The sequence below is a fragment of the Ovis aries genome, chromosome 3 (genome assembly GCF_016772045.2).
Source record: "Ovis aries strain OAR_USU_Benz2616 breed Rambouillet chromosome 3, ARS-UI_Ramb_v3.0, whole genome shotgun sequence".
NCBI lineage: Eukaryota > Metazoa > Chordata > Mammalia > Artiodactyla > Bovidae > Ovis > Ovis aries.
The window spans coordinates 33,710,820-33,947,734 of record NC_056056.1 but is presented as its reverse complement, the minus strand read 5'-3'; the positions used below and the strand labels follow the sequence as shown (position 1 = coordinate 33,947,734).

Here is a 236,915-nt window from a genome sequence, read left to right as displayed (position 1 = left end):
TGTGCTTCATTACACCAGAAGGCCTTCCCACCGACCACCACACCCCGACCCTGTCTCAGCAAAATCTGAGGGTGCCTGGCCTCCAGAGGGCCCACGGAAGTGAGGTCTCATTGGGTCACTTGCTCTGTGCTCCTTTGCTGTAGGCTCAGAGCCTGCAGCCCACTAGGCTGGCAGTTGGACCTCACTTCTGGATTACCACCACAGAGCCTCCACTTTTCCTGGGAGGAAGGTTTACTTTTCCACTCCCTCTCACATCCTGAGCTTATGCAGGGAGACCAACTTCCATCCCCCCGCCCCCAACCCACCCCGGCCCCCATTGAGCATTGTTAGTTGTTAGCTGTCCAGTCTCCAAGTCATGTCCAACCATTTGAGACTCTATGGACTGCAGCACACCAGGCTTCCTGGGCTATCACTATCTCCTGGAGTTTCCAAAATCTCATGTTCATTGAATAGGTGATACCATCCAACCTTCTCATCTTCTGTCACCTCCCTTCTCCTCTTGCCCTTAATCTTTCCCAGCATCAGGGTATTTTCCAATGAGTAGGCTCTTCGCATCAGGTGGACAAAATATTGGAGCTTTAACTGACGACCTCAAAGCATTTCCAACCCAGAAGAGGATGGAATGTGCTTGTGAAAACATGGGGCAAATGGCTCCTCCTTCCGCCACTGCTCCAGCTTGGGGAAGTACCAAGGGATTTCCCTAGGCTGGCCAACTTCTGCTGCTGTCCCAGGGATTTGGGCAAAATGAGTTGAACTTGAGGGAGGTGGAGTGGATCTGGCGCAGGGCAGCGGGGTGCACTTGCACGGTCCAGGCTGCACTTTTTGCCTAAGGAGGAGGGAGCCCTCTAGTGGCAGTAAACTTTCTCTGCAGCATTTAATGGACCTCACGTTTGGACTTCTGCTTCTTTGCTGTCTTGGGTGGGCCTGCCTCCCCAGGTCAGAAAACAGCTGCCTAGAGGTTCTTTGTTGGCCTCAGGCATTGCTGAAAGTCACATTCAAACATGAGGTTGTAAATGGTCCCCATAGTTGATTTTAGTTCTATGTATTTTTAACTTAGGCTCTGTCTCTTGGAAAGTAGAAGGAAAACAGGGCTTGGGGTTCACACATTTCTAGGTTGGAATCTTTGCTCTACTTTCCGGATACTTGACTTTGAGAAAGTTACTTGGTCCATTTGAGCCTTAGCTCCCCAGAGTGTGGGGACCATGTGTGTGTGCTAAATCGCTTCAGTCACGTCTGACTCTGTGCGACCCATAGACTGCAGCCCGCCAGGTTCCTCTGTCCATGGGATTCTCCAGGCAAGAAAACTGGAGTGGGTTGCCATGCCCTTTTCCAGGGGATCTTCCCGACGCAGGGGTAGAACCTGCATCTTTTAACATCTCTGCTTTGTCAGGGGGTTTCTTAACTGATCGGTGCCACCTGGGAAGCCGAGTGTGGGGACCATAATACATTCTTTTAACCTTGCTGTGATAATTACATGAAGAAATGCATATAAAAGGCATAGTACACTACCTAACATATAGCATACACTCAACAAATGTAGCTATTATTGTTCATTTATTCAACAATAAGTGGTTATTGAACACTGTGCTACCATTATAACAAGCACAAAAGGAAATATGTTGTGACTTTTATTGTAAAGCTCCCACGACCAGCTTAGGTGAAGTGGAATGGCAATTTGGGCAAGAGAAAAATCAGTTCTGAACAGATCATCAGCTGGATTTGAATTTCACCTGGATATTGACTTGCTGAATTCTTCTAAGCAGAGGTCTGAGATTCCAGGATGAAGGAGTTAAAGTTTGTGGGTAGTGAAGCTGAGGGGAAGACAGCTGAGGATTTCATCATGGCTTAAAAGTCAAGTTCGTGGATGGAGGTAGGAAGAGAGAGGAATGGCAAGGTAGGCTGGAGTCAGGGCCTTCACAAAACTCAGGACTACTGGCTTTTATGAGAAAGTGTGTTAGGGGTTCAAAACTGTCTTAACCAGCAAGCTTTTATCTTTTTCTAAGAGTTTTTTGTTTATTTTTCTAAGTTGTTTTTTTTTTTTTTAATGTCTACCTTTTCTAAAGTCTTTATTGAATTTGTTGCAATGTTGTTTCTGTTTTATGTCCTGGTTTTTTGCCTTGAGGCATGTGGGATCTTAGCTCCCCAACCAGGGATCAAACCAACTCACCACCCCCACCCCTCCCCCACCACGTGGCACTAGAAGGCAAAGTCTTAGCCACTGAACCACTTGGGAAGTCTCCAATAGCAATCTTCCGAAGAATTGGCATGCAAAGGACTAGAAAGGGAGGGAGGAAAGACTAGTAGGTGTTGTTTGGTTTTTAAATATTTATTTATTTGGCTGCCCTGGGTCTTGGCTGCCACACTTGGGATCTTTAGTTGCAGCAGGTGAACTCTCAGTTGCAGCATATGGGGTCTATTTAGCACCTCCCTGGTGGCTCAGACGGTAGAACTTCTGTCTACAATGTGGGAGACCTGGGTTCGATCCCTGGGTTGGGAAGATCTGCTGGAGAAGGAAATGGCAATCCACTCCAGTACTATTGCCTGGAAAATCCCATGGACAGAGGAGCCTGATAGGTTACAGTCCATAGGGCCGCAAAGAGTCAGACACGACTGAGCGACTTGTGTGTGTGTGTGTGTCCCTGACCAGGGATTAAACCCGGGCCCCCTGCATTGGGAGCTAAGTCTAAGCCACTGGATCACCAGGGAAGTCTCTAGGTAGGTGTTTTTAGAACACATTTGAGCCTTTCCACCACCCCACATATGGCAGTAGCACTGCTCATTTCTTGCAGACGAGGAGATCCACATTCTGAGACACAGAGCAGCAGAACCATGTAATTCCGGGCCCCATCTGCCCAATGCAAAGCTGAGCTCTTCCTGCTCCAGCCTGCCCTCCCCTACAGAAGGTGACAGACGGTAGTGACTATGAATGAGTGACTCTCAAGGGAAGCCGAGACAAGTTACTGGCACTCAGAGGTTCCTCCTACAGTTTCACCTGTTCCTCCTCAAGGTACCCTCTGAGTAGGGTGTTCTCCAACATCCCTGAGGAGCTTCGTGCTAAATTTCTTCCTCTGCTTTCTCTTTCCACCTCTTCCCTTGGCTCATACTCCACGATAACCCTACTCTGGAGAACTCATTAGCCATTAAAAAAAGAATTGTGAGCCAGCAGTTAAATTTCTATATTCAGGTCAGCGCCACCGGGCGGGGGCCAAAAAGGCATCAGAAAGATGGACAAATGGACATTGCGAGAAAACAGAGGGAGCATGAAAAAGATCAGATAAACAAACAGGAACAGAGGAGAGTGAGACTGAAGTTTCGGACCCCAGAGCTGTGGCCACCCAGCCTGACACCGAGTCACGGGGGAGGGGACCTGGGAAGGCTGGGGGTGGCGGTGCTTGAGCTGAAAACAGCAAAGTAAATTCCTGGGGCTAATCACGACCCTTGAAATGCTGATGAGCTCTTCAAAAATTTAAATCTTTCCTTCTGACCTTGGAAACATTTTTTTTCTTTTTTTTTAAATAATTAATTATTTTTTAATTGGAGGATGATTGCTTTACAATATCGTGTTGATTTCTGCCATATATCAACATGAATCGCCATGGGTATACGTATGTCCCTTCCGTCTTGAACCTCCTCCCCACCTCCCACCCTCCCCCACTTCTCTTCCTTTATTTTTAAATTTCAAAGTTTAGTTTTGAAATAAAAGCTTGTCTTCTCTTGGAAACTCAATGATCCACCCTAAAGAAGGGATCATTGGATGCTTCCAAATGCCCTGACCCCATTGTGGAAATCTACAGTTTTAAATTTGTACTTGTTTCACACTCATATGAAGATTCTTCAAGCCAGAAGGAACCTAGAAATTTCATAGTCTCACAATACCAACATTATACAGATAAGGATAAGGAGGCTTTGTTTTAAGCCTTTTTCTCCCTTAAATAAAATTCAGTCTAACTATTAGCAAGATTAATAGGACAAGAAACACAACTTAAATATATACAAACACCTTCAGAGAACAAAAGCGTTAGTTACTCTGAGAGTCAGATCTTTAATCATCTTTTTGTTTCCCACCTGTCACCCTCCACAACACAATGCATTATTAACCCTTGACCAGAGCTGAGAAGCTGAGAATATTGGAAAGAATCCCCTCAGTCTAGCCATCAAGTTGGAGTTGGATTTTCATTTGTCAAATGAGTCCAAAGACATATCAATACAACAGTTAAAAAAAAACAAACCAACCACCCATTACTGCCTTCATCTGATTTTTTTCTGGTACTCTTTTATGAAACCAGCCCTTCTGTTGAGCTATTTTTCCCTCTATAGTTGCACTAATCAAAACCTTCCTCAATAGGAATTAAAGCAAATATTTATTTAGCCTTTCCTGTATATTTTATGTAAATATTTTAATCCCTTTAAGAGAAAAATATCCTGACACCCACTTTATGGGAGAGGGAAGAAAGTGAAAGTCGCTCAGCCAACTCTTTGGGATCCCATGGACTATACAGTCCATGGAATTGTCCAGGCCAGAATATTGGAGTGGGTATCCTTTCCCTTCTCCAGGGGATCTTCCCAACCCAGGGATCAAGCCAGGTCTCCTGCATTGCAGGCGGATTCTTTACCGTCTGAGCCACAAGGGAAGCCCACTTGTGGAAGTGGGAAGGGAAGTGGAAGTGGGAAGCCCATTTGTGGCAGGAAAGAGGGAAACAGGATCTCAAAGGCGAGGAACTCACCCAGAGTCCAATAGCTCAAAGGGGCGGAGCTGAGATCAAGATCCAGGTCTGACTACAGGATCCCACACTGCTTTGTTATTGAACGTTATTCTGTTCACACTTGCCCTTTTCTCAAACCTACAGTGGTGATTTGGATTCACATTGTAATATTCAGGGTGGCAGTCTTCCCACCCAGCTTGGAGATTTTGTTGAATTTGACTAGTTTGCTTCTCCACTTTCAGGAGAAGAGCCCCAATGGGGGCTCTGTAAGGTACCAGGGAGCCAGGTGTCCCGCTGTTCAATCTTACAGTGTCCTGGAGCATGTAGAAGGACTTGGTCTGTGTGGCCAGTAGGTCAAATGCCTGGGTGACCAAGAATGAGCCTCTTCCCTCAGCTGAAACGCTGCTTTCCAAATGTTCAGTTCAGTTCAGTCGCTTAGTCGTGTCCAACTCTTTGCGACCCCATGGACTACAGCATGCCAAGCCTTCCTGTCCATCACCAACTCCTGGATTTTACTCAGACTCATGTCCCTGGAGTTGGTGATGCCATCCAACCATCTCATCCTCTGTAGTCCCCTTCTCCTCCCGCTTTCAATTTCATCAACTGTAGGGCAGTGATTATCCACTCTGTTATTGTGAGGGTCAAAAGAGGCAGAATGAAGGCCCAGACTTTGGAAGTGATCCTGCATCTCTAAGTCTCAGTATCCTTCACTGCACAAGGAGGACAGTTCAGGGCCTAGCCATAGCATGCTTGTGGGGAGCGAGTGCAATAATGCACAAGGTGTCATGGATTATGTATGGAGTTCAGTGCTCATTCGATGGCTTGTAATTAACAGGTGAAAAATTAACTGTGTAAAGCACTATACAATTGAAATGTACTGTTATAGCAGATTACCTACTTTTGTAGGGGTTATGAGGAGTAATAGATCTGCTCTATTAATTGCTCACAAATTATTAGCAATTATTCTATTATCCAAGCACAGACCACCACCTGCCTCGCTCTCCTATCCTTTTCTGGCAAGGACACCGTGTACCAAGACTTCTGGGCTTAACATTTAGTGCCCTACTCCCTGCAGAGAGCCAGGGGACCACAGCCAGGGACTCCCCAAAGAGGAGGATTAGAACAGTGGCCATCAGCCCACCAGTGCGTGCTTTACATCTTGAGTACCAGAACCAGAAGGTGGACAAACACATGATTTTCCCTTTGACTCACTCCAGGTGTTTTCTCTTAGGGAGCAATTTAGGTATTCTTTGAGACATGTCAGCAGAGCTTTGTTTGTTCTGGGAATGGGGCTCTTTCGAATCCAGGCCAAGTGCCCAGGGACCAGACAATACCTTAGCGCACTAATCAAGTGAGAACATTTATGAAATTACTGAACTTTCTGTTGAATTGAATATAAAGCACTATATCAACACCAGTTATTATTGTCATTATGATTTGACCTGAGGTCCAAAGAATCCTCTGGTTTTGCTCTCTTGTGGCCGTGTGTGTGGGGGAGTTGGTCAGCAGCCCTCTCATATCACCTGAATTGATAGAAATTATGACAGGTATAATTTGTAAAATCTGTCATTCCACTAGACTCCAAGAACAGATGAATTAAGGAATTCAGAAGATTATCAAAGAAAATTCTTCCAGATAAATCACCACTTTTTCTGAAAATGGAAATTTAAATTTCAAACTGACTTAAGATGGAGAAGGAAGTTCATTTACTTGTTTGAGGATCCTTCATATTGAATATGTAAGGGAGAAAATCAAATCAGAATTTGCCATGCTATGAAAAGGAAAAAACCCTAAAGACTAGGCCTAATCTTATATGTGGAATGCTTTATCCACCCAACAAGTTTTGTGTGCTTATTCAAATCTAGGTCCCTGAAGAGGAGTAGGGTCCCTGCCCAGCAGCCAACACGGACAGGTGGTATTAACACTGTAAGTTCCATCAGGTGCTTGATCTCATGAAGAAATACATTCACAATGGGCTCTGCAGATGCAACCTGGAAGAGCAACATGCTCTGTACAAGCCTCCCAGCCTGGTTCCTGGACCAGCATGGTCAGAGGTTTAGCCCTCTGAGCAATGTGAGCACCAAAGGCTACCTTCAAAACTCTTCAAAGGTAAATTGTGTACTTTTTTTTCCTTGGTTCTGTTGTGTTAGTGTCTCCAGACCATCTCTATCTATCTAAATGTGTCTAAAATAAGAGTTTCTCATTATATATATATATATATATATTTTTTTTTTTTTTCTTAATCATTCTGTAAATTTTTTCCCCAGAAAGTATAGATTTGATGCGGGTAAGATTCTTTTCTATTAAATTGTGGATCACAATAAACTGTGGAAAATTCTGAAAGAGATGGGAATACCAGACCACCTGACCTGCCTCTTGAGAAACCTGTATGCAGGTCAGGAAGCAACAGTTAGAACTGGACATGGAACAACAGGCTGGTTCCAAATAGAAAAAGGAGTCCGTCAAGGCTGTATATTGTCACCCTGCTTATTTAACTTATATGCAGAGTACGTCATGAGAAATGCTGGACTGGATGAAGCACAAGCTGGAATCAAGATTGCGGAAGAAATATCAATAACCTCAGATATGCAGATGACACCACCCTTATGGCAGAAAGTGAAGAGGAGCTAAAAAGCCTCTTGATGAAAGTGAAAGAGGAGAGTGAAAAAGTTGGCTTAAAGCTCAACATTCAGAAAACGAAGATCATGGCATCCGGTCCCATCACTTCATGGGAAATAGATGGGGAAACAGTGGACACAGTGGCTGACTTTATTTTGGGGGGCTCCAAAATCACTGCAGATGGTGATTGCAGCCATGAAATTAAAAGACACTTACTCCTTGGAAGGAAAGTTATGACCAACATAGACAGCATATTAAAAAGCAGAGACATTACTTTGCCAACAAAGGTCTGTCTAGTCAAGGCTATGGTTTTTCCAGTAGTCATGTATGGATGTGAAAGTTGGACCATAAAGAAGGCTGAGCATTGAAGAACTGATGCTTTTGAACTGTGGTGTTGGAGAAGACTCTTGAGAGTCCCTTGGACTGCAAGGAGATCCAACCAGTCCACCCTGAAGGAGATCAGTCCTGGGTGTTCATTGGAAGGACTGATGTTGAAGCTGAAACTCCAATCCTTTGGCCACCTGATGCAAAGAGCTGACTCATTGGAAAAGACCCTGATGCCGGGAAAGATTGAGGGCAGGAGAAGAAGGGGATGACAGAGGATGAGATGGTTGGATGGTATCACCAACTCAATGGACATGGGTTTGGGTGGACTCCGGGAGTTGGTGATGGACAGGGAGGCCTGGCATGCTGCAGTTCATGGAGTCACAAAGAGTCGGACACAACTGAGTGACTGAGCCAAACTGAATAAAAATTTATTGAAGTCCTACCATGTTCCAGATTTTATGGCAGAACCATGTGAAATATGAAAATTGAGTTGTGGTTCTTGCCCTAGGAGAACTTAAGACCTTGTAGAAGACACAGACAGTTTAACAGAAGACAGACGAAGGTACAGGGTATAATATAAAGAAATTTCTATTAGAAAAGATTACACAAAGAAGTCTGGTAGCACTTTATCAAATTGTCAATATCAGTTGTCTTTGGATGATAAAGTATTCAGAATTTTAATTTTCTATTTTTCCAATTCTTCCAAGTTAAAAAAATCAATGCGTATTACCTTTTAAAAATTAGTAAACTTTGTTTTTAGAGCAGTTTTAGAGGTACAGAAAAATTAAGCAGATAGTACAGTTTCCATATATCTTCCAAGACATGTAACACATAAACACACACCACAGAATTTTCCTTATTATTAACATTTTACATTAGTGTAGTGTATTTATTACAATTATTTGTCATGTCTTGTTACATTAAAAAACAAACTTGACCCCTTTATCAGTATGTAATGAACCTCTTTATCTCTGATAATTTTCCTGTTCAGAAGTCTCTTTGTCTAAGATTAACATGGTCACTTCAATTTTACTTTGATTAGTGTTACCATGGTGTATCTTTTTCTGTCTTTTTACTTTTAATCTGTCTATGTCTTTATACTTAAAGTGACTTTCTTGTAGACAGCACGTGGTCGGGTCTTTTTTTTTTTGACTCACTTTGACAATTTTTGTCTTTTAATTGGTATCCTTAGAACATTCACACTAAAAGTGACTCTTGATATAGTTGGATTAATATCTACCATATTTGTTGAAAGCCAGACATGATGCATTGACAAGAGAAACTGAGGTAGGGCTTCCCTGGTGGCTCAGTGGTAAAGAAACTGTCTGCCAACGCAGGAGATACGAGTTCAACCCTTGGCTTGGGAAGATCCCATTTGCCGTGGGACAACTAAACCTGTACCCCGTGACTACGGAGCCAGTGCTCTAGAGCCTGGGATCCACAGCTACCGAGCCCACGCGCTGAGAATACTGCAGTCCACGTGCCCAGAACCCGTGTTCCACAAGAGAAACCCCTACAGTGAGAAGCCTGTGCGCTGCTATGAGTAGCACCCACTTGCCACAACTGGAGAAAGCCCACATGCAGCAGTGAAGACCCTGCACAGTCATAAATAAATAAATCTTTTAAAAAGAGAAAAAGAGAACCTGAAGTGGTTAAGCTTTCAGTACAAGGCTTTGTGTTAATCTGTGTAGAAGCTGGGTTGTGTTGAATAATCATTACGGGTGCCAAAGATTGTTTCCTCTAATTTCTTTGTTTATTGTCTTCCCCTGTTATCTTTGGATTTCCCTAGGAACCCTTTCTTAAATAGATTCTGTGACTTGCAGCTTTTTCAGTTGTGATCTGCTATTATTGTCCTGGGGCCTGTTGATGTGGTGGAAATGTGTTGATAAGTGTTCTGTCATCCTATGATTAAACCTCATTCACTTTTTTTTTTTTTTTTAGCAGGACTGAGTTCCTGGGTTATGACTTGCAGAAACAATTCTCAAGCTTTTTTTCCCTCTTTCCTTACGTGAGACAGGAAGTCTACAGGGGACCAGAGCTGGATAATTGCCCTTCTCTCAAGTAAGATAAGGCTCTGGTGGAGTTTCCCCTGGAAGGCCCTTATTGTGAATAACCCTCTAGGCTTATTTCAACATAGTTACTTTTCCCATCCCATGCCAGGAACACAAGGGGAATTTTCTCCTTTCACCATGAGAACTTTAGTGGGGTTCCTGAAAGTAAAACCTATAGAAGTGTGGAGGCTGCTCTGAATGTCTACTCTGCTATAGGCTGAATGTTTGCCTTACCAAGTCAGTAGACTGGGCTAACATTATCCATCTCTCAAGGTCATTTAAGGATGGATGACACAGCACCTGCAGCAGTAGGTCCCTCGGTATTTGGTGGCTATTACGACTCAGGAGACTGAGAATGGTGCCTGTGAGCAGCTGCAATGCAAAGAGTGAAGTGAACGTTTGCCTGTGGGCTCAAGAGCATGGGGTGAAAAGATAGAAGCAACCACTCTCCACAGTCCAGGGGAAACTTGTCAGGGAGAGGAAGGGCCAGCAGGGCTAAAAGGAGGGGCAGCAGGGTTTGGGGAAAGGTTTTTCCAGCTTCAAAGACACGGCCATGTGAAGAGCAAGAAGCTGAATGCAAAAGTGAGACAGAAGTGCAGAGGATTGAAGAAGGTGAGTCCTGGGACAAAGAGAGAGGAGAAGGCTTTGAGAATACAGGAAGAATTTAGGGGAGTCCCTGGAAGGAGAAATTAGCAAACATGACAGTGTATGGAGGTACCAATGTGCAGCAGTGCACGATGGGAAAGTCCTCACCTAGGAAAGGCAGTTTAGGCTCCCTGGGCTCCCACTTACCCATCTGTAAAATGGGGTCAGCCTCCCCTGCTTACTGCTCAGAATGCCACTGAGGAGATGAGCAAGTCTTTTGTTAGAGCATATAGAATTATGAAGGCTCAGAGATGGATGTCAAACAGGACTCATAGATGAAATATGTTTTCCCCCCACTGGCTTCCTTCTCTGAAAAGTTTAGATCTACAGCCCGTCATCCTGTGGATGCCGCTGTAACAGTGAGACACAGATGGTAGGTGAGGGCTGTATTCGTTTGCTGACACACAAGGTACTACAGGCAGCGGTAGAGGGGTGGAGGGGGGTGATTAAATGACAACATACACTTATTTCCTCACATTTCTAGAGGCTGGAGGTCCAAGTTCAAGGTGCCGGTGGGGTTGTTTCTTCTGAGGTCTCTCTGCACGTTTTGCGGATGGCCATCTTCTCCCTGTTTCTCCACATGGTCTTCCTTCTATATACATCTGGGGCCAAACTTTCTCTTCTTATAAGAAGTCCAGCCACACTGGATTCAGGCCTACCCCTGCTGACCTCGTTCTACCCTAATTACCTCCCCAAAGTACAGGCACATTATATTTGGGGTTAGAACTCCAGCAAAGGAACTTGGGGGGGATACAGTTCAGCCCATAGAGGGCCAAGGGGATATTTTAGAGGGGTCTCCAAAGTCAGAATCCTGTACCAGTGAGGGCGGGGGTAGCAGGGAGGAAGGGGGACAGGAAGGGCCCCTGACATCCTGCCATGTCTGTCGTGCCTCACTCTGGTGGTCCCTGGAGCTTCAGCTCTTTCTCTCCTCATAGAAAGGTGGGCCTGGAACACTCCCAGGGCCCCAGAGGAGCTGGACTCCGCTTTTGGTAAGAATGGGTTTAGGGAGAGCAAAGATCCTGGGGCCCCCGGGGTTCTAGGACTGATTCAGCTGCTGCTGTCACAATCTAATGCTGTGTTTCTCTTCTGTGTCCCTTCTGTCCCCACGTGGTCTCCCTGGCTGGTCATCTGTCTCCATCTCTGCGGCAGGATTAAGAACCATCCCCTGCTTCACACTTGCAAAGTCTCCTCGACTTGATCAGGGGAGTTTCTCTGCTTGCCGTCTCTGGCCTTCTGTTTCCTTGGCTGTGGATCAGGGAGGCTGGGAGGGACTCCAGGGAGAGAGCCCTGTGGGACCCCAGGCCCATGCAAGCCCCTCAAAACCTCATGGGGGGGTTACCACAGGACTGCCCGTCCTATCCTAATCTGTCAGACTCCAGGAGGGAACAAGAGGTGCCTGGTTACCACTAACCCCTTGGGTTAATGGGTGCAAACCCATCATCAGTCCCTGTAGCTGCTCCACTTTCCCCCAGCATTGGATTTTGATGTGCCATGATCTTGGTCCCAGGGACAATCAGTTAGCATGTATGGCCTGCTGATCACCACACCTGTTTACCAGACCAGTCCTCACTGTCATTCATATATTAATGTGCCTGGTAAGTTTTAGTTGAATTCTTTCTATACTCAGTCTACCAGGTTTGTAGTTTACAGAGTATCTTGATCTACTCAACTTTTAAAATTTTGTAAAAAAATTACTGGTTCAGTTGCAGCGCAGAAAGGAGCCAGGGGTAGAGCGATGGTGGGCGGAGCCTGGTGGTGCTCACATGGGAGGGCAAGCAATGAAGGCACCGCCCCTCACCTAGGCCACGCCTCTTCCTCCAGATTATAAGCAGCCTAGCTTTAGATGTAGTTTGTGAACAGATGGGTGCCAAGGCTCCTTAGAGAATTCGAAAGTCCAGGGTGGTCCTGGGAAGCTAGCCCTCTCTCCCTCATGATACCTCCATCCCTCAGGAGCCCTAAGAGTGACTGACAGTGGCCTGGGGTCAAGAGGCTCCCCTGGGAGAGGAAGAGGTGCTCTGAGAGGGGCCTTGTCTGGAAATTCTCTTTCCTCCTTGATTTACTAGCAAGACCAAATTTAAATAGCCTCCAAGCCAAGGAGCTGGAGTCTGATCTGTCACGACGGTCAGTCCAATGGTGGCTTTGAACTGTCACAGGACTGCCCTCTTGTAGGAAAACCTGTCACACTAGGGAAGAGTGAGGTACGACCTATATGGGCCCCAGGAGGGGGACTGGGAAATAGTAGGAGGAAATTACTGACTTTTCTGGAGTCAGAGGTATCAAGGTATGGAATAAGCTGCCTAGGGAATTGATGAGCTCCCCATCAGTAGAGGAGTCCAAAGAGAGAACAAGGAGGTGAGGGGAAGTGGCTGTTGGAGACGAGATTCAGGTATGGATATATGCGTGTAAGTTCAGTTCAGTTCAGTCACTCATTCGTGTCCGACTCTGAGACCCTATGGACTGTAGCATGCCAGGCCTCCCTGTCCATCACCAACTCCTGGAGTCCACCCAAACCCATGTCCATCGAGTCGGTGATGCCATCCAACCAACTCATCCTCTGTCGTCCCCTTCTCCTGCCTTCAATCTTTCCCAGCAGCAGGGTCTTTTCCAGTGAGTCAGTTCTTCGCATCAGGTGGCCAAAGTATTGGAGTTTCAGCTTCAGCATCAGTCCTTCCAATGAATATTCAGGACTAATTTCCTTTAGAATGGACTGGTTGGATCTCCTTGTAGTCCAGGGGACTCTCAAGAGTCTTCTCCATCACCACAGTTCAAAAGCATCAATTCTTCTGTGCTCAGCTTTCTTTATAGTCCAACTTTCACATCCATACATGACTACTAGAAAAACCATAGCTTTGACTAGATGGACCTTTGTTGACAAAGTAATGTCTCTGCTTTTTAATATGGTGTCTAGGTTGGTCATAATTTTTCTTCCAAGGAGCAAGTGCCTTTTAATTTCATGGCTGCAGTCACTTTTGATTTTGGAGACCCAAAAAATAAAGTCTGTGATTTTGGAGCCCAAAAAAACAAAGTCTGCCACTGTTTGCCCATCTATTTGCCATGAAGTGATGGGACCAGATGCCATGATCTTAGTTTTCTGAACGTTGAGTTTTAAGGCAACTTTTTCACTCTCCTCTTTCACTTTCAAAACTGGCTGGTTATCACCATTACTCCCAAACCTGTAAGTCTGATTCCATGAAAGGGCTTGAAAAAAACTCATTTTATCTCAAATGTGCAAACTAACTATGCTGTCTCTTGTGGCCAGTCTGATGGCTGCCTCCTGTTCTTTGCTGCTGTTTCTATCGAAAAGTTGCAGGTAAGTCATGCTGTTATTAATAGCAGAGTTGGGGTTTCAATTCTTTGGGTGTATGAGTGAGATCTGATGAAAGGGAGAAGAGTGAGTTCTAACTCTGTGTGCAAACTGTAAACCGGGGAAACGCAAAGTAACAAGGCTTGGAGAGACAGGTGTTAGGCAAAGGGGTTTAGTATTATTTGGACTGAATGTCAATCCTTTCTCTCTACAGTCTTCATTGACATCTAGTATCTGACCCTCTGCCTTCTACCCTGAGGACCCTGCTTCCATTGATGGACCAGAGAGGGTGTCCAGAATGACTCACGTGGCTGGGATGGAGGGGGCACCGATCAGAACTTAGCAAATGCCCAGGGAGAAGCACTCTGCCAGTCCTCTACAGCTCACTCAGAGACTCTGAAATTCACATCTCTTGTTTCTGTCCTGGATCAAGCTGCATTTAATTTTCTCTGGGAGCCATTTCCTGGAATCTTCTAGAGGTTGGGGATTTGGAACTGACTCTATATTCTCACCAAACAGTTTAGCCAGTAATGAAAAGAGCTATTATCAGCTGGGGTATAAACATTGAGGATGGAGTCCAATTATTTCCCCCATTGGGAAAACATATTACAGAATTTGAGAAAATATTTTATTGAATATTTAGAATTACAAAACTAACATTCTTGTTGGAACATATTCCTCTATTCAAGTCCTTTTCTCATTTGTGAATCAAGTTTTTGTTGTTGTTTTTAGTTCTCTATATGTTCTGATATTAATCTCTTATCAAATATGATCTGCAAATATTTTCCTCAATCTGTGTTGTCTCATTATATCATTTTATATATACCAGAGAAGGCAGTGGCACCTCACTCCAGTACTCTTGCCTGGGAAATCCCATGGACGGAGGAGCCTGGTAGGCTACAGTCCATGGGGTCGTTAAGAGTCGGACATGACTGAGCAACTTCCCTTTCACTTTTCACTTTCATGCATTGGAGAAGGAAATGGCAACCCACTCCAGTGTTCTTGCCTGGAGAATCCCAGGGACAGAGGAGCCTGGTGGGCTGCTGTCTGTGGTTGCACAGAATCGGACACGACTGAAGCGACTTAGCAGCAGCAGCAACATACATACATACATACATATATATATATATATATATGTATATATATATATATATATATATATAAACCCAGTCCAGTATTCTTTCCTGGAGAATCTCAGACAGGAGCCTGGTAAGCTATAGTCCATAGAGTCAAGGAGAGTTGGACACAACTGAAGAGACTTAGCATATATGTAACAAATAATTGCTAATTCTGCCTTTTCACTATTGATTGCACAAATATCCTTAATTTTCATAGTCAAATATGTTCATTTTTTTCTATTGCCTGTACCTTTGGTGTCATATCCAAGAAATTATTGCCAAATCCAATGTTGTAAAGTATTTGCCCTATTTTTTTTTTCTTTCTTAATGATTTTTTGTCTTAAAAAAACCCTCTTTTTCTCTGTTTTCTTCTGAGAGTTTTGTAATTGTCTTTCTTATATCTGAGCTTTTGGTCCATTTTGAGTCAACTTTTCTATATGGTGGTGGGTAAGGTTTCAACTTCATTCTTTGCATGGGGATATCCAGTTTTTCCAGAAACATTTGTTGGAAAACCTTTTCCCCCATTTAATGGCCTTGGCACCCTTGTCAAAAATCATATGACCATATATTCAAGGGTTTATTTATAGGCCCCTCATCCTATTCCATTGGTCTATCTGGTCTTTATGCCAGTAGTCATTTGGACCACTCTCCTACTGAAGACAAAGTTGGACAAATATATTTTTGCTCTTAAAAGCATTAAACTGCTAACAAGGTAGTGACTATTAGGAACTATTGATCCAAGATCAAAGAGAGGATGGAAATCTAGAGATGAGCTTAATAGCAGATGAGGCCTAACATTTTCCTGTGGGGATATAGCTGAGGAATAATGAGCTATGCTTTTGGTAACCTTGTGGAGTTAGGGAGACAAGGCTGAAGTACAGGCCTGCTAAGGTAAGAGTGATAAATTGACCTTGGAGGGCTGCCTGTACCTTGGGAATAAAATGAATGAGAAGCAATTTCTTTTTTTTAATTAACTTGGCAGATAAATACTTTATACAGTATTGTGATGTTTTTTCATACATCAACATGAATCAGTCACAGGAATACATGTGTCCCCCCATCCTGAATCCCGCCTGCCACCTCCCGAGAAGCGATTTCTACACAGCTCCTTGGCTTTGAATCATCTGGGTGGTTCAGAAAATCTTGGGCTTGAAAACTGAACTGAACGTGGTTCTGAATGTTTAGTGCCTCTAAGCATCTGCAGAAAAAAAATACCTAATCCTCTCTAGAGGAAGGTATCATTCTAGGCCTCAAATTATTTCCCCATATAGATGTGTCAGGCATACAATCGTGTGTAATCAACACCAAAGAGAAAAAAAAATGAGCAAGAATCAACAGAAGCCATAAATAGAAACAGATTCATAGGGAGTCTATGAGAGTTACATAGTCTGCAAAGCAACTTACTTTCTATGTTAAAGGATATAAAAGCCAAGCTTGACATTTTCGACAAGGAGCTAGAAATTATAAAAAGGGACATGACAATTCGGAGAAGAATCAGAAATTCTAGAACTAGGATTTCCCTGGTGGTACAGTGGATAAGAATTCACCTGCCAGTGCTGGAGACATGGGTTCAATCTCTGCTCCTGGGAGATCCCACATGCCACAGAGCAACTAAGCCTGTGCGTCACAACTACTGAAGCCCGTGGGCCTAAAGCCTGTGGTCTGGAACAAGAAGCCACCAAAGAGAAGCCTGCGCACTGCAATGAAGAGAGTTCTTAGATATCAAAAAATGTGAAAGCATAAATTAAAAACTCAGTGGAAAGGTTAGAAAATGATGGTGAAATCACCCAGAAAGTAGGGAAAACAAAAACAAAACTCCAACAACATCAGCTATATAAGTGCTCAAAGTTGATAGTAAATTGTATCATCAGATTCTCAGGTTATTGTATGGTTACTATCCATGTTACTCTGTGGTGCTGAGCACACATCCTGCCTGGCATTTGAATGTGACATGTGACCATGTGTTGCAGTGGGGTCCTGGTTAGCACAATTTTAGGAGAGCAGAGAAGCGTCAATTTTAAGAAAATTAGAGGAAGAGTATAATCCTGACGGAGAAGGAAATGGAAACCCACTCCAGTATTCTTGCCTAGAGAATCCTGTGGACAGCGGAGCCTGGTGGGCTGCCGTCTATGGGGTCGCACAGAGTCGGACACGACTGAAGCGACTTCGAATGCATGCATGCATCATAATCTTCTGATTAATAACACTCTGACAAGAACTTTAAATGTATTCGTAGATAAGCTTTATTCCAATGTTTACATAAAAATGAGTTGATGTTGAACAGGAAAAGGTTTTTACAAAGGGTTAAAATTTATCAAACAACAGAACTTGGTCCTTCCCTTTAGTTTGAATTCAGTTGGCTGACACATCGTTATTAGTATCCGTCCTCACTAATCATTATCACACACAGTATGGTACTTCCTATTTCCCTGGAAGTCTCTTAAACTGCTTTCAGTTAAAAGAGAAGGGCAAGGATTTTATCGGCTCATACCCTACTCCACTGGAGGCAAAGATACATCCTTCAATTCTCTTGTTTAAATTGTGGTTGTTGGCAAAGTGTCCAAATGAAGAATTTAATGCTAACACACAGAGAACACAGTATAATCTATGTATAACAGTAACTTTGCTTCAAGTTTTTTTCATTAAGAATTATTTTTATTATCTCTCCACAAGGAAGTTATAAAAATACCTATAAAAACATTGAAAAGGCTCTTTAAAATCCTGGAATGAAAAATTCTGAAGTATAAATTATGATACATCTTCTATGACTTGCAAATAAAAAATATAAATTCTACAAGTTGGAATTTCTGAATGATTTTGGCAGGAATTTACCAGAAGGACCCAGAACATCAAACCTTAACAATTTTCTGTTTTCATCCCAAATGAGTTTTTGAAAAGCTGTATAATCTTTTGACAGGTACAGTCCACATACAAACTTGCTTCTGCCGTTAACGATGAAGTCAATCTGAAGGACAGAGATTTGTATGCTGGATGCGCCAGGCTCTTTCATGCAACTGACTGGTCTTCTCTTATTTCTTTCCATCATGTTTTAAATAAAAGTAAATATATATATATGGTAAAAAATTTAAATGGTACAAGAAGATTTAAAATAATTAGTAAATATCCTTTTCCCCCTTAACCTAGAAAATCTGATCTCTTCCAAATCATCAGTCACATGAATAATTTGCAAAGTGAAGTCAACCTTAGAGTCTCTTCATCTGAAAATTATTCTCAGGATTTCTGGAATGTGTTGATTCTCTCATATATTACCTCTGTTACAGAGGAAAGCCATGCAGTCTTCTTCTAAAAAAAAAAACTAACTACGAAAGCAACTCGCACACTCTGCTTCGAGAGAGCAAGTCCAGGCAACACCTTGTACTCCGTGGATCTGGAGCTGGCTACAGGCAGAAGCTCTGGTACCAACCCTGAAATTTAGGAATCATATTAACTAACAAGGCATTTTCAAAAATAAGAACTTTCTTTCAATCAAAACGAGGTCATCACATATACACTATTGTGTGTGAATGATAACTAGCTACGGAGAAGCTGCTGTATAACATACAGAGTCCAGCCTGGCGCTCTGTGATGACCTAGAGGAGAGGGAGGCTCAAGAGGGAGGGGATATATATATATATATATATATATATAATTATGGCTGATTCATGTTGTCATACCACAGAAACCAATACAACATTGTAAAATCATTATTTTCCAATTAAAAATTCAAACCCAAAGAATCCCACAAGGTCATCTGGTCCTTGAAAAACAGAGAGGATGAACTCTGTCATTATTTAATTGAAAAATAAGTGTGTGTTAGTTGCTCAGTCATGTCTGACTCTTTGTGACCCCACAAACTGTAGACCTCTAGGCTTCTCTGTCTATGGAGTTCTCCAAGCAAGAATACTGGAGTGGATTGCCATTACTTTCTCCAGAGGATCTTCCTGATCCAGGAATTAAACCCAGGTCTCCTGCATGGCTGGCAGAGTCTTTGCCATTTGAGCTACAGGGAAGTCAAAATTAAAACTGAAAAATAACTTTGTACAAAAGGATATGAGCCACAGAATCCCAAACATTCAAGTTAAAACTAGGTCAAAGCTTTCCTAGAGAACAAAGGGGAGGCGAGGCAGCAAAGGAGTCAGGATGGAGAAGGAAGCTTTTTTCAGAGAAATTCCCACCCTGGTGGTGGGAAGTTGAACACTCTCCGGGCAAGGTCTGCTCACTCTCTGGTGAGCAGGAAATGCTTACAGAGACTGCTCAGCCAAGCCCTTCCTGAATGCCTCGGATCCTCCGGGCCAGCTGCACATCCTTGGGGAAGAGCGTGACGCGGCCGGCGTGTAAGGAGAGGAGATAGGCATCCTCGAAGAGATGAACTAGAAATGCTTCTGCCGCCTGCGGACACAAAGAGAAGCAGAAAGACTGACAATGATGAGGGGACGTGGACTGCTTTTTGCTGAGAGACCTGCTGAAAGCTCAGCCTCTAAGGGCTCAAAGGACTACAGGAAAGATTGTTCACAGCACGAGACTGAACTTTGCCAGGAAATTCCACTACTACCAGACCAGAGTCCAGCCTCCAGACTCGGGGTGTTCCCTGTTGCTCTTTTCAAGGAGGTGATATTCAGCCTCATCCTTCTCCCATTCTCAGCCCTCACCCAAGTGGCGCCTGACCCCCTTCTTACCTCTTGTAGGGCCAACAGGGCCTGGGCTTGCCAATTGAAGTCCACACCACGAGTGAATTGAACACATATTTCTCTTGCCTGTGAAAGAGCAGGGATGGGGAGCAAGGGGAAGAATAGAGAGGAAAAGGAGACTCAAGAGAAGCTGGACTCTCTCCGTGAGTCTCCATGAATCTTCACTTCTGGTATTCCTTCCTGGTGCTTAACCTTGGGACCTAACTAGTAGCTAACACCTAACTAGGTGTCAACTCCAGGGAGGTTAGAGATGGGCACATCTCTCCTGGTCATGGTTGGGGGAGAGGAGGACACAACGTCTTAGGGCAGGAGAAGGGATGAGAGGCTGATTGGATGAGAGTTCCTTTTACAAAAGCAAAAAAGCACAGTTTCAAAGGTGGTGGGGGTTAGAAATGAACTCTAGAAAGAATGAGAAGTTGCTCTCAGCAGGGCTCATGTTTTCAGGAGCTGAAGTGTCCCTGATCAGATTATAGAAGAGGTCCCTTGCCATTTGGGCAAGAGATGACAGGGCCCCAACACCTGGGAAATTTAAAGAAAGGAGGCTGCACAAGGGTTGGCGGGGAGCTCCCTGGAACTCACCAGGCGGCAGAAGGGGGTCTTTCTTAACAGCAGGTGTGTGGTCTTCTGAAGAGTTCGGATCTCCTTCAGGATTCCACGTCCCCGGCGAGCAAGTGGACGGGAGGACGTGCCTGAGCAAAGGAGTCAAGTCATAGAGTAAAAGGCAGTGGAAAACAGGTGGTGTGCTGCAACCTGGCCATCAAACTGCCAAACATGCATGCTCGGTCGTGTCCGACTGTGCAGCCCCCTGGACTGTAGCCCACCAGGCTCCTCTGTCCATGGGATTCTCCAGGCAAGAATACAGCAGTGGGTTGCCACGCCCTCCTCCAGGGGGATCTTCCCAACCCAAGGATCAAACCCCTGTCTCTTACGTCTCCTGCATTGGCAGGCAGATTCCTTACCACTAGTGCTACCTGGGAAGCCAAATAGTAGACTGTAGAAAACAGGCTCCCCAAAACAGGGGTTTTTGTCTATTGCGGTCATTGTGGTCATCTTCAGCAACTGGAGAACAGTGGATCAGTGCTACATAAATATTGGTTAAATCAATGAATAAATGATCCTTTCAGGGTCCTACTGACCCTCAGTGATGATCCTTTGAGGATCTTAATTTAAATGCCAACTCTTTCACACATTACCTTAATCCTAATGTAATGGGAAGCCACGGAAGAGCTTTAAGCAGGACGGAGAGTTGATACACTTTTATTTAAAGATCACTCCTGCTCCTATGTAAGGAAAGTACTGAAAAGGGACAAGAGTAGAAGTGATGTCATAGCTGGCTTAGGGTTGGGGCTTAGATGAGGCTAGTGGGAGTAGAAAAGGAAACAAGTGGCATGATTAGGATGCGATGTAGCAGTAGAAGTACCTGAACTTACATTTGGATTGGATGGACATGGGGCATAGAATGAAAAATCTCTTCCAGGTTTTTGGCTGTGGGAGGTTGTGCCATTTACTGAAATGGGGGAAACTGAGGATGAAGAGGCAGGAGAAGAGTAACCAAAAGTTTGCTTTTAGATGTGTTTGGAGAAGAACTGACTCACTGGAAAAAACCCTGATGCTGGGAAAGATTGAAGGCCAGAGGAGAAGGGGATGACAGAGGATGAGATGGTTGGATGGCATCACCAACTCTATAGACATGAGTTTAAGCAAACTCCAGGAGTTGGTGATGGACAGGGAAGCCTGGTGTGCTGCAGTCCACGGGGTCGCAAAGCGTCGGACACGACTGAGCTACTGAACTGAACTAGTGTGACATACCCCAAAGTCACACTAGTAGGACATAGGTATGTGGAGTCAGAGGCGAGACCCGGGCTGGAGCTAAACGTGTATGTGAGAGCTGTCAGAGTGTTAAGTCCTACTGGAGTCAAAAGGAGAGATGAGCCCCCCTGGGGAAGGGAAAGAAAGAAAAAGGAGACCACGGAAGTCCAACATCAACTTGCTCAAGAGAGATGGCACAGGCACTAACCACTGAGTAGAAATTACAGAGTGTATGTATCATGGAGTCAGGGGGATGGAGGGTTTTGAGGAAGAAATGGCCCACTGTGTCGAATGCTTCTGAAAGACAGGGTAAGAGAAGAACACAGGCATGTCTAATAAAGTTGGCAACACAAAAGTAGTTGGTGACCTTGACAGGAGTAGTTCAAAGGCACTAGACACAGGGGTAGTGGTTATGAGAAGTCGGATTGGAACGAGTTGAAGGGTCACTGGGAAGAGAGGAAAACACACACATGGCAACACTAGTCTCAGGGCCTCAGTAACAATAAAATAAGAAAGAAAATGTATAAAAATGAAAAAACGATTCAAAAGTCATTACTTGCCCATAATATAATAGCTCACTTGAAAATTTCAACTAAAGCAACTAAAAGACTATTAGGATTCACAAGAGAATTCAGCAAGTTCGCTAGCTGCAAAGGTTATTTATGTTTAGGAAAGAAAAAAATCCTATGCACTATAGCAACATCTACAAAAAACCGATAACACTTTCTTCTCCCTGCTCTTAGCTATGGAGCAGGAGACAAGTAAAGCGGTTGCTGATGGTTAGGTCTCCCATCCCCCAGACCACAGCACAGAAACTGAGGACCACAGACCACCCTTCTTTCCAGGCATATACCTCTGCAAGAGGACAAGGTGAGAGAACAGGTTGAGTTAGGGCACTTTGGTTAAGGCCCAACACAGCCTCTCACTGAAGGGAAAAAACCCCACCCCCCCACCCACCCAAATACCTAAACAGGCACCTTCTAAAAGTAGAACTGTTGTTGTCACAAAACTTTTGTGAAGTTGTCACCAAAAGTAGCCAATAATTTTGCGACTGAAAAAAGCACAAACACTGATTTTAAAAAATCCTGTCTGCGGGAACAGATTGGGTGACCTTGCTCAAGTTAGCAGGTCTGTCTGAGCCATTTGTAAAATGGGCACAATATAAATTTAAGTAACTTCGTATAAAGAGTTTAACATAATGCCTAGTTAGTGGTAAGCAGTCAACCCATGCTGTTAGTATCAAGAATGTCTAAGCCAGTCCTTTCTCCTCCTCGAAACTGCTTTCCTCAGTCCCCTCCGGGTTTTGGACCTTGTTTCCGTACTGAGCTTCCCTGGTGGCTCAGACCGTAAAGCGTCTGTCTACAATGCGGGAGACCCGGGTTCGATCCCAGGGTTGGGAAGATCCCCTGACGAAGGAAATGGCAACCCATTCCAGGACTATTGCCTGGAAAATCCCTTGGACGAAGGAACCTTGTAGGCTACAGTCCATGGGGTCGCAAAGAGTCGGACACGACTGAGCGACTTCACTTTCACTTTCCGTATGGACAGAACTGCTTTGCCCCCTGTAGAGGAAGGCGAATGGACCGGGATTGGGAGAATGGGCTCGATCCCAGATCAGCAAGGAGCCTCAGCTTTTCGTCTGTGAAATGAGCACGTGGACTGGGTCCGTACCCACCTCACAGACAGGCTGTAGGCAGACCGGCTCAGAGGAAAATGGATCGTGGCAGGTTACCTAAGGACCGGGCCGGCCGGCGGGCGGCGGGAGCCGGGCTCACGGGGCGCCTCCTTGGTGTTTCGGGCTTGCGTCTCGGGCGGTGCGGGCCCATGGCGGGCGAGCAGGGCTGCAGCCCCGCGGCTCCTTCTAGATCTTCTGGGTCCGGGGACAGAGGCTGGGAGGGCCGGGGCGTCCCGGCCGCGTGCCCCGGCTGGGTGCTATTCGAATTGCCCTCGCCGCCGCCAATTCAGTGGCGGCGTTTTTTAAAAACCGAATCCAGCGACTCCCACTGGCTGCCTCGGAACGCTCCTGGGCTAACGGCGGCGGTGATAGGAGGAGACTACGGGGATGAGGCGGATCGACGGTAGGAACCAGCCAATAGAGACTTGAAGAAGTGAAAGGAGGCGGGAACTACTCCGCCCTCCGCTCGCTCGGAGAAGCCCGCATGTTTGATGGATTAGACCCAGGTAGTCCCGTGGCTTCTGGTCGTAAAAAGAAAGCTCCATTCTGACTATGTAGACGGTACGTGTGTGGAACGCGATTCTCTAGATGAATCACTTTGCGCAAATATTTTACGTTTTGCTCTATTAATCCTAAATTGGCTTTTAAAGACTCGGAGACAGGCCCAAGGAGAATGTGACTATTCTGTGCCTCTCCTGAGACTAGGGTCACCCGGAACACCCCACGAACGCGACTCAGAAATGAGCATTAACTCAGTTCATTTCAGTCGCTCAGTCATGTCCGACTCTCTAAGAGCCCATGGACTTCATCATGCCAGTCTTCCCTGTCCATCACCAACTCCCGAACCTTGCTCAAACTCATGTCCATTAAGTCGGTAATGCCATCCAACTATCTCATCCTGAACGCTATTAATGATTAGGGTCGTGGGACAGCCAGGATGGGAACTCTGACAATAAGATCAAGCAGGGCAGTCTTCAGCTCTTTTCTTGGATCATACGCTCCAGCATTTCAATAGAATCATCCCAAGGGAAAAGATCCCTTCCCTTCCTGTTGGGGGATAATATGCTTGAGGGCAAATATAGAACTAGACAGTTAGAATAAAGGGGGTTTTACATTATGCTTTTTTTGTTTGTTTGTTTTACATTTCCTAGATGTTCTATAGTAACCTGTGACTGTAATCAGGAAGAATGTTACAAAATCAGTGATCTTAGAGAACCCTTATTCACTGCTGGTTGGTGGGGATGCACATTGGTGCAGTCACAGTTGAAAACAGTATGGCAGTGGATCAAAAAATTAAACATAGAATGACCATATGATCTAGCAATTCCACTTCTGCATATACATTCCAAAAAAAAAGCAGAGGCTTGAACAGGTATCTGTACAATAAGGCTCATAGCAGTGTTATTCACAATAGCCACAAATGTCTAAGTGAATGAATAAATAAAATGTGGTATACACATACAATGGAATATTATTCAGCCTTACAAAGCAAGGAAATTTGGATACATATTACAACATGGATGAATCTTGAAGGGATTATGTTAAGCGAAATAAACCAGACACAAAAGGACCAATATTGTATGATGCCACTTATATGAGAAGCCTAGAATAGTCAAATTCATAGAGACAGAAAGGTAGGATGGTGGTTGCTAGGAGCTGGGGGAAGGGAGGAAAGGAGAATTATTGTTTAATGGGTACAGAGTTGGCGTTTGGTAAAATGAAAAAGTTCTGCAGATGAATGATGGCTGATGGCTGCACAGCAAATGTAAGTGTACTTAATGCCACTGAACTCTACTCTTACTAATGGTCAATGTGGTAAGTTTTATGTTGTGTATATTTTACCACAATAAGAAAGAAAGGGAGGAGAGAAAGAAAGGAAGGATATGGGAGGCGGGGAAGGAAAGGAATGTTTGGTTGAACCCATTGAGATATAGTCAAATGACAGAAGGATGGTTGTTATTCAGTGACACAGAGGCAAGAAGTCCTACTATACTAGTCTTCAAGACCTGTTAGTCAGACAAAGCAAATCTTCACTCACTTTGCTTTAGGCCTTGAGTGGCTTCTTTGTCTTATTACAAGTAAGTAGAAAATAAGGTGGGTTTCCAGGTGGCTCAGTGGTAAAGAAACTGCCTGCCCACGCAGAAGATGCAGGAGACACGGATTCGATCTCTGGGTCTGGAAGATCTCCTGGAGTAGGAAATGGCAACCGCTCCAGTATTCTTACCTGGAAAATTCCATGGACTGAGGAGCTGAGCGGGCCGCTGTCCATAGGGTTGCAAAGAGTTGAATACAGTTGAGTGACTGAGCAAAAATGTCAGCACAACATTGCATCCCTAGTAGTTACTTACTGAGCGACTGAGTAACAACAGAAAATAAGGTAGAAAATAGGTAAGTAAATGGTTAATCACACTAGGGGGTTTTAAGTAGAATATGGGAGACCCCTGTAAGTTAATGATTACTCGAGAGAGCAGGTGTACTTAACCACGAGGCCAAGCAGTGCTTTCTTAGCAACAAAACCCCCAAACAATTAAGCAGGGGTGGCAGGAGACCCACATACTGCTCAGTGAGCTCAGCAAGTTAATGATCCCTAGGATATGCTCTCTGCACACATGAAAGTAATTTGTGAACTGCACTTGACCATGGAGAGCCAGGAAAAGTATGAAAGACAAACAAGTTACTTAATTGTGAAGGGACCCATCTAGCATCAAAGTCAGGATCAGAATGGACACCAGGACCATCATCCTCAGAGCAGGATTTGGCACTTCTGGGAGAATGGGAGGCTGGCCCAAGGACAAGAATTTTGATTTCTGGAGAGGTCAGGGCCGGTCCTTGTACATATGTGGGTCTGGGGCTGGCATCTGGCCAGGTATCACCCTTTTTGAATGGCAGTGTGTGACTGAATTATGAGTGAACTCCGTGCCCAAATGGGCTCCTTTTCTTTGGGTATTAAGGTAGACCATGAGCTCCAGGTGGTGTTAGTGGTAAAGAAGCCACCTGCCACTGTGGGTTAGACACAAGAGAGGTGGGTTTGATCCCAGGGTCAGCAAGATCCCCTGGAGGAGGGCATGGCAACCCACTCCAGTATTCTTGCCTGGCAAAACCCATAGACAGAGGAGCTTGGTGGGCTACAGTCCATGGGGTCACAGAGTCAGACATGACTGAAGCAACTTAGCATGCATGAGCCCCAACCACAGTCCCTGGTGCCTCTTGCTGGTCAGCACAGAAGAATCTCTGGATCATCAGTAGGAAAAAAGACCATAGATTCCTGGAGATGCCTGTGAATATACCTGGTTCACTTCTTTTATCTGTGGGACAAGGAGACTGATGCTTGGAGATGCCTGTGAATATATCTGGCTCACTTCCTTTATCCATGGGACAAGGAGACTGATGCCTGGGAGAGGAAGGGGCTTCTTAGGCCACTAGTTAGAGCCAGATCTGGAACTCTGGATTCACAATCAAGAACTCTACTCACTGCATCAAGAGGCAATGGAACCCAAGTCTTTATCTTAGAATGAGGAACAGAACCTGAGAATAATATTCTGCATCAAATTTTGGTGGCCCTTTCCTCCTCTGACATTTATTTTATAAATAAAAGCAAACAAACACTATTTTGTACTCATGACTTCTGATTTTGTGATGCCTATGGTGATTTCCCCCTTGGCTGTTCCAGAATCTGGGTGAGAGTTCCTGCCTACCTTGAAAAGGTAACAACTCTCAGCAACAGGCAGATTGGGTTGATGTGGGTCTACAGACCTTTAAGGCAGTATCTCCTTGAGTTGGCTGGCTGGAGCTGTGCTTGGAGATGCTTGGTGGGTCCACTGGTGATTGAGGGTGGGCTGAAGTCTGGTCCAGGAGACCCAGTCTTTGGTGACAGCTTACACAATAGACCGTCCAACAGCCAAGGGCTCGAAAATGTAAGTCTACTCTTTGAATGTCTCCGATCTTCATCCTCTCCACCATTTCTCTAGTTTGAAAGTGTTGCCACTCACTTGTGTCCTACTCTTTGAGACCCCATGGACTGTAGCCCGCCAGGCTCCTGTCTGTGGGATTCTCCAGGCAAGAATACTGGAGTGGGTTGCCATGCCCTCCTCCAGAGGAGCTTCCTGATCCAGGTTATCAAACTCAGGTCTCCTGCATTGCAGGCAGATTTTTCACCATCTGAGTTACCACGGAAGCCCTTCTCTAGTTTAGACCCTAATTAACCAGTGTTTTTTATTGTTAATTTTTTGGCTGCACCACACAGCATGTGGAACACTTGTTCCCTGGTTAGGGATTGGATTCGCATCTCCTGCATTGGAAGCATGGAGTCTGGACCACCAGGTAAGTCCCCAGTGGGTGTTGTTTTACCAGTCTCTGCCTTTAGTACCTCCTGACGCTAGTCAAACTTGTCTCCATATAACCACCAGGTGATCTTTCTAAACAATTTGGGTTTCACCACTCCTTTGGCACCCTGCTATCTAAGGATGGAGTTCTAGTGGCTCAGCAAAGCCTGAAAGGTACAGCACTACCCAGGGGCCTGTGCCACTCTCTGGCCTTGTCTCTTGCAGCTCTCTGTGTTGTACCCGTGGCCAGCACACCAACCTACTCACCTGCAGCTCTTGAATTCATCATCTGGTTACACACTTAACACCTTTCTGTGCTTTCACCAGCTGTTCCTTGCTCCTAGAATATGACTTTCCTCTCTCCTCCCAGCCTGGAAGACACCTATTCATTCTGAGACAAGGGTTCCAAAGGAGCTGACAGCTCTGAGCGCTGAGCCGCTCTCCTTGGCCCAACTGCCCCCGCCCGCCAAGGCCTTTCACTAGGAAACATTGTGCTGGGCTCCAACTCCTTCCTTACACACCTGTCTCTCTGGTTTTCTCTGACGGATCCAGTTCCTGGAGCATGTCAGTTCTCAATGAAAGTTTGAATTATGGGATAGAAATCATATATATATATATATATATATATATATATATATAGACAAGACAGATGTAGAAAACAAACTTATGGTTACTAGGGGGCAAAAGGAAGGGAGGGATAAACTGGGAGGTTGGGATTGACATATACACACTACCATATAAAATAGATAACTAATAAGGACCTACTATATAGCACAGTGAACTCTACTCAATACTCTGTAGTGACCTATAAGAAAAGGCCATTACAAAGGCCTTTTATCTGTCTATCTAAACAGGAGTGGATATATGTATAGCTGATTCACTTTGCTATACAGCAAAAACAAAACACTTTTTAAGGTTTTGGTTGCACTGTGCCATGCAGGATCCTAGTGCCCTGACCAGGGATTGAACCCATGCCTCCTGCAGTGGAAACATGGAGTCTTAACCACGGGACCACCAGAGAAGTCCCTAATACAACATTTTACATCAACTATACTCCAATAAAAATTCTTTAAAACATAGAAAAAAAAATTTTTTTTGACAGCTCTTACTGAAGAAGGGCGATCTATAAACTTTTATGGCTATTGGAGGAACCCCCTGATGACCTCAGATTTTCAAAGTATGTAGTCAACGTAAGGCCGGGTGGGCTCTTAACCAAGGGAAACATGAAAGAACAAAATCAATCGGCAAGCACATCAGGGAGGTGAACACACTTGTAGGCAGCCAAAGTCTGGAGAGGCAACATCACTTGTCTAAAGCCACAGTCAAAGAGGGGTGGGCTGCGGACACAGGTCTCTGACTCCCTTTCTGCTTCTTCCCCCCAGCACCACGTGGCCATTCGGTCCAATCCTCCTACTGTCCTCATCAGGGGACTCTGACCGCCTTGAGTGCCGTTTGATTGTTAAGAGACCTTTGGATGAGTGAAGGTAAACGCAACCGCCTGGCACGGTCCTAAGTCTCTCTTGTGGGCAGCAAGCCCGAGGGCTCCTCCAGGGCCTGGATGGCAGTCCTGGAAGATGCTCCAGCCCCACGGTTTTCCAGGACCACTATGAATGGGGCAGGACTGGTAAGTTCACAATGCAGATGGCCTGAGTAACACTGTATCTAAACTGATAAGTTTGTTATCAGTCAATCCTAATTTTGGGACCCAGGGCCCCCTTACCTTGCTCAGAGCAGTAGGCCACAGCTGCAGACGTCCCTCACAACCCTCGAGACTCAGTGGGAGAGTAGGGATCCTACCCTCTCCACCCCCATGACCAGAACGACACAGCACAGCCTCCCACACTCATCCTTTGAAGCCCCCCAGACACCAGGACAGAGAGGACACGCCTCCATTGTCCAGAGGGGTACTTAGGTTCAACATAAAAATTTCAGGAGGCATCCTGTTTTATCTTATAATCGACATGAGGTTTGCACTCTACTCCGCAATAGTGTTACAAAAGATCCCCCCCTCCCCACCCCCAAGCAAAGCCGATGAGCCAGGGCTCTGCTGGGACCTCAGCCACCCTGGTGGGCAGAGCAGCCTAACAGGACACTCCACTGTAAGCATTTACAGGTACCTTCCATTTATTATCTTAGGTTAATGCCCACAGCCATCCTGTGAGACATAGGCCTCCCCATTTTAGAGATGTGAAGACCTAAAGCAAGGTGCCTGCATGGATGGCAGGCCTGACTATGATTTCCCTCCCCATGCTCTGCTGCCCCTCACTCCACAACCCTTCAATGCTAAAATCCACTTGGTCCATGATTTGTTTTCTTTAGCCAGTCCTGGACTCTTAGCTCAGGCTCCCAGCCCTCCTCCGATGGGAGAATGGGATGGGAAAGGCCTGAGAACCAGCACATGTGTCTTTGCCAGTCCCTGGCTCTGTGCATTCTTGAGAAATCTTCCTCTCTGGGCTTCAACTTCTTCATGTGAACAATGGGGGTTGGGGCTGGATGATTTCTCTGGTGCATTAGAGTTTTTCCACTCTGGCATTCTAGACATCACCTCCAGAAATGTCCTAACCCTTGTGTTTCTTCCTTCTCACTAAAGAAATAAGTCCGTATTGCCTATTTCCCTTTGTTTTTTAAAAATAAAACCCCTGAAACAACACTGTAAGCCCCCCAAGCAGCTATAGTCCCCACCTCCTCCCTCCTGTGATATACACCATGGCCCAGAGGAGCTCAGGGACCCCTGAGACTCAGAGCTGGGGGTACAGGGTTGGTGAGAACCTGCTGGATCCCCACAGCCCGAGGGCTTTGCTGGTCAGAGATTCCTTCCCCATGATCTATTTTAAGGAAGGCATTTGGTGTTTCATTTTCATGATAGAGCTGCTCAGGGGAGTGAACTGAGGCTCCAGAAACTACCACAGAGTGAGGACCACTGGAAAGGAGGGGTGCTCAGCTCCCTGGGGTCCCTGCTACCAGTTCCCTCTCTTCAGGGGTGGGTTACCTGGAGGACAAGAGCACAGGATGTACCCCCACCCAAAGATCCCAGAGACACTCATATTGTAGGTGGGGCCACAGGTTTGGAATCAGGCAATCCGCACTTGGAATACTGGCTCCATGAGGACATCACCTGACCTTCTCTGGGCCATAGTTTTCTCATCCGCACCTGCCTGTGCAGACTGTTATGCACTAACACGCACCTGGGATAGCAGCATCACTCTGAACGGTAGACTCCTGGGAGACCCATCACCCTGGAGGGCTCTCCATGGAGTGGGGGTGCTGGGGGTGGAGCTGAGGCCCAAATGCCCTCGACACCCCAGCCTGCCGCCCGGTCATGTAGCTGCATGGCCAGAGCCCTGGGCAGGAGAGCCCTTTGGCCAAACAAAACTCTGGTACTCAGCTTCCTCAGCTTTAAAATGGAAGCTGAATGAATCAGAGTTTATAAAAACTTATCAAGGGCTGCCTGGAAACCCCCCGTAATCTCTCCAAGGTGGGGAGGCCCGGGGGTGTGACCGAGGAGGAGGAGCACCGTGGGCAGGAGGCATTTCCAATAAACGGGCTGTTCCTCCTTCCCCAGGTTGGTCCTACACCATGGACACCTTGTACAGAGCAGGATGCCAAGGCCCAGAAGAACCTGGTACAGGGCTGCGGAGCACACAGCATTTGCAGCAAGACCCCAGCTGAAACTTCAGTCTCCAGAGTTAGGGAATATCTTACAAGTTTTAGAAAACAGAGTGCTTAGTTCTGGTAGAATTTGCTCACTGACCTCTCTTCCTGGGAGAACCACATTTAGCTTATGACTTAAGAGGAAGCCCTAGGGCTGCTTCAATTCTACCCCATGATTTAGTTCTAGTATTCCAGGGGGTTTGGGGGTCTGGGGAGGCCTGGCAGGGGTTGGGCATGGCACTCAGGCCTCCGAGGGGGCTGGGTAACACCTCTCTGCACAGGCTGGTGACAAAGGAAGACCTGGATGTTGTGGCAGTGGCTGCCCTGGGTGGGGGTCAGTGGGGAGGGGGCGGGGTGAGGCCTTAGGGACAAAGCACTTGAGGTTCACCAGCCCACGTGGCCTCAGCCTCAGAGGGAACAAGGAGCATCCGGGTGGCGGCAGAGGCCCTGCAGAAGGCTCAGCTGGCATTGTTGATGGCAGTCCGAGAGCCCCCCAGCAGCCTCTCATGCTCGCCCTCCTCGGCCGGGGCCCGGCCCCTGGACAGGCGGGCCAGCAGTGGGCGGTGCAGCCCATTGTAGAGGGCAGTGCCTGCCAGGAGGATGAGGAAGCCGAGGATCTGCAGCGGGTGGAAAGCCTCCCAGCCCAGCGCCAGGCTCAGCGCCCAGATGACAACAGTGCGCAGGCTGTCCAGCACCATACGGGTGGTGGCACTCAGCTCCTTGGTGACACTGATGCCCGCGAAGTTGAAGAAGGCGATGCTGCTGATGTTGCCCAGCAGCGCCAGCGCGATGAGTGGCTGTCGGCCCACCTGGCAGAAGGCATCCAGCGCATCCTCCAGGGTACCGCGAGGGTTTCCGCTGAAGGAGCCGGCGGGGATGTAGTACATGGGTACCAGCAGCAAGGAGAGGATCACGAAGCCAAAGAGGCCTGCGGGAGTGGAGGGAGCACATCAGGTTCTCTGCTGGGGCCCCGGTCCTGCCCTGCCGGCGCTCCGCTGACCTCTGGCCACCCCTGCCAAGCCGCCCTCAAACCAGCTCCTTCCTTTCAGGTCCTGGAGGCATCCTGCTCGTTAGAAACTCAAGACTCTGCCTACTGAACGGGCTCTGGCTGCCCCTTCTCCACTTTTAACCTGTGTTTCCTGACTGGACCAAGAACAGGAAATACACTTTATATTGTGACCAGTGCACAGTCGTGCACACTGCCACAAAACAGCTATCCTTAAAACATACAATGCTGACGTTTTTAAAATTCGGTTCTATTCACTGACAGAAGGATTGGCTGGCTCCAAGCACTACATTGCTCTCCCAAGTGTGGAGAAACACAGCTAATTCAGTGCCATTGGTCTGTGACAAGGAGCTAGACTGGAATGTAAATTAAGGCACTGCTTCACTCAGAAGTAGTTTCCCTGGTGTCTCAGATGGTAAAGAATCCACCTGCAATGCAGGAGACCTGGGTTCAACGCCTGGGTGGGGAAGATCCCTTGGAGGAGGAAATGGCTACCCACTCCAGTATTCTTGCCTGGAGAATCCTCATGGACAGAGGAGCCTGGCAGGCTACAGTCTGTGAGGTCGCAAAGAGTCTGACACAACTGAGCGACTAACGCTTTCACTTTCACTCTGAAAGTCGTGCTTTTTTGAAAAAAAATAAGTGGAAGCGATCAGTGTGCTTGATGACATAGTCGATTTAGGTGGTTCACATCTGTCATAAGCCCTCGGCTCACAGTGCACCAGGCACAATCCCTGAGGAGACCAAGGTCACACCTTGATCGCATTGCTCTAATCCACCCTGTTAGTTTTATATTTTTAAAGCACTGATTTTGATTTACTTTCCTGCTCAAAAACCTTTGGTAGTTTTTCCCTGCCTGTCATTTAAGATCGAAATCTGCTTGCCTGATGTTCAAGGTTCTCTACAATGTGGCCCTGACATATTCAATCCCTGGTTATTTCCCCAACATCAAATGTGTACCCCTACCCAAACTATTCCTCACTGGTTTCCAAACTCATGTCCAGCTCCCCACATCTCCTCTGTGTCTGCAGTTCCCTCCTTCCCACTCTTGCCTGCTGAAACCTGCAGCTCGGATGCCACCTTCCCTGGGCCATGTCACTCAGATATGCTTGGCAAGTGAACTATCCCTTGAGTAACAGTGGACTGAATGCTCCTTTCTTGGTCAGTTCCAGGAAGTGGTCGGCTTCCCTAAAGTGTGGCTTGCATCTTATTCATCTTCATCTCTGTCCTCCTTTAGCTCCAGGCTGAGTGCACGGCACGTGTCAGAGTAGCTGAGCGCCGAAGAATTGATGCTTTTGAACTGTGGTGTTGGAGAAGACTCTTGAGAGTCCCTTGGACTGCAAGGAGATCCAACCAGTCCATTCTGAAGATCAGCCCTAGGACTTCTTTGGAAGGACTGCTGCTGAAGCTGAAACTCCAGTACTCTGGCCACCTCATGCGAAGAGTTGACTCATTGGAAAAGACTCTGATGCTGGGAAGGATTGGGGGCAGGAGGAGAAGGGGACAACAGAGGATGGGATGGCTGGATGGCATCACGGACTCGATGGACGTGAGTCTGAGTGAACTCCGGGAGTTGGTGATGGACAGGGAGGCCTGGCGTGCTGCGATTCATGGGGTCGCGAAGAGTCAGACATAACTGAGCGACTGAACTGAACTGAAGGTGGTGAAGGGAAGGACGGGAGGTGGCAGGCTCACCCCTCCCAGAGGTCCCCAGCACCCACCAGGCCCTCACCAGGTCCTCCCCACGTGCCACCCTGCAGGGCTCGCCCCTGCCAGCGCCCTCCCGCCGGCCCGTGCTCACACGCACCCTCGGTGCCGACCGCCCGCAGCGGGTGCACGTTGTGCTTGTACACGAACTTCTCTTCCAGCACCATCTGGATGGAGACGATGATCTGGGCCATGATGATCAACAGGTCCCCTGCGGGGAAGAGAGGGGCCCAGGGTGAGGCCAGGGCTCGGGGAGACAGCTCCCTCAGGGACGGAACAGCCCCCCACAGCCCCTGACTCTGCAGGGCATCCCTGAGCCTGATCTCCTGGCCCCCGAGGGGTAGGGCAGGCCAACAGGGCAGGCACTGTCACCGCCCCTCTCGGGTGAGGCTCCAGAAGGCCCGGGGGTCTGAGGGCTGCACAACTCGGGTAAGTGGGTCTTTTGAGAAGCAATGGGGTTTGAAATGGACATTTCTGGCTTAATTCTGCCTCTGAGGGACCAGGGTGGCACTTCACAGTAAAACTGCTGCAGGCCTTCCTTTCCGGGACCGTAAGACTGACAGTGATGCCGAGCACAGTGCAGAGTGCCGACTGATCACTGGGTAAGTGCTCAGTAAACGTTCATGTGTTTCCTCTCCTGGATTCTGTAGGTTGTGTGGCTGCGAGTAAATGTAGCCCTCTCCCTCTCCCTCTCCGATCTCCCCAATCCTTACCCACCCCTCTCATGCTGCTTGGCCCTGCTTGCTCCCGTCACCTCGAGAGCAGGTGCAGGTCAACAGCGGGTACCCCACACACCCTCCCCCGAGGCCTGGCAGGCAGCAGAGCCTATCAAATGCTTTTTCCCCTGACTCTGTGCGGGACAACCCCTGGACGCCTGTCCCCGGCCATACCTGTGATCACTTCGCTGAGCTTGTGCTGGCTGTCGTGCTTGCTCAGGAGGTCGGCCAGGCCCACCACCACCAGCCCGGCAATGGTCGCAAGGATGCCCAGCCACTGGCTCAGCGCCAGCCTCCGTCCCAGGAAGGCCACCGAGAACAGGCCTGTGAAGATGATCACGGCTCCCCGCAGCATCTGGAAGCTGGAGGCACTGGTCATGTTCAGGGCTGGGAGAGGAGAGATGTGTGATGTGAGCTCCTGAGGGCCCAATTGCTCTGTTCACTGAGGTGTCCTCAAGGCTGAAGGCAGGCCTGACACGTGCTAAGTACTCAGTGAATGCTGGTGGTATGTGTGTGTGTAAAGGGGTGTGAGTGTGTGTAAAGGGGGAGCTGAAGGTGAGCTGTGTGTGTGTGTGAAGTGGGTGCTGAAGATGAGTTGATGAGGATGAGACAGACGATGAGATGGTTGGATGGCATCACTGACTCAATGGACACGAGTTTGAGAAAACTCCAGGACTTGGTGATGGACAGGGAGGTCTGGCATGCTGCAGTCCATGCAAAGAATCAGACACGACTGAGCTACTGAACTGAACTGAAGATGACCTGGGGGTGGGAGGAGGCTCTTTCACTAGCATCCCCCTGGGGCCACAGTTTGAGCCCTTGGCAGCCTGGCTTGGCGACTCACCCACATACATGATGCTGGTCCCTGTCATGTCGCAGAGGGCTGGGGGCAGGAAAAGGAGAGGGTTGAAGGGCTGTTGGAGATCTGCGCTGGTGTCTGAGTGCCGCGCAGCTCTGCACCGGAGTAGGTAGAAGGCGGCCAGGCAGGAGAACTCTCCCAGGAACATGCCCACTGCCTGCAGGGACAGAACCAGGCCAGTTCAGAGCTGGAAAGAGGTTCACCTGCAACTAATTTTTTCTTTTTCTTTTGGCCATGCCACACGGTTTTGGGTTTCCCTGGTGGCTCAGATGGTAAAGAATCTGACTGCAATGCAGGAGACCCAGGTTTGATCCCTGGGTTGGGAAGATCCCTTGGAGAATGGAATGGCTACCCACTCCAGTATTCTTGCCTGGAGAATTCCATGGACAGAGGAGCCTGGTGGGCTACAGTCCATGGGGTGGCAAAAAGTCAGACATGACTAAGCAACTAACAGTTTACACGGTTTTGGGATCTTAGTTCCCTGACCAGAGATCAAACCCATGCCTTCGGCAGTGAAAACACAGAGTCCTAACAATTGGACCACCGGGGAAGTCCCATAACAAAATTAAAAAAAAATCATCTTTCTTCAAGTAAGAGTTTACCTATAAACCCAACATGTAAAACAGATAAACGCAGAGCTCCTGTGTGGGAGCTGCCTCCTATGTCTACTCCTTAGCTCCTCAGACACCTCGATGGAAACCCTAAGGCTATAGAGCCTGGCCGAAAACCCACCAGTCTAGGCCACTTCCCGGTCAAGTTCCAGATGGAGAAACTGAGACCCTGAGAGGCTCAAGGATTTATTTAAGGTCACAGAGCAAGTTGCTGGCAGAACTGAGGCTGAAATTTGTCTCACCCCCTTCCCAGTCCAGCAATAAGGTACCTTCCATTGATGGTGCCTGCCCTGTCCTAGTGGGTCTGGGCTCCCCATGGCTGGAGAGCAGGTTTTACTAGGTGTTGATTTTTCCAAATGGGTCCTGACTTTGTTGTGGTTCAGGCTGGCCTCATGGTGTCCAGGACATGACCACGCACCAGGACTTGTACAGGCCTCCTACGGGGAACAGGGCCTTTGGCCCCTTCCAGGGACACCCCACATCTTGGCCTGTGTTCTGGGGAGGGAGACAGAGGAGTAGGGAGCAAGGGAGGACTCCACTCCTAGGACAGGAAACAGCAAGGCCTCACGGGGGGACCTGCTCTGAGCCCTGGGAGACAGAGCTGGGAGAGGAGAGGCACAGATACCTGGAGGAAGGGATGCTGAAAGCTGTGTTCCTGGCTTCCTCCACAGCCTGGGGCCACGAAGTTGTCCGCCCACCTGCAGCAGACAGAGAGAAGGTCAAACCCTGCAGTGCACGGGTTCTCCCACCTGGTCCCAGGCCTGCAGAGAGCTCATGCCTCCTGATGCCAAGAGGCCAGACTTAGGGGACTTGGCCCAGAGTGGGGTTCCCCTTGAAGGGGCTAGTCTTCACAGTAAGCAGACTTCACTTGGGAGTTGGGACCGAAAGTGGGGGCCTGGGTACCTTTAGCTGAAATCTCATGAACCACTAGCAGAAATTTAGCATTTCTTCAAATTATAAATATACTATTGCAGGACCTACAACTGTCACACATGGAAATCACAGCTATTCTCATTTTCACATTCAAGTCATTGTAGATACTGTGAGGTATCACTTACACTCATCACTAGTCAAAAATTACAGTAATTAGACCCACTGCTTGGAGAAGGCAATGGCACCCCACTCCAGTGTTCTTGCCTGGAGAATCCCAGGAATGGACGAGCCTGCTAGGCTGCCATCTATGGGGTCGCACAGAGTAGAACATGACTGAAGCGACTTAGCAGCAGTAGACCCACTGCTTATAACTTCATGTGTTAAGAAGTGCATGCACATACCTGTTACTATATCACAAACTGGCTTTTTCAATGTCTGGATAATCTTATTTCAATGCAATTAGCTTTTTCTGTAATCCTTGGGGTTTTATTTGCACACTTCAAAACACTACTCTAGCCTTCACCAGACTATCAAAGGACCTGTGCTCAAAAAATGTCGAGTCCCTGGTCTGCAGGTCACATGGGCCCTGGGAAACGGCCACCTGACACAGACCGCCCGGTCACCTTCACATAACCTGAAGGGTCTGGCCGGGTTTTCTAGTAGTGGCTTAGAAGCAGGTGGCAAGGACACGGCGCTGTGGAGTGGCCTGCCAGCCAGTGCCCAGCAGATGGGCTGACTCTGGCATGTGGCCCCACCGAGTCCAGAACATGTCATGGCACAGTGCTCTGGGCAGATGCTACCAACCATTCCGCACTGACCAATGTCTGTCACCGAAGCTTTTGCCCCTGAATTTCACTTTCACTGGGCTGTGTTATATCCCTGGGATCGAATCTCTCCTTCATCTGAAAGCCCTTCATATATTTGGAGATGTTTCCACCTTCTGATCTTCCTGGTGGCTCAGACGGTAAAGTGTCTGAATGCAATGTGGGAGACCCGGGTTCGATTCCTGGGTTGGGAAGCTCCCCTGGAGAAGGAAATGGCAATCCATTCCAGCACTCTTGCCTGGAAAATCCCATGGACGGAGGAGCCTGATAGGCTTGGGGTCACAAAGAGTTGGACATGACTAAGCAACTTCACTTTCACTTTCCACCTTTTGAATCTTCTGGTTAAGCAGCCCCAGCCCTTGGTAACCTTTCCTTCCCTGGCTGCTGACTTCTGGAAGTGCTCCAGTGGGCCCAAGTCCAGACCCAAGGCATATGATCTGGCCTGGATGGAGCTGGGCAACAGGGAGGCCCCTCCCACTTGTTGGACATCCTGGTTAGTTGACCTGGCTTGGACTGTATCTGCCATATCACACTGCTGACTGAGGTCAACACAGACCTAGGGCTACTTTCTGTAGGCCATTGACCTGCCCCAACCATAGCACCCCATGCATAGGCAGTGGCTATCTTTAAAGTATAAGGCTTAAGTGTGTGTGTGTGTGTTAAGTCACTTCAATTGTGTCTGACTCTGCAACCCTATGGGCCATAGGGTCACCAGGCTCCTCTGTCCATGGGATTCTCCAGGCAAGAATACTGGAGTGGACTGCCACTTCCTACATGAGGGGATCTTCCTGACCTAGGGATCTAACCCACGTCTCTTGCATCTCCTGTGCTGGCAGGCAGGTTCTTTACCACTAGCACCACCTGGGACTTCTGAAATGTCTTTCCCCACAACATCTGTCAAGAGCAGCTACACTGTGATCCCGACCTGTCTTGCAGCTCCTCTCTGCACAAGCCTCAGCTCCCAGACGGCAGGGAAGCCTTCTGCCTCCTGTGCCCGGAGCAGGGGCCACTCCACTTGCAGGTCTGGGTTTGACAAAGATCCTGAACCAGGGAGACCCGGGTTCGGTTCCTGGGTTGCAGAGATCCCCTAGAGAAGGAAATGGCAACCCACTCCTGTATTCTTGTCTGGAGAATCCCCATGGACAAGAGGAACCTGGCGGGCTATAGTCCATGGGGTCGTAAAGAGTCTGACACGGCTGAGCGAGGAACACACACAAGGCAGGGCTTCTCTGGGAGCTCTTTCCCACAGCCTGGGGCAAGGGCATGATGCCCAGATGCAGGCAGCAGGCAGGGCGGGCTGAGCGGTGATGGTAGCACGAAGCGGGAGGGAGAGACCACATCTACAAAGAAATCTGAACACATCCTAGGGCGAGTGAACAACACCGGGCTATGGCAGACTTATCTCAAGGTGAGAGACCCCATCCACTCCCAAAGATGTAAGGAGGGACGTCAGGAACAGTGCTTGCTTGGGAACAGTGGAGGTCAAAGGGGAGCTGATGGGCCCTTAAGGAGAAGTGCTGATGTGCCTGGTTGGGAATGCAGAGGAAATCTGGGTTGGGGGATCAGGATGTACCAGACCCAGTACCAAAGGGGCAAAGAAAGCCCCCACTTAGGACAGAAACTGCCTGTTCTCCAAGGGGTCTCATTTCTGCCTGATCTGCAGTAGATTCTGACTCGGGGATCCCTCCCCGAGCAGGACAGGACCCGGAACGTGGGCCAGCCACCACCTGCATGGCCTACCCAGGTAGCCCACTCTCCAGCCAGACTCACTGTCACAGACAGAGCCCTGGCGGAGGGCCTGGGTGAGGCAGCTGAGTGAAACAGAGAGAAGCAGGGAGAGTGAAGAGGTCAAGCTTTACCAAGGGCACAGAGACAATGGCCCTGGAGTGAGTGAGCAGGTCAGAGAGAGAGTTCCCAGGGCTCCTCCAGGAGGAACAGGGGAGGTCTTGCCAAGTTCATGGTCAACCAGAAGCCTAGGACAAGGGCTGGTATGAAAGCCCCTTCTCCCTCCTGGGGCCACACCCAGAGCACAGACTGGCAGGCTCTAGAAGACCCCGATCTGGCGGTGGGGCCACCTCCTGGAACTCCCGCTGGGCTACTGCCTGTGCACCTGACAGTCACAACTCACATCTGTGTGACTTTCTGGTCCCACAGTCACTGTCACTAGAGAGGATGTGAGCTCAGCATCCAGTAACTTCCACAGCTTTCTTTGCTCCTAGAATCTTATTATACACAAGTTTAAACTGTTTGGGTTGCATGAATGGACTTCTAGACACCACTAGACAAATAGCCAGGTGGTGACTACAGTCCAAATGCACAGTGCTAATTTGCCACCTGGTCTGAGTCGCCCCCTGCTGGTGGGACCAGCCAGGCCTGCCCTTCCCTAGGGATGGGCACCTCGAGGAGCGCTGGAAGGCTGGTGCTAAGCCTCCTTCCCTCCCCTGGTGCTGTCTCCTTTCTCCAAGGGTTGGGTCTGAAGATCATGGCATCTGGTCCCATCACTTCATGGGAATAGATGGGTAAACAGTAGAAACAGTGTCAGACTTTTATTTTGGGGGCTCCAAAATCAGTGCAGATGGTGATTGCAGCCATGAAATTAAAAGACGCTTACTCCTTGGAAGAAAAGTTATGACCAACCTAGATAGTATATTCAAAAGCAGAGACATTACTTTGCCGACTAAGGTCCGTCTAGTCAAGGCTATGGTTTTTCCTGTGGTCATGTATGGATGTGAGAGTTGGACTATGAAGAAGGCTGAGCGCCGAAGAATTGATGCTTTTGAACTGTGGTGTTGGAGAAGACTCTTGAGAGTCCCTTGGACTGCAAGGAGATCCAACCAGTCCATTCTGAAGGAGATCAACCCTGGGATTTCTTTGGAAGGAATGATGCTAAAGCTGAAGCTCCAGTACTTTGGCCACCTCGTGCGAAGAGCTGACTCATTGGAAAAGACTCTGATGCTGGGAGGGATTGGGGGCAGGAGGAGAAGGGGACGACCGAGGATGACATGGCTGGATGGCATCACGGACTCGATGGACGTGAGTCTGAGTGAACTCCGGGAGACGGTGATGGACAGGGAGGTCTGGCGTGCTGAGATTCATGGGGTCGCAAAGAGTCGGACATGACTGAGCGACTGAACTGAACTGAACAGGCTGGACTGGGCAGGTTCCCAGCAGGGGAAATGGAATCTTTTTGTATCTGAGGGACTGGGGCAGGCTTACAGCCCCAGGGATTAGGTGTTAGGACACGCTGCCCCACCCAGCCTCTTGGGGCCAGGGAGGAGTTCAGGCCTGCAGTCACTTTGGGAAGGAGTCAGGCTTCCCAGCTTGGCCCTGGGAAAGGTTTGGCTCACTGCGCAGTCACAGAAGCCCTCAGGTAGCACAGAACAATGGCCAAAACCAGCCCTAGCTCATCTGGGGGTGACATCAGTGACTCTCCAATGGGATAGCCCTTGTCTCCTTGAAAAACACTTCCCTAACGTGTATTTATAAATGCACAGTTCACTGTGTACTGACTCTTACCAGACCTGTGCTTCTCCTTGAACTGGCTGAGCACTTCACGTGGGCTATGTGGTTTAAGTCTCACAACAAGGACCCTCATTTTAGAGACGGGGACTTTAGGCCTTGGGCGGGAGAGAGCCGTTTCAGCCTCATACAGTTAATGGGTGGATCTAGGCCCAAACCCACCTGCTTGAACTTATTTTCAGAAAGGGTAGCAGGATATATGGAAAGGTCAGACTTCAGATTTTTGAATGTTACAGGTTGGATGAATTATAGATTTCTCACCTATAAAATGCGGATAATGATGCCAACACTGATGAACTCGCAAAAGTAATAAATAAGACATAAAAGACCTGGCAGATGGCAGGGAGTCAATAAAAGTTCTTTTCTGTCTCTTCTCCCTCTTTCTCCTCTGCTGTTGTAATGCCAAAGAAGATGAAGCTTAACAGTTCTATGAAGACCTACAGGACCCTTTTGAACTAACACCAAAAAAAAAAAAAAAAGATGTCTTTGTCATCACAGGGGACTGGAATACAGAAGGATGAAGTCAGGAGATATCTGGAGTAACAGGAAAGTTTGGCCTTGGAATACAAAATGAAGCAGGACAAAGGCTAAGAGTTTTGCCAAGAGAATGCACTGGTCATAGCAAACACCCTCTTCCAACAATACAAGAGACAGCTCTACACATAGACATCACTATATGATTAATACTGAAATCAGATTGATTATATTCTTTGTAGCCGAAGATGGAGAAGCTCTATATTGTCAGCAAAAACAAGACAGGGAGCTGACGGTGGCTCAGATCACGAACTCCTTCTTGCAAAATTTTCCTCTGGGCCGGGTGGGTGTGGCCCCAGCTCCGCTCCACCTGAAGGCTTCCAGGGAGCGTCCCTCCTCTGCGACCCATCCTGCAGGACAACTGGAGGGCCACAGAGAGCCAAAAGAGGACAAACTCGGCCATCATCCCGAGAAGCTCCTAGTTTCACAGATGAGAAACCCAGGGGCCAGAGAGGGCTTGGGCACACAGGGAAGTTATAGTGCCCATGAGCCTCCACCCTCTGCTCTGTGCTCCTTCCTCAACACCGAGCACCTTCTTCCTCCTAATCTTTCCCACTTCCCTGGCTGAGGTGGGGCAAAGGTCAGCCCTGCAGGTGGGCCCTCCACTCTCTGGACACTCTTTTCTGGGGATAGCCATGGTCCCTAGGGCAGGAGGCCTGTGGGGACCCAGGAGGCTCAGGCTGAGGCCACATGAGGAAGTGCCTCCCACTGGCAGAAGCGGGTTTCCTTGAGTTCCCTGGGCCTCAGAGGGCTGTGAGGTGGGCTCGCCTTCCTGGGGGATGAGTCATGCTGGCGTGGCTTGGCCCAGTCGAAACTCCAAGCTCAGCATTCCCAGAGGTGTGTGTGTGTGTATGTGTGTGTGTGTCTGCGTGGGGCTGGGGGTTGCGGTCAGAGGCTGAGGAAGTGGCTGGTGTGGCTTCCTCGGATCCATCAGTTGTGTGTCCCCTTCCCGCAGAATCCACGCCATTTCTGCTCACATCCTGGTGAGTCAGCCTCTTTCTCCTGCTCCGGACCTTAAGAGCCCCAGGGCTTCTCCACCCTCTGGGATGTCATAGCAGGTGGCTCACGTGGTAAGAAATGATGACAGCCCTTCCTTCTCTTAAGGATAAGAAGACTCTCCTCAGGAGCTCTTACAGCATGTGTAAGAGGTGGGGCAGGGATTCTGTACCCATTTTATAGATGAAACCGAAGTTTGGAGAGGCCCAGTGACTCATCTAATCCCACAGCTGCCAAACCACATGCTCTCTCCTCTCCTACACTGCCCTCCCCACTGCAGGCTTTCTCCAGATTTCAGGCTTTCTACAGCCGGCATTAACCCCTTGGAAGCAATTATCCCGTGCTGCTCACAGGGCTGGGGGGTGGGGCAGCTGCCAAGGCGAGAAAGTCAGAGCGCAAACAGAAAGGAGATTGATAGCCCTTCCCCAACTGAGGCCCATGATCCCAGGCCCCCTGCTCCCTTCCTACAGGGTCCCAGGACCCAGCGGGTCTGGCGGCTGGAGAACACGGCCCCATGGGCCCTTCACTGGGGGGTGGGCTTCACAGCCTGCAGAAGTTTAGGAAGGGAGCTGAGCCTTCCTGAGTGAGCATCTACTTGACCCTGGCTCTTTACGTGCAGAACCCCAGGTGGATTCAGGAGGATGCGGTTCCAAAAGGCGCACTGGTTCAGGCAGACAGCTCCACACAGTGCCAGGGGAGGCCGAAATGTCTGTTCTCTAGGAGGCGCACCAGCAGAAGGGCTGGTAGTGGGGGGAAGTAGCCACAGAAAGGAGAAGGGAGGGGACCTCTGCCCACACCCAAGGGCCTGCCTGATCCATGACTTTCCCTTCTGCACGCAGGTGACCCCCAGCCCAGCCCAGGCAGGCTGACTCCTTGCAGGGCACCCAACCCTCCCGAGTGGGCAGTGACCTCCTCCAGCCGACAGCTGACCTATCATCGCAGTAGAGTCGCAGCCTACTTCCTCGTCCGCTGTCTTCAGTCCTCCCAAGAAGCCGAGGAGGGAAACACCATGCTCACTCGACAGCGCAGACACTGCAAAAGGCTACTAGAGACTCTAAACCTGAGCCCTGAGTGAGCGCTGGGACAGAGGCTTCAGATGCTTGCCACCCGGCCCCAGAGCGAAGGCACTCCAGCGGCAGGGAGGGGAGATGCCCCTGATAGGGTTACAGCGTCCATAGGCACATGCTTGTCTGTTTTTGTCCAGGGAGGTGTAAGAGGAAGCCCCAAGGAAGAGGAAGTTTGAGGGACTGGACCAAAATGCTGAGACCTAGGTTCTAGCCACCAAGCAGCTGAATCACAGACACAAAAACTTTTCTTGGGAACTTGACTGTAAATTGTGGGGATTAGAATGGATAACTTCTATGTTTCTAACAACTCTAAATGTCCCTGAGAATGACTAGAGAAGTCCCCAGCTTCATTCATATTGGAGATTAAGAGTATGGATTCTAGAACCAGACTACCTAGGCTCAAATACAAACTCTGCCACTTCATAGCTCAGTTGAACTTGGGCCAGCAAGTTCCTCTTTCCAGAATCTCACTTTCCTTATCCAGGGCCAAGATATGTATCTACCTCATAGGATGATTACGAGAATTCATTAACTCATGAAAGGTGGCTGGGGCAGGACCTGGTACATGCTATTCTCTGTCTGGGTATTAGCTAGTTAGCACTTACTTGCTGTGGTCACATTTCCGTTTGTCTGTCCCTGCTGGAAACTGGAGGTCAGAGTGTGATTTCAAATCGATAACCCCATCAGGATGTACACCACTGCTTTCCCATGTTCTTTCTCTGAGAGCATTCTTCTCATAGTCTGGCCTCAGAACGCTGCTGAGTGTCCAATACCAGGGCCTGTCACAGGTAGGGAGGCTCCTGAAAAGCCCCTCATCAGGTCACAGGCAAAGGCTGGGTCCCTACCTGGAAGCCTCTTTCTGGCCTCTCAGGTAGCCACCAGGGGCAAAGCCTCCTGGGGCTGAGGATCCTCTGGTTTCTCACCAGACTGGTTTGGACCTCTTTAAGGAAGGAGCTGAGTCAGCACAGGTAACCTCAGTAATAACTCAGTTCTCCTTGGGGACAGTGGCCACGGCCGATCACAGCCACCCTGTAAGCACCAGACTGAGGGCTTGGCTTGTGGGACTGATGGACAGTGACTTGTTCTGCGGCCTTCAGATCCTAACAGAGATGGAAGACCTCAGGTGGAGTTTCCTCTACAGCTAAGTGCTCAGCAAGAGGAGCACCCTTCAGGAGGCCGCAGGGCCCAGGAGCCCAGCACAAGACACAGACATGGCTGGCCAGAGCCCAGTGGGAGAGACAGGTGGGGCCCACCCAGAGGTCCACTTTCCTGTGGAGAAGGGAGGACACTGTGCTTGTCAAGCATGTGCACATCTCATCCACTGCAGATCCTAAGCATCTCAAAGGCCAGGACCTTCTCTTGGTCACTCTGTCTTCTTCCCTGAGTCTAGGCAGTGGCTCCCATACTGTAAGTACCTTATACATGTCTGAAGAATTGAACAGAAGACCTCTCTCCCAGACCTCTCTTCTGGGGCATTTCTCACATCACTGACAGAGTGTGCTGGGGAAAAAACACTCTAGAAAATGAGTAAGGTACAACCATCCCCACCACCCCACGGGCCTGACTGGGGTGACTGGGGTGACTCCCCTTTGCTTCAAGCCTGGCAAGACCCAGGTGGAAGTGAGGTCTGACTGGGAGAGGGTCGCTGTCTACTGTCCTCCACATGCACCTTGGAATTGGCTCAGAGAAAGGCTGGGCTCTGGGAATTAGGGCTCTTGGTGGGCAGAGAGGCAGGAAGGCCTGATGCCGAGCTAGGGACAGAGAAAGAGCCAAAGGGCCATCAAGAGAAGGGGCTGCCTCTCAGGGCCTCCTGCTTGTTACAAATAGGAGACTGTGCTCGGTCCCTCAGCCTCATGACAGCCCCAGGTCATCAACCCACAACCTTCTGAGGACTGTCCTTATGGGCCCATGAGCACCACACCCTCTGACATCAGAGCAGAACCACCGCCCGCCACCCCCCCATCCCGACTCCACCGCCCGCCACCCTGTCTGGGTTAACAACACTCCTGTTCTCCCAGGCAGAAGCCCAGGAGTGACTATTTGATCCTGTGGGTCAGGCCTTGTGGTTTCACTTTGCTCCTGGTCTCTCCCACCTGGCCCTTCCCTTCCCACCTCACCTCCACCTCCAAGGTCCCCTCATCTGCTCTGCAGCAGCCCTGCAGTGTTTTTCCCTCCAGCAAATTACTTTTCACCTTGACCACCAGGTTCACTGAATCACTTTCTCAAAAGCCTCTCTTTGATTGTGGGATAAAATCTAGCCTGGGCATTTGAAGCGAGTTACAATCCCCTTAGATTTTGCCCCTCCTGCCTCGAGGTTCCACCACAGCAGAAATTCCAGCCAAGCTTCAAGGTCCAGTTGAAACCAGTTCTCCAGGAGGGGCCCATGGAACACCCCCTACTCTGTCATCACAGCCCTCCATGCTCACGGGTCACTCGGCTAACGTGGCATCTATCGTAGCCCTCCCCGGCCGACAGCTCCTGGAGGGCCGCGCCCCTGATGCCACCTTGGAAGGGGCAGTAGAGAAGAATGCCCTCCTATTAAAGATGTTGAGTTGGAAAGTGACTGGTTGGGATTAAAGCGGGGGCTCGGATCTCCAGCCAGGACACTGCTTGCTCCTCCTCGCATTCCCTGGTGCCTTGCACCTCTTGGGTGGTCCATGAACTGCGTGAACCGACCAGAGAAACTGAGCTGGCTGGTGAGGCCAGGAAATGACAGCCGCGAAGGGGGAGGGTGCAGGAGGAGGGCGGGGGTCGCCAGCGCCCCTGCGGGCGGCTGCAGACCCTACCGAGCCCCAACCCCTCCCGGCCAGGCCCGGACTCACTTTGCCGAGAGCGTGTTGATGGAGCCGGTGACGAGCATGAGCCCGGCCAGGAACAGCTGGTACTTGGTCCAGGCCATGGCGGCGGATGCGGGGAGCGCGATACTAGAGGGACCCCCCGCAATCTCCGCGCTCGCTGGAGATGGTAGCTCGCTACCCGGTCACCCGGGGATCTCGGGCGCGAGCGCTTCCGGGCCGGGAGTCACGTGACTCGAAAAGGCCCCGCCCCGCGCCGGCTCGCTCCGCCCCCAGGGAGGGCTCGGGGCCCAGGCGTCTACGCCCGTGATCTCGGTGCGGGTGCTCTGCCGGACGGGATTTGCTAGCGCTGGTCCCGGCAGAGTGACTGGGAAGTCACGGCCCCAGGTGCAAAAGAGGCCCCTCTGCAAAAGAGGCTGATGGGACAATGCAACGACATTGCATCCGTGGATGTTAGAGCGCTCTGTAAACCCTTGAGAAAAATGGAGCTGAACAATGTCAGAGGCAAACCACAAAGTAGAAACGCCCCGCGTGGGAATCTCGTCTCTGCAGGGTACCCAGGGAACTCCCAGGAGGCCTGAGACTAGTGCCTAGAGATCCCAACCCGTGGTGTGGCTCACATCTTCCAGAAAAGTGGTGTAAGAGTAGTTCCTGCTCCCTGGGAGACCATTTTGTAACAAAGGAAGCTAAATTGAAAGAAGCCAAGTGGTTCGCTTTTGATCACACTACCGAGAAATAGAGGGGGGGTTTGCACGCAGATTCTTCAGTGTCCCCCAGATCTGTGCCTGCTGCTAAGCTCTTCCACCAGTCTCAATCCACTGCTCCTCCCTGGATTCCTGGGATCCTGCTCAGGGGTTTATGTGCAAAGGCGTCCCAGCTTTTGAAGTCCTACTCCTGGTTCTCAGCTCCCAGCCCCGCTCTGTCCTCACCTCTTGGTCTCTGTCTGTAGCCCATGCTCGTGTCATACCACAGGCTGGAGCTCAAGGCCTTGGAGGACCTGCTTCAGACCCAGTGAGCACATTGCCTCATCACTGCAGATCTTGTTGCTAGAGCTGCGGAGATGGGGCCTGCCTGCCCACTCCTCCTGCCTGCCCTAAGACTGCCTTGACCTTGTGAAGATGACCAGTGTTGAATCAGGAAAAACTCTCAAGGGGCTGGACCAGGAAGACCCAATAGAGAAGGTGTATAAGTGGGATTTGGGGCAGTAGTGGGAGGTCACAGGATAGAGGGGAAGGGCTGTCCCACAGGGGAGAATGGCAGTGCCTTTGCCCAAAAGGCATGGGCATGGAGTATGGGTGTATGTGGGCATGGAGTGTGTCTGGGACCCACAGATGATCTGGGAACTTTCATACAATGTGGCCTGTTCTTTTCAGTCATTGGGGAAGTTGAGAGATGCAGAAAGAGGTTTCTTCTGCGCTTATCTTCAACACCACCACCAGTTTCAGGTAAAGGGATTACTTCAGTTTTCCAGAAATACTGAGTGAGATGCTGGGGCGTGTAGAGATGAATGAATTTCTGTCCCAAGGAGTAGACCAGCTCGGTCCACACCAGCTGCATAGCCCATCCCTGTGGGCTATGACACTCATTGTTCAGCTCAGTTGTTCAGCTGTGACACACTTGGGGGCTCTGGACTGTTCTCCCCATGTGTATCAAGCCAAGGACACTGTCTTGAAACAAACATTACTAATGATTAGTGGTGTCATCAGCCCGACATGATGTCACTAGTAGCACAGTCTTTGTCTCCACAGTCACATCATAAAATGAATTTTAATTTATTATGATGTTCTGCTGCTGCTGCTGCTAAGTCGCATCAATCGTGTCCGACTCTGTGCAACCCCATAGACGGCAGCCCAGCAGGGTCCCCCCTCCCTAGGATTCTCCAGGCAAGATGTTCTGATCATTCATCAAATTGCTGCCTCTGGAGTCAGGAGACAAAAGGATTTATGGGCAAATACACTTGGAATCCTCTAAGTGCCAAGCCCAGAGGTGGGGAAGGGACCCCAAAGACAAGCAGGAGACCTCAAGGAGTTGGGATTTCACAGAGGAGAGCAGTGAGTTCACCAGTCACCATGCAGCAACGTGAAGATGTGTAAGAGACAGTGTCCGTCACTCAGTCGGGGCCAGCTCTTTGCGACCCTGTGGACTGTGGCCCCCAGGTTCCTCTGTCCATGGGATTCTCCAGGCAAGAATACTGGAGTGGGTAGCCATTCTCTTCTCTACAGGATCTCCCCGACCCAGGGATCGAATCTGGGTCTTCCACATTGCAGGCAGATTCTTTACCATCTGAGCCACCAGGGAAGCCTGTAAAAGGCAGACAGGATTGTGGAAGGGAGGGATCCCCAGAGAGGGGTGGGAGTAAGGGCATGACAGTGACAATCAGAGCTGTCCTGGAACAGCCACCCAGTCTGTGCCAAGAGTTTGACCTCTGTGACCTCAGTTTTCACAGTAACCCCATGTGCTAGAATTCAGGGGAGCTTTGAGCAGGGGCTTGAAGAATGAGCAGATTTGCTCCAGGTGTAGAAAAGGGTCGTTCCAGATAGAGGCAACCACGTGGACACCCGAGGAGTTGGAAGCCAGTGACCTACAATGAGGTTCCAAGTGTCTGCAGGTCTGGCTAGACTACACTTTCCATGGTAGAAAGTAAGGTTGACATTAGTGACCCCAGGTAGCAGCAAGGCTTGGGACCTCAGAAGATGGGAATTCTAAGAAAAGTAAAGAGGAATCAGGGTGGATATTGTGGACAAAGACTGTAACTTGCCATTTCAGGAAATGGTGGCCATAAAGCCACCCACCCTCCCCCCACCCACCCCTCCACCATCTGCACCCTGAGGGGATTCAGTTTGGAGAAAAACAGGATGCTGGCCCTCTGTGGTTAAGGTGCGTATCAAAGGAATAATTTCAATAAGCCCAGACGCCTGCATGGCCCCATACAAAGTAAAGCACTAAAATCATTAACTTGAGGTGTCTGTTTTTTTGTGTATGTGTGATTAGGAGGATTAATGTTAACATTAGGATTAATGTTCAACCAGAGGTTTTTTGTTTTTTGTTTTCCCCAGCAAAAACTATATATTCTGGCTCCTCCTTACCTTTAAGGAACAGTTCCTCAGAGCTATCCAAGAATCTGATTCCCAGGCTACAGTCATCAGTAAGTTCATCAAATAAAGTTCTCAGTTTTTAGGTTGGGTGTGTGTGTGCGCGCGCGCGTGTGTGCGTGCGCCCTTTTTTCAATTGACAATATGTTCATACACTGGCTTTGCAAAATCCTTCAGATTGTTATTTGATGAAATATAGGGGTAGAGCTTCAGGTGTATTTTTGTTGCAGTGAAAAGGTAAAAGAGGTAAATTGGTAAAATGAATTTTTCTTTCTTTCCCTTTCCTGAGAACAAAGAAGATAAAGAGAATAGTGAGCAGGCCTGATCATTCCTAGTTTTTACTTTAACTGTTCATAATCTGTAGTCTAGAACTAAGCTTGCTTTTCTCAAAACTAACTTGACACTGTGTAACTTACATCCTCCACCTAACTCCCCCAGACTGCAGGAGCTACATTCTGCACCTGTTATCTTTTAACTCTATGCTAATTACATCCTGTACCTGGTGCTTACCTTTACCCCAGACCACTCTGTGTGGTCAGAAAGAAGGCTGAAGTACAATAAACTAGAGACAAAGGGACCCAGTTACCGGGGTTACCTAACGTAAGCTCTGACTGTTTTGAGACAAAGCAAGAAGAATGCAAGACCTTCATAACTTCAAGCATCATCATTTACCCTAAAACCACAAGACCCAGGCTGTACAAAGTCTCTCCATTCCCCTCGGAGGTGGAACGCAGTTCCTGAGACACTGGTCTGCTGTGTTCTCCCCTCAGCTGGCTGAGGATTAAAGCCATCTTTCTGTTTCTTCCAAACTCTGCCTCCATACTTTTTGTTCCACTTCAGTGGGCAGAGAAAGAAAGCCAAGATTATGGCAGTAACCTTTTGGATGCAAATTTGCCTCATGATTTTGTAAGTCCTGATTTCCTGGGTTCAGTAACGTGTTCCCAAACGAGCCACAGATGTTGTTAATACTGGGTACTTGGCCTGGATCTCTGCCCTCCTAAATTTCTGGGGAGATCTGGTGTCCTTGAGGATGCTGCTTAGGGAAGCCAGTGAGGACTTTGGTGGCTGGGGACAGTGGCGATGGATAGGTAAGGTGAGGTGGGGCAGGGAGATTAGGGGCCCTCTGGGGCTTCCTCTCTTCCATTCTGAACCTTTACAAAGTCAAAGGTGGGTAAACCTTTTTTGAGTGGTGGTCTCGACCATCAGAGGAGCAGTTGTCTTCTAATTGTTCAGTTTTTATTGTCTTGATTAAAGACTTCAGGTTACCCAAAGATCACCTAGAGTTACATGAAAGGGAGCAAATGTAGCAAATTTCAGCAAAGGGAGGAAATTTACTGAGCATTAGGGCTTCCAACGGAGAAGGCAATGGCAACCCACTCCAGTACTCTTGCCTGGAAAATCCCATGGGTGGAGGAGCCTGGTAGGGTGCAGTCCATGGAGTCGCTAAGAGTCGGGCACGACTGAGTGACTTCACTTTCACTTTTCACTTTCATGCATTGGAGAAGGAAATGGCAACCCATTCCAATATTCTTGCCTGGTACTACTGCAGGCAGGAATCCCTCAGAAGAAATGGAGTAGCCATCATGGTCAACAAAAGAGTCCGAAATGCAGTACTTGGATGCAATCTCAAAAACGACAGAATGATCTCTGTTCATCTCCAAGGCAAACCATTCAATAACACAGTTATCCAAGTCTATGCCCCAACCAGTAATGCTGAAGAAACTGAAGTTGAACAGTTTTATGAAGACCTACAAGACCTTTTAGAACTAACACCCAAAAAAGATGTCCTTTTCATTATAGGGAACTGGAATGCAAAAGTAGGAAGTCAAGAAACACCTGGAATAACAAGCAAATTTGGCCTTGGAATGCGGAATGAAGCAGGGCAAAGACTAATAGAGTTTTGCCAAGAAAATGCACTGGTCATAGCAAACACCCTCTTCCAACAACACAAGAGAAGACTCTACACATGGACATCACCAGATGGTCAACACCGAAATCAGATTGATTCTATTCTTTGCAGCCAAAGATGGAGAAGCTCTATACAGTCAACAAAAACAAGACCAAAAGCTGACTGTGGCTCAGATCATGAACTCCTTATTGCCAAATTCAGACTCAAATTGAAGAAAGTAGGGAAAACCGCTAGACCATTCAGGTATGACCTAAATAAAATCCCTTATGATTATACAGTGGAAGTGAGAAATAGATTTAAGGGCCTAGATCTGATAGATAGAGTGCCTGATGAACTATGGAATGAGGTTCGTGACATTGTACAGGAGACAGGGATCAAGACCATCCCCATGGAAAAGAAATGCAAAAAAGCAAAATGGCTGTCTGGGGAGCCCTTACAAATAGCTGTGAAAAGAAGAGAGGCAGAAAGCAAAGGAGAAAAGGAAAGATATAAGCATCTGAATGCAGAGTTCCAAAGAATAGCAAAAAGAGATAAGAAAACCGTCTTCAGCGATCAATGCAAAGAAATAGAGGAAAAGAACAGAATGGGAAAGACTAGAGATCTCTTCAAGAAAATTAGAGACACCAAGGGAACATTTCATGCAAAGATGGACTCGATACAGGACAGAAATTGTCTGGACCTAACAGAAGCAGAAGATATTAAGAAGAGGTGGCAAGAATACACGGAAGAACTGTACAAAAAAGATCTTCACGACCCAGATAATCATGATGATGTGATCACTAATCTAGAGACAGACATCTTGAAATGTGAAGTCAAGTGGGCCTTAGAAAGCATCACTACGAACAAAGCTAGTGGAGGTGATGGAATTCCAGTTGAGCTGTTTCAAATCCTGAAAGATGATGCTGTGAAAGTGCTGCACTCAATATGCCAGCAAATTTGGACAACTCAGCAGTGGCCACAGGACTGGAAAAGGTCAGTTTTCATTCCAATTCCAAAGAAAGGCAATGCCAAAGAACGCTCAAACTACCGCACAATTGCATTCATCACACGCTAGTAAAGTAATGCTCAAAATTCTCCAAGCCAGGCTTCAGCAATACGTGAACCGTGAACTCCCTGATGTTCAAGCTGGTTTTAGAAAAGGCAGAGGAACCAGAGATCAAATTGCCAACATCCGCTGGTTCACTGAAAAAGCAAGAGAGTTCCAGAAAAACATCTATTTCTGCTTTATTGACTATGCCAAAGCCTTTGACTGTGTGGATCACAATCAACTGTGGAAAATTCTGAAAGAGATGGGAATACCAGACCACCTAACCTGCCTCTTGAGAAATCTGTATGCAGGTCAGGAAGCAACAGTTGGAACTGGGCATGGAACAACAGACTGGTTCCAAATAGGAAAAGGAGTACATCAAGGGTGTATATTGTCACCCTGCTTATTTAACTTATATGCAGAGTACATCATGAGAAATGCTGGACTGGAAGAAACACAAGCTGGAATCAAGATTGCCAGGAGAAATATCAATAACCTCAGATATGCAGATGACACCACCCTTATGGCAGAAAGTGAAGAGGAACTAGAAAGCGTCTTGATGAAAGTAAAGAGGAGAGTGAAAAAGTTGACTTAAAGCTCAACATTCAGAAAACGAAGATCATGGCATTAGGTCCCATCACTTCATGGGAAATAGATGGGGAAACAGCGGAAGCAGTGTCAGGCTTTATTTTTTGGGGCTCCAAAATCACTGCAGATGGTGACTGCAGCCATGAAATTAAAAGACGCTTACTCCTTGGAAGACAAGTTATGACCAACCTAGATAGTATATTCAAAAGCAGAGACATTACTTTGCCGACTAAGGTCCGTCTAGTCAAGGCTACGCTTTTTCCTGTGGTCATGTATGGATGTGAGAGTTGGACAGTGAAGAAGGCTGAGCGCCGAAGAATTGATGCTTTTGAACTGTAGTGTTGGAGAAGACTCTTGAGAGTCCCTTGGACTGCAAGGAGATCCAACCAGTCCATTCTGAAGGAGATCAACCCTGGGATTTCTTTGGAAGGAATGATGCTAAAGCTGAAACTCCAGTACTTTGGCCACCTCATGCAAAGAGTTGACTCATTGGAAAAGACTCTGATGCTGGGAGGGATTGGGGGCAGGAGGAGAAGGGGACGACTGAGGATGAGATGGCTGGATGGCATCACGGACTCGACGGACGTGAGTCTGAGTGAACTCCGGGAGATAGTGATGGACAGGGAGGTCTGGCGTGCTGCGATTCATGGGGTCGCAAAGAGTCGGACATGACTAAGTGACTGAACTGAACTGAACTGGAGAATCCCAGGGACAGAGGAGCCTAGTGGGCTGCCGTCTATGGGGTCGCACAGAGTTGGACACTACTGAAGCGACTTAGCAACAGCAAAGGGCTTCCAAGGTGGTGCTAGTGGTAAAGAACCCGCCTGTCAATGCAGGAGACCTAAAAGACTTGGGTTCATTCCCTGGGTTTGGAAAATCCCCTGGAGGAGGACATGGCAACCCACTCCAGCGTTCTTGCCTGTAAAATCCTATGGACAGAAGAGCCTGGTGGGCTGCAGTCCATGGGGTGGCAAAGAGTCGGACACGACTGGAGTGACTTAGCATGCATAGCATTCACACACAGGGATGCCAGAGCCCCAGAATTCTCCTGTATGGATGCGGTGGTGGGTGGAGATAGGAATTTTTTCATGCATGCCTAAGAAGGCAGAATCTTTAGGAGTGCAATGACATCTGTACAAGTTGTCTCAGGTTGGGGAAGAGAGAGAGGCTGGGTCAGCCACTTAGAGCAAAGTGACTGGGTTCAGTCACTTAATCATACAGAGCCCTTCTTTGCTATCTGTAAAATGGGAACACAGCATCCTCAGCTTGTTGTACCGAGAGAAGGTGGGTAGATGCGGAAATGCAGGGGGAAATGTGGGGAGAGTTACTGTACCTCCTGTGAGGTCAGGGCTGGTCTAGCCCATCGGTGCCAAGGCAGATCTCAGGCTGTACATTAAGAAGCAGTTCTCCTGATTTGCGTAAGAGTGTGATCCAGGCTTTGGGCCTTTTCTCTCAAAGTCTAGGACATTTTGAACAAATTTGCATGCTACCTTCAAAGAGCCTCTAATTTCCAGAGTAAAGTAAAACACATCACTGCAAACTCCTGCATTTGTATTCAAAGCTTGTGAACGCCTGCCTGTGGCTTGTTTGAGAGATTGACCATTTTCCCAATCAATTTATTCACATTTTGGATTAAGGAAGTATAGCGACACATGGGCAGACAGGCCAGGTCAGACCTGTTTTAATTTGAGCGAGTTTTTGCTGCACGTCCTTGGAGCATTTTCCTGCTGCGCAGACTGTTCCCCGACTAGAAGGTGCCCTCCTGATGGGCAGGCGACCAGACCTGAGTCAGGCTCCTTAACCTTCTTCTAGGACCATCTGTGCACTTTCTTATAAAATCCAGTTTTATCTAGAGCCCTGATAAGTCAGTTTAATCGGCACCTCCCCCACCCTCCATATCCAAGGGGAGCATCTTTGTTATCTGATCAATCCATCCCCCAGGGGATGTTTGATTACCCTGGCCTGTCTTCAGCAAGAATCCGGTTAAGTTAGTTCAGCCAAAATTCCCCTCACTCCTGATACTTCCTCTTGGCAATTTTCCATCCATTGACCTCTTCCCCAGCCCCGACTCTATAGATCCTGACTAAGCTATAAATTCCCCATGCTGTGTTTGGAATTGAGCCTTGTTCTATACTGAGGTCTCCTTCCCTCTATTGGAATCGTCCTGAATAAAATTCTGTTTGTGTTACTCTAACTAGTGTCCAGCTCTGTTTTGTCTTGGATGCTGGACTGTGTATCCAGTTGCTCATCTCTTCCAGCTAGGTGGGCATTGCAGGGCAGCCATCTGAGACTGTGGCTGGAAGGAGGAGAGAGAGGTCTGGGAAGAGGGGAGCCAGGATCAAGTCTTAGCTCTCTCCTAGGGGAGAGCCAGGAGACAGTGGAACTGGGTCTGCCAGGACCTCGAACGGAGAAGGGAATGTAGATGCTCTGAACTGGTGCAGACGGGGTAGCTGTTGTTCACAAGCTCTTCCGGACTGACTTTGGTTTCTATGGCGACCAGAGATGATTAGATTAGGTGGCACCTGCTGCCTCCAGCTTCAGGATCTCATGAGGCCATTTTCAAATCTTTCCTTTTGCCTTTCTTCTGTAACATCTTCTTTGGCCTTAAGTATTTAAGCTCTCATTATATTGAGTTTGCTGGTATATGAGACCAAAGTGAATCACAACTGATAATTCCAGCAATTCCACTTCCAGAGATTTATTCTAAAGGGTTTTCCATTTGTGTTTGTTAAAGCAGCAGAGGATTGGAAACCACATAAATGTCCATCAACAGTAAAGTAGTTAAGTGGCACCTCCATGTCCCCCTGACAGGATACATGGATCCTGTATCCATGTATGGCTTTGGAAAGGGTGGTTTTACAAAGTAGGGCTTTACAAAGGGACAAGCAGTGTGACTTTACAAATGAACAAGAAGACTCTATTTGCTGCTGTTCAGTGACTTCAAAGATACCTTACTAAGTGTCCTGTGTAGGAAATGCTACCATTTGTTTAAGAAAAAAAATTGTAAATTACAAAGTTTGCTCTGGACAGACATGTAGAAATTGATAACCCAAGACTTGGATGGTGGAGGGCTAAAAGACTCGCTTTTCACCACATACCCTTTTGCTACCTTTTGGATTTTACATCATATGTATCTTTATATATTAAAATATAGGTCATAAACAGAATAAAGGATTCAGTACCAGGACAATGGTGCACTGTGAACAGGACGGTTTGGTTTTACAGCTACTAGAATTGAGATCTGCTTCCAGACACATAGCTTCCCTGAAACTGTGTGCGAAGTCCACAGTCTTGCTGACCAAGAACTGGGCTATGGTCCTGGAGACTGAATACTAACTTGCTGTGTGCCTGTAGGACGGTCACTTCCCCTTTCTGAACTTCACCTGGATCACCTGGCAACCTAAGGGCCTCCCAGATCCTGCCGGTTGGCCAATACAAGGTTCACCACACAGCCACTAGATGGCGTGCTGCTGCTGCTGCTAAAGGAGAGACGCTATGGCTGGGGCCCATCCAGCTTTTAAAAAGGTCTGTGAGTCACCTGAGAAAGCTTAACATCAAAAAGCAACCCCCAGGAGTATCTTGGGCATCATAAGGTGAGTGATTCAGAGAGATGCGGAATAACAAAAAGCTGAGGGCTCAGCTTCTCTTGGTGCCAAGGGTAGAGGATGCAGTTAAGTGGGGGTGGCAGGGTGACCTACTTTAGAGGTTGTCAGGACCCCAGGTTTGGCACTCAAGGTTTCAAACTCCCTGTCAGTTTAGTGATTCCTTGGCCTGGGCACAGATCCTTGAAGGATATGACCTATGGAATCTATGGTGGGCATGTCTGTTGACTTCTCTGAGCCTCTGTTTCCCATTTGCAAAACAGACGTAATAGTCATATTATACCCTATAGGCTTGATCTGGCAAATAAACGAAAAAAAAAAAATTTTTTTTGGAGTATAGTCGATTTACAATGGTGTGATGGTTTCGGGTGTACAGAAAAAGTAAATCAGTTATACATATGTGCTCGTGTGTGCTCAGTCACTTCAGTCGTGTCTGACTCTTTGTGACCCCCATGGACTGTAGCCCACCAGGCTCCTCTGTCTGTGAGATTCTCCAGGCAGGAATACTGGAGTGGGTTGCCATGCCCTCCTCCAGGGGATCTTCCTGACTCAGGGATCGAACCCATGTCTCCTGTGTCTGCTGCACCTCCTGCATTGCAGGCGGATTCTTTACTGCTGAGCTACCGGGGAAGCTCCACATAAACATATACTCACTCTTTTTTAGATTATTTTCCCATGTAAGCCCTTCCAGAGCACTGATGACAAATAAGCTGTTCTATGTAGTTGCCTTAGTAGTGTCTACCCCTGACAGAGAAGAGCTCAGTAAATGTAGCTGGTATGTATGTGAAGAGTGGAGACTCAGCTGCCTCCACAGAGAACGCCTTCTCCCAGGAACTGATATCCAGGACCGAGCCCAGATGGGATGCAGAAGGTCTTCTCCAAGAAGGAGATCCCCCAGTTGAGACAGCAGTTTTCTGAACTATTGTGCAGATGGAGCTAATCATCACAGGGCTCAGAAGGCATTCCCTAACCATCCACTGTAGACGTTTCTCAGATTTTACTTTTTATGGGGACATTTGAGGAAAGTACTGCCTATCTTTGCTTGAAAGTGCTTCTGTTTAAATGTTATAAAATGTAAACGCTATGGAATCAGAAGGGAGCCTGGCCTTTTAAAGAAGTTTTTGGCCAAAGCTAGCATTTGAAACTGCTGGAAATCAGTAGGGCTGTTAACATGTAATTTTTAGCGACTCCAGGCAAATGGCCTTTTCTCCACAGTGGAGATGGGTTTTAGCCAGGAGGGTGCAGGCAGGGCAAGCGTGTCAGGGGAGGACGTCTGTCTCCTCCTGAGGGAGACGTGACCATGTGGGCAGGGCGTTGGCACCTTGGAGCTCTCTTTCCTGCTGAGTGGCTCCCCCAGCTGTGGAGGTGCCTGGAGGAAGGGGTGTCCTTCCTGACCACCCTCCTCAGCCCAGGCACAATGGGGACATTTTTCACCACATGAGGTTGTGCCTCCCAGAAGGGGCTCCTTTTCCATTCCAAGGGAAATCAAAACCAGCTTGCTTCAGGCCTGAGAGTCAAGTGGAAATAAGTTTTCCTTTCTCTAGCATAGACAGACCTGTGGGAGACCTTTACTGAAAGCATAGATCCCATTCTTCCTCACTTTCCAGCAGGTTCCTGTAAAAAGGAAAAAATGCAGATTCCCAAGTCAATTACCTGGAGATTATCCAAGGTCTGGTGAGCTGGTCTCGGCTGGCAGGGCTGACTCTGCACTATCTGATGGGGGGACTCCTGCATGAGGGGTCTTGGGTTAGCACTGAATGATCCCAGAAGCAGGGGCTGGAGAAGGGCAGCAGAAGGACCACAGAGACCCCATCTCAGGGCTGCTGGCTGAGCCGATAAACTGGGGCAATTCCCCATGGGGAGGAAAGAGCAGCAGTGGGGCCCAGACTGAGGCAGTGAGCTGCTGGTGGGAAGGACGTTGCATTTTCAGGCCAGGTTCTGCTCCTTCCCGCTTGTGTGACCTGGGCAGGTCATTCAACCTCCCTGAGTCTTGCAGTAAATAGGGGAGAGTAATTCCTGGCTCGTATGGCTCCGGCATCTGGTAGGTATTCAGCATTGGTGGCTGCTCTCTTCCCTGTGGTAGAGAAATCTAACTTGGCCCCGGGGCCCTGGGGGACAGGCTTCAGGGTGTCTGCCTGTGCTGTGGGAAGAGGGGAGAGGGTGAGCCTGTGCCCCACATAACTCTGTCCATGCATACCCTGCCCCCGCCAGGGACCCCGTGGCCAGCCTATCCAGGCATCTCCCTGATTCTTACTCTCCCAGTTCAGAGTGTGACTGCCTCCTTGGTCCTTCTCAGGCTTCAGGTTTTTGTTGGGTGTAATGAGGCAGATTGAGATGACTTTGGGGGGTTCCTTCTAACTCTTTAAATGCTGCACAACGATGAGTTCTGTCCTGTGCAGACTGAGGCAGGGAAAGGTGAGCCCCACTCGAGCCTTCACGGCCCTGCTTAAGAAGGGATCTGGGCCCACACTGACTCCCTGGCAGCTCCTGGTGCGTCCTTGGTGACATGGGACATTGTCCATATGTGAGGGTCAGATTTTTCCCTGTGAATCAACAGGAAGGAAGAGAGACATGCTCTCCACAACTGTTAAATCCAGAGAGGCCTTTCAGCCCAATCCTGGCTCTGCCACTTTCCTTGTATGACTATGGACACACTATTTTAGCACTGAGTCTCATTTACAAAAGAGGGACAGGATAAAGTGGTCCCTTTGGGGCCTTTCAGTAATGGCAGACCTACGAGGCTGGGACAGCTCGGTCCTACCCTGAGCTATCCCTAAATTTCCTTGTGAAGATCCATCCTGTCCTCATGCTTTCTGGGCCTTTCTTGAGGTTGGCTTGGAAGCTAAAGCTCCCTCATCTTAAGCGTTTCAGCTGTGGGACTTTAGAAGAGTCCGCAGGCTGAGCTGAAGCATGCAATCCTTATTTGTAGGGTTTGACTGCTTCGCAGGTTCAGAGAGGAGACAAAGGGATCAACTGTAAAGTGCTGCGCCGGGTATGGTAGATTACAAGGTTCATCTTAACACCCCAGGCAGCTGCTGCTCAGTTTTGATGCTTGAATTGAAAACAGGGTGACAGCAGTCTGGTCTCGGGCAGACAGCTGGCTCAACATCCTGGGAGCCCATTCAATTTGCACAGAGCTGGGGAAGGTGGTGTCCTGGGGGACCCACTTGGGCCTTCTGAGTTTCCTTAGCTATTGGCTGGTAGAGGAGCCCAGTGGACATGTGGTACCTGCCCCTCCTGGCCTCAGCACACCCCTGCAGACCTGTGTTCCTTCTTCCTGCCCTGGAGGCTGGGCTTCTGGGGCTGCTGCCGCTGCTAGAAGAGCTGAGCTGTGGGTTAGCAGCCCATGTGACACGTCAGGCCAAGGAGAGCCAGGGAGATCCCAGCACAGGGTTTTGAAAATCTTTTCCCTTTCCAGCTATGCCACAGGCCCTCCTTGGCTTCCCTGGCAGGCAAGGGGTGGAGCTTGTTCTCAGCTCTGGAAGAGCAGCTGGGGATCTGGGGCCCTTCCAGCTCTTGGAGAAGGGCCTGCTGTGTGCCCCAACCACCCCCATCAGGCTGGTACAGAGATGGAGCAGTCCTTCTGAGAGCAGGTGTATTCGTCAGGGTGGAGTGGGGGGAGGTCCCTGCACTTTGCTTCCAGGTATATTTTTGGAAACTCTAAATTATGTGCATTGTTCCTTTGCTCTGAAACTCCCCCTGGCTCCCTGCTGCCTGTGGGATAATACAGCCACACACTGCAGCTTGGTGGATGTGTCCAGGATCTCTCTTTCACTCCCCTCCTCTTTTCCCTCTTTTCTCTTCCCAGTCACAAGTCCACGACTGTCTTTTGATGCCTGCTAACTGTAGGTACTTGTTAGGCTCCAGAGATCTAACCATGAAGGAGGCAGACCCAGAGTTCCCCTCCTCAACCCCATACCCTCCCCTACCTAAGGCAGCTCTGAGCTCTTTTCGGTGTTCTGGAAGTTTCTGAGAGCGTTGCCTTGTCTGAGCCTTCATTCAAGCTCCCGCCGTTTCTTTTGCCATTGGCTACATCTCAGCCTTCCTTCCAGGCTCAGTCAGGGCCAGCTCTGCTCTGTGTCCATCCCCTCCCTGGCCAGCTCGCCCCACGTCTGCCCTTTCCTCCCCCTGGAAGGTGCGTGTACCTGCAAAGCCATCGGCACGAAATCAAGATAGTGAATATCCATCACCCCGGATCTTTCCTGGGCTCCTTTTTAGTGCCCCTCCTGGCACTGTAAACCATCAATCTGCTGAATGTCGATCCCCGCGGTCAGCTTACACTTGCCAGAGCTTTATATGGATGGAATTCTACAGTGTGTCCTCTCTGCCTGACTTTTGTCACTCAGCTGATCGTGGTGCATTCATGTTGCAGGTAACACGGGCTCATCCCTTCATGTTGCTGAGTGGTCACTAGTTCTCGGCAGGGAAATACCCGGTTGGTTTATCCATCTACCTGCTGGTGAACCTTTGGCTTGTTCCTGTGTTTTGCTATTAGAAATGAAGCTCAGCAGCTTGTGTTGATATGGAGGCAGCACTACTCAGGGAGCTGGCAGCCCCCCGGCTCTGTCACCCACTCCCTGCGTGCAGGTCCCCCCTCCCCGCTGAGCCTCAGTGTTCCCTTCTGGAACATAATGAGGACTCATGGGTCTTAGGGTGCCTCTGGCTCCCACAGCTGCTGTGTTTCTGTGTCTGCACTGTCCCGGTCCCCCAGGGCCTGCCCTACCCTGCTGTGCTCACGGTGATGGGAACTCTGGGCACCTTGCCACCCTCGCCCTGTTCTAGAGCTCTGAGGAGGAAACTCCCATTCCTCATCAGCTCCTGTGGTCTCAGGCTAAGGAGGTTGCAAAGGCCCGCCTGACTTGTGCACGAATCCCCTGCAGTGCTCATCCCTGTTCTTCAACTGGGACTGAAGTCTATGCCTCGTGTGGAGTGCCCCTCACCACTGGCAGCAGAGAGCTGGGCCTCAGAGAGCTGGGTCTTCCTGCTTTGGAAGGTGGGGGGCTCAGGCTAGGGAGGTGCAGCTGGGTCTGCCCCTCCTCTCCCTCCCGGCCTCCCAGCAGCCTCTGCAGTGCCCTACTTAGACCCAGGGAGGGGTCTGTCCATCTGTTCACCCCAGTGGGCTGGAGGGGGTGGGGCGGCCACAGACTCAGGACGCATCTGCGGCGCCAGATCTGGAGATTAATCCCCAATCATTTGGGTCTTGGGAACACTGAGCTCGCTCACGTCCCTGCAGCCTGATGTCACCCCTCCCCCTCCTCTCTCCTCCTCTCGCCCTCAACCTGCGGCTCCCTCCTGCGGGCTCCAGAAGGCTGGTGCTCAGGCCCTGTCTTCCAGAGATTGCTGAAGCAGCCACCGGTGCCTAACTTCCTGGGAGTGGAGCTGGGAAGGTGAGAAAACAGAGTGGGCACAGCTACCCAGAGGGTGTGGTAGCTGGCGTGGAAGGTGAAGCCCTAACCCAGGGTCAGAACCCGGTTCTGCCACTTGCTGGTTGGCTAGGTGACGTTAGGCAAATGATATGACCTCCCTCACCTCCTCTCCTCACCTAGGAGATGGAGATAATTGATGTGATGAGGGATGTGATAAGGATCCGGTAACACATCTAGGCCAGCTCCTGGCATTTACTTAATAAATATTCTGTGTTCCACCTGCCCCAGCCCCAGCTGACCTAAGGGACCTGGATATCAGTGGCTTCCTGTAGCAGATTCCAGCTCCTAGGTCATCTAAGTACTCCAGTGATTGTCCCCTGCCTCTCCCCTCAAGGGTAGACCAGTTTGCCTGACAGAGGAGCTGAGTTTGAGGCAAGAAGTGAGAAGTGGAGGAGATGAGTGGTACTCAGGCCCGGAGCTGGGGCTGAGATGTGGCTGGGCAAAGCGGAGCTAAACGAACATGCCCAAATGAAGTAGTGGGGGAAGGGGGTGAAGGCTGAGCTAGCAAAGAGGCACCTGCTATTTTCAGCAAGTCCAAATCCTCAGCTCAGGTCACTGACATCCCAGGAGACTAGAGAGCTATGGACTAGAGAGCCCAATCACCTGTGAGCAATGATCAAACAGACAATTTTAGAGCACAGATAAAAGGAAGCGGTAAGTAGCTGGAGTCAGTAACAGTTCATGAGGAACATGCTGGAATAAATGTCACCCCCAATGAAAGGTCTTCGATTTGGTTTTGTTCTCTTCTGATATTTTCATCAAAGCCTTGAATAATAGCATAGGAAGCTGGATTATTGAATCTGTGGGCGATATGGAGCTGGGAGAGAGCGGGAATAGATTTAATAGTGGAACCAGGCTTCAACATCCAGAACATCATCAAAAGCCTGACACCAACCAGATGAGATTCTAGTAGTGCTAAGTCAGCGAGATCTTACACCAACATTAAGCAAAGCAACTGCTTCGCTACAGTACAGGAGAGACCTGGCTTGAAAGGGACATAGCAGGCATTAACTGTTTCTCTTACCGTGGCATTTGCTATCTGGCATATGCACGGTCAAGGACAAAGAGATGTTCTCAGTCCTCCCCGGCCTGGATAAATAAGCAGGAAATCAGGGTCAGGAGGGAGGCTCACTTTAGTTATGAGTTGTCAGCCTGGGGGAGAATGCTGTGGTTCCCTCTTCCCCAGCCTGGCCAGGTTGGAGCCGCAGAGACTACCGGAAGGAGAGATGGCATCTTCTTCCCAGGTTAAATATCTACTTAGCCAGGAACTTGCTCTTCCATCTTCTGCTTATTTGAACAAGTCTGATAAACACTGGGGACAAGTGGCAGGAGTTCCTGGGGGCCATTCGCACTCCCTCTGTCTGGCATGGTGGGTGTCCGGTGGGCCAAGGGGACACTGGAAGATGGCTGGGCCACCTTTGGATTTTTACAGATTCCCCCAAGAGGGCAGGCTGCAGGGCCAGAGGAGGCTGGCCTTTCTGTTCAGGGGGACCCCCGCAGGCTGGAGCCTGAGGACACATTGGGTTGGCCTTCTGTGGGAGGGGGCACTGAAGAGGCTCCTGTGTGGGTTCTGAAAGGCCCCAAAGGGGCCCTTGAAAGCCAGCACTGGGAGCCAGGCCCCGCTGGGCTTCCATTGTCTTTCTAAGTCTTCACTCCAGTCTGAGGCTGTGGAAGGGCCAGAAATAGAAGGAGGGGGTGGGGAAAACATGCCTCCTTCCCTTTCTAAATCCTTTCAGTTGAAGGATGGTCTATTCTGGGAACAGGGAGAATACAAGCATTAGAATGGATTTGAGATTAAAATTTTGAACTAGACTAGACTGGGACTTCCTTAAACCCAAGAGTGACCACAAAGCTCTAGGATTGGCCCCAGCTGTTATTTAAGAGGCAGGAATGGAAGAAGCAGGCTACTGTTGCTAAAGGCTATGAAGGCAGGAAAAACAACATCCACCAGGTTCAGACAGTGCAATAACCCTGCAGGCTATGGGGCTCTCAGCTGCCAGGGATGGAAATCCATCTGGGACTTACACTTTCGGCCTCCTGTGACAAGATGGCCTGAGGTCAGGGGTTCCAGGGGCTGCTCACTGTCACAGTGATGGATGAGCTCTGCGTCTGCTCCTTCTGCCAGCCTCTCTGTGCCCGCAAGGTCTTCTCTCGTGGCTGCCAGGACTGTAGGCATCACACGCAGACCTGGCAGAATCCGATCAAAGTAGAGCAGCAGTTCCTCTTCCAGGATTTCTTTTAGGAAAGCCTCTCCCAGTAGCCCCCAGCAGACTCCTCTGAAGAACCCACTAATCAGAATGAAACACACACATACTAACCCAATCTTTGGAAAGACGCTTGAGGTCTCTGAGACTGGCTTGTTTCCTGGAACTGGGGCTGGGGAAGGGTGAGCACCCGAGGAATGTCTCCCTCTGCCTTCAAGGCGGAAGGGCGCAGGGATGGCTCTTGGTTAGGTAATCAGAACTGTCTGCCGCAGGACTTCCCCAGCGGCTCAGCAGTAAAGAATCCGCCAGCAATGCAGAAGAAGTGGATTTGATCCCTGAGTCGGGAGGATTCCCCTGGAGAAGGAAACGGTAACGCACTCCAGTATTCTTGCCTGGAGAATCCCATGGACAGAGGAGCTTGGCAGGGGGGTAAACCCCATGGACAGAGGAGCCTGGGGGGCTTACCGTCCATGGGGTTGCAAAGAGTCGGACATGACTGGGGGACTAAACAGCAACAATAATGTCTGCCACAGTGGTTCACACGACAGGCTCCAGGAGAGTTTGGTGGGCTGCAAGCTCACCGTGAGGTAGCTGCCCACATGTGAGATGTGCTGTTAAGTTGCATTAATAGGGGCATCCAGAGCAAGGGAGGGGAGGGTCATCACCTCTGTGTGGCTGGACCACCCAAGGCAGATCAAGCTCCTGGGGAAGAAGTAACCCAAAGCTCTTCCAGAGAAGGGCTGATGAGAGGTCTAGATGCACTGTTTATGGAGGTGTGGATGAAAGAATAGGATGTTTAACCTGGAGAAGATTGGGAGGTACCTGTCCGTGTGGGGAGCTGTTCTTGAACAGGAAGAATTCAATAGAAAGAATATGGCCAATGTCTCCATATGGTCATTAGAGATGCTTTTCAGTGAATAAAGGGGCTGCCTCAGAGGGCAAAGGTCCTGTAAACGAGGCCGGATGGCCTGGTAGGTAAGATGCTGAGGGGATTATTGTTTTGTGGGGAGGCTGGACTAGAGGCCTTCCAGGCAGGGATGTGCACTGAGTATTGTCAGAGATGCCTGGGTGGGGCTTTGCCACTTACTGAAAAGCAGAGATATTACTTTGTCAACAAGGGTCCGTCTAGTCAAGGCTATGGTTTTTCTAGTGGTCATGTATGGATGTGAGAGTTGGACTGTGAAGAAGGCTGATGCTGAAGAATTGATGCTTTTGAACTGTCTTGCTTGAGAAGACTCTTGAGAGTCCCTTGGACTGCAAGGAGATCCAACCAGTCCATCCTAAAGGAGATCAGTCCTGGGTGTTCATTGAAAGGACTGATGCCAAAGCTGAAGCTCCAATACTTTGGCCACCTCATGTGAAGAGTTGACTCACTGGAAAAGACCCTGATGCTGGGAGGGAGTGGGGGCAGGAGGAGAAGGGGTCGACAGAGGATGAGATGGCTGGATGGCATCACCGACTCGATGGACATGAGTTTGAGTGAACTCAGAGAGTTGGTGATGGACAGGAAGGCCTGGCATGCTGCGATTCATGGGGTTGCAAAGAGTCGGACATGACTGAGCGACTAAACTGAGCCTTGTGACCTTAGGCAAGTCACTTAACATCTCTGAGTCTTACCTTTCCTATCTACCAGAAGGAGGGTAACAGCATTTGTCTGCCAGGGTGGTTGTGAGATCTGTCAATTCAGGGGTACACAGTAGACACTCATTAATGAATAAACCCTTGATTCTTGAGCATGTCCTTTACCTTTGGAGAAGAGTTGGCACAGTACCTCCTGGAAGCCAAAATTCTCCTTGGAACTTCTTATGGCCTGGAATGAGGGCAGAATGAGAGGTTTTACGACAAAGGTGAGGACAGAGCACAGCACAGCCGGCCAGGCTCCCTGCCCCAGCGGCAGCCTCAGTCTCTCTCCCTAGTTAAACCTGTGTAGTTGGAAGGACAGGACCACTCAGACCCCGACACTGGGTCTGGAACAAGCCCAGGGACCTAGGCCTTCTTCCTACCACTCCAATCTGGTAGTCAGACCAGCATATTCTGTGGTCAGGGATGACCTGTTCACATGCTCCCTCTTCAGTAAATGAGAACTGTGGAAGTGTGTTGACTTGGGGACATGGCTTGGGTCAAAGGCATGACCATTTCCCAGGGAGCCCCTGGCCCTTCCAGGTGAAGGGCAGGGGCTGTTTTTAAGGGTGTTCTGCTGCCCTTAATCCAAAATCCAGGGCTCTGAGTACAGTTTGCTCAAGTGAAGTGGGTAAAATGTTTAGGACTCCTTGTCTCCTTCTGTTAACGAGTTCTGTGAGCCACCTCCACCTGGGGCTCTCCCGCCCAGGGGAACCAGCCTGGCATGCTTTGGGGGACAATTGGGGCCCAGAAGTACTGGGGCCAAGCAGGAGCCCTCACCCAGCACATCCACCTTCAATATGGAAGTGAATATGGAACAGTCTGGGCTCTCAGGACCTTGTATCTTTCTTTAGTTTTATCATCTGTAAAATGGAAGTGTTAATCCTCACCTAAATCATAGAGTTGTCCAATGAGCCAATAAGACAATGAAGTGAGAGGGCTTTGTACATGGAAAATGCCCCTTGTGTGGACTTCGGGGAGTTCATGGCCAGAGAAAATTATGGAGAAGATCATGTCAGTTCCATGATAGCCCCCATCCTATGGGGGAGTGGGGGTGCACCACCTACAAGGCCCTTCCCTGCAGCTGGGCAACGAGGGGCAGGGGTGTGAGTCTCCTGGTGTTTGTCCAGATGTAGATGTGGGAAACTGCCAGCACTGGAGTGACTCAACCTCGGAGATTAGCAGCTTTCATCTGAAATCAGAGTTAGGGAAGGCTGGGTGCTTACTCTGTGTGGGTGTCTGGGAGGGGGTGTGGAAAGTGAGACTATATCCGGATTCCAGTCCTGGCTATCTTGCCTCATGACCTTGAGTGTCTCACTTCCTCTCTCTGAACCAAAATCACTTCCTCCCTTCCTCTGAAAAGAGGAGCTGGACTGAAAATCTAGAGGAGTGTGCATGTGTGTATGTGATTCTTTGCAATCTTTGATCAAGGTGATGGCAGTGCCTGAGGCTGTTGTTCTAGTATCACTGGGCGAGAGCCGGGGACCGTGTCCACTACACACTGGGCAATTCAAGGGCCCCTCAGGAAACAGAGTCTCAGTCTTCTAGCTTGAACTCAACTTCGGTCCTGAGAGGGGGCTTCAGTTTCCTGCTACTCAGTGCAGATGGCGAGGTGTGCCCTGGGGTGGGGCTGTTGCCTTTTGCTCTGACAATATATCTGTTCTGAAGTCCTTCCTTGGCCCTAGACACCCCTTCCCTGCCCTTGGCTTCCTGAGATAAGTTGTGGTAAACCTGTCGGCCTTGTGGGGGCAGTGCTGAGCCAGAAAACAGAGCTAAATGGTTCTGTTTGTGGGCATGTGAGAACCTGAGGTGGAACCGAACTTCTTGGCTCTATCAGGATCCGTCATCTTTGAAGGGAGACATTTTTAAGTTATGGCCTCCTGTCACCAAGGTTCCGAATAAGAAACCACATGTCCTAAACAGCTCAATGGGCTTCCCAGGTGGCACTAGTGGTAAAGAACGTGCCTGCCAATGCAGGCGATGAAAGAGATGTGGGTTCGATCCCTGTGTGGTGAAGATGCCCTGAAGGCAGGCATGGCAACCCACTCCAGTATTCTTGCCTGGAAAATTCCATGGACAGAGCAGCCTGCGAGCTACAGTCCATGAGGTCGCAAAGAGTCCAACATGACTGAAGCGCTTTGGACACATGTAAACAGCTCTAACTTCTGCCAAACCTTTGCTGAAGACGTGGCCTGCCCTGGGGACAGGATGCAATGAGCTAGCTGAGACCATGCCCTTCCTAGCCAAGAGGCCAGGGCTCAAATCCCGACTCTGCCACCAACCCACTGCCTGATCTTGGCAAATGAGTTGCTCCAAGCCTTGGTTCGAGCTGATGCATAATCGGGAATAAAATATGTATTTCATAATGCCATGGCCTTCAGTTAGAGAAGGAGTTATAAGCTAAGCTCCTTTTGGAATTTATTGAGGGGGAAAGGTCAACCTTCTCCCTTCATCAGACAGAGATTTCACTAGGTCAGCTTTCCCAAAGTGCGCTCTGTGGGACTCAGGGTATGAGGAGATGCCATGCAAACAGAAGAGCTGCTGCTGTGAGTACATTTGGGCAGCACTGGGTGGAGCCCAGGTGAACAGCTGTGTCTGGGGCCAGGCTTCTCAGAACCTTCACTGAGCTAAGATGTCTTGGGATGCTCCAAGCTTGAGCAGTGTTTTTCCTCGCCCCACCCCTCGGGGTCATCTGACCAAGAAACCTTTTTCCCACAAGGCACACCACGGGACTCATTTTGGGAAGTTTCCGTTGCAGCCCCTTTTCTCTCTTAGCTCCCAGGAAGCTTCGGTCTCCATCTGAGGCCAGTGCTGAGGCACCACATCAGGCGAAATCGTGGTATTTTTATACCCCTCCCTGCTCTGTGGTGCTGGTTTGCTATTTTTGTTTTGCTGTACATATACTTTTTAGTGCAGGATGCCTCAGAGGCTGGGTGGAAGTGAGGAGGGTGAGGGAGGCATCATCTGGAGATAAAAGAGCCCGCGCGAGGGCCACAGGCTGTTCCAAGCCATTTGGAGCTATGGGCAGGGGCTGGGATGCTGTTTCAGAACTGCCACCTTTCAGATCACCCCTCGGAAGACTAGGACGAATGCAGCCCCTGGGGCATTGCTTCTACTTCTGATGATCTTGCTCTAGGCAATGAAGAAAGGAAGGCAAGGGTTAGCAAGTTTATGTTCTGTAGGAACTGCTTAGGAAAGTCGAAGCAATCTTGGATCGGTCACTGCTGACCTCAAGAATGACACTGTTTCTTAACTTAGCTGTTCTAAGAAAGATAGAGGCAGACAGGCTGTGGGCAGGAAGCCTTGGCTTTTGATGAGATGTCTTAGGTGCAGGTGAGCCAACAGGAGCTCGAGTTCTGCAGTGGCCAACCCAAGGGCTGAGGCCAAGCAGTGTGGTCCAGGGGCCTTCCCCCAGCTACAGGGAGCAGCCAGGAGCGCCTCAAAGGCTGGCTGTGTCCGGCTTCCTGTAGGTGCCACCACTTCTTTCTCTGATTCCTGAATCCCCAGTAAATAGGTCTTTCTCTGTATCTTTCAAGTGACCTATATGGGTAGGTGGGAGGACTGGGCTAAGGTGCCCCTGCCCCTACCCCTTTTATTTCTCCAGTGTATTTCGATCTGCAGGGAGCAAACCATTAGTAGGGAGAGAAATCAATTTAGTGGGCTGTGACCAGCATTTTATAACATGGACTAGAATAGAAAGCATTAGAGTGTACTGGCTGTAGTACAGGTTTCATGAAAGATAGACAGACAGGTACATAGATAGGCATGGGTTGTGGTGTCAAAAGCCACTGTGGCTCACACTCAGTGACATCTGGAAGCCAGTGGCTAGCTGATTCCACGCACTGGCACCAGTTGGGCAGGGCCCGTCTGCTCCGGGGTCTGTCCTGGGTTCTGGGGCCCACTGCCAGGCTGAGCTGTCCCTCCACACCCAGAGAAAAATGAACCTCGAAGAGAAGTGCCCTCTATGTATCTCCCCCTGAGCTGCGTTTGCTGTGTGTGTCCGCAAACCCTGGCGGGGGAGTGGCTGCTCCCCAGTAGCGCCAAGGGTACATGATAACAGAGGCAGCTGAGCCTGAGCCTGGTCTCCATGGACAGTATTTATTAGGCGCCATTCTCGGTGTGAAGACAGATACACAGGAGGGGCTGAGGGCAGGCCGTGGCAGCTGCGGCCTTTGGGGTCCAGGGGCTGCCCGGGGTGAGGGTGTGGGTGCAGGGGCATGTCACCCACACGTATTGCATATTCTGTGGCAGTGTGCCCAGGCATAAGGCATTGGGGAAGCAGAGAGGCTGCCTGCAGTGGGAGGGGTGAGGGAAGCAATGTTGGCCTTCCAGTTCACTAGGAAAGACCGGCTAGAGACAGAGCAGCCCACTCTGTGAGCGCCATTCGGCCTCCTTCCCCACCATCTCCCTGCAACTTTGGTTGTGGCTCCCTCGGGATTGACGGGACGGGACCCCTCGAGGGCAGGGTCACACACAGGACAGAAGCAGCCAGCACCGCCGCACCCCTCAACGAAGATACAGAGGGCAAACGCAGGTCCTGGGCCCCGCTCTCTATGGCACCTGGGCAGCCAGGTCCTCCCCACTGGCACAGGACTCACACACAGACTTCCTCCCTCCTGGAGGCGCCCAGAGGCTGAGCATGTGGTCGGGGTAGGGCTGGGGCTGATCACCTTGGGGGCCCCCACTCCAGCTTCCCTGAATGCCAGGGTCGGCCCTGTTCAGCAGTGTTAAGGAGCTGACACAGGAGCAGTAAGAGGGAGTAGTCTGGAGGGGGAGAGGCCCCTCACCCACCCCTCGATGGTGTCCTGAGTCGCAGTCCCAGTTCCTGCTCTGGGTGCCAACGGTGAAGAGCCTAGGATCTCACCTCCATCTGCTGCCCTCCACCTGGGCTTCCAGGTCGCAGGTGGGGCAGGCAGTGGGTGCAACAGGAAGGGCCATTCCTTGCTGCAGCCATGGTTTCTCTCTAGCTCCTTGGGACACAGGTACCATCGCTGTCTGTGGGGCCAGAGACCATGTCCCAGGAGGACAGGCCTGTGGCTCTCTAGGCCACTCTGCCGGATTCCCAGACTCCTAGAGCCCAGCTCCTGGCCTTTCGTTTGTGAGTCTCAGCTTTGCTTACCTGGCCCTAAGGATTCCCCTGTTTGTGAGGGGGAAGTTCAGAGACTGCGCAGGGGGTGGGGGTGGGGGTGAGCGTCCTGCCCTGTGTCAGCAGCCCACTCAGAGCCCTGCCTCGTGGCCAAGTGGAGGATCGGCTGAGCCCAGCACAGGCTCAGTCCTGAGCTCTGGTCCTGGTCTAAGGGCCAGCTGCCCACCCAGTGCCAGGGTGTGCAGGCCAGGAACTTTGCTTGCAAAGAGCAGGCAGAGGAGTCAGAAGGCAAGAGCACTCGGGACAAACAGCCTGTGTTCTTGCTCCCCTTTGCCTTTTGTTACCCGTGTCATCTTGGGCAAGTCGCGTCACACGTCTGGGTTTCAGTGCCATCTGTAAAATCGGGGTGAGAACTCCTGCCCTGGTGGCCTAACTGGGGGCGGGGCGGGGGTGTAGGGTGAGAATCAAACCAATCAGTAGAGAGGACAGGGTTTTCCAACTTGCTCCTCAGATCTAAGAGTCAGTGATTAGTAGCAGCAGCCAGTGACCACAAGGAGGAAGTTTTCTGTTTGATTCCAAGGGTGGTGTCTGACCTGGAAGGCTGGGTCTGCCTGCAGGCCAGTTAGCTCTCATCTACCGGGGGACCATCCAGCAGACTGTTGGGCCCCTACCTGCCCCTTCCCTTCTCCACCCCTCCTGCAGCCTGCCTGCCCCTGCTTCCATCTGCCTGCCCTCTGGGGACTAGCTTTAGGGACTGCTGGGTTTCCATTTCCTCCAAAACTGCAAAGCCATGCAAAACGACACCAAAGGGCGTGGGAGACTGGGAGACACAGCTGGGGATGAGCAAGGGGAGTGGGACTGGGTGGGGGTGACCTCGACAAAGACACCTGACTTCTGGAGCCAAGGGAAGGCAGGAGACCTGGAAGGACAGAGGTATAAATAGAGATGCACACTTACACGGAACACTAATTTCCCTCCGGAAGGAGGGGGGGGGGAGGGGCTGGGGGGTTCTGGATACCAGCAGGGGCCTCTGCGAACTGGCGAGCTCCTAATTTTTCCAAAGGGATGGGAGGCTCCCAGCTTCTGCCTTCCCTCCTCGACTCCCCTCCCCCCAAGTTTCACATTTCTCGGAATTTGCAGGGCGCAGATGGGGACTCCGGGGTTCCTCAGAGCCCCAGCTCCTGCCGGCTGGTGCGAGCAGGCACAGTCGGAGAAGGGGGGCAGGGGGAGGGTGGTGAGGGGTGTAGGGGCGCCCCCACGGGGCCGAAGGCGGCTGGGGCGGTCCCTTCGCAGACCCCCGCGGCTCTTGGGGCACGAAGCCCCCTTCCCCCCCACCCCGCCCCACCCCGCCCGTGCTCCTAGGTGCTCCAGGCCCCGGAATGGGGGCGTTCACACGGAGCTCCTGCGCTTCATGAGGCTGCGGAAAGTGGACAGGCTGTGTAGGCCCGTGGACACGGAGCTGATGGCGGAGCGCTGCGCCCCGCTGCACAGACAGCGGTGCGAGGGCGTGTCGCTGTAGCGGCCGCCCCCTCCCGGCGATGAGTGGCTCTGCTCGACGCACGTGTCGGACGTGGAGAGGTCCCGCGGGATGATCATGGGGATGGAGTACTGCAGCTTCTCGCGGCTCTTGTACCAGAGGCACGAGCACATGGACTGGAAGTGCAGCACTTCGGCGTAGACATTCCGGAAGCCGCCGCCGCCGCCGCCCGCCGCAGTGGATGAGGCGGTGTCAGTGGTGTGCGCGCTGCCGCCCCCGCCGCCCGCGCCGCCCGCGCCGCTCCCGCCGCCCGCCTGCCCGTTGCGGGTGAGCAGCGCGCGGTGCTCGGCGTCGCGCTTCTCGTCCTCGGCGTTCATGGTCATGAAGCGCAGCACCACGAGGTTGAGGAAGGCGCCGATGACCGTGAGGCCCGTGAGGATGTAGACGAAGCTGAAGGCCACGTACTGAGGCTGCGTCTGCAGCGCCTGGTCCTTCTGCAACGCCACGTAGTCGCCGAAGCCGATGGTGGTGAGCGTGATGAAGCAGTAGTAGTAGGCCTGGAAGAAGGTCCAGTGCTCGTAGTAGGAGAAGGCGGCGGCGCCGATGCACAGCGTGCTGATGCACGAGAAGAAGCCAATGAGCACCATGTTGGCCATGGACACGTCGGCGCGCCGCATGCCCAGCCCCCTCTTGGCTCGGTGCAGCAGGTACTTCACGAAGGTGTTGATGCGCTCGCCCAGGCTCTGGAACATGACCAGCGTGAGCGGGATGCCCAGCAGCGCGTAGAACATGCAGAACACCTTGCCGCCATCGGTGCTGGGTGCCGCGTGGCCGTAGCCTAGAGGAGAACGGGGCGAGAGGAGAGAAAGCACATGCTGATGGGGCTGCCCTTCCAGACACCTGCCTCCCTTTCCCCTGCTCTCTCCTCATCTTCTGCCACGGTGGTGCGGAGTCTGGCCTCTTTTTCCTGACAGGGAAGTCTGGCCTACTGCAGCCCACGAGGTCGCAAAGAGTCGGACACGACTGAGCGACTGAACTGAAGAAAAGATAACACAGTTATGGGCGCATCCTTGTCCCCAGGCACTGTGCTGGTTCCTCACTGATGATTTTTTCCGTTTATTTTTCTGACCACTCCCTGGGGGTCGGTAGAGAGAAAGAAGAAGCAGGGAGGGTTAAGTGCCTTTCCAAGGTCACACTGTTTGGAAGCAGAGCAACCTGCCTTCAAATTAGAGTCTGTTTGATCAAAGACCCTACCTTTTTCTATACCCAGAAGAGGAGCTGACTGATGCTGCTGTTGGGAACTTAGTCACGGGTTGCATGAAGAGCACTGGCAAGCCAGTTGGGAGACCTGGCTTCCAGTTCACTGCCTGTGAGCATTGGACCTGTTCCTAGTCGTCTCCAGGCCACGGTTTCCTTGACTATAAGGGAGGAGGTTGGACTTACTGAGTTCTGACATCCTGGGATTCGATGTGAAGGGAGGGAAACTGGGTTCCTTGATGAGTTCCTTGCTGCCAGCTAAAGCTTGGGGGATAGTTCCCCACTGGAGCTCCCAGAGGCAGCCAGCCCACTTGTGTCAGAGAGGGGGAAAGGAGACAGTCCCCTCCCCCCATGAATTAGTGCTCCACAGTCCTCATCAGATTCTGTCTGGGGCCCTGTGGTCATCCTCTGTGCCTGCCCCCGAAGTAGGGTCTGTCCTTATGGCGAGGTGGTGTTGCCTTTGTCAGAGCAAGAACCTTCCAGGTGTTACTATCACCAGGCAGGCAATCTCAACCCATACCATGCCCACCCTGCCCTTCAGTCCTTAGCCAGGAGCCAGGCAGAGGCAAAGCCTCCTTCTGAGCCAGTTATCACATGGCCTTCGTCAAGAGTTCTGCCTGGAGGACTTCTCTGATGGTCCAGTGGACAAGAATCTGCCCGTCAACGCAGGGGGCTCAGTTTCGATCCTTGGTCCGGGAGGGTTCTACATGTGTTGGAGCAGCTAAGCCTGTGTGCCACAACTACCGAGGTGGTGTTCTAGAGCCTGCAGGCTGTGACTACTGAGCCTGTGTGTTGCAACTGCTGAAGCCCGTGCACCAGAGCCCGTGCTCTGCAACAAGAAGAAGCCACTGCAGTGAGGAACTCGATCAACACAGCAAAGCCTGGCCCCTGCTCACCACGACGAGAGAAGCCCCGCGCACAGCAGCAAAGAACTAGTGCAGCCAAAAAAAGAAAAGGTCTACCTGGAGACATGGAGGGGAAAGGACCTTGGATGGAAACTCAGAAGCCATTGGCACAAGTTCTGGCCCTGTCATTAGTGGCTGTGTGACCTTGGGCAAATTACTCCCCCTCTCTGAGCTTGTTTCCTCATTTGTAAAATGATGTCTACTGGTCCTGGCCCTGCTTCCTTCACTGGGTTATTAAGATACTTATTACTTTTATCAATAGATTGTTATAATAAAGTAATGCTTTCTATTTTCCCCTCCCTTCTCAGCCTTACCAAACTTAACCAAATGCTTCTTCCCTGCAGCCATCCTGGATTGCTCACAGCTGGAAGTGATCTCTGCCTTGAGTGGCACTGAGAATGTTCAGCTTTGAAGTCCAGGCCCCGCTCTGTCATTCAGGCTCCCAGCTACATATGAACAGCTAATACTGGCTTGGGATCTGTGGGAGTGGACATTGCTGGACCTTGTCATGTTCCTGCCTACCTACCCCCGTCCCACACACATTGCCAGCCAGGCCTGTGGGGTATGCCCCAAATTCATTTGATGAGTTGATGGCAAAGCAGGATATCATCTTCCCTGGTGTCTGATCTGCATTCAAATCCTTACTCTGCTATGGACTATGTATGTGTTTTGTTGTTTGTTTTAAAAAAACTGTCTGAGGAGGACCTCCCTGGTGGTCCAGTGGTTAGGACTCCTTCCACTGCAAGGGGCATGGGTTCGATCCCTGATTGGAGAACTAGGATCCTGCATGCCACTCAAGGTGGCCCAAAAATAAAAATAAAAAAACCTCCTTAGCCTTAGTTTCTAACATCTGTTAAATGGGGCTATAACTAGCACCTGCATCACAGGGCTTTAGGGGAAAAATAAGAGAGAGAATGTGTATAAGGCACTTAGCATAGAGTCTGGTACATATCAAGTGCTTGAATGATGAAGCGCCAGGTTTCCTCCACATTTCCAAGAGGTCACCTGGGCTGGTGGACAGCTCAGATCCAGTAAAGTCGGCATCGCTGTGAATCTTAAAGCTTAGGGAGGTCTGGGGTGTGTGAGGTTGCGGGCTGCTCTTAGATTGGGTTCCCCTGCTCCCCAACTATGGCATCTAGCTGGTGACAGTGTCATCCCTTGCCAGGGGCCTGGATAGCTGAGCTCTGGAGTCGCTGGGCCTGGCCCGTCTGGGCCCCAGCAGGGTGAGAACAGATTGTGCCCGCCAGCTTGGCCACGGCAGCCAGACCACAACTCACCTAGACAGCTGGGCGGGCCCTGAGCCAGAGTAGCTCCTCATCCTGTCCTTCCCTGTCCCCCAGCGGAGGGTGTGGGGGAGAGCCTGGCACTGTGGCTGGGGCTGAACACAGATTGGGAGGCATGGACCAGCCTCGGCTTGACCACATGCTGGCTGTGTGACCCTGGGCAGATCTGTTCCCCTCTCTGGACCCCTCTGGTCTGCTCTGTGAGCTTCAGTTGGTAATTCCTACCCTGGCCGTCACTGCTACAGCTGCCGTCAGGAGTAAAGGAGAGAGAATTCCCTAGTGCTCCAGGGATTAAGACTCCATGTTTCCATGGCCAGGGGCCTGGGTTCGATCCCTGGCCAAGAAACTAAGACCCCAAAAGCTGTGTGGAGCTGCCAGAAAAAAAAGTATAGGAGAGACTGGACATGAAAGTACTTTGGAATTTGTGGAGTTCTGGAAGGAAGAAGCAGTGAGCGGATCTCACGGGGGAAAGCCGGCCTGAGAGTGTAGTCCTGAGGATGAGGAAGTTCCCTCGGGGTCAGGCACCTGTATCCCACCGTTTGAAACATACGCCACTGTCACCACCACTGCCCCGTCATCTTGTGTTTGTTCATAAGCTGGGACTGCTCGTGACCCTCCATCCTTTAGGAAAACCCAGTGCCTGCCTGCCTGGCAGCCTCAATGCCCACTGTGGCTGCCCACAGAGCCCCCCACCCCTGCCGCAGAGCCTCGTGCCCTGCTACAGCCACTGTCCTGTCCAGGGTGGCCACTGCCTAGACATGCCTCACACTCTCAGTCAGATGCCCTCCAGGGCCCACTCTCCCTTCCTACCACACGCTGAGGCTTCAGATCTTATCCTTCAGATACATTTTAAACTTTAATGCTCAAAAACTTCCTACAAGGTCGTTATTATGACTATCTCCATTTTTTATGGTTGGAATAATGAAGGCTGGAGAAGCCTCGTGAGTTGGCCAAGGCCTCTAGACACTCTGACTCATTGCTCATTCCGATGCCTCAGAGCCAATTTATCACCCAGAAAGGCAACCAGGATGGGAAACTGAGGCCACAGAGAAGAGCATCCCACTAGGAGCCCCGTCCCTGGACACTGCCCGGAACTGGACGTGGCAGAAATGGCAACAGGGGTGTGATGCCAAGGCATTCGGACGCTTCTCTGAGCATCAGGCCTAGGGTCAGTGTGCCCCCGCCCCTTCGCCTGTTCTATTGTCACTGGGTGAAAGAGCGAGGGAGCCGGGAGGACCTACTGACGTGGGCACCCAGCTTGTAGGGGTGCCAGCTGGGGTGGAGCCTCTCCCTGGGGGCCCTGGAACTTCTGGGAAGTAACTGGGAGTTTGGCAAGGCCTGTCTGCCTGCCAGCAGGCTAGCCGCCTGCCGCAGTGCTCGCCCCCATCAGGCTTGGGTTTATGAGGGAGAGAGGGATGAAGGGAGTCCCCATTTTTACCTTCTTGTCCAGCCCCGTGCATCTCAGGGTAAGGGGCTCCCTCTGTTCTTGTGTGACCCTGACACACACAGAGGCTGTGCTCTGGGGCTGATTCTCTGAGGGTCCTCCCTCACAGTACCTGATGACCCACCAGCCAAAACTCTCATCCTGACCAGGAAGTTCAAGCCCCTGCCTCTCAAAGCTCTGACTGGGGCTGCGCCAGTCCCCTCTTCTCCTAGCCACCTTTTCTGAATCCACCATAGACTTAACGATCCTCAGAGCCAGAAAGGTCCTTACTGACCATATGGCCTAGTCTTTACATTGTACAGATGAGGTACTGGAGGCCCAGAGAGGGAGAGTGACCTGTTCAAGGCCACACAGCAAGTGAATGGCAGAGCCAGGACTATAACCTGGGTTATTCCATCCCTAACTCAGTGCTCTGTCCTCTGCCCTCTGTCTCAGTATAACCTGTTCATTCAACCAGAACCCAGCAGCCCCTGCTTGGGAGCAACCCAGCTAAGAGATGCCTAGAAACCTGGCTGGAACATAGAATTTACCTGAGGAAGTCAGGTGGCTGGATGTAAATAGTCATTATGAATAGTTTGAGACAACAGGAAAAATTAGGTGGGATGGGAACCTCAGGGCCTCAGTTCTTCTCTTTCCTTCCCAACATCACCAAGGGGCTCAGAAATTGGCTGAAGCTCTGTCTTCCAGGGAGATGCAGAGGGTTGGGGTCCAGCCGTCCCTCTTACTGAACTTTTTCTCCCTGTGGCCTGTTTCCTTCTAGTCAAAGCACAAATAACCAGCCTGAGCCCTTGGTAATGGCCTTGGCTGGGTTGGACTCAGCTGTGTGGTCCTGTTGACCTCACATGCCCACATGCTTGAGTGCCTGATCTCTCACTCTTGGCCTAGCTGGCAACAGGGTTAGAACGCTGGCCACAGCCTTGGGTGGAAGAACATCATGGAACTAGGGGACTGGAGATCTGGGGCTCTGACCCTGCCCTGACCATAACCAGCTTGTGCCTTGGGCAAGTCCTTTTTCTTCTCAGGGGTTCAGTTTTCCTCATTTGTGACATGGAAAAATAGGAGAAGATAAAAGGTCCTCACCTTTCCACCCTGGCTATGGATGCCTTTCTCTTTTGGTTTACCCACTCATTCATATAGTCTAAATTTTGAAGGACTTTACATACGAAATATAATATGTTGATCAGTACAGTGTAGCTACTACCTAGAATAGGCACTGAATAGATAATTGTGAAAAAGTGAATTATTTTCCCATCAAAATTAATTAGAAACACATTTGCCAATCAGAACTTCTGATTAACATGGGATAACTGATTTTAAGAGACTGAATTAAGTTATTGTTATGCTTTTTAAATAGTGAAAATGGATATGTCTGTTTTCCACAGGAATCTCTGCAGTTTAGTGGTATAGGTAAGAGTAGCCTCTGGAGTCAAAGAGATTTCAACTGTGACCAGGTCATTTAATCTCCTAGGTGCCTTAGTTTCCTCATCTGTAAAATGGGAATAATGATGCACTGAACTCATAGAGTGGCTGTGGGGATTTGATAAGTTAGTCGACTTAAAATGCTCAGGATTTTGTGTGTTTAGTCGCTCAGTCATGTCGAACTGTTTGTGACCCAATGGACTATAGCCTGCCAGGCTTCTCTGTTCATGGGAATTCTCCAGGCAAGAGTACTGGAGTGAGTTGCCATGCTCTCCTACAGGGGATCTTCCCAACCCAGGGATCAAATCCAGGTCTCCTGCATTGCAGGCCAATTCTCTATTGTCTGAGCCATCAAAGAAGCCCAAGGATATTGGAATCAATAAATATTAATCATTATTATGAATATTTGGGGAAACATCAAGATTAGATGATCATTAAAGTTCCTTTCAGCATCCACATTCTTAGATCAGTGTTGCCCAAAGGTAGATTTCCTAGAATACTAATTTCATGGACTGTTAATAACTGTTGGGTGAGAAAAGTCTTGCTTAGTTAAATTAAATTGCAGGGAATGCTGAATTCAACTGGATTCTTTGTCATTTAAGCGGAGGCTATATCAGAGCCCTACACGTGTTCGTGAGCAAGGTCAGACAAAGTTGGGAGAATGTGCTTACATTTTCCTGCTTATGTAACCTTGGAGTGCTTCTGTTACGGTGCTTATTGCTGGACAAACGTTCCTTGGAGCAACAGTTTGGGAAACATTCTTCTGTAGCATCAAGAACTCTATGGTCCCTTATTCCAGGTCCTTGACTTTGAGATTCTCTGGTGTCCCACCTCTGGTTGGCCCAGCCCCTCTGTAGATTAGAAACACGCAGCCCTTGGTAATGCCTAGCTGCAACCTGTTTCTGGGTTCCCCGCAGACTTAGTTATCTAATGTAAATACGGCCCTGGCCAGGCTGATGTTTGCCCTAAGAGAAGGTGGATGAGATGACCTGTGGCCAGAGATGCCCACAGGCTGTGCGCTCTGGGCCAAGCTGGGCTGATGCAAAGCTGCACATGGGGAGGAGGTGTGACCTCAGGGTGCTGTCTGGGCCTGGTAGGACAGCCAGAGAGGACTGGGGGCTTGAGAGAGACAGGGCAGTTCCCGGGGACTGGCTGTGAGACCCTAGGTGCCCCCAGAGGGGGTGGGGCTCTCCTGCTGGGCCTGCGGAGGGCACCTCAGAAAGGCCCATGGAGGACTCACAGGCACAGACAGGGAGCCACCCCCTTAGTACAGAGGTGGCAACAATGTGAAGCCAGGAAGTAAGAATGGAGGCGCTGCTGGTGCCTTTGGTGTGTTAAAGGAGAGGCGGCGGAAGAAAGCTGGCAAGATTGCCCAGGCCTTCGGGAGGGAGGCAGGAGAGAGGCTGCCCAGCTTGGTGGAGGTGGGGCAAGGAGGCAGGCCTCCTCCATCCATCCTCCAGAATCCGGCTCAGACCTCGCCTTTTCTAAGAACCTTCAGAGCACCTTCCCAGGGCTGGAGGCACCTCTCCCTCTGTCTGGCTCCCAGGCCTGGATTTGTGCAGAGGAGCTCTGTAAGACTCTGAGCTTCTGGAGGGCCTGCAAGGCCCGTTGGTGTCTGGCACAAGGCCTGGTGGGTGCAGCTGCTCAGATAACGCTGTTCAGCCCAGACAGCTGAGAAGTATGAGATGTGGATGACAGAAACCTCCTTTAGACACCCAGGGTTGGGGGAGGATGGGGAGGAGAGGCCACTGTGACTCACAGCTCCTGCCCTCCCAGTGGCCCTCAGGACCCTGCGAAATGAAATCAGCTTCAGGGCCCAGAAGGGATCCCCTCTGTCCCAGGCCTGGCTAAGGCCTGAGGTAGGCCTGGGAAACACTCATGCCTCAAGGATCTGGCCTGGGAGGAGGGACCAGTGTGCAGAACTGGGTCTGGAGTTTGTCCCCCTCCAGGCCAAAGCGCCAGGGAAGGACAGTTCTCAGGCACAGCCCCCCTCCCTCGGCCCTGCCCCTCTCCAGGGCCTCTCTTCCCATCTTCCTGGCTCCTCTTCCAGCTTTTGTTTCTACTGCCCACCATGGTCCTCCCCCTTCTCCACCTTCCTCCCCAACTTTCCCCTGTGGGGGCCTTCTGCCCTCTCCTCTTTCTCTCTTTAAGCTCGCTCCTATCCACAGGTGCCCCATGACTCTGGCTCAGGGTCCTCTGATGTAGGACAGTCCCCCTCTTTCCCCCTCCCCAGGCTCACATGGGATTAGGGGGAGTTGAGGAGGGGGGGCGGTGCTGGTGTCATGGAAAATCGCCGCGGCAGCCAAGGTCAGTGTTTGCAGACACAGCCTGGCCTGAAGCCAGGCCTGCCTCCCTGGCCAACTCCCTCTGGCCTATCCCAGAGGCCAGCTTTGCACAGGGGCCCTCAGAGGCACCCCAGGGCTGTTCTGTGTCCCAGGGGCCAGGGAGCCATCCGTCCTGGAGTATGGGAGACTATGTATTTCAACTCGTTCATTGTACAGATGGGTAAACTGAGGCCCAGAGAAGGGCAAGGACAGAGCCAGGACTGAAATCCAGGGCATTCTAATCTTGCTCCGTCCTCACTGCAGAGGGGAGCCCTCAAAAATCTGTTCTGGTAGGACAACAAAGTGAAGGTTGTTTTAAGTGTCCATTAAGTCAAAGGCTAGCTTGAGGTGGGTGATGGGGACAAGAGAAGCAGACCCAGATGATGAAACCACGGTTTTTGATCTCAAAATACCTGTTTGAAAGCAAATCAGATGCAACATCTCAGGAGAAGCACTTTGAAACCTTCAATGCCCCATCCAAAGAGAAGGTTGTTATTACACAAATTATTAAGATGCAACGCAAAAGTGGGAAATGGTTCAGGAAGAGTTTAAGATGGTGGGACCTCAGGGAGAGCTAATGGTGGAGAACTCCAGTTCAGGTATCAAGAAGGGCTTCACGGAGGAGATAGTATTTGCTCTGAGCCCTGAAGGATGGGTGGGAAATACAGGGCTCTGATGGAAGGGAGCTGCTAAAACAGACACAATGCTGGGAAGACACGTGGCATGTTAGGGGCAGAGAAAATTAACCCAAGGCTGAGTGGCATTCTCACTAATGGAGGGTGAGGGGGACATGACCAGACTCTCTCAAGAAGGCAGCTACATTATACATCTCAAGAACCTTGGAAATGTATCTGCCTGTGACCCTGCAATGCCACTTCTAGGAATCTCTCCTGGCAAAAGAACCAGAGATCGGAACTAAGATTTATGAACAAGGATGTTTATAGCAGCATTTTCATTGTGAAAAATTGCAAACAGTCTGAATGTTCACCAATAGAGTCTGGGTACTCTTGCCTGGAAAACCCCATGGATAGAGGAGCCTGGTAGGCTGCAGTCCATGGGGTCACTAAGAGTCGGACGAGACTGAGCGACTTCACTTTCACTTTTCAGTTTCATGCATTGGAGAAGGAAATGGCAACCCACTCCAGTGTTCTTGCCTGGAGAATCCCAGGGACAGGGGAGCCTGGTGGGCTGCCGTCTATGGGGTCGCACAGAGTCGGACACGACTGAAGCGATTTAGTAGCAGCAGCAGCAGCAGCAGATATTATGTGGTGGAATATTGTGCTGCCATTAAAGTGCTGTTCTTAGGAGTCTCTTAATTACATAAAAAGACTACTATTGAATATGGCATACAGATGGTAGGATACAACTCTTTATGTAATGGGGTCCCACAGTAAACATACAAATATGAAAAGTGTAACTACACACACACACACACACACACACACACACACACACACACACACACAGAAATGGAAGCTAAAAAGCTCCTGAGAGTTTATCTTTGTATCATGAGGTGAAGTGACAATCCCTCAGTTGTGTCTGACTCTTTGCGATCTCATGGACTGTAACCCTCCAGGCTCCTCTGTTCATGGAATTTTCCAGGCAAGAATACTGGAGTGGGTTGCCAGTCCCTTCTCCAGGGGGATCTTCCTGACCCAGGGATTGAACCTGGGTCTCCCTCACTACAGTCAGACTCTTTATATCTGAGCCACAGGGGAAGAAGCCCATTTGCATCATGGGCTCATGATTAATTTTAATTTTCTTATATATATATTTTCTACAGAAATCTATTACTAAGTAGAAAGCAATGAATATTATAACAACAGCAAAAATTGGGGGTTATTTGGAGCAGAAAGTTCACTTGAATAGTGAAAGTTGGTATGGGAAGCAAAGCTAAAATGTGAAGCGCTTTGAAGGGGAGGGGCAGGAATTTAATCTTAACTTGAAGGCATTGAGGAGCAATTGACAGCTCCTGAGTATGGGAGGCACGTGCCAAAGAGGTAAGGAGATGGATTTTCCTGGCACCCCTGTGTGTATTGGTGGGGATGGCAGTGAGAAATGGCAGGAAGAATGCAACAGGAGACTTCTGCACGGTTCCATTGTCAAGGGCTCAGGCTTAAACTAGACTCAGGAGGGGAGAAGGCAGGGGAGGAAGGAAGGAGAGAGGAGGAAAGGAACGGAGAGGGGAGAAGGGAAAAAAGTAGATGCACCACGTGTGAGATGCTCTCATATTTATTTGTGGATTTAAACTATAGGGCCCACGTGTTAGTCGCTCAGTCATGTCTTTGTGACACCATGGACTATAGCCTGCCAGGCTCCTCTGTCCATGGGATTCTCCAGGCAAGAATACCAGAATAGGTTGCCATTCTTTTCTCTGGGGATCTTCCCTACCCAGAGATAGAACCTGGGCCTCCTGAATTGCAGGCAATTTCTTTACCATCTGAACCACCAGGGAAGCCATTTAAGGCCCAGGAGGGCAGAGATTTTTGTCTCTTTTGTTACTACCAGTTTCCCCATACTTAGAAGAGTGCTCAGCACATAACTGGCACTTAATAAATCTCTGTAGAATGAGTGAATCAGGGAAAGGAGGAACCAGGGAGGATGAACAGAGCATGAGGCCCAGGGCAGGCCGTGTTTTGGGCAGCAACCCTGGGTCTCCCAGGAAGGGTGCCGACCTGGGGCCTGCCAGGTCTGTTCTACGCCAGCCACTGCATCAGGCGGCCATGGCCCCGGCCTGTGGCCTCCCTGTATCCTGTGACCAGCTGGACAGAACATGTGCGAACTTATAACTTCTAGCAGATGGGATCTGGTGGGGTTTTAATTAAATGAATCCACCAGGGACAGTCTGGCATTGAGAAAGGAATTCTACAGCACAATTTAAAGTGGACTTGGCCACCTCAGCAGATGGCTGGAGATGCCAGTCCCCCCGCACGCCCCGCCCTTGTGCTTCTTGAAAGGCTGTGTCTGTAAGTCTGGCATCTGGCTGGCCTGAGTCCTACACTTACACACTCTCCGGCTCTTCCTGCTTTGCCCATGGAAGAGAAGCAGGCTCGTGTTGGCATCTCTTTGTCAGACTCCCCCAAAAGGGACTGAACTGCTCCCAGCAGGAAGTCTTGCTGGGTCATGGGGGCAACAGCGGCCAGCCTGGGTGTTCCCAGTTGACTGCACCACGTGTCCTGGAGCTGAGCCTGCCGGGAGCCTGGCCACCTGAGATTGCATCCTGCAGGCAGTGTTGTGTGGGGTGGAGGCTGGGCACAGGGTGAGAACCCTTGGACTGTCCTGGCCCAGAGGGTAGGGGAAGCAGGCATGGAGTTAAAGAACACCCAACCAGAATTCGGAAGTCTGGCTCTCATCCTCGTTCTGTCACTCCTTGTAGGAGAGGAGATGGTGAACTTTTTCCTATAAATGGCCAGATAGTAATATCTTAGGCTTCATAGGCCTTTTGGTCTCTTGCAACTGCTCACCTCTGCCATCATATCAAGAAAGCAGCTGCAGACAATATGTAAATGAATTGGCATGGCTGTGTTCCAATAAAACTTTATTTACAGAAACAGGAAGTGGACCATATTCAGTCCATAGGCCCTAGATGGCTGAGCCTGCTATAGGGTCTTTGTTAAGGCATGTCAGCTCCTGAGCCTCAGTTTTCTTACCTATTACATGGGATGTTCAATTAGAAGATTATTTCTTCTCTGATAAGCTATATTTTAAGATTTAATAAATTTCTAGCTCCCTCTGTTCCACATACCACACAGGCCCTGAGGAGAGGAATGGGTTTTGAGCAGGGTCTGGAGCCCAAGCCTGCATGCGGAACTGGTATTCACAGCTCTTTGGAGGTCATGGCTGCATTTCCTGATTTCTGAACATTGTTCGTGCTCTTTTTTCCTCCCTGATAGGCTTCTACTCCTCCATCAAAGCCCATCCCGCAAGTCACTCCCTTTGTGAAGCCTTCCTTGATCCCACCCACCTAAACAAATCAGCGCTCCTGGAGCCTTTTGTTCATCATTCAGCATTCCACAAACATTCATCCATTCATCCAGCAGACGTGTTTTGAGCCCTTAATATAGGCAGTGCTCTAAGTTCTAGAATAATAGCTATGTCTGTGTTGTACTTAAGCAGCCCTCTGTCATTTACAAAGTAATTTCTCTACATTCTGTTGTTTAAGCTGGCACACTATTATTTTCTATTTTGCAGATGTGGAAATTGAGGCTCAGAGAGATGAAATGTTGTATCTCAGGCCATGTATGCCAGAATCAAGCTTGAAATTCAAAGGCCATTCTCTCACCATTCTACTTGGCCACCTGGGGACCCTCCAGGGTGGGATGAAGTCAGAAGACCTGGGTCTGCTTCTAGCTGTACCACTGTGATCACAAGCAAGACCCCGCCCTTCTCTGGGCATGGGGATCCTCCTCTGGGAAACCAAGAGCTGGAGGAGATGCTCTTGAGATCCGTGACATTCTAGGATCCTGGGCTTACGGAGGTGCCATGTTCCCTCCCCTATGAACAGTGGAGAAAGCGGTGTTCTCGGGGGGACTATTGAGTCTCCAAAGCCATGGTCCTGAGCCTCCAGATGTGTGTTAGACCCATAGTTGCTGGGGCACTTTGCAGAGCTCTCCCCGCCAGCGCTGAGCAGAGGCTGGGCACAGGGTGAGAACACTTGGACTGTCCTGGGGAATGGAAGGCTGGAGCCGGGCTGGTCCCGCTGAAGCAGAGGGGCAGCCAGAACTGACTCCAGAGACAAAATTGAGTCCTCACACAGCCTCCCAGAGCAGGAGGCTGCAGAGAATAAGGGAGGAGACTGAAGCACGTCGCTGCCCGAGTCTCCCTCGGGAAGTCCTGCTGGTCCCCAGATTCTCCCTTCTGAATGCTGAGCCCTGAGGGGCTTCTAGCCCCACCCACAACTAGCTGGAGGGACCAGTCTAGGGCCTTGAGCTTCTCATTTTCGCTTGTTTTTAAAAATATTTATTTGGTCCCTTGTGGCTCAGACTGTAAAGAATCTGCAATGCAAAGGACCCAGGTTTGACCCCTGGGTCAGAAAGATCCCCTGGAGACTGAATGACTGACTCCAGTATTCTTGCCTGGAGAATTCCATGGACAGAGGAGCCTAATGGGGTTGAAAAGAGTTGGAAATGACTGAGCCACTAGCACTTTCCCTTTCATTTATTTATTTGGCTGCGCTAGGTCTTAGTTGGGGCATGCAAGCTTAGTTGCCCCGTGGCATATGGGATCTTAGTTCTCTGACCAGGGATTGAACCCATGTCCCCTGCATTGAAAGGCAGATTCTTAACTACTGGGCCACCAGGGAAATCCTCTTTTTACTTCTTTAGTTGCTTCCTTCTTCTTCTTTCCTTCTTCCTTCCTCCTCTTCCTGTTCCTTTTCCTCCTCCTCCTTTTTGTCTCATTTTCTCCTCTCAGTCTCTTTCTGGATGTGGAGGATGGGGATGGGGTCTTGAACTTCTAAGGAACTCTGTGCCTGGCGCCCAGTAGAGCCAGTGGTAAAGGCTATGGAAGCAGTGATGTCGAAGCAGCCATAGTAATGGTAGTTAATAATAGCAGCAGCAATAGTAATAGTAGTAAGTCGTAGAGCTTACATTTATGGAGCATCTGTGTGCCCAGCACCGTACTAAGTGCTTGACATACATTATTTTATTTAATCTTCACAAAAACTTTATGGGATAGATATTATCTCCGCTTTCCCTATAAGAAAACAGAGGCACCAAAAGTTTCTGCAACTCATTCAAGACCACACAGCCCGTGAGTGACTGAGTCAGGATTTACCAATTCAGGCCTATCGTCTCATGCAGCCTAACCAGTGTTAGTGCATTACATGTTCCACCTGGAAAGCAGATTCCCTGGTTTTGAGCTGAGGAGACTAAGCTGAGCGGCTGGGTGACCAGGTTTGTGGTGTGTGGCAGAGCCAGGCTGAGTCCCGTTGTCTTTCTCGCATATCCCAGTGGCCTCTGGGGTCTCTGGACTGGGTTCAGGGATCTGGGTCCATGGCCCATCTGAATGCTGGGATAGTCGTGGCAGCTCGTTCCCTGTCTATCAAAGCAGGTGCCTTCCCCAGTTCTTTCCAGGCCCTTCTCCCAAGAAGCCAGGTCCAAGCGTTTGCTGGGTCTCCACAGAAGACACGCTCACTGGCCCAGGCCAGGCCAGTGGTGGAGGAGCTCAGAGCCAGCCCTGGAAACGGGACCGAGTGGGCAGCAATGGGGACCCCAGGGAGGCCACAGCACTTTGCTGGTCTCAAAAAAATCAGCTGGAAAATCAACAAGGCAAAAGGGCTTTATTCCCTCTTTGCTGGTCTTAATTAATTGAACAAACATTTTTTAAGCACCTACTACTTTGTGCCAGTACCAGGCTGAGTGCAGGGAAGGGTCACGGGGCCAAGGATGGCTCGGTCTTGCCCTCCAGGAACAGAGACAATCAGTGGGCAGGTGGGAGAAGACTGTCCTTTAAGTGAAGAGTTATGCTGGATATGGTAAGTCTATGCAAAGGGGCCCTTCTGTGACAGTGGAACTGTGGACACCCAGGAACTAGAAGGGAGTCAGAAGGCATGCAACATTGCCAGTGATCCTGTGGCTGGGAACACGGTCTCTGAAGATGTCCCTGGACACCTGGAAGCATTGTTCAGGGTGGATGTGAACACCTGGCTGGTGCACCGAGCTGCTTGGTCCTGCTTGTCACTAGAAATTGGATCAAGGTTTGTCTGAGGCCATATTCTCCCTCTCTCCCTCCTTCTCCTCCTCTTTCATCTTCTCCTTCTTCTTCCTCCTCCTCCTTCTTCATCCTCTACCATTTACCCTTTTTTAAAGTACACTTTTAATTTCAGACCAATGTTAGGTTTGCAGCATAAGAAGGGGACGACAGAGGATGAGATGGCTGGATGCCATCACTGACTCGATGGACGTGAGTCTGAGTGAACTCCGGGAGTTGGTGATGGACAGGGAGGCCTGGCATGCTGCGATTCATGGGGTCGCAAAGAGTCGGACACGACTGAGCAAGTGAACTGAATTGCCTTCCTTTTTTAAACACTCAGAGCCTCCAGTGAGGCGTCGCTGCCTGCTATGTTTCCATCCCATCCCATTGCCTTCTCCCAAAAAGGCTTCTTCCTGTTCTGGGCTGCAAGTGTCCCCTTCTTTCAGCTCTGCACACAGTATCCATCTCTACCACTCCTTGGCCTCTTGGCAGACGCTGCCTAGCGTATTTACCCATCTCCTTAATGCACAGCGATGCCTCTGGAAGCAAAGCTCCTTTCAGATAAGTCTGCCTGTGCAGACTGGAAGTTTGGTGGGGCAGCTGGCCCGGAGTGGTGCTGGACACTGGACAAGGCTCTTGAGAGGCAGTCAGGGCCTAGGTCTGGTCCCCCAGATGGGGACTTGTCTCCTGACCTCCCCACCCTTGTGGCTGGGTCTGGAGTGGCAGGAGGGAACCAGGAGTGGGTGGAGTGTAAGAAGGAAGGGGAGAGAGTTGGGGACAGCCACAGGCCGGAACAGAGCCTGTGCTCTCTCTGCTCTTAGTGCCTCTACTAACAATGGCAACAGTATCAGGAACCCAGACACCCTTGCAGCAACCTTCTCTAAGTTTCACCAGGACCTTCAAGGTGGGCATTATTAACTCCATTTTGGTGAGGAAACCAAGGCTGAAGTTAAATACTACTATTCCCAAGGTCATGCAGGTAAAAGTTGGAAAAGCTAGGATTCAACCAATATTTTTAAAAGTCCAGGTGCTTTCAGGTGTCCCTGGGACCATACACTTTGTGAATAGAACATGCAAAATATGTCCCACAGGTCATCATTCTAAGACCATGGGAAGCCCCTCAGGGTAGGTTCTGGGTCTTAGAGTCTTGGCTCTCTGCATTGATCCTGGTGGCATCCTGCCAAAGACCATCTGTTCTCCCCTTGCCTGCCTTCTGCCAAGCTGATGAATCCAGAAGTTGAATGGCCAGTCCTTTCTGTCCCAGGGAACAGCCCCCTAGAGGTTCTCTTTGGAGTGTCCTGGGATGCTCCAGTAAAGGCCTGGGGTCAGACAGAGCAGGAGGTGAGGAGAGGGGAGCTGGAGGGCAGGGGTCTGGCGCCTCCAGGGAAGCTCTGGGGCAGAAATGTCTGGGATGGCCTCCCTCTGCCCATGTCTTTGGAGTTGTCCTTCCTGCCACACCCTAGTTAAGGATGGACCCAGGTAGCACCTTTGCACCAAGTGGCCCTGGCCCAGGCCACAGCAGATTGGGCCAGGGCTGCACACCTGGTCTAAGAGGACCCACATTATTGGCTGGGTGGACCAATCGGATTGTCTCTCCCAGGGAATGGGCTGAGGGCTGAGAGGTTGCACAGCTTTGGGGAGCTAAGCTGCCAGGCTACCAAGAGCTGGGTCCTAACTGAGACCAGAGGGAGCCAAAGCCACACGCAAGTCAGGGTTATAGGGGAAGAGAAGCCAGAGTGAGCAGAAACAGCAGAGACAGGGATGGTGTGGCCTGATAGAGATGGAGAAAGAGGTCTGGGCTTCTGACTGGTGACCTTTGACACTGGCTAGGTGGTGCTGTTTCCTTTCAGAGGTCCTCTTTAACTCACCCTGGTCCAAGGAGACACTGTGCCCTGGCTAAGCTCCAGTCGCTACAGATGGAGAAGCCATGCTCCCGAGCACCGGGTCCCAGGTGTGTCTGGAAAAAACGAGCAGCACAGCAGAAGGGCCCTGGCTGGGTTTAGGGAGATCCACATGGGCACAGTGCTCTAGAGTGTTTAGTAAAGTGAAAAGTAAAGTGAAAGTTTTAGTTACTCAGTAGTGTCTGACTCTTTGCAAGCCCATGGACTGTCCATGGAATTCTCCAGGCAAGAATACTGGAGTGGGATCTTTCCAAGCCAGGATCGATCCCAGGTGTCCTGCATTACACACAGATTCTTTACCATCTGAGTCACCTGGGAAGCCCATAGCGTTTAGTAACATTCCTGTGAAATCCATACAGCAGCCCTGTGTCATCCAATGGGCAGGAGTGGTCTCCCTTAGAGGTCTGGGGACATGGAAACCTGATAAATTGGCGTCTCGCCTAGAGCTGAACCTGGGACTCAGGCCTTCTGATTCAGGCCTGCTGTTCTTCCATAACCCACACTGCCTTTCTGACCCCTTCTTATTAGGTAGCTGGATGACTTTGCGATTAATGTGTGTGTGTGTGCTAAGTCACTTTGGTCGCGTCCAATTCTTTGTGACCCCATGGACTATAACCATCCAGGCTCCTCTGTCCATGGGATTCTCCAGCCAAGAATGCTGGAGTGGGTTGCCATGCCCTCCTCCAGGGGATCTTTCCAACCCAGGGATCGAACCTGTGTCTCTCACATCTCCTGCACTGGCAGGCGGGTTCTTTACCATTAGTGCCACCTGTAGTACAAAGCCCGGCACGCGGAGGGTCTCGGAAAGTAGGAACTGTTGTCAGTATTATTTTTTAAAGTTGGAAGCTTTCCTTAGTTCCCCAGATGCACACAGCACAGTCTAGGGATTTCTGGGCCCAGCATGTAGGCTGTGCACAGCCTGATGCATTCCCTACCTGGTCTACTCAGTCCTGAGTCCCCCAACACTTCCGGGCCCCTCTGCACTTCCTCATGTTGTCGGGCTGCCCTGAGTTGCCTCCCTCATCTCTTCTGTCCTCCAAGGAAGGACAGCTCCAGGGATTCCCCATCTGGTACACCTTCCCCATCCCCCTGTTGGAAGAACGGCCCCTTTTTCTGCCCCTGCCACTCTCTACCAGGTGTTGGGTTTTGCCTGGAGGTGGGTGCTTCTCCCACCTTGCTCAGTGTCCATGGTAGATCCCCAGCAGATGCATGAAGTCAACCTGGATGGATGGGTTGGGTTTGGCAGGGAGGCCTTGGAGCAAGCGTGGCCCCCGTGGTCTCTGCCTCTGTCACCTGCTTCCCACTCTCCTTTCTGGTCGTGGATAGTGGCCCAGACAGCTCTGGGCTGTCAGGGAATTGGGGAGCAGATGCCAGGAGATGTGAAGGAGGTTTTTCTTAGGCTCAGCACCCTCCCCAGGGCTCAGGAGCTCAGATGGTGTAGGTTGGCACAGGGCCTGGAGGAGAGGGACTCCAGGCAACAGGGACTTCAGTCTGGAGGCAGCTGCCAGGACCTTTTCTCCCTCTGAGCCAGCCTGCAGACGTGGTGTCCCTACCTCCACCACTTACACACGCATGTGTGTGCACACACACGCTCACTCACTCAAACACTCCACACGTCCCCCAACGTGGGATCTTGGCTCAATTTTGTCCACCATCCAGGGCAGAGAGCACAGGAACCAGGGGGACAATGGGGGCGGACACGCCCCAGCAGCAGGTACATCTGCACGTCAATAAAAGGAGAGGTGCCCCCATGGGATCTGGCCTCTGAACCCCTGCTGTCCCTTCACATCCTCAGGGATCGAAAGAAGCCACCAATCACAGCTCCTCCCCCACACAGGCCCAGACCTGACCCGAGTCTAAGATTCCACTACTCTCCATGGAAACACAGCCCACTCCACTCTGGTCCTATTGGAAATGCTCCTGAGGGGGAATGAAGTGAGACTCAGGCCATGGCTTCTCAGCCGTCTTCAGAGGCGACAGCGAACAGCTGTCCCCATCCTTGGGGACACTGCCATTTACACAGAAACGAGGAAGCAGACACTCAGCCCCAGCCTGCCTCCTGCCGCCTGACTCACTGGGCTTGTCACCTCTTCTCTGACCTCTGAGTTCCCAACCTTTCCAATCATCTCTGCCACTCCACCTGCCTTGCAATCTTTCCATCTACACGGCTGCCCAGAAGCAGATGAGAGCCCAGCCCAGCCGGGGTATAATTGGAGAAGGACTTCCTGGCTCCTATGGCCTAAGGCCTATAGACGATGCCTGTTCACGCAGAGAGGTCCTGAGCTTGCTTTCTGCGGTGCCTAGTGCTGCAGGTGGGCAGACCCAGGCACTCTCCCCAGTGCCTAGCCCTCCCCAGCTACTGCTTAGAGTGCTGCGGTACCTTCTCCTCTGTCCCCCCACCGCCCCCACATGGAATCTGGGTGAGCTGGCTTTCTCTGCCCTTGACTTTATTTAAATGATTAAACGCCTCTGTCACTGCTCCCTCCTCCCCAATTCAAAATAGTCTTAGCTGAGCTTTATATAGTGCTTACTATGTGCCACTGCTCTAACGAGCTAATATATGTTACCTCTTTTAATCCTCTAACATCCCTGTTCTGTAGGTACTCTTATTATTCCTATTTAAAGATGCAGGAACTGAGCCACAGAGAAAGAAATTAAGGGGCTTGCTCAAGGTCACACAGCAAGTTCTTGGCAGAGCAAGGCTCTCCCCACACTGCTTTTCCTTTTGCTTGGCTCTTTTCTTCCAACTCCCATTCCAGAGGTGGTGAGGCCTCCCCTCTCAAGGTGGAACCCCTAACAGCACGCTGCCTCTGGCCTTGGACTTTTCTTACTGACTCTGACTTATCCTCCATTTGAGGGCATTTTTAAATTGTCTCTGCTATCTTCTCACTATTAGCCTTGGGTCTTCAAGAAAGGGAAGGGACAGAGATAGAAAGGAAAGAAGGGAGGCCTACCATGCCCCTCTTGCTTTCCCCTCTCACCTATCAGGATGCCCTTGTTTCACCCACTAAGACTACTATCCCCAAGAACATCAGGAATTTTCTCAGTACCAGACCTAGTACTCTGTGGGCCGGGCTGTCCTAACTACATGGCGCTTTGGGACAAATTAGAAAAGAAATGGGCCCCTTGGTGTGGATGCAGTCCCTGGGAGAGTGCATGGCTTGGTAAGCAGGCTAGACTTCAGCAACCCACACCCTTCAACTGGATTATTATTATTATTTTTTGCACAGTGCACAACCTGGACAATCATACATGGCAGTCTTGACTGTTGGCCTCCTCATTTTCCTTCATATTCTGGCCATGCTTAACCCTGATGGCCAGTCCTCTTCCTGTCTAGAAACCCCACTCTCCTGCTTCCCACTGGTGCTTTGCAGTTTCCCCTGCTGCAAAGGGAAGTCTTTGCAAAGACTTTGAAGTCTTCCTCTGCTTCCTTCTCATGCACCCTGATTTTAAGAGGGGACCAAGATTCTGCCTGGGCTGTTCTGACTCTGGTTCCAGAGAGGCCACCAAGCTCTGCTCTATGCTGTGTCTCCACTGGCCACCTGGCTGAAGTACAAGCACCCAAGCCTGGCTTGGCCACTGGCACCCATCATTCCCCCGTGTTGGCCTCCCTGTACGGTCCACATTCCTTAGTCAATCAGGCTGAACACCTTGCCTTCCCCTCCTGTTTTCCCCCACACCTACTCCTGGTCGTTCCTCTTTCCCTAGTCCCACCCTTTCTTTCTGTTCCAACAGCCACTCCAAGGGCCCTCACCCCTTCCAGTCTGGACCTGGGCAGCCGTTCCTCGCTGTCATCCCCCAGAAGCTTTCTAATCTTCCTCACACCTCCTTCCAGATTACACTCCACTCTGCACTTGTCACTCCTCTGCTCAGAACCTTCCACGACTCCCCGTTGCCTACAGGGAAAGAAGCCCACACTTTCAACCTGCCTTCAGCGTCCTCCACCATATGTCCCTGACATTCTTCTCCAGCCTCGCTGCTGCACCGAACCCAAGGAGAGGGTTTCAGAGCTAACTTTTGGCAGTGCTTTTCTGTAGCTGAGCTCTTGGGAAAGCTTCTAGGGAGGAGGTGCAGGGGGTGGGTGCTGGGGTGGTGGGAGTTCTGGCCTTGTCACAGTCCCCACTGCCAATGCCCCAGCCCAAGCCTTTGAATGGCCACCAGCAGTCTGACAGCTGCCCTTCAGCCTGGGCAGCCTGGATTAGAGTTCAGCCAGACTGAAATGTGGACAGCAGGTCTTGGGGGGTGGTGGTGGTTGAAGGATGAAGAGAACAGAGGAGACTTTCACAGCCTGGGAGTCACTCAGGGGAGGAGGCAGGCTTGGCTTTTAGGGAATTTAGCAGGACTGTGGGGGGCAGCCTGTTTGCAGGCAGACTTAATTACAGTACTCCCTTAGGTCTGTGCAACATTTTAGTGGATCACTCACTTTCTGAGGGAGATGCGAGACTCACTATCATTCACCCCACTGGAAAAGTAGGAAGCTGAGGCTTGTGCAGGTGAGACGACTTGGTCAAGGTCATGAATACAAAATATGTACATCAAAGGCAGGACAGGAGTTTTGGGTGTCGGGCGGTGGCCCTTCCACGCCAGCCCACCTGCTGGCCCCATGTTGGACCCAGGCTTTCTGCACAGCAGAAATCTCCCTTGGCATCCAGTGAGGGGTTGGTTAACCAGGGCCCTCAGCAGGGAGCCCTGGGGCGGGGGTGCAACTTGCCCTGCTTCACTCCTGGCCCAAACTGGCACACCACCTGGGAAGGGCAGCCAGCCAGCCATGTGCCAGCATTACTTTAAAAATAAACCAGAGAAGAACGTGACTTAAAAATAACCTGGGGGATGTGTGAGGAGCTAATTACTATTGCAGCCCCCTGGCAGAGCTTTGGGGAGCACGCTTGAGCCCCATGGTTCCATGTGTTGGGTTCCCCCTGCTCATCTCTTCCAGGTGGGGGCCGGGGGGCAGACAGGGCCTCAGAATCCCGAAGGTAGGAGCTGGAGGTGGCCCTGGGCTTCCTAGGCAGCCTCCCTCATCTCGACCTGGATGGGGATGTGGTAGAGGGAGGGGAGCAACCAGGCTGAGCAGAAAGCTCCAACAAGAGTCCTGGGCCCCACCCGTGTCTTCCCACTGGAACCAGACTGGCTCCAAAAGGGACTCTGAGGTTCCTGACACCCCCGCTTCATCTCTGCAAGTGATGGTGGCAGCCAGGGGCCTGTTTTAGCCAATTACATCTCCCGACTGAGGACTCCTGAACCCCACTAACCACTGAACCAGTCCCCCAAGAAGAATTTAGAGACTCATCTCTGCCCACTGGGGTAAGACTGCATGGCCCTCCTGGCTGGCCCCTCCTGGCTACTCCCATAGGCATCTGGCCTGTGAACTCGCATCTCTGGATCTTCAGTGCCAAGAGGGGCTTGGTCTGCAGCCCAGTCAGGCCCAAACAGCCCCCAGGCTCTTTCCCCAGTGGCGGTCAGAAAAGCAGGAGCCACGCTCCCATCCCACAGACCCCATTCCCGCAAGGCTACCGGTAACTCTTGCAGATCCCCTCCACTGTCGGCACATCCTGAAGCGACAGGGAGGAGGGGACACCGGGCTCAGCAGAGACCGAAGCCGAGGACAGTCATGTGGGATCAAAGAGAAAAAGCAGAGCTTTCCTGGCGGCGGGAGGCAGAAGCCAAGATTGCTGGAAGCTGACAGAAATGATCAAAGGACATGGATGGATGGGAGGGGAGGAGGGAAGGAGTAACAGGGGAGAGGCAGGCAGAGAGGGAGTTGGGGGTGGGGGCTACTGCACGATGGGCTGGGGCTTTGAGGTCAGACAGGCCTGGACTCAGGTCCCTGGCTGGGTGCCCTGAGCCAATAATCTGGCTAGACCTTGGGCCTCATTTGCATAATGGACATAATGATGACTACCTCATGGGCCTCTGCAGGAGCTTTGTAAAGCATTTATGAAAAGGTCTAAAAATGGGGAGCTGGGATATTGTTTGTTCTCTCCCTGCTTCTCCTGGAATCAGGCCCCTCTGTTCCAATTCAGGCTGGTCAGATACAATGGATGCGCCTACCGCTCTTTCCTTCCCACGTTCCAGGAACAAGCTGTCGAATGTTACACCATGTTTTCATGGTCCGTGTCCCCAGTGGTCGCCGCATGGTCAAACACACTGGTTGTCTCTGTGGTCTTTTGACTTGATCACCCAGCAGTAGTGGGCTCAGCCGACAATCCTCTCTCCTGAAACAAGGCCTCCTGGCCCTGAGACCCTACACTCCCCAGGATCCCTCCAGTGTCCTGTCAGGTCCCTTTCCTTGCTTTACCCCCTCAGTGCTGGAGGAAGGGTCTGTGCTGGACTCTTCTCTCTCAGTCTTCCTTCTCCCCAGTTGATCTCATTAAGCTGCCTGACTCTAAATATTATTTCCATCTGATAAGACCTAAATTTATATCTCAGCTTTGACCTCTCCCTTGAGCTGGTAGACTTGTCTGTCTAACTGCTGTCATGGATTTGTAATAAGCATCTCAAAATTAACCTCTGTGTCTAAAACAAGAAGTCTGGAATTTCATCTCTTTAACAAACATTTGCTCTCTGGATTTTATTTCCCATCTCAGTAAATGCTCAGTAAAAGGTAACTTCACTCAGTTGCTCAGGTCAAAGACTACCACTGATTATTCCCTTCCCCCCACTCCCATAGCCCTCTGGCTCCCTCCTTCCCGCAGTGCGTACATCCTATCCATCAACAGGTCAGGCCAACTCTGTCTTGAAAACACACCCTCCATCCACCTCTCTCTGCAGTCTCCTCAATCTCCACCTGAGTCCTACCCACCACCATTCTGTCTTTTTTAAGCTACTCAGCTGCAGCCTGGCTGGTCTCCCAGCTTCCCTCTTATACTACAGCCAGCTGACCTCCAGCAGCCAGAGGGAACTGGTAAAAAATTTAAGTCGTATCCCACCACAACCCCGCTTACAACTTTCCAGTGACACTTAAAAGTAAAATCCAATTCTTGACCATGGCTTCCAGGGCCCTGCGGGATCCAGCCCTTCCCACGCCTGCATCTCTTTGTTCAATGTGCTGCAGCCCCATGGCCATTAATACTCCTGTTCCTCAAACATACCAAGCTCTGCAAGGCGTCCCCAGATGGTCCTTTCCATTGCTCTCTACCCCATTCTCCTCTTTTCCTGACCCCTGGCACTTGTCACCATTGAGATGACGTTTTTTGTAATCACATAATTTAGTTTTTCTACCATCTGCCTCCTCTGAAATGTAGGCACCATGAGGACCAGGGCTGAGTCCCTGGGTCCTGGAGTGGTGCCTAACACGTGGAGGATGCTCAGAAAAAGAAAGAGAATGGAGGAATGACTGTGGGGGGGCCAAGGGAGTGGAAAGAGTCAGGAGGGCTGGGTTTGAGGACTGGCTCTGATATTGAACTGCTGGTGGCTGGGGCAGGACTCTCCCCCTGCACCCTGCTCTGGTCTCAGTCTTCTCATCTGGTGGAGAGAAGGGCTGTGCTGAACTGATGATTTTCAAAGAATCCAAAGGACCCAGGAATTGCGGTAATGCCATCCATTGCCAAGCTGAGCCCTTATGGGGCATGAGCTTGCTGGCGTCACCCTGACCTGACACCATTCCAGTCAAAGGCTGGGGAAGGTGCTTGTTGGCCTGTATGCTCTATAGTCATCATTTAATGTTCCATGGATATTTTGAGAGCGCACACCATTATGAGGACCCATGGGGCTCACCCCAGCCGCTCAGAGGTCTAACAGGTCTAGGTGGGGTGTGGAAGGTTGGTCTGTGAGCAGGACCTTAGCTTCGAAGGCCCTGGAAGCCTCTGAGCTAGCTGAGGGTCTGGACTGTAGGACCAGCTCAGGCCCAGGGGCAACCTGACAGGAAAGACTGTCTCAGCCTCTCTCCTGGCTAGCCTCCTGCCCGAGAGTTCTGGCTGAGGTCAGCCTGCTCTCAGCATCATTTTTCCCTCCTGAATCCCATCCCTGACTACTATGGGAGCTGCCAGCTGTTAGCAGGCCCCCCCTACTTTCTGGGTGGGAGGCTCCCGCATTCCATCTGTCCCAGGGGCTGGGGCAGTGGACTTGCTCTGCTGATAAGCAAGGCTGCAGCCACAGTCAGAAATGCTGTTTCCAGAAAGGGGTGACTTGGAGGTCCTGTACAAGGCTCTATTCTTGGGAATGGACCCAGAGGAAGTCCCTCCAGGGCTCAGCCATCACGGGGTGAAGTGGGGACAAGAGCATAATCCTGGGTAGCGAGCATCTCACGAGGGGTTGGAAGTGCAGGCTGGAGTAGGTCCTGGCTGTGCTGGAGCAGAGACAGTCCAAGCATAAGGGCTTAGACACCACCAGCCCAGTCCCTTGCAAACAAGGCCAGGGTGGGATGTGACTTGCTGTGTATCTCACAGCCAGGTAGGAACAGAGCAACACTGGAGGGGTCTGTGTCCCCCACTTTCCTTAGCTCAGCTCTGCAATGTCATCAGTCACAGCTCCAAGAAACGACATGTAGCCCAGCTCCATGAATTCAGTGGATGATCCTAAGGGGCAGAGAGGGGACATCAAGTCCTCTTTGGTGCCTGGGGAAGATGAGTGCTTAGGACTCTGGGGCACAGAGCTGGGCATAGCACCCAAAGAAGGGGAGCTGCCACTAAGTTTGGGTCCAGGTTTCTCTTTCTCTGGCCCCGCCAGGAGGTGGACCCCGGAGGGTTTTTTCCTCTGTCTGACCCTCCTGTTAGAAAATTGATGATGTAGGGTCATGCTGAAGATGGGCTCACCCTGGCTCAGCCGAGCCAAATGGTATCTATTCCTGGGTGAAAGATGCTCACAGAGCTGAGGGGGCTCTTCTGGGCTGACCCCCTTCCCTAGGGTCATTTGAGAGCTAAGCCACGGAGGAGCCACCTCCTGTCCCAGGACTCCCACTGAGACCTTCTCAGTCCCCTTCTCCTCTGGGGGGAGTGGGATACATCCTTCTCCTGGAGCCATGCACTGACGCATAGTGTCACTGCCACCTGGCTCACCCCAGGAACTCCAAAGATTGTGAACTTCAAAGATTCTTCCTCAGCTGCCCCTTGACTGTTTCTCAAGTACCAAGGAAATCCAGAAAGAAAATGCTAGCTGTGGCTGGCAAGTGGCCCAGTCTTCCGAGTACAGAATGCTGATTCAAATAAACTCTCTTCTCTCCCATGCTTTCCAAACCATGCTTCCCAAACCTTCAGATTCCCCTCACCAGGGGAGTTTTTAAAACTACCAGCCTCCTGGGCTTAGCTTAGGCCTAATGATTTCTCTCCTGAGGGGCAGGGCCTGGACGCCCATTGCTCTGACTCTAAACAACTACTTTCCTGGGAACAGGCTTTCTACTCAGCTCACAGGGTCCATCTTCCCTGCCCTCCCTCTGCAAACGGGGGAGGGGGGAGTAGGTGGATTGCCCGAGGCACCCCCACCAGGCCTCTGGCTCACTCACTGGCTATTCTTAAGAACCACCACTCTATGTTCATCTCTAATCTCAGGTTTCCATCCTGTTCAATGCACAGAACTAAGAGCACTCCGTGAGGCCTGGGGTCGCTCTCTCCAGGCTATTTCACCAGGGCCTGACAGTTTGGGTCTCCGGAGAGAGCCCCTAGCCAGTCCTGTGGCCAGCGGGCTGGAATGCGCTTCTCCGGATGTTTCTCGGATGGTTATTTCTGCACTGGAGCTGTGGTCAGGAGAGGCCCTGCACATTCCTAAAGAGGGACACTGAGTCCGTGCCAAGCCATGGAGCCTCAAGCAGAGATGAAGGGGTCCGGGAACAGGGCCGTGGGGTGGTCTCTGCAGAAAATGTCCACATAGCAGTGGGTGACAATATTATCTCCTTCAGCTCAGTGCTGTCCCCTGAACACCATCCATAAGCCTGGGTTTGTCCTAGGCTTCAGAGCGGACTTTTGCCCCAGAAAAGGAAGCGTGGAGAGGGGAGGAAGTAAAAGCACTTCATGGGGGCTGGCTGAGGTCTGCTGGGTGACCAGGGTGGGGCTGAAGTCAGACCATCAGGATTCAGGTTGCCATTACCCTCTGGTTCAACTAGTTCAATTGAGGTGACCCACTGATTCAACTGGCATGATGGAGGTACCTGGTGGTTCAATTAGGATCAAAGAGGTATCCCATCCTGAGCCCTGGTCAGGATCCAGGGGGGAACACAGGTTGGGGTCTGTCACTTCTCTCCTCCAGTGCCCATCAAATCAAGTCCACCTGCAAGAGTCCAGAATTCAGCCCCCTCTAAGACTGCTTCCCTACACCTTCCCCAGGGCACAGTTATGATCCCAGCCTGTCGCCTGCTTCTTCCTTACCCTGGAACTCTCTCACTGACAATCTTCACCTACCAGAGTTCTCATTCTTCATTCAAGCCTTCTTCAAGTACTACCTGCTCCAGGAAGCCTTCTCAGCTTCTTATTCTGAGTCTCTCCACTAGCATTTGAGCTTCTGTGGTGGCTTGGTGATAAAAAACAAGTCTGCCTGCCAATGTGGGAGATACGGGCTTGATCCCTGGACCAAGAAGATCCCCATATATAACCATTCATCTTGTGGTTTCAGCATTCCACTGGACCAAGGGCTCCTTGGGGAAGGACCTGGATCTAGTTTCTATTCTCTTGTGCTGTATACTTAGTAGCTCAGCCATGTCTGACTCTTTGTGATCCCATGGACTGTAGCCTGCCAGGCTCCTCAGTCCATGGAATTCTCCAGACAAGAATATTGGAGTGAGTAGCCATTCCCTTCTCCAGGGGATCTTTCCCGATCCAGGGGTCAAACCCAGGTCTCCTGCATTGCAGGTGGATTATTTACTGTCTGAACCACCAGGGAAGCCCTTCTATTCTCTTAGTGCCTGGTATAGGGTCTGATAGAAGATCTCAGGGGGTCTCAACAATTTTTAGTAAACTAAATGAAGTTTGGTAAACCTAAAATGAAGGCTAAAGTCCGTGCCATTTGGAAGGTGATCCAGAGGGTCTGGGAGTCCCTAGGACATGATGAGTCCCACTTTGGGTTCTCTAAGTCTCCAGGCTGCCCCTTTGAAGATCAAGAATCAAAGCATCTCAGAGTTGGCAAGAACCTTAAAAGTTACTAATTGCAGCTCCCAGAGTGATAAATGGGAGGTATATGATGATCTTTCTGATGAGTCAACTTGGCTAAGGTTTTGAGCTTTTCAATCAAGTACTGATCCAGAGGTTGCTCTGAAGGCATTTTGTAGATGTGATTAAAGTCCATAATCAGTTGACTTAAGGGAGATTATCCTAGATTACTGGGTGGACCTGAATCAATCAGTTGAAATTCCATAAAAGATGAGTGAAGACTCTCCTGAAGAAGAAGAAACTCTGCCTGTGAACAGTAGCTTCAGCCCAAGCTGGATGGAGTTCCAGCCTGTCCTTCCAATGTCCTGCTCTATGGATTTCACTTGCCTAGCCCGCCACTACCACTGCATAATCCAATTCCTTGCAATCCATCTCTTAATATATAACCCCTGTTGCTTGTGTTTCTCTCACTGAGCTCTGCTACAGGTGACCCTGCAGCTGCTTCTGGGGTGAATCATAGCCCTGCCCCAGCCTCAGAGGAGAGACTACCAGCTCTGAGACCATTGACTCGGACATTCCAGGATCAGATTCCTAAGGATTTTTCCAGTCCTACACAACCTTGTTCTTAAAACCACAGTCCCTAACTCATGCCGATCCTCAGAAGTCAGGTCTCCAGGTTATTGAGATCCTTGCTACTCAAAGCATAGACTGTGAGTCAAGAGCATCAGCAGTCCTTTGGGGGCCTTGTGAGAACTGTTGACTCTCAGCCCCACTCCAGACCTATTGGTTCAGAATCTGCATTTAAACAAGGCCAACCCAGTTATCAAAGAAGACCATTGGGGAACTATTAACCTAGATAATTCTGAATTGCTGAGCGAGCCTTCTCCAGTTCCCCCTGGGGAACAGTTGCTCTGTACAGATGGGGAGACCAAGGCCCACCAGGGTCATGCCTGTGTCTCCCATGAGTAGGAGGGTAGCAGGGAGAGAGAGAGAGGGAGAGAAGAATTTGTCTAAAGAGAGAGAAAGAACTTAGTTTCTAGCTCCCAGGCCAGGCTCCTGCCTTGTATTCCCTGCCTCCACGATTCCCTCACGAACGCATCCTTTTGTGTCACTGAAGGAAGTGGGAGTGGGAAGCCGGGTGGTAAGGAGCCACTCTGGTGAAGGGGAAGCTTGGGATGTTGGCCCCGCTTGGTAGGAGTCCCAGGGGCCACAGGTCAGCTCTGGAAATGGGACAGTGAAGGTGTGTCTGTAGCAGTAGCAGCGTGGAGTTGCTCCAGGTGAGGGGCAGGTCTCCTGAGCCACCTGGGAGCCACCTGAGTATGGGCAGTTTCTGGACAACAGGGAAGTGTGGACAGACTGGGAGCCGGCCACATCAGCTGGGCCAGTGACTACTCTTTCCACAGCCACCAAAAAGCATTTGTCATGCACTCTCTGAGGACCAGAGAGTAACAGGGGAGTCAGCAGGGGACTCCAGGCAAGCAGGACAGGCCGGTTGGCAGCCTGCTTTGTTCTCTGTGAGCCTGGGAAGTGAAGAGGGGGTGAACAACATGGAAAGAGGTGTCAGGAAGTAGGGCTCCCTTCTCCTCCACTCAGAAGTTCAGTTTCCACACTGTTAAATGAGAGAGCTAACATTCTGATTTCTCTCTGGGCTAAATGATCAGTCCATCCTGGGTCGTGATATCCTGAAGCTGAGGTCACAGCTGAATGCCCTGCATGACCCTGGTACCCACCCTCCACCATTTGTGAGGTTTATACAGAGAAGAGGGCAGAGGCTCCGTGGGGAGCAGGCAGCTGCCCAATTCCGTGAAAAGACAGAGCCTTGGGTGTGTAAGCCCTGTTACTGTCATAGAGTGCCTGACATGTTACAGACACAGGTCAGTTCCCTGCATCCAAGCGGGGATGGAGTGGGAGGGACGGAGTGCCCATCCTGGGTCTCTGTTGAGGTTTGCCTAAACCCATCACCATCTCAATCAGAGCTGGGTCTCTTCCCTGGCTGCTGGCTGTCGGCAGGGAAATCATTTTTACTTTTTTTTTAAATTACAAAATCAACTCACAGATTTACCGTTTGTGCTGCCAGCTGAAAGCTGTTTATGGTGGTGATTTGCACTGCATTCATCTGTGCTTGTTTATGTTTTCTTTGAAAATACTTATTGTGTGTGTCCTGTCCACACTATGGCCAGGCATGTGTCTTCTATTTCTGTCCCATTCTTGCCCACAAGCCTTCCATGTCTCCAGCCTCCAACCAGAATGTGTGGGAATTGGACTGCAGGCAGGAGGCATGATGGCCAGAAGGGCCTCTGATCAAATATGCCCACTTTGTGAATGAAGAAACTGATGGCCAGAGGAGACCAGCAACTGAGCTTAGTGGAACTGGAACTTTTGTCTCCTGTTCCAGTCTAGGATGGGGTCTCCTCACTCTCCCTGACTGGTTTGCTACAGAGTCTGTCTGCTCATAGAAAGGAGCATGGCCCCTGAGCCTGGATATCAGGCAGACTCCAAGCATGAGCAAGGACCTGGGAAGCTGGGATGGGGGATTGGGATTAGGAGGATGAAGGGAAGGATGTGGCAGGTTCTGGTCCCCAGTCCCACTGTCCCCACTTGTTAGGAAGGAGAAGGGGTAGCTGCGGTCATAGTAATCCTTGGGAAACAGAGCAGTTCCCTTCTGTAGGAAAAAGGATAATACACAAGCAATAATATTAATAACACTTACAACTGTAGATACTGTTTGTTAAGTATATACTCGGTACCAGGCACTTCCTTTACATTAGCCCATTTAATCCTAGGAGGCTGATATTATTCTCCTGTTTTGTAAATGACAAAATGAGTTCAGAGAGACCAAGTAACTTGTCCAAAGTCACGTAGCTAGTAGCAGGGGGTGGAGGTGGTAAGTGGAGATGGGGGTTGACAGATGAACCCAGGCACCCAGGCTTCTAAGACAGCACCCATGTTCCTACACCATCCCCAGGAAAGGCTGTGCAGTCGAAGTAGTGGGGTGGTCCATGGGCAGGGAGGACGGAAGTACTGACTGAGAGTGGACAGCAGAACCATTTCCGGCTGAGCTAGCCCTCCATCCCCATGGTAAGTCAAGAGAGGTTGGGAATAGCCGAGTGAGAAGCAGACAGGATGATGCAGGGGCTTATGAGGAAAACAGGCTGGGGTGACACAGAGATCTTTACTCTGGGCATCCAAGGGTTGTATCTGCAACTTGCTATGTGAACTTGGGCAAGTCACTCACCTCTATGGGTGTTTGGATGACTGCTAATGTCTCCTTTCACACTTTTATTGAGGACTCTGGGATTTTGGGGGGTGGTAGGTCACTTCTGTATTTTCTGCCTTCTTGGAAAGGTGTAAGAAGTTCAGGTTCCCTCATGAGACCCCTGCTTGAATTCACAGTCTAAGGATTCCCAGGCCATGTGGTGAGCCTTAGGAGCCTGTGTCCTGCTGAGAACAGGCTGGAAGCTGGGGAGAAAGGAGAACAGGTTTTCCATCCCACCTTCACTAGCTAATCAATCACCTTGTCTCTTGTTGTCTTAGAGCTACAAGGATTCCAGGGGCCTGCAGTGGGAGAACGGGCTCCTGCGAGCCCATGACAGCCTCCAGGAGGGCCTGTCTGGGTTGGTCACACAACTGTGCCACGTAGTCTGGGTTGGTCAGGGATCCAGGCATCAGGGAGTAGAGGCTGGCTGTAGCATACTGGAGCAAGAGGCCCTCTCATTCTGGGGAGATTTTGCCAGGGGGAAGAGACAAATCTTGGCTACTTAGCATCCCCAAGATACAAGGTCTGGGCTGGGTTCTTGAAACAGAGAAAAAATTGGCAAAAAATCCAAGGGCATGGGAATCAGAGAGGCTCCACTAGATTCATACATTCAAGTCACAAGGCTATGGTGAGTCACTGACACTCAGAGCCTTAGGCTCCTTTGCTGAGAAATGGGGATAATAATGCTCATCCTGAAGGGCTGGTGAAAGAATTGAATGAGGGACTGCAAATGAAATATATGTGTGTTAGTCGCTCAGTCGTGTCTGACTCTTTGCAACCCCATGGACTGCAGCCCACCAGGCTCCTCTGTCCATGGGATTTTCCAGGCAAGAATACTGGAGTGGGTTGACATTTCCTTCTCCAATGAAATGTATACAGCTTGCCAAAGAGGAGTTATTAAGAGATGGCTGCCATTGTTAATGTTGCTGTTGCTGCTGTTAATAATGATAAATAGATAAATAAATAAAGAGGCAGCGTGAGGCTTCCCAGATGGTGCTAGTGGTAAAAGAACCCATCTGCCAATCCAGGAGACACAAGAGACATGGTTTGATCCACTAGTGGGGAAGATCCCCTGGAGGAGGGCATGGCAACCCACTCTGGTATTCTTGTTTGGAGAATCCCCTGGACAGGGGAGCCTGGTGGGCTACAGTCCATAGGGTCACAAAGAGTTGGACATGACTGAAGCTTGCCAAAGAGTAGTTAATAAGAGGTGGCTGCCATTATTATTGTTGCGGTTGCTGCTGTAAATAATAATAATATTAATAAAGAAGCAGTTTGCGCAAGCTGGAAGAGTGGGGGCCTGGGAGTCAGTTTTGGTTACCCCACTCCCATCACCTCTTTGGTTTCTTCTCACTAAGAAAAGGGGGTGGCACCAGCTGATCTCAAGGTCCCTTCCTGCTCTGACAGCCTCTGGGCTATGAATAGATGAGGCTGGGGCCCCGAAGGAGTCTAATGACTCAACAGCTAGAGAGGTTAAGCTTTCCCAGAAAAGTGTTTCCGTTTGCATTTGATGAACTTAGGGCCCAACAAAGGAAGGGTTTCCTGTCTGGGAGACTAGGGATGAAGGAGCTGGAGGAAATCCTTGAAGTCAGTGGAGACTGTGACTAACCAGGTGAATGACTAACTCAGACCCTGCTGACCTTCAACCAATCAGGGCTGCTCATGACCACCCTACGAGCTGGCATCACTAAGCATGTCTTGGCCATGCCAGTCCCAGCTGGCTCTGGGTTTCACGGCATATGGAGGCAGAGGAAGCAGCCAAGAAACTGGCAGGGGAAGGAACACTGGGCTTTGAATCAGAAGTCCCAGGTTCTTGCTCTAACTCCGCTGCTCACCAGCTGCGTGACTTTGGGGGAGTCCTTTCCCCTTCCTGAGCCTCTATGCCTTCATCTGCACAAGGGATCTAACAGTACCTGCCCTGGCAACTTCCCTGAGCTATGAAGGCTGAGACTTAAGAGATGAGATGAGAGCACATTGTGAACACTAACACAATGAATGAATGGGAAATTTTGTCATCATTCTATTCCAGTAGGATTCCTGGTCCCCCAGGAGACCTATTTGGGTCCCCAAAGTGGTCAAGTGGACACAGACTGCTGCCTTTGGGTTTTGAGTCAAGATCAGTCTAATGTAGGGCCCTTTCCAACCATCCGATCACAGCCCACAGAGAATTTTCTTAGACCTGAGCCCATATGGACAGCTTCCAGCCAGGTGGCATAGCCAGAGTGAGAGGTGACAAAAAGCCAGGAATGACTGGGTGGGGCAGAGTAAGCAGTGCCAGTCTGGGGCCCCCACAGAATTAGGGTGGTGCTTTGATGCTCTCTCCTCTTGCCAAGCACCTTATAAATAAATAATCACCACAACCACACTGTCTGCCTCTGCCCCCAGCTTTTAGCATCTTTCTTGGTGAGGACTACAAGCACTTTGGGGAATGGCAGGAACGGGAGAGGAGGAAGGATGATGCCCTCTCATGTCTGCACACCTTAAACCCATCAATAGCGTTATGTGAGTGCTCCTGTGTATTACCGGGTACTGTGCTGGCACTAGGAGCAAAAAGATGGGACCCACAGGGCCCTACCAACATGGAGGTTAATTACACCTCCTGTGGTTAAAGAGACGAAATACTCCTCCTGAAATGTAAATAGCCATGCAAAGCAGCCTACACTGTGCCACTCAGGTCTTCCTGACACCAAGTCCTGCAGTCATCCAGAGCAGTGGCCTGGGATCGTCTGGAAGACTTCAAGGAGGAGGTGGGGTTTGAACTGGACCTGGAAGGTTAGCTTAGGCAAGATAAATAGAAGACAGAGGAAAAGGCAAACCATACAGGCACACTTTAGGTATTCTCAGGGGACAGTTGGGCTGCAGTGAAGAGATCATGTAAGTAAGAAGTGAGAAATTAAGTTGGACATAGAAATTGGAGCCAGGCACGAGGTCCTTAAAATTTGGGATAAGGAGCACAGGATTATGGATTGCAGGGGAAGCAGGGGACCATTGAGGGCTTCTGAGAAAGGAATCAGTATAGTCAGAGCTGTGCTTTGGGGAAATTCTTTCTGGTAGCATTGTCTTTGTGAGCTTGCCCTGAGGGAGGATGAGGCTGGAGGTAAGGAGGTAAGTTACTGTGGGGCTGGGGACCAAGGTACTGAGAAAGATGGAGGCAAACACCAAGGGTGAGATATGTGGAGAGAGAAGGGGGTGATTTAAGGATGTTCAATGCTCCTGAAACCCTGGCAGGTGACTGGGAGGTGGGAGAGGGGAAGAAACCCCAAACCAAACCCAGTCTGGTCCTTCCCAGGAAAGCAGGCTCCTCTTTGGGCAGACCGGAGTCTGACCAACCTGCCCCAAATTCCCAGGATCAGCAGGAAGCAGAAGTGCCCCCACTTGGGCCACGTTCACTCCTGGGGTCCTTTCCTTCATCTTCCAGAAACCATGTAGCATAGCTCCCTGTGGTCTCCAGACAGCAGCGGAATCTCAGGGCGATCCTGCAGTGGACGAACTGCAGGCACAGTGTCCAGTACTGCTTTTTACCCCTCTCCACTCCTGTTGACTCCCAGGAAAACACTGCCATCTTGTTATGGGCTATGCCAAATGGCAATGAGCCCCTGGGAGCTCAGCCAAGGTTAGGAGGGGGACCAGGGAGAGAAGCAGGGATGGGAAAGATGGAGGAAACAGCTCCTGGAAGCATCCCAATGAGCTCTGGAGGGAGGTGGACTGGGAGGAGCCCTTGAGATCATTTCAGCCAACCCCTAGTTGTCTGGAGGTGAACTTGAGACTCAGGCAGGGGAAGGGACCTGCCCAAGGTCATACAGTGGGAAAAGTGATAGAGCTGAGCTGGAATTGTAGTCTTGGGGTCTTGTGTTCATTCCTATTTGAACACTTGAACAGTACATCGAGGGCCTCACTGGAGATTCTTTCCTGGATATCCGTTTGTGTGCTTGTGTGTGTACCTGTGTGTGCACCTGTGCCTATATTGTGAGAGAGCCAGAGTGTGTGTGGCCTCTTACACCATGGTCTGCCCTGGCTGGAAGAAGGGAACTGGGGCCATTCCTATGAGGTGACTGTCTTCCCGGGACAGCAGTAAAGAAGGCAGACAGGGCTGGATCTGGCTTCGAGCACCAGGTCTGCTGCCCTAAGAAAATTAAAGGCACTGGTTGGCACAGCCTAAACTCCTGGAGCTGGGCACACACATGCGTGGACACACACACACACACACACCCCAAGCAGTACTCATAGCCACAGTTATGGAGTATTTCAGACACCCGAGTGGCCCGCTGTGCCTCGGAGTGCCAAGTACCTGCGCCCACACGTCTCCCTAGAGCCCCAGCCGGTGTGGACACACTGGGATCCGAGAGTCCATGTGCAGAAACACGGTGGAGCCCAGCGATCTCCACCACTCACACTCGGCGCCCTGCTCCAGGGCCCGACCCGGCCACACCCCTCCTCCTCAGCCTCCGCTGGCCGTTCCTGCCCCTCTCACACACTTCAGAGTCCCCTGGGGCCCTCTCGCAGCCTGGCAGGGACAAGTTAGGGCTGGCCCTGCCGGAGAGTCAAGTCCGGAGCCAGGATTCGACGCCTCCCCCGAGCCCTGTCCCCGCGGAGCGGACACGCCAGGCTGAACTCGGGTTTCTGAGAGCGCGGGATTCTGCGCCTAGACCCTCTCCGGGGGGAATTCCCCAGCCCCAGTCGGCTCCGGATTCCCCCAAAACCTGGCGCCCAGCCCCCTGGTCCCCGCCCCCCGCCCGGCGAGTAGTTACCGATGGTGGTGATGACGGTGATGGCGAAGTAGAAGGAGCCGGCGAAGCGCCACTGCACGCCGGCCTTGTGCGGCTTGAGGCGCAGCACGACGCGCTCGAGCTCCTCGTAGCCGCCCTGGCTGAGGTTGTAGCGCGCTCGCAGCTCCTGCTGCCGCAGCTCCAGCCGCTGCCGCTCGATCATCTCCGGCTCCGACTCGAGCGCGTCGAAGACCGCGGCGCCCACCAGCAGGTAGGTGAAGGTGCACACGATGAGCGCCAGCGTGCGCACGTTCTGCCGCTTCATCGTCCCGCCCGGGCCGCCGCCGGCCCCCCGGCGCCCCTGGCCCGCGCCCCGGCCCCGGCCGCCGCTGCTGCTGCCCCGGAGGCGGCCTGGGGCATGGCTGCGCTCGCCGCTCCGCGCGCCGGGCACCCACTCCGCGCGCCCCGGGGCCGCCGCCGCCAACGCCGCCGCTGCCGCCGCGGAGCTGTCCCTTCAGCACCACCCACCGCCCTCCTCCGCCCGGCCCCGCTCCCGCCCCCCGCCCCCCGCCCGCAGGCCGCCTCCTCCCGCCAGCCCTCCCGCCCAGCCAAATAAGGACTGGGGAGACGCGCCGAGGGAGGGAGGAGGGGGGCTGGCGGAGGGGGAGGGGAGGGGGAGCAAGCGGGAGAGCCACGGAGAGACCGGGCAGGACAGAGAGAGAGAGCGCGCGGGCGAGAGGGAAGAGACCCAGAAAAAGATAAGTAGACAGACAAACGCATGTAACTACAGAGGAAGAGAGAGAGGAAACAGAGGCAGAGGAGGGTGTGACGGACAAGGAGATGAAACCAGAGGGAGGCTCATAGACACAGAGAAAGAGGAGGCAGGCAGAAAAATACAGAGTGAGAGAGGTACAGAGGGACAGAAGAGAGGTACAGAGGGAAAGATGGAAACGGAAAGAGCCGCAAATGGGAGACAGAGAGACCTGGACAGCTGGAGATGAACTGATGCCTCAGAAAAGGAAAAGCAAGGGAAGGGGAAAGGAACCGGGTAGATCAAGCCCCTACCCCACCCCAGTCCCATCCCTCCACCAAAGGGAATAGCTGGACTGGACCCTGGGCCTTGCGGTGCTGCCCTCCACTATGTGGATGAGGAAACGGAGACCAGAGAGGTCCAGTGACGTGTGAGGGCACACGGTGAGTTGGCGTCAGCACTTGGACTCAGCCAAGCTTTCCCGCCTCCCAGGCCAGAGGCCCTCCCCTGTGCCAAGCTGCTGGCTGTCTTAGCAACAGAAGGGCACAGCTGTGGACCAGGGCTTGCATGGGCCAACACCCAAGGGAAAGCCCCGCTCTCGTGAAATGTGTCCCTTCCCGGGTTAGCACAGCGCCTGGAACTGGATGAGGAAGCACAGGCTGGTAGCATGGGATAGTGGCACCCAGGCCCAAGTGCCCTGTTCCACTCCCCAGGGGCCATCAGGGACAGGCTTGACATCTAAGGCCTCTGTCCTGCACCAGCTGACCAGGCTGGGTTCAGACTGGGCTGCCAGGGATGGCACTGGACACCACCATGGGGCATCCCCACAGAACTGGGATCTAGCTGGAATAGGACAGGTAAGGGGCCCAGAGCAGAAGGTTCCCTAATCACCTGGAGGAGGAGCCAGGAGACCTCCTCCTATGCCTTAGATTTTTCATTTGTCAACATGGTGCAGTGGCAGTGAGGAGCACAGGATGTGGGACCCAGGCGAGGCGTCACTGCCCCTCTCAGAGTCTCGCTTCCTTATCTCCTCGATGAGGTGTCACAGCAGATGATCCCAAGCCTGCTTAGCTCCAGACAACTCCAGACTTGGATGGGCTGAGTGAGCAGAATGATTGGAATGCGAATTCTGCTGCCAAGGAGGGTCAAAAAGTCTTTCACAGGACCCTGGCATGGGCCACGAGGAGAGACATGGGAGAGGCCCCAGGGCCCCTGACTGAGGGTGGGCTCAGGAGGCAGCCAGCCAGAAGCAGGAGTACCATCAACCCACATCCTGGGCTGACTGTCACTGTGGGTCACTCACTACACTGCTTCTCCCAGGAGGGCCACCAACCTATCCCTTCCTTCCTCCATTCATTCAACAAGTATGTATCGAGCATCTGCTGTGTATCAGATGAAGCTTGTTACATTCACTATCTCTAGTCTTTACCACAATCCTGAAAGGAAGGAATAGTTCTGTCCATTTTATAGATGAGGAAACTGAGGCCAAAGGCAGTACAGAGAATCCCTCAAGGGCATGCAACTGGGAAGAGCCTTCCTTCTACGTCCCAGGCCCATGTTCTTCTCCATAACTCTTCGAGCCTCATTTTTTCCCCACACTGTAAATGGGATAGCTACTTATACTAGCTCTTGAACAGATTGTTGCAAGGGATCAAATCAGTAATACATATACGTATAACCACCTTTTTTAGATTCTTTTCTGTTATAAGTTCTTACAGAGTATTGAGTAGAGTTCCCTGTGCTTATTTTCCAGATTTATATTCTACCCCATTCCTAAGCTCTAGGCACATCCAAGGATGTCTTTCTTTTTTTTTTAAAAGGGGGCGTTACCTTATTACTTTTTAAAGTGTAGCATTTATTTATATTTTGGCTGTGTTGTGTCTAAGTTGAAGCACACGGGCTCTTCATTGTGGTGTGCAGGTTTCTCTCTGGTGGAGGTGTTCAGGCTCAATAGTTGCAGTGTGTGGGTTTAGTTGCCCCATGGCAACTAAAATTTGATCAAATCAAATGTATGCAAATCAGACAGTATGAGGCTGTATAACTTCTCCCCTAAGACTCGGATCTCTGACCAGAGCCTGGTAGGAGGGCCCTATTGATTAGACTTTGTCCCCTCCTCCTCCCCTCAAAGTCCTTTGGGTTGCATCAGGTTCTTTGATCTGCCACAAACTTTCTGGTCCTGCCCCTTTGGCCCTGAACTCAGCCTATTGCAGAGTTTCCCTCTTGGCATCTTCTGGCTCTTTGGAAGAAAAGCATTGCCTTTCCTGGCTTCCCAGGGGTGGAGGCACAAGTTAGGTTCCACCTAAATAACCACCCCAGAAGCCAGTTTCCCCTAAGCCAGCCTAGAGGAGCAAGTGGTTTACCAGGTCTGGTTTTTAGTGTGGAAGGCTAGGTGTCCAGGGTCTGTTCACCTCTGGCTGCCAGGCCAGACTTCTGTGCAGATGAAAGGTGATATTATAGGGAAAGAGCTTTGGAAAAGGGAAAAAGCTCTCTTTAGGGGCAAGGCATTTATTATTAATTATGATGAAGCTTGTTCTCACAGTACTTCAGAACCGGAAAGACCTTTAGAGATCATTTAGCCCAACCTTCTCATGTTACCGATGAGGAAACTGAGGTCACGTAGTGAGTATGGGGTCCAGGATACCTGTGCATGTCTAGAGTTTTTCCTACTATCTCCCATTATGCTTGAGGCAGGACTCCTGCCAACAGAGGAGCCCAGTGCCCCTGGAGCCCAGGAGGGCAGCCTAGGTCTTCTCCTCCTGCCCTTCCTCCCTTCCCTCTTTTAAGGAGGAGGGACCAGTTGAAGTTTCTGAGTAACCCCCCAGGACCTACAGGCAGGAGTCCCATCGGCCAGCCCTCGACCTGGGTGCGATTGGGCCTAAGGCCTCGATTCCTGTCCCATTCCCTTCTGTCCAGGACTCCCAGGACTGATCTGCCTGTATCTCCAACCCCCTGACAAATTTGTGCCACCCTCTGCCGAAGGCCAAGTGTCAGAAAGCACCTCTGTCAATCCAGTCTGTTGTAAAGGATAAAAACCGCTCAGCTATGGCTTCTCCACTTTCTTGCATTTTTTTTTTTCAATCTGTTGGTGACTCTGGTGGAGGAATCTTTGGGCCAGCAAGAGAGTTTTTTATATCCTTTAAATTTATACTGGTCAGTCTTCTGTACAAGGATTTTCTGAAATCCTGTCCAGTACAGAGAACACAGGGTGGAGAGCTGAGAGACCTGGGCTGGGGTCCTGGCTCTGCCACCTGCTTGCTTTTGCGCCCGTCACTCATCCCAGGGCGTCTGTTTGCACAGCCATAAATGGAGGGGGTTTGGATCAGGGCATGTCTGTTCCCTTCATTTATAACGTCCCATGACCTTCCTGGCCTGCTTCTGCTTCCCTAGTTCTTCCCAGGATCAGATGAAAAGAGGGTATAGCCACTGCTTTTAAGACTTTACTTTGTGAGGGAAAGGACAGTCAAAGTTAGGATGAATGGTACAAAATTTAGTTATCATCAGTTGCTGCATATTATTATATACTAAATAGCACACACATACTATGTTCCTTTTTTTAAAAATTGGGGTATAGTTGATTTATAATGTGACAGTTTGCAGGCTTTCACAGCAAAGTGAATCAGTAATACATATACATATAACCCCCTTTTTTAGATTCTTTTCTGTTATAAGCTCTTACAGAGTATTGAGTAGAGTTCCCTGTGCTTATTTTCCACATTTATATTCTACCCCATTCCTAAGCTCTAGGCACATCCAAGGATGTTTTTCTTTTTTTAAAAGGGGGCGTTACCTTATTACTTTTAAAAGTGTAGCATTTATTTATATTTTGGCTGTGTTGTGTCTCAGTTGCAGCACACGGGCTCTTCATTGTGGTGTGCAGGTTTCTCTCTGGTGGAGGTGTTCAGGCTCAATAGTTGCAGTGTGTGGGTTTAGTTGCCCCATGGCATGTGGGACTTTAGGTCCGGGACCAGGGATCAAACCTGCATCCCCTGCATTGGAAGGCAGATTTTTAACCACTGGACCACCAGGGAGGTCCTCCATTTCCAAGTACTTAGATGCTTCACTCTTGGTTCACGTGGCTCCGATCAGCTGGGATGCTGGTACCTCCTTGTCCCCTCTATTTTCTATCTGTTGAACTCCTATTCAGGCTTTAAGACCCAACTCAAAGGCCATACCCTCAACGAAGTATTCCCCAGTTGCCTCCAATCAGAACCACTGGCTCCTTTGTGCTTTTGCAGGACCCTAGTGTACTCACACTACAACTCCCAGAATGGGAGCACTCTGCTTTACACATCAGAGTCTCCCCACATGTGGACTCAGTATGAAGTGAAGGGCTTAAAGCATCCTTGCCTGCTGGGATAGAGACTGGCAGTGAGGCCAAGGACATAGACTGCAGAGTCTATGGGCAGAAAAGCCCAGGCAATCTGCTTCTGTGACTCTTTCCACACTGATATTTCGAAGGCTGGAGCGAGCCTTGCCTGGCTTCGAGGAAGAGGATAAAGATAAATTTGAGAGTCTGAAAGCCCCAGGAAGCATGTGGGGAGGGAGCTGAACTGGGAACCAAGGTCTAGGAGCTTGGTCCCAGTATGCCACCTACTACCAACTAGCTGGCAGACTCAAGAGAGTCACTTTGTCTTTCTGTGCCTCAGTTTCCTTTTCTATGGGATTTAAAGTGTTGACTATCTTGAGAAGGCTCTTCCTTCTATGACCTTCCCACTCTGACCTTCTATGATGCTAATGACAGGTTTGCTGCTGCTAAGTCTCTTCAGTCGTGTCCGACTCTGTGCGACCCCATAGACGGCAGCCCACCAGCCTCCGCCGTCCCTGGGATTCTCCAGGCAAGAACACTGGGGTGGGCTGCCATTTCCTTCTCCAGTGCATGAAAAAGAAAAGTGAAAGTGAAGTTGCTCAGTCGTGTCCGACTCTTAGCGACCCCATGGACTGCAGCCTACCAGGCTCCTCCGTCCATAGATTTGCCAGGCAAGAGTACTGGAGTGGGGTGCCATTGCCTTCTCTGAATGACGGGTCTAGCCCTGTGATTAGCAATGCTCATTCTAAAAGGCAGAGAAGGAAATGACAACCCCCTCTAGTATTCTTGCCTGGAGAGTTCCATGGACAGAGGAGCCTGGTAGGCTACAGTCCATGGGGTCGTAAACGTCTGGACATGGCTTAGCGTCTAACACTTTCACTTTCAAAGGGTTGGGAATGTGGTCTGAAGGATGAGGGGCCCAGAGCCCTCTCCGTCTTTCACTTTCTAGACCCTCCTCATTGACCAGTTTGGCTGGAGGACTGCGCAGTGGGTGGTGAGGAAGAGGGAGAAGGGGCAGACCCCTAGTCAGACAAACTGGGGTTCAAATCCTGGTGCTATCAGTTACTACCTGGACCAGAGCTTGCCATGAAATTCTGGCTGGACAGGGCCTAAGCTCTGCAGGGCAGGGATTGATTGGCCTTAGTCATCGCCATGCTCCACAGTGCTTGGTACAGCCCCTGGCACAGACAGCGCTCTGGAAACACTCCTCCTTCCCAGTGGCCCTGGCGGGGCTAGGTGGGTTGGCAGGGTCTGGAGTCCATGGTCCATTGTAGGAAGGGGTGTCCAGAGCCATCTCAACATCAAGCTGGGGCGGGAGGGTGGGGGAGTGGTGCTGAGAACGGGGAGGAGGGGACCTGGGGACCCAGGAGCAGCGGGAGGTGGCTGACACGGAGAGTTGCCCCAGGGATCCTGGCCCCTGAGGGCGGGTTGATGGGATTCAGGGCACCCGGAGCAGGACGGAGGTGTTTCTTGGTGTGCCTCTGTAGGGAGAGACATGAAGGATTAGTCTGGATTTACAGAGCATTACCAGTCCCAGTGCAGCCGGCTTGCGTTTGTCAAGAAACACTATTTGTTTAACATCTCAAGCCCAAACCAAACACAAAAGGCAGCTGCTCACAGAGGAGAGGCTCTGTGAGCTGTTAGGGAGAGAGTGCTACCCCTGGAAGTGGACACCTGGCTCTGTTCTCAGTCCCATCCCAGTAGGATTGGTGGCCAGCTCAGACATAGAGCTGGGTGTCCTGCTTGTAGAGTGAGAACCAGCCAGTTTTCATGCAGTTGCTGTGGGGACGGGCTTGCTCCCTCAGTTAGCAGAAAGTCTCAGTCCAAAGTCGACACCCACGCAGTGGACACATCCCAGTCTCTGGAGACAACATTCTCGGTGGTCTCCCTCTTTTACTCCAAATATCACGCAGATGAATATCCTCCTGTGTGTCCTTAGGGAATTTCCACTGGGACGCATACTTGGAAGTGTCACAGTGCCCACTGCATGGCCCGAAACACCACCAAGCTGTCCTCTATGTGGCTGTCTTGGTTTTCATCCTCCCCAGCAGTGCATGAGTTGGCCTGCTTAGTCCTCCCCAATGCCAGTATGATTCACTTTTCTGTTTCTGCGGCTTGTATGTTTCACTGTTTTTTTTTTTTTTTTAACTAATTTCCCCCTTTCTCTCTTTTTCCCTTCTCCTTTTAGCATCTCACCTCCCCTACATTACTAGGGTCTTAGGCAGACCAGCAGGTGATGAGAGAGTGTAATCTGGGAGAAAACCAGCTTCTGTTCTCCAGCCTGGTGTGTGTGTGTGTGTGTCTAAAGGAGGCTGTGAGCCTGAGACTTTCAATTTCAGGCCTGGTCTCCTTTTCCCTCCTTCTTCTGTTTGCCAGCCCTTGTCATTTCCCCCTCCACTCTCATTCTCTTCTGTGTTTGGCCAAGTCTTATAGAATAATTAAAACTAGAGGAAACCTTAGCCTGGACAGTGCTGATAAGGAAACTGAGGCCTGGCAAGGTGAGTCTGTACCTCCAGACCTCACAGCTTGCTGGGCCAGGGCCGGGACTTGAGCCCAACTATCCTGACCCACAAGCCTTTAGTGGCAAGGTAAGTGCCCTAGGTTCTCTCCCTTCCTATCGTTAGAATTAAGTCCCCTAAGCCTGTCCTCAGTAGAGATTCTGGAGTGGCCTTGACCTGTATCCTCTGACAAACCTGAATTCTCTGTTGCTGCTAAGGAAAAAAGTGAGCCTGGAGATCTAGTCAACAGCCTCACAAATCTTAAAATCCTCTTTTGCAGGTTTATGGCTTCTGAGAAGCAAACAGAGGCAGCCTGTTCTCAACAGCAAACACAATAATTATAACAGCACTTGCAATGATTAATCAGCCAGTGACTATTGAGTGGAGTCCATGAGCATGCATGGCAGTGTGTGTGTGTGTGTGTGTGTGTGTGTTCATCCAGGTGGGGGAGAGGGCAATGGAGGTAACTGTCTCCAGTGAGCAGGTTTTAGATGTCTTGCCCTCAGTGGAGGGGCTGGGTCGCCAACTTGGAGCTCCTTGGGTAGAGTGTCATGATCTGCCTGGGGCTGCAGCTGTTTCTCCTGGGAGAGGAGTCCCATTTCCTGTGGTCCTGACTCAGCTGGGCTGAGCTGGGCCCCTCACCGTACTGGGAGAAAGGAATTGATGACCAGAAGCAGGTTCCAGGCCGGTCAGCCAGATTAACGAGAGGCTTTACCCGCATGATGTATACAGCAAAACCAAGGAACTTGGGATATTCAGCCTGGAAAAAAGATGCAGGGGACACATGAGCTGTCACATGGAGGAGGAATTAGCTTTGTTCTGGGTGGCCTAGGAGGGGCCAGTGATCTGTGTGGAAATGCTCCAGTGAAAGAGCTTTCCGCTCAAAATAGATGGAACAGTCTCTATATCTCTGCAGAAGCAATGGGCTGCCCAGATGTAATGAGCTCCTGGTCAATGAAGGTATGCAGGGATGATCTGATTTATCCTCTGGGTTCAGGTTTTTTTTTAATCTTTTTTTCCTACCAGTTTTTTGAGATATAATTGACATATACCACTATGGAAGTGTGAGTTGTACTCATAGTGATTTGACTTACATATATCATGAAATGATTATCACATGAAGTGTAGTGAACGTTCATCATCTCATATAGATACACAACAAAAGAAAAAAAATTTTTTCCTTGTGATGAGGACTCTTTGGATTTACTCGCTTAACAACTTTCGTATATAACATATAGCAGTGTCCATTGTTTATCATGTCGCATACTGTATCCTGGTAGTTATTTATCTTGTAACTGAGAGTTTGTACCATTTGAGTGCCTTCATCTGATACCTCCTCTCTCCACCCCCTGCCTCTGGTAGCCACAAATCTGATCTCTTTTTCTATGACTTTGTTGGTGAAGTATAACTGACCTGCCACACTATGTTAGTTACTGGTGTACAACACAGTGATTTTTCTATATATTACAAAATGATCACCACAATAAGTCTAGTTACCATCTGTCACCAGACAAAGATATTACATTATTATGACTATGTTCCACACACTGTACATTTCATACCCATGACTCACTTATTTTGTAACTAGAAGGACGTACCTCTTAATCTTCCTCACCTATTTGGGTTTGAGACTATTTCAGAAGACTCCAAGGAGCTAGTACAGTGCCTGGCTCATGGTAGGCCTGCAAGAGATGCTTTGTGACCTGATTGCTGACAGTACTGAGTTTGAGGGCTGGACTAGATGCACTTCGTAGTTCATTCACGGAACATTTTCTCTGTGTCAGGCCCTTTGACACTGCTGGAAATGCTACAATTCCCTGGCCCCAGGAAGGGTCAGACCTGGGGTTCTTGCTGAGTCTTCACAGCACTGCTTTCTCTCAGCTCCCCTGCACATCCCCCTGCCCAAGGCCCCTACACATATACCTGCATCATGCAGAGGCCCGACATTTACAGGTAGGAGTAAGGGCCTAGAGGCCCTAGGGCTCCAGGAAGGGAAATGAGCCTCTGGCAGGCTAATTACTGGGAGCTGATTCTATTAAGCAGATAGCTCGCTCTAGGCAAAGCAATTACATCTAATCAGCCCCTTGCAGCAGTCCAAAGGGACAGCCGTTTGAGCCAGACACACGCGTGAGTAGGAACATCAAAGCAGCCTGAGGCTCAGGCCTGGGCAGGTTTGTCTCAGGCCAAAGGCTGCTCAGAAAGTGGTCCCCTGGCCCCTTCAGGGGGCTGCCCAGATCTCAGGCTGCTATGTTGCTACAGCTCCATGAAGCAGCCCTGAATGGAGACTCAATGACCCATACTGATACTCGGCTCTGCCACCAAGGAGCTGAATTTCATTGGGGAGTTTGCTTCTCTGCCCCAAGACTCCGTTTCCTTATCTGTCAAATGAGAAGGACGGACCAGGAAGGATCTAGTCCAAGTCTGAAACTGGAGTCCATCTCGATATTGTTCTGTATATTTAGAAATGTCCTAAGAGGGAAGATCTAACACTGTGTTCTTATTAAAAAAAATAATAACAATAATAAATGAATAAAGAGGCAGGAGGAAACTTTTGGAGGTGATGGACATGTTTATAACATAGATTATCTTGATGGTTTCATAGATGTATGTATACTTATCTCCAAATGCAACAAGTTGTATACATTAAATATGTACAGCTTTTGTGTATGTCAATCATATCTCAATGAAATGGTTTTAATTAAAAAAAAAAAACCCGAAGATGTTAGTCTATCTAGTCTACCTGGTTTGGATTCTAGTCCAGGCTAAAATGAGTTGACCACTAGAAGAGAATTTTTAAAATCCTCAAACATGGAAATATATGCTGCTGCTGCTGCTGCTGCTAAGCCGCTTCAGTCATGTCCGACTCTGTGTGACCCCATAGATGGCAGCCCACCAGGCTCCCCTGTCCCTGGGATTCTCCAGGCAAGAACACTGGAGTGGGCTGCCATTTCCTTCTCCAATGCGTGAAAGTGAAGTCTCTCAGTCTAATTATTCAGGCTATTTTTTTAAAAAGCTGAAATAATGTATTTTTAAAATACATTACAAATGCCCTCCTGGAACTTTCTGCCTCTAGAAATTCAATGAAATATGTGTACCCTAAAAACCAGATAAGATTTTTTTGTCCATGAATCTGGCTTCCAGATTCTTTGAGGAAGCTGGCTCATGTTAGTGGGGTAAGGAAAGGGAGAAGGGGTCCCTGGAAGTGAGGGGGTGATAAACAAGATGGAGACAGGAGGGTCCCTGGGCTATGACAGTGTCTATTTTACCTGTGCTGGTTCCTTTCCCAGAGGAAGAACTCCCTACAAGATACCTGGATGCTGTCAGGATGCTGAGGGGGAATTTATTTTTTTTATGTATTAAAATTTTTTTTTAATTTTATATTGGCCTGTAGTTGATTATGCCAGGCTTCCCTGGTGGATCAGATGGTAAAGAATCCACCTGCAATGTGGGAAACTTGGGTTCAATCCCTGGGTTGGGAAGATGCCCTGGAGGAGCGCATGGAAACCCACTCCAGTATTCTTGCTTGGAGAATCCCCAAGGACAGAGGAGCCTGGTGGGCTACCGTCCATGGGGTCGCACGGAGTTGGACACGACTGAGCTGCTAAGTACAGCACAGCACATAGTTGATTAACGATGTGTTAGCTTCAGGTGTGCAGCAAAGTGATTCGGTTATGCATACACACGGATCTATTCTTTTTCAAATAGTTTTCCCATTTAGGTGATTACAGAATATTGAGCTGAATTCCCTGTGCTATACAGTAGGTCCTTGTTGGTTATTGCATATGCCAGTTCCAAACTCCCAATTTATCCCTCCCCTCGATCCTTCCCCTTTGGTAACCATAAGTCTGTATCTGTTTCTGTTTTGTAAATAAGCTCATTTGCATAACTTTTTTTTTTAGATTCCACACATAAGTGCTATCATATGATATTTGTATTTCTCTGTCTGACTTATTTCACTTAGTATGATAATCTCCAGGTCCGTCCATATCACTGCAAATGGCATTATTTCATTCTTTTGAATGGCTGAGTAATATTCCATTGTGTATATAAATCACATCTTCTTGTCCATTCATCTGTCAATAGACATTTAAGTTGTTTCCATGACTTGGCTATTGTGAATAGTGCTGCTATGAACAGAGGGGTGCTTATATCTTTTTGAACCATGTTTTTCTCTGGATATAGGCCCACGAGTTGAATTGCTGTATCATATGGTTCCTATATTTTTAGTTTTTAAAGGAATCACCATACTGTTCTCCATACTGATGGTACCAATTTACATTCCCACCAACAGTGTGGAAGGGTTCCCTTTTCTCCACACTCTCTCCAAGAATGTTGAGGAAGAATTTAAACATCAGTCCCTCCCAGCACGAACATTCTAGGATCCTCGGTTGGTACTAAGCAACTGATGTGACCCAAACTCAACATGCGGGCAGCCTAGTGGGGAGGACCAAGATACAGGAGAGCTTTGCAGTGCCCAGCTGTGGGACTTGGGCAAGCCATGGCCCTTCTTTGAGCCTCAGCTTCCTCCTCTACAGCACAGGAAAATGAGGGCCATCTCCATGTAGGCTGTTTCACATAGAGGTTGGGGGACTCCAAGTGAGATGATGAATGTGAAACTGAGAGTGATTAATTAATTCTGTTAAAAGGTGAGAATGTAAGCCAAGAAGCTTCTGTATACCAAAGGAAACTATCAGTAAAATGAAAAGGCAACCTATGAAATAAGAGAAGATATTTGCAAATATTTGCCGAGATATTTGCATATGTCTGATAAGGGGTTAATGTCCAAAATATATAAAGAACCACACAACTCAATAGAAAAAGACTAAAGCATTCAGTTAAAATATGGGCAGAGGATCTGAATAGACATTTTTCCAAAGAAGGCATACAAAGAACCAGCAAGTACATGAGAAGATGTTTAACATCACTAATCACCAGGGAAACTCAAATCAAACCCTTAATGAGCTACCACCTCACACCTGCTAGAACAACTATCATCGAAAAGACAAGAGATGGCAAGTGATGATAAGAATGTAGAGAAAAGGGGACTCTCTTGCACCGCTGGTGGGAATGTAAACGGATGTAGCCTTTATGGAAAAAACAGTATGGAGGTGCCTCAAAAACATTAAAACAGAACTTCCATGTGATGCAGCAATTCCACTTCTGCATAGTCATCTGGAGGAGATAGAATCATTATCTCAAACAGTATCTGCACCCCCACTTTCACTGTAGCATTATTTACAACAGCCGAGCTTTGGAAACAACCTAAGTAAGCATCCATCAGTGGATAAACGGATAAAGAAAATGCGGTATATATACAATATAAAAAAAGATATAAAATAGAAGAAAATCCTGCCATTTACAGTAATGTAGATAGGCCATGCGGAGAAGGTGATGGCACCCCACTCCAGTACTGTTGCCTGGCAAATCCCATGGATGAAGGAGCCTGGTAGGCTGCAGTCCATGGGGTCGCTAAGAGTCGGACACGACTGAGCGACTTCCCTTCCGCTTTTCACTTTCATGCATTGGAGAAGGAAATGGCAACCCACTCCAGTGTTCTTGCCTGGAGAATCCCAGGGACGGGGGAGCCTGGTGGGCTTCTGTCTGTGGGGTCACATAGAGTCAGACACGACTGAAGTGACTTAGCAGCAGCAGCAGCAGCAGATAGACCATGAGGGCATTATGCTAAGTGCAATAAGCCAGACAGTGAAATGCAAATACCATATGACCTCACTTTTATGTAGAATCTTACAAAAACTGAACTCATAAGTACAGAGAGCAAATTGGTGTTTGTCCAAGGCAGAGGGTGGCATGTAGGCGCAATGGGTGAAGTGGTCAGAGGGTAGAAACTTCCAGTTGTAACATGAATCCTGGGGGTATAACGTACATCATGGTGACTATAGTTAACAACCCTGTAATGTAGATTTGGAAGTTGTTAAGCGAGGAGATCTTGAAAGTTCTCATAACAAGGAAAAAAATTATAAGTATGTGTGGTGGATGGATGTCAACTAAACTTACTGTGGTAATCATTTAATAATATATACATACATCAAATCATTAGATGTAATACATATATGTCAATTATATCTCAACTTAAAAAAAGAAAAAAGATAAGAATGTTATTATTAACAACAGCTAGAACCCAGGTCTCCCTCTCTAATCCAGCCCTTCTCTCTGTTTTGATTTTCATGACTGTAGCTTGAGAGCAGGATGGCCTTGCTGGAGCAGACCGTGGGGACCACCTGACTTCCAGCTTTCCCTAGCCTTGGTGATCTCGGATGGCCGGTGCCCATGTAATCAGACCAAAGCCTTGGTCTGTCATTGAAAAGAAGTCCTGGCACTGATTGGCAACTTAGTGGCCTTGCTGGGCCATACATAGCCTTTGGGTGTTTGTTGGGGGGAGGAGAAGCAGCCTTGATTCAGACGTGGCTTGAGGACAGCTGGTTTCCCTGGATCAGACTGGCAGGAAAGAGGAGGGAGGTGGGATATAGGGGGTGGGGGCACCAAGCTGTCCTGGACTGACCTGCTCATCAGCAACCCCCATGAGTCATTTGCCAGCAGGGAGGCTACAAGGAAGAACCATGTTATTCCCCATATTATTCTGAGAATGGTGGGAAGCAGGGCTGGACTGGAAAGCTGTCGGAAAGCCTGGAGTGGCAGCCTAAGAAATCTGCATGGCTGGATGGAGGCAGAGGAGGAATGTGACACGTGCTGGGGCAGGGCTATTCACTGAAGAGATCACAGCCCTCAGAGCCAAGCCTGTATCCCTTGGTGTGGGCTCCTGTCTTGTGTGATCTTCCCCGTCTGCCTCTCTGGTCTCATCCCCCTTGCTCTGCTTAGGGCTCTTTGCACCAGCCATTCTGTAATCTTCACAGTCCCTCCAAATGTTCCAGGCTCTTTCTTCCCTTTCCGCCAGAAATGCACGTTGTGCCAGCTATAGATATGATTACACTTAGTTGCCCTTGGAATGGCAGCATTCCCATTTTACAGGTGAGAAAACCGAGGCTCACAGCAAAGCAAATGGGCTAAGCTCTTACAGGTAAATAGACAACAGATTCAGTATTCAACCCAGATCAGTTTGACTCCAAATTCTGTGCTTTCCCTCTTCTGCCACACTCCCTCGCCAGAAAACGATTGAGGGAAGAGCTGGGCAGCAACAGGGCAATAGAACAGAAGGTGCTATCTACACAGAGACTGACCCATGGCTGGAGCTTACAAATACTGGTTGAGTGAATGAATGAGCAGCTCAGAGAGGAAGGCTGCAGGTGGGGCCAGGACTAAGCACCTGGGCTTGTCCCTGGTGGGACAGATGCTTGACTTTGAGTAGGAAACAGGGCAGAACTGTGGATGAGGCCAAGTGACACCAGCTTGCCAAGGAGCTGGGAGAAAAAAACGGTCATGAACGAGCTGGACTTGGTGACCGATCCCAGGCGGAAAGGCAAGAGGAGGCCAAGTTGTCCATGGCCCAGCCTTAGCATGGTGCCCCAGCACCCAGCCCAGGCAGGAGCTCAGAAGGGTCTCCACAGCTATGCACAGATTGAAGGATGCCTTTGAGGCTTTGAGCTAGGTGTCTGGGAGAACAGCCACATCTCCAGTGCATGGAACAATCCAAAGGGGAAGGGACCATCCCACCATCTGGGTGGGGGCTGGTCCTGGTATAGGGTCACCGTGGGCAGGCACAGGTCGGTTCCTGGGCTCTGCGTGGTGTGGATGTCAGGTGACACAAGATGGCATCGTCGGTGATCCATGGAAACCACAGCATGTCAGGGAGCTGCAGATCACCGAGGAGGCAGCGCTTAGGCGGAAGGGCACCAAGCCGTCAGGGAGATGGAAAAAGTGATGTCGTTAAGGAACAATGTGGCCAAAGGAATGAGCTGTAACTTGCTGGATCCAAAAGGACAAACGAGAAAACGGCTGCCAGAGGCCCAGGAGTGTCTGATGATGGCCTGACACGGTCCTGGGGGAGGGACTGAGCCCCAGCCCAAGGCCAGAAGGGAGTCACCCCATAGCCTGTGGACCTTTTCTGTCCCCCTAATACCTTGCCAAGCAAACCCGCCGGTCTATTAATAAAGGCTTGATGAATTGAGTCAGGACAAACCTCCTGGCCAGAGAACTTGACCCTCTTTGAATGGAGTGGATCTAAGGAGGCAGCTATGAGGAAGAGGAGAGAGCATAGGTTCTTTCTGTTGTTGTTGTTGTTGTTAAATAATTTTTATTTATTTTTGGCTGTGCTGGGTCTTTGCTGTTGCATGCAGGCTTTCTCTATTTGCGGCCAGTGGGGCTATTCTCTAGTTGGGAGGGCTTCTTGTTGCAGTGGCTTCTCTTACTGTGGAGCCGGGGCTCGAGAGCACAGGTTCAGTTGCTATGAAGCATGTGGGATCCTACCAGACCAAACAGGATCAAACAAGCGTCTCCTGCAGTACCAGGCAGATTCTTAACCACCAGGCCACCAGGGAAGTCCAAGAGCATAGGTTCTGAGGTCAGCATGCCTGAGTGGGTTTCTACTTTTTTACTCTAGTCAAGTTGAGAACCTAATTCACCTTGGGTGGGGCTCCAGCTCACCTGCTACCCTCTGGGGCCCAGTCTTCCACAGAAGGGTGTTCTCTTTTGCAAGTCTGGAGCCAGGGAACTTCAGGGTCTGATGGACTGGGATTCCAAGAGGTGACTGACCTCCAGGGACTTCACTGGGCTGTACGAATGGCCACACCAAGGCCTCTGTCCACCCATCAATGGTGAACTCAGAAATATGCTCTCTTGTTTGCCCCAAAACTCAGTTTGAAGAGCATATCCAGTGTATGTGTGGTCCCATTGTCATCTCCGTTTTTTCAAGGAGGCAGGATAGATCCAAGATCCACCTAGATGGTAAGTGGGGGAAGTGGGACTCCTGGGTGGCCCCCCACAACACAGTACTATCTGTACATCTTCCTTCTCTGCACACACCTGTAAAGTCTCCCCCAGGGCCTGTGATTGTCCTCAGCTGCCAGGTCAGTTGCCCTGAACTCCTTCAACGCTAAGTCCCACTTCTTATCTCCTGTGTCTGAGCTCTTTCACTCCCAGACTGGACCAATCTCCAAAAGATTGGGAGAGGGCTGCAGAAATGGAAACCCGCCACCCCTGTACGGAGAGGGAAACACGGCACAGGGCTGGCCTGAGCCAAGGTCAGGCTCCAAGCTTTCTTGTCCTCAGGTCTGGCGAGAGCTGCAGAGAAAGGCAACAGGCAGAGAAACACTGTTCTGTTTTCTTAAGCTCCCAGCTGGGTCTGAGAACACCAAATCCTCTTTGAGAAAACAGAAAGGGGATTAAAAAAAATCAAGATATTAACCTTTTGAAATTGGACACCCCCCTCCATATAGAGATTAATTTCTCTCCTAAGCGGTTTTTTTCATTTCTGTAAACATGTTGATTCATGCCGGCATCATGGCCAGCCTGGATTATGGATGGATGGAGAGACAGATGACCTCATCTCAGCCCCATGTGCACCCAGGTGTCTCTGTGTGCACATGCACACACGCACACACACACCTGGAATAGCAGAGAGCCCTGGACAAGGAGTCGCAGATATTGGGCTTTATTTCCAGCTCTGCTGCTGAACCTCAGATTCTCATCTGTAAAAGGGATGCTTGGACCAGCCAGGTTTCTCAGATTCCTTACCAGCTCACTCCCTGTCTCTGCCTGGCAGTGCCATGCCCCCTCCACCGCTCTGCCCCCACCCCACCCTCGGCTTCTCAAGGGCCCTGCATGTTTCTCCCAGGATTTCTCTGATAGCTTTCAGGCTTGAACAGCAAGCACAGGCAGGGCGGGGGAGGGGAAGCATGCATTGGTTCTGTGTGGGGCCAGAGCAGCTTTTATGGTTACTTCAGCTCTGCTATAAATGTAAAGTCACCTGTAAAACACCCAGCACGTGATCCAAGCACATGGTTGGTGCTTCTCCAAGTTGATTCTTTCCCCTTCCACTTCCTCTTTTTAGTTTACCTGGGTGCTCACACCCATCTGAGGCCTGGTTCCTTTCATCAGCCTCATCTGCTGGAGAAGCCGCATTTTTTTCTAATTTCAGGTTCCCCTCGGTATGTGTCACATGGCTCCAGGATGAACTAGTGAATGGTTTCCATTGCTTTTATGATGAAGACCTGGCTCCTTGGCATGGCGTGCAGGGGGCTCTTGTGGATGCGCACTCCCAACTTCTCCAGGCTTGCCTGGCAGTCCTGCCGCTCTGGGCTTTGGGAGCCTCTTTGAGATCCCATCCTGTCATGCTCCTTCCTTCTCGGCTCCAAGTGAACTCTGTCTCCGCCCAGGTTGACCCCTGTGTCCACCTGGTGCACACACCTGCTCCTCTGATGGTCCTGTCTCCAGGAAGTCCTCCTTGACCCCAGGAAGTTTCCGCTATGGTCCTCTGTTCCCCTTTCCTTCCAATGACAAAACATCATCATAGTGAAAAGACCAGTTGTACCTAAACCATCAGATGTCTACCTTCCTCACTGGACCATAAATGCCAGGAGGGTAGGGGCAGGCCAATGTGTCTGTTTGATTCAACACCATCTCCCCAGCACCTGCTCGGTGTCTGGGCTCCACAGTAAATGAATGAGTCTAACTGAGTCTAAAATCACTCTCTTTAAACTCGGCTCAGAACCTTCCATGAAGTCCAGGCAGAACATTTCCTAAAATAGCTTCACTCTTCTCTTCTCTAACTCTGACCTCTACTAAAGGTTTTCTCTTTCCCCTACTGATGCCACAGATTCTCAAAACCTCAATTTCTTTTTAAATATACTTCCGACCTGCCTACACCAACAGCCCGACCAAGCAACGGTTTTTGTATCCACATTTCAGTTCCTTCCACCTTCCGGCAATCCCAATCATTTCCAAACCTTGGTTATGTTCTGATTCTTGAGGCTGCAGCCAGCTGTGGTTATTCTCAACTCTTGCTGTCATGGGGGAGGAGGGTAGATGTGGGCTAGCCCTGACTCAGCGAGGACCAGGAGAGAGGTGCTGAGTGTCCTCAAGGGCCTTGGGTAGGGCTGGGCCACTGAAGTGGTCTGGTTCTGGCTGGAGCAAAGGTTATGTGAAGCCCTATTAGACAGTCCTTTTGGCCAGTGTTCCTCAAAGGATGCTCATAGAACAATGGTGTCTTGAGATGTTTTGCAAAAGAAAAATCCTGTGCTCCAACACATTTGGGAAATTCCGAGCATCATTCAGAGTTAGTTCTTGTTTGCAAGCTTCAGATGCTAACTCTGCTAATTTAAGCTTAAATGGGATTTATTCTAAGAATCTTGGGTAGCTCACAGAATCTCCTGTAGGGTCAGAAAACTGAGGTCAGAGGCAGAGCAGCCAGGAACAATGCCCAAAGTCGTATTGTAGCACTGGCCCCAGGAAGACCCCATGGTTGCTGATGCCAAACTTGCGCTTTATACTTCAGCTTGTGCCACCGGTTCCACCAACACCGGAAGCTGCTTCTAGAACTGCCACCCCTGCAGCCTCTGGGAACAGATTGTAACTGCTGCCACACTGCTGCCATCACCCCCATCAGAGTGGCATCTGCACGGTCCCTGCTTCCTGACATCACGGTCTAGGGGTGGAGTGAGGTCACGTGCCTGTGCCGTAGCTCAAGAGGCTGGGATGCTGTGAGTTCCATATTTCACTTTCTGCTTCTGTACTGGGAGGCAGACTCTGCTTGAGCACACGGGGGAATCCTCGAGCATAGGAAGGGAGGGCAGATGCTGATTGGTCCAAAATGACCACTGTTCTCTACACTGTGGGCCCTGGCCACCTACCTCAGGAGTGTGCTGTGCTCTGCAGGGTCTGCCAGTCTTAATACCATTGACATTTGGACTGGGCACTTCCTTGTGGTGGGCTTTCCTGGGCGTTGCAGGATGTTCAGCAGCAGCCAGGCCTCTACCCACTAGATGCCAGTAGCATCCCTCCAGTGGTGACAGCTAAAAGCATCTAAACACGTTGTCACTGGTCCCCTGGGGGATGAATTTGCCCCCGGCTGAGAACAACTGCTCTAGGAGATGTGCAGGAAACTTGTAATATGTTTGAAGAAGCAGGATTGATTTAACCTGATTTCCCAAACTTATTTGACTATGGAAACTCTTTTTTCTCTAACTCCCTTTGATTCTGTCTCATAGAACTTACTTCTTTGGGAAATGCTGAGTTGATAACTGGGGGCCTCATTCTACGTGTTTCATGGAGGTTGGAGGACTGCTTGTGGCCACGCCTGGTCTCCCTGTCTGTCAACCTCCCTGAACAAGGCTGGGGTGCCCTGAGGTCCAGCTTCATGAGGACCCACTCTCTGGGGAGTTAGTTGTGACTCTCGGACACATCCCAGGGTCCAGTGAGGAGCCTGTAGAATGCCGTTCACCATAGAGTCAGTCTTTTCCTCTTGGCTGTGAACCTGCCCTGCAGACACAACATTGCTCTGACCCCCAGACACACTGCCCTAGGGACACACCTCTGCCTGAGGTGGCTCTCTGGAGCCCCTGCACTGTTCGACAAAGGTCTCTCCAGATTCAGGCTCAAACATGCTGGCCCAGCCTCCTTGCACATCTGCTGTATCCCCACATGTCCGCTAGGTCAAGGCCCAAGGAATGCCCTGGACACACGGCCAAGCCTGCCCCAACCCAGGAAATATCCCACCACCATGCTGCAGGATGGGCATCACAGGCCCTCGTAGAGAGAGACCACTACTCACTGCCCTTACCTTTGGGGAATAGATTTTGGAGCTGCTGCTGCCAGGCTGGAAAAGGAGTGAAGGGAAGCATGTGTCCTTGGCAACTCAGGTGTCCATTCTGGAGACCTCTGTGATCTGCAGTTTCTGCATGTGGATGGCTCCGCTCCTGTGTGCAGCTTCACATTTGGAGCTCATTCACATGGCTTAGAGTGTCTCTCACTGACCTTGGCTCTTAACCTTGCAAACCTGGGGCTTTGGAAGTATAAGAGTGTCAGTGTTAGACAAATCTGTGTTCGATCTTGGTTACTGCTTAATGGTAGAATGATCTTGGCCAGGTCACCCTTCTTTCGGAGCTTTTATTTCATTATCCATGTAGATTTTTAAAAAGCACTTTATCTGCTCCTACATTTGATCATTCTGGATTCTAGGCCCTAGCAGGTGGCTCCTGCGTGAGTCTCACTGAAGCCTTCCTGAGGGTTTAGGGGCTCAGGTTCTGGACCCTGGGGTGCATCTTCGTAGGGCAGGGGAGACAACGGGAATGAAAAACAAAGGCTTGAAAATGCCTTGGATCACAACCAGCCAGAGGATGCGCGAATGGAAAATTCCTGCTGTGTGTCAGAGGCCCACCTGGCCCGGGTGACAGCCAGCAAGCCAGACACACAGGCCCCACGGCGGCGTGTTTAGACAGTAGCTTTCCTGCCCTGGTCAGAGTTCACCCTGCCCCCCTCCAACGCTCATCCTGGGGAGTGGGGAGGGGCAGGGGTCCTCACCCAGGCCCAGGAAAGCTTCTTGTGTCTTCATATCTGAGCAGGGGCTGGGGAGCGGTCTCGGGAGCTATAATAGGAAGAACGAGCAGCGGGAGGCCTGGGTTTGGCCACAGTCTGCCGTGAGCCCATCTCTGCGACTCAGTCTAAGCCTCAGAGCCCTTGTCTGCATGTGTGGGGCTGGACAAGGTGGTCTGCAGGGTCTCCAACAGCCCTGGCAGAGGCCTACCTTCTCTCGGAGATCCCACATCTGCCTTGGGAGAGGCCAAATCCCCTTTCAAGGGCAGGACCCGGGGGCAGCTCTCAGAAGCTGCCTCCACCCTTAAGATCACCATCCAAGGAAGTTGGCCAAGCCATAGTCTGGGGCTATGGGGCCTCTCACTTTGCCAGCACTCTGAGTGCCCACCAAGGCTTAAGGGTGATCCCTGGGAGGCAGGCTCAGGTAAGTGTCATGAAATGAACCCACCCTACTCACAAACTGGGGGCAGAGGTGTGGGAGTGGTAGACTCAGGAGAGGCTAAGAGGAGCCCCGAGCCATGGGGACAATATTGGTCCAACACCATTTGAGGGGAGAGTCCCTGAATCTGGAGACACTCCAGGGACCAGGCCTCATGCTCTAGTGTGGCCTGGGAAGGTCTCTGGGCAGCATCATGGCCCTCTGACCTCACACACACCCCACATCCCCAGCCTCACGTGTCTAGGGATCCAGGCCATGCTGAACACATTGGCCAAGGCTGACCTGCAGGTCCTGACTCTTGGGAGTTTGATTGGCAAGTTGGGCCCATGGTTTGGATCCGTTCTAAGAGCCTGACAAGTCCTGGTCTGGCATAATGGTCAATTCAGTAGGGTCATGCCACTGGGAGGTCCCTTGATCAGTGCTGCTTGGCCTACAGGACCCCCATCCCATCCCCTTGAATTACCTCTTCTTAATTCAGATTCTCACAGAGAGAATCCCTCTCAGTGCCTTTTACCTCTCCCCTGGGTGCCAAGAAAATGTGATAAATTTCCACCCAAAGACACCGCTGCTTCTGAACTCTGCCCACGCCCAACCTGTCTCGGCCCAGACCATCCCTTAGGCACTTACTTAAAGGAAAGTGCTGGAATGACACTGCAGACAAGCCAGGGCAAGGACAACCCTGGCCCAGACGACAGCTGATTGTACCAGCTCACTGGAGAGGGTTTCCGGTCCTCGTCCTGGCCCACCCCTCCCTTCCTTTCCTCCATCCTTCTGTCTAAGGCCAGAGTCCTTTCTCTGAGCCCTCTGGTCACTCAGAAGGAGTGGTCTCTTTCTCAGATCCCAAGTCAGCCCCTCAGCCCCGGGTCACACTGCTTTCCCTGAGGTCCCAGCTGCGGGTGCTGCTAGAGACTCACTCCAGGGAAGCTGTCTGCACACAAATCCCCCAATCCCAGGTCAGTTTCAAAACCCCTTCCACTCAGGAAATCCCTTCTCTTCTGTTTTGTTTCCTTATAGTTTCCAGCTTATGTTTTTTCTTTCTGATTCTTTATAGGGGCTCCCAGGGATTTGGAAGAAAATCCTTGCTTGCTCCTTGGAAGAAAAGCTATGACCAACCTAGACAGCATATTAAAAAGCAGAGACATTACTTTGCCAGCAAAGGTCCATCTAGTCAAAGCTATGATTTTCCCAGTAGTCATATACAGATTAAGAGTTGGACTATAAAGAAAGCTTAGCACTGAAGAATTGATGCTTTTAAACTGTGGTGTTGGAGAAGACTCTTGAGAGTCTCTTGGACTGCAAGGAGATCCAACTAGTCCATCCTAAAGGAAATCAGTCCTGAATATTCATTGGAAGGACTGATGCTGAAGCTGAAGTTCCAATACTTTGCCCACCTGATGCAAAGAACTGACTCATTGGAAAAGACCTTGATACTGGGAAAGACTGAAGGCAGGAGGAGAAGGGGACGACAGAGGATGAGATGGTTGGATGTCATCACCAACTCAATGGACATGAGTTTGAGTAAACTCTGGGAGTTGGTGATGGAAAGGGAAGCCTGGCATGCTGCAGTCCATGGGGTCACACAGAGTTGGACATGACTGAGCGACTGAACTGAGGGATTTGGGACGGGCTTCCCAGGTGTCTCAGTGGGTAAAGAATCCGCCTGCAGTGCAGAAGATGCAGGTGACCTGGGTTTGATTTCTGGGTTGGGAAGATCTAGAGAAGGGCATGGCAACCCACTCCAGTATTCTTGCCTGGAGAATCCCATGGACAGAGGAGCCTGGTGAGCTATAGTGTATAGGGTTGCAGAGTTGGACATGACTGAAGTGACTTAGCAGGTATGCACCCAGGGATTTGGGTCACCTGGAAATCTCTTTCTTGCCTCTTGGGAGACCAGAGTCAATGCCACAATGTGCATCTCTGAAGTCCAAGGATGCTCCACAATGGGGATAGTTGGGAGTGTGTGCACATATATGTGTGTGTATGTGTGTGTGTACACGCGCATGATTTGGGCACAGACTGGGTCTGCACAGAGAGACAATGTCTGCCTCTTACAAAGGTGATCGCAGACATTCTGCTCCCTCTTTCCAGGTCAGCCAGGCCAGATGAGGGCAGGTTCTGAGAGCTCAGCTGACTTCCCTTCTGAGTCACGCCACAGAGCAAGGCATGGTTTCCAGGAGTCTGAACCCTGCCTTGGGGCTCTTTCCATCCTGCGCTGCTTGGATATAAAGAGAGGGAGGTGTGAGCCCAAATACCTGTAGTGGGGGTGGTTCGGAAGGCAGCTTAACCCTGGGGACGGGTCAGTCCTCAGTGGGGTGTGGGATAATGTTTGGAAATGATCACCGGAAGATTCACTCACTTTTCCAGAGCACTCCTTTTGTCCCACAGCTCAGGGTGCATCCTGATTTACGAGGCGTGGGATTCCAGCAGCTCTGAACAGGGTTCTGGTTTCTGCCCAGCTTGAGCTTCCAGGAGGGGCAGAAGGGAGGGGCTGGCGCTGGAATGTTAGGAGTTAGGAGGTTGAGGGAACGGAGCCTGTTAGAAGTTCAGTGGGCATCCGCCTAGGGTGGAGGGTGATTCCACCTGCCTTTGGCTGTAGACCCTCAGGCTACAAAAGGAAGATGAGTGCCCCAAAGTCTTCGGGAAGCAGTGTCCTTAGAACAGGTAGGCCCTTTGGACCAGCAGCAACTCCCCATTGGCCCCCTTGTTGGGGGGGGCTGGTCACTTTTGCTTTGAGACTGAGTTATTTGTCACAAAGCATAACAGTGTTGATTTGAGCCACCAAAAAACCTTGTGCACTGTGGGTTTTCTTCCATTTAACAGATGAGAAACTGAGGCCTTAGGTTAAAAGAAGCTGAGGGCTGCCAGGCCTCACAGCTAGAAAGTGGTCGAGCCAGTTTCCAAATTGACAACTTCTAGGTCCAGTTTCTCCATGAGCCCTCTAGCCCACAGAGCGCTGGTGTTACGCGGGGGAAGGGACCTGAGTGTTTAAGGATCAGGTCTAGGTTCCAATTCCGCCCCCGCTAGTACTGACTGTGTGAACTGGGCCATGTTGCCAAAGCTCAGTTTTCTCATAAATAAAGCAGAAGTAATCAGAGATGCACTGGAGCTGGCTCATTCTCCCTCTCAAAAGCCAACTGTGTGTATTTTTCAATTTCTCATTCAGTTGTATGAAGCTGGTTAGCTTGAAATGGGCCACAGCAGACTATGTACACCAAAAAGTCAGTTGCTCAGTCATGTCTAACTCCTTGCAATCCCATGGACTGTAGCCCACCAGGCTCCTCTGTCTAGGGAATCCTCCAGGCAAGAATACTGGAGTGGGTAGCCATTCCCTTCTCCAGGGTATCTTCCTGAGCCAGGGATCAAACCCACGTCTCCTGTATTACCAGCAGCTTCTTTACCATCTGAGCCATCAGGGAAGCCCAATTTACACCAAAGCAATGAGAAAACCTGCAAGTCAGGGCTTTGCTCCCCAGAGGGCTGGTGGTTAGCATGTCCCAGATTATCCCTGGGGACAATTCTTACCCTATAGGACTGAAGAGTGAATCAGATAAAGTCTGTCAAGTTCTTACCACCACGTCTGGACTGGAGCCAATACAAATGATCAGCAACAGTAAATGTCTTATCTTTTCTTCATCCTTATCATGTTTGATCCCTTTATTCACTCAGGAGAGTAACTTGGGCAAGAGGAATTTTCTTCCATCATATTGCTGAAGACACTCAGGCCCTTAGGGACTGAGCACAGAGATGGTAAGACACTTAAACACTCAGCCTGGTTCTGAACCCAGATATCTACACTCCTCATCCTGGGCCCCGGCCACTACCCTTGGCTGCCTTACTGCACTGGGCAATTTAGAGTCTTAGAAATACGGGGATTCTAGAGCCAGAAGGAAAGTTAGAGACCATCTGTGGGAGAGGGGAAGGACCTTCCCAGGGTCACTTTGCCAATTTGGCCCAGATGGAATTGGGCTCCCAGATCTCTGGATTCCCCATCTACGTCTCTCTCTACTGGACCCATCTGCCTGTAGACCCCTGAGCTGGGGTGGAATTGTCCTAGCCAGACAGCATGGCTGATGCCCAGTATGAAGGGGATGGGATGGCTATTAGGGAGATGACCATGTGTCCATTCTGGGGAGAGGGCATGTACAAATATTGTGATTTGTTCTGCCTTTAACATCAAGTTATATGAAACCGTCCTGTGCACGCTGAAGGACTGTCAGTGACATTTTGTCAATCAGCAAACATTTAAGAAGCAGAGACTCCCAGAGGCAGACCTTGACGGTGCTGGCGTTAATGGACCAGAGCTGGACCTGACTCTGTAATCCCCATTGCCCTGGTCATATCCTTCCTTCCTCTTTCCATCTTTTCCTTCTTCCTTCACTCTTCCTTCCTCCTTCCCTCCCTCCCATACCTTCTTTTCATTTAACAAATATTCACAGATTGCTAGCCTTCTGCCAGGACCCCACTTGGTGCTAGGGAAGCAGAGATGAATGTGGCAAGGTCTTACCCTAAAGAACTTCACAGAAGAAAAAGCAGAAACAAACATGAGAGAGCCACCTGATGGAAGCTGTCCAGTGGCCAAAGGGGCTCAAGGGGCACTGTGTAGATCAGTTGTGTTTGTGGAAGAGGGGTGTGGGGGTGGTGAGAAAGGACATTTCTTTGCCAAAAAAGCAGCTTCAGTAGCACTTAGGAGGTGGGAGATAGCCTGGAATGTCCTGGAGATTGTAAACACGCGCTTGGATTTACAGTGTAAGCTTTGGTCTGGAGTCGTGCAGGCAGAGTTCGGAACCCTTGGCCATGCTGTGAACTGTGTTGCTTAGGCAAGTCTCCTCGTTTGTAAAATAGGATGATAATTTTTACCTCACAGGGTGATTGTGAGAATTCACTGAGATCATTTATTCAGCAAGGGATATTCTGGGCACCTACTATGTGTCAGGCACCCTTCCAGGCATGAGAAACCACAGGGAATCAGATGGGTCAGGCCCTATCTGATGTGGAAGGGGATGGACTGTGAACAAATACATAGCATGGTGTCAGGCTCTTATAAGTGATTGAAAATAACAAAGCAGGTGTTTGGGGTGGCTCCCTAGGCGCAATCCCCGAGAAGAGGATTTGTCAAAAGTGTGGTCTCAGAGTGCGTGGGGACGGGGAAGGGAGGACACAGACAAAGTCCCACAGGGGTAGCCTCAGCCTGGTCCCATGGGGGTTCAGAGTGTGAACTCTGCTGGGAGGGGTCGCAGCCTAGACAAGGGGACGATGCCGTGGGTTAGTATGTGCTTAGCTGGGGTAGTGTCTGGTGCACACGTCAGCCATGGAATGAATGCCCTGTCTCTAGACCACTCCACTGCCCCTTGCTGCCGTGTGATTCTGGGATCCACAGCCTGCACTTTCCCTGCGCCTCCCTCGTCCTCTCATGTCGGGCGTCTCTGCCCCTGCTGTTCCTTCCTAAAACACGACCTCTCCACTGTTCTCCCTGGAAAATTCTTAGTCATTCTTCAAGTCTCAGCTCAAACGCTGCCTCTGTGTCTGTGAAGACTCTCCCAGGACTTCCTGGGGGCTTGCTTCTGTGTAGCCTCTGTAGTGGTCATGACCACCAGTGAGGCAATTGCTGTTCAGTTGCTAAGTAGTGCCAGACTCTTTGCAACCCCATGGACTACAGCACGCCAGGCCTTCCTGTCCTTCACTATCTCCTGGAGTTTGCTCAAACTCATAGCCATTGAGTCAGTGATGCCACCCAACCATCTCATCCTCTGTTGCCCTCTTCTACTCTTACCCTCAATCTTTCCCAGCATCAGGGAAATTTGCCCGTCCACAAGCCTGTCTGCTCACTAGGCTGGGACCTCCCTGACAACTCGGAAAGGGTTTTTTCAGCTCTGGGTCTCCAGAATGTTGGACACAGAGTAGGGCCTCAGAAAATATTTGCTGAATAAGCAAATGGCTCTGTCACTTAGTAGCTTTGTGCCCTTTGGTGAGTCAAATAATCTCTCTAAGGCTGAGTTTGCCAATCAGTAGTTATAACTACATCTAAATTATAGCGTCTTTAGGAGGCCAAATGAGATAACGAATACAAACTCTGAAGGATTATCCAGATGTGATCTTTTTTTTTTTTTTTTTTTGTAATAAAAAGGTAGAAGAGGAAAGGTCCATTTTGGAGCTCAGCAGCAGCTGCAGGGACCCAAATTGCTCCAGAAGCCTGTGGCTCAGTCTGGAAGACTTCTGGAGAACATTCCAGTAGAAGAGCTCTGAGCAGGTGTCAGATTAGCACTTTGCCTTCTCTGACACTTCCTCTCCCATCAGCCAGGGCTTGAAGCTCTGGTTCTGAGAAGGAGATATAACACCCATGAATCCTCTTTCTCTGCTTTCAGTAACTCAGCAATAATAATACACATGCAAGCCACTGAAATCAAGAAGAACGGAAGTTTCTAATCTTGCCAACTGGACACAGGACTCATCTGTGGTCACCAGTGCAGATGAATCTTGCACAGGGATGTCTCAACTCTGTAAACCTTGATTCAGCCCATATCCAGTCTCTTCCAAGGCTGTTCTTCTTTTCCTGACTCTCCGAGAAGACTGTCTTCCTTTACCAGGCCCACCTTGTACTTCTGTGTTATCCGCCTGATACGGAAGAACCATCCATTATCCTGGTCTCCAAGAAACCAGAAACAGGATATTTCCTCCATTGCCCCCTGGCTTCAAGTTCTCCGGAATCCTCAGTGTCGTTTCCCCTTTGGTTCCATCTTGATGCCATCCAGGATTTGGGGGCCTTTTTAGTTATATCAGCACATGGAAGAATTTAATGTCTCCAGAGTCCCTCCCTCAGCCAAGTATATGGCCTAAAGTACTTCCCTTTACATATGTGATGGTTATTTATCCTTCAATATATCATCGTTAAACCACTCCTTAACTCCAGGTGGCCTGTCTTGCTTTCCCACCATTCTGAAAAACTTTTCTTGGTCTTTCTAAGATATCTATGAGCTGCTGCTGCTGCTGCTGTTGCTAAGTCGCTTCAGTCATGTCCGACTCTGTGCGACCCCATAGACGGCAAACCACCAGGCTCCCGTGTCCCTGGGATTCTCCAGGCAAGAACACTAGAGTGGGTTGCCATTTCCTTCTCCAATGCATGAAAGTGAAAAGTGAAAGTGAAGTTGCTCAGTCGTGTCCGACTCTTAGCGACCCCATGGACTGCAGCCCACCAGGCTCCTTCGCCCATGGGATTTTCCAGGCAGGAGTGCTGGAGTGGGGTGCCACTCAGTTAATTATCTGGTACAGCCTGAGCATTCAAGTTTTAGGCCCACTCCCAAGCCATTTAGCTAGTCCCCAATACAAATGAATCCTGGTGAAGATCCAATATTGTAGAGACATAAATTCTTTCCAAATTAATCTATAAATTCAGGGAAATCCCAATAAAAACTTAATAAGGTTTTAAAAATGGAATTTTACAAGTAAGTTCTAAAAGTCATCTAGAAGGAAAAATGAGTAAGAATAGCCCGGTGAATTTTGAGACAGTAAGAACAAGAAGGAAAAAGCTCTTCTACATATAAACATTTATTATAAAGTGAGACCTGGAGTTGATCCCTGGGTCAGGAAAATCCCCTGGAGAATGAAATGGCAACCAACTCCAGTATTCTTGCCTGGGAAATTCCATGGACAGAGGACCATGGTGGGCTACAGTCCATGGGGTTACAAAGTCAGACACGACTGAGTGATTGACATTGATAAAGTGGTCAATTCAGAGTGATACTGATATATGAACAGATAAACCAAACAATGGAAGAGAGTAAAGAAATAGATGCATGGAAATCTAGTGTGTGAGAAAAGAGCATTTTAAATCATTAGGAAAAGGCTGAGTATTCAAGAATGGTTTTGAGACAATAGATCACCCACTTTGGAAGAAATTAAATTAGATAGTATATTGGGTTTGGGTTTTACTTTCTGAAAAGAGAATTCATTTTACTATTTTAAATCAGAAAGATATTTATGGAAGCTATGTATAGCTGCCAGAACTGTAAGGAGTGTTGGAGGAAAAGACTTTAGGATGAGTTTACCAGAATAACTTCCAAAGTCACAGTGCAGAAGTGAGCCACTGAAGGATGTCATTGCTGCAGTCTGGAAGCTGTCAGATAGTAGTAAGTTTTTGCCATGGATGCTATTCTAAAACTACACCATCTCTGCCAGGATCTGTGCTAGTGAAATGGAGGCTGTGCTGCCTTTTTCTCTAGGTGTCTCAAAGTTTCATGTGTTGTATCTGCTTAGATCTTTTAGGAAGTGGACATCAAGATGGAGTTAGAAGGTCAGGGAATTTGTTGGGGCAATGCATGTAAAAGATAAAGGGGAAAAGGAACGGGAATGTAGGGAAACCTTCAGAGTATAATTTAGATGTGACATCTGTGAAAGGAAAGGAAGAAGGAAAGAAGGTTGGGTAGAAAAAGCTTCAGACTTTTTCTAAAACTAAAATCCAAAACACTGACAACATCAAATGCTAGCAAGAACGTGGAGACATGGGAATTCTCATTCATCGCTGGTGGGAATGCAAGGTGGTGCAGTCATTTTGGAAGACAGTTTGGCGGTCTCTTGCAAAGCTAAACATAGGCTATTGTACAATTCATCCATCCCAATCCTAGGTATTTACCCAAATGAGTTCAAAACCACAAAAACCTGCACATAAATCTTTAGAGCAGCTTTGTTCATTACTCAGTAACTGGAAACAAACCCTGATATTAATATCTTTCAATAAGTGAGTGGATAAACAAACTATGATACATCCTTACAGTAGAATATTATCCAGTAATAAAAAGAAAGAAGCTATCAAGTCATGAAAGGACATGGAAGAATCTTAAATGCGTATCGTTAACTGAAAGAAGCTAGATACTATGTGATTCCAACTGTATGATATTCTGAAAAGGGCAAAATTATAGAGACAGTAAAAAAAAATCAGTGATTGTCAGAAGTTCTGAGGGAGGAAGGGAAGGATTAATAGATGGAGTGCAGAGTGTTTTTAGGGCAGTGAAACTCTTCTGTACCATGCTGTAATGTTTGATACATGACTTACGTATTTGTCAAAACCCACAGAACTATGCAACACAGAGAGCCAACCCTAATGTAAACTATTCATTTTAGTTATTAAATGTATTGATATTGGTTCATAGTGTCACAAATTACCATACTAATGCAAGATGTTAATAAATAGGGAGACTTTCTGCAAACCTAAAACTGCTCTAAAAATAAAGTCTATTAAAAATTTAAAAGTAATGAATATACTTGGAGAAAAAATTGGCAGTAAATACAACAGATCATAGTATGGTGGTCAAACACTCTAGTTTTCTCAGGATGACTTTTACAATGAAAAGCTTTGGCTCTGTTTATACCTGCTGTCATGGTGTCCCATCTGCTCGAGCATTTGTCATTCTCAAGGTGTCTTCTTGGCTTGAGTGATACATTATGTGGTCACCCTAAACAAAAGGCTGTTTTATATATACGTGTGTATGTATATATTTATGTATATAATAAAATAAATATATAATGAGCTCTTATAAAGCAATAAGAAGAAACATTGCTCAAGAGGATAATGGGCAAGATATATGAATATGCGTATATTCACATGTATTCATATTCACACGAATGTGTGTATATTGCTAGCTCTGCCATGAGAAACTATCACATGTTGGGTGGCTTAAACAGCAGAAATTTATTTTCTTGCAATTCAAGAGGCTAGAAGTCCAAGATCAAGATGTTGGCAAGTTTGATTTCTTCTGAAACCTCTTCCTTTTGCTTGCAGATGGCTGCCTTCTCTACGTGTCCTCACATGATCCTTCTGAGCACACAAAGTCTGTGTCCTAATCTCTTCCTATAAGGAAACACCACATGACCTCATCTTACCTTATTGCTTTGAAGGCCCTGTCTCCAAATATAGTCACATCTGAGATGCTAGCGGTTTGGATTTCAACATATGAATTTGCAGGAGCAGGGGGTGGGGGGCGAGGGAACACAACTCTGCCGATAACAATACACAATTCACAGAAGTACACGTGTCCAATAAATATATGTCAATATGTTCAATATTATAAAAAAAACAGAGACATGGAAATTTAAAATAATAATAACTGACAACCTCCCCCAATAGAATGACTAAAAATAATAAAATAAAATTCTATCTAGGGGTGCCAAGGAGGTAAGAAATTACTGTTTGTTGGTGGAACAAATTGATACAGATATTTTTGGAGGGCAAATTGGCAGACTCCATCAAAATGAAAAAATACACATCCTTTGACCTATAAATTATACTTCTGAATTTGATTATTCAGAGATGCTCAAAGCACAAAGAGATATACATAAAAATGTTAATTAACAGAACTTTTTGTAATATTTAAAAATTGAAAAAATATTTAAATTTCTATTAATAGTTAAATATGCTATGATATATCCACATTATGGAATATTACACCAGAGTTAAAAAGAAGGAGGTAGACCTATGGGAAAATGAAGAGCACATAATATCCTATAAATAAAGTAGATCTATGATAAAATGGAATCATAAAACACAGTAAGTAGCTCCAAAAAGTGGAAATCGAGAACAAAGAACAGAGGACACATAGAACTCAAATAGCAAAATAGTAGATTTAAACTCAACAATATTAACAACATTTACATTAAGTGTAAATGGGTCTAAATGTCCCAATTAAAAAATATAGATTATGAGATTTTTTTTAAAGTATGACCCAAAGGATATTGTTTAAGAAACTCACTTTAATTATATCCATAATAGGTTCAAAGGGCAAAGTTAGGGATTCCCTGGGGGTAGTGGTAAAGAATATGTCTGCCAATGCAGGAGACACCAGTTCAATCCCTGGTCTGGGAAGATCCCACGTGTGGCAGAGCAGCTAAGCCCATGCGCCACAACTACTGAGCCTGTGCTCTAGAGCCTGGGAGCCTCAGCTGCTGAGCTTCTGTGCCGTAACTACTGAAGCTTGCCTGCCCTAGAGCCCGTGTGCTCTGCAATAAGAGAAGCTACCACAGTGAGAAATCTGTGCACCGCAACTGGAGAGTAGCCCGCTCGCCACAACTAGAGGGAAAGGCTGTGCAGCAACAAAGTCCCAGAACAACTCCCCAAAATAAATAGACGAATAAAAAGATTGTCTTGAAAGTGAAAGGTTAGATAAAGATATACCTAAATCTGTTAATACTAGTCAAAAGAAAGCTAGAGTGGCTATATTAATTTCATACAAAGCAGATTTCAGAGCAAAGACTATATCCAAGGATAAAAGCAGTTATTTCATAGTGATAAAGGGATTAATTCACCTGGAGAACATAGTAATTCTAAGTGATTCTAAGTAATTCTATGCACTTCATAAAACTTCAAAATGCATGAAATGAAATGCAACTACAAAGAGAAACGTACACCTCACAATTATAACCAAAATCCTCTTGTCATTATTTCATAATTTTCTACTCTTATTATATAGGCCTTTCTTTATCACTCTAAACTCTTAAACAAGTCACCTTTCAGATCACTTTTTTTTAGTCTGTAGTTCCTCTGGTGTTAATTAACCCATTTGTTGGGTCAGTGGAATATCCATCTTGGCACTGGATTTCCTCACATATAATTTTGTATTTTTTGTCTGTGAGCTCATCTTTAACAGCGGTTATTTTCCACAAGAGTCCTGTAAATGCTGTCTGCATTATAAAGGCTTCTTTTGGGATGATTTCACTGTTGCTTCCATCTACTCATTTTTGGGTTTGTCCTTTCTGACGCTCTATAGCTTTAGGTTTGTGTTTCATTTCTGGTGTCTAGAAATTTTCTTTTTTTGCTTTTGAGTTTAGCCGTGTTTTAAAATAAAATTTAAAATAACTATGCAATGTTTCACTGTTTGGAGCAGGTCTGGGAAATTCCCACATCTGTTCATTTGTATGTTTTTATTGGATGTCTTGATATGGCTCCCTTGACAAAACTTTGAAATCAGTCTTCACCCAATCTCTTTCCTTGTTGTCCTTTGTCCTGGAATTATAAAACTACATTTTATAATTTATAATGAGTTTATAGTAAGTTGGATTTGCTTTTGAACTGGAAACAAAATGACATTTTAGGATTGCAAACTACCTGTCTTTTAGGATGGAGATTAAAATTTGATTTATGGAAGATGTTCCTTTTGTTTTTGAATGCCCCACTTGAGTAGGCCCTTTTAGCTATGCTAATACAAAGCAAAAACCTATCATTCTTGGTGAGAATGGGAACACACTTATGAGGCCCTAAAGGAGATTTCTTAATCTAAAATGTTATTACCCTTTAGTAATATACATTGAATGATTTGTAGAAGTCTGCCTCTGAGCATTGTTTTATTTAGAGCACCACCATCTCCTAATTTGGAATCAGACTACACTATGCTTGAAGCTGGTGTGTTCTTGCAAAGTGGTGTGTGTTTCTCTGGGATCAGTTGTTTGTACAAGATAAGGAGCTGAGATGGAGAAGAATGTGGGAGAGAAGTGCTCACTTCTTCAACTTGGACTGGAGAAAGCAACTGTGCAAAGAAATGCGACCGGGCCTGGTGCAGCCCAACCTAGACCCAGGACTTGGCGTCCCTCTCAAAGCGCTGCATTAACCTGACCATTCTGACTTTTGGAAAGTGTTCTGGCAGATATTTTGTTTTGATATTCCTATTGCCAGTAATGTATAGAAGAGGCAAATTCTAGGGCAGGACAAGAGGTCTTGAGAGGCAGATCTTAGCTGGGAGTGAGACGGGGAAAACTACTTTCAGGAGCTGGGATGAGGGTGGGATCATTGCTTAGCCCTGAACTCCATGGAAGAGGGATACTTAGAAGGTGCCTGAAGGTGGGAGGAGAGTCAATTCTGAGGGCAGGGATAGGATGCTTTCTGGTATGTACTTCTCTTCCTCCCTAAGATTTCAGGCAATGCTGTTGACTTGTGCTTTGCTGTGATGTAGAGAATTAGGAAAGAGCTTAGCCCATGCATTAGGCAGAGGGACCAATATCTGCCTGGCTCTGGGTGTAATGGTAACTTGGGGAGAGATCTGGGCAGAGTGGTAGGAGGTGCAGCTGAGCAGAGAACCAGGGGCAGAGCATGAAGGGCTTTGTAAGTCATTTGAAGAAACTGGACTTTATCTTGTAGATGCTGGTGAGCCACTGAAGGATACTGAGCAAGATGGTGATGTGATCAAAGTTGAATTATATAGAAAAAAAACCCAGATGCATATCTCATAAATTTGTAGTCAGCTGGAGTGGACTTGTGCTATTTTGTCTGGCCAGTACCTCTCCTATCCTCCTGTGGTAACAGACCCCTTCTTTCCTGTGGGGGAACCTATTCTGTTTGAATAGGACAGAGCTGATTGCCATCTTCTAGAAGACAGAGAGGGTTCCACTCCTGAAGCCAGCACAATCCTCCCTTACACATGAACCAATAATTTTTTTTCCTTATTTAACCAAATAAGTCATATTTCTCTTGCTCATAATGGAGAATTCTCACTGACAGTTGTGTGTTCTCCCTGACTTTCTCTTCCTTAGACTCAATAGGTTCATTTGACATTTGAGATGGTTTCTAGACCCCTCCCTGCAGGGTCTTCCTCCTCTAGAAGGAGGAAATGTCCTCCCCACCAATGTCCTTGGGGACCCCCTCCTCTCAAGGTTGTATTAGAGTTCAGGACATGATGGAGTCTCCTCTGTAGAAATCAAGATAAAAGGTTGATATCCATGGATCAGGTGCTGGGGAGAAATTTTAGCAGACCCTGATCATAGCAATTCATGACTTGAGGCATCTACTTCTATAAAGAATGAAGCATCTTCCTGTCAATCCCCTGAATTCCCTGTCAATCACAGGGAATTCTCAGAGGCCAGCACCTTGAATGACTTCAGTTTCTAAGTGGAAGGGAAAATAGAAAGGAGGGTGTCCTCCTGATTGGCCAAAAGGATCCCAAGGTTTGCCTGAAATACTGATGGAACCACTCAGTCATCTTAACTGGCCACTCAGTCATCTTAATGAGCCGATTTATAATTTAAGAGATTTCAAGAAACATCAAGGGGAAGAGTGCAGGGAGACACTCAGGCTAAACGTGTCCATTTCATTATCTGAAGGGGTGTGCATGTGCGTGTGTAGAAAGGAATAGTGAGCCCACTTCCTTCCAGATCTCACAAGGGTTTCCATAACACTCTCCGTTACAGTGAGCCAAGGGCCTTCCTTCCAAAGAACAGGCTTGGATTCTAAACTCCTAGTTGATGGATCCTCTCAAGTGCCCTTTAGAGACTGTCTGAGCCCTCACCAGGCCCTGCTCAGTTTCTTCTTCCCCATCACTTAGTAAGTTACACAATAGATTAAAACTCTCTGTCTACCATGGTGGGTGTGCCCAAGTACTATGGCCATATGGGGTCACCTGGCCTTCTTTCAAAAAAGTATTTACTCATTTATTTGGCAGCACTGGGTCTTAGTTGCAGGACCTTCAATATGTGCTGTATCCTGCAGGAGCTTTTCGGAGAAGGCAATGGCACCCCACTCCAGTACTCTTGCCTGGAAAATCCCATGGACAGAGACGCCTGGTGGGCTGCAGTCCATGGGGTCCCGTAGAGTCAGACACGACTGAGCAACTTCACTTTCACTTTTCACATTCATGCATTGGAGAAGGAAATGGCAACCCACTCCAGTGTTCTTGCCTGGAGAATCCCAGGGATGGGGGAGCTTTGTGGGCTGCCGTCTCTGGGGTCTCACAGAGTCGGACACAACTGAAGCGACTTAGCAGCAGCAGCAGGAGATTTTAGTTGCAGTCTGAGAACACTGTTGCAGCATGTGCTATCTAGCTCCCTGACCAGGGATCCAATATAGGCCCTCCGCATTGAGAGTGTGGAGTCCCAGCCACTGGACTATCAGGGAAGTCCTCACCTTGCCCTTCACTCTCCAAGGGAAAACGGATCAAACCCTCAACCCACAGTAGAGGGAAATTCAGGCTTTTCTGCAAGACTTTCAGGGGATTTGTTCCCAATCCCCTCTTATCAGTTTCTATTGAATTATTAATAATTCCCTTCCTTCCTTGCTTCCTTCCCTCCTTTCCTTTCTCTCCCCCTCTTTCTCTCCTCTTTTTCCTATTTTTGCCCCATGAAGCTGTTTTCTTCTCTCTGCCCTGTGTCAAGACAAATATGAAGCATAGGTACTTTCCCTTGATTTTCCTAAAGTAGCCCTAGCATAGGGTCTTTGTGACACATTTTCTTACAAGTGGTAAAGAATCCACCTGGCAAAGCAGGAGACTCGGGAGATGTGGGTTCGATCCCTGGGTTGGAAGATCTCCTGGAGGAGGAAATGGCAACCCACTCCAGTATTCTTGCCTGAAAACCCCACGGACTGAGGAGCCTGCGGAGCTACCATCCAAAGGTTGTAAAGAGTTGGATATGACTGAGCAACTGAGCATGCGTGCATACAGACACAACTGGGGGAGCTGTGTTGCATCTTCTCACAGAAAACCCCCTCAAGGTCAATATCAGATATTCCTTTGCTCTTCCCCACCCCTACAGCATGCACTGTGTTTCCAGCCTCACTCCCCCTCTGCCCGTCTGCCCTCTCACCCCGAGCCAGTCTCCCACAGCATCATTTCTCCTGGGAGCAGCTCACCCCCATCCTCTGCCCAGACCACCTCAGGGCCAATCTCTGCCTGCCCAGAAGACATTAAGGGCCAGTTTGGAAATTGCTTTTTCCCTCAACACAGTCAAATTATTAGTCTTAACTCCTTCCTCCACTAGTCTCTGCAGGCAGGTGAAGATTCACCATCCCTTTGATATGAATTATGCCACCTCCTTGGAAAGCAGAAGTGCTGGAATAATTTCGTTGGTTGTTTAAATCACAGCTTTTGCCTTCCTGCTGCTCAAGTTTAAGTATAGCCCAGAGATGTTTTCATTGGCCCCACCTGCCTAGTTTGAAATATCTTTCCCCCCTCTGGCTCCACCCCTCCCTCGTCAGCACCTCCCGAGCCCTATCCTATGACCCCGATACACGTGCTTTCTCAAAACAGCTCAGGCCTGTTTCCTTATTTCCCAGTGCTTGCTGTTCCCAAGTTGGAGAATCAGCCAAGGGGACCATAGGAAGGCCCTATTCTCGCTCCTCCTTAAAAGTCCTAGGATCCTTGCTGTCTGCTTGGGTCACTCTGTCTCTATGAGGCTGAGGGTCTCACAGTGTGTGATTCCATCCCAGGGCTCCTGCAGCCTTACATGACCAAAGAATCGTGAGCCCCAGCAAGTCTCACCACTAGGGCATCCAGCTGATGCGAAGTCTCAAGAAATGTTCACATGTCTACATCAGAGCTCCAGAGCCTTCTGGGCCCTGGAGGGAAGCAGTCTGAATGAATTTGATCCCCCAGATGTTACAGCCCCATCCTGAGTGATTCTCCCTCCATCACGGTGGCCCAGCTGCACCAGCCTTCCTCCAGCCCCTCAGAACCCCAGCATCCTTGATCACCAAGGCCAGGAGCCGGGACAGCCTCTGCCTCCGCAGGTAGAGAAACGTGCATGGATTCAGGGTATGTTTGGAGGCAGAAATGGTTAGTTGTTGCAACAAATATGGCATTGGTGAGGGTGCTAAACCAGCGGGAACCCTCTAGTCTAGTCTAGGGCCATCCTCACCAGCACTCAGGCACTTCTTTCTGGCCATATACATGTCAGTGGGGCTCAGCCAGCCTCTGGGGGAAGGATGGTCAGGGAGAATGAAGACTCACCAACTTTGCTATGTTTAAAAGACTCCCTCACAGTGATGTCAGAAAGGGTAAGAACTGGTGAGAGCAGAGGGTGGGGGAGGCCATGGCAAGGGAGTGGCAGGACACGCCAAATGGCAGTGGTCTCCAGGCCCCGAGCCGTCTTCATCAGCTGCCCCTTCTCTGCAGCAGTGAGGAACAGCTCCCAGCTGGGCCGGCTGATCTAATTTCAGACACCCTCTCTTCTAAGAGACCGTTCATACTCAGCTTGTTCTCCAATTCCCAGAGGCCTTCTGGCTGTTTTTCTGCTTCAGATCTCCGCTGACCAGACCCGGCAGGTGGGTGATTCAATTGATTGGGTCTGCCTGGCAGGAGACTGGGGGCACACTCTGGCAATGGAGAAGGAGGCAGGGTCAGGTGGGACAGCGGAAGAGATAGAACAGAGTGGGGGCTTGGTGTTAGTGGGATGGACTATTTGCTAAATAAAATTTAAACCCTTGCCAGCTTTTCTGCCAAGAAGAGAGAAGTGGCTGATGAAAACCATATGTCTCTAAGTAAGTGGAAGTGAGGAGCCTTGCTTTGTTGTGCGAGTATGTTGATATGGCTGCTGGTCTCCCGTGCAATGGAAAATCTCTATTTTAAAGAATACAATGTTTAAGAGGCACTCTGAGACAAGCCACATTTCGCAATTAAGTAGTTTACAAGGTCAGCAAAGGAAGGACAAAATAAACCAGCCGAAAAAGGTCTTGCTCAATACCAAAATTTGTTTAAAAGTTCAATGCTACAGTCCGAAACTATAATATAGGCTTGTTATGGAGTGTTACAAAAATAGCCCAAAAGATGAGGCTCTTTGTGGATGGAGAAACAATTAAAAATGTTTTAAGTATTGGTTCAGATACTGATTTCTTAATGTTTAAAAAAAGTAACTTAAAAATGCAAACTATATCATTTTTTCTTTCTTTCTTTCTTTTTTTTTAAAAACTTTTTCTAAACTGACCCCAGAGGCAAAATAAACCCAGAGATACAGACAAACAGAACTACTGTTCACTCTTTGCGGAACAAAATTTAAATTTCTTCATCCAGCATTCAAATTCCAGCATCCTGTTGTTCCAACTGGCCTTCTCTGAATTTCCTGCACAGAATGCTGCCGCTGGCCCTGCCAGCCCCACACCCCGCCCTCCATCCTGTTTGCAGGCTGCCAACTGTGAGCTTTCATAGGGCACTTACCTGCCCCTGAGGTGCCCTTCCTCCTAGCTGAATGAAAAAACGTTAGCCGTTCTTCAAGGATATTAATTGCTGAATTCTATCCATGCCACTTTAATTTCCGTTTGATTCTGGTGCATAGATCGCAGTTCTCTGGTGAAATTCTCCCTCTTGTCATCGATTTTCTTGACCATTTAAATCACAGTTACTTAACAGTCTATCAGATAACTCCACTCTCTGGATCACCTGTGGGTCTGTTTCTATTATAGAGACACTCTTTTTTTGGACTGTGCTGGGTCTCTGTTGCTGCATGCAAGCTTTCCCTAGTTGTGGCAAGTAGGGGCTACCCTCTAGCTGTGGTGCACAGGCTTCTCACCGCAGCGGCTTCTCTTGTTGCCGAGCACAGGCTCTAGGAGCACAGGCGTCAGCAGCTGTGTTGCACTGGTTTAGTTGCCCCACAGCGTGTGGCATCTTCCCGGACCAGGGATCAAACCCCTGTTTCCTTCATTGGCAGGCAGATTCTTAACCACTGGACCACCAGGGAAGTCCAGAGATATGTTTTTGGCTCTGACCAATGTTGTTTCATCAGAAAGGATTTATTTCGGCTTTCTGGAAGGCACGTTGAACATTGGAAGGCCATCTTTATCCAGCCTGGGGATGAGGTGGCTTGAAGCTGGTGATCAGACTTTGAAGGCTCTCTGTTTCTGACGCACGTAGGCTCCTAGCGCCTCATTTTTCTGGGGTTCTCCAGGAGAATCTGGTTGTGTTTTAGGGTCCCTCCTCTTGGGTGGGCCTTTGATTTCCAGTTTACTTCCCCAGCCCCATCTTACTGCCCCAACGCCATTCAGCTTTCTGGTCTCTCAGTCATGCCTTCCACTCAGCCCTCACTGCTCCGGCCGACGCTGCTTCTGAATTGGCATGTGCCTTCAGGGAAGAGCGACTGGGAACTGGGAACTAACCTACTGTTCTCTTTCTCTGACACCTTGCTCCTCAAGTCCCACTTGCCTGGGTATTTTGAACACCAAATTTTTCTCCTTACCCTATGAGATCTCCAAAACCTCTAACTCAAGTTCTCTAACTCAGTTCATCATCACTTTCTGCTTGTTTTTAGTCTCTTGGCCCCATGCTGCTCATGAGCCAGGGAGACCTTAAGGGTACATGTAGCACCGAATGTCACCTCCATAGGCTCCCAAGTCTCTAGGATCCTGACCTTTCAAATCCCAACTGCCTGCAAGCAGATAGCTTTTGGATTTTGCCCAGCTAGCTCTTGGTGAGAGAACTGGTCTCTAAAGAGCCACCCTGACGTTACAAGAAGTGCATCCTCTAATCGCTTCTTTATAATATAAGTTCCCTGAGGGCAGAGAATGTGTCTCCATCACAACTGCGGTCTCAGGCGGATCTCATTCACAAGATCTGAGTATCACCTACGCTGGAACATTTCCAAATGTCTGTCTTCAGCTCAGAGATCTGTTCTAAGCTCTTAGGCCCATGGACCAAACTGCCACTTGTCATCTCCAGGAAGTTGCCACACAGAAACTCAACACATCCAAAATCATGTTCTTCCCCGACTTCTGTCCCTCGCTGGGGCTCCCACTCTCGGGAAGGGGTGTGTCCTCCATCTACCCTGCTGCTTATGTCAGAATCCCGAAGGTCCCCACTGGCAATCCGCACCCACCCCCCGCTCACATCCAACCCCCCAGTGCTGCTGATTCCACCTGAAAATGTCACACAAACTCATCCAACTCTTTCTCGCCACTGCTGCCCTGTCCCAGCACTGTTCCCCCCTCCCTTGTTACTCAGGAGTCTCCTCACATTCCTCCACAGAGCCAGGCTGGCCTCCTTCCAGCATGTTCGCCAGCCACCCTAGGAGCAGAATGACCCCTTGAACACAAAAATCTGATTATGTCATTCCTCGGCATAACACCCTTCAATGACGTCCATTGCTCTGAGGAAAGCTTTGAAGATAAACCCTCATGGAGTCACCCACACTGTGTGTTCAAACCCCAACTCCTCTCCCAGTCTTGCTTTGCCTGACTCTTGCCCTTGACACACATTCCACCCTTAAGCCCTTCTCAACTCTGCCAGCACCTTCTTGAGATCCTTTCTGCCTGGTGGCTCCCCTGCCAGAAGACACCCTTCTCGTCTCCTGTCTGATTCTCTTCCGTGCATCCTTCAGGTCTCTGCTAAACCCCTTCTCAAAGGAGCCTCCCTGACCGCTAGAACTGGTTAGGCGTTGTCAATGTGTCCTGCACTCTGTTCGCAGCACAGCACGGAAACAACTGTAGAGTTAACCAAGCGATTACTGATTACGTTCCTCCCCACCAGATGCCAATCTCCTTAAGGCCAGGGCTATATTTGTCTCGATCACCACCACATGCTCAGCACCAGCAAAGTGCCTGAGATATCTTAGAAGATTTGTAAATAGGTTTTTGAATCAGGGAATAAAAGATAGAGGTCCGCCGGCACCCCGCCACCCCCACCCTGCCAGCCACCGAGCAGAACGCGGTGCAGGGAGAGAGAGGGAGGCTGGAATGGGGTTTCTAGTTAGCAAGTGTCTCTGAGAGCGTGACTCTAAAAATAAAGAATGCTAAATTGCTGTCTAATGCCTCTTCTTATTGCTGGGCTTAACGCACTGGCCCGGGAGCCAGTAGATTCGGGTTCCAATCCCAGGTCTGGCACAAATCATGACAAATAGCATTTTTATAATGCTTCACAGTTTACAAGACATTTCCACAGATAGGATCTCATTAAACCAGCTGGATGACCTCGGGCAAGCGGTTTTTAGAGGCCTGTTGGGAGGGAGGAGACCTGGGAAGGAGCTGGACCTGGGTTCCAGAGCCCACTTTGCATCGACTCCCCAAGGGATGTCGCGAGAGTTTCCTGCCCAGCCCCAAGTCTACTGTAAAATGAAGGGGACCAGCGAGGTGATCTTTGAGGTTTGTCTATAGGAATTTAGAACTAAAAATTCAGGACGGCTCCAGTCAGAATGCAGAATCTTTGGAATGTCCTTTTTTCTCATGTAGCAGGGCAGCCTCCCAAGAGGTTCCCAACAATGCCTTGGGTGTCCTGGAGAGGTGTCCTTCAAAGTGGGACTGAAACCAGCATTTTTGTGCAGTTGGTTTACTTGAGAGCTGATCCCAGGACACATGAGTGAGGGGCTGAGGAGAGAGATGGACAAAGAGGAAGAGCCCAGTTGGGAGTGTTTGTCCAGATCACTCTGTCTCAAGGGCTGTGACCTCGACCTCATCAGGCCCTGCTGAGAAGCCGCAGAATGCTTCCCACAGCTGTCACCCAGCCATGCTGGCAGGGGACCTTTCTCTACCAGTTCCCACCTTGACAGGTGGATGGTCACCCCCCACCCCCGACCCCGGAGTGTCACCCTAAACTTCTGGGCTATGCTTACCCCAAGGCAGAGGAATCTTCTTGTTAGAGCAATCCTTGGACAGAAAACACAGAGAGTCCCTGAGGCAAGACTCTGAGATGGATCAAGCTCTTTTAGACCTGACCCCAGGGCAGCCCTGGAAGTCAGAGTGGGACCCAGGTCACCAGGGCATCTGATACAAGTTGCAAAGGGGCAGGGGTGCCACTGTCCAGCCCCACGAAGGAACAGGAGCTGGGGCTTTCCTTACAAACCTTTCTCCCCAGTCCTCCACCCTCTGAGTGCCGAGTCCCCACACTCTTTTCTGCGAAGTTTTGTGGTGTCCTGGGACATTGAAAATGGGATTGGGAGTGTCTGTGGACCTGAGCAATTCAGAGGGGCTCAGCAGAGCCTTGGGAAACAAAGTGTTGTTCTATTGGACCCTCCTTGAGTGACAGCGAGGCTGGACCCGTGGGTCACTCGTGTGCCTCCTCCTTCTGGGCAGTGAGTGGTGCTCCCTCCGTGGTGAGCAAACGCTTCGTCTGCAGGCTCGAGCTCCCCAGCCTTGGCAGTGGCAGCAGCTCCAGCCCTGCCAGATCTTTGCCCCACCTCCCTGGTGGCATAATACTTCTTCTCTGTCCTTTTATAAACTCTGGACTCTGCTTCCCTCAGCCTTTTTTTGGGATTCTCAAAAGCCTGATTTGTTCATAAGAAAAAAGGAATATTGGCTGTTTCTAGCTCTTTTCCTCTACTATAACAATTTTACTTTCCCCCCAGGCAATGTGAACGGGAGACTTAAAAAAAAAAAGAAAGTCTCTCATGATAAGGTGGAAAAAAAACACAAAGATTTAAATTTCAAGATATTCTCTGTCCACGTTCTTCCTCTGGATAAATCTGTTTAACCCCCCAATAAATTTCACTCTTCCTTTGGGGAGGAAGCGGTCCCTTTCTTTTTCAAAGATTGGATCTAGTTCTTCATTTCTCTAACTGTACTCCAACCCACTCCAGATTTCCTAGTGTTGTGTAATAAAGAATTCAGATGGCTTATGTCCGTGGCTCAAGGGAGGGAACTACTATACCGTTCGGATTTCCCAAGTGATAGGAGTGTGTATCTTCGCTCTTCCTGGTGGGTTGTTCAGACCATGTCTGAGCTCATGCTAATGAGATGACTCAGGATGGGGGCTGGCTGGGCCAGAAAGACCAACCATGCAATTAGAGGGTTGGGTTTTGAGCTAGCTGATGTCAGCCCAACCTCTGCGGAGGAGTGGAGGGCTGGAGAGTAAGTTCAGTCACGTGCCTCATGATTCAATCAACCATGCCTACATGATGAAACCCCAATAAACATGCTGAACTTGGGCTCGATGAGCACTTCCTGATCAGTGTCACATATCAATGGTCCAGGAGGCGGGTGATGCATCCTGAGGACACACAAGCTTCTTATTTGGGACTCTCTGAGACTTGACACTCACTCTGTGTCTCTTCCTTTGGCTGGTCCTGATTGGTATTCTTTATAATACTAGACATCAGTATACTGCTTTCCTAAGTTCTGTGAATTGTTCTAGCAAATCGTCAAACCTGAGGGGATAGTGGCCCCTTAGTAGCAGTGCAGGTGGCCTGGGAAGCCCCAGAATTTGCACCTCATATCTGAAGTGAGGGGAGTCTTATGGAGGGCTGCGCCTTTCGCCTGTGGAGTCTGCATGAACCCCAGGTAGACTCTAACTACCTGGGGTTCGTGCAAACTTGCACTGGGCCCACGTGCGCGTACCTGCTTCCTATCTCACCAGGGAAGCCTTGCCCACCTGTCATGGGGCTGGGTCTTCTCCAAGCATAGGCCCATGTCCCAACCTCATCCCAGAAGCTGGACCCAGAGGCAGGAGAACTGCCCTTGAGTTGAAGGTGACATGTGGTATGGTAAACAGCCATCCTGCTTGAAGGCAGTGGGCAGTGTGGGGGAGTGCCTGTCCAGAATTCTACACCCTTCTCTCCTTTCCCCACCGTCAGTGTCCAGGCTCTTTCACTGGGCTGGTGAAGGTCACCAGGGCCCAAGGACCCCCCTCAAGGCTGGAGCTCTCCCCTGGCTTCCTAGGTCCCCTCCAGGCACTGTTACTTCAGTGTTCTTCTCCTGGCCTGGCCATGGAGTCTTTCCTGGGTGTGTGCAAGGTAGAGTTTATTCTCTGAAAAACCCCAGATCTTCCTCTCAGACTTCCATTCCCTAGACTTGCCATTAATCATATTTCAGTATCTTCCAAGTTGAATGATTTCTTTCCCATATAAGTGTTCCATCTATTTGAAGACTTACTCTGTTTCAGGTCCCCCACTCTTCCATCCCTACATCAGCCCTACTGCCCCTCAGACAATGTAAATGGGAAACAAAGAACAGGTTTAAACAGTCTCTTTGGATGAGCCAGTCCCTCTGTGTAAATATTCAGTGTTTCAGTTGTGGTCACCCGTTCTTTCCCTGGGTCCAGAAGATCTTCTAGAGGAGGGTGTAGCAACCCACTCGAGTATTCTTGCCTGGAGGATCCCATGGACAGAAGAGACGGGTGGGCTACAGTCCATAGGGTAGCAAGGAGTCAGACACAACTAAGTGACTAGCACTTTCATTTGCTTCTTTCTTTACCCCAAGCTGTATCAGGGTGCTTGAGGCAGGCTCACTGGCTGTGGGGAAGAGTCCCTGTTTGTTCTGTGCATTTTTGCTGGGGCCCAATAAGGCATGAGAGCCACCTCTAGCCTTCGGGGTAATGTGCTGACCTGCCCTGTGGAGGTCCATGGTTTCCCATTGCTCCTGGGAAAGTGCTTTCCTGGGCTCTGCATCCTGGCTAGGCCTTTGTCTGAACTCTCAGCCCCTCTGGTGCTCTCCTTAGGGCATGAGGAAGCTTCTGGGTCCCCTGCATGGCCAGGGACACCCAGAGCCCTGCTTTGGTCACACCTCCCCTGGCATTGGGGCACCTGTACTCTGCACTGTGCTGGGAATGGCTGAGACCATAGGCAGAACTCTAGAGACATGCAGCCCCACCACCCTCCCCTTCAGTGAGCTGGAGGAAGGGTGACTCGAACACCAAGATTCTCAGCACCCAGGAGTCCTCACTACTTTCCTCATCCCTCTGTCCCCAGGACGGCAAGGGCAGGCCTTCCTCCCTTTATCTTCCTGCCTCCCAGGATGCCCCAGGCTCAGCACCCCCAGACCTGCCTCTTGCCACACCAAAAGAATTGAGAAAGTTCTTTCTCCATGCAGAGGGTGACTTTGCAGTTTGCTCAGCTGTGGGGAATTCAAACAAAAACCTAGCTGATGTTCAGAATTCAGCAGCTTGCTCCAGCAAGATTCCTCCCCCTCCCCCCACCGCTTCCAGTGCTGAATAACTACAGTGGGTGGCTCCCCCTGGGCCAGAAAACTCTCGGGCTGAGGAAATGGATCCGAAACTATTCCAAAATCTTGTGTCTCATGTATACATTCCTTTAATAACATTTATGGTGGGCCTACTATGTGCCAGGCACTGACACACTCCTTGAAATAATTTTTAGTAAAATCCTTGAGACTGAGAGAGTGAAGTCGCTCAGTCGTGCCTGACTCTTTGCGACCCCATGGACTGTAGGAGCCTACTATGCTCCTCTGTCCATGGGATTTTCCAGGCAAGAGTACTGGAGTGGGTTGCCAGTTTCTTCTCCAGAAGATCTTCCTGACCCAGGGATTGAACCCTGGTCTCCCGCATTGTAAGCAGATGCTTTACCGTCTGAGCCACCAGGGAAGTTCTGCAAAAACCTTATTAAGATCTAATTGACCTTCTACACAGGGAAGCCTGGCGTGCTGCAGTCTATGGGATTGCAGAGTCAGACATGACTGAGTGGATGAACAACAGCTATACAATTCGCTCAGCATGTACAACTCGATATTTTCCAGTGTATTTACAGAGGTGTACAACCATCAGCACCATCTAACTTTATTTTTAGGTATTTATTTTTAAGAGGAAACAAACGTGAACAATTTGTTTTCTCCTATAAAAGATGACTCTGATCTCTGGTCCTGCTTCACTTTTGTCAACTTGGTGGTGCAAACTGGGTGCGGTAAAATGAGCTGTTCCAAACAGAAACAGAGAAAATAAGCGCAGATTGCATGAGGGACACACCTGTGGGGTCTGCCTCCAGACAGCTTCCAAGAGGAGGATGCTGGTGAGTCCTTGGACATCTCATATCCCGGTATGGGTGAGCAGAGAGGGCGTCCCTGACCCTGGGGACTCACAGAACTGTGTCCCTTTCCTTTATTGACTTATCTCTGTTTCTAATACTACCTTTCTTAGCACCATCTAATTTTATAATATTTTTATCATCCCCCAAAGAAATCCTGTATCATTAGCAGTAACCCCTCTCTGCCATACTCCCCTCCTCCAAACTCCTGGCAACCGCTAATCTACTTTCTGTCTCTATGGATTTGTCTATTCTGGACATTTTATATAAATGAAATCATACGATCTGTGGCCTTTTGCAAATAGCTTCCTTCATTTCATTTAATATTTTCAAGCTTCATCCACATTGTACCATGTATCAATACGTCATGTACTTTTATTGCCGAATAATGCTCCATAGTATGGATATGTCACATTTTATTTATATATTCATTAGTTGATGAACACTTGGGCTGTCTCTGCCTTTTGGCTGTTATGAACAATGCTGCTATGAACACTCATGTATAAGTTTTTTATGCGAACAAATGTTATCATTTCTTTTAGGTATATACCCAGGAATGGAATTGTTGGGCTGTATGTGTTAAAAAACAAAATTCATCTGAGTAAGTTTTAAAGTTCTTATTGGCTTTAAGGATTCATGTGGAAAAGGAAATGGCAACCCACTCCAGTATTCTTGCCTGGAGAATCTCCATGGACACTGGAGCCTGGGGTCGCAGAACTGGACATGACTGAAGTGACTTAGCAGCAGCAAAGATTCAAGAGTCAAGTGGTATTCAATCTAGCAGGGAGAAAGGAGATCTGAGGAGCTCTACAAAAGGGTAAGTTTTAAAAAATATTTATTTATTTGGCTGCACTGGGTCTTAGTTGCAGTACACCAGATCTTTAGCTGTGGCATGTGGGATCTAGTTCCCCAACCAAGGATCGAACCTGTGAACCCTGTATTGGGGAGCACAGATTCCTAGCCACTGGACTACCAGGGAATTCCCAAAAGGAAAGATTTTTATAGGTAGAAGGGAAGGGGAATAAGGAAGTATAGTAGCAAAGTGTGGATTGCAGGGATGCAGGGGTCTGTCAGCCTTCACTAGTGCTGATTCCTAATTGACAGGTTTAAGATTCCATTTCTGGGAGAGCTGTAACTGTAATTAAGTTTCAGTTTGGTGATGTGGGGCTTAGTATGAGCGACTCCATTTTGGGCATGTTGTCCTGCTCTTAACATATGGTAATTCTGCTTCATATTTTGCTGCTGCTGCTGCTGCTAAGTCGCTTCAGTCATGTCCGACTCTATGTAACCCCGTAGACTGGACTATGCAACCCACCAGGCTCCCCCGTCCCTGGGATTCTCCAGGCAAGAACACTGGAGTGGGTTGCCATTTCCTTCTCCAATGCATGAAAGTGAAAAGTGAAGGTGAAGTCGCTCAGTCGTGTCCAACTCTTAGCGACCCCATGGACTGCAGTGTACCAGGCTCCTCCGTCCATGAGATTTTCCAGGCAGGAGTACTGGCGTGGGGTTCCATTAATATTTCGAGGAACGGCCAAACTCTCTTCGAAAGTGGCTGCACCATTTCGCAGTCCCACTAGCAGTGTAGGACTCCAATTTCTCTACATCCTCACCATCCTAGTGGGTGCACAGGGGTACCTCACTGTGGTTTTGATTTGCATCCTCCCTCGTGGCTGATGACGGTGAGCATCTTTTCATGTGCTCCTTGGCCATTCACATATTTCTTCTTTGGAGAAATGTCTATGCAATTCCTTTGTGCATTTTTTCAGTTGGCCTTTTTGTATTTTATTGTTGAGCTGTTAGCTTTCTGTATGTATTCTGGATACAAGTCCCTTCTCAGTCCTTTTTGAATTTGAAGAGATGTCTAAATCAAGGTTGGAGTAGGGGTGACCGTTTTAACAGTTGGTGGAGTTCATTGGCAGGTGACAGAAACCTTGCGAAGAATTATTTTTATTCCACGCAGAGGATTCCTGCAGGGAGGGACCCTGGAGGGGAAGCATGCAGAACTGTCTGGGCAGGCCTGGGCCTGCTTTCTGTTCAGTTCAGTCGCTCAGTCATGTTTGACTCTGCGACCCAATGGACTGTAGCATGCCAGGCCTCCCTGTCCATCACCAACTCCCAGAGTTTACTCAAACTCATGTCCAGTGAGTCGGTGATGCCATCCAACCATTTCATCCTCTGTCGTCCCCTTCTCCTCCTGCCGTCAATCTTTCCCAACATCAGCGTCTTTTCCAATGAGTCAGTTCTTCATATCAGGTGGCCAAAGTATTGGAGTTTCAGCTTCAGCATCAGTCCTTCCAATGAATATTCAGGTCTGATTTCCTTTAGGATGGACTGGTTGGATCTCCTTGCTGTCCTAGGGACTCTCAAGAGTCTTCTCCAACACCACAGTTCAAAAGCATCAGTTCTTCAGTGCTCAGCTTTCTTTATAGTCCAACTCTTACATCCACACATGACCACTGGAAAAACCATAGCTTTGACTAGATGAACTTTTGCTGGTAAAGTAATGTCTCTGCTTTATAATATGCCATCTATGTTGGTCAAGACTTTCCTTCCAAGGAGCAAGTGTCTTTTAATTTCATGGCTGCAGTCACCATCTGCAGTGATTTTGGAGCCCCCAAAAATAAAGTCTGACACTGTTTCCACTGTTTCCCCATCTATTTCCCCATCTATTTCCCATGAAGTGATGGGACCAGATGCCATGATCTTAGTTTTCTGAATGTTGAGCTTTAAACCAACTTCTTCACTCTCCTCTTTCACTTTCATCAAGAGGCTTTTTAGTTCTTCTTCACTTTCCGCCATAGGGTGGTGTCATCTACATATCTGAGGTTAATTTCTTCCAGCAATCTTGATTCCAGCTTGTGCTTCATCCAGCCCAGTGTTTCTCTTGATGTACTCTGCATATAAGTTAAATAATCAGGGTGACAATATACAGCCTTGAGGTACTCCTTTCCCCATTTGGAACCAGTCTATTATTCCAGTCCAGTTCTAACTGTTGCTTCCTGACCTGCATACAGATTTCTCAAGAGGCAGGTCAGGTAGTCTGATATTCCCATCTCTTGAAGAATTTTCCTGCTGTGGTCCACACAAAGGCTTTGGTGTAGTCAATAAAGCAGATGTTTTTCTGGAACTCTCTTGCTTTTTTGATGATCCAACAGATGTTGGCAATTTGATCTCTGGTTCCTCTGCCTTTTCTAAATCCAGTTTGAACATCTGGAAGTTCATGGTTCACGTACTGTTGAAGCCTGGCTTGGAAAATTTTGAGCATTACTTTACTAGTGTGTGAGATGAGTGCAATTGTGGGGTAGTTTGAGCATCTTTGGGATTGCCTTTGTTTGGGATTGGGATGAAAACTGACCTTTTCCAGTCCTGGGTCCACTGCTGAGCTTTCCAAATTTGCTGACATTTTGAGTTCAACACTGTCACAGCATTATCTATTCATTTACACCCTTTTCAGAGAGATTTAACTGGCTGGAGGAAGGTAAGGATGCTGGTTGGTTAGTGTACTGAGGCAGAATTGCATGGGGATTTTTCTTTCTTTTTTTAAGGAGCCTGGGCTTTTATCTCTTGAGCAGATGGGATGGCATGTAGAAAAGCATTTTGGAATTACAAAGCGATGCAATGCAAATGCAAGGTGACATTCTTATGGGTACTATTGTTAATTGTAGGAACCGCTGAAAGCCCTTTCTAGGTTGAGAGCCTGTGTGTAGCGAGGGGTGCAGTGGGCAGGAGTTGGGAAAAGGGTCATGTGAGGGCATGAAAACTAAAGGAGAGAGGAAGGTAGCAGAGTTTGCAAACCTTGGTTACCTGTGTGTGAAGTGAGGCAGAGACATTTTTGTGATTTCTGGTATATTTCTTCACCACCTGTCTAATTATTTACTTAATATTTTCCTTTAGATTGTCTGTTTATTTTCACCAAGTAATATTTGTAAAGGGAACATATCACAGTTATATATGGCAAGTAAAAGTGTTGGTCGCTCAGTCGTGTCCAACTCTCTGGGACCCAATGGACTGTAGCCCACCAGGCTCCTCTGTCCATGGAATTCGCCAGGCAAGAATACTGGAGGGTTGCCATTCCCTTCTCCAAGGGATCTTCCCGACCCAGGGATTGAACCCAGGTCTCCTACATTGCAGGCAGATTCTTTACTGTGTGAGTCACTAGGGAAGCCTGTATCTTTTTCAAAGTGGAGGAAAGAGTATAAATAAACATAAGGAAAGCCAAACAGTGTCATTAAATTCTAGCTGGATGTCGTTGCTTTCTGGGTCTGGAAAACTCCCCAGACTTAGCCTGGTTCCCTCTCCTTGTGGCTCAGGTCTCCGCTCAGATGGCCCCTCCTCAGGAAGCCTCTCCTGCCCACCCTTCATTCTTGCTTTATTTCTCTCATAGCCCTATCACAATCTAAGGGGTTGTTAGTTTCCCTATGGGCCTCTGGTTCCATCAAGGTAGGGTCTTGTCTGTCTGGCTTAATCATTCTGTCTCACTGCCTGGCTCAACAAAGAGCTGAGTAAGTAAGCCACACTGTGCAGCTTGTGGGATCTTAGTTCCCCGATCAGGGATCGAACCTGCACCCCTGCAGTGAAAGTGCAGAGTCCTAACCCCTGGACCACCAGGGAATTCCCTCCAGTATGTTTTTGCTCTCCCTGTAGTGTGTAGCAACCAGGTGTTAAACGCACATGCCAGAGCCTGCTGCTACTTGCACCTCCTAGGACAGGAGGGCTGAGAGAGACTTGAGAAGGAAGCAGCCTTCTGGGGTGCGGCCTGGCAGCTCCCCTGGCTCCCAGTCAGCACTGGGGAGACCCCCAGGCCTGCAATCTCAATCCAGGCTTCAGATCCTCCTTCAGCCCCTGGCCAGCCAAGTGACCCCATAGCATACAGAACCCCACCAACTTCCATCTTCCCCAGGGCTCTGTGAGGACGATAAGGGACAGTCACTATGGACACAGACTAGTGAAAGAAGCTGCTCAATAAATGAGAATAGAAGCTCAGACAGTTTACCAGAAGATGAGAGGAAATTACTGACTGTATCTGCTGACATCCTACCCTTCCTTTCAGGCCCAACTTTAAAAAGTAATAATATTATTTCCCCTTTAATGAGAATTTATTGTGCCAGGCACCTTTCTAAATTAGAGGTTTTTATATCTATCATTTAATTTTAGCCTTGCAATAATACTGTAGAGATTTATTATTCCCATTTTACAGATGAGGGAACTGAGGCTCAGAGTAGTTTTATGACTTGCCTAAGGGGATGCAGCAAGAAGTGATGCAACCAGCCCACATTCTTAACTATGATATCGTAACAACCACCTAAATGCCACCACCTACATGAAGATTTCCTGCCTAGGGTTCTCCTCTTCTAAATACTCGTAATTCATATTACCTCTCTGATGACATCTACCCAATCTCCCATGGTGTGTGTGTGTGTGTGTCTGTGTATGTGGCAAATATTCATTTCTTGAAAGCTGACACCACATTCACCCATCTCTTTCAGGGTCAAGCTGAGCACCTGGCATCCTGTAGGTACTTTACTTGTGTCTGTCTAGTAAATAAGGATTGAAGGCTCCTGGGTTTCTTCTGCCAGTCTCCCTCTCCATGGAGGGCAGATGATGAAGAATGAGCAGCCACATTTCCAGAGATATAAACTAGCTCTATGAGAAAGCTTCTGAGCTGTTTACCTGGGAAAGGGTGTGGAATGACGTGGGTACAAGGACCAGGAAGCTAACACTGGCACTGAGACCAGGAGGGGATGGCTTTGGAAAGATACTCCTGGACAGCAATACTGAGGTCTGTGCTAGACTTCATCTTTCTAGATTCACTTTCCACTCTGCTCTCCATCCCCATGGGAGATCGGGAGAAGTGGAGGGGATGGTACAGGGGTACTGATTCCGTGTGTGTTGGGCCAGGACTGGTAGCGGCTCTGTGGTTATTAGCCTGGATTCTGTGTGATCCTGAGTGGTTTCCACACACCCTGACCTTGTCTTTGGAGAGTCCCTTTAATAGACCCTCTTCGTATCATCCTGATTTGATTGTGCCCTTGGCTTCTGCAGGGACAGGATGGATGGGGTGGAATGCCCTTTACTGTGCTCTTTGGGCCACTTCTTGATGTCAGAGTCTATGCTTACTCATCTCTGTGTTCCTGCACCTGGCATAGTCCTTGGGTTCTAATAGCTGACACTTATTGAAAGCTTATTATGTACAAGGCATTGTTATCTGTATTGACTCAAATAATCCTCACCACAATCCCACGACCATCATCCTCAGTTTACAGATGAGGAAACTGAGACACAGAGAGGCTGAGTGGCTTGCCCAGGAACACTTGTCTTGTGAGCCTTTGGCAGATCTGGAAGGTTGGCTCACGATTCTTGAACCTGCTACTGGGCTGCCCTTCTGTTCGCTGTTTTGGGGATGATGTCCATTGGCCTCTGGAACTAAAAGAATCTATTTCTTTGCCCACTCAGGGACTCAGGTAGAATGGGCAGAAGGTGGAATGCAGGTTGCCATGGCAACCAACTACTTGGTGCACAGCTGGTGAGCCCTTGGGGCTGAGGTTCTGCTGCTGGCAGAGAGAAGTGTGGGGTTGGCATGGGGCAATGTCTGAGGTACCAGATGCACTGGGAGGATTTGGAAGAATACCAGGTGGGTAGGTCAAGCAGGAGATTCTGGGCAGTGGTGGGAGCTTCCCAAGGCAGGTGGGAGGGGTGGGAAAACTCTCACTGTAGTCCCTGCCTTCACTAAACCTACATCCATGTGACCCACACTGGCCCTCAGAGGGCCCCTCCCGATTTGTTTCCTGCTCCAGATCCCAGGGCTTTCGCCTTGTCTCCGATTCTTTCTGCAGGCCTGTACCGCTGTGCTCCCTCCCAAGGCCATCAGAGATGGGGTACTGTTTCCTCCTCTGCCACCACCTCGGGCATCTGCTGCTGAGGGCTAGGAGCCTCCATTCCCTGGTTGTTCAATGACAGTGTCAGCTTTTCCTCCCAACCCCCGAAGTTGCCCACTCCCCAGACGGCCAGGGCAGGGCTGGACGGAGTGGGCAAGTCACCTGTCTGTGGTTTGTTTCAGGCCTTGACCTTCTTGACCAGGAATGAAATCCTGTGGTGAGTAGAGGGGGCCCCCTTTCCCTCTCCTTGGAGCTGAAATCTTACCCTGGTACAGCCTCACTCTGGTCCCTGAATGTGGTCCCTGCTCAGAGCTACAAAGTCCTGGAGACAAGGCTGGCAGCAGACAGGCAGAGACAGACCCCAGTCCCGGGTCCAAGGTCACGATTCCCAGGGCCCAACTACAGTGAAATGTCAGATTGTAGGTTGCTATGGGATCCATGGCAAGGTTTCTTCATAGAACTGCAGAGATGGACAGGGCCTCCCTGGGTTGATGAGGACAAGGAGGAGAGGACTTGGGAAACAGGTCCGCAGCTCATGCCGCTAGGTGGTCCTCTAGCTGGGTAAAGCTGATGCCCCGCTGAATCCCTCTTAGTCCTCCCTTCCCTCCCGAGCTTCGCCTCACTGCCTCCCAGCATGGTGGGTGTAATAATGCGCAGTCCACCCCCTGTTCTTATGCTGGTGATGGCCAGAGAGGAAGGCTCCAGGCCGAGACAGCCAACACGAGGCTCCCTCACGGGGCTGCAGAGGGAGTAGACAGCATGAGAGATGTAAGATCACTCAGCCTGGGCCAGGTGCTCATCAGAAACTCGTGAGAGGAGGAAAGGGGGTCTCCAGGGCATTGTTGGTGGGGTGAAGGGAGGCTGGAGTGAGGAGACTGCCCTGAGATCCACAGAACCCTCTCACCTCTTTGTCTCTGCTGGACTCACCCTCCCCAGACAACACCCAGCCTGGAGGCTGCACTTCCCACTCGGGGTCCCTGGGAGGGCAATGATTCTGCCACAACCATGAGACTCTCCTGGCATGGGGGTGGGGGGTTGGTGAGTGTCCAGGGCACAGGAAGTGATGGAGACCAGGGACAGTCACCGGGTGTCATCGCTTTCCTTTTAAAACGAGTGTTTGCTCATTTTAGAAATAAAGAAAAATATGACAAAACTCTACATCCTACTACTTATGCATCTCACTGATATTTTCTAAAAAAGGAACACTTGCATAAAAATGAAATAAAATTGAAAGATAATATGTGAGCATGGCCAGAAAATTAAAATAGCATAAATATTCTAAAAGAAAAGTAAGTGTCTCTCTCCTTCCCAGGCCTTCTCCCTGATGATAACCCTTGTTCACAGTTGGTTTCTCATCAAGGCTTCCAGAAAAAATTTTCATAGATAGATCTACATAAATATCCTTCAAAGTTTTTATCTCATTCACACTGCAGCATTTACCAATTTATAGTGTAGCATTATACTGTTCTGGACCTTTTTTCAAGTTTTCATGTTGGCTATCTTTACATAAAGCACATAGAGTTCTCTCATTCTGTGACTATGGGACATTCTTTCCTATACAGGAAATGTCATTTATTTTACCACCTCCCCCATAACATACTCTTAAGTTGTTTATGACTTTTAGTTCTATCAATAATGTTATAGTAAACATTTATGTAAAAATAGCTTATTCAATTGATAAGCTTTTGAATTGTGGTGCTGCAGAAGACTCTTGAGTGTCCCTTGGACTGCAAGGAGATCAAACCAGTCAATCCTAAAGGAAATCAACCCTGAATATTCATTGGAAGGACTGACGCAGAAGTGCCAATATTTTGGCCACCTGAGGCAAAGAGCCAACTCATTGGAAAAGGCTCTGATGCTGGGAAAGATAGAAGGCAAAAGGAAAAGAGGGCGACAGAGGATAAGATGGTTAGATAGCATCACCAACTCAGTGGACATGAACTTGAGCAAACTCCAGGAGATAGTGGAGGACTGGGAAGCCTGGAGTGCTGCAGTCCCTAGGGTTGCAAAGAGTTGGACATGACTTAGCAACTGAACAAAAACAAAGCGTATTCGACAAGTGAGAGTAAATCCATAGGAGAGATTTCTAGCTGTAGAAATGGTGGACAAAGGGTGGACATGTCTAAAATGTCAACAGGAAGGACAGGATTGTTCTGCACTAATTTATCCTCTCTCCACTTCAGCATGACCATGCCTGCTCCTCTTTCCATCTAGAAAGCTCAAACGTTCTCAGATGGCCTTCTCTGGATCCCTAGGGCCCCTCACATGTGCCCCATCCCCACCACCAATGCGGTGGTGGGAGCTGAGTGGGGGAAGTCAGGCAAGAGAGAGGAGAGTGGGAGGGAAGCCCTTCCATCTTCGTGTGTTCTCTATTGGCCTTTGAGAAAGATGTTCTAGGAGGGAGCTGTCAGTAGGGACTCCTCTTTTCTGAACTGCCCACACAGGCCATGAGACAGCCCCTGCCTACCTCCTGTTTCACACTTCTCTCCACCCCTATTGAAAGTGAGCCCCTCATGGAGGGGCCTCACCTCATCTGTTTGTGCTGGGGAGGCAGGTCCCAGGGAGAGGCCAGCAAAGGCTCCACTTCAGCCCAGCTTCTCTAACCAACTTCTCTCAAAGCCACCTCCTGCCAACCCTGTCTTTTGTCAGTGCCATGCCTAAGCATGAGGGCCTGGTGCCTGGCCCTTGGGCAGCCTCTGCCCATGAGACTCCCACCTTTTGGGCTCTAGAACAGGATGGGTCAGTGCTGGAGGAGGGATGGGGATGCCAATGCTCCAGGAAGGCAGAGAGGAGGTGCAGTGGCTGAGTGTCTACTCTCTTTGTGTTTCACCATCATGGAGACTTTCAACTGAGGCAGAGCAGGACTGGCACGAAGGTGGGGACAAAAATGCTAAGATGTGTGGGGTGATACCAGGGAGAGAGCTCTTTGCTGCTTCAAACAAAGGTGAGTCTCCAAATTAGGCAGACCACACTCTGGGGAGCAGCTGAGGGTGTAGAACAGCTACCAGGAGCTGTGAAGAATAGAAGAGAATGGGGGAAGGACTGGACGCCTGCTTCAGGAAGGGAAAGGCACTTTGACCTAGCCATTGCACTTGAATCAAGAGGGCATGGATGAAATAAATGTGGATGGACCCATCCATCCATGGCACTGTCCTTAGAGAAGAAGTTTTATGTTGGGTGTGGATTAGTATCTCCAAGGTATATTGTAAAGTTAAAAAAGTAATATGCCATAGCTTCCAGTGAACATGGAGAATTGAGCTTTTTTTAAAAATTTATTTTCCCTACTAAAAGGACAGCTAGAATTAGAAAAAGAGAAAGAAAGAAACTCATAAGGGAGAACTCAAGAGATGAAAGCAGATGAGAGAGAGAAAAAAATTTCCAAAGTGGAAAACAAAGAGATCCACGATACAGACTTAGAGCTGAAAGTTGAAAGCAGATTGCTTGAAAACAGGGGTTGGGATGATGGACTCAAGGACCCAGAAAGGCCCCTTTCTGAATGCCAGGATGAAGGTTCTGGTGAAAACAAAAAGATGGCGTTCTATGATTTCTCCTCTTGCCCTGCAATCCACTCAGCACCCCTTCCCCAGCCCAGCAGAGGACAGGAGCTCACCACGTGAGAGTAAATAGCCATGCAGGAGAGAGAGCTAGCCATGCAGGCTTCTGACTCGGGACCACCAGGAACAGAGATGAGCATGGATGAGCTGCCAGTCAGCTCGTTACAGACTTGGCAATTGAACATGAATTGAAAGCTGAGAGACACTACGTATTTGAAGGAAAAAAAAATGTTTAAGCCTACATTAATTTATTTCAGGACACCAGAGGTATTTAGAAGATCTTAAGAACGTCCACAGAGGAAGAAAACAATACATACAGAGGATCGGGAAGTAGAATTTTAGATTTGTGCTGGAAGACGGTGGCCAAACACCTTCAAAATTCAAAGGAAAAAATTCCAATGTAGGATTAAGTCATAGCTAAACTATGAATCAAGAGTGAAGGTGAAACAATACTTTTTGATATGTGACTTCTAAAAACAATTACCTCATGCAGGCAGCTTCTGCAGCGTCCATTAAAATTATCAAGTAAACTAAGTTCTTCATTAAAATTAGTGAGTAAACTAAGAAAAAGAACTCCCTGATAGCTCAGCTGGTAAACAATCTGCCTGCAACGCAGGAGACCGTGGTTCAATTCCTGGGTAGGGAAGATCCTCTGGAGAAGGGATAGGCTACCTATTCCAGTATTCTTGGTCTTCCCTGGTGGTTCAGATGGCAAAGAATCCGCCTGCAGTGCTGGATACCTGCATTCAATCCTTGGGTTGGGAAGATCCCCTGGAGAAGGGAACGCCTACCCACTATAGTATTCTGGCCTGGAGAATTCCATGGACTCTGTAGTCCATGGCATCATAGTCCATGGCATCATGGTCCATGGCATCGCAAAGAGTTGGACACAACTGAGCAACTTGCACTTTCAAACTAAGGAAAAAAGAAAACATAAGAACCAGAAAACAGAGGGCCGCAACACAATCGCATTTCAAAAATGAGAGTGAAGAGAAACCCAAGGATGACAGTGCAGCAGGCATGAAAAGCAATGCATCCAGATTAGAATTAAGGAGTTAGGAATTCCGGGAGTGATAGCTCCAGGAAAACAAAATGAACCTATGGATGATATAAGGTATATAAACACGCGAAGAGGAACTTCACAGTTCTGCAGAAAGTTTGAGAACGAAATAATAACAGAAACACTGAAACCTAAGCAAAAGAAAAACAAAGAGTCTTGCAAGAAAGAAAATGTAATCACGTTGTACTAGGGAACTCAGCTGTGAGCAATGTTTGAATAATACATATATAATATGTACTAATACATACATGTAACAATAATATAAATACTGAATTTTGATTCAGGAAAATCATTTTATATTGGGATGTTAGGGGAAGAAGTAGTATATATGTGCTGTGCTGAGTCGCTCAGTCATGTCTGACTCTTTGCAACTCCATGGACGGTAGCCTACCAGGCTCCTCTGTCCATGGGGACTCTCCAGGCAAGAATACTGGAGTGGGTTGCTATGCCCTCCTCAAGGGGATCTTCTCAACCCAGGGATTGAACCAAGGTCTCCCAATTTGCAGGTAGATTCTTTACCACCTGAGCCACCAAGGAAGCCTGAAGTAGGTTATCAGTTCAGTTCAGTCGCTCAGTCGTGTCTGACTCTTTGCGACCCCATGAATCGCAGCACGCCAGGCCTCCCTGTCCATTACCAACTCCCAGAGTTCACTCAGACTCACGTCCATCGAGTCCGTGATGCCATCCAGCAGGTTATAGATAGAGATAAATTCTTTCTTTTTTAACAGTAAGAAGTCACAAAATAAAGTCTGCAATGAAAAAATACCAAGTGGGAGTATCAGCACCATCTCTAGAAATACTATGCAAATATTAAGGAAAAACCAAGAGAAATAGAAAAAGAATTTTTTTAAAAATTCAGCCTCTAGAGAGCAGGGGTAAAGAAGTGGTATAGAATACTGTGTATTAATACTATTAATTATAGTGCTGTCGGCTTTTAAAAACCTATTTCACTCTTACTTTGGTACTAGTCTGGTACACATAGGGTGCTACTTTTAGTAAAATAAAGGGCTATACATGCATGCATATGTACATACACACAGAGAATATCTTAGGAAGGATACACACACACATATAAGCTGATCCTAGGTTAACTCCTTGGAGGGACAGGAGCACGGATTACATTAGGGTTAGTGTCTATGCCTTGTCTGTAAAGGGAAGGGGCAGCTTTGATATGGGTTCCAAGCAACACCGGCCGTGGCTCAGGAGGCAGATGGCAGTGATGCTCAGGGGAGAGAGCAGACACCCTGGGCTGCCAGGGCTAAATCAGGCCAGACTAAGCCCTGATCACTTCTGAACAAGTTTCCAACATCACCTCTGACACTGTGTTGTGATTTTCCTATGAACGTGACAAAGAAGTGTGGCTTGGATGACAGTACATCTGGATAGATTTAGCCAGCTGAAAAAAAAGTATCCAAGAGACTGATAAACAGGGGAGCAGGGTGGCTCTGCCCATGTCTAACGCTTTCCCACCTTCTTATCTGTGACTTGCATGGGACAAAAAGGCCTGGTCACCAGATCCGCAGATGACACCTAATGGGAGGGGCAGACCACATGTGACAGCTTCTTCCTCATCCACGGCTGCCTTGACTCAGCTCTCTAAGAAGGGGTCTGTCCACCCTAAATGTCTAATCTGTGGGAATCTTCTTTCACATACCACTGGTCTCTCAAAGAGCAGGGTCCCCTTCATCCTCAGCTTCCAGGTTAGCCCTCTCCGACTCTGGTTAAATTGCTGTTAAATTGCCCCCACCTTCCAGATGTCTCTATGGAATCAGTGCACAGCCCCTCTGGGGCCCTTATCTTCACCTGAGGCTCTGGACCCTGAGTCTGGGACTTGACTCAGAAAGGGAACATATGGCTTCCTTTAGATCTCCATGTCTGAGCCTGGGTCAGCCTGACTCAGTTTGAGCAATTTCAGAGTATATTAGATTGCTCAGGGACAGCTTCTGGCATGATCTTGGGCTGGAGGTAAGTCTGGTAAATGGGATCCTGAAGCTTTGCCCCAGTTCCTGCTCAGGCTAACCTGACCATGAGGCCCCTGGATCCTCTGAGCACCCTTGAGGTCCCCAAACCTGCCAGTCTCCATGGCTTGTCCTGGCTTTTAGCTCCTGGTCCACCTGGAGCACCAGAAGGTCAGCAGACAGAGGCTTGCTTCCTAGAAGTCAAAGGCCAGAGTCTGAGGCTCAACTTTTTCGCTTACTTGCTGTGTGACCTTGAGTGAGTTTCTTACCCTCGCTGAGCCCCAGTTTTCACACATACAAAAAGTACGTATTCAACCTAATTGTTATTAGGTCAGTTAGATGATCAGATCTGCACAGGTATTAAAGTGCTGCCTGGCACAGAAGTCGGTGCTGAGACTGTAATAGCTGTCATTTTCATGGTATTTTCATTTCCTTTTTGTGAATGAGGAAACCAGCTCAAAGAAATGAAGCTATTTGCCCAGTCACACAGCTTGGAACCAGTAGATCATAGAACCAAAAGTTACCTTTCCAGGCTAGAGATGAGGTCATTCATGAAATACCTGCAGGCCACTCCATGGTGAAAGGGACTATTGACCCCATGGGATGGGGGTGAAGCCCAGGTCGGGGAGCCCAGACTGGGATGGAAGGGGTGTAACTGGAGACTTTCACTGGAGCTGTGTTCTCAGTCCTACCTGTATAATACAAACACAGAAGCATGTAGAACCTATAGGTGCCTGGGCCGATGCTAGCCTTGAATGAGAATCTCTAGAGCTGATCCTTTCACAAGCTCCCTGTGTGCTTCTGATGCGGGACCCACCCAGTCAAAAAAGGCTAAAGTGGAGGGTCTCAGAGGCAAGGGATGGACAGGATGCCAGAGAAGGGTACAGAATTCCTGAACTGGAGGATGGAGGGAGCTAGCTGAGATTCACTGCACAGAGGGGACGCGGCAGACCCAAGGTCCTGCAGAGTCAGAGCAGTGGAGCTGGTCTCCCCCACTGTCTCAGCCTCCCTGCCCGCAGACAGCCTCTCCCCTTGTCTGGCTAGGTGTGGAAGGGAGACGCAGCTTGGGCTGCTTGCTTTCTGGCAGGCAAGATGTGTGAGCTTTTTAAATGGCTTTGACTTTTGAGTCCATTAGTGATTAATTCCGAGTTCCACTTAGAGCCAGCTGATCCATATTTGGAGGAGAACATTTTGTGGCAAGCCGAGAAACAGCCACGATTCATCTGCGGGCAGCCCACCCACTCAGCGGCCTGGGAAGACACGAAGTCTGGGCAGGGCCCTCCCCCTCCCCACAGTACCCCCTCCTGGGAAGGCTCTCCAGGGCGGGGAGGAGGTGCTGAGAGTCTTTCACCTGGGACCCTTTAGAGGTGGGCAGCACGGCCCGAGGAGCGTGGCTTTAGGGTTCAGATCCCCCTCGACCCCTTCCAAGCTGAAAGACCTGGGGCAGACCCCTTCAACTCTTTGAGCCTTGGTCTCCACCTCTATAGACATCATCACCCCTATATCTATCCCACAGGGTTGCTGGGAAGATTCATTGAGTTGAATGAATTCATTGGTTGAATGCACCAGGCACACAGAGCTTAAAAAACAAGAAGCGGGTGACCTTGGCAGTGGGGTTCCCTCTCTTTCCACCCCCACCCCCTGCCCCCCACCCCCGACCCCACCCCCTGCCCACAGCCCTTCTGAGGCCTTCCTCTCTGGGCTCCTGGGGAAAGAGCTTTGGCACCTGCAGCTCTGGCTTCACGCTCACCCCTGTGTGACCTTGGGCAAGGTGAGTATTTTACCTCCTTGAGTCTCAGTCTCCTTCTCGGTAAGGAAGAGATAATGGTCCCTTCCTTGCAAATGGTTCTGTAGGTTCCACCAGAAATGTCCACACGAGTCGGCAGTGTGCAGCAGGTACTCCTAGTGAGGGGTCAGAGTGGGGGACACCTTGGGTGTCAACCATACAGGTGCCCGGCCTCAGATAATTCGTTAAAATTAATAAAACATACTCAAAGTCAGTCTGCCTTCTTATTACCCCACACTAGCAATTCTAACAATGACAGTGATCAAATACTCCTTGGGGCGCCCCCTCCCCTGGAGGCCACTGGACACACACACCCCCACCCCCACCCTAGGTACAATGGCTTTCCTCTCTCCTTGCTGTCCTTCAGTGTTGCCGCCCAATCTTTTCCTAGAGACTATCTCCCTTCGCCTATTCTACACCCCACTTTTCAGCTCCCTTCCCAACCCCTTACAAGGTTGATATGGTCCATGCTCCAGAATGTGGGCGGGGAGGGCCCTGCTTTCCTGGCCTGGGGCAGTGTTCGCTCCTACCCTCTGCCTCGCAGCACCCACACGGCCGTTTATTTCCCCCTCTGCTTGCCTGTCCCTCATAAGCCGAATCCCCTGGAGCAGGGAGGAGGCCCGCAGACAGACATTGATTACTGGATCGATGAGGACAGTTGCTCAGTCCCACCGTCTGGATCCAGCTCACTGGCCTCGGATGGCTGTGTGGTTTGCTGGCTGCCTGGCCACACCCATGGAGTGACCTCTTTTTCCTGGGATGAGGGTGGGGCTGGACAGATGGCTTGGGGTGGCATCCTGGCTTCCCCAAGGCCCTGCTGGTTCCTCCATCCATAAAGGAGGGACTGCAGGAAGGGAGGGCAGAAGTCCTTTCCAGCGCACTTGTAGATTATGTTCAGGCTACAGAGCATATTGGCTTATCTTTGCATCCCCCACAGCGCATGCGCTGGGCACACTGGAGCCCCAGGCATGTTTCTGGAAGGGCAGGATGATTTATAACCACCAAATGTGTGTCAATCAATCCTCCAAAGGGAGCCTGCAGGAGGCAGGGGGCCTGCTGGTCCCCACCTACAGCCCACCCCTGTCTCTCTTCTCAGCATCCATGACTCTTTCCTGAAGCTCTGTCCCCCCGGGAAGTACTACAAGGAGGCCACGCTCACCGTGGATCAAGTCAGCTCCCTGCCAGCCCTGAGGGTGAGTCCAGGAGGCGGGGTGGAAGGTATGGGGTGGTGTCACTGGGATCTGCTGAGTCTCGGAAAGTGCTGGTCTCAGTGTGCTCACCTGTGAAATGGGTGGAGTGGAGGGGTGGCTGGGCTCCCGTGTGCTCCGTGAGGCCCGTGTACCCCCACAGGCTGTGCTTTGCTCCAGCTGTCAGCGCACCCCACCGCCAGTCTCCTAGGGACCGTCCTTGAGCACTGGCTTCTGTTGTAAAAAGACCCTGCCCTTCCCCCAGGGCGCCTGGAAGAGCCCAGAGGTGCACAATAAAGGGCTCCTGAAATTTTAATTAAACTTTGTGCAAAGAAGCAGCGTCATATGAACAAATCACAGTGGTGTCAGACTTGCTGATTTTTCATTTGGGTCTCGGCAGAATAATGGTTTGAAAGTGTCATTGTACAATGAGAGTCCATCTGCATTTCTGTCTGAAACAAAACTGGCTCTGAGCACAGTGGGCACCTCTTTAAAGAGGGCCCCGGGAGGTGGGTGCAGGGATGGAAGTGGAGGGTGGAGGGATCTTGAGGAAGAGACTACAGAGGGGTTGTGGGGGAGGGGAAGGGGCGGCCCCTCCCCAGTGACAGACCTGTTCTAGGGCAGAAACAGAAGGAAGACAGAGCCTGGGATTTGCAATAGAGGCTGGAGCCTAGAAGACAAGGAAACCAAAAGCGGGGGAGTGGAAGGGGGAGGGGATGAGGCAAGCTGAGAGCAGAATCCTCAACAAGGTGACATCCCTGGAAAATGTCCCGGCTACATAATGGGAAGCCTGTCCTCTTGGGACCCCTGACTCACACAGACACAGGCCTGCCCATCCCTACATCCACAAACACTCCTACTTAAGGTGGGGAACATCTCTCTAAGACCTAGACTATCCACACAGGGAGCTGGGGTGAGGGGCACCCAAAGGCCAGGCTGAATGGGGAGCTTCTGTCCTGTCGTCCAGGATGGGGGACAGTGTCACGCGTCAGTCCCAGAGTACCCAAATGCTGCTGCTGCTGCTAAGTTGCTTCAGTCGTGTCCGACTCTGTGTGACCCCACAGACGGCAGCCCATCGGGTTCTGCTGTCCCTGGGATTCTCCAGGCAAGAACACTGGAGAGGGTTGCCATTTCCTTCTCCAATGCATGAAAGTGAAAAGTGAAAGTGAAGTCACTCAGTCGTGTCCAACTCTTAGCGACCCCATGGACTGCAGCCTACCAGGCTCCTCCGTCCATGGGAGTTTCCAGGCAAGAGTACTGGAGTGGAGTGCCATTGCCTTCTCCGACCCAAATACTAGGCTTGGGGAAAAAAAAGACTTGTAAACCGCCAGTCTAATCACTGTCAAATGCTCTCCACTCTGATTTTATCCTTTGGATAACTGAGTACCCAACAAGGGAAAAACTCACGCAGGGCCACGTGACACCGCAGAACCTGGAAGTCAGACAGGACTCTGACCCCCAGGGCCAGGCCTCCACTTCTAATCAGGGCTTGGCTCTGACATGTGCCTAGGACTGCCAGGCGCCCTAGGGAGCAGCTGGCAAAGACCCGCCCTGGAGGGCTGGTACAGAGGGTGTTGTGTGACCCGTGGCCTCAGCACTCTGCAGGGACCCAGCACACCACAGTCACGCCTAGGGGCTGTGATCTGAGCCCCAGAGGAGCAAGCACTGGACTGGATCAGAGGGCTGGGTGCAGGCCCAGCTCCATCACACTCCACGGATGACAGATCTCTCCTCTGAGTTTAATCTCCTGTCTGTACAACAATATGCGCACCCTGTGCATGTAAGAGACCTGGCAGGGGATGAGCCACGGTCCTCTGCTCCCTCCATTTTGTTCCCCATCCTCTCCTTTCTTCCACCTGGGGGCTGGGCTGGGGCTCCAAGGCTGCAGAAAACGGATGAGGGGCAGATGGCAGGAGCACATTGGCCATGACCCCGGGTGGTCTGGGGTCTACTTGACCTTGGGCTCATCATCTGGCAGTCAAGGGCTGGGCGCTGATGCAGCAAGAATGTGAGACTGCTGTAAAGTGCTGCAGTGTGTGAGGGTCTGGGGGCGGACCGCCGCCCAGGGCCCAAGAGCCCCAGGAGCTTGTTCACAGAACAGTGGCTGGGAACTGAGTCGGCCGGGGGGTGGGGTGTGGGACGGTGGGTGATGTCTTGGGATGTGATTACTTTAATTTGACATTTCTTATCTCATCCTTCTAAATGGTTATTATTTTATTCTATCCTACAAATAAAAACCACATCATTGCAGAAAAATTGGAAAGCACAGAGAGAAAAGCAAAAGTGTGGTAAAAATCACCAGGTAGCCTACCTTAAAGAGTGACCATCATGACCATCTTGCCTTGTTGCCTTCCATACTTTCACTTTTAATGTGGATCTATGCGTGTTTATTGGGATCACATTGACTTTTTTTGTATATCGCTTCCCCCCTCCCATTTTGGATTTTTTGTTGCCTTTCCAACTGTTTCTGAACAGCCAGTACCATCTCCTGAATTGAGGACACACTGAGCCTTTGCCTCATGGAGAGAGCTAGGGTGCAGGGCACAGGGCCAGGAGCAGAGGAGCTGGCTTTGAACTCACTTGCCAGGCAAGTGATCTCAAGCAAGTCACTTCACAAGAGGAATGACTGGTGGTGAGGGGAAGCAAATAGAAGTCAAAGAAGACTGGGAGGCAAAGAGCGCAGAAGGGAGCTGTTTTCCTGCAGGTGAAAGGGCTGCTTCTAGGGGCTCCCAAGTGTAGGCCTGGGTCCAAGGATGAAGGTTTCTCCACAATACAAAGTAAGCACTTTGTAATCATCAGAGCTGTACACAGAGGAAGTGAGCTTCCTGTCACGGAAGGGTAACAAGCGGGAGCGGGCCAAGCCTTAGCTGGTGGTGTTCCGGCACATGCTTAGGTGTCAGCGGCTGCTGGACCGCATGCATTGGTGCCCTGCTCACCCTCTGAGTCTGCGGTTCTGTTTCTGACCTGGAGCTTGGTCTTACTCTTCTTTGGGTCATCTACCGCAATATGTCCCAAACTCTGGATGTTCATAGTCCAGTGAAATCTGCTCCGCCTCCCAAAGTTGTTATTTTGTGGGAGGACTAGCTAGAGATGCTAACTTTCCAATTTTGTCAAGTAAGGGCTTAAGAAAACATGTCATCCACAATCATCATTTCACTTTGTAAAGATATTAATTTTAGAACAAAAGTGTAAGAAGGATCTAATCCCAGAAGCAACAACCATTCTCTCCATACACGTCCCTCTTTCATTTTATTTCTCTCCCTCTATTCTTGGTTGTCAAGAACATTGCCGCTGATCATCCCTGGTCCTCAGACTAGCTTTGGGGGGTTAAGATCCAGGACTCAAGTTTCACTCTGTGCCTTTCCGATCTTGATTGAAGCAGAAAACTGAGTTTCCCAAAAGAAGCAAGGAGAGGTTTGATGGGAGGTGGGGACCCAAGTATCCCTGTGTCCTCTGTGGTCTAAAGGATGGGAGCTGGGTGACTCACCCTGTGCAGAACACTTCTTTGGAAAAGCTTGGAGAACAGGGCCCAAGGGAGCTCTGGGTACCGGTATTACTTGGCTCAGGGTCTTGAGTGATCTGGGAAGAGAGTTCTGTTTTCCTAACTTGGATACACTCGTGGAAAAAGGAGGTTGGCTAACATTGGGAAGGGTCTGCCGATTGTGAGGGCAGGGCAAGAGCAGCCTGAGCAACAGAGTCCAGCAGGGACACAGGAAGGCCCTGCTAAGCCGGGGCTCACTGCCCCCTTTTACCCAGAAGTTTCTGGGTTGTTTTTTTTTTTTCTTTGTCTGCCGCTCTGTTTGGTGTATTTAAACATGAATTAGCTCAATGTTTCTGTTCTTGTAAATAACGATCTTCCTTTCTATAAACACTGGTGAGTACTGGCATGGTGTGACCCACGCAGGTTTCAAGTTTCCGGGACTAGGACAGCCAGCAGCAGGACCTGGGGGAAGATCTTGGGGTGTCCCGGTGGGCAGTCTGGTAGAAGCTCCCCTAATGAACAGGGCTACCACATACCTCCAGCCTCTTTCCATCTCCCTTCTGGGGTTCCTACAGGCAGGTGGTCTGGGCATAGCCTGATCCCTACTCTGTTTTATTGCAGCATCAAATCTGTAAAAGCATCTTGAGGTTTGGGAACATGCCTGAGGTGTCAGGAGTTGCTCCAGGTGTGGCTTCTGAGGTTTCAACTCCAAGTCAGTTTCCACCTAGCCCCGGTGTTTCTGAGCCTTTCAGAGGCCTGCTATAGGCTGAGCCCACTTGCTTAGAATACGTGAGTGTGTTAGTCTCTCAGTTGTGTCCGACTTTTTGTGACTCCATGAACTACCACCAGGCTCCTCTGTTCGTGGGATTTCCCAGGCAAGAGTACTGAAGCGGGTTCCCATTCCCTTCTCCAAGGGATCCTCCCGACACAGGGATTGAACCCGGGTCTCCTGCATTGCAGGCAGATTCTTTACCGTCTGAGCCACAAGGGAAGCTTAGAATAGCTTGCAATGAACTCACTCCCAAGACTATGGACAATGAAAAGCCCTCATGGTTATTCAGCCTCTCCAGAAACCGCCAGAGTGGGAGGGGCAAGGATGGGATTGTGTTTTTTTAATTAAAAATTATATATATACATAAACACACACACATATTGAAGAAGGAAATGGCAACCATGCCAGTGTTCTTGCCTGGAGAATCCCATGGACAGAGGAGCCTGGCAGGCTACAGTCCTTGGGGCTGCGAGAGTCGGGCGCAACTTAGTGACTAAACCACCACTATATAGTATTTATTTATTTTTTTTCATTCTTTTTTATGGCTTAGTAATATTCCATTACATATACACTATATAGTATTTAAATACATTTTTTATGCAGGCTGAGAATCAAGTTGCCTTATGGGGACTGCCCTCCCCCGTTTCTCTTCTCTGGAGGAAACCATGTTCAGCCCCTTCTTGATAACTCAGCCTTTGATTTCTATCCCCGCACCCCCACCGCCCAGAGAAGAGGCTCTTTGCCTCTCCCACACCCACCCTGCCCATAACTCCCCCTTCCTCTGCCCTCCTAGTACAGGGCAGAGTACTTTACTCAACTCTAATGATTCCAGTTCAGTCACTATACAGTGTTTCCATTATCATGGCTGAATGTGCTACTCAGAGCTGAATCATGAAATAGGCTATGGTTAGTTTTCCCTTTTTGCACATTTTTTGTTGTCTTTCCTAGATTTAATCACTGCTTTTGCTTAGTTTTCTATGCATTTATTAGTAAATATGATACCAACCCCCTGCCAATCATCTCACTCTCCTCTAAAGGCATTCAGAAGGGAGATCTTTTCTGAACATTCCCTTTTCTTGGCAAAATTTCTCTTGGAGTCTTCCAATCCACTCTAATTAGGGCTGGCCAGCCCTCTGGAGCCTGGTACTTGTTGTCGGTCTGGAGTCTCCTTCCACAGTCGCCCAGCTTCTTTCCTGTCTTTTCCTCTCTCTCTACTCCCTTGTTTTGGTGGAGCACATACTCCGGTAGCCTCCTGGTGAAGGGTGCATGGGGGTAAGTGTTTTGACACCTTACATATCTGAAAATGTCTTTATTCTCTCTTTACACTTGATTGGGAGTTCAGATGGAATTGAATGATAGGTTCAATATCAACTTTGCTTCAGAGTTTAGAAAACATCAGTCTATTGCATTTTCACTTTCACTGTTGTTACTGAGAAGTCCAAAGCCCTTCTGTTTTCTAATCTCTTTTTTTGTGATCTGCTTTTTGTTTTTTCTTTCTGAAAACTTGGAGGCTTCTCTTTGACACCAGTATTCTGAAATTTCCAGCAATGGGAGTTAGTGTGGGTCTTTTTCTCCAGTACTGGGCATGCAGAGGACCCATTCAGTATGGAAACTGTTCTTCCATTCAGGGACACTTCCATGAATTATTTCTTTGGTAATTTCGCCCTTCTGTCTTCTTTGTTCTCTCTGCGACTCACTATTCTTACGTTTTATATCCTGGGTTGGTCCTTTATGTTTCATCTCTTCTCTCGTATGTTTCATCTTCATCCCTTTGCTTTTTCTCCGGGGAACTTTACTCAACTCTATCTTTACCTCCAGTTTAGTTGTCCGCTTCTGCCCTCATGCTTTTCATTCCCAAGAGCTCATTTTTATTCTCTGTTTATTTCTTTAAAAAAAAAAAAGTATCCTCTCATTTTTCCTGAATGTAATGTCTTCTCCAATCTGTAATCCAAGGTGCTGTTTCCCATTAGCTTTGGGCCACCATCTTTCACATCAGAGGCCTTCCTTGAATGTTTAGTAACTATTTGCTCATAATTAAAAGTTGGGAGGGGTGCTGCTAAAAACCTGTTTCAGAGCTTGAGTCCCTGGGTGTGGTTTATTAACTCGGAGCTTCCCTGAAGGGGCCTTTTTTTTTTTGAATGTTCACAACCACTCTAATTGTAGGAACCAAAAACTAGAAACAACCCAAAGGGCCATTAACTGGGTGGCTAGATAAACTGTGTACAAGGCAACAGTAGTCAGTAACATGTGATGAACTGCCGAAACGAGGGTCATGGCTGAATCTGACACGTGATGCAAAGTGGAAGGAGCCAACATAAAACACTAATCCCGTTTACTTCTGAGTACATGGCCTTCTGGGGAAAAGAAAACTCTAGGGCTGAAGAAAAGATCAGTGGCAACCAGGAGTTAGGGTTATGAGAACATTTACTGCAAAGGGAACTTCTGGGGGTGGAAGCAGTGTTCTCTATCTTGGTTGGTATGGCTGTCTCCAATGTCTAAACTCAGCGAACTGTAGTTTTTTTTAAATTTCAGCTATGCGGTCTCAGTTGTGGCACTCAGGCTTAGCTCTAGCCTATAGGGTCTTAGTTCCCCATAGGGATCAAACCCAGGCTGCCTGGCTTTGGGAGCCTGGGATCTCATCCACTAAACCACCAGGGAAGTCTCCAAACTGTACTCTTAAAAAAAAAAGCAGTGAGTTTTACTTTATGTAAATTCCCTTAATAGGGGAGTTTCCCTGGCGATCCAGTGGCTGAGACTCTGCACTTCCACTGTAGGGGGGGATGGGTTCAATCCCTGGTCAGGGAACAAAGATCCCACAAGCCACGCCATGGAGAAAGGGGTCATTTCTTGAGGACATGCTGGAGAATAGAAGTTCTGGCTGCCAGGATTCTGGAGCTCAGTCAGGGAAGAGAACTGGTGGATGTTCAGACTCCAGCACATGTATATTGATTTAATTTCCAGTTCTCAGCCCTGGCTGTCGTCCCCAGAGCAGAGAGCCTCTGTTACACTCTCCTGGGAGAATAAACCTCTCTGGGGGGCTGGGGAGGGACAATCACCTCCCAGTGTCAAAAGCAAGGGAGGTCTAGAACTCCAACTGCTTCACAACACTGTCATCAGTCTCTTTTTCAGTTCAGTTCAGTTCAGTCACTCAGTTGTGTCCAGCTCTTTGCGACCCTGTTAACTGCAGCACTCCAGGCCTCCCTGTCCATCACCAACTCCCGGAGTTCACTCAAACTCACATTAGTCTCTTTTTAGCTAACATCTATTTCCAGAGCAACCTGACATTTCCAGGTCCAGAGCCTTAGAAACTTCTGGGATGTAGAGCAGGTTGATAATGAGTTCCCTGCTGCAGTCTCAGGGTCCTGCCCTCTGGCATCTGCTGGGTCAGTTGCCTCTCGTCTACCTGCTTCCTGAGTGTGTCGCTGAGTAATGGCTGCTGTTTCCTTGTGTTCTCTCTGTTTCCGTGGGTCATGCTTCTAAAGACTTGTTTACAATAATTGTAGTGGGTGTCAAAGGGAATGAAAATAGATGCGAGTGTTCAACCTGTCATCTTTATAAAGGATTGACACCTGCACTCCTGATATTCAGCAACACGTTTTGAAAACGTTTCAAAAACACCCTCTCCTCATTGATGCTGCCTCCGAATCTTCCACACAGACAGCAGCTGTCCCCACACTTTTCCTCCTGCGCTCTCCACAGCCAGCCTCCCAAATGCTACACTTGGCTGGTAGCCTCTGAGCCTTGCGCTCATGCTGTTCCCTCTCCCTTCCCACCCCCACACCACCCTCCATCCCAGGCAGGCTGCTCTGGGAGCCCCTTCCCTTCCCACAGACCCCTGGGAAATGTCACTCCTTGTCCTGTCAATTACCAGAGAACAATTCCCATGGGTAGGAGACATTTTCTGGAGTCCGATGAATAAGGGTTCTCACTCCTGGTCCTCAGTGATGCACCCTAGACGTGCTTATGCATTTATCATATGTTGTACACTAACTGAGGTCTTGGGGGCTTAGAAGATCTTTTCTCAGCAATTCAAGGTTAAGAACAAACAGGAGAATAGCAAACCCTGGGGGGCTTTGCAGAGCTCTGATTCTCAACCCCAGTGCTAAATACTGGGACCTGGTGGTCCCAGCCTACCTGGTAGGCACAGTCCCTCTCAGAGACCCAGCCTCAGACCTCTTGGTCATGCTGTTGGCATCCACTCCTAAATTCTGAGGATGCCAAGCAGCTTCTGGGGCAGCCGGGCAAGTCTGGGTGCAGCACCCCTCCCAAGGGTATGGGTGGGACCTCACTAGTACCGTCCTGTGACTGGGCCAGGGTTAGTGCTCAGCCCTCAGGCACCTGCACTCAACTCTCCCGACAGCCTTCGGCTGGCTGAGTTATTATCTGCATTGACAGCTGGGGAAGCAGAGGGTCAAAGGTGGTAAGCAAGTCTTCCAGTGAAAACTCTATTATTATAAATGACCATCCTGCTTTGTCTGGCGGAGTCCCCAGCTGGAAGGGGTCCCAAAGGCCCTTAGGTTCTCTTTTTCCATGGGGACACACGAGGAGAACTTGAATCCGCCTGTCCGTCTGAGAAGAGATCAGGGTGCGAAGGACAGCAGTGACTAAGGGGTCTGGGAGTTTTCCTAGTGTATTTTTGGACCAACTTTGTCAGAGCCTTCTCATGGCCACCACCTCCCTGCACCTCCCAAGGGCAGAGAGGCCTTGACAGATGAAAAAACTAGGGCCCACAGATGGACATGACTGTCCAAGGTCAAGGGCCCATCTAAGCCCTCTGGCTCCAACAAAGCTTTCTCCACACTCCATGTTCTGAATTCCCACTGTGTCCTCTGATGGGCTCTGTCTGAGGTTTGCTCCTTGATGAAGAACTAGTCTGCCTGCCCCTAACATTCACCACCTCTCAGCTCCAGTGAGCTTGGGGCTGTCCTCTGAGAGCACCAAATTTAGCCAGGGGGCAGAGAAGTGGGCACGGAGGGAAGGTGGCAGGCCAGCGGTGGGTGGGGGTGTCTTGATCACCCCCAGCCCAGGCCAGGACAGCTGGACCCAGTTGTAATCTTCATGCTGTATTTAGGCCACTGCCCTGAACCCCTCCCTCACCCTCAAATAGTCTCCCTGGCTTGTTAAAAATAGAAGCAGATTGGATAGTTACAGCAATCCTACTTTCCAGCCCCAAATGTCCACTACCATTAGTTGTGAGCCTCATGGTTAAAAGTCCTATTCACTCTCTGCCTCACTGGCTCCTCACCAGATCTGTGAAGCACAGACCTGCTCTGCAGGTGAGGAAGAGGCGTCTAGATTAAAAGCTCTACCCACAGCCCCACAATTGCAAAGAAGCATTTGCACCCAAGACCTGTTTGATCTTCATACTTCTCTATCTATTGGGGAGGACGAATTCAAGGCCTCCAAGCAGGCAACGCATGTGGGTGTATGTATGTATGTCTACCTGTGTGCACATGTGTGTAACAGGAGGAAGAAGGAGGATGGGAAGAAGCCGGTGGTCCGGACAGTCAGTGATTGAAGGCAGAATGCCTTTCCCGTCTCTGGTTGGGATGCTCCCAGAGCCTGCCCTTGGGTGGCAGGTCACACACGTGGGTCTCATGTGCGGGGAAGGCCTGCCCTTCAGTCCAGCTCATTTCAGGAGGGCCCTTCCCAGAGCCCAGTCTCTCAGGCTCCAGTGGCAGGCCTGGGAATTGTCGGATTCCCTGGTCCCCAAGCCAGGCCCCACCCCTAATGCCCAGGGTTCCCGCGTGAACAAATGTCCCACTGAGAAAGGAGAGAGAACAAAGGGACGGGCTTGGCCTGCCAAGCGCCCCAGCCCAGCCTCCCAGGCTCCCACCCAAGGGCTCCATCTCGCAGGGCCTAAGGTCACTCTGAGCCTTTCATCTGTCCCTCCCAAGATAAATACTGAGAGTGACTCGGGGCCTCCCCAAACGGAGCTGGCAGCTTCAGCTCTCGCTCGCCCAGGGCTGCAGTCAGGGCCACCCCTGTCTGTTCAGCAGAGTTCACATCACTGGCCACTCTGCCCCACCCCCCACCATCCCAGCCAGCCCTGAAATCTGTGCCCGACTGGGCTCTGTGCTGGGGCAGTGCACACATAGCATCTCATTTAATCCTCAGAGTTATCCGCATTTACAGCTGGCAAGCAGAGGATCAAAAAGGGTCACGCAGTTGATGAAAGGCAGCAGAGTCTCAGCCTCCAGGGCTCACGCCCCCTCCTCCAGTGGGACGGTCCTGACTCCCTGATGTGGAGGCAGGGCTGGGAAGGCAATCTGGCAGCTGGCTCACTCCCCGCGTTTTCAAGCATCATTAGATCTTTTTCTGACAGCTTCATCAGTTAGCAGGGCTCAGAATTGGCAAAAATCCTTATTTAGACATTCAGCCAAAGAATTAAGAAGTGGTTCATTTCAGAAAAAAGCTCGGTGATGTAGGACGCAGTCTCTGCTCTGGCCCAGCAGCAGAGAGACAGGATCTGGCCTCCAGCCTTGGCCACAGCGCAGACACGGCAGCCCTGGGCATGCCACGGCTCTTCCCGAGGCCTCAGTTTCCTCATCTTCCCGATGGATGTATAATGTCTCCCGCACAGGTAGTTATGAGAGCCTGGACAGTGGGGAGAACTCTGGGTTCCAGTTCCAGCTTTTCCCTCCTCTGGTTGCCTGGCCTTGGGCCAATTCCTTCCTTCTTGGTCTCAACTTTCCATGTAGACTCCAGGGCAAGGCACAAGACCTGCGGCTTTTAACTTGGGGCAGTGGGGCTGGAGGGAGCCTATAGGATGGCCAAGGGCAGCCCGTCCCCCAGTGCATGCCAGTGGACTATGCTATACCTGTAGCAGCCTCTGCTTGGTGCCCCTCAGTTCAGTTCAGTCAGTCATGTCCAACTCTTTGTGACCCCATGGACTGTGGCACGCCAGGCTTCCCTGTCCATCACCAACTCCCAGAGCTTGCTCCATCTCATGTCCATTAAGTCGGTGATGTCATTCAACCATCTCATCCTCTGTCGTCCCCTCCTCTTCCTGCCTTCAATCTTTCCCAGGATCAGGGTCTTTTCCAATGAGTCAGTTCTGTGGTGCCCCTAGTAGGGGAAATGTGGAGCCCTTCCACTGTTTCCCTGGGTGCAATCTGCTTAACCCATATTTCACATGGTAACGGGGGTGAGGCGTGGGGAACAGAACTGGAGAGACATTTGGCTTTCATATGCACAGAGCTTGACCAATTCCCCACCACCTCACATGTCACCTCTTACTGGACCCAGCCAGTAAGTGGGAAGTAGCTGTGGTGGCTGTCTGCAGTTCAAAGCAAAATCAGAAACCGGGAACATTGATTGCAAGTCTTGCTCACCTTGCTCCATCTCCCATCACTTACTTCTCAGAGGTGATTCTCATCCAGCCACACCTACTCAGTGCTGTAATCGCTTTTGTCAGTGACTTGAGTTTCTCTCAAATCTCCCAAGAGCACTTGTCAGGCAGCTGCCCCACCACCAGAGGGAAAACAGACTTGGGAACCAGGTGGGCCTGAGTCTGAATGCTTCAGGGCGAGTCACTCAACTCCGTGGAGCCTTGGCTTCCTAAGCTTTGAGATGGGAAAGACAAGTCAGTCCGCTTTTCAGAGCGTTGGGATCCAGTGAGACGCAAGTCCAGCCCTCCCCAGGGGCACACACTGTCTCATTGCTTCTCCCCAAGAGGGTTACCTGGGAATCAAGGTGAGAATGACTAGCCCATTTCTAGATGAGGAAGTGGAGGCTCTGGCAGTGTGGAGGGCCTGTCCAGTGTGGAGCCAGGGATGGCCAGGCAGGGAGCAGGTGCCCTGCAGCACCAGCTCCCCTGGGCTCTGCCCACTGGGAAAGGCATTCACATGGCAGAGGTGGGAAGTGAACCTGGGCTTCCTTCCAGAGGTGGTGCCTCCTCCCTCCCCGCTGCAGATGACACTGATGGGACCGTTTAGAGTAGAGCTCACACCCGAATTCCCCGGGGGGCCCAGAGGGAACAGGCTGCAGAGGGCTTTGGGACATCCTTGTCCAGCACCCTGGTCCCAGTCCTGTGCTCTCAAAGCACAAGATAAACAAACCCCATCTCAGCTTTTCAAGAGTCCGGGTCCCTAGGGGCCTTCTCAGCTTTGCTGGCTTGGGGCTTTATTCTACTCATGTCTTTTCTGATAATTTCATTTGTGCCCCCAGAGACCTCAGGCTTGTTTAAAAATAGAATAAATAACGTTGTTCCTAAAGTGCCCCCTCCCCGCTTTGCGCCTCCTAATGAGGTGCTGGCTGGGCTGACTGGGGCTCTGTTCCCAGGATTTTCAACTCTCTGCAGGCCTTGGGCCCCTGCTGCCTCTTCTTCCCAGCCGCGTGGGTGTGGGGGAGGCCTTAAGCTGCTTGCCTGGAGCTCCAGGCCAGCACAGCTCTGCAGAGCTGGGGTGTGGGGACCCATTCACCCAGGTGGAAGGCCAGGCCAGACCAGGGGCAGCCTTGACCACAGAAGACTCTGCGAGGGAACTTCCACTTTTCTCAGCTCTGGCCTCAGTCCCTGACAGAAAACAGGCCCCTTCTGTGTGCTGGGGCTGGATGACGCCTCCAGGTTGCAGCCCCTCAATTCTCCCAGGCACGTCAGGCTTGTTGTTCCAAGTCCTGGACCGGAGTTTATATTTTGTATGTGGCCTCAATTTTCCCTGCCTGAGAAATGGACCTGAGGATAGCAGCCCCACCACCACAGAGGGTCTGTGTGTAGCCTGCAGGAGAGGATGGCTATGAAAATGCTAAAATGCTCCAGGTGGCTGGATGGGATTTCAGGCAACAATCAAAGAAGAATAGCACCTGGAGGCAGGGAGTGGTTGTTTCCCTCTGAGTGCTGGGACACTTCTGAGTTTGTTTTATTTTTTAATTTTTATTTTAATTAATGTATAGCTAATTTACAAAGTGGTATTAGTTTCTGCTGTACAGCAAAGTAATTCAGTTATGCATATATATATATATATATTCTTTTTTATATTCTTTTCCATTATGGTTTATAATAATGGCACCCTTAAGGCAGAAAGTGGAGAGGAACTAAAAGCCTCTTGATGAAAGTGAAAGAGGAGAGTGAAAAAGTTGGCTTAAAGCTCAACATTCAGGAAACGAAGATCGTTGCATCTGGTCCTATCACTTCATGGCAAATAGATGGGGAAACAGTGGAAACAGTGTCAGACTTTATTTTTGGGGGCTCCAAAATCACTGCAGATGGTGATTGCAGCCATGAAATTAAGACGCTTACTCCTTGGAAGGAAAGTTATGACCAACCTAGACAGCATATTCAAAAGCAGAGACGTTACTTTGCCAACTAAGGTCCGTCTAGTCAAGGCTATGGTTTTTCCTGTGGTCATGTATGGATGTGAGAGTTGGACTGTGAAGAAAGCTGAGTGCCGAAGAGTTGATGCTTTTGAACCGTGGTGTTGGGGAAGACTCTTGAGAGTCCCTTGGACTGGAAGGAGATCCAACCAGTCCATTCTAAAGGAGATCAGTCCTGGGTGTTCTTTGGAAGGACTGATGCTAAAGCTGAAACTCCAGTACTTTGGCCACCTCATGCGAAGAGTTGACTCATTGGAAAAGACTCTGATGCTGGGAGGGATTGGGGGCAGAAGGAGAAGGGGACGACAGAGGATGAGATGGCTGGATGGCATCACGGACTCGATGGACGTGAGTCTGAGTGAACTCCGGGAGTTGGTGATGGACAGGGAGGCCTGGCGTGCTGCGATTCATGGGGTCGCACAGAGTCGGACACGACTGAGCGACTGAACTGAACTGACTGAACTGATGGGCTAGTCGGTACAGTCCTCTCTGCTATGTAGGGGGGCCTTGTTGTTTGTGCATTCTATGTGTAACAGCTTGCGTCTGCTAATCCCAAACTCTGACATTCCTCCCCTCCCTGCCTTGGCAACCACAAGTCTGTTCTCCACGTCTGTGAGTCTGTTTCACAGATATGTTCACTTGTGTTGTGTTTTAGATTCCACGTGTAAGTGATATCAACATGGTATTTGTCTTTCTTTTTCTGACTTACCTTCACTTATTAATAGTATGATAATCTCTAGGCCCATCCATGAAATGCTGCAAAAGGCATTATCCCCTTCTTATTTCATAGCTGAGAAATATTACTCTTGGGGCTTCCCTGGTGGCTCAGCAGTAGAGAATCCGCCTGCAATGCAGGAGACTCAAGTTCAGTCCCTGGGTTGGGAAGATCCCCTGGAGAAGGAAATGGCAACTCATTCCATATTCTTGCTTGGGATATCGCATGGGCAGAAGAGTGTGGTGGGCTACAGTCCATGGGGTCACAAGAGACTTGGACATGACCTAGCAACTAAATAATAACAACAATATTGCTTTTAAAATCTAGTAGAATTATCAGGAAAAATTAAAGTTGCTCACCACTTGTTAGTTACCAGCCCACAGCTGCAGATTCATACTTTGGAATATATCTGGAAAGGTACAGGCAGAGACCCTGAAATGACCTGGGGCCTTCTTCCACTGAACCTCCATTCTCATGAAGCGTTTCCTGCCAGACCTTGTAGGAGAAGAGCAGCCCACAGCTCTCTGGGTCTGAGAGCCAGGAGCCCAGATCTTCCTGGAGTCCAGCCTCGCACCACAGGGAGCAAAGCAGAAAAGAGAAGCAAAGTCTTATATCTAACCCCCTTGGAAGAAAAGTTTGTTTGCTTTCATAGCAAATTTTCTCTGGAACTTTCTTTTTTTGTTCTGATTTTTAAATTTATTGTTAAAACAGTATGTCAGCATTAAAATGCATTTCCTAAAAAGTAATTCCTTAGCACCCAACCATCCTAACTGAAGTTGTCATTTTCTATTTTCTTTTGCCACATTTTCCCCCAGGCAAACTTCATTTTACATCACTGTAGACCAACAGATACGATTTTATTTTGTGCTTTTTTTCCATTAGGCATAAATGTTTTTCTCATGTTGCTATGTAGTCTGTGTTGGTATCATTTTAATGGCTGTATAATTGCATTGAGTTCTGATTTACTCAACCATCCTCTCATTGCAGGCCATTAACATTGTTTCCAGGTTTGGAAATATATATTTTTGCTACTATAAATAATTTTTCAATAAACATCTTCATGTATTGCTTTCCTTGTTTTTAAAAATTATTTCCCTATTTAGATTCCCAGGTTCTCCTTGGAGGCATGAGCTAGGTAGGGCTGTCCACTCTGGAAATTTGAATTATGCAGCTATTAAAATGATAATTATATTGACTATGTAGCAACACAGAAAAACATTTACCTCTTATGGGAGATGCATGCGTGCATGCTAAGTCGCTTCAGTCGTGTCCACCTCTGTGTGACCCCATAGACGGCAGCCCACCAGGCTCCTCTGTCCCTGGGATTCTCCAGGCAAGGATACTGGAGTGGGTTGCCATTTCCTTATCCACTTGTGGGAGAAAAGCACAAAATAAAAACTGGGCTCTTAAATACCCTTAGACCAAGTCAACGATAAAAGAGGGCCCTGTGACATCTTTAGAGACCTCTCTCCACGTTGACATAGATGCACAGAGGTCACTTTCCTGTGGATTTTCAGTAGGCACTTGCGCGTGTTTCCCAATCCAGTCTTCCATTGCCTGTGAGGGTAGTGTGTGAGCGCTTCTCCAGCTGTGCCATGTGGCAGGGGCTGTAGAGCTCCCCGTGGCTCTTGTGACCCAGCATCAGCTCATCTTTCCCTACTCCCTCAAATGCCAGGATTCACAGAACCCTTTTCACCCCTCCTCTTGGTCCTTCTTGAGCTGCATCAGCACTGGCCATAAGCATGTTCTTCCCTCTCAGTCTTGACCCACATGCTCACCCAGGAACTTGACATCTCTGTATGCATTCCCCCGCCCCCATTTTGATGTAGCATCTTCCTGGAACACACTCCATGCCAGGAGCTCAGGTCTGAAGATCTTATTTGGTGAAGTTATTTAACCTTCCCACTCCTTGGTTTCCTTCATCTATACAATGAACTTGACAATATCTATTGTTTGGGTTGTAATGAGGCAACAAACGTGCATGTGGCTGACATCACATCTGATATACAGTAAATGTTGAACAAGCACCAATTTCTCTCCTTCCTGCCTGTCTCCTTGGGCCCAAGGGAAAGTGTGGATAAGGTGTGGTGCATAGAGGTCCAGCCAACAGTAGGTACTTAATGAACGCCTAGGTGATGATGGATCATGCTGGCTGACTGGGTCCTTCAAAGTCAAGGGCAACTTGCTGGGGGATGGGGCAATATTCCCAGGATATGGGAGGAAGAAAAGAGTAGGACACTGGGGGTTTCAGTAATCCAAAATATCAGGGATTCAAATAATAAAGGACCTTTCAGTTGCTTCAGTTCAGACTTTTAAAGAGTCCCTGAGCATCACAGGGAGAGAAAGAGCAGCAGCTGTGGGTGACACAGGGACTGTGCTGTGAGCCCATTTCAGTTTATATCAGTTGTTTCCAAGTGAGGGGTGAAATAGATCAACTGTTGTGGCTTAGAAGTATTAATAAAAGAGAAATTGTCATCTCAACGCAAAGATACACATCTTACAGAGTTCACAGGGGAACATGTTCCCAGGGCACCCAGGGTGAGTGTCCCCAAACAGCTGCAAAGCAGCCCCAACACCATCTGAGAAGCCCTCCTGCTTACAGACAGGAAGGCGGCTTATAAACTATGGGCCAGCACCAGGAGGGTGGGGGACAGGGCAGCGCTGCAGCTCCGCTCCCGTGAGAAGCAGAGTGGCTTCTGTTCTGGGCTCTTCCCTAGACTGTCCACTGCCTGGTCTGCCCTGGCTGACCTCATTGCCTCCGTCACTGTTTCTTGCTTTGCGTAAACTGCCTTTAAAGTACAGGTACAGATTGTGTTTTGGTATGTTTTCACATTGGCTATTTGGAACTTTGTTTACTTTTTCCACAGAAAAGCCATATAAACTGTTATTAGGTTCCCAGCCTGAGCCACAAGTGGACACTGCTCATGGTACAACAGCTTTGAAATTGAGAACACAATTCCACTGCAATACTCTCGGAGCCCTCATGCATCTGGAGGTCTCCCTGCCCCCCAAAATCAAGTTGAAATAGTTGTGATCTACCCTTCCTCCAAGGAGTCTATGCCCTGTAATAGTACAGAGCTTCCCCCGGTCCTCTGTTCTTTTTCTGGGGGAGGGAGCGGAGGGTAGAGGGAAGAGGGACTCATGTCTTGCTTATGTCCCTTCTGCCTCCATCTCCTGCTTGCCTGCTTCACTTCAAATTTACCCAGACAAAGCCTCCAACCTCTTCACTGGTTTCCACAAAACCACTCAGGCCAAGCGCTATACAAATTTCCGTCTCACCACTGAAGGTTGGGGAGGAGAGGTCCTGGGGAGGGTCCCATCATAGAGCATTTGCACCCCCACCTCCTCTCCTCTCTCCTCCCATCCGTCCTCTTCACCCTCTGTCTCCTGAGGACCCCCAGCTCCCCCTACCCCACCCCAACCCCTCCTCTATTGGGCAGAAAGCTGCTCTCTCCCTCCAGGCTTCCAGGACCCGGGGTTGGGGGGTGGGGTCTTTCTACCTGCAGGACCCACCTCCCCAGATGCCAGCTGGACTTGAGTGCCAATAGCCATTTTTCCCTTGTTGTTCTATTAATTCCACAAAATAATAAAGCTGGAGGATTGAACCAGGGAGTCATTTATTCAACAATAGCACTTTACTTGGTGCTCTGGGGGAAGTGGCTTCCATTAGAATGATGAAGGCAGTAAATGGAAACATTTCCTAAATAAATCTGGGAGAAATCGAAAAACAGAAGTTAGACGGGAAACGGTTGAAGGACATACTCATAGGAGAGACAGTCTGTCACAGGTGGAATTGCCTGTGAGCGATAAGAGATCAGAGAGGCAGCCCCACATGGGCCCTGATGATGTAACTTGCCATTCTCTGCGGGGCTGGGCCCCTGCCTGCTGGGGGGAGGGTGATGGAGAGACGTTCTAAGGAGAAGAAGGAAGCTTTGTGAGGTTTCTCTGCAAGACACACGTTTTGGGGCTGGGTGTTTGCCCTGGGGTGAAGCTACAGGTTGTCTCTGCTGTACACCCCCACCCTGGTCTTTGCTGGATGGGAGGCTGTGTCCCAGAAGGGACAGTCCAGGGCGGGGGAGGGGGGTGGATAGTGCCTGATGTCATGTCTCTGCCATTTCTTAGCACTGTGACTTTGACGAGGTCACTTAGTGTAGCACCTGGGCAGCTTACTAAGTCACAGATTCTTGGGTCCTGCCCCTAGAAGTAACTGACTAAAAGCGACTGGTGGGTTCAGACAGGTAAATTTTGATTAAAGCTCCCTGTGGGACTCAGATGCACAGCTGGTGTGTTGCCTTCTCTGGGATTCGCTATTGTCAACCACAAAACGAGGTTATGCCGAGGCTGGCACTCCACATGCTAGCCCTGTTCTTGCCTTCCTTCTTAGAGATCCTCTCTCCTTTGAGTTCCCTGAGGATTTCACATGTCGGTGATGCCTCTGGCTGTGGTTGACAGCTGTCCCTGCAAGCACCCATGGGGGCCCAGACCAACATTTCTGTGCCTGTTGGCAGGTAGAGTCAGCTACTGGCAACATGTTGGCCCAAGTAGCAACTTGGGAGATTTAAATCGACAGCCCTGCCAGTCCCTGGGGGTACTGGTGATGCACATGGAGGGGTACAATGAAGTTGGGTGGAGAGATTACTAATAGTAGTTAAAGTTTATTGGGGGACCTGCCAGTACTTGGTGTTTTGCAAATATGATCTCATTTGATCTCCATAAAACCCCATAAGCAAAGTTATGATTCTGCCCATTTTACAGATGGGGAAAAGGGGGGGTAGTTTCAATGATCTGCTCAAGTTCACGCAGCTTGTCTTGTTATTCTTGTTACCCAGGAACTTGAATATTGTTTAATGTGCTGTAAGACACTGCAGAGCTGCTCTCAAGTTATTAAAATGCTAACGTCCAAATGTGCGTAGAAGCGTCTCTGTAATATGGGCAAGTCACACTATTGAAAAATTGAGATCGTATAAACCTCAAAAGCTACAAGGAATCTTGTAGATGTCAAATAAAAAGTTGCAACTCTGTAGAGTCAGTCTGACTCCAGAGCCTCTGCTCCTTCCACTTCCCACCTCAAGACTCCCGCAGCACAATGCCAGGCCCCTAGGCCACCCCTACACTCAGGCCTGTAGTCCCCTGAGCATCTTAATGTTAGCAGGTGGCACTTCGAGGAGGATTCTTGGGGCAGTGACAGGTACCCATGGGCCTAGAATCTGGGCAGAGACTGGTGGGGTCTGAGCCAGGTCTGGGCCATGTGGTCCCATGGATGTTTAATAATATTTAACATTTTTACTGCCTTTCTCCCTGATTTGTTCCATTAGCGATGTGCCTCCCACTGCCGGCGGGACGCATCCTCAGCCTGTCCCTGCCAACCCATCTGTCACCAGGAGACAGCTCCCTCACAGGCCTCTCTGTTTTTAAACTTCAGGAAGGCTGAACATCTGAAACACAGAGGCCGTGTCCCTTTCTTATAAACAACTCGTGGGAAGGACGCCTCCAGGGCTTGGCCAACAGAGGGAGTGTATTCACCTAAGCGAATTTCTCAGGTCCACACGGCCTGTCCCTAATTTCCCTGAAATGAAAATGCAAGGCTTCTCCCCACTTGCTGATGATTACGCAGGCCAGTCTGGGCCTCGAGGGTTCAGGGTCCAGGTTAAGCCCCACTGTTGCCCTCTCCTCCTCAGGAGAGCCTGGAAGGGGAGGAGACAACTGGAAAGCCACTGGAAAAGCAGGGAGAGGCCCTGTTTCCCCAGCTCACCCCCACCTCCACTCTCTGTCTCCTGGCTGGTTTCTCCTTCTCAGCCCTTGGTTGGTCTGTCTCCCAGCATTGTTCGCTTGTCCTCTCACTTGTCCTTTCACTCAGCTTGCACTTGATTCAGACCTTCTTTTATCCTGCCTGAGGAAAAGCACTGTGGAGCGAGCGGGAAAGAATCCACCTGCCAATGCAAGAGACAGGAGAGACAGGTTCAATCCCTGGGTCGGGAAGATCCCCTGGAGAAGTAACTGGCAACCCACTCTAGTACTCTTGCCTGGAGAATCCCCGTGGACAGAGGAGCCTGGTGAGCTACAGTCCACGCGGTCACAAAGAGTTGGACATGATTATGCAACTGAGCATGCACCTGCCTGCCTGTATCTGCAGAGGCTTCTGATGAGATCGGGCACGTTCAGGGTAGTAAGGCCATAGACTCTGCAGGGACTTCTGTAAGTGCCTAGACTGAGTTCCGTGGAAGGCAGAGGTGATGACTCACTTGGGGGCCCCAGGACCCGGTTCAGGGCCTGTTACCATGGTAACTCACATATGCATTGCTCCAGTGGCTTGAAGTCCAGGACATGAGCCTGTGTCTCATCTCTAGCGGAGCAAGCCGCATCCTTCAGTTTGGCTGGTTTGTCCTCTGAGCAATCACCAACTGCCAGGGGCATGGGACTCAGGGTGATACCTCAAGCCCTGCCTGTTCTCTGTGTGCAGGAATGTGATTTTTGAGAACTTTTTTGGGGAAAAAAGTGCATACCCAGTGAAGTCAAGAGTAGAACTGTAGACAAAGCATTGACTTAGGAGTTTTAGTCCTTCTTCTCTAGGCTAGTTTTTACTCTTTGCAAAGCATAATATATATCATGCCACCTGCCTGCAACATAGTCACAGCCTTACCTAACCACTTGCACCCAGTAGGTGCTCATTCATGTTAGGATTGAGAACTGACTGAATGACTCAACTCAACACTGCCACCTTCTGGTAGAGTTACTCTGGTGCTTGGGGGTGACTGTTCAGACCCAGAACTAGGAATTCCTCCTGGGCAGATCCGCCCAGAAGCTCCATCCAAGCCACTGTTTCTGGTGACAAGCTCATCCATTTCCTAAGGGGAAGCACAGGTGCTCCCCAGGTTTAGACCAGGCTCCATCATCCACCAGCTGTTAGACCTGGAATTCCTGATCCACTCTTCTTGTAATTATCAACTCCCACCAAAGGGTGAGGGACTTTTTTTTTTTTTCCATTTAAATACACATATAAGTCTTTTCTTTTTAAATAGAAGTACTTAATGTTGTTCATTTTTCTGTACACACTGCTTTCACTGTATACCACAAATATACAGTGTTGTGTTTTCATTTTTATTTAATTTAAATTATTTTCTAATTCCCCTTCTGATCTCTTTGAGAATTTCCAAGGTATCTTTCTGTTTATTGATTTCTAATTTAATTTTGTTGTGGTCAAAACATATTCTGTATGATTTAAATCCTCTTAACATTATTGAGACTTCCTTCAAAACTAGAATAGACTATGGAATAGAATAGAATATGGTCTATCTTGGTCTATCTAAATGTTCCAAGTGCACTTGAAAAAGTGTGTATACTACTTTGTTAGAAGTACTCTATGTCAAGTAAGTCAAGTTGGTTTATAATCTTTTCAAGTCTTTTATATCCTTAATTATTTTTTCATTGATTGTTCTGTCAATTACTGACGGAGAGATGTTGAAAATTCCAGCTACACATGTGGATTTGTCTCTTTGGAAAGGGCTTAAAGTGACAAAAAAAAAGATATTTTATATTTTTTTTAGATATTTATCACTTCCAGTGTTTTTCATTCTTTTGTGTAGATCCAAGTTTTCCTTCTGGTATTTTTCTTCTCCTCAAACAAGGTGTTTTGTTTTTTTTTTTTAATATTTTCTGTGGCTCTGATCTGCTCCTATGAATTCTCTCAGCTTTTGTTTGGCAGAAGAAGAAAGTCATTTGCTTTAAGTTTGAAAGATATTTTTGCTGGGTATAGAATAATTGGATTAGCGTCTTTTTCCTTTCTCTCTGAGAGTAATACTCTATGTATTTTTGGCTTGCTTAGTTTCTGATGACAAATCCAGAGTCATTTTTGCCTTTGTTTCTTTATGTGTATGTGTCCCCCCACAACACCCCCTTCCTCAAATATATTTCTCTTTATTGCTGGTTTTTAGCAGTTTGATTTTGCTGTGTTGTGCTGTTTTCTTCAAGTTTCTTCTGCTTGGATTCTGTTGAACTTCTTGAGTCTATGGATTTATCATTTTTAATTCCTGTTTTAATGTTTGCACCTGCTTATTCTATCATTGGTGTCATTTCTGGGTCTGTTTGTATTAATTGGTTTTTCTACAGGTTGCGGATCTTATTTTTCTACTTTTTTTCATGACTGGTGACTTTTTCATTGGAGTATGAACATTGTTGGTTTTACATTGTTAGGTGCTTAATGTTGTTATATACCAGACCACCTGACCTGCCTCTTGAGAAATCTGTATGCAGGTCAGGAAGCAACAGTTAGAACTGGACATGGAACAACAGACTGGTGTCCAAATAGGAAAAAGAGTACATCAAGGCCGTATGTTGTCACCCTGCTTATTTAACTTATATGCAGAGTACATCATGAGAAATGCTGGGCTGGATGAAGCACAAGCTGGAATCAAGATTGCCAGGAGAAATATCAATAACCTCAGATATGCAGATGACACCACTCTTAGGGCAGAAAGTGAAGAAGAACTAAAGAGCCTCTTGATGAAAGTGAAAGAGGAGAGTGAAAAAGTTGGCTTAAAGCTCAACATTCAGAAAACTAAGATCATGGCATCCGGTCCCATCACTTCATGGCAAATAGATGGGGAAACAGTGGAAACAGTGGCTGACTTTATTTTGGGGGGCTCCAAAATCACTGCAGATGGTGACTGCAGTCATGAAATTAAAAGACACTTGCTCCTTGGAAGGAAAGTTATGACTAACCTAGGCAGCCTATTAAAAAGCAGAGATATTACTTTGCCAACAAAGGTTTTTCTAGTAGTTATATATGGAAGTGAGAGTTGGACCATAAAGAAAGCTGAGCGCCGAAGAATTGATGCTTTTGAACTCTGGTGTTGAAGACTCTTGAGAGTCCCTTGGACTGCAAGGAGATCCAACCAGTCCATTCTAAAGGAGATCAGTCCTGGGTGTTCATTGGAAGGACTGCTGTTGAAGCTGAAGCTCTAGTACTTTGGCCAGCTGATGCAAAGAGCTGACTCATTTGAAAAGACCCTGATGCTGGGAAAGATTGAGGGCAGGAGGAGAAGAGGATGACAGAGGATGCTATGGTTGGATGGCATCACTGACTCGATGCACATGGGTTTGGGTGGACTCCAGGAGTTGGTAATGGACAGGGAGGCCTGGCGTGCTGCAGTTCATGGCGTCGCAAAGTCGGACATGACTGAGCAACTGAACTGAACTGAACTGAACCCCTGTGAGAAACAAATTTACCATCTAGAGTACAATGTTGGTTTATGGGGGTTTAGACTTTAGACTTTCAGTACCTGATTGAAACATTATTTTCCAAAGTTGCTTGGTCAGTTCCTCTTTCCCAAATCCTCTCAGTGAGATTTTGTCACTTATTTGTACATAGTTACTTTTATTTGTCATGACCTACATTTTATCCTGGGTTCACTAACATCCTGTAGTTTAAAATTTTTAAATCTGTAGCCAGTAAACTTCACTCATTGTAGTATACAGTTCTATGGGTTTAAACAAATGTACTAAGGTGTGAAGCTGCCATCACAGCTGCACCATAGGGAACAGTTTCGCCACCCTAAGCATTTCCGTGTGAGGCGTCTTTGTCGTTAACTCCATCCCCCTCCCCCAAATGTTGGCAACCACCCAGCAGTTTTCCATCCTTATATTATAGTTTTGCATTTTCCAGAATGTCTTACAAATGGGCTCATACATTATATATTATTACACCTGACTTCTTTTACTTAGCAAAATACATTTAAGAATTGTCCACATTGTTGCATGAATCTACTTACTATTGAGAAGTATTACATCGTATGGATGTGCCAGTGTCTATCTATCCATTCACCTGTTGAAGTATATATTGATTGTTGTGGCTTTCACTCTTGTAATAATGTCTTTTGAACTACACAAATTCTCAATTTTAATACATTCCAATTTATGAAGATTTCCTCTCATAATTAGAGCTTTGTATGTATTATTAGAGAATCTTTGCCTCACAGTTATGAAGGTGTTGTCCTATGCTTTTTTTAATTATTGGTTTTCCACACTGGATCTATGATCAATCTTGGAATTGATTTTTGTGTACAGTGTGAGGTAGGAATCAAGATTCGTTCCTTCTGTGTATGGATACCCACTAAACCCAACATCTCTTATTGAAGAAAACTCTCCTTTCCCCTACTCCACTGCAATGTGATCTTTGTCATACATGAGGCACCCGTATATGTATGGGTCTATTTCTGGAATTTCTGTTGGGCCATTGATTTGTCTGTCCTTGTATCAATACCACCCTGAATTGATTACAAAAGTCTTAGCAAGGTCTTGATATCTAGCAGTATCTTCAGCCTTGTTTCTCTTCCTTAGGATTGTCTTGGCTGTTCTCGACCCTTTGTATTTCCATATAAAGTTTAGAATCAGCTTGTCAATTTCCACAAACACATCAACTGCAAGACTTTAGAACCTCATTAATTCTGCAGGAAATTTGAGGAGAATCAACATCTTAGTGATATTGAGCCTTCCAAGCAAAAAAACATGGTAAATCCAAGAGAAGTTTTTAAAGGCTCTAAAAGATTTTGTTACACCTTTCTCCCAGGACACAGGGTCTGCTCACCTAGTCTTGCACAACTCTGAGTCATCTTTCAGGCAGTGCTTCTCTCAGTGAGAGTCTGCTCCAGTAACCTAAGGGCTCCACTCAAGGTCTAGGAGGGACTGGCTTCTTGTACAGACACCTCCATCCATGCTTCTCCTTGCCAGATGCTTTACCTCTGTTTAAAATTCTAAAAATATGAACATTTGATTTACAAACATATGAACATTTCAAATGAACATATCACTTGAAAAATGATATGATTTATCATTTTTAAAGAGTTGGCAACAGACAAATGAGCAAAAAGTAAAGCATTATTTAAAAAAACCCAAACAGTAAAAATTAAGAAAGATTAATTAGCAATGAAAATATCAAATGAAATAATACTGTTTGATCTTTTTTTTTAAATGAGATCTTAAGAATCAAACTGCGTCAATGATGTCAATATTGAGTCACTAGTGTATTTTTGTGTGAATTTTTTCCAGCAACTGTAAAAAGCTCTTCTTGACTATGTGCTAGCTGGAGGAATGGTGAGGAGATATTTTTAAGCTAAGTCCAAATATTTTCCCTCCGAATTTCATCTTCAAATCAAATCTCTTGTTCAATAGCTTTGAGAAGAGCTTTTATTAAAAAAAATAAACTTAGTTTTTTGGCAGGGACTGAAATCTTATTTACAAACTGTAGTTTCTGTTTCCAAAAAAATCTTCAGCATTTGGAGTTTATTTTCACCTTCTTTAGTTTTGTCATGCCTGGATAGAGACTGCACTACTGTTACCTGTATAAATTTCTACACTGACATGTTTATATTCCCTTGTTCAGAACACCTTCACACTAGGGTATATGTTATTCTTGAAATGGAAGCATTACTTTGTCAATTGTCATCTTCTTCCCTTGGAGGATTGAAGACTGTTAAATGAGTGTGAAATTTTACACAGACAATAACTCTCTGGATGGGTCCCAAATTTTATTAGTTCAGATTTCAGATTGTTAAAGTAAGAGCAACAAAAATCAGGAATACAATAAACTGGAACTGTGCTCATTAATGAGCCATGCTCCCTCTCCTGTGTTTTTCCAGCTGTTCTTCTGTCTGCTGCTGGCTGGGCTGGGCCAGACTTGAGGACTCTGGCTGAGTTGGCCCTTGGCTCAGGGTGGACAGATGAGAGAGGCACGGAGGCAGCTTCCCCTGGGCCTTTAGAACTCTCCCTGCAGCACCATCAGCAAGCCTCTGCAGGGAGCTGCATGTGTGCCAAGGACACCTTGTCATGGGCAGTCTGTGTCGTGGGAACTCCCTTTGGAGAGTGATGTGAAAAGGAACCTGGGGGGAGGGAAGCTGCCCTTCTGGACCATAGACAGGCTCAGGACACTCTCCTGGAAGGTGCCAATGGACCTCACAGAGAACTATACCAGTTTAGAGCTATACCAGTGCCTGGCTTCCAGGGCCTGGACACAGCTCTGGTGACCTAGGTCTAGCCCTGAGACCAGCACCTGCTCTGCTCCTTGCTCTGGTTCTTCCACCATTCCCCAGTGGAATGGCCCATCGCTGCCTCCTTCCAACCCCCAGAGGTTCTCTTTTCTGTAGCGTTTGCTCCTATTGCTTTAGAGCTTTCAGAGACTGGGGGCCACTTTTTTGACTCCAATCTCATATCCATTTTTGTAATTCTTGTTAAAAAAAAACTTTTTCAGGTCATGCTTGGCCTCATCACCACCATTCTGTTTGATAGTTATGTGGCACAGGCAACCGTGGCAGGAACAGTACCAGGCAGACTCAAAAGATCCTAGGCTGGGCTCGTTGGCTGAATGACCTTGGGCAAGTTGCTCTCCCCATTCCCCGCTTCCCCTTCAGGGCCTCATTTCCACATCTGTGATTATGAGGGGGTTAGTCTAGATCAGAGATCTCTAGACATTTTGGATCATGCACCCTCAGCAATAAAATAATATGGAGTATGCACCCATAATAGGCATATATTCACTTATAAATTTTATGCCTTTACTACAGTACTAAATGTTATGAAATAAACATGCAAAATTAAAAGTTAAATATGTGAAATATGTATGTATATTTTGTCTGCACCACACTGTTTGTGGGTTCTTGTGTTCTGACCAGGGACTGAACCCAAACCCTAGACATTGGAGGTAGAATCTTAACCTCTGGACCATCAGGGAATTCCCTACATAAAATTTTTAAAAATAAATTATCCTTTACTTTATATAACAAAATTTCCTCCTTTCACAATTTTATTGTTTGCTTAGAATTAATAACAATGTTGGGGAAGCAATTGAATATGTTTCATTTCTTTTTGGAATCTTGCTTTAACACTTTGAGACAGAGAGCCATTTAGGAGTCTGGTCTAGCTGGGTTTGTTTTTAATGGCTGAAGTGGTTGATCCAAAGAAAAGGATGTATCACTAGCTACATTAAATTATGGTACTCATTTTCGACCCCAACCACCAGTTAAAGACTTCTGACTGAAATTAAGCTAGTTGATGCCCATCTTCCATTACGTCAGTCAGGGGCTCTTATGAGCTAATTGGAAAGCATTGCATATTGTATATCCACTTGTTAGATTTTTAACAAATGGACTGAATATCCACTCTTCACTTGGACCACTTTCAAACAGATTAGAAAAATATGTTTCTAATATTTTCAGATATGCAGACAGAAACATCTTTATAGGTGATCACAGGAGATAACAGGTTGTCAACAACAAAAATCTCATTTTCAAAACATTCTCTTCAAAGCATGAGTTTCTTTGGAAAATCAAACACTTTCTCACTCATTACTATAATGAGTCACCTTTCCCTTGAAGAGTCAGAAGAATTTGAGTTCATATATTGGTGGATATCTCTGAGGTAGCAAACTGCCAACAGCCACTTGTCCTCAGAAAAAGCTCACCAAATTTTGAACACTTGTCTTTTTGTACAAGAATACATCCTCTTTAACTCTGATGACTATTTTAAGTGCACTGCCAGAAGATAACCAACAAGCCTCTTGGTGGTTCAAAATATTTTCATAGTCATTTTCCTTCTGATTATAAATCATTTTATAAGTTTTACTATATTAAAAAAAAAAAAAACAACTGATCACACCAATGCATCCCACAGCACTTGTATATATCTGGATTTGAGCTCTTGACTGCAGTAGCCTGAAGGAAATTCTGCAGGGAGTAGTTTCACATGTATCAACATCCTTGCACCCCTACCCAGAATCCATTTTCATCAGGAAGCAGCCACTCTATCAGTGATTACACTCAGACAAATTTTCTCATAAATGATGTCTTTATTAAGGAAGTAATGCACTGTTCAGTACACATCGCCTCTTCCCTTTAGTGGCTCACAGAAATGTGGTTCCTCATGTGTTTCATTATTGAAACAGAATCTAGGAACACCACGTTAGAAACAGCCGCATTTTCTTCAACTATTTAATACATTTTGTGAAATTTGTTCTAATGCATATTTCTGTACACCTTCAGCAAAATTTTCTCTGCATCTTCCGATAGAATCTGTGGTCATCATGTTGCGTTCATGCACTATTCTTGCTACCAGCAGGTACCACACCGACAGCCGGGTTCCCAGTCTCTATGAGACAAGGTGTGTGTGTGTCGGGGGGTGAGGGTGGAGGGGTGTGTGTAGGTGGATAATAGTCATGTGATACGGGTCTAAGGAGGGATGAATTGACTTCCTGGCAATTATTCTTCCTCCCCCATCACTCCCAGTAATTCCAGAAAAAACATCTGCTTCATTGACTATGCTAAAGCCTTTGTGTGGATCACAACAAGCTGTGGAAAATTCTTGAAGAGATGGGAATACCAGACCACCTTAGTTGCCTCCTGAGAAACCTATAAGCAGGTCAAGAAGCAACAGAACCAGACACAGAACAATGAACTGGTTCACTGGTCACCCTGTTTATTTAACTTATATGCAGAGCACATCATGCAAAATGCTGAGCTGGATGAAGCACATGTGAAATCAAGATTGCCGGGGGAAATATCAATAACGTCAGATATGCAGATGACATCACCCTTCTGGCAGAAAGCAAAGAGAAACTAAAGAGCCTCTTGATGAAGGTGAAAGAGGAGAGTGAAAAATCTGGCTTAAAACTCCACATTCAAAAAACTAAGATCATGGCATCCAGTCCCATCACTTCATGGCAAATAGATGGGGAAACAGTGGAAACAGTGACAGACTTTATTTTCTTGGATTCCAAAATCACTACAGATGGTGATTGCAACCATAAAATTAGAAGACGCTTGTTCCTTGGAAGAAAAGCTATGACAAGCCTAGACAGCATATTGCAAAGCAGAGACATTACTTTGTTAACAAAGGTCCATCTAGTCAAAGCTATGGTTTTTCCAGTAGTCACATATAGGTGTGAGAGTCGGACTATAAAGAAGGCTGAGTATCGAAGAATTGATGCGGGTGCTGACAGAGGAGCCTGGTGGGCTGCAATCCATGGGGTCGCTAAGAGTTGGGTACGACTGAGCGACTTCACTTTCACTTTTCACTTTCATGCACTGGGGAAGAAAATGGCAACCCACTCCAGTATTCTTGCCTGGAGAATCCCAGGGACGGGGAAGCCTGGTGGGCTGCTGTCTATGGGGTCGCACAGAGTTGGACACGACTGAAGCGACTTAGCAGCAGCAGCAGCAGCAGAGAAGACTCTTGAGAGTCCCTTGGACTGCAAGGAGATCCAACCAGTCCATCCTAAAGGAAATCAACCCTGAATATTCATTGGAAGGACTGATGCTGAAGCTGAAGCTCCAATACTTTGGCCACCTCATGCGAAGAACTGACTCATTAGAAAAGATCCTGATGCTGGAAAAGATTGAGGGCAGGAGGAGAGGAGGACAACAGAGATGGTTGGATGGCATCACTGACTCAATGGACTTGAGTCTGAGCAAGCTCCAGGAGATGGTGAAGGACAGGGAAGCCTGGCGTACTGCAGCTCATGGGGTCTCAAAGAGTCGGACACAACTGAGTGGCTGAACAACAATCCACATCACTCCCAGTAAAGCCAAGAAGTAGGGGCAACCCCCAGGGAAGGGCTGGTATCTCATTCATGGGTGGATAGATGCTTAGGCAGTGAGCTTATTGATCTAAGTGCAGGAGAACAGAACTGGAGATGGGACTTCCCATTACATCTGACTGTATTCTCATTGTTTCTACCTCATAGAGAAGAACTCGCATTTTAAGTACGAGAGGTATCTGCCCTGACATTTTCTTGTTCACTTGCATTTGCATTGTAAGCATTATCTTCAATTGTGGTTTCCTTGCAGGAATCTTGTTAAGCCACCTATCCATTTGTGAGAGTTAATTTAGTTACAATTTGGCAAAGTAATCTGTAAAGCCACTTAGCTACATGGATGTGACCTAGAATACATCACTCTAGATAGCTCTTATCAGGATCCATTTGAGGCAGGCAAACCAAGCTTTCTAGGGAGCATGGAAGTGAATGGACAGAGGAAACAGGAGCTAGTTTGGAAGACCTAGCAGCACAGCCCAGGTTCACCTGGACTCTGGCCACTCCTGAAACAAATTTAAGTATATGTATGAGATTAATCCTGTCAGTTGAAAATCCTATTTACAATGCAGATTTCTCAGTGTATTGGTTTACTAAGGCTGCCATCACAAAGTGTCACAACTATGTAGATTAGACAGAAATGTGTTATCTCACTTTCTGGAGGCTGGAAGCCTGAGGATCAAGGTGTCTGCAAGGCTGGTTGCTTTTGAGAGCTGGGAGGAAGAATCTTTTCCACCCCTCTCTCCTGGCTTGCAGAAGTTTCCGGCAATATTTGGCATTCCTTGGCTTGTGCCTGTGTCACCCAGATCTCGGCCTTCATCTTTATGTGATGTTCCCCCTGACTAAGTGTCTCTGTGTCCAGATTTCCCATTTTATAAAAACACCATTCATGTTAGATCTGGGGCCCACCCCAGACCTAACATGCCCTTAACTAACCACATCTGCAATGGCCATATTTCCAAATGAGGTCACGTTCTGAGCTATTCAGGGTCAGAACCTCAACATATAAAATTGGGACGAGATGCAATTCAATCCATTATTCTGGGCTGTGCCTCAGATCTTCTAAAACAGGATCTCTGAGGGCAGGAGTTACAATTCATGTGTTCAAGAAGGACCTCGGATAACCGGTATGCTCATTAAGGCTAGAGGTCTACACAGTCATGGGAGATGACTCAGAATGTCCTCTCTCCCATCTCAAGTGCATACACCAAATAGAATTAAACTATAGACTTTCATATTGTAGCTGAGTTCAAAAGAAACAAAACAGAAATGTTCATGATGAATGTCTCCAACGTGGAAACATTAAAGCCAGAGAGCAAAGCACTGGCTGAAGCTAGGGCAGCTCTGAGGAGTGATAGACAAGGTCATGGGCCCAGACAGGCTGGGGCTGGGGTCCAGTGAGGGAGCTGATACGGTGTGTGTACTATGGAACCACTCCTTTTGCAAGAAGCCTAGAGCCTTGAAGAGATACCTTGTCAGTCAAAGGGGACTAGAAAAATCAACTAAAGGTTTGTTTCCACTAATCAAAACTTTGGAAGATGGAGAATTTGCTGTGTGAATTTGCAGAATCAAATAGCTTTCTTAGCTGAGATGCATCTAAGGAAATGGAATTTTAGTTGATGAGAAGGGAGTGATAAGGGTCAGTCTGGGACACCAGAAGCAAAGCTGGTATCTGATAAGGCCTACCAGAAATAGGATGAGATTAGAGTAGACAGAGGCTGGATTTCTGAGCAATTTTGGGCCAAGGAGTCCCACTAGGTGGGGATGGATAAGAAACACAGAGAGCAGGAGGAGGAGAGTGCCAAAGATGAATATGTTACTTTTAAATATTCCCAAGATTGTTCTGTGCCTTTTACTCTCCTTAAATCTGCCCATCCCCAAAGCCCATCCCACCTGCCCATTCCTGGGGGCTAGAGAGAGAACAGCAAGGTGGCCTTCATGAGCTGCCACTGAGCTGGTTGAGAAATGGCTTAGAGCCTTGTGGTGCCAGCTCGGAAGAGCCCTCTCATGAATGACCCTGGCCAGGCCCACTTTAGAGAAGTCAGGGTTTCTAAAATCACATGACGCTTCCTCATTTGGGACTCAAATTTGAGAACTAGTTGGTTTAAAAATGAAAACTGCTATACAAATTATAATATCTTGTAGCAGTTGTATACCAACTTAAAATAATATCTTGTAGTAGTTGTATACCAACTTAGGACTACCATCTGTTGAGTGTTATTTATTGTGCAACTTTAGGGTTTTCCAGATGGGGTCAGTGGTAAAGAACCTAATGCCAATTCAGGAGATGTAAGAGACATGAATTCAATCCCTGGGTCAGGAAGATCTCCCAGAGGAGGGCCTGGCAACCCACTCCAGTATTCTTACCTGAAGAATCCCATGGACAGAGGAGCCTGGAAGGCTACAGTCCATAAAGCTGCAAAGAGTTGGCCATGACTGGAGCAACTGAGCACACACACATGCAACTTTAAACCTATCCTGTTTAATCCTCACAGCAGACCTATTCAGTAGGCATAGTATTATCCCACCTGATCTTGTGGAGGAGAAATCTTAGGCTCTGGAGATTATGTAAAATGATCACTAGTAAACAGTGAAGCCAGGACTGAAACCTGGGTTGGTCTGACTTCTACATCAATATGTTAATAGTAGTTAAACATGGAGAGTGAATCAGGAACAATAGTTATCCCATTTTTAATATTATGGGGGGGGGTGTTTTCCAAATTTTACATATAAATTAATAAACATTTAAAAAAGAAAAACAACCAAAAAATGAGCCTTTGGAAAGTACCCGAAGGAGAAGGCAACAGTGGGGAGAGTGATGTTAAGTGTGGTTCTTCATCCTAGGTACCCTCGATCATGTCCATGATCCTGGCTCATTGACCTAACATCTACTCCAGTATTTAGGTTGTTGCTCTTGCTTTCCAGGACACTGTGCTTCTAATGGATTAATGAGGCCCTGGGAGGCATGAACCTGACAAGCCTCCTGCCTCTTTCTCCCCCTCCCCACCTACAGGTCAACCCTTTCAGAGACCGAATCTGCAGAGTGTTCTCCCACAACAATGTGTTCTCCTTTGAGGATGTTCTGGGCATGGCGTCTGTGTTCAGCGAGCAGGCCTGCCCCAGCCTCAAGATAGAGTACGCCTTCCGCATCTATGGTGGGTGCTGTGGGGACTGCGTGGTGGGGCAAGGGCCACAGAGTAAATACCACATCTGGAAGCCATCAGCATCAGTGCATTGGTCTGAGGCTGGTCGTTGGGGATTACTTGAGTATGAGGGGTATTATACTTCTCAAGTACTGTAGATCTTTGCTTTTTTTCTTAGTGGTTGAGAAGTCCAGCTCTAATGGATTGATGACTTCCCTTCCATGTCACCAGAGAGAGGCAAATGGAGTCACTGGTGCTAATATTCCATATAGCAGCACGGGCAGGCCAGAAAGAGAAAGAGAGGACTGTATATGGGCATGAGGGGGTTATGCTTGTTCTATAAAAGTTAAGAGATTTAAACACTGAAACTAGCTCAGCCACTAAATAGCTGAGAAATCTTGGGCAAATAGGTTTACTTTTTAGAGCCTCGGTTTCCTTATCTTAAAAATGAGCAAGTCGAGAGAGATCATCTCTGAGGTCCCATGACACTTTATGCCTCTGATCTTGTCAGGGAGCCACAAAGCTCTGCTAAAGTTCTGCTCTTCAGCCTCATGGACCCCTAGCACATCTGGGGCCCCGGAAATCCTCAAAAGGAACCAAAAGGAAAGAAACAAAGCCTTCAAACAGATCACATGCAAGGCTTCAAGCTCATCTTGACAACCCCTTGGGCCAAAGGACTTGTACATTTAGGCTTGTATAATTTGTCGTCTCGCCTGTCTTCCTTTTCTACCGGCTCCTCCCACCCAGTCCCCACATGGTGGATGCCAACCCTTTTATTCCTGCCTCAGCCAAGTGGGCTTGGATAGAATGGAGTGAAGGGGATTTAAGCCAGAGGGACCTATGAAGTCTCAGTGTCTCATCTATCATGTAAAAGGGGCTTAATGATATTTTTGTATTTGATATGCCTTCAGGCTTAGTATCCAGTAAACACATATGAAATCATAAGTTTCCCTACAGAGAAAACCTGAGTAAGCTCCTATCATACTGTCGAATCAGCCAAAAGCAACTGTAAACTCTAAACAAAATGTAAAAATCAACTACCTCAAGGCACTGCGTAGCCATGGAAAGCATAGATTTAACACGTGAAAAAAGGAAATGGTGCTGAACAGCTCTCCACCCCCTCCCCCAACTTTTAGTTTTGTACTTTTCCAGCCTGAAGGTGAGCTTCAATAAGTGGCGTCATACAGGACTAATAGAAACCCTGATCTCTTTCTGACTTCAAAAATCAGAGAGTTTGGGACACCTTTTCCCTCAAAAGTGAAAAGAAGGGAGAGTCCATGAAAGAAAGTCCGCTGCTGCTGCTGCTGCTGCTAAGTCGCTTCAGTCGTGTCCAATTCTGTGCGATCCCATAGACAGCAGCCCACCAGGCTCCCCCGTCCCTGGGATTCTCCAGGCAAGAACACTGGAGTGGGTTGTCATTTCCTTCTCCAGTGCATTAAAGTGAAAAGTGAAAGTGAAGTCGCTCAGTCATGCCTGACTCTTAGCGACCCCATGGACTGCAGCCTACCAGGCTCCTTCATCCATGGGATTTTTCAGGCAGGAGTACTAGAGTGGGTTGCCATTGCCTTCTCCATGAAAGAAAGTCAGAAGGAGCCAAATCTCATTCTGACCTCTAAACCATATATACCAGGATGAACTTAAAGCAGCTCAGGTAAGGAAGAAAGAACTGAATGGAGAGTTGAGCTGCATTGCATTTTACAAGGTCCCTGAGTGATAGGGATTGCCCACTAGAATAGAAAATTCATTACTCTTTGGAAGAATAGAATAGAATCCACAGTTTCTACATAAAATATTTATAATGTCTAAGATACAATAAAATTATTCAGTATTTTAGTAGTTTTTAAACGAAAAATGATGCCTTCCCAAGAATGAGGACTGACTCTGATATGAACCAGATGTTGGAATTAGCTGATAAGTATCTTCAAACAGTTATTATAATCATTCCCAATGATATAAAAGAAAATGGGTTCCTAATGAATGAAAGGATAGAAATTCTCAGTAGAAAAATAGAAACTATAAGGATCAAATGGAAAATACAGAACTCAAAAATAAAATATCTGAAATAAAAATCTACCATTTGGGCTTAGCAGGAGACTCAAGCCCACTCCAGTGTTCTTGCCTGGAGAATCCCAGGGATGGTGGAGCCTGGTGGGCTGCCATCAATGGGGTTGCACAGAGTCGGACACGGCTGAAGTGACTTAGCAGCAGCAGCAGCAGCAGAAGAAGAATCATGATGAGAGGAAAGAGTCTGTAAACCTGAAGACTGATCAATAGAATATAACCTAATCTGAAGAACAGAGAAGAAAAATATGATGAGAAAAAAGAATCGGACCCTGAGGGACATGAAGGACAATAGGAAGGTCTAACAAATATCCAGCTGACATCTCAGAAGGAGAGGAAAGGACAGGGCAGAAAAGATATCTGCAGAAATAAGGGCCTCAAATGTCCTAAATTTGATATGAGACACAAATTTACAGTGAACTTTAAGCAGGGTAAGTACAAATGAAATCATAGACCCAAATTCAGTTGGCTTAATAGTCCATTCAGTGTTATTCCTCCTTCCTTACCCCAAGCATTGCTGGGAGTCCCCAGGGATTTCCAAGCTATCCACAGAATTCTAGTTCATGAGCGCTGATACTTTCTGTCGGGCCTTCCACCGCAGAGCGCTTGCTGAGCTACCTCTAGCCTCTTCCATCTCCTGTTAGTACTCTTCTGGATGGGCCAGCACTTCTGGGTGGAAAATGCTGACCCAGACTAGGTGCTCTTGTGTTACCTGTGCAAGTAACATGAAGTTACCTGTGTAAAAGGCAACCGAGGAGGAGCAGCAGTGTATTAGTTTTCCACTGCTGTGTAATAAGTCACCACAAACGTAATGGCTTTAGATGAAACATACTTAGAATCTCACAGTTTCTGGGGGTGAGGAGTCTGGGCACAGCTTGGTCGGGTCCTCAGCTTAGGGTTTCACAAGATTGCAATCAAGGTTTTGGCTGGGCTGCAATCTCACCTGAAGAATGATTGACAGGGGAGGAACCCACTTACAAGTTCACTCCAGTTGTTGGCAGAATTCATGGACATGACTGAGCGACTGAACAGCAACAATAGAACTTAGAGCCCTGGCCTTTTGCTGGCGACCGCCTGCATCCTGCCCTCAGTTTCCAGAGGGTGGTCTATGCTCCTAGTCACATGGGCCTCCCAACGTGGCCAGTCGCTTCTTCCAAGACAGCTAGGGAGTCTCTTGGGCCAGACTGCTGGCATTATAACATATATTATAGACGTCTCATCTGTTGCCAAATCCCGCTGCTTAGATGTAAGTCCCCACACACACTAGATGGGCGAGTCGATTAGACAAAAGCATGAACACCAAGAAGAGCAGATCATGAAGGAGGGAAGGCACTAGAGTTTGTCCACCATAAGCAGCGTGGAATCCACGGCAGAAGTGAAGCAGGCTTCCCGAGGGCCTCAAATGCAGCTGGAAAGTGCTCAGGAAACCAGAGAGCTCCTTTCTCCTTTTCTCTCTGTCCCTGCCTAGTCTCTTATCTCTGTTTCTCTCTGCGCACCTTCTCCTTCTGCAGATCCAATTTTTATGCCTCTGTGCCTAAGGACCAAAGAGGGCTACCCCAGCCTTCACATGACCTATGGGCTTCACTCTGACTGACGGGCCACAAGCATCTCTGTCTCTCATTTCCATTTTCTCAGGAGATGCTTACTGGCTCCGCAAAACCAGAGATCCAGCTGCCCTTGGGTTAGGTGACCAAGCTTGTCCAGTCATCCACCACCAAGAGGAAGCAGAGTCACATAAATAAATGTGGCTTCTGAGGCCAAACACTGGGAGTTGAGATGCTGCTCAGAGATGGCAGTGTAGGCTGGGGAGATGTTCCAAAAGATATCTGTCTCAGCTGTGTTTCCATTGTTTCTAGAGCTAAACAAACAAAACCACCAAACCTTCAGGGAGCTAGATGAGTTCCCTCAAGACATGGGAGCTCAAATGTCTTCAGCTCAAGAATGGGGGGAAGGTCCTCCCTCCTGAGAGGTCAGGCAGGGTCCTCAGGTCACATCAAGAAGCAGACACTCCAGTCCCCTACACTGTCCTTGTATCTTCTCCCCCTACCCGCCTCCAGGGGCCCCTTGAACAGTTTCCTTCCTTTCTGAGCTCCAGTGCAAAAGCAAAAAGCACAGAGGCTTCATGCAAATCAGTGGTGCAAATAGATGCCTAGGGACTCATAAACTCCAAGGCTTCATCAGTTAGACTCAGGCAAATCTGAATTCTCTTCTGGCTCAGAAGATCTGCTACCTTACAGAGCTGTCAGCAGGACTGAAGACAGGACGTGTGAATCTCTGAGCCTGGTGCCTGGCCCGTGATGGCTGCCGTATAACTTGAGGTGGTAGTGGTAGCAATGAAGGAAGGAGAGGAGGACTAAAAAGAAGGGAAAGAAAAGGAGAAAGAAAAGAGAAGAGAGGACGACGATGTGATGGCCCCAGCAATCGTCCTTAGCCAATCTGAAGACCTAACTCAGTATTCTAACCCCTCATTACACCAACTGTGGCCTAGATACCAGCAGCAGCATCATTGCCAGAGAGTTTGCTCGAAGTGTAGGATCTCAGGCCTCAGTGTCCACTTACTGAATCAGAATCTACCTTTGAACAAGACTCCCAGATGATTCCTCTGCGCCTGAAAGTTTCAGAAGCATGGCTCTAACCCACTGATTTTCCAATGTGGCCAATACTGGAATCACTGTTGTTCAGTTGATGGGTCACGTCCAACTCTCTGTGATCTACAAAGAGTAGATCTCTGTGGACTACAGCATGGACGACATTGGAATTACCCGGGGAGTTTTCAAGACCTACACTTGGGCCCCATCTGCAGAAACTTGATGTGATGGTGTTGGGTATGCCCTGGTTGATATGCTTTTTGAAAGTGCCCTGCAGGATTCTAAAAAAAAAAGGGCGGGGGGGGGGGGGAAGTGCTGAAGAGTTACTACTGCTCTGACCTGCTATATCAGTTAGGACTGCATTCAGTTACTTGTAAGAGCATCCTTGTTTGAAAAAAAAGAAATCCTGGATTCAGGCAGTCCAGAGCTGAGGTAATGGCTCCAGGAGGCAATCAAGGGCCCGGGCTCCTTCAAGCCTCCTAATCTCCCATCTTTAATGGGACTGCTGTCCTCAGAGTCTCAAGATATATTCTGTGCCTACAGGTATCTCGTCATCCCAGTCAGGGAGAAAAAGAGATGGGAGAGGGGATAAGGACAAAATGGACATTGAAACACACAGATGACATCTACTCTTCTTTAACAAACTTTCTTGGAAGCTCCACCCAGCAAACTTTGGCTATAACTTCATTGGCCAGAACTGTTAAATGGTCACACATAGCCCCAAGGGGGACTGGGAGGCTGTGTATTTTAAGCTGGACATAAACAAGAATTGCAATTCTGTTAGGAAGAAGGAAAGGGCGAATGGCTGTCACTCAAGTCCAGCCAGCCAGCCACACCTACCCAGGACATACCTCCTGGCCTCCAGTCTCTGCTCTGAGGGACCGTCCTGGCCTCCACCTGATCCATCCTCTTCTCTCAGTGTCTCTGGGGAGACTTTCTACCTGTCAGAGACCAGCATCCCAGCACTGCTCTTCTGCTCGGGTCAGCACGCTCCCACCAGCTGTGAATTACCCTCAGACAGCTGCCATGGCACCAGTGGCTGATCTTCCAGAGGTCCTGCTGGCCCAGCTCCCATATGCAGAGACTGCGGCAAAGCAACATGGCTTTGATCTGACGTGGGGATGCTAGTGGCTGGGAGTGGTGAGGGAGGCAACCTCAGTTCCCGTGGGAAGAGTGGTGAAGGCCTGCCTTACCTCACTCACGCAAATGAGCTAATCTTGTGAAAGTACTTTGTAAATTTCGAGGAGTAACATGACAGATTGAGATGATGACGGTCAGAGAGTTTGGGGGACCCCTGAAGGCTGAGCCCACCAACTCGCTCATCTCCCTCATTGCTGGGAAACAGCAAGAAGAGCCCTCCTCTCTACCCAAAGTGGCCAAGAACATGGGATATGAGGCTTCTGAGGCCACATAGGCTGCCGGGTAGCCCAGAGCTCCCAGCCCTCAACCCTTACCCAGGCAGTTCTGCCCTGGCATCCCCAAAGGAGGGGAACTGTCCAGGACTACACTTTACTCCAGCAAATTATTCTGTTTTCAGATGGCTTGGGATCAAAGCCATGTTGCTTTGCCGCAGTCTCTGCATATGGGAGCTGGGCCAGCAGGACCTCTGGAAACACTGCGGGGGGTGGGGTGGGGGGAAGGGTCTCAGGAGAGGCTGCAGGGCTTCTTGCCCACAGCGCAAGGTCACTGCGGAGCCCCATTCCCTCCGGTCTGGACGCTGGCCCCTCCCAAGCCCCTCTGCCTCTCTCCCACTGGCTCTGATCCATCGCCCATGGTGTGTCACAGCAGAGCCATGTGGGGCGCGCTTAGATGAACATCATGGGCTTTAGCGTCCAGTCCCTGTGGCTGATTACCATTCAGCCAGGGGAGAGCCACCTGCCCTAGGAGTGAGGTGCTCAACTGGACCTTTATGTCCACACTCTTCCTTGGAGAACAGAGACCAAGGTCTTGGCTCCACCCCCGAAGGGTCCCCGTGACACCAGCAAACTCATTCCTCCACTCAGGGCCCAAGTTAGCTCTAGCTGTCATTCTTCAATGTGGGATATTACACAGTTCCTAAGGTTTGTGGGTTTCATATTCAACGGTCATCACGAGATCTAGAATTGAACCTGCCTTCTGTTGCTACAACTCCCCACCCTTAGGCCTGCCCAGGTCCCCCCGAGTATCACCTTCTAGGCCCACCTGGCACAGCTGGGCTCCTCGGGGCGTCCCAGAGGCTGGTGGGAGCCTGCAGGTTCCAGCCGGTGCCCTGGCCCCAGGACTCCCTTCCTCTGAGGCCCCGCCTCCTCTCAGCAGATTTTAATGAGAACGGCTTCATTGACGAGGAGGACTTGCAGAGGATCATCCTCCGGCTGCTCAACAGTGACGACATGTCAGAAGACATGCTGACCGACCTTACCAGCCATGTGTGTGCCCAGGGCTGCGGGGCGGGGGGGTGGGTCCAGCCACCACTGGAAGCCTCTTAATGGCAGGTGAATGAGGGGCTCTGGGGGATGCACACTTGCTAGAAACAACTACCCCCAGTTTCTGTCCTGCCTCCAGGATCATGCCTCCCTTCCTGGGTCCCCAGAGCAGTAGCCCAAGCGCCCCATCCAAGGGGCCCTCCCACCAACACTGCAGCCACTGCAGGCAGGTGGGCCAACAGCAGCGCAGCCTCAGATGGACACATCACAACGTCCCCTTGTCCACACTATAACAGCACCACACAATGCCCAGATGTCCTCAAGTGGCCATCCAGAGGACACGAAGGCAGCCCTGAGCCCATCTGTCCTAAGACTATGAGAACTCTCTGGTCTGGATGGAAACTAGGAGCAAAGATAAAATCATGGGGGTGCCCAGCTGCATCCCACCCTGACTGTACATGTTGCAGAGCAGCGCCCCTGCCTGTGACTGGGGACAGGAGTGGGTGGGGGTGTAACCCTGTCCACCACCCCCAAGCCCGTTCTCACTGCCAAGTTTGTGCTGGAAACACCAAGAGGACTCTTGCCCACAATGAGATCAGCCCACAAGGTCCCAGACAGCAGTGCACACAACCTCATCTCTCTGCACCTCTGTGTCCTTGTCTGGGGCAGGATGGGGGTGGGAGTGCGGGCAGGGAGCGGAGAACCTGCCCCCAGGGGACTCTAGGGATGCTAAGCACCGGGCAGAGAGCCTGGCTTGTGGTAACACTCAGCATGTGGTCCCTGCCCCCGACCGCTGCACCCCATCTCACTTTCTGATTCTCTACATTCTGGCTCCTTTTGCGCCCCTGTCCAGGTCCTGAATGAGTCGGATCTGGACAATGACAACATGCTGTCTTTCTCAGAGTTTGAACATGCAATGGCCAAATCTCCAGATTTCATGAAGTAAGGTGTTCTGGAGTAGGGGGATGCCCAGCCTAGTGGGTGGGACAGGAAGATCCCCGCCCCCAGTCTCCCTGAGCCAGCAGAGCACCTCAGTCTTCCCAATGAGGTCATGAGTTTCCAGGGCACTTTGCAGATTCTTTCAGAATCAGCAATCCTGGAACTTCTGAGAAATGAGGTAACCTGGAAAGAGACAGGGCGTGGGGTTTCAAAATGCAAAGGGGAGATTGCGGTTCAGGCATTGCAAGCGACGCGGATGGTCCAGACTTCAGGTACTGTCCCTCTCCAGCCAACGCAAAGTCTGCTGGGCTGCAGGACTGACCTGGGCAGTCGCCTTTGCCACTGTTAGTCCTGCTCCCCTCCCCCTACAACTTCCAGTGGCCATCTGGAGCTGGGGACTGGCACAGAACCCGGGTGGGGGCGGGGCAGACAGTGAATATGCCCGTGATGGAGCTCAGAGAACTCAGGTGACAAGGGGCCGTAAGGGTCGTATCTGGTCCAGACTCTTCTGGACAATTGGCCATCTCCATATTGGCTGTGTTTAAGAGTTTCATTTGCGTCCCTCCGGTTGTAGGAAGTACACCACCACTGAGGGCAGCCCATGGCACGAGGACCAGCCTGCTAGGGCAGTCTTCTCGCGCTGAATTCCATGTTTGCCTGCGTCTGCTGTTCCTGCACCCTGTTCTGCCCTTGGTCCTCAGCCTAGGTGACAGCAAGGACAAATGCCCATTCAAAATGGTTTAACCAATCAAAAATGAACAAAACCAGCTAGACCTCATGGAGCGCCCAGTTGGGAGCCCGGAGTCTCTGCCTCTGTCCTCAGCAGCTCTGGTCTTTGCTTTATATGCAACCAGAAATCTCTGCTTTGCTAGGCATGAGACCAAATGTGGCTTTCGCACAGCAGTCAAGTTTATAGCTCTTTGGTTCCCAGTGACCCTCAGTGAATGTTCTTTGGCTCTGACTGAATTCCCCAAGAATCTGATTGGCCAGTCCAGGCAGGTGTCCGGCCCTCTTCCAATCACTTGGCTGGAGGAGATGGCCCTCCCTTCCAATATGGCTGCTCAGGGGCTCTTTTAGAGAAAGACGGTCCACACTTGGACCACCCCACTTGATCCTCTTCTTCTATAACAGCCCGGCACACAACTGAGGCTGGAATCCTGTCTGCCTTGAGTGTTTTCTTTGAATCACTCCCCTTTCTTTCCACTGGCTCCAGCACCACAAGGTTGTGACAGCCTTAGCATTCTGGAGCTGCTCAAAGAAGCTTTAAAGAAGGCTTTGGGGTGGCTTGGATTGCTGCAAGCTGACCATCGCTCAGACAAAGGGACACAAGAGGTGTGAACCCAGGAAGTAGAGGGGGCTTTGCAACTTCAGGCTTGAGGTGGCTAATGGAATTCCTTCTTTCAGCTCCTTTCGGATTCATTTCTGGGGATGTTGACATGAACACAAATACCTGCTCTGGTGGCCTTGAAGGGGACTTGGAATTCAACCCTCTGCAGGCACTAGAGGATTTCTGACTAGAAGAATGACTTTGTCCCCATCCCTCCCTCACTTCTAGAATATTGTTTATTCAATAAAGCAAAATTAAAGCCTTTCCCCTTTCTCATCAGTTCATCATATTTTGAACTGAACTGAACATTATATTTTGAGTGCAAGGTCATATAGAAGTAACTTTTATTAAGGATTGCTCATTCCAGGGCTTAAGTTTGCCAGTGTCTGAGATGTGCCAAGACTGAGATTGGCCAGTCTTTTTGAGGCCAACCCATGTCACAGCAGGGACCAAGCCAAAGCAGATGAGATTCACCAGGAAAATATACACCTTTCCCTTGCTCCCACGGGGCCTCCCTTCAGCATCCTTCTTGCATCTCGGGTACAGGCTGTACAGAGCTATGCGCTGAGCAGTCTTTCCAATTAGTGCCTGGCTTCCCAAGACATCTTGGCCCCACTTGACACCCCTGCACCCTTGGGACGTGACAGTATGTGACCAGAAATCAGGGTTTATTTGCTTTGCCACTCAGCCAAACCCTTGAATTAATGTGGCCACCACAGGGACTCCTTGGAGCCCAGTTGGTTTGGGACACAGGAGAAGCCCCTTAGAGGGTCCATAAAAGCTGTCAGATGCCTACCTGATGGGCTTTTTTCTTGTTTTTTCTTGTTTACCCTCTCTTCAGGGAGGAGGTGTCTAAAGACTGGCTTACAGGGGAAGGGCTGTGCTCACCTTCCCATGAACCTGAACCTGCTGTGGTCGCCTTGTCTTTTGGGGAAATAAGAACCCACTTCACTCATGCAGGGGAAATAAGAGCCCTTTCTTAATGGAGTTCCTTGATCAGATCCAGGAGGGGCTGGGATTGGCGTGCACCTGAGGCATGGGTAAACACCTGGCCTGAGGTGCCTATCCTAGATCCCGTCTCTAAAGGAGCTCTTGTGACCTCTCCTGCAGACAGGAGGCCACCTAGGAGGTGGGGGTGGGAAGCAGCCCCCTCCACAACCTGAGCCTCCCCAGCCTTCTCAGAATGTGCACCAGGAGCCCAGTGTCCACTCTGGGCTAGGGGCTCCTGACACACAGCGATACCTTGAGGACTGACTTGGCCTCGGGTCCCTTCCCCTCCGTCACTTCTAGATACAGTCCCGGGGTGATGTCAAAGCAGCCTGTCCCTGCCAGTCAGGGCAGGAGGGAGAAAGTGGTTTCTTCCTTCAGACACCACAGGGCCCTCCGGGATCTGTGTCACCCCTGCCCCTCAGCCCCCACTTGGACCACAAGTGAAGAGTGTAGGGGGAATGCCAGCAACTGGGAGTCTGAAAGGTCTGGGTTCAAATCTGGCTGCGCCACTTCCCAGCTGCGTGAGTTTGGGCAGCTCTCACCACCTCTGAGCCCCAGGGTCTTACCAGTGAAGTAGGGACAACACCCCCTCTCTCACAGGCTGTCATGTGAATGAAAAGAGGCTGAGCCAGGGCTCAAATGGGATTTCCTTAGCATCTGACACCAGTGTGAGTGGTCCAGGACCACTACACCCTCATTCTCAGTCATGGCCTAATGGGACCCTTGATTATTCCAGTGGGAGCATATGGGAGGGCTCACTCTGCCTGAGTGCCTCGGGACCCCTGCAGTCCTCCGGGGAGAGGTGGGTGGGCCCAGCAGGGGGCTGTCATTGCTTTCTGTTGGTGCTGACACCTGGGGTGAGCATCCCACAGGTCCCTCAGACCCCATGCTGTGTGACCCTCAGGCACTGTCCAGCTGAGGCCAAGTGCTCCTGGGGCTCAGAAGAGGAGAGCATGGGATGGTCGTAGCTAAAGATTTTATTCCAGAAAGCCAAACTTGTCAGGGCCGTGGCTCTCAGGCGTCACGCTCTGAATTCAAAGTAGCAGTCCCGCCTCTGCCGCTCCTGTGGGGAGACCCTCTTCCCCGACGGGAATGTCTGGTAGGTCCTCAGGTTCTCAGGGGCCACTCTTAATAGATGCCACTTCTCCTTCGGGCTCAGAGGAGGCCTGGGGGGTGAGGGTGGAGCCAGTGTTATGCAGTGAGCCAGGCCACCAGGGTGAAAAAGGCCCATTTTCCAGCCCATGATGCTGGCTCTGCTGGCTGCTGGTCAGCTTAGCATCTGGTAAGTCACCCTGCACTAGAGATCAGAAGGACTGGTGTTTGTACAGAAGCTCAGTGGTTAAGAGCAAGGGCATGGGTGTCAGGAAGCTGGGATGGATTCCAGCCCAGTTCCTGCTAGAAGTGTACACATGTAGGATGGACTGATGTTGGTACCTCCCTCCTAACTTTGCTTTGAGGAGTAAATGAAATAATGCATGCAAAGCACTAATAGAATGCCGAACAAGGAGCGAACACTCAACACGCGTTCTAAGAACGCGCTGCAGCTGCTGGTGATGATGGTGATGGTTATGATAGTGGTGGTAGTGGTGATGGTAATGGTGGTGAAGATGATGATAATGGTGATGGTGGCGATGATGGTAATGGTGATGGTGATGATGGTGATGAAGATGATAGTGATAAATAGAGATGATGACGGTGGCGATAGTGATGAAAATGACAGTAGCAATGAACCTCAGGGAAGGTCAGGGATGTTCCCCAGGCCACAGAGATGATCAGAGTAAAGGCTGAGTGTAACCAATGACCCTCTTACTCCCAAACACCTCATTGGTGCTCTGTGTTAGACATGAAGCAGTCAGCAGCAGCACGGGCTGTCAGGCAGTTGGAGAAGGGACAGAGCTAGGGCATCCTGGGGTCCCTCAGCTGTAGGAGATGTAGATACTGTCTGGTGAGGTCTCAAGAGGAGACTTGTCCCCAGGCGAGGCCCCACAATGTCTCCAGGGATGGACTGACTCAGAGCCACCCCAAGGTGGTGAGATGGCCAATCTAGAATCTTAGCATTGGTGTTGGGAGATCTGGGTTCTCTCCAGTTCTACCTCCTACTAGACTTGCCATCTGTTCAAGTCCCTGAAGCCATTACTAAGTCAGTTTCCCTATTTAGAAAATGGGTCCATCTGTCCCACAGAGAGGAATCTGTGCATGCTAAGCTGCTTCAGTCATGTCCGACTCTGTGCGACCCCATGGACTGTAGTCCACCAGGCCCCTCTGTCCGTGGGATTCTCCAGGCAAGAATACGGAAGTGGGTTGCCATTTCCTCCTCCAAGGGATCTTCCCAATCCAGGGATCAAACTGGTGTCTCATGTCTCCTGCATCGGCAGGTGGGTTCTTTACCGCTAGTGCCATCTGGGAAGAATCTATAGGTGATGTTAAATTGTATCTTCAAAAACCATTAAACTCTATGGAAAGGGTTGCTGCTTTATCAGTAAACAACAATGGCAAGACTCGGGGCTCCTGAGGCAAGCAAAGGTCAGCATGGAGTTGGAAACCCAAGATCTGTCCACTAACCTTTTGATGCCCCCTACTCCATAGGACACCTCACGGCACAGACTTCAGACCTCCCTGCCTGGGCGTCAGGAGGGGGATCAAGGAAACCACATGCCTGGGTTATCTCACAGGGCAGAGCTGGCCTTCCCTGGGAAAAGAAGCTCTCCCAATTAAAAAACGTGAGATACTTTCCTATTTCTTAGATAGACTGCTGGGCTTTGGAAAAATATGGTTGAGTTCCTAGGAGTACGTTTCCTCTGAGTCTACACCAGGGCTGGAGATAGAGTCCCTGTTTAGTGTAGTACTCCGTAGGTCCACCAGAGGGCAGCAGCTCCTTGCTGCACGGAGTGGCTGCGCCAGCGTTTGGACCAGTGTAGCTCCAAGGCTGCCATGGCAGACTCAGGCCAACAAAGACGAGGCGGTTTGCCGCCAAATTCCCCGCGCATCTGACCAGGCAGATGATGTTCCTGACTCTGCCCATTCAGATTCCTGGCCTCCCCTCCTGAGGCTCACCCGCTAGCTCTGTTCACCTGTCACCCTGTGTGCTGCAGGAGTTAAGAGTCTTAACTCGTTTCTCAGTCTGGGGGCCTGCAGGCCTGGCAAGAGCCGGCGCCCTGTGGACACGAGCTGGTGAATGCGCAGAGGAGGGGAGGGAAGGCACTCACAGGTCGGTGGGGATGGGGTGCCGGTCCGACTCCCTCACGGGCAGCACGAAGTACGGGACCCGTTGCACCAAGCCTGTCTTGTCTTGATAGTGCTCCCGATGCCGCTGCGCCATCTACAGCCCAACCAAGGAAGAGAGGACCGGTCGTTAGTGCGCGGGAGTGAACGCGAGCGCCTGCTCCCTGCCTGGCTGTACCTGGGCAGGGGGTTGGGTCGTCTCCCCTCATGCCTCCAGAGAAGAGTCCCCAGCTGGGTGCCCTCCTGAGCCCCAGCTCCTTGTCTGACTCCTGGCGATAATGATACACCCCATGCCAGCTGTGCTGGTCGAGTCAATGAGGCAGGGGACAGCAGAGGTGAGGTATGTGAGGCCTCGGTCAATAGGTGGCCCAGGTAAGCTACATGAGTGCATGCGTGCGTGCGTGCGTGTGTGTGTGTGTGTGTGTGTGTGCGTGTCCGGCTCTTTGTGACCCCCATGGACTGTAGCCCACCAGGCTCCTTTGTCCATGGGATTTCCCAGGCCAGTGTACTGGAGTGGGTTGCCAGAGTGGAGTGTCTCCCTTTCCCTCCCTCCCAGACAGGCTGTGCTTTGTGAGCCAAGACAGTGGTAAAGGCCTTCCTCGGGCCTCACAGTACGGTTCCACAGCACCTCAGAGTCTGAGCCCATCAACTTGGCCATCTCTCCTGGGGAAGCCTTCTCATGCCGTTCTCCACCCTGGGGACCAGGAGGCATCCGGGTCCCTGAAATCAGGCTAGGAGCGATGTTTGCAAGGATGCTGAGGGGCCATGAGGTTTCCAAGACCACAGCAGAGAGGGATCCCTGGCCTCCCCGAGGTGGGCGAGTGTCTGTGAGCCTGTGGCCCTTTGGGACCAGGTCTGGGGGAGCAGGATAAGGACAAGATGGGGGTATGGGCAGACCCTGTCTCTCTTTCCCCAAGGGCAGTGGGGTCTGAAGTCAACTTGGTGCGTTCGTATGTCCTAAGTCGCTTCAGTCGGTGTCCGACTCTTTGTGACCCTATGGACAATAGCCCGCCAGGCTCCTCTGTCCATGGGATTCTCCAGGCAAGAATACTGGAGTGGGTTGCCATGCCCTCCTCCAGGGGATCTTCCCCACCCAGGGATCAAACCTGCATCTCTTATGTCTCCTGCATTGGCAGGCGCTTCTTTACCTCTAGCACCGCCTGGCCCAGGCTCATCCTCAAAGGGCCTGTGGAGTAGGAGTTGGTGTAGGGTGGGCACGGGGATCTGGTGTACTGTGAAGAGTAGACTTGGGGCTGGAGCCTGGCTGGGGCTCTGCAGTCCTCAACGTACAAGATTCATACTGGGGGTGAACCTTAGGCTTTTGCTCAGAAAGGAAGTAAGTGAGGGCCCAGGGGGAGAGGCGACGACTGGGGGGAAGTGATGGCGGAAACACCCGAAAGGCCCCCAGCTCTCACAGCAGCAGGGGAGCAGGGGATGAGCCACTGGAGCCCCCAGAGTGGGGAGGTCAGATTTGGTGGGGGGGAGTCAGAGAAGCAGAGCACTGAGACCCTCCACGCTCCCCAACCAAACTCACCAGGTTCCCTGCTGGCTCAGGGACTCTGCAAAAGCTAACAGAGGCACTCTGGAGGCTGAGTCTCCCCGGGCCACCAGCCGTCACTCCCTTCCCATGGCAAAGGAGAGGGAATGTGGGGGGAGTGGGGAGGGGGTGGCCGGAGCCCAGCCAGGACCACCCACCTGGTAGAAGTGCAAGAGCTCGGCCCATCGGCTGCTATCCAGGTTGAAGCGGGTGTAGCTGGGGGTGTGCAGCCAGCGGTCCCGGGTAAGGGCGCGGTCCCTCAGCACTTGGGTGGGGTTCGGGGAGAAGATGGTCGGGAAGTGGCCGCCTCTGCTGAAGGTAGTGGAGCTCCTCCCCAGGGCTGCGTTGCGCTGGTCCTGGAAGTACTTGAGGGTGGTAGCGCCGTAGGAGGAGCCGAAGGAGGAGGCCACGCCAGGAACGTGGCCTTTGTACCTGAGAGAGCAGGGCAGGGGGGTGGTGGAGGGTTCCAGGCTAGTTCCTTAAAGACTGGGGGCGAGGTCAGTGGGTCCCGCTGGTCACCTCCTGGTCTCGAGAGGCTTCCTAAGGTGCCCGCCCAGCTCAGGCCTCAGGGCAAGGACACATGAGAGAGATGCTTGGCCTCTACTTCCCCACAGAGATCTCTCCAGACCAGAGGTTCACAAGGGGGCCAGGACACCCAGGTCCAGTCCTGACCCCCTCAGCAAGGCTGTAGGCAAATCGCTTCTCCTTGATGGGCCTCCACTGACGGAGGGGTTGACCTGAAGCTGTGGAGGCTGCCTGCACCTCTGAAAAGATAGTGCTAAGCCATGTCTGACTCTTGCGATCCCATGAACTATAGCCTGCCAGGCTCCTCTGTCCATGGGATTCTCCAGGCAAGAATACTGGAGTGGGTTGCCATTTCCTTCTCCACGGTTCCGAGGTTATGGCTGAAGGGGCAGGGGTCCAGGTGGCCAGGGCTCCAGCCTTCCAGCCTGCCTCCCAGCACCTCAGCCTCACACAGCACCATCCACTCGGCCTGGAGAGCTTGCCCAGCTTCTGGAGCTCCGTCACCTTCTATGACCAAGGGGGCCAGTGGAAGGGACAGGAGGAGGCAAGAAGAGCCCCCTTGGGACACAGAGCAGAGCAGAACAGACCTGGCATGCTCAAGAGCCCTGGTTAAGCGAGACTCACAGAGAGCATGGAGACTCGTTTGGGGAGAGGGTGAGGAGAGTCAGTGACATCAGAGAGCATGGGAATCAGATTTGGGGCAAGGATATCAAGAGGTCAAAGCCTCCTCCCCGTCAGCACAGCTCCCCCAAACCCCCCGCGCCGGGCCCTCACCCTCAGAAACTTGGCCCTGTCCCCCTCCCGCCCGGTTCTGCCATTGGAGTCACTCTCGCAGAAACGCTGATGGCCTTTCTGCAGCGCTGGACACCGTGGGCCACTCTCTTCTTGAAACATCACTTGTGGTTTTTATTATACTGCTCTCTTGTTCGCTGTTGGTTTTCATAAACCTCTCTGTCCTTCTCATCATGACCCTCCTCTGTCCACTTCCTCTGGGGTCTTCCTGGCCGCCCTCCCCCTGCCGAGTCCTCCTGACGATGGCTCCCATGTCCTGGTCTTAACCCTCACCGGTGTGTGGAGGACCCCCGGTCTACATCTCCAGCCCAGAAGCTCCCCCCAGGCTTCAGACTCCTGTGTACAGCTGCACACTCCGCATCTCCCTGGGATGTCCCCCAGCCCTTACTTCCCACCTTCACCTTCCCCAACACTCTAGTCCCACCTCAGTGAACAGCACCCTGCAGATGTCCAAGACCAAACCAGCCTCTGTCTCCCCCAGTTTCATCCCTCACATCCAATCAGCTGCTGAGCCCTGCAGCTCCAATACCCCCACCTGAGCTCAGGCTACCTCGCCTTTCACCTGGACTTCAGCAGGAACAGCCACCCTGCTCTCCTATCCACTCTCATACCTCCAGCCCATTTCCCACACTTCAGCCAGACTGAGCTTCCTGAAGTCAAGTCCTTAGCATGGCATGGGAGGCTGTCAGTGGCCTGACCCTTGCCTTCCTCTCCCTCTCATCAGCCACCCTACACACTGGTTGTAGAAAGCACTGCAGTTCCGAGGTGGAATTACTCTCCCCACTCCCTCCCCCTTTTCCTCTCACTCTCCCCACCACCAGGGTCTTGCCCTGTGCCTCCTGCCACCAGGAATGACCAGCCTGCCCATCATCCCCATATCCCCCTGCTCTTTGCCTCCAGTGCTGAGGTCCTTTAAGTCTTGTTCAAATGTCGGTTCTTTGAAGAAGCCTTTTCCTTGTCGCCTCTCCCAGGTGGGTCTAGGTGGTGGAGGTGGGTCCTGCTCCCTGTTCCCTCTGTGACCTAAACCCCTCTCACCCTGTCCTGCTGTTGTCTGCTTACTTCTCGTCTTCCTGCTAGACCGTGAGCTTCTCGAGGGTGGGGTCTGATTCCATCTTACTCATGTTTTATCCCCAGTTTTCAGAACCAGGTCAGGCACGTGGTCTGGGCAGGAGATGTCTATTGAACAAACAAGGTGAGTGGCTGACATCCCAACAGAGCCAATGATGTTGGACCTACAGACACCGAAGGCCAGGGGCCATGCTCCAAGGCCCTCTGGCGCGTCTCCTGGGATCATTTCACTGCAACACTCCGAGTCTTACTTCCTCTCAGTTGAGCTCACTCCCCACAATGAAAACATTCACAGGGACGCCCTGGAAGTATGGGGAGGCTGCCAGGCCACTGCTACATCGAGGGCTTCTCCATTTCAGAAGCTCATCCTGCACCGGAGGCCAACGCACGGTGAGACCTTTGAAGTCGTGCTTCAGTGTGACCTCTGAGAGCTGCCCTGGGCCTCAGTCTCCTCAGTAGGAAGATAGGTGTTAGCTAAGAGTTAGACAGAAATGCATGATTTCATCTTTGGGTGAATGGAGAGAAAGTTAAGCATGGAGATTACTGACACACCTTCCGACTGGCTTTCCACTGTAGGCATTATAGGAGTCCTTCCAGGTTCCTGGTCCTATCCATCCTCTGTGGCTCTACTTTCCTGGGGTCCTGCAGCATCTGAGGATGTCCAGGGCCAGAGCAGGGAGCAATGGAGCTGCTGAACCGGAAGCGGAGGGGAGACACCCCCACTGAACTTGGGCCTTTCTCCAGCCTCGTCTCTCTTGTCCCTTGGTTTCTCTCTGCCCTGGGGTCCTAAGCCTCTCCCTCCTTCCGCAGTGCCCTTCCTGCTGGCCCCACCTGAGTTCCCTGCTGGCGGCCATGTCTCCGGCCCTGAGAAGGTGGTGGGGTGGCTGAGTGCTTGTGAGCCTGTGGGGTCACCTTGGCCATTTCCAGAATGGAGTCCTCCTCTTGGCCTATGGCCTTCCCCTCCTGGGTCTGGAGCACCCCTCCTGCCTCACCAAGGCCTCCTTCTTCCAATCCATCCCTCCCTGTCTCTCTCGGCCTCTGTCCATCCTCCCATCACCTGAGATCTCTCCTCCTTCCTGAGCATCTTCCCTTCTGCCTACAAATATGCAAAGCTTTGCCTACACTGCAAAACCCTACACTTGGCCTTGCTGCTCTCTAGAGCCCTTTCTCTTCCTTCATTTCCAAACCTCTCCCAGGAATGCTCTGTACTTTCTGCCTTCATTTCTTCCGTGCTCATGTCTGACTTCTAACCCCATCATTCACATATGAGCTTATACTTCTTCATTAAGGTCATAGAAGATCATCCGCTGGGAAGACGCATAACCTGAAGGTTCTTTGTTTTGAGTATGAAATGTAATAAAAATATCAGTTCAATCATCAAGAAGCCAAAGGCAAGCAGTGGGGAGATGCTTCTTCCTTCATCCCGAGCAGTTCTTTGTGTAGAGGGAGCCCTTCTATGTTAGAAGTGGAGGGGCATCTCCCTGGTGAAGGCCAGGGAGAGTGAAGCCCACTCTCCTTCCCTACTTTGCTTGGAAGCAAGGAAGCCCACCCTGCTCCTCCACGCCCTGTTTTGGGGGATGCACTCTGCCCTTGCCCTGCCATCTCATTTGAGGGTTCAATGTCAGCCCCATTGCCTAATGCCAGCGTCCCTCGTTCATCTTCTTTCCCAGGTGGTTCAGAATGCAGCAGATGAGAGAGGTGATGTCACCCACCAGTTGTTGCCAAACCCCAACACAGAGAAAATAAAGCAACAGAATGAAAATGAACAGCCGTCTACAGCGTTCTGCAGAGAAGAGAGCGTGACCCGAGAATGAGGAACTGGCCAGCCCTCCAGGTGGAAAGGCAGCTGCGTGGAAGAACTCCGGAAATAGAGCACCCAATGCTCTTCCTAAGACAGTGTTCAGTGATGAAATCCTGCCAGTCAGCGATGATTCAAAAGAAAAAAAAAAACACTCAGGAATGTAGAACCTCTGTTAGAATGACTGGTAGTTACTTCTCATCTATTTAAGGGCAGAACTAGGAATAGCTACTAGGTGAAGGCTGGTTGCAGAAAAGAATGTAAATGTTATAAAACCTGTCAAAGGAAAAAAATAATTTGAGTAAAAAAAATTGAGGGGTGGGTGGAAGGGAGATGGGAATGCACTTAGGATTTTTAAAGCGCAGTCAACCCATGGCATCCAAAATTGAAACACGCTGGTAAAAATAACATAATTACTCTAACCCCGTAATGGGTTTTATTCTCTCTCCCTCTCCTGTTCTCTCTGTTAGAGGGAACTTTTAGAAACAAATATCTCTTGCGATGAATTAGCATTTATCTAAAGTCTGTCCTCCCATTTTACTTCAGTATCTTTCTCTTCAGTTGAGTTTGAGTTAGGTTACATTTCATGCTTTTCATTTTAAAATAGTAAATATGGTATGTTCATCTTTTTATAAAACTGTTGTCTATCTTTCTACCCATTGTCCACACACCCATCCATTTAGCCTTCTTATCTACATAAAAAGAAACCTAAAATGAAGGTCGGGTTAATCCTCGGTGTTTGGGTTTGGGGTGATTTGTGAGTTCTTCTTTACTTGAACAGGTAATATTTTTTGAGTGAGTCAGACGGCATTAAGAGTTACTCATGCAGCTCAATATCGAAACAACAAGCAACCCAATCAAAAAATGAGAAGACCTAATGGCCATTTCTCCAAAGAAGACAAACGGATGGTCAACACACACATGAAAAGATGTTTAACGTCACTGTCAGAGAAGTGCAAATCAAAAGTGAAACGAGGCACCAGCTCGCACCAGTCAGAGTGGCCAGCATCAAGAAATCTACGGATAACAAGTGCTGAGAGGGTGTGGAGGAAAGGGAACCCTCTCACCCTGTCGGTCGCAGTGTGAATGGATACAGCCACTATGGAGAATGGTATGGAGGTTCCTTTAAAAACTAAAACTGGAACTGTGATATGACCCAGCAATTCCACTACTGGGCATATGCCTTGAGGAAACCATACTGCAAAAAGACATATGCACCCCAATGTCTGTCTCAGTACTATTGATAACAGCCAGGACATGGAAGCAAGCTGATGGTGGGGCGATGATGAGCGGATAAAGAAGATATGGTGCATGTATACAGTGGCATGTTACCTAGTCATAGGAAGGAATGAGAGTGGGTCATTTTGTGGAGATGTGGATGGACTTAGAGTCTGTTATACAGAATGAAGTCAGGAAGACAAAAACAAATATATATTAACACATATATGTGGAATCTAATAAAAAGTGGTACAGATGAACCTGTTCGCAGGGCAGGAATAGAGATGCAGATGTAGCAAATAGATTTATGATCATGGGGAGGGGAGAAGGGAGGGGTGGGATGAATTGGGAGATTGGGACTGGCATATATCCATGTGTGAAATAGACAGCTAGTGGGAAGGTGCTGTGTAGCGCAGGGAGCTCAGCTCAGCGATCTGTGACGACCTAGAGAGGAGGGATGGGCCGTGGGGTAGGAGGTTGGTTCAAGAGGGAGGGGATATACGTATACTTATGTGAGAGTTGGACTGTGAAGAAGGCTGAGCACCGAAGAATTGATGCTTTTGAACTGTGGTGTTGGAGAAGACTCTTGAGAGTGCCTTGGACTGCCAGAAGATCCAACCGGTCATTCTGAAGGAGATCAACCCTGGGATTTCTTTGGAAGGAATGATGCTAAAGCTGAAACTCCAGTACTTTGGCCACCTCATGCGAAGAGTTGACTCATTGGAAAAGACTCTGATGCTGGGAGGGATTGGGGGCAGGAGGAGAAGGGGACGACCGAGGATGAGATGGCTGGATGGCATCACTGACTCGATGGATGTGAGTCTGAGTGAACTCCAGGAGTTGGTGATGGACAGGGAGGCCTGGCGTGCTGCGATTCATGGGGTCGCAAAGAGTCGGACACGACTGAGTGACTGAACTGAACTGATAGCTGATTCACTTTGTTGTACAGCAGCAACTAACACAACATTATAAAGTAATTATACTCCAATTAAAAAAAAAAAAGAGTTGCTTTATCAGGAAGCCACTGTGTGCTGGTGAGATGCTAGGCGTTGAAAATGAGAAGCCTGCATCCCTCAGCCCGCCTTCCTCACTCCTACTCCTCACTCAGTGTTTATTGATTCCTGGAGTGGATGTGTGTGCGTAGGGGTGGTCAAGGATCCAGTGCTATTAAACATGAGGAGGGAAGGCCCGTTCCCGTGGGCGGGGGGTGTTATATGGGAGGAGAGCTGGTGGAGCTCCATGAAGGGGTCTCCATCGGCGGGAGCTTTGCAGGAAACCTCAGCAGAGGGGAGGACAGACCTGGGTCAGCCGCTCTTCCCCTGCTCTTCTACTAGGCGCTGGTCTTGCCTCAGAGTCCTTTTCTCTCTTCAGGGACCCACTCCCTCCGGGAGAGCTCGTTCACATTAGACATCCAACACCAAGGACACCCAGATCCGTGTCTCCAGCTCCGATCTTTCTTCTGGCCACAGATCCACACATCCAGGTGTCCACCGAGGGCTTGCCCAGGGCATCAGACTCAGCAGGACCAAAACTAGCCTACTGTTCCTCCTGGCTGTCCTTGTCTTGGTTAACACCACCTCCATCTACAGAATCCCCCAGAAACCAGGCCTCACCCTACTAACCGCCACATCGGGCCTCTCTGCCAGTCCTGCTTCTGCCCTCTCCTTAGGGATTTCCCACGGCCCTCCTCCCTCCCAGGGCTACAAGCCTCCTCTTTGCTTAACTGGGCAGCCTCGGATCTTGTAGCAATTCCCCTAGACCAGCAGTCCCCAAACTTTCTGGCATCAGGTACTAGTTTTATGGAAGACAACTTTTCCACAGACAGTTGTGCGTGTGTGTGTGTGTGTATCACCTCCACCTCAGATCATCAAGCATTAGATCCTGGAGATTGGAGACCCTTGCCCTAGACCAAGGCTCCCCCCCTGCAGCCTGTCGTCCACACTGATGATAGAGTGATCCTTCATCATCAGATCCCCACGGTGTACCCCTCTTCTCACTTTCCCAGAGGTGCCCTATGCCCTGGACACGTCACTTACATCCCTTGCATGCTCTCCAAGCTTTCACACACATTTCTCCACCTGGAAGGCTGCATCCCTGCCCAACCAGGGGGCTCTCACCCTCACTCACAGAGCCAGGCTCCCTGTTGCCTTCCCCGACCACCCGCCTACCCAGCATCTCTGCCCCACAGTAGGATTATGACCCTTCATCCAGCTGGAGATCCGCATTAGCTCATCTCTGCTAATGTGAGTTCTCCTTTACCCCAGAAACCTACAGTGCCCCTGATCCATGACAAGTGCTCAATAAATGTTTGCTGTGAGAGGCATAAGTCCAGAAGCTGGGGGAACTGTGTCCTGGAACATCGGGCTCCCATATGCCAAGGGCACACAGGCACGGAGCATCCCACCCCCAGAGGCGGGTGTGCATCTCAAAGAAAGGAGCTTTAGAAAGGTGACGTGTCTTCGTGATTCTTCTCTCTGCCATACTCCTCCTCTGCTCCCTGCTCTCCCACCTTCTCTGAATGCCAAGATATTTGCATTCCAATAGAAGAGAAGCCTTCTCCTCCGCAGAACCTCGTAAGGTTCTGCCTGGATTCTGGATTCGATTCAGCTCCTGCTGTTCTGGGTGGGGTGTATGAGGTGTGCCCATGCATGTGTGTGTGTGTGTGTGTGCACCCACACATGTGCAGGCATACGCACACAGTCATATTTATTTAGCTCTCAGGGGGCACACCTTGACCAGGTCTATGTGCCCATTCTCTTGCGTTTGTGAGCCACAAGCATGATCGCCCAGTTCCACGGTAGAGCTCCATTTTTGTGGAGTGTATGGTGGGCCAAGGTGGAAAGAACAGAAGGGAATGGTATGTTTCACAACTGGGCAGCGGATGGTCCCTACAGCACTGTCACACCTCCTCCTCCTCTGTCCCTGCCCCTCACCCACCTGCACACCACATAAGCTTGGAGATGGTGCTCAGCCTGGTCCACAGCAAAGGTCCACTGTGGTTACTATGTGCACAGAGAGCCATCCCTCCCTCCCTCTTAATAGCACTGCTTAGCCCCACAGCTAACATTCAAATTAATTACCGTGCACCATCAGGGATCCCATGAGCAGCTTATTAACTAATTAACTTGCTACTATTCAGCATGTCCTCATTCCATGAGCACCCTCTTCCCCACACACTTCCTGCTGAGTATGATTTTGATCAGATCCCTCCCCTGGGCAACAACTTTCACAGTTCCCTGTCACCTGGGAAATGAAGAACAAACTAGGCCAGGTGCACAAGGCCCTGCTGGACATGGGCCCTGTGAGAGGTCTTTCCAGTCCAATCATCCACTTCCTTGACACACTGTGACCAAGCAGGACCCTACGGGGCTTTCCTAGGACACAATCGCCGCCCCCCCTGCTCCCTGATCCCCCAATCATGTCCTCTGCCTGCTCTTGTCTGTAGAAAAACTGTAGCTTCCTAGGCCTTTCCCGAATTCAAAAGAAGAAATTTCATCAGAGATGTGAGAAAATGCAGAAAGAAAGGGAAACGGTCAGGCAAGACAAAAATAATACTAGTTCGGTCATTAAACAAAGTCAAGCACCTCTCGTTCCTCCTCAAGGACTATAGATAATATTCTAAGCTATGTCCTGTGAGCTGTGGTGCAGATACTGAAACACCCACCAGGCGGAAGAAGTCAGTTGCATGCTGCCCACAAGTGCGTAGACCCCAGAATGGTTGGAACCAGAAGGTTGATGATGCTGACTTTTGATTACCTCACCACCAACCAATCAGAAGGATGCCCACAAGCTAATGAGGCACCCCACAACCCTCCTCTCTCACCCTGTCCTTAAAAGCCTTTCCCTGGAAACCGTCAGTGAGTTGGGGGCTTTTGAGCACGAGCTACCTGGGCTCCTTGCTTGGTGCCCTGAAATAAACTTGGCACTTCCCTTCACCACAACCCAGGTCAGTAGGTTACCTTTACTGGGCACAGGCGAGCAGACGTAAGTTAGGTTCAGCAACAGCTTTGCCACTCCAGGCAAATAGGCCATTTTTTGCTTTCAAAGCATATCCTGCTGGTAACTCCAGTTCATGCCTTTCCTCAGGGCATCCCCTCCATCCAGAAGATGCTTCCTCCTCTCCCCAGATTCTGATCTTATCCATCCTTCAAGGTACTTTCATATATCCCCCTTCCAATCAAGCCTCTTCTGACCCACCCACAGCCCATGCCCATCCCCACTATTGAACTGTCTCTGTTCTTCATGCCTCTCTTATGTCTCAGCCCACATTCTGCTGTGCTGTAAACATCTGTGCCCTGGTAAATTCTTCCTTTCTGAATTGCAAACTCCACGGGGACAGAGGGCTGCACTACTCATACCTGCGTCCCTATATTCCTGATACTCAGTAGGTACTCTGGAAATAATTGCTGAATTGATTACCAGCTACCAGAGGCTCAAAAAAAGACTTTGATAGGGTCACAACTTCTGCGGCTGAGGCAGTCCATGTCCTTGCACAATTGGCGCCGCGAAGGTCCCCACAACCTAAGCAGCTGCATCACATTCACGCTCAACCCTCACTGGGGCAGAGCTGCCACAGGCAAAAAAAAGCCTTGCGTCTATGTACGCAGGGTTGCTTTGGTCATGTTCACCTCTTTGTGACCCTGTAGACTGTGGCCTGCCAAGCTTCTCCATCAGTGGGCTTCTCCAGGCAAGAATACTGGAGTGGGTTGCCATACCCTTCTAGAGCACTGTATTTCCTGCTGCCCTAGCCGCCAACTCCCCTGTGTAAGCTGCCAGAGCCCCTGCGATCCAAGGAGCTGCACCATCTCCACATCTGGCCCTCACTGGGGCAGACCCAAGTCCTCCAGGGCAGCCGCAGCAGCAAACCCCAGTGGACAACCCACGTGCAAAGGTGGAAATAAAACCATAATTGAAACCCAGGGGCAGTACCAGCTCTACAAGCTACAGATTAAATCCACATGATCAACTAGGCAGACTCTGTCTATGGAATATAAAAGGACATTGAGAGCTCCCACAAAAGAAAACACACTAGTTCTGATAGCTGTGGACATTAAAGGCAAGAACACACAGGAGCAGGACCAGATTAGAGTCTGAGCTTTCCTGACAGCAGGTCCAGAGACCAGCGCAGTGTTGGAGGGCATCCTAGGGAGATAAGGTGGACTGTGACTCCCAGAGAGGGAAAGGATGCTGACAGCAGAGACTCAAGACAAACATTTATTATTCTTGTGCTTTGACTTGTTCTGTAGTTTATTTTGGATTTTTTTTCTTTTTTTTTTTCCTTTTTTTTCACTTTTATGTAGTTGTCAATTTATTAGCACTATGAAATCTAATTAAGCTTTTGAGCTTTTTTTTCAATCACACTTTTTATTGCTGTTATAAACTTCTGCCTCTACGTTGCCCTTTTGCAGTTCTGTGGAGTTTTCCTTTTCCTTCTTCTTTTTTTTTTCTCTTTTTTTAATTTTTAATTTTTTAAACCTATTAAGATTTTTCTACATTTATTCCTTTGTTTGCTTTTCCTACTTTTCTTTTCCCCTTGCAGTTACTCTTTAATATTTACTGAATTGAACTGACAAATGGGAGCACATTTCTAAGGGCTGGTGACTTTTCTGGAGAGAGGGAGAGTCCCTGTTACAAAGCCTGGGTCTCCAGGGACCCCCATCTCCTGTTTTTTAGAAAGGCTCCCAGTCCCTCAGGGCTGTGTGAGTGGCATCAGGTACCCATTGGGGCACATGCATCTCCTACATCCAACCTGGTTCTCCTCCACAGGAGATGGCCTGTGTTTTGTGCCCAGGGATGTGTTTGGACTGGGAGATGGGTGAGGTGTTGGGGGAGGCAGAGAGAGCCTGGATCTGCCCTAGAAGCAGGAAGCACAGAGTCAATGTTCTCCCTGGAAAAGCCTTACAACCTCAGGGACTCTGACCCAAGAGATGGGACAGAGGCCAAAAAATGGCACAATATCTGTGTGCTGATAGTGTGCTGGTCCACTAAGGGACCAGATGGAGCATCCTAGTCTGAAGACCAGCATCCTATTCCCCTCAGTACCTAGAATCAGGCCTTGAACGCTGTAGGAATCTGATGATAACTGCTAACAGCTGTGGACAGCAGGGTGTTGATATCACAGAGACCTGGCTGGTGAACTTGATGAATGACCTTGGGCAATTTCTCATCTGGGTTGTTGTGAAGATTCAAAAACACAAAAGTTTGTAAAAAGCCCAGCTCAATGCCTAGCACATAGTAGGTGCTTATACATGGGAGTTTACAGTGCTGCTACAGGGCATCAGCGGCCTGGTGGCAGCCCAGCTCTTCCATCACCAGCCTGAGGCTCAGGCATGTCCCCCCTGCCCAGACCTTAGTGACTATATCTGGAATGGGAGGTGGGAAGGCTGGACTACCTGATTTCTGAGGTCCTTAATATTTGTCAATATTCTCTGCCTCTATGAATAAAACTGGTAAGGGGGATGATTTGAGTGTCAGAAGAGACTAGTTGCTCTTAAAATCCTGTGATTAATCTTTGAAAAGGCATACAAAAATAATAATTACCCAAGTGTGGCGAGAAATCTTGGATTCTTTCATTAATAAAATCGCCAATGAGGTAGCATTCAGACATATAAGACAACTCAATCCATTCCTTGTTGATGAGAATCTTTAGGGTGAATACATCCCTCCCAGAAAGATCCAGCTGAGAAAGGTAGCACATATAGGCTCAGCTGCTCATGCTTGGAGCCTTATTTATGATTCACTTGTTATCACAATTTCTAGATCAATCACAGGACAGGGCACTCAAGGGAACTGCAGACAAGTGGTATGGATAGAGAAGCATCCTAGGATTGCTTCTGAAACATGCAGCTTTCCTCCCTGCAGTCCCAGACAGACTAGGGGAGCTCTGGGGGAGGGTTAGGTTCCAACAGAGACTGCGGTGGGCTTAAGGAAAAAAACATGTCAATGTATAAAATCAAATTTCATGCTAAACACCCAGAATATGCTGTAAACACCACTATCCAAGGCTGCAAAGACGGTTTTGAACTAAACCTTATGTATTCACACCAGACTGAAACCCATCCAGGGCAACCTCCCTCCCCTCATTTGTTTGTCTTAACCCAACATCAGGCCCATCCCAAGCACTCAACATGTCTTTATCAAGGGAATGCCCCAATGATTGAAAGGATTAATAGGAAAATCCTTATTCACCTTTTCTAAGACACCAGGCTTGACTTCAGAAAACAACTGTGACCTGGCAAATCAGCTTTGCCAGATGGGAGCCAAAGCAGCTTTTGAGTTCCCCAAGAGCCAGGAAAAGCCCTGTCCACAAAGGGGCTGGCTTAAAGCTACAGCACCTGCCCCTAGTCACTGCACCACCTCTGTGCACAGAAATGACTTTAACATCACAGCTCCTCCATGTCCTGCTTATTCTGCTTCAAGACAATCCAAATGTCATATAAAATAAGCAGTGGGACCTCTTCATGATTTTGTGGTCTATTTAGTTTGCAGAAGAAAGCCTATGTTTTTTCATCCACACGGAGTTAGTGACTGCAAAACTCTCAAGACATTAATTTCATTCATCCATTCAGTTGGGATGTGCAGACACAGGGCAGGTGGATTCTCAGAACCCAGCCCCCATCCTCAGTGCCCATGTCGACTGGTAGGAGAGAGAAGACCGTCTCACACCTTGGAGGAGAAGGTCGGAAGTGGAAATCTCACTTTGAAAGAAAGGACCAAACAATGGAAGCGAACAGTCAGACTTGCACCTTCGAGGTTTGGAGTGTGAAAACATCCTGAGCAAGGAAAGGTAGGTTCGGCCCTGCATCCGACAATGCTAAAGGCCTAAAGGCCGGGAAGCTTTCAAAGGCGGCATTCTTCGAGGATTAAGTGAGATCAGCGGGAGAACCCACGACGCGTCCGGATTCTTTCATCTCTGCTTCCGGGTGCGCACCCGCAGGCATCCTGGATGCCTGCACTGTGCTGAGGGACAAAGAGCTCACTTCCTTCCCCAGGACACCTCATCCTCTTGTTTCTGCCCAGCAGAAACACCATCCCCTCCAGACACCAGCCCCACACGCTATCTTCCCCTCCTCTCCATGAGCCGGACCCCATCCACTGTTATCCCGGGCAGGCGGTATGGCGCCTACTAGGTAAGGACTTCCCACTGAAGGGTAACTGGAGAGCCCCTGCCGCCCCCAGACACTGCATGGTTTGAGAGTGCAAGCCCCTGAGGAGACCACCCCACCAAGTGAAAGCTTGGCCCAACCTGGTTCCTTCAACTTCACACTCCGCGGGGATGGAGTTTCGAGGCGGGAGGAGGGTTTTGTGGAGGGAGCAGAGGAGGGACTGCCCCCAGGGACTCAGACCCCCAGCCCCACCCCAGGTTCAGGCGCGGCTGGCGCGCGGCGGTCTTACCCGGGCATGAGGCCGGGGGGCACGTAGGCGGCATTGAACTCTGTCAGTAGGGTGCCCGCGCTGCGAGAGGCCATGATGTGCGCGGCGAGCGCGCAGCGAGCCGGGGCGCTCCGGCCCCGCGGTCAACAGCACGGGTCACCCGGCAACCGTGCGCCTAGCAACGCCAGTGTGCGGCATGCGTGTCCGGGGGCCCCGCACCCCTCTCGCCGTCCCCTTCTTGGAGTAGCCGGTGGGACGCGCCCACAAGATGTCCCCCTATCTCCAAGAGCTCTCTTGTGTGACCCCAGCAAAGCGTCGCTCCCACCCAAGCCTCCGTTTTCTCATCCTTGAATGGGCGCATCTTGCGGCCTCACTGCCGGCCCAGATACTCGCTCCGATGCCAGTGCCGGATGCAGGTGGAAATGGCGCACTGCTCAGCCCAGCGCCCCACTGGCCATGGGGACCCCAAGAGAAGTCGCATCCCAAGGTTGCCGGCTGCGCCTCAGTTCCATGGGGCCTTCCAGAGGGGGCTTCAGGCGTGTGTTCTCCTTGACAGGTGTGCCCAGGACTCTCTGTAATTTAATGTGTGTGTGTGTGTGTGTGTGTGTGTGTGTGTACACGTGCGCGCGCGCACACACACAAACGTGCGTCAGAGTGAGCGACGTGTTTCTCCTTAATCTCTTCTTTCTCCCTGGGAACCTCCATCTCCTCCTCTCTTTCCTCTCAAACTACCTCACAAGCGTGGTTTATAGGGGCAAAGCCAATCGTGAAAAGGTCCAGAGTGCGATTCATATTTGCCCCATCTCTGCAGTTCAGTCCCTCCTGTGAATCCAGGGTTGGGCCTTGCCCCAGAGAGCAAAGCTTCAGAAGGCTGGGGTGAGGTTTCTCTGTTACAGCATCTGCTCCCCAGCCCGTGACTTTGGTGCCCTCACATCTGGATTTCTCCAGTGACCCTCACACAGCCCTGGGCCACATGTAGGGCAAGGCAGGGGCCCTTAGGTCTTTAGTTGGGGGGGGGGGTGGTGCTGAGTGTGATGACAGACAGCCTTGAAGGCACCAGGCTCTTTGCATCTCACCCCCAATCTGCTCCCCAGCTCCCCCTGCAGCAGGCCGGGAGTCAACAGAGAGTCTGTGGTTCTGCAGTTTAGCGTCGTCCAGCACAATCTCACTTCATCCGTCAGATGAGAGGTGTTACCTTCATAGTTCGACTCTGTCCATGGCAGCTGATGAAAACGTCAGCTTCCAGAATCCTCAGAAGGCCCTCTGGGACCAATGACAATGGAACTGGGGGCCCCAGGCTTCCAAGAGGTGCAAGAGCAGGAAACCTGGGGCCCAGGGAGAAAAAGGAGCTGAAAGGAATGAATGCTTGCAAAGGAGGTGGAAGAGTCTCCATCCATCCTCCAAAATGCAACCTCATCTGTTGATTTCTAAATTCTCCATCCAGAATGTAGGCTATGATAAGAACAACATTCGTGAATGTTGTAAAAGAACAGCAATTAGTCCAAGGTGTCACACTCCAGGAAGGTGGTCCTAATGACCCCCACCCCCAGACAAGGTCCAGTGCCCACTCCCTCCCTCGATTCACAGCTTCTGAGCTGATTCCGCCCGTGGACGCTTTGCCCTGGGTTCTGTGTGTCTGTGTTCTCTTCCGTTTGTCACTTTTGCTTGAGGGCCAGGACCGTATCATATGCATGTCTGAAACCCCCGCACCCGGTACTAGGAGTTCAGAACATGTTCACTGAACAACTTTATACTAGAAAGTGAAAGCGCAAGTCACTCAGTCATGTCCAACTCTTTGCCACCCCATGGACGATACAGTCCCTGGAATTCTCCAGGCCAGAATACTGGAGTGGGTAGCCTTTCCCTTCTCCAGCAGATCTTCCCAACCCAGGAATTGAACTGGGGTCTCCTGTATTGCAGGCAGAGTCTTTATCAACTGAGCTATCAGGGAACTAACAGTCAGCCCAAAGGGTAATAGTCAGGAGAGTAAAAATTAAAAAGTGGGCTCTGGCTTAGGTATCAGAAGGGTCAGTGGCTCAGCTGACAGGTACTCTGTTCTGACCAGGTGGAATTGCTACAGCTTTATAGATATGGACACCAGAATTCAACAAGGCTGCAGGCCTTGCTTAGGGCAAGTTCAAGGACTTTTTCCTAAAGATGCACAGGTCTATAGGAGGCCCCATGAAACTCAGCCCCTTCTTGAGAACCTCCAGAGGGCCTAGGGAGGGGATGGACTTTTTTCCCCTGTAATGCACCTACAAACCTTACAAAGATCACCTGTTAGTCTTAGGGCTGGAACATGCTAGTGAATTTACTTTTCAAAAAGAGAGACAATCAACATCTATTTAATTAGACATTCACTTTTGTTGCATAAATACAATATTCTAAAATATTCTTTAACTCAATATGACTGGATAAAGTGAGAAAGGAGAAGAATTTGAGGAAGGGAAGAGAGAAAAGGAATTAGAACACAAAGAAATAGGAAAAATAGGATAGAGCAGGAAGGAAACACCTAGAAGGAAGTTCTTGAGACATCCTACAGGTCACTTAGACTATAGAATTCGAAGGGAGTAACCTCTTGTCACACCCCGTAAGAATTTAATATTTCTTTGTTTTTAACCTTTTGGACTGTTCAGCTAGGTCACCACGCTCACTCTTTTATCCTGTCAACAGTCACTGAATAGCCTACTATCCACAGGAGAGTGTGCAAGCCTCTGAGGTTGCAAAGGGGCAGCGCTCCAGGGTCTCCCAGTTGGGGGGCCGGGGGAGGTAAGTGGAGCAGCCCAATGAAGCAGTGGATGAGAGAGGGTAGGGGCATCACAGACAAGGACCGACCCAGCTCAGGTGCCGTGCGGCTGCAGAGGCACTTCCAGCTGAGTCTAGCCGAGAAGCTAAGGGTGCAGCAGGGCATTCGATGCACAGCAACGTAAGAGCAAGGGTGCAGCTGGCCCTGCAAAGGCTCCAGGCTCAGGGATTCCAGCCTCCAGGTCCCTTTCCCCCTGAGCCCCTCCTGGGTGTGCTGCTAGAAGAAAGGAGGGGCAGTTCTCCTTTGGTCCTTAGAAATTCTGCTGCAGACACCCTTTCCCCCACCCTGGGAGCTGACAGTTCTCCCTCAGAACATCTTGCCACCTGGGACCTAAAGCACTGCCCTTAGT

The 236,915-nt window shown here is 49.4% G+C and overlaps 5 protein-coding genes, 2 long non-coding RNA genes and 1 other non-coding gene across 11 annotated transcripts; 2 read left to right on the top strand and 6 right to left on the bottom strand.

Annotated features, from left to right (window-relative positions):
• Nucleotides 1–16,986: 16,986 nt before the first annotated feature.
• CENPA (centromere protein A) lies at nt 16,987–23,207 on the bottom strand. 2 transcript variants are annotated; one of them, XM_027966592.3, is made up of 5 exons: nt 22,997–23,207; nt 20,035–20,144; nt 19,444–19,521; nt 19,013–19,156; nt 16,987–18,192 (listed from the first exon to the last, which is right to left on the bottom strand). In XM_027966592.3, exons 1-4 carry the CDS (start codon nt 23,088–23,090, stop codon nt 19,022–19,024), a joined length of 417 nt encoding a protein of 138 aa, XP_027822393.1. In that variant the 5' UTR covers nt 23,091–23,207; the 3' UTR covers nt 16,987–18,192; nt 19,013–19,021. The 2 variants fall into 2 exon arrangements, with proteins under 2 accessions (XP_027822393.1, XP_042101825.1); XM_042245891.2 differs by having other exon boundaries at nt 16,987–17,802.
• A 6,160-nt stretch (nt 23,208–29,367) lies between these two features.
• On the bottom strand, nt 29,368–46,625 carry SLC35F6 (solute carrier family 35 member F6). Its single transcript, XM_004005740.5, has 6 exons — nt 46,447–46,625; nt 36,437–36,509; nt 35,186–35,357; nt 34,516–34,728; nt 33,726–33,836; nt 29,368–31,840 (listed from the first exon to the last, which is right to left on the bottom strand). The coding sequence occupies exons 1-6, from the start codon at nt 46,521–46,523 to the stop codon at nt 31,371–31,373; spliced, it is 1,116 nt and encodes a 371-aa protein (XP_004005789.1). The 5' UTR covers nt 46,524–46,625; the 3' UTR covers nt 29,368–31,370.
• Nucleotides 46,626–72,362: 25,737 nt separating this feature from the next.
• On the bottom strand, nt 72,363–108,978 carry KCNK3 (potassium two pore domain channel subfamily K member 3). Its single transcript, NM_001199790.1, is given in 2 exon segments — nt 72,363–73,288; nt 108,696–108,978. Coding segments are annotated over 2 exon segments (1,209 nt in total).
• A 352-nt stretch (nt 108,979–109,330) lies between these two features.
• On the top strand, nt 109,331–133,723 carry LOC132659385 (uncharacterized). The gene is made up of 2 exons (XR_009599780.1): nt 109,331–109,847; nt 131,142–133,723. It is a non-coding gene; the product is annotated as an uncharacterized LOC132659385 (long non-coding RNA).
• A 6,030-nt stretch (nt 133,724–139,753) lies between these two features.
• LOC132659384 (uncharacterized) lies at nt 139,754–171,428 on the bottom strand. Of its 3 annotated transcripts, none has more exons than XR_009599778.1 (4): nt 171,267–171,428; nt 170,735–170,852; nt 169,475–169,642; nt 139,754–139,931 (listed from the first exon to the last, which is right to left on the bottom strand). It is a non-coding gene; the product is annotated as an uncharacterized LOC132659384 (long non-coding RNA). The 3 variants fall into 3 exon arrangements; XR_009599777.1 differs by lacking the exon at nt 139,754–139,931 and adding an exon at nt 167,149–167,741; XR_009599779.1 differs by lacking the exons at nt 139,754–139,931; nt 171,267–171,428 and having other exon boundaries at nt 167,149–169,642; nt 170,735–170,975.
• On the bottom strand, nt 160,043–160,114 carry TRNAE-UUC (transfer RNA glutamic acid (anticodon UUC)). Its single transcript has one exon. It is a non-coding gene; the product is annotated as a tRNA-Glu (tRNA).
• CIB4 (calcium and integrin binding family member 4) lies at nt 162,080–214,499 on the top strand. Its single transcript, NM_001164713.1, is given in 7 exon segments — nt 162,080–162,134; nt 162,561–162,595; nt 171,833–171,929; nt 204,791–204,932; nt 211,865–211,974; nt 212,825–212,913; nt 214,315–214,499. Coding segments are annotated over 7 exon segments (558 nt in total). The 5' UTR covers nt 162,080; the 3' UTR covers nt 214,346–214,499.
• Nucleotides 214,500–216,186: 1,687 nt separating this feature from the next.
• CIMIP2C (ciliary microtubule inner protein 2C) lies at nt 216,187–233,918 on the bottom strand. Its single transcript, XM_042245890.2, has 4 exons — nt 233,782–233,918; nt 220,145–220,418; nt 218,434–218,546; nt 216,187–216,393 (listed from the first exon to the last, which is right to left on the bottom strand). Exons 1-4 carry the CDS (start codon nt 233,853–233,855, stop codon nt 216,249–216,251), a joined length of 606 nt encoding a protein of 201 aa, XP_042101824.1. The 5' UTR covers nt 233,856–233,918; the 3' UTR covers nt 216,187–216,248.
• Nucleotides 233,919–236,915: the final 2,997 nt, after the last annotated feature.

Excerpts from the sequence above, each read along its gene's own strand:
- CENPA (XM_027966592.3), bottom strand. The coding sequence starts at position 23,090 with ATGGGCCCGCACCGCCCGAGACGCAAGCCCGAAACACCAAGGAGGCGC. Across the intron at positions 20,145-22,996 it reads CCGGCCGGCCCGGTCCTTAG|GCACGTCCTCCCGTCCACTT; the intron begins GTAACCTGCCAC and ends TCCTTTGCTCAG. Across the intron at positions 19,522-20,034 it reads AGACCCCCTTCTGCCGCCTG|GCAAGAGAAATATGTGTTCA; the intron begins GTGAGTTCCAGG and ends GCTCTTTCACAG.
- CIMIP2C (XM_042245890.2), bottom strand. The coding sequence starts at position 233,855 with ATGGCCTCTCGCAGCGCGGGCACCCTACTGACAGAGTTCAATGCCGCC. Across the intron at positions 220,419-233,781 it reads CCCCCCGGCCTCATGCCCGG|GTACAAAGGCCACGTTCCTG; the intron begins GTAAGACCGCCG and ends CTGCTCTCTCAG. Across the intron at positions 218,547-220,144 it reads AGCTCTTGCACTTCTACCAG|ATGGCGCAGCGGCATCGGGA; the intron begins GTGGGTGGTCCT and ends GTTGGGCTGTAG.
- SLC35F6 (XM_004005740.5), bottom strand. The coding sequence starts at position 46,523 with ATGGCCTGGACCAAGTACCAGCTGTTCCTGGCCGGGCTCATGCTCGTC. Across the intron at positions 35,358-36,436 it reads TTCAGCATCCCTTCCTCCAG|GCAGTGGGCATGTTCCTGGG; the intron begins GTATCTGTGCCT and ends CTGTCCCTGCAG. Across the intron at positions 34,729-35,185 it reads GACCAGCATCATGTATGTGG|CCCTGAACATGACCAGTGCC; the intron begins GTGAGTCGCCAA and ends CTCCTCTCCCAG.